The 217,500-nt window shown below is 38.9% G+C and overlaps 6 protein-coding genes across 9 annotated transcripts in view; 5 read left to right on the top strand and 1 right to left on the bottom strand.

Annotated features, from left to right (window-relative positions):
• The window catches only part of LOC139124215 (uncharacterized), an 8,397-nt gene extending 7,034 nt beyond the window's left edge, over positions 1–1,363 (top strand). Inside the window, exon 5 of the mRNA XM_070690350.1 lies at positions 363–1,363. The gene's annotated coding sequence lies outside the window, so the exon portion shown is untranslated. The remainder of the gene's footprint in view (positions 1–362) is intronic.
• Positions 1,364–6,041: 4,678 nt separating this feature from the next.
• LOC139123917 (uncharacterized) lies at positions 6,042–11,122 on the top strand. The gene is made up of 5 exons (XM_070690067.1): positions 6,042–6,268; positions 8,399–8,788; positions 9,248–9,646; positions 10,248–10,338; positions 10,826–11,122. Exons 1-4 carry the CDS (start codon positions 6,142–6,144, stop codon positions 10,328–10,330), a joined length of 999 nt encoding a protein of 332 aa, XP_070546168.1. The 5' UTR covers positions 6,042–6,141; the 3' UTR covers positions 10,331–10,338; positions 10,826–11,122.
• Positions 11,123–15,556: 4,434 nt separating this feature from the next.
• Positions 15,557–24,026, top strand: LOC139124210 (uncharacterized). The gene is made up of 7 exons (XM_070690348.1): positions 15,557–15,613; positions 17,853–17,934; positions 18,419–18,792; positions 20,216–20,620; positions 20,822–21,217; positions 21,776–21,865; positions 22,698–24,026. The coding sequence occupies exons 4-6, from the start codon at positions 20,488–20,490 to the stop codon at positions 21,856–21,858; spliced, it is 612 nt and encodes a 203-aa protein (XP_070546449.1). The 5' UTR covers positions 15,557–15,613; positions 17,853–17,934; positions 18,419–18,792; positions 20,216–20,487; the 3' UTR covers positions 21,859–21,865; positions 22,698–24,026.
• A 45,317-nt stretch (positions 24,027–69,343) lies between these two features.
• Positions 69,344–74,505, bottom strand: LOC139124209 (zinc finger protein 345-like). Its single transcript, XM_070690347.1, has 2 exons — positions 74,425–74,505; positions 69,344–71,966 (listed from the first exon to the last, which is right to left on the bottom strand). Exons 1-2 carry the CDS (start codon positions 74,459–74,461, stop codon positions 69,811–69,813), a joined length of 2,193 nt encoding a protein of 730 aa, XP_070546448.1. The 5' UTR covers positions 74,462–74,505; the 3' UTR covers positions 69,344–69,810.
• A 5,158-nt stretch (positions 74,506–79,663) lies between these two features.
• On the top strand, positions 79,664–169,299 carry LOC139124208 (uncharacterized). 2 transcript variants are annotated; one of them, XM_070690345.1, is made up of 8 exons: positions 79,664–79,972; positions 86,123–86,245; positions 89,224–90,225; positions 160,953–161,005; positions 163,205–164,422; positions 165,208–166,021; positions 166,213–166,284; positions 166,646–169,299. In XM_070690345.1, the coding sequence occupies exons 1-8, from the start codon at positions 79,900–79,902 to the stop codon at positions 166,924–166,926; spliced, it is 3,636 nt and encodes a 1,211-aa protein (XP_070546446.1). In that variant the 5' UTR covers positions 79,664–79,899; the 3' UTR covers positions 166,927–169,299. The 2 variants fall into 2 exon arrangements, with proteins under 2 accessions (XP_070546446.1, XP_070546447.1); XM_070690346.1 differs by lacking the exons at positions 160,953–161,005; positions 163,205–164,422; positions 165,208–166,021; positions 166,213–166,284; positions 166,646–169,299 and adding exons at positions 153,208–153,792; positions 154,562–154,632; positions 155,169–155,373; positions 156,833–156,929; positions 157,193–157,782 and having other exon boundaries at positions 79,668–79,972.
• A 25,944-nt stretch (positions 169,300–195,243) lies between these two features.
• Positions 195,244–217,500, top strand: part of LOC139124206 (uncharacterized) — a 75,326-nt gene continuing 53,069 nt past the window's right edge. For 2 of the 3 annotated variants that reach the window (XM_070690342.1, XM_070690343.1), the window contains exons 1-9: positions 195,244–195,544; positions 204,133–204,274; positions 205,213–205,332; positions 205,680–205,802; positions 206,441–206,557; positions 207,001–207,207; positions 208,506–208,718; positions 209,172–209,393; positions 210,434–210,646. In XM_070690342.1, coding sequence (XP_070546443.1) covers positions 195,293–195,544; positions 204,133–204,274; positions 205,213–205,332; positions 205,680–205,802; positions 206,441–206,557; positions 207,001–207,207; positions 208,506–208,718; positions 209,172–209,393; positions 210,434–210,646 — 1,609 coding nt within the window. In that variant the 5' untranslated portion in view covers positions 195,244–195,292. Of the gene's footprint in view, positions 195,545–204,132; positions 204,275–205,212; positions 205,333–205,679; positions 205,803–206,440; positions 206,558–207,000; positions 207,208–208,505; positions 208,719–209,171; positions 209,394–210,433; positions 210,647–211,335; positions 211,555–212,106; positions 212,347–213,460; positions 213,734–215,931; positions 216,085–217,153; positions 217,446–217,500 lie in introns of all 3 variants that reach the window. The other variant, XM_070690344.1, reaches the window with a different exon arrangement.

The following is a 217,500-nucleotide window of genomic DNA, read 5'->3' as shown; positions in this document are numbered from 1 at the left end:
CACATAACAGAAAATCTATACCTACAGGGTCTGACATCGTGTACGTGAACTGTCATCAGAGGGTAAACCGGTCATACTTGTACAAACGTATATAGAAAGTAACAATTAATTCTATTTTATCCTTTATGATTACTAATCATGAATCGATACAAATAACATTTTTAATCTCAATGCCTGGCGCGACACCAAGGGCTGAGACCTATATAATATTACAAATGTATATTCTAATTTTAGAAGATACATTACTTTTAATATACATATATATATATATATATATATATATATATATATATATATATATATATATATATGCAAGTATGTATCTATCATAACAGTAATTTTGAAATTGTTTCTAATTTCAGGCTACACCGCTGACTTTGCCTCCTTGACTACGAACCGAAATTCACTATGGACTTGTCTGCTTTTTTGGAAAAATGCAAATTAACCTTTAGTATTGATATCATTTCCCTACCCGTGTATCAATAATTGATGTTTCAATTTGCACACGAACCTATACTGACAGGTTGCTAACAACGTTAGATTTAAATAGCACCATGCACTATCATCATAACCACACGGTAGATGCTGTGCAGTGTGAGAATAAACCAAAAACGAAAAATAAAAATTATGCAGACCGATTCGTAAAAGCGAAGTGAAACCCACCCAAAGCATATTCTGCTTGTCCAATAAAATAGCGCCCTCACCCATTGACAGATTGTTGAACAGCAATTTTCAGAGCCTTCGCAGTACTTTCTCAAAATCAACTTCTATAAAAATATGCTGGGAACTTCTTTTAACTGAATATATACTTCCGTCGATCATTGGATATGAAATTCGATAATTGTACGTTTTCAAAATTTTAATCGGTTATGATACCCAAATGGTGTTTATGACGGTACTATGGATGACGTCATACAATATTGCAACTGGTTATTTGTATTTTTATTTGACAAATGACTCCGTACCCGAGACTCCAAAAGTTGAACACTTTTACTGTGGTCGGTGCGATCAAGCAAAAAAAGTCTAAATATTTTCTTTTGCAAGTGCTGACCGATTACGGACCTTCAAAGCCGTCTTAGCTATTAGCTAGTCTATGCAATACAACAGATTATGGACTGCTTTCATCACAGACCAGTTCAGTGTGTCTTTTATAACGCGATTGCACTGAAATGTGAATGTGTCTAACACTAGATACTAGATTCATTAACAAGGGTGCGACGGAGACTTGACGCCGAAAGATGACAATCTGATTAATTTATCGCTTGTTTCGACTAGGTATTCCACGAGTTTCTACTTGACCCTTAGAATCACATCAGTGTTATTTTATCAGACAGAGAAATAAAGATTGTTGTGTAAATTAAAATCGACGTTTCTACTCTGTTGTTCTATTTGTTGGATATTTTTTTACAAAGGCATACTAAAGGCAAGGTCAATTATTTCTTTGGCATTAAATTTATCGAATGGAGTCCAAAATAATGAGATCACTAAATGATATAAAATTGGACGTAAATTGGAAAACAGCAATGAGGAATATAAAGGTATTGCAATTTTAATCCATACACGATTTGTATTTGAAACTCTCGAATATTTGGCTTAAAGACCTGACCAATGTATCCCACTATAGCGAAGAAAATCCATAGTATTTTTTAAAATCCTTTCCTTCGCTGAAACAAACAAGTGATTTGGCCTGTGTAATAATTTATGACCGTAAACTTGTCTCCGTCCCTCTGTCTCTTCTTGCTAATATCTAGTATGTCTGTCAACAACTCTTTCTAAAATATTTTGCTCTCTCTCTCTCTCTCTCTCTCTCTCTCTCTCTCTCTCTCTCTCTCTGTACTCTGTTGTTATCATAATAATTTTCCTGTTTAACAATCCCTCTGTTTTGCTCGCATTCTTATATAATGTCAAATTTCTCTGTTCAACCTTTGGTGCATTACAGTCCTCGTAATATTATAATTCTCCTACTTCTACCTAGATTTACATGTACTTTTGTCCCATGTTCCACCCTGATCTCTATTTTACTTTCTTGGGCCAAATATTTGCTAACTATTATAGACAGAAGGGTTAATCGTACCGCTGGATGAAGTATTACAGTAAATCGTGTCTCTAGGGCAAGCGGAAGCTATCACAGCCATTCCTCTTTGTCAACAGGAAGCTTGCCCGTGATCCATAAGAGAAAAGTTGTCTGAGGGGCCTTTAATAAGAGCCTTTGACAGAGGATTAGAGGTAATACTCCCGTATTAAGTGCTTATAGGAAATTTCCCTTGAGAAGAGTCACCGTGTTTTGGGAGGAGACTGTCAGGCCAGAATTATGACTCTCATAAAGTCGTTGTTAAAAGAATGCAATGGCGATCAAAATTTGAACAGGTGCGGAGTATGCGACGGCGTTAGGCTTTAACAATGCTATACTCCATGACAACGATAAAGCAAAGTTCAACCTGAGCACGGGGTCAACGATCGCTAAAACGGTTCGAAGCGAATGTCATAAATTGCCAAAGTCTAAATCTTTCTTCAATGGGCTGCCTCAATACTTGGATTTGCCCGAACCTTTCGTGCACCACCCAAAAATTGAAAGAAAAAATTATTTGTGAATTTACAAGATGGAAGTGAAAGAGTTATCGCACGTGTCATTTTTTTTCCGTTTCAATACAAGCGACAATGCGGATAGTCAAATTAATGACTGTTAATATTAAGCAAGCAATCATCTATGAAAATGACAGTACACTGACTTGTTGATCATTATTCCTTATGCCACTCCTTTTGAAATTTTCATCCAATCATAGTGTGAATTTAATATCTGCACATTTTACAATATTTAAGACTGCTAGGAATCGACTGAGTCAGTAAACTTTCTGTTGTACCGCCAGTACACGTAGACTAGAACAAGTTTCTCGAATGTCCGGTAAGTATTTTGTCCAAAACGCAGAATTTTTCATATGAAGAGACATACATGTACTTTGTCAAGGAAGATATGTGCTGTACAAATTTGCGCAACGAAAACATCACGATACAGTATTTTGTCAAATTCGTTCCCACATCTGCTGCAGGCGTCCTCCATGACTTGCACATCTATCGTCCGTAGTGACTCGTAAAATATTTTGGATAAAGTTTGTACGAAATGTAGTGCTGCTGTGGTAGGTAAAAACATATTTCAGTTTAACCAAACTTATTCACATAGAACTAATCTTTACATTGCTTCATCTTTTTAAAGGGTTGAAGCAGAGTAAAATGAAGTTATTCGCTGTGACAGTCATTGTACTGAACTTCATCTGTGCGGTTTACGCAAGTAAGTGCAGTTTTAAAGTCATAATTCCTAAATTCACTTAATATTGTGAGGTACTCAATCCAAAAATCGGGGTATATGTGTATTTTTAATCTCGTTTTCTGTTTTGTACAATGCCACACAACGATACTCGGTATGGATAGTTTTCCTAAAATTAACTCTCTTATCTCTCCCGAAATAGGGGCTTCTCAGCTACACTAGAAAGGCAGACAATTTACCCATCTTAGGCATGGCTTTGGACACTCCATGAACAACTGCCCCATGGGACTGCCATACGAAGATTGACAACCTATTCAAATACTATTACAAAACAAAAGTTTGATGATAAAGCCACTGTTGATTTTTAGAAGTAATGACAAACAAAATATGAAAGCAACCCGAAAACCATTATGTAAAATTGCCAACAAAGAAGGCAGTCATATTTTAGCGCGCGAGTCTTCCATACTGCTCTACACGTGATGTAAAAGTCTCCTAATAACATTAGAGTTGATGTTGTCACTTTTGTGTTTACTTTCCTCGATCCCCTCGTATTTTCTCACTCATAAGCTCTTATAAAATTAGACGACAAAATTATTGAGAGCCTGTTAAAGTCAACGTAATGATGTTGCTATACTCATAGAGTTTTCATCCGATACAATTTTTTTCAGTCCCCCGCGTGTTCTGAAAGATGGCAGTTTCGATCGCCATATTGAAGGGATCTGTGTAGTAATGCATGTCGAAACTTGGGTTTTAGATATAGTGTATCAAAGTTTGGCATGTCGTTCGCTGTTGCTTATACCTTCATAATATATGACTATTGACTATGCACGAGCTAAGTTTATCATCTCTTGGCAAAATACGGGATTGTCCCCCTGGGCCATTGTACGTAATGATAACCCGCGTCTACGTCATCAATTTTGTGTGTCGAGTAGTTTTTGTGGCAATCTTTGATACGTTTGTCATACAAACTGCATGGCAGCCGATATTTCCGCGATCGATACTTGTTCTGGTAAGAAATTTAGTACTTCCACTTTGCTAATTTTCAGCATCTTGGTTTTGTATTCGCATAATTGGCAATGGCCTGAACTTTCGACGCACGAGAGTACTTTCATGCCGTAAACATGAAGTTTCAATTCAAGCGTCCTGGCAGCAAGCTGAACCTCTAAAAGTAGTGTCGTAAAATCAATATTCTCTTATATAGACAACGACGATGTAACCCAAACGATGAAAGAACAAAATGTAATGCTCACATATTGCAAAGGAAATTATTAAGTGAATAATTTTCGAAGGACGAACTCAAAGCTGGTCGCATTATTGCCGTGGGTTCCGTAAGCATTGCAACCCCGGTCGGGCACGGCCTGTCTGACCGACTTCTTGGGATTCAATCGACTTTAATCTCGAAAATAACGTGATCTGTGTGTGTTAAATTTCAAGGCGTATGCTAATTTTGAATATGGTATAACTTCGCGGAAGATACGTGAAAACAGAGAGATCTCTGGCATTTGCCGATGTACGCCAACGTGAGCGTCGTGTACTTCGCTTACGCGACAGACGACTAGAAATGATTTACAATTTGCCAAGCACGAAAAGAACAGTTTATCAAGGGCATATTGATATTATTCAAAAAATATTTAAGAGTTTGAACCCAGGATTAGTAATAACTCATTTTATTTAGCGACAAAAAACTAATTTTTGGCTTGTGCAATGTGATGAGTCATATTCTCTATCATTCAGCTCGGATGATACTCCAGACGTAATGAACGTGTATCCATCCTCGATAATGGAATAATATGGAATTATCTGAAAGGCAATCGTTGAGGTCAAATCTAGTTCGTCGTGATTATTCAAATATATGACAAACTACGCGAGCGATAAGTTGACTTGTCTGCATCTAAGGGGTGTCCATTGTTAATTTTTTCTGCCGTAAGATCCGCATAATTTTTGTATTAAAGTAGTCCGCGCCTTGAAAAGAAGACTTTAACTTTCGCTCAAACCTTTTTCAAGCATACTTTTAACCATTCTCTTTCAAAATCATGGAAAAAATCCAGGGTCACCGTCAAACGTCATATTTCAGATATGCTTTTTGTGCAATGATGCTTAAAGTTTAGTAGATTTTAAGACACTTCTCTAACAGCTAATTGTATACCACTAGTCCCAAGTGTTTTAATGCTTTAGCCAAGAATACATACAAAGTTGCGCCTTGAGAGACAATTCATAGATGGTAGTTGTCTGTTTTACGAATAACTAAAAAGGTTTGACTATGGCTGATATTGCAATACATACAATAAAATAAATGAAAAACAAAAAAGAGAAGTGTTGAATTTCAAAAGAAGGTTGCACGCTTCAGTACTGCTAAAACATGCTTATTATTATTGCTGAAGAAGAATTATATCTCGCAAGTGTTTATTATCAGATTATATTGTTTTCCTTCCAAGAAATCATTTCATTGAATCAAAATGCACAAATCCAACTTGAAATTTCAACTCAAGCATTATAGCAGCTCCCTGATTCTGTAAATGTTAATGTCAGCAAAGTAGTGGTGTATATTGATGCAGATATATTGTTACATGTTTACCTCAATCATCTTATGCAATATCCCTCCTATTTCAGCGGTTACTATCAACGGGAATAGCTTTGAGATTACAGCACCCACTGGTACTGTAACGTTCAACCGCCACACTGATACACTTATAACCTGCAAAGTTGCGTTGACGAATACTGGCACTCTAGTCACGCTGACTGGCGTAGAGCTGTTCTTATCACCGGGAAATGATCTGACAGGTGCGATATCTGAGTCGATATCCTTCACGGCCAATGCACCTATATCAGTACCTGCTGGTGCCGATGGTTCTGCTGCTGATAAGGGATTATCAACTGATATGACTGCCGCTGTGAAGGTTTCAGATGGTACAAAGTGTGCTGCCTACAATCATCTCTGCATAAAAGTATCTTGGGGTACAAAGGACACAAGTCAGTGTGTAACACCAATCGCTACTAATTGTGATTGTAAGTATTACATATTAGTAAAAACAGCTACAGAGATTCTCATCACTAGATTATGATTAATGTGTCGATTTTCCTGACAGGAAAGAATGTGTATAGAGAAGTAATATTCGTTTATATTTTAATATCTAATAAATTCATCATTTCTCGGGCCTTTTCACCCTTGCTAATTCTTTTAAACGTGATAGAGTTTAGCCTAATAATTTTTGAAATATTGATTCAAAACGAGGTTAGAGTTAAGCAATGACCCCACAGTCCTCACCATGGCCAAAATTTAGAACGCTATAAGCAGCGTATTTTTGATTAATATATGTGTAAAACATAAGATTAATACACGAGAAAACACTGTATTCGGTAAACAAATTAAAAATAGTGTCTATGTAAACAAATGTTTAAGTGGACTTCCCCGAAGCGCCATTTGTTGTGAGTGTGTATTTCTTAGTAAACGGCTGCTATAGACAATACCAGGTATCTTAGTTTTTAGCTCACGTGTTCACACACGTGAGCTAATGTCGTCGCGATGTCTGTCTGTCTGTGTGAGTGTGTGTCTGTGTGTCTGTCTGTTTACACGATAACTCAAACGCCTGAACAGATTCAAGTCAGATTTGGTAGAAAGGTACTGTATGTCAATTGCAAGAACTGATTAGATTTTGGTTGATGTGGCATTTTAATGACATTTTATGAAACACCTTTTTTCATGTAATGGTTTCCTATAGAGACAGTAATGAGAGTGTCAACAAATCAAGAAATACTGCACAAAATCTTATGAAACTTTTCACCAATGACAATCTCAGAACATTATAATGACACTATGAGTGTCATGTCAATTATCTGCTCATTTGCATATTTAATAAACTTTTTAATTAGTGATATAACTCCGAAATTCCTACACTAAATTTGATGATACCTGCTATAAATATTGATCTGATAGATATCTAATTGTACTGAGAAGCATTGAGCAGTGTCAAGCTAAGAAATAGCTCATTTGCATATTTAATGAAGTTTTGTAATTAGTCATATAATTCCGATACAACTGCGCCAAATGTGATGACATCTGCTGCTTATACTTATCCGACATATATCTAACCGTGTTGAGAAGCATTTAGTAGTGTGAAATTATTTAAGGATTCAGTTGCATATTTAACGAATTTTGAAAATTAGTGATATAACTCTGAAATTATGGCACCAAATTTGGTAAAACCAGGTACAGATATTGATCTGATCAATATGTAATTGTCGCTTTAAGCACTGTGTGGTGTCGAGTTAATGAGTAGCTCATTTTCATATTTAATAATTAGTGATATAACTCCAAAATAACTGCACCAAATGTGATGAAATCTGCTGCAGATACTGATCCGACAGATATCTAATTGTGGTGTAAAGCATTTAGTAGTGTAAACTTAATTGAGGGTTCATTTGCACATTTAAAGGAGTTTTGTAATTGTTGACATAACTCCGTAATTACAGCATTAAATTTGATGAAACGTGCTACAGTGATCTGATAGATATTTAATTGTGCCATGTGCTTCAAAGTAAGTAATGCATAATGGAACTGTCCCTAAGAAAACTGGATTTCAGAAAAAATGCTTGCTATGCATTGTCTTTATTGGTCTGATTGATCCAACGCTTATTATGTAACTCATATTAGCATGGCGACATTCAGCTCCGGATCCCTCCATAGCTTTCCTCTGATATTGATTACAGATATTTTAGAAATCAAAAATTAAAGACATGATAGTATGTTCAACTGTGCTGATCGCAGATGGAACAAAATTTTCAACATGGGCATAAGCTAGATTTGTTGTCTGAAGTAAAAAGAAAGTTTGAATAGCATTTCAATCATAATAATTTTGGAAGCCAACCAAAAGCTAATTATTACATATCTAATATCTGATATAACAGAGGAGGCCTTAAAATGTATTGTCTCCCTGCTACATCAAGCAATCAAAAGGGCCGATGCTATGTCCCTGTGTATTCACAAGGTTTCCTAGAATAGTGCAAAAGGGTACATTGCAAAAGAATAATAAAATGTACCACGGAAGCATATAGCAGGCTAGCAATGTAGGGAGATAATATTTGATGCTCAGAGGCAACCCTAAAAATGTGTTAATAAGGATATTGTCGTATTTTCAGTTATAGCTTTCAAGGCGGGTAGTTTTGAGATCACGTCACCGGCTACGTACACGTTCAACAGAGTCGTCGCAACAGCCATCACTTTCAAAGCTGGTTTTGTGAATGATCAAGCTACACCCACCACCGTAACTTCCACCAAACTGTACCTCTCTGACAAGGATGACCTGGACGCCACTGATGCTAAGGTTTCCGATGCGATAGACGTGAAAGATGGACCAGCCTCCGTGCCGGCTAATGCCAACGGAGAAACGACTGGAGTAACATCTGGCATGACCGCTAGTGTACAAATCTTGAAAGCAGATAATTGTGCACACTACGACAAACTCTGCATCAAAGTCGTGCCCGGCAACAGCGTCATATGCATTGCTTTAACGTCCAAAGATTGTTCAGGTAAATACATCAGAAACTAAGCCAAAACCCTACCGTCGAATCTTTCACAAAACTATATGTAGTTGCATCATACAATAAGTGCATCACTAGTTTCCAGCTGACTTGCAATTTCTGGCTTCCATCATGTGTGAGTATCCCCGAGTGCATAACGCAGTTCACAGCCAAAGATTGTTTTTCAAATAGAGTGATATTTAGTAAACAGTTTTCAAATACGAGGCACACACTTTACTTTGTGTTTCAGAATGAAGGAATACTGTCAGACCGTCATAAATACCATTCAACAGCGAAATCAATACACTGCTTTTACTAAATAAATTGATGCGATATATCATTGCTTCTCATTCGAATGTCTCCCTGGACCTCCATGCTATTTGTAGAAACACCATTTTTTCCACTACCATCACTGTCTTATATCACATGTGAAACCATAAACTGATGGCATCTCTAACTCGTTTTCAGCGATGGCTTTCAAAGATCGCACATTTACGATTACTGCACCGGCAACTTACAAACTCAATCGAACTAAAGCCACCACGCTGACCTTCAATGCCGCTTTAGTGAGCATCCAAGCCACCGAGGTGACCTTGACGTCTTACAAGTTATACCTCTCGGACAACACCGACCTGTCCGCCACTGGGGCGAAACTGTCCAAACCCATTGATGTGACCGATGCTCCGACAAAAGTACCTGCTAATGCTGATGGGTCTAGTGCAGACAAAGGATTGACCAATGGTATGACAGCAGCTGTGAAAATCGAGTCAGCAGATGACTGCAGCGCTTACAAATGGGCGTGTCTGAAAGCAGAACCTGGTCCTGCAACGGGGTGCGTTGATGTCACTGGTAAAACGGGCTGTACAGGTGAGTGCTTGCGTGTGTGCGTGTATGTATGTATGTATGTATGTATGTATGTATGTATGTATGTATGTATGTATGTATGTATGTATGTATGTATGTATGTATGTATGTATGTATGTATACGTAAATACGAATGGCTGAATGAATGAACGAATGAATGAACGAATGAATGAATAAATTATGGACAGATGAATGTATGGATTGATTGATGGATGGCGATGTAAAATTGGGTATAAGGGTATAACGAACAGATATAATATTAGTAGATTTACATTTTGGAAATAATTTTGGAAAGGTTTAACTTACATTGTAATATACGAGAAGATTGTGTTATTTGACAAGGTGCTTATGTAAATCCGATTATGCGAATGATAGACTGGAACAAACATCTTATCGTCAAATTTGCAAGGACGATAGAAGACAGTTTTATTCTTGAATATATTATTAGGTGAACCATCTTTAAATTAAACTTGAGTCTGTAATATGAAATAAATAGGTCAAGAAAAAAATATTGATCTCAAACAATTTTAAGATATTGTCATCCTTGATTTTTTCCGTTTATTGAAACCATTACTAGGCCAAATTTCATTCGATTTAATTTCAGATAGTGGAGGAGATTTTCAGAAACTGAGTTTATCTGCAGTCCTGTTGATTCTGGTGTCTATCATGTTACAGTCTATGGGATAACTAACAAGGTAAGACTCGGTCATTATCGATAACCAATCCTGAGGTGAATTGCCATTCATCTACAGCTACATGTTTCATCCAAGTTAAAATTTACAGGAATTTTATGCAATAATGATTAAAGTTTCATTAGTGCCATAGGTAGAATGTTCAAGTCAATTATCGAGAGAACATACAGTCAAGGTGAACATACAGTCAAGGTATGTCAGATAGGTAGTCAACAAATTATTAGTTTTCATCCTGCATGTGGTATTTGGAAAACGAAGGAAACTATGTTTTATGGCACGTATTATTTTCGAAATGATTGTAGGAAGATATAATATTTCAATATAGTCTCGCAGCATGTTGAAACATTTGACATTTACCGGTATCATATCCCGATGTGACATTTGATAAACGTTCCAGTTAAATCAAGATAGAGTATTTTGAGATTTGGCATTGACATTTGCTGCATATTTTGCAGAATTATCTTCATTATTGTGCGTTCTCATTTTTCAGGTAACAACACTGAAGGATGGCTACCCTTTGAAGAAGTTCTCAGTAGACGTATATATGGGACACCTTTGTCAGTAGAATTAATGTCGCAAATAATCATTTCTTTCAATTCAAAAGTTCTCAGCCATATTTTTGTTGGTAAATTTAGAACCAGGGATAATATTATATATAGGTATTTGTTTCTGCTTATTCACAGTAAGACCCAAGACGCTGACGTGATTGCCTCGACGTTACTTCACGTGGGTGAAAAATGACTTTGCTCCGATTTGCTTCCTCGATATACTTATGCAAGATGAAATTGAATATAACGTAGTAAAGCTTTCACATACTCCCTACAACATGAGAATATAATCGACTAATGCCGAACCAAACACCTGGCTTTCCATATCAAATGATGTAGGCGAATGTCGATCATTTGGTTGATTTATGTAATTGAAAATTATAGATCATTGATGAAAAGGACAGATCTAAATTTTCAAGCAAAAGTTGAAGTCTTTCAATTTCGAGGCGCAAACTACCTTAACAGCTCGAAACATTCATCATTCAAAATGCCTTCTTTCTCAGATTGGAACACTTATTGTTAGATTTCACAACAACCCTTTATAAAAATCCTAAGCAATTATTCACGACAACTCTATTTCAAAGTTTTGAACAAATATATAATTCTCTTTAGTATTTGACATTGGACTGCAACATGTATACGAACTTCTTAAATTTAATCAACCTTTACCGTTGATGATTTGGCATATATACCTTTGAAACCTGTATATTTTGTTCGTGTAATATGTTGCTATGACAATGACAGGTGTTTATGACGGTACTATGGATGACGTCATTCGATATTGGCAATGATTTTTGTTCTGACGATTGGCGAACGACTCCGTACCCGAGACATCATATATATTTTACAGTTATTGTAGGTTTTCATAAAAAATTAAAAAGTAACGCGTCATCTTTAGTTCTCATTGTCTGACAATTCTGAGACTTTAATGTCATAATGTGTCACATTTATGTTGACATTATTTGCTTAGCAGCAGTCGAGGGACAGTAAGATGGATTATAGTAAGCTATTGCGTCCCTCATTGTTTGGTTGCGTTGAAATGCAAATACTCATGTATCTGGTTGTATCAGATAATTTGTGAAGAGTTTGACACCGAAAGATTATAAGCTTACAATTTTATTGCTTGTAACAACTAGGTGTCGTACAAATTCCTGCTTAAAGGGGAAGTTCACCAAGGATGATTTTTACATATGTGGTAGCTCTGTGGTCATTTACCCAGGAAAAACTATTTTCACCCTTTATAACTCGCAAGATTTTTTACAAAAAACGATAAAACTAGTACAGGAAGTTGCCCATGTAATTTGAATCATGGGAAAAAAGCTCCAAGCTTGGAGCTTGCATAATGTGATATGGAAGGGACCATCTCCGGACGGGTATGGCCCCCACATTGTCCAATCACAGTAACACAGTAGTAAACAGCAACACACAATCTGACAGTGGACAGTTTATTATAAGTAAATAATCATTTACGCAAGGATACTCAGTATAAACAAAAGTTATGTAAATACGCACAGACTGGTTTAAGCATGGGTTGAGTGGACAATGCCATACCCATGGGAAAATGGTCCCTTCCACATGACATTATGCAAGCTCCAAGCTTGGCGCTTTTTCCCATTATTCAAATTACATGGGCAACTTCGTGTAACATTTCTATCGGTTTTCGTAAAAAATCTTTCGATTTATAAATGGCGAAATAGCTTTTCTGGGGTAAGTGACCACAAAGCTAGCACATATGTAAAAATTATCCTTGTGAACTTCCCCTTTAGCATTCAAAATCAAACAGAAAATAAAAGATTTCCTTATTAAATCTGACTGCTGTGTTTCCTTTGCTTTTATTGAATTCCTTGAATATCGTATTGCGCAAAGGAAGACAAAGTAGTTGAGAGACAAACAGACAGTCAGATAGGCAGAGAGATAGACAGACAGACAGATGAACGAAAATATTTGATGAGAGTGAGGCCGAAAAAAATCACTGCAATTAGGTAGAGCTTGTTTCAATGAACGAACAAATAGAAATCATTCATGTTAAAAAGAAACATGACTCCGCTTCTAAGTTTTAAGGCTTTTCAATACTCTCTCTCTCTCTCTCTCTCTCTCATAGCTCTCTCTCTCTCATAGTAAGCATAATCTTTCCTACTCAAGAAAGCTGTTTATCATAGAAAGGGCAAGTATAAAATAAGTAAAAATGCCCTGAGAAATACTGCTGTATGGTGATGTACCAGGGCAATGTTTCTGTGTTACTCTGTCCCTCTGCTTCATTTTCTCATCATGCGCTATCAAAATCGTCTCACATAAATATTGCAGATCTTCTGATTTTAACTTTGATAGCAGAATAAATTGAGTCAATTTGAATATCCAGCATTTTCGTCTTTTTGTCGAATCATAGATTTCTCGTAGATAAAACCCCCAAGAAAGTCTAGTAATTGTATGGCCGCCTACCGCTTTTGTATTAAACCATATTTAACTCAAACTCTTTCTTCAAAGCGGTGACACCATGTAACCTCCTCAAATGTTTCATAAATCGTTGGCGGCGCTATGTGGATGACATATGTACATGTATCTTGATTTCTTCTCTCTGAGTGTCTCCTAATATAATCTAACGATCTATGGTAACTACGATAGTCTTTGAACGATTTACTGAAAGACAGTTTTCGTTAAGAAGCAGTTAGGCCACTATCCTCTTTTAGGGAACAGTCATTATTTAAAGCCGTGGGGGCGGCGGAGGAATTTAAATTTCATCGGAAACTCAGAAATTTCGGGTAAAACCCCCTGCCAACATGATGAATTTAAGTACCCCCTCTCTAATTTTGACTGACCCCCCCCACTTGCAAAAGTTAAATACCAATACATATACTTGTACAATTTACAAAAATACAGCAATAGTTAGACCTTTTCAAATCCTGATGTACCCTACTAGATTATCATTGGTTATCTCAAAGAGGGACAACAAAATACAGATATAAAAGCTCATGATATAACCAGTATCCAACCGTATAGTATTGATATTTGGAAAGGTATCATGACAGGGTTTTCACTAAGGTAACTGACAGCATGGACAGAATTTCAAAGCACAATGGGAGAACACGCGAGAGGCTGAGAGGGAAAGTGTCAGAGGGCGCTGTCTCCTATCTTGCATTGAAAATTTTGAGAAATTGATGTGTGTAATGGTAGCAATCGGAGAGGTGTTCGGATTGATTTTACACTCGGTAATACTGTTTGAAAATAGCATTGAGCACTGATATTTTTATTACATTTTTTGCATGATCAGTGTTTAAGCCACAAAATTCAACAACCAAACAATGACAGTACATTTTGTGAAAACAGTTCTCAGTTTGCCAGAGATTGAGGACCAAAGAATATCGAGAATGGAAAATCTGTGACCTTCTTGTGTCATTTCTCCTGCTACCAGCTTCTAATGAAAAAACCTGAATACAATATGGTAAGTTGTCGAAATGGTTATTGAACTGAGGTCAATTAAAATAAATTTCTGTGAAAATGAAAGATGAATTCATAACAGTTCAGTTTTGTCCAAGATCCTGTGAAAATTTTGAGAAATTGATGTGTGTTATGTTACAGTTTGGTGCAATTTGAGAGGGTGTTTTCAATTTGTCTTTTCCACTAGTAAAACTGTTAGAACATCCCAAGATGGGAGAGCACGAGAATCGAAAATTTTAAGAAAATGATGTATGCAATGGTGTAATCTGAGAGTCGTTTCAATTTATTTCGCACAAAAAATTGAGTAACCCCCATCTACTTCCTCTCCACATTTTGAGTACCCCCTGATGTTTTCAATGTTTTGAGTGACCCCTCACATTCTTCCGACCCCCCAGGCCGTAAATAATGACGGCTCCCTTATACCTATCCCCACACAGCCATTAGCCCCTCTCAATTTTCCATTGACGTCGCTACTTCTACCGTCATCTCTTTAGTCCAGTATCTGGCCTGGGCGGGCACTGCTTACACATTGTATTCAAGCGGTTTGCAAAGTAGAGCTGCCTCGAGAGGAAGTTACAGCTAGCCTATGTAACTCTCAACAGGAAGTTTGCCCTCGACAACAACGGTGAAATGCAACAATGAATCCTTTATCAATGGCTGGGTGGTTCTAAAGGTAAACAAACAATAAATCAACTTTTTTTCACTGTACCATTCTACGCAAATGCTGAGCGCCGACTAAAATTACAAAATTAGACATGAATCTATGGTACAGGTAAATTATTGGAGAGCAGAGCGTTTTAAAAGGTGCATGGTCTGCACCTGTAAACGTCTAAAAAGATTTAATAATGGTAATGCATAAAAAGGGTTTCAGGTAACGTTTGCCGGCTGGCAAATTCGTCCATCATCAGGAAAAAAGTAGTATGCAATAAAGACAGAGCAGATAAGGATAAAGAAAATATTAGAAGCATAACTCTTAAATACTGACGGGTGTTCTACATTCCGTATTACACTACATATCTGGCGCCAGATCTTCTTGAAATTTAATTCTAGATAAAGCGCTCCGTGTGACAGTGTTCTTGGCAGATTAAATATGGCCGTAAATATGGGCAGGTATAGTCAAAAAATGTGAAAGGGGTAGTATCCAATCGTATGAATTGTCGATTTGGCCTCGCCCACTTCTTCAACTCTTTATGCAAATGCTACTCATGACATTAGACAATATATAAGACATGTGGCACACTTGGCTTTAAGTTAGTGTGAAGTGGACTTAGACCAAACAGAATCCACGGAGCACGGTAAGTCTCTCTTTTTTCACTGGTTTTTCTGTGGAGAACCTCGTTTAAAGTATTTTTTGTTTTCGTTGTTAGCTCTGAGCGTCATCCGATATAAAGCACGTGGTATTGGTAATGGACAAGTATTTATGTAGCTCAAACGCACTAACGACTTTCGCACGAAAAATATATAGTAGGACGGAGCTAGGTCCTCGGAAATTTAGCATAGTAGCAATTTCTATTCCACACTGCTACTTAAATCTGAGGGGTATAGTAAAGCACTGACATATTTACCGCTAACCCTATACGTTAGTAAATTGAGACATCAGGAAGTGCCTTGCAAGTCACAAGTTAGATTTAAATTATTTTCTAAACTTATTTCTCTGAACAATCATAACAGAATGTTACCAAGCCAATCTGTAATTGCTTTGTTTTGTTCGACGGCTTTACTTCAACATACGCATCCGCCAGGAAAATATATCATACAGGCACACTCCATTCAATCTCTCTCAGAGGCCGCCGCTTAGAAGGTATTTAAATTTTGAAGGTACAAGAGAGAAAAATTACCTAAAATTTACCGATATTTGAATTCCAAGTGGCACACTCTCTGGGGAAATACCTTTGGGATTTAAAACTTAGACGGTGACAATTTCTTTTGCTAAACCGAGGAGCGTTCTACCAGAAGTTATTTTCTATATTTTATGATCTTAAATTGTAGTTACGAGGCCGCGCTTTTCGGTATCCTGATAACATATTTAGTCCAAAAATGACAGATCAGTTAACCTTTACTTACAGCTCGCGCAGTGAGCGCCAAAGGCGGCTGCAAGCGGCTCGCTGATACGCATGCTTCAGTACAGAACGATAAGAATAAAATTATTGACGGCATGGCGCCGCCATTATAAAAATTGTCATCGACTTAGTTTTAAATGCCCAGGTATCCCCACCTATAGAATTAACACAAAGTGTGTGGCCATTCTGAATTTCAAATATCGGCGTAGGTAATTCGTTTCCTGGGACCTACAAAATTTGTGAATATCTCTTGAGCGGCGGCCCTGAGGACAGATTGAAAGGAGCGCACGTCAAATGCATCAGCGATCACCTGTTCGATTGTAATCCAAAGATTCTTATGATTACGTCATCGAACGTCACGGCCTAGCTTCAAAAGTTTTACTTGGAGCAAAATTGCAAGCAATAGCGTTATAGTTGCTACTAAATCAACTGACAAAATTGAAAATGGATTAAAAAGCGTGTGTATTTGTCGTGTGGAATAAAGCATATCACACCGTTCGATAGCATCCAGCCGTGTGCGCTTGCAGCCGTCTTGTGTCAAAGCGTCACCTCTGTGGAGTATCTTAAAAATATTTTCATTCCAAACCTATCTACTATGAACAGTGAACTGTCACTTTAGTGAAATTTCACAGATGTGCGAGCTTATTTGCTCAGCATAGTGTTATATCATATTATATGGAAGTGTAATGACGATATCGATCACGGTGAATTGATATATTGTTAGTAGACCTGCTGTATTGGCAACTAGCTACATTTGCATTGCATAATGCTGAAATATTTCCTGAACGACACACTTACTTTTCAAATGGGAAATTTGTGACACATATCACGCAATCAAAAATTATAACGTTAGTAAAGTCTGAGCAATGCACTGTCACAAATGTTGGCGTGTGAAATCAACATTCTGTAAATAGTAATATTTAAGGAAGTATGCGCCTCGAAAGTGAAAGACTTAAACCTTTGCTCAAACTTTCCTTGATGAATATTTGAACCATTCTCTTTCAAAATCAAAAATAAAATTATGGGGTCACCCTTCAAATTTTATACTAAAACAAATAACCCAAGATATACGGAGTTTTGAAATTCAAAATGGCCGCATCCCTCTGTTAACTCTATGGGGAAGCGTAACATTTTCGTTTTCGATTTTCGAAAAACCAAGACGGTGAAAGTTTTTTTATGCCAAGAGCTTTAAGATGAGCCCCATAAGTGGTAGATCAGAAAGAATTGTAAAAGTTAGAGTTCGAATATCTGTCCCGAGGTGCATTCTTCCTTCATGTAGGAGTAGTATCTTTCCCGTCATACCCCTTCAAAGATATTAGCAAAACCAAAATTGAAGACCATTCTGCGATTTAAACAGCAGTGGGTTACTATCTTAACAATCTACGAAGCTTAATATCTGGCACTTAGTTTATTAAGGATTTTCTAACTAAATTGCTGATATTGTTGATCACGTGATGTCATTCTTCATTTACAGAGACGAGATACTGCGGGAACATGGAGGCATTTGCAGCCGTATTGATTATTCTCAGCGTCCGTGTATTCAGTTTATGGAGGTGGTAAGTATCAATATACTAAGATAACGAGCTTTTTTCGAAAATGGAACTTTCCAGATTACCTGTACTACAAGGTTTTTCTATTTCTACTTCATCTTAATATAAATACAGTTTAAACTCAAAACGACTACCATTCTGTTTTTTAAGGTAGTGAAAATTGTTGAGACAATAAGAGAGAAAACGTTATTTCTTTTACAGTTTCGAATAAGTCCTACAAAGAGTAGACCGGCCATAGCCTTAAAAGTGTGATAAATCAAATATTTTTTCCAAAATGTGCTTTCATCTAGTGTGTACATTTTTGGAGAGAGTAGCTGTAATGAATGATACCATCAGGCAAATTTATTATTTCTGTAGACAATTTAATATTTGTCACATTTTCCATTTAAAAATGTGAATCGCTACAAGCATTGCTTCTTTTGTGCATACAAGTACAATATGCTCTATCTGGGACTCACTTCTGGTCGAAATCAATCCTTCTTTGCTTCAGCGATTAGCATTGTAGACGGAAGCTTTGAAATTACTAAACCCACCGGATCGATCACCTTTAACCGGCACCAAGATACATCGATAGAATTCAAGGTCGGTTTGGTAAACGGTGATGACACAGAAGAAAATCTCAACTCAATTAAGGTTTACTTTTCCGACGGTAGCTCCACAGAATCTGACCTGATAGATACGACCGGAGCTCCGGCAAAAGTACCCGGCAGTGCCGATGGTTCAGATGGTAATGGCTTGGCGAAAGATGTCAAGCTGATGTGAAAATTCTTGACGGCACAAAGTGCCCTTCCTTCACGAAACTCTGCCTAAAGGTTGATCCAAATGACGACACTGAATGCATAGATGCTACTGTTAATTGCGATGGTAAGTGTTCGATGTATTCTATTAATGCTGCACATTCTGTTATTATACTTACATTAGGGAGAATCCCAGATCGTGGTTCAATGTTATTGAAACAACTGTGTCATGCAGTTCCTCAATTCTTCTGCTACACTTCCAGTCACTTTGACAGCGTTTTTCAGCCTGCCTTATGGTTTCTTAAAAGAAAATCAGTTTGTTTCTGTAAGTATCTGAGGTTACGTCTGTCCAAATAAAAATTTGAAGGGAATGAAATTTTATTTATTTATATATTTATTTATTTATTTATTTATTTATTTATTATTTATTTACTGTTTGGTTTACAGTTACGTATATGTACTATATATGTGTTCAATTTTTTTTCATTTTATTGAATTCTTTCTTTTGGTTTGATTATTTTATTGCCTCTTTAGATACTGTATGTTCAGACTAATGATATCAAAACTCTCTTATTATTCTTCTGCTTTAAATTCACTTCGCGACAAACCACCGATATAACGATAAAGTTCGAAAATAGCACAAGCAAAACTCAGGTAACTTATTTATCGTCAGTTGACTACGCCAATTGGTCAGATGACCTTGCACCAATTTGGATTTACACAATCATTAAAATCTTTTTATTTGCATAAAATTTGACCAATAAAATAAAATTTCACATACATTTAGGTCCAAATGCGTACATGCTGTATACCAAATTTCAAAGTTCTGTCGTTAGTGAGGAGAGGATTTTTGACTGAGTGATCACATTATCGATTATCCTGTTTGGCTTTTGTTTAAATCGACTCGGACCAGCATGTGACCAAATTTTTTCCGAAACTTTTGCAACGACTTTGAAAACGTTTGACCTACTTTCGCGTATCTAAGCACTTCAACAGGTACAAATCTGGTACTTGGTCGAATACCCATTTTATTGGGGCGTTAAATTTAATCAAAGAGTGTTTTACCTTATTAATTATGCATATATGTAACCCTTGGCTAACTAAAAACGTCAAGAGCTGTAAATTGTGTTTTATATTGAACAATATGGGAACGAACACCATGTCTCGAAGACGGTTTACAACTGCTTTGCAGCTGCAATTTCATTATTGCTTTTGTAAATGTTCTTCTCACCTTTAACCTTGGGATAAATTTTGACTCAGTGTGCAGGTGTACAATTACAAAAACTTCATTTCCGTGAAAGTTAAAATTATTTCCTTAAATATTCTCTACAAAACAGGATAACGCTATATTGTTTATAATAAACGCGCTATCAAAAAGAGTGATGTTCTGTCGTACACATGTATGAGCTAAGGGGAAAGGGCATATTTGATAGATATTATATACTCACACAAAACAATAGATAAATGTCACGTCTTAAATCGTACGATTTTCGCAATATTCTGCTTCAAATAATCGATAACCCTTTCTTAACATGGTCTTTCATCTCCAGCGTTAGTTTTCAAATTGGATACAATTGCTGTGACAGCCCCGACAACGTACAAGCTGAACCGAGTTCAAGCGACCACGCTGACGCTCAGTGCCGGCCTGTTCAACGCTGACGCAACAGAGACAACAATAACATCGTACAAGTTGTATCTGTCCGACAAAGAAGACTTGTCTGACAGTGGAACCAAAAAGTCTGCCGCCATCGACGTCACTGATGCCCCAACCAAAGTTCCCGCAAATGCTGATGGCACCGCTAATAAAGGACTGACTACTGGTATGTCGTCTGCTGTGAAAATCGAGTCACAAACTGACTGCAGTGCCTACAACAAGCTCTGCCTGAAAGTTGAATATGCTTCTAATTCTGCAACAGGCTGTTCTGATATAACTGGCAAAACGGACTGTACTTTGTGTAAGTAACAATTGTAAATATACCATAATAGAGTAGAAATAATATAAAACATTTATAACTTTGTAGATAAGTTAACTGTGGGAAATTGATTTCAATTTTAGGCAATATAATTGAGGAACTATGGGTTACGGAGAAGCTGGCTTAATTTGATGAGCGTTTATAACAATGTAATCTGTTTCTTTTCTTTCCTTTAATTTACAGCCATGGATCTAAAAACTGGTTCATTTTCAATAACGGGACCAGCAACCTATAAGCTGAATACAGATACAGCAACCACACTAACCTTCAGTGCTGCTTTCCTGAACATCGGAGCTTCTGAGGTGGCCTTGACGTCTTACAAGTTGCACCTCTCGGACAACACCGACCTGTCCGCCACTGGGGCCAAGGTGTCTGAAGCCATTGACGTCACTGGTGCTCCGGACAAAGTACCTGCCGGTGCCGATGGGACAGCTGATAAAGGACTTACCACTGGTATGACATCTGCTGTGAAAATCGAGTCAGCAGAAGACTGCAGTGCCTACAAGTGGACATGTCTCAAAGTAGAACCAGGTCCTCTGTCAGATTGCATCGATGTCAGTGACAACATAGATTGTAAAGGTTAGTGTCTTTAACAAGGGAGAGCAGGCAGATTAACAACGTTTTTACAAAATACAGCATGATGGTGTTTACACTGACAATATCTCTTAGGGAATCGGATCAAACGAAATATACCTCAACTTGCTGTTATTTATAACCGATTTGATGGTTTCAAAATTTATTATTTCAGCTGATTCTGATTGGATGTCAGTGCAATTGAGTGGACAAATTTATTAATTGATTGGTGAATAGAATGATCAATTAATAGATGGATGGATGGATGGATGGATGGATGGATGAAAGGGCAGATTGATTGATGAATGCATGAAAGGAAAGCACAAAATAACGAAGATGAATGGAGATTGATGGTTAGGTGGCAGTCTGGATGGGTAGATGCATAAGCAGATGGATAACGAAATAGTCTCCAGTCAATAGAGTGCATATGGCTTGATGGATACGTGCATATACCGTCCATGTTGGATGGGGTTATATAGTTAAAGAAGAACTTGTCATTCCATGTTTATTTCCATGTGTGTGAATCCAGTGTTAATTTTACATATTTCTTTAATTGCGTTCTAGACAGCGGAGCAGAAATAGCGAAACTGAGTTTGTTTGCAGTTGTGTTGATTTTGACGTCTATCTTTTTACCATTTCAACAATAATTCAAAGGTAAGACTCAATCATATATTGGCTACTATAATTGTTTATAAGGTCATTATTATCCTCTACTTTTTGTCACTTGTGTCTGTGTATCTCACGAGGAGGGGCAATCACATGCTCCACAGTCGTCTTGAAAGAAGTGTTCTGTCCATTTTAAGGACCTTCCACTTCAATGCAATTATCAGATAAGCGGTCAACATATTGTTTATACGGTGTCTTCAATTGGGTTCGAACCCACAACATACGGCATCCAGTCACCTAGCGGAGAAGCAACAGACAGAACCGCTCGGCCAAATCCCCACTCTCAAAAAAGAGTGGTTCAATAACCGGGCTAAGTTGTTACATTTTTCTGACTGCGACCTCTCCACACGTTGTAAAGTTCATGAAGCACTCACGCTCGCACACTCAACTATCACACATCGCACACAAACTTTATCGAAGCAATGAATACATCGCTTAAACAAACGATGCAGAATTTTAAAATCGTGTATTACAGATTGCATAACTACTTTCATAGTTCAAGTTACATTTTGTAAGAAATATAGGAGACAGATATTTTGAGATGGTGGCCTTGTAGTATGTCCGCAAAACTGTATGGGTTGTTATTAAGAATGCATATTTACTAAAGTTGCTAAAGTTTCAATCTCTGAAGTCAAGAAAATCTTTTGTTTTTGAAGGGTTTCTCACACATTTATTACGTCTGGAACTGCTGTAGTAGATAAGAAATTGAGAAATGTGCCTATTTAGCAGTTTGACAGAGTTGTAAATGTTTTGGCATTCACAACATTTGTGTGTTTGTAGAGCTGCAAACTATCTTCACTATTTATGTTCTAAATTTTAGGTAACAACTCTATATGGTGATAGCTATCCTTTGGAAGACGGAAGATAATCTAGTTAATGGGACACCATGTCATTAGTATCGATTGCTCCACAATTTCACTTTCTCTCTCAATTGAAAAGTTGTATACGTAATCATATCATTTAAACACCTAAAAGTTTTCTCGTAATCCCCACATCGTGAAAACATAAATGACTTGGACTTCAATCCATATCGAAATAGAATGCGCATTTTTCGATAAACCCGGAAAACTGGAGTTTTTGCTGTATTTTCTAACTATAGTTTTCCAGGTTTATCGAAAAATACACATTTCTATTTTGTTTTTGGGAGGTCAATTCTTTTGGCAATCAAATGAGTTTTTCGGATATTGATCCTTTTGCATTAGCATCTCTTCCACCGTAAATAGGAGATATTTGAGTCTATCCGCCATTGATTCACGTCCTAGGAGGCAAAACACCAACTCACCAACTTAACAACTTTATTCACTGAACCTTATGCAAACAATCCCCATCATATTATTCCCTGAATATTAAATCCCTCGCAAAAAGTGGTCCTTACACCGTTTCACAGACAAACCTACTTTTACTTCCCTAGTATTCTTTATGAGAACTCCAATTTTACAAAAGTACTTAACAGTTTGATGCAATTAACTTGCTAATTAGCAAGACGAATAAAGAGACAACTTTCAAATTAGAGAGAACAACCACCGTAAGACCTATGACGTTTGTAAATTTCATCAATTTAATCATTATCATTTATGGTTTGACTTGATGTGACTTTTTATGATTCGATTTTGTACTTTCAATACTTTTATATTTTATTCATATAACATGTTGCTGGGACAATCACACGTGTTTATGACGGTACTATGGATGACGTCATTCAATATTGGCAATGGTTGATCTTCTGACGATTGGCGAACGACTCCGTACCTGAGACTCCTCAGATTGTAAGAGTTTAGGAAAATGATACATTTAACTGACAAAATACCAGTAAATTACATTTAAAATCAATGCGTTTAAAACTCACTGACTGCAGTAGTACAAGATCTGTGTTCTGTAAAATCACTTGCTTAGCAACACTTAAGGGATAGCATTTTGCGTTTAATACTATGCGTCCCTGATTGTATTGTTGCGTTGAAACGCAAATGTCCTTCAACTAGTTGTATAAGATGATTTATTAAGGAGAGTTCACTGCGATTTGAAACCGAAAGATGACTGGTCGGCTATTGCCTGTATCGACTAGGTTTCATACAAATTCCCTGTAAAGCATTCACGGTCAATCATTGTCAACTAGATTAAACACTGAGGGAAATAAAGTTTGTTAATGTTACTCGAGCGTTTTCTCTAGTTTTATTGCATTGCATGAGTATTTCCTGAGAGAGAGAGAGAGAAGAGAGAGAGAGAGAGAGAGAGAGAGAGAGAGAGAGAGAGAGAGACAGACAGACAGACAGACAGACAGACAGACAGACAGACAGAAGATAGACAGAAGGACAGACAGACAGACAGACAGGACAGCGGGGGCAGGCGAGAGGGTAAGGGAGGGCTAGAGAGAGAGGACGAGGGGAACAAACATTCACGATGGAGAAGGAGTGAGGGGAGAAGTATAGACTTAAATGTTATAGTTAGTGATCTACCTGCCAAGTAGCATAGGGAAGGATGGGTCTGGAACACTTTCATTAAGAAGTCTCAATTTTGAATATTAAGCCATTCAATGCCATGTGGGATCGTAAGTAGAGGAGGGTCCAGACCCTCCCTTACCCCAAGCCCTTGCAGAGCAGTCTGCTCTTTCCAATTAAACATCCGGCGGATAATGGGTCACCAAAAGTACAGCTCTTAGGAAAGGAAAAGGCACCTGCCGGTGGCTTAAATGGAGCTATACAGAACTCTGCGGCCGGCTAAGAATGCATGGCACAGTTTTGTAAATTTCGTTCAAACAACTCAGGCAAGAAATGTGGACAAAGCCTTGCTATGTGTGTGGTAATCAGGTGACAAACATTTACCTCTCTGTGCGGTTTTGGTTACAAAAGTGAGGTGTCTAAAGTATGGCACAGCAGAGTGATGTTGGAAGAAACAAAGGGTATTTGGAAAGGAATACACCCTGTTGATTTGTGGAGGCAATTGGGAAATCTTTAGAGAAAACTGCAACTAATGGATTATTTTAGAGAGAACTGCTAAGCAGGTATTGAACAACCATTTAGAGGCTACTCACTCATCAGGTTGGCCCTCCCACAGCCCATTACTCCGCGATCTCTCTTCGATGAAGAGATGATTAATGGAGATGGTCTTGACTTCCACCACTCACATCATGTGGTTAAGAACTACCCACGGAGCTGGTAGATGGACAGGTGCAAAACTTCCGCGTATGCTGCCTCCATGAGGGCCTGTCGGAGACCCATGAGTCTGGGTGCCAGGGGATCGGGAAGACGGCTGTGAGGCCGAGATCCCAGAAGAGAGCAAAAACAAGCTTGCCTTCAAGAAACCACCAGAAGCAGCTCTCCACCCCTTTGATATCTGTGCCGACTTCGAGGCCCTGATCACTAAGATTGAGGGCCCCGAGTTAAATCCCATAGCTAGTAACACCAAGACAATCCCGCATCACAAGCCATGTAGCTATTGCTACGTGGTCGTGCACTTCAACGAGCTCTGTTGAGTACAGATGGCTCAACTTGAAAGAGCATTTCCTCAGAGCTGTCCAAGAAGAGGAGCACAGGATCACAGCATTCCTGGCTGCCCTCGAAGCCCTGCGGATGGCCCCAAAGGACTGATCTACCACAACCTGCCACATATGCCAGAAGCCCCTCGACAGAGACTTTGTCCGAAATAACTGTCACATCACGGGGCAGTACCCTGGCAGGAACCAAAACACTTGCAACCTAGCTCTGCGTATTAGCCCAAAAACCAAGACCATACCTGTCATATGCCTCAGCCTGAAGGGCTCAGATTCACATCTCCTAATACAGGCTACCTCGAAACTAGAAGGCAAGTTCACCTGCATCTCTAGTAACACAGAAAAATACATCTCCTCTTCCCTTGTGTAGCTTTGCTTCATCAATAGCGCCGAGTTTCTGTTGACCTCCCTAGACAAAACAGTGGCGGCCAATCCACCCGAGGGCTTCCACCTCCACATTACAGCGGAATATGAGCCTGCAAAGAGTGGCAGGCCCTATGAGGACAAGGATGGCAGGGAGTGCTTTGCTGAGCCCCAGCTTACACCAAAGGAGGCCTTCTGGAACAAGCTTTCAGAATCAGGCATGGAAGAAAGTGACCATGCCCTCACGATAGAAGTCTGGGAGATCTTCTGCTGCTGCTTCACCCTGGGGGCTACCATGGACCTGTATGACCGCAAAGACATCCTCCTACTGGCAGATGTGTTCGCCAGCTTCAGGAAGACAAGTCTGCAACAGTATGGCCTTGACTGGCCCAACTACTACATCATTCAGCTCCAGTCTCTCCGGGGACATGCTGCTTAAAAAACAGGTATCATGCTAGATCTGCTCACTGACTACAACCATTTCAGTCGAGAAAGGCCTCTGAGGAGGCATTTCCATGGTGCAAAAAGATACATGTAGGCCGACCACCCAATGATGGAGGGCTACAACCCTGCCGAACAGCAACAACCTCTAGCTAGACGCCAACAACCTCTACGGCTGGGCGATGATCAGTCACTGCCTACAGGAGACTTCCAATGGATGGATGACAGTGAATGTATGATTGCAACCTACCTAATGGGCGGACCCGAAGGCTACTTCCTCAAGGTGGACCTCGAGCACCCTGTCAAGCTGCACGAGCGTATGGTGGTTATGGATAAGAGACTTTGGATGAACTGACCTGAAGGCTATTACTACTCAGAGCTCTGCCACCATCTCTACACGAACACTAAGTCCCTCCTCGTTGAGGTCCAGACAGAGGAAATCTACCAAGAAATGGTCAGGTGCCAGGCTCTCTATGACACCGTCAAAACTACCCACAAGAGCACTTCCTCCGTAGCCAAGAGAACCAGAAGGTGCAGTGCGAGATGAAGATCATTAAGAAGGCCAAGGGTGTGAAAAATAGTGCTGGTGTGGTTCAACTGCCATGAGCAGTTCAAAGAAGCCCTCTTTGACGGGAGGACCTTTTCCAAGGCATGGACGTGCGTCATCGGCCATTGCATCTTTGGGCAGCACCTAAAGAAGGTCTCTCCTCTTTGACAGCACGAGCTGGACCACCAAAAATGGGTTGGACACCCTTATCCATGGCCATGAGAATGATGTCAAAGTGGTTTGCCCCGAAAAGGTGGGTCAGACCCCGAGGAGCAGGAGGTGGAAGATGAGTGGACTTTGCCTATTTAAATTTTCGTTTAACAGCCAGGCTGCTACCGTCACCTCACACAACTGACTGCAAGTGTCTTGATCTTGAAAGACATAGAGAAATACAGCAAGTGCAGCTGCAAGTTGGTGGCAAGTCAGAAGCAAGTGACCTGAAGACAGACTTTCCAAATACAACAAGTCACCGCAAATGTCTTCAAAGACAGCAAGCCCGCCACCAGCAAGTGACTTTTCCCATTGAAAGAAGAAACACAACAGGGCTGTCTAAAAGGCCTGTCGTGACATAGATAAATTTCCACTTTCTCTGTCTGGCGCTTTTTCGTGTGGTACTTATGATATTTGGGCTCATCAGCTATAAGAAGGGTTGCACCCCTCTCCCATCTCTTGTAAAAAGAGATGAGAGTCCTCATCTGTCACAGCCATCATCTCTCTCTCTCGGTTTCATGTTCTTCGCTGACTGTCTGTCTTTTCCAGTATTTGATCCGCCGATTTTGCTCTATATACGCCTCTCTGTCTCAATTGAATTTCCCAAACACCCTATCATGCCTTTCTCTCTCTGCTTCAAAGTGGAATTGTTTCCCCTGATCAGCCAGTTTCCTGGGCAAATAAGTTGCCACCGGTGAAGGCGGTCACATTGAGAATCGCTCTGAAACGTCTTCCTAATTGCTGCTGCCATGCTTTGCACTGAAAGAGTTGGGTCTTTAGGAATGTCTTTCTGCTCAAGCAAGTCATTCATCGCAATAGTTGCTGTCCTGGCTCCCCCAGACTTGAGAACTCTGTTCAAGGTAGGTTTTCCAGGGTTGCCAATCTCTATTTTCAGTATTTTTTCCATGCCCATCGAGCATATACGGTCAGCCTACCACGAAAGCCCCATCATGCAAAATGGTGACAAGGGTCTTGCTGTCCATCACACCATAAATATGTAAATATAACTTTGAAGGATAGAATTTCCCTTAACGCCTCACAGGCATATCAGCGGTGCAAAAATTATTCCATTTTGTAAAGAAAATGCCGCAGAGCAGGAGCAGCCCCATGCTTGTGCCACAGCTAGAAGACAGGCTGGAGGACAATCATGCTTGCATTTTGTGTAGTACAAGCCTAGGGCTGTCAAAGTGACCCGAGCCACCCCTAATCATTGCACCAAGTCTGAGAGCATGCGGCCTCCAGTGCCTCAGGACCCTCTCCTGAAGAGCTTCGCCGGCCCTGTGGGCCATTTTCTCTTGCCTTTTCTGCCAGCTGATCTCAGCTAACTTCTTCTCCATTCCACTCGACCAGGGCTCTTCTCTCTTTTGGAAGTGTACTCTTCTACATCTTTGCGTATCAGCAGGTTCTACTGCCAGTGTTTCCATGGTCTTCACTGCTGGGGGGTTCAGCGACCTCCACTGCAAGAATTCCCTCTAGCGAGGCCATCTCTGTCTATGCTAGTTCCTGGAATCCTTTTGCCCCCTTTCGATGGCCATCATCCTTGAGAGCTACGATAGCCGTGAGATATAAATCCCCTTCGACCACATCAAAGACACCTCGCTGATCTTCGACATCTACATCATCAGCCACACCTGGCAAGCAGAGCTTTGCAGGCCTGTTTGTGGGGAGGCCTCCGTGGGGAAGGCTGCAAAAGGAAAGCCCGAGCCAGTGAGGGTAGTGGGCTGTCCCTGTGGCTCTCCACATGGGAACAGGTGCTGGGAGCGGTATTTGCGGGCATAAAAATGGTCAGTTTTACCCCTAAATGGAAACCTCAGGTAAGACTTTATTCTTTGAAACTCGAGTAAAAACGAAGACACAGGTCGCCGGAAATGATGCAGGGAGACTTTACTTGACATATTGAACTTTGAAAATACAGGGGTGGGATCATTAGTTGCTAAAAAGTTTGACGCTCGGTTTGAGAAAGCCAACTTGCCCTCCCTGCTGCTGCTCAGCGCCACAAGGGCTTGGGGGTAGGGGAGGGTCTGTGCACCCTCCCTCTACTCCCAAACGGTATTGAGTGGCTTAATATTTAAAATTAAGGCTTACTCAATAAAAGTGTTCCAAACCCAGCCTTCCCTCTACTACTTATCAAAATTGTTAGTTAATGGAGGGTTGGGTCAAAAAATGATGAATAGATCAAAATACGTTTGTCTATATTTGAGCATAATTACCTATATTTATCACTTGTTTTTAGGTCGGACAGTAATATGTATATCAGTTGGAAGTTAAAAATTAATTTATTTCATCTTTCACACAGCAAGAGCACACTTAGCTTATGTTGGATGGATATTTCATCAAAGTAGAATAAAGGACAACAGATGTGAATTGAATGTGCTCACGTGGTCTACAACAGGTTCATTACATATTGGTACCCTTCACAGAACAATCAGCTATCTGTCTGATCATTATATGTAGCAGGTTTCACCAACTTTCTCACAGTACTCTCTGAGTTAAATCACCAATTACAAAACTTCATTTAATATGCAAATAAACAGTTTATTACGCTTCATGGGACAATAGATATTTATCAGATCAACATCTGTAGCACGTTTTATCACATTTAATGCTGTAATTTCAGAATTATATCACTGATTACAAAGTTCATTTCATATGCAAATGAATCCTAAATTCACTTGACACTGTGCAGTGCTTCACGTCACAATTAGATATTTATAAGATCAATATCTGTAGCAGGTTTCACTAATTGAGTGCCATAATTTCAGAGTTATATCAACTAATTACAAAGTTCATTAAATATGCAATGAACCTTTAATTTACTTCAGACTACTTAATACTTCTCAACACAGTCAGTTATCTGTCTGATCAGTATCTGCAGCGGATTTCATAAATTTGGTACAATTATTTTGAAGTTATATGACTGATAAAAAACTTCGTTAAATATGCAAATGAGCTATTTATTAACTTTACACGATGCTTCTCAGTACAATTAGTTATCTATCGGATCAATATTTGTAGCAAATATCATAAAATTTGGTGTAGGAATTTCGAACTTAATCACTAACAAAAGTTTATTAAATATGCAACTGAACAGACAATTGACATAACACTCACAGTATCGCCATAATGTTCTGAGATAGATAACAGTGAAAAGTTCATGTAATTTTGTGCAGTATTTCTTTATATATATCGACACTGTCATCACTGTCTCCATAGGTAACCATTATATGAAAAATGATGTTTCATAACTTCATTAATATGCAAGCCACACTAACCAAAATGTAATCAGTTCTTGCTATGAGCATATGTCTTGTTTCCGTCCAGACGTTCGTGAGTTATCGTGTAATAACAGACAGACAACAGATAGACAGACAGAACAGAAAAGAGACAGATACAGACACACACGCACAGATAGACAGACAGACATCGCTATTACTTTAGCTCACGTGTGTAAACACGTGAGCTAAAATGAAAATCACATCATTTGAAAAGGAAAGCACTTCCTCTCTCTCTCTTCTCTCTCTCTCTCTCTCTCTCTCTCTCTCTCTCTCTCTCTCTCTCCTCTCTCTCTCTCTCTCTCCACAAACAATCAGAGGTACTACTACAAGCCTCATGGGAAGGCATACATGACTTCAAACATTATGCCTTTAATAAGATGTTCATAACTCACTGGGGGATATAGTAGGAGTAACGCCCAAGCAAAAAAAAATGGATAAATTTATGTCATGCTTTGTTTAACCGCTATAATCGTACATATAAGCCCCTTGGACCTTTTAAGCCAGACTTTGTACATGCTGTCATAGAAAAAGTCTTTTATGCGGTTTGTTAATCAAATATACACCAAAAGAAATTAAACACTGTTGCTATATTTATAGCCAGGAAAAACAAACCGAACGTTAGGTTTTTTAACTACAGGCGCTGGTCACCAAACCCATCTATCTCACCGCATGGAAACCAGTGTGGACTTTTCTGAATTCACGTGTATTATTCTATAATACAGGCGACTCGTTTAGTGTGAATTTATTCTGTATCGCGTTTTGAGTGCTCTCTCTCTCTCTCTCTCTCTCTCTCTCTCTCTCTCTCTCTCTCTCTCTCTCTCTCTCTGGCTCTCTCGTTTACAATTGACGATTTTACAATTTTAGGAATTTCGCTTTTAGATTCTGGTATCTGGCTCCTGACACACCTTATCGGACGCTACCTGTTGTAAGAACATGCCTCAAAGGGGAAAATTATTGCCCTTAAGATAATACACAAACAGAAGTGGAGAGAGAAAATCGCCGGTCGGCAAATGAGCTGAGAGAAAACGGATTAAGCTGCCATCGAATTTGCATATTTGTAGACGTTGCATCATAGAAACCTCGGCTAATCCTTTACAATTCCTGTTTCTCGGTAATTTTTTTACGAATCGGCAATTTTGAAAAATTTTAACAACAATAATGAAAAACCAGTGGACAAGATACAGATGCAAAAGTTTCACATAAAAAGTTATTGCATCACAAAATTGTTCCGAAGACAGAGATGTGTTATTTTATTTAATTAATCGTTTAAGCATGATAAGGGCAGAAACTACATTTCCTCATGGCATAACAGCGGAATCTGATCCGAAACCTCGTTTTTAACATGACTTTGACAGGCGACACAAAGCTCTGCATATCTTCTTCGACAAACAATCTGAGATACTACTACGAGGCTCATGGGAAGGCATCCACGACTTCAACCATTATTCCTTTAATAAGATGTTTATAACTAACAGAGAGGAAAGGGTGGGAGTAACACCCTATCAATAAAATATGGATAAATTTATGGCATGATTTGTTTAACCACTATAATTGTACATGTAGGCCCCTTGGACCTTTGTAGCCAAAATTTGCACATTTTCTTCCACATTGGTATAGAAAAAAGCCTTGCTGCGATTCCAAAAAGCAAATATACCTGAAAAAAACACAATTATAACAACTTCTGGTCCATCTCTAGCAAGGAAAGACAAGCCACAAGTTGCAGTTTTTCCTTTCTCTTTTAACTATAGGTTCTCTCTCTCTCTCTCTCTCTCTCTCTCTCTCTCTCTCTCTCTCTCTCTCTCTCTCTCTCTGGTTTACAATCGACGATTTTACAATTTTAGGAATTTCGCTTTTAGAATCTGGTATCTGGCTCTTGACACGGCCTGATCGGACGCTACCTGTTATAAGGACATGCCTCAACGGGGTGAAATTTATTGCTCCTATGATATTACACAAACAGAACCGGAGTGAAAATCGCCGGTCGGCAAACGAGCTAAGAGAAAACGGATTATACTGCTTTTTCATTTGCATATTTTGTAGACGTTGCATCATAGGAACCTCGGCTTATATTTTACAGTCTCTGTTTTCTCAGGATTTTGTTAAGGAATTGGCAACTTCGAAAATTAAAAATAATATTGAACAACCAGTTGACAAGATACAGATGCGTATATTTCCATAAAAAAGTTATTGCATTGTAAAATTGTTATGAAGACAGGATGATATTAAGTTAATTACTCATTAACAATGAAAAGGGAAGAAACAACATTTCCTCGTTGCAGTACAGCGCAATGTTATTTGAAACGCCGTTGTATGTAACTTTGACAGGCGACACAAAGCTCCGTATCGATAAGACGCCGGAATAATGCTTCGCGAAAACGCGATTTATATTACAACGTTGCTCGGAACAGTACAGAATTACCCCTACCCAGATAGACCGGCAACAGAGTAGACAGAAAGAGGGGCGGCAGAGCTCCTAACACACTCTCTGAATTAGAGATAGACAGACTTGGATCTGATTCCCTCGGTTGTAAAAGAAATTCTTTAATATTTGAGCGAAAATATTAATGAAATTTGCCTCATGTCAAACACACACTGCTTTCTGGGCGATTTTTTGAGTTGATACTAGAACCGATAAGATTTAAGTGGGCGGCAAAGCTGAAGTGACGTGTTGGATGTTTTTCAACTCATATCGACTTTTAAATTTATTGATGTGTTATGAATCACTGATCGGATTTATTACACAGATTATCCCCCATTTTGAGTAAACACGCCGATTGTTTACATTAGCAACCCCCTGCAATTCCTGGAGAGTGACCAGTACGGGCGGATTAGCTAGGAATGTGCGACGTGCCGAGCGTCACGATTTCTCAGTCTGCCGAGAAAGCATAGACTTTCAATTCAAAATATTTTATTGAACTTGAAAAGTCGCTTCTTGCTTGCAAGACAACTGAGAGGAAAGACAACAGAAAACAACGACAGCAAAACAAGATATCCAGCAAAAGACAAATTCGAGTTGGCAAAAACTGGGCGTGGCAGAGAAAATTTAATGTAATGACCGGTAAACACGTGTACAGACAGACAAACATAGACAGACACCGATGGACAGAAAGACAGACTTACTGAGGGATGGACGGGCGGGCGAGCGTACAGAGAGACCGAAAAGTGCCGAGACAGGGAGGGGGAAACACGAAGGGGAAGGAACAATGTTTAGGGCCAGAAGAAAGAGGGTAGGGGAGAGCTTGACACTAGAATGGTTTATAAATGTGACAGAGTGCGAGAGAGCATCGCTCTTAACGGTCATTGACCAACGTTGAACGAATCACGGGAGCACTTGCATTATCAGAAACTGCTGCCTAGAGGACATTGAAGTGAGCGACGGTGAAATATGACAGAGGGCAAGATACAGGCAGACTGGTAGACAGAAACTGGGAAGACAAGAAGGCGGTTCACTGATAGGGACAAAGGGAATTGTTTAAAATCTATACCTGCCCGTACCCTGTGTCGATCGAGCTCTTGTTTCAAAATTCACGAGTGAAGTTAAAACAGGACGAACTCAGTTTAAGTTTCTGTAGCAAAATACAGCGCTTTCCTTTTTCTGAGTGTGTTTTAAGATTTTTAGTCAAGAACGCTACTGTTTTACAACAATTGTCAATGTAGATTTCAACGTAGACTCGACTTCGCCTGGCGGTATGTACTCAAGGTCCTCATAGTCGCATTTACTGCGGCAAAATTTGAATTAAGTCGTGCAATAAAAGACGCCGTCAACAAGTATTAACTTTGATAAGGAAAAGTTTTGATAATCTAGATCCAGTCATACAAGCATACAAATTTGTCACCGGCAATCCTCCGTGCGTGACAGTGGTCACGAAATCTTAAAGCCCCTGCCGGACATTCCAGCCGAAAAAAGGCTTGCCGACACTTTTGTGCAGACGACTTCGAACAAATACAGTTTGAAATCATGTCAAATATTTGAAGGTAAATTATGCATTGAGTTACTATATAGGCACTACTGAACGACTGACTTATAGTGGCTTATCAGCTGTTTTTCTGCGGTCATTTTGAAGGAATTTTTACAGAAAGCAATTTCGCTATAAGAGAAAGTTTTTAAAAACTTAATTAAGTTCAATGAGTAAATAGTAAAATCACTTAGTGACACCTTTAAAGGAAATACCATATCCATAAATTCGGTGAGGTAAGCAGTTCAGCTGGTACATTGCCGCTGTATATCTCCAAACATTTCTCAAATGTACGGTGAAAAACAATTACTAAATACAATCGTTGTGCAAATAGGAAACAACTACATTTAATTAAAAGGTTTAATTAAAAATTTTTTGAACATCCCAATCATTTTTGTAGCACAAATTCACGGAGACAAAGCAATCACAGATAAATTCTCGCGGCATTTGCATGAGCGGAGCAACCTCAAAGCTTGGTAGATTTTTTTTCATCGCACATCGCTGGCAATACCACGCGCATAACATCACATGCTAGGTGTAGATATTTATTACGTCTACAATTCAGTGAATAATAAATATTCATTTATAGCCCTTCTCAGGCAGGTATCGATCAGCAAATACACTCTGACATAATTCAAACAAACAAGTTGGTAGTTTGCCTGCCAGACGAAACACAGGCGTGCGAAGCCATTTTCGCCTGAAACTGTGTTCGAATCCCGATCTCGCATATCACCAGTATATTTATATTAATATTTGTAGATAACGTTATATCCTTATTTGTTAATGTTTCGATTTATACATTTCTAGTTTAAATCACCCAGGTTGAGTTGAACGCTGAGTAAAAGACGGGAGAAGTTGATAGGGCAGGCGGACGCTCGATCAGCGCGAAGATGGCAAAACATTCACATTATAATCTACAGACAGACCTTCACTGAATGCCACACAAGCCCGTCTAGAAGATGAGTTAATAATTAACTGACGATATTACGTAGAATCAAATATGAGGGAGAAGCGAAAGACTGTATATTTCAGCTCAGCAAAAGATTCAAGTTTGGTGACATAAGCGTTTACTTGTCATTTTTTTTTGCATATTTGCTCCTAGCGATATCTGTCATATGAAATATTGAGGTAGTCGGCACACAAACATCCTTCTTTCCTGCCCAGTTTAAAATGCTATATTTTTTCGAACTAAGCCTTCAGAAAAGTCACTCGTTTGTCTTTTCTCGATAGATTTTCGGCTGTTTCCGCTTACCATATAGCTAAGCTCTGCCAGGATTATAAATGAGCTAAGTCAACTCTAAATCGAAGAATGTTATCTATTAAACAGAACATTGGAATATTTATTGCGCTGTGGGTAGAGTTTAGCAGCTGCGTAAACATACCAGCGAAACTGACCCTTGGGTCAAACACTTCTAGTGCCGAAGAATTTTATTGCCAACGCTCTCCAGACCTGGTGGAAATTACTACATTATGGTTAAAATACAGAGACAGGCCAAAACTTGATTATGGGGACAGTTTCCATAGGCGACATTAAATACAAAACAGTGGAACAATCGTTCTTTTAATGCATGTAAAACTATGGATTTCAGCAGGTATATAAGTTATAGAAAGTTTTTTTTGGAAATTTCATAGCTTTAAGTTTTACGTATTCTAAGAGACTATCAAATTATTGTTGCTATCAGCGAATTAATATTTTGTGTGTAGAGGATCGAGATCACTGATTGGCTACAAGTTCTTACAGCTTCCAAAATCCACCCTATTACACTTAATATGGATTCGTCCACCCGATTGAAAGGTACGTTATCGGGACCATACCAAATAGAAGGCCGTGTGCATTGTAGGGTGGGCACGTGCGTATCAAAGACGAGAGCTCTCAAGGTTAAATTGCACTTGTTGTAGTCTACTCAACTTTATAGTTCATCTTGTGAAGTGGCCTTCGGTACTCCACCGTACCTAATTTACCATCCTGTCTGCCAGACGCAGGGATAATATCTGTCCTCTAATATGTTAATTTTCCATGGTTTGCGCACTAAATCAAAGACTCTATGCTTACCCACAGAAGTCAACACACTACACATTTAGAACTGATTAAATTTTTCAGCACGACGTCATCGTAAATGTACATGCACAAAAGTGTGATCAATTAGTGCGGCAAAATTCATTTGAGCAGTGACAGTACGTAAGAATTTTGAAAGACTATGTTAGATAGTAAAACGGTATAAAGCATGCGTAGTCATGTTTAACATTTAAATTACTTAATTTTTCTCCATTCTTGTCATCGGACATACTATCCACACCGTGTTCGTTTAAATGCCGGCATAGATGAGTGCAGAGCAATAAATCTTGAACACGCCTAGATATTGGAGTGGTCGATTTTCACATTATCCGAAGCAAAGAGCAACTGTTCATCACTGAGATCGAGTTTTGTGTATTTAAAGGTGTTAAACAAGAGACGGCAAAGGATTGACTTTATTAATTTGATTTCTCATTGTCAGCACCAAGTTGCAGATTTTGTTAAAAAGCTTATGAAAACAACACTGTAATTCAGCTTACTAAAGGCTATCTACTACCAAAGCCATCTATACACTAATAAAGTTATCCGAAAAATTGTACACGTGATAAAATAAAGTTCTGTAGGTCGATCCGACACATTGACATTCGGGGTTCCGGAGCTAACACAAGACTTCAAATTAACCAAGTTCATCACACACTCCCTTTTTCTTACATGTCGATTCGTCCGCGCCATTGAATACGCCTGTGCGTAGAGTGTACCATGTGCATCGCAGGGGAAGTCCAGTGCGTTAGGTTTCAAACACTTGTAGCTCCAAGTCATGTTTGCTCTCATGAAGTGGCCTACTGACCTCTTTCTATCGTCAATTTGCCAACTGGCAGTTAGAGAGATACTTGAGCAACGTAAACGAATACGGTTTTTTGACCTAAAAAAGAACCCATGGGATCAAGTTACCTCCTTTTCATATCTGTGCATTTATCATATTACTGCTGTTGATATTACCACACACAACGGATAAAATATTCTTTCAGATCAGCAGGTAAGGCTGCCTTTCTATAATCATAGATACTTTGGAATTATGACGCCGATCGCAATGCCCAACGAAGTATTTGCATTTATTTGCTGACAGATATAAAAATAGCTTGAATTGAATAATGTGAGATGTTTCAATTTTTCTGTTTTATCTCCATCAATTTTGGCACTGGTCATATCTGCGTGTGTTCACTTTATTCTGATCTAAAGTGGACGCATGCGCAATATTTGGAATAGGACCCAACTTCGTAGAGGTTTGTAGATTAACAGACATGCCAACAGAAAGTAGATTTCAGAAGTATGGTCATTCTCAAAAGAAATTTCCACAGGAATAATGATCACTTAAAATGCTCACTTTTGTGACATAAGGGGTTATGACTTTACATCTGTCGTGAGTTCAATGACACGCCGGCTGTTTTTCTTCACAGTTGAAACAATCCTTTGCTCCACCGAACAGTGACATCAAAATGACATTTAGCATTTTATCGAAAACTTATCCAAAGTCACTATATCTGATCTGCACGCATTTTTTTAAATTTGCGCATACGTTGCCTAGTTCTCGGACCAGTTTTCCCGTAAATAGTCGTTAGAACAAGATCCTGTATTTATGACTTTAAAAATCTGACATATTGACCCGAAAGCGTATAGCCGACAAAGCTTTGCTAAATAAAAGACCTTCAGTGAGATTTTTTAAAATCTTATCAAATATTAAAAACCCAATGTTTTATTAGGCATGTTTTATTAGTCTGTCTGATACAGTATTGATAAACGTTTTGTGATGTGAATGGTGTGACGTCACTATGACAACGTCGACGCCACATTTCACCAGAATTTTCCGTATATCTTATATCTACACCCACTCACTTTTTCCTACACGGCGGTGAAACGCATTCCATTTTCACAGTACTACAGACTTACATCACTGCAACCGAGATTTAATTTCCCATTTGATGTGCTGTTAAGCTTGTAAATGTGTTCTGATTCGAGTTGTCTCCATTAAATCAAGTGATAAAAAGTTTTTTTAAAACTCAATCGGAGTCTGCAAAAGTTCTCCATGACAATGTAGATTTAATCATAGGAGATACTTTGTATGAATTCTACACATGTTTGATGGTAGAGCATACTGACATTGAAGTTGGCAGGGTCAGTCAAGCTGACCTCTAGTCTAGCTCTGCCTAGACTCTGGGAAAGCTTTCGTTTTAAGTTATCTCGATTATCCCTCATGTGTTTGTATTGTATGGTCAGCGCGTTGGTTCAAAGTCTCATTGTAAACAAATCATTGCTCGATTTAGATTTGAAATACATTGGCTATCGCTCGAGAGTGTAGGGTCAGTGAGCTGAATTGAAGTCAAACTGTGAACAAATCACTTTACATTTAAGAAAAATCTGATAAAAATGGATTTCACGCACTTTTCACCAATAAATCTTTGCTAAAAATATCAGCTTTGTTTCTTCACAGCCCCTCATGTCTGCTTCTTCAACCCTGTGTCTATATTTCGCTTATATCGCTAATGAACCTCTCTCTCCTCTCTCTCTCTCTCTCTCTCTCTCTCTCTCTCTCTCTCTCCTTCTCTCTCTCTCTCTCTCTCTCTCTCTCTCTCTCTCCGATTTCTAGTGACAAAGAGATTTCTTAAAGGCGGTACGCGACCCGAAATTGAAAATATTAAACTTTTGTATAAATTTTCCGTAAAGGAATATTTAAGCATTCCAGTTCGAAATCAAGAAAGAAAATTAGCAGTCATCCTGCAAAATTTGGCGCTTGAGAAACGAAAATCCCAAAATTTACCGACACTATAAATTCTAAATGGCCGCCATCCTTGTGTTAACTCTATGGGGGAAAATGAAATTTTCTATTTTCACAAAATTAAGCCAGTGAAAACTTTATTTACTCCTCGAATTTCAAAGTGAGCCCACGCAACTGAGTGGTAGACCAAAAAGTTACTCTAAAACTTTGAAGTCTTAGAGTCCAAATATCTGCCCCTCCCGGGAGCGGTCTTCTATCTTATAAGGGCATTCTTGTACGAAAACAAAATAATTCATTCTTCGTCGCTAGCCTGAAATGTTGTTATTGAAGCTGGTTTCATGGCAACGAGACCGAGTCAATCTCCTGGCGTCTCCTGTCTTTTTTTCCTTAAAGCGCAATGTTATTCAAGACCCAAAACCTTATATGACTTTTTTATCGCTACAACGGTTTGAGGGGGTCACAAATTTTCATTTATGGCCCTTCTTTGGCTCTCACCCAGCCGAGATTACATTCTAGCGTAACTCAATTAGCCGTGTAGAGAATTTGCCTTTCAAGAGAATCATCAGTTGCGTGCAAGTGTATTTTGTCCCAAAGGCAATGTCGCATATTTATTTTTAGATAATATCTGTGTTCAGATTAAGTATGTTAATTTCCATTAGAGAGGCTTGATTACGTTTGACCCCAGTTGACCTAAGGCATGTGCAGCACTATGCGAGAGATGGGGAATAGTTGAGACGACAGACTGATACATGAGCAATAAAGCAAACATATACAGTCATTCTCTCAAACAAGCAGAAATGCCGAGCCATGGACGCAGACAGACAGACAAATGTACAGAAAAACTTGAAGCAGATGGGCAGGGTTATATTCAGATAGATTAGCCAGAATCAGAAAGTGGGAAATAAATAGAAGGAAGTTCCTTTACAAATGAGAAGACTTGATTCTGGTGACCTTTGATTTTACACCTCATATCTTTTATTGCATGATATCGTAACCAAAACATATTTATCTCACAAAGCGCTGAGATGAGTTATTACCCACATGACCAAAATATATATGGATCTCCTTCGAATCAAATTTTCGTAAATTCAATCTTGTTGTTTCCCTTTGGCTGTGTCTCTGTTTTGGCTAGCAGATGACTTTTAATACTGCTCCGAGTTTCACCAAAACAGAGTGTTGTGAGGCCAACACAAAAAAACCCACATTTGTACTTCTAAGAGGGCAAATCTGGGTAAATGCGTCAGGTAAAATGTGACCGTAGGTGTGACCATAGGTCAAACCTTTGGTGCTGGTGAGTGCTATTGCTCAGGTAGTAGAAACCTCCCTACTGTAATTTATTGTAAAAGACAATGTTCAAAACATGCGATATCACAAATATGGAGGGCGAGGATGTCAATAAACGTCTCGTGATTGCCATGACGTCACCTATCATATTTGTAATATTTAATTTTGGCCATATGTGCTTGGTGTCGTACAGAACAATTAGCAACAGGTTAGATTTTGAAAAATTGTCGCCTCAGTTTCACATTCTTCGTGACGATTCAATTTAGTGAGGGCTGAAAATACCCGGGTGGGATAGAGATCATGACTTCGTCAAACATCTACCCTCGTTCAAAGCACATGGACTCGCCCATGCTATCAATTGACATGTCTACCGGACCATACCAAAGGAGTATTTAGGGGCTAGCCGTGTACGTGTTGAAATGTACCAGCGCTTTTCTGCTGAACCTTTTTTGTTTTGAAGTGGTCACGGTTCGCAAGGGTCTGCCCCATATAGAATTATCTGATGACATAATTTATCAGGTTCTCATGCTGCCTACACCATATTTAAGCAGTCTCCGGTACTCAACGAAAATTCCAGCTCACCTTCGCGCTTTGACACAACATGTTCAAAGACTTTTCCTGGAAATAATGCGACCAACAGGCGACAAACATGCTCAGACATGCGCAGACATGCTGATTTTTAAAAAATTTTGTTTACATGATAACTCCGCTAAGATAAAGTTCTGCATAGCTCCTCGTTGATTGTAACTTTTCGTCGAGATCCTCAAAGTGGCCCGCCCAAAATATCAAACCGTCAACGTATTTGGATCTCGAGGGGATTTATTTTCTAGATCCCTAACCTGAGATGGAAGACTTGTGTTTCAGGAATCTTAGGACAACAGACTGCGGGAGCCTGAGGGATTAAAATTTCTGATTATCAGGAAGTGTTCAATTGGTGAAAATTGCATATAAACTTAATTTGATATCGCAAGTAAGGCAAGTAAGTTGCATGAACGTACCTCAACAGGCCCCGTAAAATATATAAAACATGAAGAATATTAAAATGTCTCGAGTTTGTGCTAATACACACAAAACATTCATGTTTTAATTAAGCGGCTAAACCGCTAAACCTATGGGCGCCTATTTAATTATATAGAACAATAAAACAACCTTTGTTAACATGAACCCCTATTTTCTGGCATGTCGATTCGGCGGCTATATAAAAATACATTTCAGTGGATTATACCAAAGGAAATCAAATGTGCCGGAGGACAACCCTCGTACAAATACCATCGCTCTGCTAAACTGCCCTTGACTTGCTGCGGGACCAGCTGCACCTCTGTGCCCAAGTGTTTCACTCGTTAGATTTTCTGAAGTGCTGTAATTGACACTTGAATTTTGGTCGAGTGAAAATTTACATTTATCGTTTGTGTGCTCCTAGGTTAACCTCTTGCCCATACGGTTCTCCAAACTACTCTTTGAAAATTTATGATCTTGTTAGCTCCTGGTCCCTGGCGATATCTTCAACGTTTTTTCTTGATGGCGACAGATGGAAAAATGTTGTAATTCTGTTTTAGATGAATTGCCTCGACTGGAAAATTCTTTGACTATGTATTGACAATTTAAGGCGCTCAAGATCAACCGTCTTCCCCAGCCTAAATTTGTCCATCTTTCCTTACGGCGCATGTCCATTTTGTTGAGGCAATTTGTTGCTGGCAATTTCATCTTTGCAATAAGATATAGAGATGTTGAGGTGGCCAGTTTGATTTATTGCGCATGCGGAATGCGGGTCCAGACTACCTCTTCGAGGCTTTTCTTAGTATAAGATGCCCGAGAAGACGCAGATTTTGATAGTTTCTATCCTCCAATTCGTCATAATGATTTTACAAAGATGAATATCAACGTAATATTTTGTGGTTAAGAGAAGTCATTGCATTCAAAGTATTTAATACTCCTCGCGATATTTACAGCTGTGGAGAGTTCAATGACGTGTGTCCTCTCTCTTTCTCTCGCCGGGCACACCTTTTACTTTGCTCATTTTGTAAAACTGCAGTGACATCTGGCGTTTTAGTCGCCATGAAAGCTGATCTGAAGGTATTTCTCAGCTAGGGGATTGATGCACACAAACGAAAAGTAACCATACCGGTCACCCACAGCGGTGTCACTTTGTATGTATGACAGTCGCTCACTAAGTTCGACTCGCTGATCGAACACTGCGTAGAAACAGAAATCTTTGCTTAATAGCTGACTCCCTGCCACAGTCACTCTGTCGCGGAACATGCTTTGGCCTTCCCCTTAAAATGTAAAAAATGTTCAATATTCTCCCGTTCCGCATTTACTTTAGTTTCACTGTTTTATAAGTAAACGAGGGTTTGCTGGTTTGATTTGGACACGTGACAATCACGTGTTCAACAGTCCTTTTCACTGGATATGAGCCTAGTTTCAATATTTGCCATCTACACCCGTTGCCCAGCTCTACAGAAAAATGTATGAACATGAGTCTGGGGAAGTGAAAAGAATTGAGTATTTTGAGTATTTCCCGTCGCCCAAAACTTGCATCACTAAAGGGGAACTGGGCAGACGTTTACATGAAGTGACTGCACTTATGAAACATTTTCAATAGCCTATCTGTTGTAAAATTGAAGTTATCTTCTGTCCCTGTTCACTATGACATGCATTGAACAGGAAGTCCACATAATTCTTATAAAATCTTGGGGAAGTGAAAACATTTAGAGTGGACGACATTGTAGAGAACACAAAGAGTCTCTTGTCAAGCACACATTCCCACATTCCTTCGTTTGGATTCGTCCATTCAATTGAAAAAGCCCACAAGTGGCCCGTACCAAAATGAAACCATGCTCAACCGCAGGGTGAGCCGCGTTCTTTTTATCGCACATATCACCGTTACGTTAAAGACCCTGTTGAAGCACACTTCGAGTTATGATTGGTTTCTATGCATGGCCTACTAGCCTCGTCTCCATCCTAATGCCCTGGTCGCTAGCATTCGCTGGAGTTTATTGAATTTCGCATTCAACATTATTGAAAAGCTTTCAAGTTATAGGCCATACCATACAGTTGTGTCTGCTACTCGTTTGAAAATCTTCTGTCGGTCTACCGACTTCTATTTATGGCGACATACACAACAAATTTGGAATGTTGCTTTATATTAACAGGCCAAAGTTCTCAGCTTTTGATGGCGCCACTTCAACAATCTTGAAATACCTTAATAAAATTGTCTATCCGAGAAACTGCACGCATTTGAAAGTTTTTGACGCTAGAATGTTTATTTTCTGTGGGAAATATTTAAATGTTCGTGCAGTGCCTCGTATTTTCGTCTTGTCGACACCTAAGGTCGCTATTTCTATGTTTTATGAACAACTTGATTAAACACAGTTTGATGAAGAAGAAGCTGGTCTGAGTGTGCGCGCATGCGTACTTCGGGCTCGGAGTTGATGTTGAAATTTTGTCATTTAGAGCACGGTCCCTCCACAATGGTGGAGGGACTGTGTTTAGAGATATTGGTTCCGACGCGCAGATTAAGAATTTAATTTTATGATTATCAGGGACTCATACAATAACGGTATTTTCACATTATTGGTTGAAATATTTCAACACGCTGAAAAAGCATGACAATGTCTGGACCATACTGGCTGTACTGTGGTCCTAAGTTCAATGACTGGTCACATCTTTCTCTACCTTTGAAAGCTAGAAATATATTTTCACATCTCCCACACTCCGAAACCAAAATTATTGTATCTTTTGCTCTGACAGTCCTATTATAATACCATGCTATCTCGCTCAGGTATTTTGTCTTTCAATATTTCAACGTGTAAATATTCTCTGGCGCACCTGTAAATACACTCGGCTGTTTCACTTTGTGTTCTAACTAGATAAACTTTGACAGAGTGACCGGAAGATATGAGGCCCGACAAAGCTTCGCTCAATATCTAACCTGTGACCTTTTAAAAAATTGTCAAATATTTAATATTCTCAAGTTTTGATAAAGTCGCGTTTTATTATGCTGTTTTCATAGCGAAATAAGACAAGGGTTTACTTGTGTGATCTTATCACGTCAGACATATGAAGCCTTTTTCTTCAAATGATAATCCGTTTTATCGCTAGCTTCATCCTGTTATAATTGGATGTCGATGGTCCACATATTTCATAGTATTGTGAAACAGGTATAGACTGCGGCTCATGGACAGATATTCTGACACTCTATCTTTTCCAATACGTCTCTTATCTACCACTTGCGGGGGCTCATTTTAAAAATTCTTTGTTCATCAATGATTTACTTATCTCTGTGTCTGTTACTGGAACTTATTTTCTGTATATTTTGTGATGTATGCGATTTGGGCCGGTGGCCTTCTAGAGCAATAAACCATATTATATTATATTTTAAAACTCTTGGAGTGAGAAAATTTTAAGCGTCTTAGTTTTTTGAAAAAAAAATTACGCACGCTGTTAAGAAAGGGATGGCAGCCATTTTGAATTTCAAATATCGTTTATCATATAATTTGTTTCTGTAGTACCAAACTTTGAACGGTAAACCCTGATTTTTATTCTTTATTTGAGAAGAAATTAGTTGCAAATTTCATTTAAGTTTGAGCAAACTTTAAAGTCTTACGAGGCGCACACTTTACAGTGCACAAAACGCATTTTGCGCGATTTAATCTACTCCACAGCAGCACACCTGGTGATAAGTCTGAACTAGATCTCGTTTGACCAATTCTGCCTCCACCGTCATAAATATCAGATAACTCTCCGACTAAAAGGCGTTGGGTTTTCTCTGATTTCAGAGACAAGTGGGATTTGTTGCTGCGAATTCATGAAAACTTATTGTAGTGTAGCAGCGACATTGTGAGAGGACCGAAGCAATCAACAGACGCCTCGGTGAAGTTTCTGGAATCGAATCACATGTACTCCGCAAGGTAGTTGGGAGGTTCAATAAGCTGATTTCGCGAAATTTGTGACCAGTGGAATTTGTATTCGTCGGATAGCATTCCGACGTGCTTTAGACACAGTCAAAGTTTCAGTGACTAAGTGAAATCTACTCGAAACATCCCTCCTGCGACGATTTGAAAATGTCTTCTCCAGTCGACTCGTGTTCCTCACTTCCCACTACGAAGTATCTTCGCTTGCCCTATTCATACAGCCACAGGCTGTGATACAGCAAAATCCCCCGGTTCTATCCTCACAACATGAATTTGCCCTCTCCATCGGAAACCCTCTGAAAACACCAAGACTCTTCAACCTACCAGTCAAGTTCAAAGCTTACCAAATGAATAAAATTTCCCTGTCTGTTGATACCAGAACGCATACTTTTTCTTCGCCGAAAGCTTTGCCGGCTGCCCATGGCAACCAGTAAGACCGAGCACAACCGTACGCACAGTCTATGCCAATCTACGGTTCGAAGCTCTACACGAATACACATTTACTGTCTTGCTTTGGCAGCTGATGTATAGAAGGCTTCGGGTCACTTTGCCGAAAGCGACCGGTTTACTAATTGTGTACTATGTTGTCAACCCCCGGTCATTCCAACACCATTTTGCCTTTATTTTATTTCCTTCTCTGGTTTTTGCTCTGATCAAAAAAAAAAAATCTCAGGAGGACAAGAATATGAATGAATTAAAAAACAGGCCAGATGCAGGGGATTTCATGCAAATTAAAACCCCCCGCAATTTAAGAAGCAAACAAGATGCGGCCCTGTTGACAGTTTGGTTCTGAGGGACAGAGAGTCCCACGTCTACACACACCGACAGACCGGTACATATACAAAGTACAGGAATATATATCATGTCAGAGAAAATATAAAAAGCATTTTTTTCGTTTGAGCACACAAAATGCTGAATATCTTAGATTCGAGGCAGCGCAACATACGAAATATTGCCGATGGAATTTAACAATGGAATGAAAATCACTCAAAACCAGACTGTTTATTTAAAAAAATCAATATCTTGCAAGATTCAAACTTTGATATGTTCACCCGGTTGATAAAACCAGTTGGCACACAAAGCAGGAAATCCCACTTGTCACTAAAATCAGAGAAAAACCCAATGCCTTTTAGTCGGAGAGTTATCTGATATTTATGACGGTGGAGGCAGAATTGGCAAACGAGATTTGACCTCTGGTTCAGACTTATCACCAGCTGTGCTGCTGTGTGCAAACGATTAAATTGCAGAAAAAGCGTGACAATTTTTCATGTACAAGGGGGGACAGAGGGTCACTTGAAAGACAGAAAATTGCCGGGGCTATGTTGTAACATTGGTTGTAGATCGCCGCGTGCCCGCAATAAAACATCAAATGGGCCGACAGGTGATATTGGAGACATGGCGATACTTAAGATATGGACCAGGGCCGACAGAACATCAAACGTTTTGAAAAACATGGCAGCCCCCATAGGACCATTAAGTGGATTCTCCCAGGCTATAGAAAGTAAGCTAAATATGGATCATACCAACTGTGACAAGATCAACCGTAGGGTGAACTGTGCACATATCGTGGACATACCTTTTGACAGGTGTGATGTCCCTGACAGTGCCTTCAAAACGATGCCACGGTTTTTGAGGTTTCCCGTATGGCTCTGCCAGGCCTAATTTCCAAGTTCATTGCTAGACTTATCCTAGTCTGTTTTTTAAATGTCTCATGGTACTCTTTTCAGTTTTACAGCTTATGTGTCTATTCCTGGTTTCTTTTCTATTATGTTCTAAAATTCGGGGAATGGCGTCTGGGTGGATGCAACTTCGCTATCCATTGCACCCACTGTCTTCGCTTAATTTGAGGTAATAGACGTCTCGCTGTCGAAATACTTTAACTTTTACTCAAATTTTCCTCGAGAAAAGTTTCAACGCTCCTCTCACTGTATCAACAATAAAATTCGGGGGCCACCGTGCAACTTTTGGTAATAGAGAAATAATTTACAGAATATTTACTCTGCATTTGAAATTCAAAATCCCTGTATGACTGTAGGGCGAATGAAATCTTTGTTTGTCACAAAACTAAGGCGGTGAAAACTTTACCTACTCCAAAAGCTTTAAAATGAGCTCCCATGAGCGGTAGACAAGAAAAAGTATTGGAAAAAATTGAGAGTCGGAATATCTGTCCAAGAGGCACATAATACCTGAAACTGTGTCCTGAATGCATAACTTACAATCGAATGAAATGGAATGTTCATGTGAAGACTTTCCTACTCGGTTGCAAACGCACATGGCCAAGATAGCTAAGTTGAAACGGTAGAAGAGGTCAATGACTTTATGCTGTTTCCCTATGTCAGGTCACATTGATCTAATGAGTATCCCTAACTCTCTCCGCATTCTCAATATCTTAAGTAACAGCTTATATTAAAAAACTTCCAAGTGTAAAAAGTTTGCAATTTTAGCATACCTGCTTTGATGCAAGTGCACGTGACTGACACAGAAACATAACAAATGTTTTGTGCGATCAGGATAGCTATGAAGAAGGACAGAAATATCTCAGAGGGTTTAAATTTACACATGAAAATTAATTTAAATGTTGAGAATCCAAACATGTAATTTCAATTTCAAATAAATATTTTGTATCACTGTGTGACCCTCCCCCTTCCAAAACAAGCAACACAGACTATCTTACCGGAAGACTTAGGTGGGGTACAAAATTTCCCCAATATACTATCCTAGGTTTAATATTGAGTAGCGGCACATGCTTACATGTCCTGATTCATTTTGATTGACTGCTATAATTAACATTTCTGATTTCAAATAAGGAACCGAGCTTCGGTTGAAGTAGTGATCTGAACGAAACAAGGTAATAAAAATACCGACATTGGTTTTCACAGAAGTGAAACCGGTATTTACAACCTTTCCGGCAGAAGTTGCAATCTTTGCTCTCTGTGCGATGTATTTTATTTATTTTCCTATATCCAGTCATTTCATCTTCGACCCTTGATTCGCCCTCAGTGTGTTTTGTTTGCCTGCTTTCCTCCAACCCCGTCTGTCTATCCGTCTATCTGCCCGTCTGTCTGTCTTCTATCTACTAGTATATCTGTCATAACCGTTCGCGCTATCTCTGTCTTTGTACCTGTCTTTGTCATCATCAATTGTCCCTGTCTAACTGTCGGGTTGTCTTTTCACCACTCTGTCTCTCAACGCCCAGGCCGCTCTATGAGGTTATCGGTGGCGACAGCCTGCCCTACATTTCGTATACCCAGCACCTGCCTCTGTCTTTCTGACGCTGTTTCAGTTCCCCGCCAGGGGAACTGACAACACACGGTAGCTACAGTAAGTCATTTCAAATTGCCGTAGGATGATGTTTTTAGAACAAAACAGCAAAATAATTTTGGTGACAAATATGACACCCACGGAAACTTTCATAAATGGGGACCGGTCATCGACATAGCACTACTTACGAAGGAGGCCTGGGGTTCTGAACAGAAAACAGGGAAGTTGAACACATAAGTACTGTTTCTGTATCTACCACTAACTACAACTGTTCTACGGTGGAAATCATAGTGTACTCACGGGTAACATCACTAAGCCACTTTTAAATCCATAGAGGAGATGACAAAATCTTTGTCTAATTATCCAGTGTGTTTAACGCCATTGACGGAGAGACTGGCTTCAGAGCGACACTACCTTTGAGATCTCGCGGTAACGCAACCCTGAGAACATCAACAGCAAAACGTCGCCAACCTTCACGCTAACTCTGCTATATTGACTTAAAGCTTTTTTCGCGCGAAAAGTCGACAACAATTTTTGGCTATTTGTAATCTGTTCGACTGTTACACTATTGCGACCGACCGATAAGACAGGCACGGTGCGTGTCAAAGCTCCGGATGTATCGTAAATTTGGATTAATAGTGAATTGACGTTGTGGCGTGTTTTTAATCTCTTGTAATAAGCCGTAAAACGATACGAGAAGCTGTCACTTGGTCCAGTCCGCCTGTAAAATGCACGATAACAAAATTCTACCCTGAATCAAGATTTTTTGATAAAAATCGGACGCAGTTGTAACTCTCCATGAGATACATATTATGTAGCTCGAGAAAATGAGCCGACTTTCAAAATCAAACCAGTAACAAATCTCATTTGCAATTCGGCAGACGACACCTGTGTGAATACAAATAATTAGGCACGCGCACTTGGTGCAGACTATATTCGAGAAGCAATCACTTTCTGTCAGTTTTGAGCAATACTCCACTATTCAAAATTATCGTGTCTTCGTCGCAAGACCACTGCTACTGACTATATGTTTTTATATAAAAATGGGGGACATAGGAAAGTATTGCAAACAAACAAACACACCTGAATGACAAAAATCAGGCCAACGTTCACAGTTCGGATACTGTAATAGCAGGCATAAATGTAGACGTGATATCGCCGCCTTAAATTTTCAGAATCACGGGGAGGGTTAATTTGAGTGGGTGAATATTTTGTGTACATCACGGGGAGGAGGCGGGCTCTCAGTAAAACTGACCGGTCGCAGCCCAGTGGTCGCCAAGGAAACACAAGCAACATAGACGGTGCCACGGTTGGCAACTTTGAGCGATAACGGTCAGCTCACAGTCTATGGTTGACATTTCTGATTTTCACAGAGCTAAAAGTTTTATGTCTACTCCCCGTCACACACAAAATGCAAAAATCTTTGTAATATAATAAAATTGTGTTTCAACATGAAGTTATTACGGAGAACGTTGATATTTATTTAAAGGCGAAGTTCAAATGTATATCACTTTCTTACCCTGACGGCAACAGCAGCCTTGACACAAAAATGTGACTACTTTAATGATATGTAGCTGAGAGAGAGAGAGAGAGAGAGAGAGAGAGAGAGAGAGAGAGAGAGAGAGAGAGAGAGAGAGGAGAGAGAGAGAGAGAGGGAGGAAAGAGAAAGAGAGAAAGAGAGAGAGGGGAGGGCTGGATAATGTAATGTCTGCAGATCCTAAACTGCTCCAAAATTTCACTCAGAAAGAGCAAAACGATGGAGACAGACCGACCCGGATATATACCTGTAACTCGACTGTACGTTGTTCTCTCAAGTTGAGAAAGTAGCAGCTTGACATGCGTTTAATACTAAGAAGACAAATGACTACTTTGTTTAAATTTTGTCAACCATGAAAACACGGATAAGGTGTAGTGTTCGAAATCTTTACTCTAGTTTAAAAGATTAGGACTCATTAACAAATTCATGACATTAATTTATGGCCATGGTTACAACAAGAAGGCTTTTCATTGATTGTTTGGAAAACAGATTTCCTCTCTCAAAACATTTAAATGTCCTCGTTTTTATTCGACAATTTTCTTCCTGTCTAATATCTCTGTACAAATATGTCTACAGATTGGGCGGTTGACAAAGCTTACTCAACGCGAATTAAATATAGATCCAACACCGCACAGTAAACATGTCAAACCTGTCAACGACTTGGCAGAAATGTTTCTTTTATTACTTCATCCAGGTGTGCTGTGTTATTGAAAACGATAAGGGCTTTTAGAGGCAGTTTCCTGGCAGTACAAGACTAGGCGGGCGGGCCGGTGTGTCGCTAAGAAACGAGTAAACAAAAGGCGCCCCCGACGAAAACGCTGTGTGATACATCGGTTGTAGACAGTCCAGGCATTAAAATACAAAGTGCAACACAATACAATTCTCTTCATCGGTGCAACTTTTTCTGCAAAAAACGCAAACGGCACCCACGAATACGCTTCTTACAGACTGGTCTGTACAAGCAGTCAGACGGACATCCTCAGACAGCAGTGCAAGGCATCTTTCCCGCCGCAATCCCTCAACACGCTGCCACATACACGCGCGTGTGTTTGGGCCTGTCAGACTGCAGGACACACAGACAAATTTAGTCGTCTAAAACTTTCCAAGCGCGAAGCGAATGGACTTCGACTGTATTCTGTCACCTTTTGCAATGAAAAGAAAATTGAATTTTTCACCACCAAATTTAATCGCCCTATATAAATTTATCAACACTGTTTCCTACTTTCATCCCTACATTAGCAATAAGAAAGATCTCCAATCAGATGTAAGCTTAAAGTTACAGGGTCTGAAGTTCGGCAGATAGACAGACGGTTTTTGGACAAAATGTATGCTGGAAGTTGGAGATGGCAAACTCAAAGTTGGATTTAGGACCAGAGCGCATTCTTTCAACCTTTAGGGGACGAGGTGCAGTCCATCCTCTAAGTGGGGACGAGATACCAACTCATGATCATATGCACCGAATCATGATGATTTCACACCTGACATACAGAGGCCATATTTTGCACACGACAACATTTCAAAGCGCACTCGTACCTGATCTACAAGCATGTCCAACCTTATCGCTTATATTTATATCAATATTTATTGTACACAGATAATTATGAGCGTGTTAATTACAGTATAAATTCAATTTTCATGACTTGGCGACAATCCATATAGTTTCATTATCATCTGTTTAGCATGACCTGTGTCACTAAGGTAGTTTAACTCACACAAAATTTTATCCCACAATAAGGAGGCATCGTTTGGGTACCGGTCTTACTGTCAGAAGGTGGTTAGTTCGATACTCCAGCACGGTGTTGTGCCCTTAAGCAAGACGCTTCACTCCATATTGGGTAGTGGGTTATAGTTAAAAAGCTAAAGGTTTAAAACTCATAGCTTGATGCGTGCGTACAAAGCAACAGATCAACAAACTTGGTCGTGTATCCTTGACAACTGAGACGCGCGCTTACCTATCGCATCATGAGCTCGCATGCGTATGATACAAAATTCTTTCATCGATTTTGATTGGTTGATATTGAATCGTGCGGATAAAAGTGACTCAGTGTTGATTGGTTTTCTATTATCGCCACTAAGTTGTCGTTAGCAACGTCTGTGTATATATAATATAAACACAGCTCTGGGTTGCTATGCGTAAGGGAGAATGCGCATGCGCCCTATCGGAATGTTGAGTCTAAACACGAACACAGCAAACAAAATGTGTTTGGTCTGTTCTTGCCGAATCAAAATGCATCCTGCAGTCATAAATAGGATTGTAACGATTAAAAGTTGCCAAGAATTTATCGAATGTAATCTCTTGCATAAAAAAAATATTTTTGTGTGTATATTAATTGTTACCATGGTACTGATCGGGGCACCGACTGTACCGTTATGTTCAAGGTATAGCCGGGCATCGAGTCACTGACCGCGCATGCGATACCACTTCTATAGCGACCAAGTGAACAATAGCCGTGAAAAAACAATTAAAAATTTGCGAAGAACCCGCAACAAAATGTTGACCTCGTTTAGCGCCAGTACAGCGGAGAGTACATATTTCCAGGCAGAGGGTGTCGCGGAGCACTGTAGTGTTGAAATAGAACTTTTAATTGTCTTTCTATATGAGACACAATATTCCTATAAACACCTCACGATTAACTGAAGTACCGCGGCATACCAAATTCTCGCTGTGTACGTCTATTCTTTCTTCAAACTAGTTTATCTTAAAGTCTGCAGTCATGGCGAAGTTTTTTCTGTAACCGTTTTTTTTACGACAGTTGAAGACGAGGAACAGACACCTTTAGCGGGAAAACAAATATAACGCTGGTCATGACTAACACACACACACACGCACATAGCCCTGCATGGCAGAGCTGTGCACGTGTGTTACCGGCGTTATACGGCTGTGGTGGGAGGCCGTATAACGCCGGTAACACACAGCCCTGTTATGCAGAGCTAACACGCACACTGTCTCTCCGCCTGTCTCTCTGTCTCTATCTGTCTGTCTGTCCCTCTCTCTCAGATACAACACGCTCCTATTTTCCATGATCGATATTTAATTTCATCTAAATTGTAAGTACACGAGCTGTAATGCTTTTCAAATAGTCGTAAACTTATAAGATAAACCTTGTCCCGTGCAGTAGAGTGGAGGCGGAACGCCATGATGAGTGGAATCGAGGACGGAAAGCCGATCGGACGTGTTCGCCCTCAAGCGTCGTGGAAAGAGAACTCGTCTTGGTAGGGCATTTATAGAAATCAACACTTGAAGCGCTTTGCAGGGCAGAGTTGAACTTTGTGACCATTCTCTGCTGATCGGTGATACAATTATACATTTACATGTAACGGTCGGCATTGCCTCTGACGGGTCTCCGAAGGATAATTTTTTACTTTCGACATTCGGACTCCAGAGTAAACTTTGCCGTGCAGCCTCAAGGTGTACAATGAGTTTTGTGCAAGATTGTGGTCGATGCAACCATTAAAGTTACGGGGGTAATTCGGCCGGAATAGAACTGTACATCTTTCGTCTTGATATGCGATTAGTTATATTGTGTTGCAACCTTTTTCCTCACATGGCCCAGTCAGGCTCCGAGTTCAAGCTTTTGCTTCACAGCATTGTGTATGCGTTTTCATGTAACTGTTGTAATCTTGACCGCCGACAGGCCAGCAGAGGCTCAAGGTTCTTTATGCAATTGCGACGAAATCCGGACTTCAATACATCCTTATGACATACAAACCACGCTTCCGCTTCAATAGTAGCGACATGCAAAGTTATGCGACGTAAAGAAACTGTCATCCATATCTTTCAACGTACAGATAATTTTCTCTCTGTACTGGATGCCCAATCGAGGCACTTGTCTTATGTCCGCCGTACGAGTGCAATGAAGAAAATTTGCGGCAGCACATAGGCTTACAGACGTGATTGTCATCGACCGACAAGTAGTTGACCCCGACCAGTATAGTCCAAGGTATGCCTGAGATGTGACGTCACCGGACTGATCAGGTGACCGCCAGACTCAAGTCCAATTGGTCAAAAGTACGCAGCGCACAGTGTGACGTCACGTCACGCCCTCTATCGTGAAAATATTTTGCACGACGTATAGAGCAATCCTAAGCTGAATTTTCATCGTAATATTTGAGCCAAAAATCCATTTCTATATGGAGATACCGATAATATGTAAAACACTACTTGTTTGAAACCAACCATTACTTTGAATGTAAATTTTTCTACATTTTGCACGATATTTTAAAGATGATATAAATTGGTCGACCTAGCCTAAAGTCTCATGCGCATTACAGTGTTTGTCAAAGCGCTGAGTCGTGAGCCTCGTGTCGAATTTCCCCTACATCCGGGTTTTAAATTTAACTATTCTTTGGCGTTTTAGGAGTATTTTCTCAAATCTGTTAGAACTTTATGGCACGTTCCGACGCCTATGTTGTCAATAGCCACTCGCCACTTCGCAGACGCTGTCCCACCTCTTTTGTTACAGGAAAACGGTTAGTTCCTAAGAAATCTTTCACTTTTATTTAAGCCACGCCTTAAAGGCATATTTGAATATAATATGAGTCCCAAAGTAAACAAACCACACATTTTGCTGCGATGTGTTGTCGAATGATTTTTGGCAATCAAGGAAACAACATCACCATGGACACTCACCACAAAGACAGCATATATTCCGTGTATTCCTAAACGCTGTGTGAAGCCTATAAAAATTGCCTGTCCAACTTTTCATCTCGTCCATCATATTTTGTCATTTTATTTTCGATCTTATTTATTTATTTATTTATTTATTTATTTATTTATTTATTTATTTATTTATTTATTTATTTATTTATTCTTCGTCCTCTCGCCAACGGAATACTTTTATAACTTCCATACTTCCAATCTGTGTTGTTTTTCGCTTCTTAGTAATGCAGCTACATCTGTCAACGTGTTGCCTTCTTCCCGAAAGATTCTGTCTCAACGTGTCTTACCCATTTTCAGTCAGCTCACAAAATATATGTAGGTTATTTTATCTGCACATCATTTTCAGGACAGCTTCGTTGTACCCCTGCGGCGTAATTACTTTTTTTGTACATGCCAACCTGTTTATCTACGTCGCTACACGTTTGTCTGTGTGTCGCTGTCTGTCTGTCGTCTGACTCTCATACAAAATGGAGTTCACTGGTGTTGAAGACGATGCATCGTTATCGTTCGCATGAATTTTTATTGAACTGGTTGATTTACCTCTCCCAGCAATATGAAATCTGCCTACCCCGTCTAACAACAGCCCCTCCACCGACGGGTCTATCATATAAAACAGTGGGCACAACATAACATCTCTCTCACTCTAAGGACATCCAAGCTTTGCGCGGCTGATTTCGAGTCAAAGTTGTCAGGATTCGTCGTCTGACACGGGAAAGCGCTTTTCAAAATCTCTCCTTGTTTCATTTCACTTTTTGAACGAATGTTGGAATGCTGGGTAAATCCCGACATCACACGATGCAGACTTCCTTTCAATACTTTTCATTTTTAATTAAAAACATTCAAACGTTGATCATGTAATTCCTTGTGAAAGCATGATTTTGATTGACTGCTTTCTTACCTTGTTAGAGAGAATTTTCGCTAATCTTGGCGGCGTCTTGCGACAGACGCAATCGTGTCAAACCAAGAATTGGTTTGAATCACCATGGAGACATTTGCAGTCGTTCTTTAAGAAAGAGAAAGAACATTCTGTTATGCTGCAAACGTTACCTATCCGACGTATACATCTCTGGAATAACGAGTATTTTGGGATCGACCCTCCCTTAACAGTGGTCTTTAGTTCTATGTTATCCGAAGAGGACGCGTCGTGCATTGAGTATGACTTATTAACTGCACGCCATGGATGAGCGGGGTATTGACTGAGTCGATGGCTGGTAGCATGTAATTATGTGAATAGTGCGACTTGTTCTCAGATTTTACGAGTTTGTTAGGCGATGTGCTGCGTGCCAGAAAAGCATTCCAGTGTTTATTGGAGTGCAGCTTATACCTCCCCCTCTCTTTGTGCGTCTCTGTCTCTGTGTCGCTCCCTCTCTCTCCCTCACACACACACTGTCCCTCTCTCTCTCTCTCTCCTCTCTCTCTCTCTCTCCTCTCTCTCTCTCTCTCTCTCTCTCTCTCTCTCTCTCTCTCTCTCTCCTCTCTCTCTCTCTCTCTCTTTTCATAGCGGATTTAATGAACTATGACGGCACACTTCGCCCGCTCCCCTTAATTTGGTTGTATGGTGAAAGCTAATTGGTCTTCCGGACCCGGTATCCGGACTCAAGTTTGGTTTCAACGGGAGTTATGGACTTCAAGCAAACTCTTTTGAACAGAATAAACGCAGCATCTATTTCGCCATACTCAGAATAAATCTACAATGTAGCCGAAGATAATAGAAAAAATGTAAAACTATCTGTATCTCCACTTGGACGTTTTTACGGCCAGTCGTCGCTGTTTTGAAGAACTATGTAAAGCCAATGCAAAGAATATTAAATTTCTATTGCACACACTTGTTAAAAAGCCCCACTCGGTAACACCGTCCGTCGCAAAATATGTACGCTGCACGGCCGTACTAGAAAGGTCAACAACCTATCGGTCGAGTGACCCTCTGCGCTGAACGCTACCGTCCGGCTTCTGTGAGCAGAAATGTTAGCATTTCATGCAGCATGCATCTTTATTGCCCTACAATACAGGAAAAAAACGATTGATATCGCATTGCTACAGATTGACCCCACTCTCGGACAATCCAATTGCTTGTATTGTGTTTGTCTCGTCCACTGTGGTATGGAAGAACAGGGGTCGGGTTTGAGTCTTTCTGTCTGTTTCCCAGGTTAGCTCTCATTCCTGATATGGGTACATGTGTACAGCGCACAATATCACTATCTGCTTCTTCATGTATGTTGCCAAGTGTTAGCTAAAAAGCCTTGTGACTCTCTCTTTGAGTCTCTACGTCAAGCTTAAACTCTATCCTGGTTTAAATTTTTGAAAGTTTATGACGGTAGTAGAAAAAGAATTTAAAATCCAGTGTCATTACTTCTCACGTGTACGTTCTCAACGTCAGTATCTGTTTCTGAACTCTCTCTCTCTCTCTCTCTCTCTCTCTCTCTCTCTCTCTCTCTCTCTCATGCAAATAATATGTTTAAGGCTAGCCTGTCGTGAGTCGAATAGATTGACAAACGGGGCCATTATGACAAAGCCCTTTGACACGATCGGACGAAGCCAGACAGCCTGGCGTTTCGAGTGGTTAAATTGAGGCTTTTAGGCCATTTAATCAAACTGAGGTTTTACACATACTTGAGTATCTAAAGAGAAAATATCTCTGTTCACTGTCTTTACATAACACTTCTAGGCAACTCATACAGTGAAAAAGCATTTGTTTAAAGCAATACCAGCCATGGATGTCGTGTCGCACTTATTTTTGTAGCGTGCTTGGCGAACACCTCTTTTCTTTTCTTCAAGAATTGGATACCAAGCTTGGCTATTGGATAAGTGAATTCGACCCTGAGAAGTTGTGCCAGTATATTTCCTACTCGTTCCAGTCTGATACTGCCGTGCTCAGGGTGATTTCACGCGCCGGTGCTCGTAGACCCCGCATATTTGCGCGCACGTTAGAGTGCGAGGAGGGATCGAACTGAATATACACGGAAACGGCGCCGCAATTCTACTCTGTGAATATTTTTAATTAAATTCCATACTTAAAAAGGCTTTTATCCAACGATGCCAGGCAGCTACTAATATTGAAAAATATGAAACAATATTGTATACGCCATAATCACGTTTATTTTTGACAAAGCTTGCATTCACAGGCGTGCTGACGGGGTCGGAGGTACCATTGTATCAAATTGAATGGTAATATTATATTATATTGGTCACGTGAGAGTTGTTACTAGGAATAAAGAAATCTTGTCGATTCAAACCGTCATTTCGTCGTCCGTTTACTGTTGACTCAAATCAGAGAGAGAGAGATAGACAGACAGACAGACAGACAGGCAGACAGACAGATAGACAGACAGACAGACAGACAGGCTGCAGAGCCAGACGGACACGAGGCAGAGATAGAATTTGTGTCTGGTCACGATATGCCCCGGCGATATGCATTATATTTTGTTTTTCCCACTGAAAGTGTCTGTCCCTATAATCAAATGTCATTGACAACAAACATGGTCGTGGGATGCAGGCGTTGAGGCCAAATGGTCTGGCTTAGGGAGATATATGCACAGCGAGACTATGCTATGCCGCGGCACTTCAGTAAATCGTCAGGTGCATTAAGGGATCTTGTCTCGCATATGTTAGAGAAAATTAAATTTCTATCCAAAACACTCGACCATGCATAATGCTCCGCAACACCGTCTGCCAGGAAATATGTACGTTCCACCGTGCTCACGCCGACGAGCTCGCCATTCTGTCGGTTAAGCCATGCTTCAGAACTGAACTGAAATGATACGACCTGTGTTTTTTCAAAGTTTCGACTGATTTTAATTCTATATGTATCAAGTTACTTTCTTACAGCGTGTATCCGGACCTGAAGAATATCCTTGATGGGATGGCCGGGTCTCTGAGATTGTTTTGGGTTGTCGTCGTCCAAAACATTTGCTTCGCTCTCGTGTGTCCCTCTGTGTGTGCCAGCGTGACGGTGCGCTCTCTCTCTCTCTCTCTCTCTCTCTCTCTCTCTCTCTCTCTCTCTCTCTCTCTCTCTCTCTCAGCCGTTTGCTGAATTCCTTTACCTGCCTACCCCCTCATCTAATGTGTGTGTCCCTCTCCACCGAGAAAGTTGTTGTCCTCGCGTAGACATCTAACAGTTTTTCACTACTGAGTTACAGACGGTGTGGTCTCAGTATTCAGAAAATTCATTTTGTACTATCTTAGGGTCGTATATATAAGAATTAATTATAAATAGTCGATGTGTGTTATGATTACGTTAAGTAGTAATAATAGCATTCGATGGAGAAGGCATATTTCACCGTTGATATAATGTTTTGCATTCACGTATTTACATTGGTACGAAAGCGCTCACGAGTTACGGGAATGTCACGTGACCTGGACAGACAACAGGTTTTGTAGAAGTTGGGCGTCTTCCAAGTTGCTTGGTCAATAAAATACCAAGACAAATTATTATACAAATGGATACCCTAGTATCTGACTTTATATAAAACTTTATTATCTATTTGGAGCCCTTTTTCCAGCAACTTGCGCTGCTTGGCGCTGCGATCACCTTCCGTCGAGAGTGGAGATTGCGGGAAAGCGATCGCGCATGCGTTGTGACTCGGAACCAATGAGGACCCTCACTGGCCCCGGCCTGCCGCTTTGTTTCGTCGCAAGTTTCTGCTGTAGCGTTGCAACTCAAACTCCAAAAGAAAGAGAATTTCCCTACACACTCTATGTGTCACAATGCTCTAACACAAAGTTGAGAGCGGATAGCAGGCAATTTATCACATTCGTAACTGTGTCGTGATACCGAACGGGTCCAGGGGAATGCCTGACGCCTGCGCAAGCCTTCATTAGATTTGGACGGATATATGACTGTCACAAGAGATATAAAATATGTTCACTGTTCTCTCTCGTCTCCTTCGATGCAGTGTAATTATTTATGTTTCAATAGCTGAGTGGTCACGTTCAAGTTTAATTACCATTATGCGGACCATCATGAACTCAACAACAAAGCAAAATTGCATTATACATCTGTAATTTCTGGACGACGGCTGTGGCAATCTCAATTCAGGTTGCAGCACGGCGTGGGTAATTCTAACCTAGCTAGAGAGTCTCTGAGTCGTTGACCGCCGCCGTGGCTTTCGGTCAGACTCCCTATCTGGGTTACAATTATCAACGCTCTGGATGGATGTTATAATTTTCCCCCTCTGGCGCTCTCCTCCCTTGGGGTACGTATTCTCACAGTTTTACTTCGTAAAATTACAGATTGAAAACACCTCTCATATTGCACCAGACTGCAGTATTGACTATTGCACTCATCTATTTCTCTTTTTTTCACACAAGAGAAAGTACAGCCTCCTCTGACACTCTCTTCCTCAGCCTCCCACTTGTTCCCCCAGCTGTACTTTCAAATTCTGACCTGTCAGGTATCCTAGTGAAAACCCTGTCATTATACCCATCCAAATTAAACAATACTAGTACTGTACGGTTGGATACTGGTTGTAGCGTGAGCTTTTATATTTTTATTTGCTGTCACTTTGAATTTCATTTTGTTGGTTTCACCTTTTTCAACCGTCATGAGATAACCGATGATAGTCTAGCAGGGTACAGCAGGATATGACAGGTCTTTACTATTGCTTTATTTTTGTGAATTTTACAAATTAATGTCTTGTAACTTTTCTAAGTAGGGGGGTTCAGTCAAAATTTCCGCGTTAAAGAGGGGGTTTACTCAAATTCATCAGGGTTGGCAGGGGTAACTCGAAATTTCAGAGTTTCCGATGAAATTCCTCCGACCCCATGACGGCTTTCTTACTGCATAAGCTTCAAAATGAACCCCCACTAGTGGGAGGCCAAGATAAAATTGTAAAGGTTTGAGAGTCCGAGTATCTGAGGCGCATCCTACCTTAAAGGGGAGGAAAATGACTCTACCTCCATTACCGTTCGCAAATTCGCAGTAGCTATATGCGATGTCGGATTTTCTCACCTCCAGATTTTCGTCTATGGGGAGGGGTTTAATGCACCATTTTAATTATCTACGGCCCCTTAGTTTGAGTAGGGATAATTAAGCCGATTCCAGTGTAGTGTAGAAGCGAGATCTCGCTATTACCGTCTATGATTCTCGTAAGACGTCTGCCTGCAGACGAAAATACGCCAGCAGCTTTATCCTACCCCAATAAAGCTGTACACGACCTCAGCTTGCAGCATCCTACGAGATTGCGTTGTTAAGAGGGGAAAGATACCATAATTAAGTTGGCTAAATATTTATTTCACCTTCGGTTGGGAAATGTGGTAGATTGTCCAGTAAATCTTGAACAATGGCGCTTTTAACAAGAATGCACTTTTATTATCTTTGATCATACCGAAGCAAACAAAAATGCAAGAACTCTCTTGTGTAATGTTATTAAATTCCCTTTTCAATGATTTTTCTCACATTGGTTTCATAGCAACGGGGAAGAGAATGCGGGCTTTGAATTCATATGGTGAGACGCCTCCAAGTGGTAGGAGTACGCGAGGCCAGGTGTGACAAAATCCCTTACTGCTGCGATCTCAGGAAAATGCGTGACTTGTTTCATTAGAACTTTGTACACGGCACGTGTAGAGCTTTCTCGCTGCAAGAACCTATATCCACTTCATTTCAAATTACTGAAACTCTCAGTGCTGTGTTTACTGTAAGTTCGCAAGCTCTAGGCACTGTCTCGGATACCTTGCGTCGAGATTGGAATTCTCGGATATTTCCGACTTTCCGAGTACAGCCGAAGAGCAAAAGCTCGGAAATCCTTCACACGCTCTGAGTTCAAAGACCCCGGAAATTCAGCAAAGCAAAGCAAAACGGTAACTGACAGTATTCCCACTCGCATAAATCTGAATAAAAAGCGACAAAGTTAGGCATAGAGAAGGGACCAAAGGACGTAAACACACACACATATACTCTCTCTCTCTCTCTCTCTCTCTCTCTCTCTCTCTCTCTCTCTCTCTCTCTCTGCAAATAATATGTTAAAGGCTAGCCAGTCGTGAGTCGAATTGGTTGACAAACGGGGTCATTATGGCAAAGCCCTTTAACACGATAGGCAAAAACCAGACAGCCTGGCGTTTAGAGTGGTTAAATTGAGGCTTTTAAGCCGTTTAATCAACTTTGACATATTTTCCCCGTCGACATTGACCTTCACATCTTTTTTCCCATTGAGCACATCCTCTAAATTTTAGAGTGTTTTAATGGCGCCCAGCCGACAAAAAGAAAAAAAAAACTTCCTCCGATCTACCTACCCTAATTTTTGGAGGCGTATTACAAGTTTATATTGCTTGGCATTTGGCCACACACAAGCTATCTTTAGGCTCGACAATCTCTCCCAGTGAAGTTGCGATATCGAATACCATACACACTCTCGGACCCCCTCCCCTCCCCAACATGACATCATCGTTTCCAACTTTCATGGGGATTCCGTCATCCCAATGACAGTTATACTCACTGGCGTTCATCTTTATTTTTGTTAATTTTGCTGTCATTATTTGTTACCTTGACATCTTTAAGTATGCTGAAGTATCTTTCTGCAAGATGAGTTTGGCTACGACTTGGATTTTTGAAGGGATTATAAAATCCCCGGCACAGTGAAAGAAAGACCTAAAGAGCACTGACGGCTGAAAGGGAACCATGGGATAAGTAGGTCATGGGTTTACTGTACAGCGCCTTCATGTCTGCACATGTGCAATGTAGGTCCCACAGATAGCCACGCATTCAATATTGCCGTTTGAGTGTTCGCGTCCTTTCCCTGTCTGGCTATCGCACTGTCCAAGTCATTGCATCTCAACGCGTATCTTACACTTGATGGTAAATCTGAACGACTTTTAGCCGCGACTGTCGTTTAAAACTATAACCATAGCCTGAAGAATAGATCATACAAATTCTCTTTCAGACTTTACGATTGTTTTTTACCATCAGAGCCTGAAGATATTCGTAATTGACAAACTCAGTGCCTATCTCTATCCTCGTTTGTTTATTTGTATGTGTATGTCTGTCTCCAACGCTTTCTACAGCGAAAATTTAACAAGATCTGACACAGGTTGGCTTCAAACTTACCTTCCCGTTAACGCATAGAGGGCGCTCTTAAAGTGTCTCCCTACTTACCGTGGTTACATTGAACTTCGGTCTACATATTGAAGAATTACTTCGTGGTAACAAATATCATTGAAAGTAAAACGTTGAGTAAAAACCTGGCACCGTGTTAATGGAAGGAGAATTAGGTTTTTCATGTTGTATACAGAGAAGATCTTCCATTTTGTTTGTTTTATGTCAACTTCAGGTGTACTCGGTTTGAATCGAGACATGAGTGATGCTGAGTGTAGCTATGAGGGTGAGTGGAGGTGGGTCAATATGTGTATTTAAATTGAGGAATTCTGTCGTGGTTTAAGGTTTAAACGCGTCTGTGTGACATTAAGGTACATATCAGGATCTAAGTGCGTGTGCTTGTTTGACTTTTTAAACTGTGAATATCCGGTCAAAGTCTCATAGTGTGCGTAGGGAAAGAAGTAACAAGGAGCAGAGGGGCGTTTAGTACATCGATCAATGACAGCGCCCTCAAAGAAAACTGCCCGTGATTCGCAGCGTCTGGCGTTCAAATCCTTGCACTTGCAGGGACATTCTGCGGTTGGCCCCTGGTCATACTATTTGCATAGGGTGAAAATATTCACTTTAATTTAATTTTAATTACAAATAAATCGGAAATTGATGGCAAAGATGACATTAAGTGTGGCTTTTCCTTTAAAAATGAACTAGGATTAAGCTGTGGTAGATTATATGCTGGTTTTAAAGTAGCCCTGGACAACAGTCTCTTGTGGTACGATGCACGACGAAAGCCCCTGGTAAAGCATTTAGCGAAATTAAAATCTTTCTCATGCTTACAGGGGCCTTCGCCGTGTATCGGACCAAAAGCGATTGTACCCTTGACCCATGGGCGGAACGTGGTGCGGGATGTCTGGCGCTAAATTGTGATGGAGGGAGCATGAAGCGTTTGAGTGTAAAAACACCCTCCTAGCGTTCCGCCAGTGGGCCCAGAGCTACTTAAAGTACTTCAAGGACGTGGATATATAGATATATGAGCACCCGGAAATGGAGTTTTTTTCATTGCTGGAAATACAAGCCTCAATTGACCCACAGTCGCTTGTTTTCTCTAATTCCGCCCTGCGCCCACGCGCCCCATGGACGTATGTATATTATACGCATTAAAGACGAACCAAGTCTGGAAACCAAATGGTACCCAACACTCAGTGAGAGGTGACTGGAATGTTGCTCATGCTCATGTTTTGGAGACGTATTTGTCGAACTCGGCCGAAAATCACACGAAATGAGCATTTTTGAAGCAGATGAAGTATCAGGTATGAATTTTGAGAATGTAGGCTAAAGGAACGATCGACTGTTACCTGATAACAGGAACGTGTTCATTTTCACAGTGAAACCGAACGCGGAAGATGACACGGCATAGTCCGCATGGCCATTTGCTCTCCAGACTTTGTTCATTTCAGGGCTGGACCATTTGATATCCTGGGGGAGGGGGTCTGGAAGATTTTCGAAAAAAAAAGATTCCCAGCAAATATCAATGAATTAAAAAAATCAGTCAGAGAAGGCTTGCGTCAAAAAAGTGGGGGAGTCGGAAAAATAATGTACAAAAGATCAGGTAAAAAACCAATGCTACCTCGTCAATCTTTCTGACCCCCAAAGGATATCAGATGGTCCACTCCTTACGTGTATATACATACGTCTATTTGCTTGTAGGCGCTATGCGAAATTGGCAAAAACAAGCGACTGTGATTCGATCACCTAGAGTTGGCCCCTTTATTTATCAAAAGCATTATCTAGCATACTCAGGCTCCCGCGGGGCCCATTCAATAGCTTTAACTGTTGATGTAAGTTTCCAGTTGATACAGTTCATTATTCTTATAAAAAATCCACGTTGAAATGACAAGTGTTTAAGCTGTCAACGCAGCCTGTATGTTTTGTATTGTCAAAAGTTACTGATGACAACCAAATTCTAGTCCGTAAAAGAATTCATTTGTCAACAATAACTATGCATAATATATACCCAGTACTGTGTTGGCGAAACAATACGTTGTATTTCTCACTTATGGTTGATGAGTAACAATGGGACATCGTTACAAAAAAATGTTGGATCAAACATTCTAAAGATGAACTAAAAATACAATAACACCGACGACAAATGTGGACCCTGGATGGAGTGCGGTGAAATTTTATGTTGGGGTTCCAGGCATGGACCCTCGAACGATCTACAGTGGTATACCTTAGTTTAATAAATATTCAACAGCAGGCTGCATAAACTTTGCACATTTCGGTGGCCAGAAGCAGCTGTAGGCGTAACTAAATTTCTCTCATCTCGCCGCGGCATGCTACAGACCGCGTCCAGTCGTGAGGGGGAGCGTAGAGAGCGCCCTCGCGCGACGGATCTTTCAGTCTTTGTTATCACAATTGGTCGTTGATGGCGTTATGCTTATTTCATTGACAATATCTGTGCATCGGGCGCCATACCATCCAGACTTGCCCAGACTCTGTGGGCATATATATTTACCAATGGCAGAAATTTTCCATAAGGCTAAGAAAAATAAACACTTTGTTTCCTCATCCTGGCGCGCGTCAATTCAGACCCGCCGCGTCAACCATTTTTCCTGCTCATGAGAAAATAAAATGAAAGAACTGTAAACAAAATAACTGACACTAATATTCCACTCAGAACTGTACATATACCGGCATGTCACTGTGTCAAAACTCTGCATTGCTGCACTAAAAGTCAAACCACAGAACTGTTGCTATACAAAAATGCTAAAGCAACACTGCTGTGCATTTATCTCTGTGTGCTTTCCTTTGTTGTTTTCATGTTTTTGCATTCTTGTTGGTTAAATAATAAAAAAAATCGAGAAAAAAACTGCGTCACCACATCATTTTTGCAATATGTCTAGGATGAGAAACAAAATTTTTATTTTTTTTGGCCTAACGTATTGCATGTCAGAAAATTTCAGTGAGACCCTACACACGTTATTGATATGTTTGATCAATAGGACAACAATGGCAATGGTAGATTTGTGGTTCAATGCGACTGGACTCCCTAAAACAAGACATGTTGGTTTTCTCTGCTGATGTGCAGCTGGCTAGAAAGATTATATCTAATTGGTCGATTGTCACTATTCCCAGCAACCTAAGGAGTGTATTGTGTATAATTCAATGATAATGGTAATATTCAGCCAACCAATTGGATAACAGCTTCTGAGATGCTGCACATGAGCTTGGTTTTCTTGGTCACATGACCAATGCACAATCCAAAATCAAAATGTCTGAATGAACAATGATTTTGCAAGACAATAAAACATGATTGGCAAGTGCAGAATTTCCTCAATATGATTGGCTGTTATATAGCGTTCAATCAATTCCCTGAATGTTATTGGCTGTTGAATAGTGTTCGGTTCCTGGATTAGTCTCGGTTACCCAGACTGCTCTGTGAGACTCTCATCCAGCTGCCCTCACACAGTTTGGGGAAATCCCACTCAAAAATTCAGAGCAAGATGGTGCAAAACAGACAAGAGTGAAGCATCCTGAGAGCAACTGGTCTGTCATGTAATTATTATGTTTTAAGATAAAGGTACGGTAAATATAGCTTCAAGGTTATGTAAAGTGACAATGACTTTTATGTCCTGGATCAGTTTACAGGCAGCTACGATGCAACTGGTCCAGGATATAAAAGCTACAGTTTACACTCATTACTAAGGTGGGACTTTGAAAGCCACTTCTACATAACCTTCAACATGTTGAAGCTACAGTTTCTGTCACTTTGTCTCAAAACATAATAATTACACTATAGATCAGCTGCTAATAGGATGCATCAGTCTTGTCTGTGTCATGCCATCTTGCCCGAAGATTTTTGAATGGGATTTCCTAAGATTGTGAAGGACACGGCCGGATGAGAGCCTGGCAGAGCAGTCTGGTTAAGCAAGACTTTTCTCTGAATATGATTGGCTATTGCAAAGTGTTCAATCAATTCTCTGAATATCATTGGCTATTGCAAAGTGTTCAATCCATTCCCTGAATATGATTGGCTGTTGCAAAGTGTTCACACAAGCTGATTGATTAATACAGATGACAATAACAAAATGTTAGGTCACATTAGTTAATTGAACACATGACAAAATGTTCAAATACAATTTTGTATTTATTCACTTTTTCCAAGCAGTAACTGAGGAAACAATACCACAGAGATGTGACACTTTGTAATTAAAGAAAAATTAATCAGAAAGAAATCTACTTCATAAAGTCCTTTTTTCGACAGGTACTCTCAAAGGAACAAAAAACATTTTTAAATACAATTAAAAGCATGAACAAGTAAGAGCTGTTAAACAGTTCTTTTAAGTTCTTTTAACGATAAAAGTCTCATTGATAGACATAAACTTTTGCATTTTTGGGCGATTTTTCTCAGCTTCATTTTCACTGTGTACTCTGTGTAAATTGTTGAAATACCCAGTACTTAGCTTGTAGGTAGTGAGAAAACATGCATGGAATGCCCTGTTAATTTTGACTGTAAATGAAAATACTTGGCAGTTTCCTGTAATCAGGAGATTGTCAGTTCTCTCCTCATGAAGTTTGACAGACACAGGTCAGCAATCACAATGCACCTTAGTGATCTACATGTTTTGCACAACAGCCAAATACTGGGTATTTTTCATGACAACTGATGAGAGAGGAGCAGGAATATATTGTTTATACATTAAAAAAATAAAAAAATAAAATTGCTAAAAACTATGGTAAAAAAAATTGTGACTGCTATAGTGGCTTTAGCTATTGTACACTTTCGCCACTATGGTTTGGTCCAAATCCATTGTTATCAATGGTGTTTGCAGACCTGTTTACTGGAAATTGGGGGTGTGCAGGTTGACAATTTCAATATTACCTTGCATCCTTCATTACCTGCCAGGTAAAAAAGCTACTCATATTCCTGTATCGCAGATATTGCTAAGATCTGACAAATATGCTATGTACAATACCTTGAATTTTAAATATTTAATGCTTTCCTTAAAAAGTAATAAATTACGATGAGTTGTAATTAGAATATGAAGGTAATAAAATCTGGGTATCAATTTTTCATGATTAAAATTGCCTGCATTATAAAAGATAGGCTGACTTTACAGACTTAGATTTGAGGTCTGTTTAGTATTTGATGAGCTCCAAATCAGTATTAGTGCAATACTCAAGTCCTGATTGTTTGTGCCACACACATGTTCACATACACACATGCATATGTGTTACTTGTCTATCAGATTGGCAAAGAGTAATTAAACTCTTTTTATTTTGCGTCCACCGAAAATTTTGAACTTTAGTTTTAAAATACACACAGATTGTATGTTGATATGAATGCCTATTCAAGAATCAAAACAGTAACTTCTTTACCATCTCCATTATTTACACCACAACGTGACATTCTGCAAGCATGCAGGCTTTTCAAGAATATATCACAAAATCTGTAAACAAAGCTTTGTTGATACTGCATGGTTGCATAAAACAGCCAATTTAATCCTTTCGCAAAAATAGTTTGGTCCACAGACCCCCCGAGGGTCTATGTTTGGTCCAATCCCATTATTTTCTAGCTGAACTTTGACCTTTGTCCAGGAAAAGCAGAAGGTCAGGGTGCAAAGGTGAAAGTTAAATATTTAAAATTATTTTACAATCTAAGTCATATACAAAATGAAAACTGCTGACTTAGGGTTGATCAGTGGATCTTTTGAGGGATGGTCACATTGCAATAAAGAACCACAGAGAAATACTGCAAATAACAAATTGGCGGCCATTTTCATTTTTGAAAAATAAAATATTCTCACTAGTGTCAGTCCAAATGTATACCTGAGCTGTGCAAAAGTCAAAAACTGTCAAATTTCGCTCTGTGTAAAACAGAATTGCTTGTCAGCTGCTGCGTCTGAATACTCAACAGTCTATCCCTTGCAGACTGAACAAAATTTTTCAAAAAATCTGAAAAAATAAAAATCCAGACCAGAAAAAAATTGTCTGGATTTTGTTTCAATTTTGAAGCACTGCACAAGTAACTTTTTCACCCCAATTCCCTGTATAGAGGTACACACTTAAACAATGGGTTTGGACCAAACCATTGTGGTGAAGGGTTAAACAATATTGTACAGTAAATGCTCACACTCACTTTATTATTCAATATACTGAGAAAATGACCTTTTTTTCTCAGAACAAAAAATAAGGACCACTTTACTGGGGGCAATTAACAGCCATTGTTCAAATGACAATATAAATTCACCGCTGTTATCAACTGTGAATGTGGTTTGTACATATCCATGGGCAATTAGAAGCTTGGCATGTTGAGATATGCAGTATTCAGCTTGTCAACTAAGCCTGTCCATATTCTAGATTCACTGCATTGTTATTGATGACAAGGGAATTCAAATCCAGGCCAAAATTCAAAATGCACTTTACACATATAAACGCTGTGTTGATGAGCTAAATAGAGGGCGCTTCAACATGCTTTAGGGAACATGCAAATGATACACAAAATGCGAAAAATAGCAAAAGAACCATCAGAAGCTACACCTATTGGCCTCAACATGACCTCTGATTAATTTTTGCTTATAAGGCAGAGAAAAATAAAGTTTGTTTCTCATCCTGGACATATTGCCTAAATGATTTGGTGATGCGGGGTTTTTTCTTCGCCAATTTATTTTTATTCTTCAACAAACAAGAACGTGCCAAAAAAAAAATGAAAACAACATAGGAATGCACACAGTGATAAATGCACAGCAGGGTTGCTTTAGTATTTTGTATACACTGTAGCAACATTTCTGAGTATTGAGTTTTAGTGCAGCAATGCACAGTTTTGACAGCTTAATATAACAGTGACATATGTGTACAGTTCTGAATGGAATGTTAGTGTCAGTTATTTTGTTTACAGTTCTGTTTTACACAGCACTGTGTTATACACTATCGTCACGTAATTTTGCGATTTTTTCCATTTTATTTCCTCATGAGCAGAAAAAAGTTTTGACGCGGTGGGTCTGAATTGCTGCGCGCGAGGATGAGAAACAAACTTTTTATTTTTCTTGGCCTAATTTGCACATTTTCATCAAAAGCCTTTCCTTGCAAATGAATTTGACTACATGCTGTCTCAAAACCACACTAAATGCGTAATTACAGAATTTGAGATTTCAAGTTCAGGAGCACTGCCATGTTTTCACGTTTCTTGTTACTGACTGTCAAAACCGATCGGAGTGCCATGTTTATTTTCAACGTGTTTCTTCACATTCCACTTTCCGGCGAACGTTCTCCCGCAAAACTCACACTGGTATTTCGGATTACTGGCGTGAACATGCATGTGCCTCAATCGTGTCCTTTTTTCGGAGAATCGTTTTCCGCAGACTGAACATGGAAACTCCTTGCTCGGGTTTGGATTCCTGATGTACGGTTTGCGTACTTTCACGAAGGGTTTCGGTCCGTGTATTTTTTCAACATGCTTCCGCAGCTGCCAGTTATAACCAAATTTTTTCCCACACATATCGCACAAAATGCCTTCAGGGTCGTCGTGTTTTATTTTCCTATGCTTCCTCAAAGAACTTGGATGTCCAAACCTCTTGCCACACACTTTGCACTGGTGGGGCTGCTCCCCTACGCTGTGAAAAAGCATGTGATTTTTTAACTCGCACTTAGTTTTGAACGCTTTTTCACAAGTTTTGCATGGGAAGGGCCTGTCACCAGTGTGTTTCATCATGTGAATTTCCAAATGTTTCCTCTGTCGGAAGAAGAGACCGCAAACCTCACACTGAAACTCCTTCTTGCCGGTGTGTAGCTTTTCGTGTCGCGTGAGCACGTTTTTCATACGGTAACGCTTCCCGCAGTGCCCGCACACATAGGGTTTATCTGCGGTATGAATTCGCACGTGCATGGTGAGGGCGCTCTTTTGTTTGAACGAATTTCCGCACTGCTCGCAACTGAAAGGTCGTTCACCTGTGTGTATCCTCTCGTGAGCACGCCTATTTTTCCTGGTGATTCCCTTCCCACAAAACCTACAGATCTGAAGATTTTCCTTTTTGTGAGCCTTCAGGTGCACAGCCATACCTTCCGCAGACGTGAGCGTCTTCCCGCAGATCTCACAGTCTCTCACCATCTTGTCGTTTGTTTCTTTTGTCACTTTGCACTCTTCCTTGTGTTTGACACATTCAACGTTGTCACTAAACACGGTCCAGCATCTGTCGCATTGGAGATTCTGCCTTGCGTGACTTTTCAAATGGATGGCAAGATAACATTTCTTTTTGAAAGTTCTCCCACACTTGTCACAAGAGAACTCTTGATCACTCTCTCTCGCTCTCCTTTTTCTTTGTAAGGGTCGATTTTCTGTAACATCTCCTGCTTTCTCTCTGGCTTTCACTTTCTCACTTCTATCGGACTCTTGTTCAGTTTCTCGTTCACCTGCAGCAAAAATGTTCGGGTTCTTCACTCCAGCGGACTTGACAGATATCTGTCGCTTCTTACTAACACTTGCACTGCCCCCTTTCCATACTATCTTTTGTTTTCGTTTTTTTCCTTTCTTCATTTTCTTTACTTCAACTTTATGGTTTGTCTCCACCTGTGCTGTGCCATCGTCTTCTTCTTCACCTTCATTGTCTGAAGTGCGTGTTCGGAGATGTTTGAAAGGTATTTCATTGCTTTTAAGTCCCAATGAGTCATGGCATTTTTCATTTTTGTAGTTCACTTCGCTTCTGTCTAACGGAGGAGATGAGTCTGTGCAGCTGTGCTGTACAACATTCAACTCATATTGGCACTCTCTGGGTGTCTTTTCAACACCCTTTCCTTTTTCAGTGCTAGCACCAAGTTTTAGCTCAGAGCATGGGCCATTTACTTCATGTGAAGCACCCTCTAAGGGGCTTGCATGTTCAGTGCAACCACTGCTTTCTTCCAAGGGCAGACAGTCATGTTGTTTATAAGAAGCGCCCGCTATAAAGTTTGTCAGTTCAGTCAGAGTCGCGGACCTTAATTCAGTGTCACCACTGCTTTTTCTTTCAGGCAGACAGCCCTGTAGTTCATGAGTAGCGCCCTCTATGGAGGTTGTTGGGGCATGTTTCATCTTTCCAAGAGACATCTCCTGCTGATGGCAAGACTCTCCAGGCGGTGAGTTGACAGCTGCATCGCCAGAGTTTGTGGAGGTTTGCCGCTCGGAGGCAGCTGTCATGGTTTCCTCTTCAGTCAGCACTGACCCACACACTGTGTGTCCACCATCAGTGCCACAAGACACCACCACATTGTCTATAATGCTATCTTGATTCACTTGGCTTCTTAACGTAGCATTTGTTTCCTGTATGGCACTCTTGATCTCCGAAGAACCTTTGACCTTGTCAGTCAGCAAAGCTGGAAAGATTAAGAGAAAAAAGAATATCTGTGAGTTACGAGTAATGCAACCTACAGAATGGCAGTTTGCGGATGCAATAAATGTTTATCCAGACTGTAATTATGTGACTAAGTATGGCAATGCATGCGACATAATCTGCTTCTGACATAAATTTGGACAAACTTTGTCTTTTTAAGCCAAGTTCTGTATGGAAGAATATAATTATATCTCTTTACACATATGATTTTTAGAAAAGCAATTATTACATGATCAGTTGTCACAAGTCAGGCCTCTCCACATGGGGATTTTAAGAAGTGGGTCACCCCTCCGATTTTGGATTAGTCCATTCATATGTTAATAAACAAATAACAGAATGTATAATGACAAGAAATATGCAAATAATGTATTGTTATGTAAATTGACAATCTCTTTACACTATGGAAAACATTGCAAGTACTGATTTAATCCTTCCTCTCAGCATATACGTATTTTCTGAAAGAATCGTTGAGGGCGGTATACTGTAGTTTGCAACTTCCAACTACTTCAAGCAGCAAGAGCTGCCATCACTAGCTGCTGGAATGATCTCTGTCAGAAAATTTGTCAGAAAACTAAATTTGTTTGAAATTCTGAGTGCAGCTACCAACACAGCAAGAACCTGAGTGATGTGTCAGTTTAAAACCTGACAGACTGACAAATTTTATACTTATATTTGACATTTTGTTGGATGAAACTAACCGTGTAGCCTAGACTGAATCACGACACCAACAGTGTGCTTTTATTCTGACCAGATTTTGTATCAGGCTGTCTGTATGTCGGGGAATTGCATATACATAGATTGATTTCCCCTGCTTGCCATATTAATGTACGTCTACAAACAAATACAGAAATATTGAGTTGTTTTCACAATATCCTAATTAAAGCTAACTTTGTATTCTGAATCAAGGACATAAATTTATCATTCAATGGTCACTAGAACATGCATCGTGTTAAACCTGGCTGTCCTATGAACTAAGAATAAAACTAAGTGCGCAGAGTCCCATCACACAACTCATCATGAACATGGCCCTATAAGTGTACTAGGGGGTATATTTCTATAAATCACAAAGGGCATCCCAGACAAGCAGTTATTAATACCAAACATATGATAGGCCAAGGGTACTTTGAGTGTACTGTAAAGCAGTTAAAATTAAACCTGATCTGAAATTATGAGGAGATGGGGAATTTCTACAGTCTCATGGAAAGTCCAACAAAACGCTGATTCATGAACACTGCAGAACAGAATCTTGATAAAATTTTCATTCTTTGATCACTGAAGAGCTCAACTCCCAACCTCTCCTATCTTTGTAAAGTTCTTTTAGAGAGAATATGTTGTTAATAAATGTTTATCCTGCAATTATATACAACTCTGAGCCTACCAGTGTAGTGTGTTCTGTGATTGTCTTTAAAAAAAAACAAGTCCAAATTTTAAGATGTAGGACTCATAGCACTGCTTGATCTTAATCGATAAAAGTTTTTGAAGTCACAAATATGCAAAAATTAATAAGAGAGTAATCTGACACTATCTCTACATTATAACATAAACAATTTACAGGGTTCTCTACAAGGAAATGTCAAGGGGTGGGGTCTCCTCAGTGTTACAAGCAATGTATTCATGCAGTTTCACAACAACAAAATATGCAAATTAAATAAATTTCTATGTAAGTTGATTGGGAGTCTGTTTTTTCCATGTACTTATGTTTTTTCCAAGCTGTGAAGAACACTTAGAATTTCCAAAGAATCTTACCAGACCATGTATTTGGTCGGACTATGGTTGGTCGGATCATTGGGATGGGGGGGGGGGGGTTGTGTCTGTCTACCTCTGTCATTGAATGGTCAAACAAATAATGGGAGGTAAAAGCCAATAAACAGACTGCAATTTACCACGGACAGTGGCCCCCACTCCACTGTTATGTTTTTTTTACACGGGGCTTTGACTGCATTTGTAGGGCACTTTTTACGTCGGCTGTTTGCTGACGTGGTGACCTCTCGCCCTCTTGAATCTTTGCGATGAAAGCCTCAAACACCGCCATGCATCGGCATACTGATTTCACGCGTTCAAACATGGAGGTAGTGTGCTACCTAGGGCTCAATCTACCTAACTGAAGCGTAAATACAAAACTGTAGTGAAATGTACGCTGATGAATAATATCTAGGGCACTCCAAATTAAATTTTTCATAAAGGATAAACTCGTACGCTGTGTTTGCTGCGGATCCGTAGCCCAGCACTCCCTTTGCTGGTTGTGTTGGGGGAGTGGGGAACACGTACAACCAGCAAAGGGAGTGGTGGGGCTACGGATCCGCAGCAAACGCCGTGTACGTTGTTTCGTTTTGTGTTAAAAAAGTCCAGCTAGGCTTCTGCCGATGATACCCTAGGCCTACTCGCTTCCCGTGAATTTAGTCAAATGAGAAACGGATCGTGTGTTGAGGAACAAAGCTTACCCATTGATTGAGTTGTTGGCTGGCCTCCGCTCTGCATATCATACACAGTGACCTCAGGTGTGAGAGGGCATTGTATGAATGGTCCTGGGAGCTGTGTGGCCACAACCGCAACAGGGTCAGCTGTTAGTTCAACACGGGTTACCGGCAGAGGGCGCTTTCAAAGAGGACTTTTTCAGTCTGTGAGCAGGAATGTGTTAGAGGTCATTATTTTTGGCAAGCCAAACGTTGCAATATTCTAGAAAAAACTACTTTCTTTTTATACAAAACATTTTCTTTGTGCAAACACCTATTTTCGTTTTGTGAAAATGCATTTTCTTTGTGTTACAACCTATTTTCTTTGCATGAAAACCTATTTTCTTTTTGTATAATCCATTTTCTTTGTGTAAAAACCCGTTTCTTTGAATAAAAACCTATTTTCTTTGTCTAAAAATCCATTTGCTTTGCGTGAAAACCTATTTTCTTTTTGCCAAAAAAAACCATTTTCTTTTAGTACAAAACATTTTCTTTTTGTAAAAAAACATTTTCTTTTTGTAAAACCTATTTTCTTTTTGTACAAAACATTTTCTTTTTGTACAAACCTATTTTCTTTTTGTACAAACCTATTTTCTTGTTGCACAGCCTTCATTCATTTTGCAAAACGTATTTTCTTGTTGCACAACCTTCATTCATGTTGCAGAGCCTATCCAAGTATTCCAAAGCGGCCATTCGTATTGGTCACGTGTCACATCTGTTTGTGCTTGTCCAACTCACGTTTCTCTTTAAAAATGTGTTATATTTATTTGAAATATCTTCTTTTATATTAATAAAATAACATACACAAGTTTGTAAAACTCATTCCTGTCGGTAAAAACCTATGCTTGTATCCCAAAACGCTCATTCGTGTTGGTCATGTAACCTTCGAACTAATGACGGCGTTTTGGTCAAAGGTTATTTGCAGACGCCACCAGTTATGTGCTATCTGTCTTACCGCAGTACTGGTCGGCTCTTCTATGCGCATCTTCGCTTGCCAAGGTCTCGTGTCAGGGCAGCTGGATGCTCTCCGATGCGGTAGTTATTGGGAGACTGTAGTTGAAGTAACGGACCAGTGCGAGCGGACGATGTGCTACGCGTCGTCAAGGTTTCGTGTGGTCCGTGCACACCGTTCGGTGCACGGTATAATTATTTCTTTTAGCGTCATTATTTAACTTTTTGCAGGTGTTGAAGTCCAATGACTGTATCATTACGTTGAAAGAGATAGTTTCACAGTGGGACATGTCAGAAAGAAGGCTGTCTTCACGAGGCTTCGGCAGCATGGTTACAGTTTTTTCAACCATGTCAGCGATTTGATAAAACCTATTATAATAGGAGGTGTGGTCGGCGCAACACGGTCCCTCCTCCTATGGACCGTGGCAGTGGGACCGTGGCCACGACACTGTCATTACATAGTGCTCTGACCTCGCGTGGCAGAGCCGGTAGACTTAACAAAAGTCAGTGGGCTTGATAATGGCGTAATAATATAAAATACATTCCAGCAAAATTTGTCTTGATTTAATTTTACGTGAGAAGTGCCATCGCGTGAAGCTGCGTTCATAAATAATGGTGGGGGCGGAGGAACCGATTGAAATCTTCTTTTTCAGTCTCCTCAATATCCTCATAAAAAGTTTTCAAGTCCCCTCATCTACATGTATATGGTCAGAATTTTTCAAGTCACCATAGTCATTCATCCAATTTGTGTAATGGAACTGAAATAATTTTTTTTCTCCGTTGATAAAATATTTGTATTACATTCGGTACTTGTGGCGTATATCGAACGCGCTCGGGTCATTAATGTCATCGCCACAGTCCAGCTGCGAGCCAACGCATAGGCTTCGTTGGCAGTTTACTACGAGACCGACCGGTATCGTAGATTTAGCTTGCAAAATAATGAACTATATAGCCTTTGAATAAATAAACTTGTATCATCTTTATCATTGACTATCTGAGACTCATTCTGTGCGCCTGCTAACTTTCTTGAAGATAAGAACACGTATTTTCGACCATTTTCCCGTGAGCCGTCGACGGTTCTACGATGTTTGCTCGATCGCGCGTACAACGCACTGAATACGTTGGAGGTCAAAAGTTCAAATTCAAGCAGGAACCATTGACGGACTCGCCGAAAAACGGTCGAAAATACATGTTGTCACGGTCGGGCTCGTTAGCAGGAGTAGAAGATGAGTCTCAGATAGTCAGTGATACAGTAGGTATAATTTTATTTTTTGCATGGTTTATCTACTTTATTATTTTGCGAGCTAAATCTACGATACCGGTCGGTCTCGTAGTAAACTGCCGTCGGCTCGCAGCGGGACTGTGGCGATGACCTCAATGACCCGATCGCGTTCGATATACGCCACAAGTACCGCTGCGATATCACAGCTATGTTGACTCTTTCAAGTGTCAGGCCAATAGTTATTGGTTTGCTGTACTGCATAAAGACATGGCGTTTCATGTTGTCGGTGGGTGTATATTTGGCTGCTGTCAAAATTTTATTTTTTTAAAATAAATTTCATATTTTCAAAAAAAAGTGTGTACTTTTCAGGGGTTATATAGATATGACATAATCGGTCTTGATGTTTTTGATTTCTTGAAGACGACAATGGGTAATATCAGCTTCTCACCATTGAAAAAAATCTGACACAGCATTCGTCAGCAAAATTGAAATGATAAAAAAACATTAAAAAATCTGTAAGTTACAAAAATTGGTAATATCATAGTTGGAATATTAGTGTGAAAATGCAATTTTGCAATAATACTATGACACTGATTGAAATAGTTGGTTTGCAATAAAGCTGGTAAGCTTTTGCCCAAACTTTTCTAAAGCCCACTTTCAAAGCATAATGTAAAAGTTTGAGGGTCAGTATCTCCGCAAGATGCATTGCACCTTAACTCTTTATCAACCACCATTACCATGCATATTGACTGTTATAATATAACACATAACTTTATGGCCATGAGTTGCGAAGTATTTATAGCCTTGTCTGATGGAAAGGCAATATTTGACATGACTACTGTTGTTGTTTGTAAATACAAAGAGTGAGGCTCTGTCACTGTCAGCGTCAGTGCTTTTGGGATTTAGCTTTTCCTCTTTCAAATCTCACTCTTAGTGCTATTATGTATTTCAAGATGAAAGTGAAGTTGAACGAGGCAATGAATTTCGTGGAACAATACCTTGACACAATGCCTTGGCACATGGTTGACCTAGGTAGTCCACGGGCCTTTGTTTGCCGTGTTGGCAATGATAGAACATGGAGGTACTATATAAGTTTGTGAATAGCCAACACTGCAAAGAAAGGCCCGTGGGCTACAATTATTGTAGCCTTGCGTACAGGTCTGTAACGCCGGGAACACACAGACCTGTACGCAGGGCTACAATTATTGTAGCTCTGCGTGCGTGGCAGGGCTGTTATCGGCGTCATACGGCCTCCCACCACATATGTGGGAGGCCGCACAATACAATAAATTACCCACAATTCTCTTTGATTTGTATTCTTGAAGGTTACTTTTCTTATAACTTTTTCAGTTCTGTATGCAAGCAATAATGTGCAGCATCAGAATAATTGATAAATAATATCTAGTAAAAGTACGGTTATATATTTCAGTGAAAGTTTCCAAATAACCATTAAACAACCATGGCAGTCACGTTCAGTAGGTACTACAAATGCCATACTTTTTAGGCAGCAAGTTTAATGACGAACTGAAGGGGTCATTGTCTGAAGAAACTTAGAATGCAAATTTCTTTTGTCATTTCCATTGGAAAAAATCAATATCCTTTTGTTTCAAAAAACAGGTGCAACTAGTCTCCCTAATTTACATTATTCTGTATGGCTGAAGACACAATCAGAGGAAAATTTTACAAAAACGCTACCTCCTCTCTCAATCTTGCATTATTTTCCAAATCATTTAAAACGAGAATTGAGAAGAATGGTGTCCTTAAAAGTACGTTTTCAGAATTTTTTCAACTAGTCTATGAATTTGTCTACACATGGGAGACCTGGTAGACCTCTGGGGAATCTCTGAGGATACAAATCGCAATGAATTTTGGGAAATATACGCAGAGCTAAAATTATTGCAGCCATGGTTGAAGCTTCCTGCCTTCCAGCTCCAGTCCTGGGGAGGGTAGTGGCGGCGCATGCGAGGTCCGGTCTGCCCCGGCGTATAATTGGGTCAGAGGCATGATTCCGAGCGACTTTGCAGGGTCATACCTGAGGGAATTGCAACAAAGTCAGTCCCCAGGGGTAGGGGTGTCTTGTCTAAGGACAGGGTTCTTCCTGCTATGGTTTATTTTATTTAATATGTTTACTATGATATATATTGCCAATAAAGAGTTATATTACCAACCTTTCCTTTGCAGCTTTGGTGTCTTTGTCTTATGTTAGCGCTGGTTTTGTAGCGATTTCTTTTTTCGTATTTACGTCCTTTGACAATCTTTAGCGAAGTTTCGTCACTGTGTTGCGTCTATTATCTTACCAGTTTGATTGCGTAATTCGCTAAGGCAAGCAAGGGTAGTAATTTAGTCTACCGGTATTATCTGAGGAGTTTGAGTGCCTAATTTGCCAAAGTAAACGAGGTAAATTACTAATCTGTGGACGCAGTCACCAGATTATCACCGGATTAACTTTGACAGAGTCAACAACGTACGCACCAGCAAGGTATCAGTTATACCTTGCTGGTGCGTTCGTTGTTGACTTTGTCAAAGTTAATCCGGTGATAATCTGATGAGAGCGTCCACAGATTAGTAATTTACCCTTGGTTACTTTGGCTAATTAGGCACTCAAACTCATCAGATAATAGACGCAGCATGTTGATAAAACGTATACGCAAGATTGTCAAGGGCAGTGCTAAGCTAAGACCGAAACACCAAAGGCTGGTAGAATATATCTTTATTAGCGATACAACGAAACACCTACCCACCCTTGGGGACGGACATGTAGACAACCCCCTGTGATCATACCCACGCCTATGGTTACAAGAGGGTCTTGGGGTCAACTGTAGGTTAGCTGTTAGTTCGAGATAGGTTATCACAAGAGGGCGCCTTCAACGAAACACTTTTTGAGAAAATTAGAGGTGTCTCTCACAACGTTTCTGTCTCACTTATACATTCCCGAAAATATTTATACTTTGGCCGTATACTTTCATGTATACATGTGATTGAAACGGGCAATTTTTGTCAAAATATTTCAGTGACCCACTTTCCTTGAGCGCCCTCTGGCGGTAAGATTTGCTCCCAAATTACATTTCGACAACTGGTATGCGGGTACTTCCGTGCTGGCAGTGGCAGTGCGATACTCACAACTGGAACCTCACATTTCCCACTTCCCTGGGAAAGCAATATCGTTCACTCAGGGTCGAGTTCACTCCACGTGTAAGAAGCGATTAGAGTGCTCCTGCGATATAAGAAGTCTGGTCAAAGTTGAGAGAGCCACAGGTTGACGCAGTTGCTCGCGGTACATATTGTCCATCATGGCGGGAACCCAGTCGCCCTCTTTAAACGCCCCTTTTACTCCCGATGCCGCAGTTTTTTGTAAGCCTGGCGGTAAGTGATTAAGTTTACCCTTGACGAATTCTTTGTGCCCTGGGTGTTTGCGACTCTTTTTGAGTCACCGACCGTGGTCCAAATCTGTGCCATTCATTCATTCATACAACGTTCAGCGCTAGCTTTTCGACCTTTAGTGGCTTTAGAAACTAGTATTTCAAACACACAATGGTTATATTCATACTCGTAAGACTCGTTGAACATTTCCATTTTTTAAAGCTCAGCCAGGAAAACTTTAAGACTCGGGATATTCTTGTGAAACCAAAGTTTGATATCTTCGCGCCATCACAATAGCGAAGGGATTAAAAATGGCGGACAAAGGGCAATGATCTTTGACCGAAGTGACGCCTTTTTCTCCCACGGGGTCACTGTATTTTCATTTAGAAAACTAAATACCATTTTAAAGGGTCTTAGGTCCAACCATAGACCCTGAAAAAAGATGTTGATGATTGTTTTAGTATTTTTTATTTTTACGTCAACAACAGTTTCTTATTCAACAGCGTGTTGAAATACATTGAGCTTGCCAACACGACCTGTTGTGTCATTTACGCTCTTATTATGTTGCCAATTGAGTTGAAATTTAACAAGGGTTTTCAGTCACGTGACTTTTTTCATTGAACTGCGCGCAGGTAGCCTGGATTCGCATTAGCTGCAATATGCAAGGTGGATTGGTATTTATCTATGCAAATTATATTAATGAGCATTGTTTCAGTGTGAAGATTATATGGTAATGACTCCTCGTCAATGCAGAATATTCTTGTATCTTACATGCTATACTTAATGACCCAAAACTGCTTCAAGAATAATAGCAGAGAGACGGATTATGACCAAAAAATGCAACTAGATAATATTTTCCGATAAATTTCCAACACACTGTGAGACTTTCAGTGAATTACTTGCAGCTATTCTGAAAACGTTAGGCTGATGAAGTCCTGAAATTGCCTTTACTACAAATCCATTTTACGTCTGTAGACGCTGTGTTGACAAACTATATAGAGGGTGTTTGTTCTTGCATTGAGGAAAAGGACAAGAACTTGTGAATGACATACAAAAACAAAAATAGTGACCAAAAAAATCATCCATCCATAGTTCGCAGCTACTGGCTTTTGCATTTGCCATCGTTTTCAGTGAACTTGCAAGTGACGGTATATTCTTCCTGTTCCTTCTGCTGCTAAAATTGTTTTTAAGATACAGTAGCCACATGTGTAATATAAGAGGTATAGGCCTAATGAGATTTTTTTCAAATAATTATTTGAGTGAAATTAAAATCTAAAGGGAGGGAGTCTTCCTGTCAGCAGCTGTGCATATGGGAGGTGTGGAATACGTCTTCAGCTGTACAAGCCTGGCACCATTTAGGTGCTAATGCTGGCATGGCATTTGTGCATAACTAGCCTGCATTTCATTTTAGTGCCCACAAACAATCCAAATCACCTATGGAGGTGTCAAAGACAGGACGATGAAATGATTGACACATTCTGCTTTCATATTCAGAGTTAAAGTGTTTCAGCCAGCTGTGTCATTGCAACATTGGAGGAAATATATTTTGTTCTGTCCCTATTAAATAATTGGGTCACCATGATGTAATCTGCATGGGCCATATTTCAGTGGCTAATGAATTCTCAGACTGTTGGTACGTTCAGACTGACGACTTTGCGTCGGCCCAGGTCCCGACCAGGGCCGGGGCCGACGTAAAAAACCAATGTGGACACGCTGAGTCGGCCCTGGGCCGACTCAGTTTGGTCCCGGTTAGAAGGGGAGTTCAGGGCCGACTCAGGGCTGACGCAAAATTTGGTCCGACGCAAATCGCCAGTGTGGACACGTTACGTCGGCCCTGGTCCCAGTTGACCAGGCCTCCGCTATGGATCGAAGTTGAACTAGTCACACTATTCGCACAAAACAAACGACGTTTGAAACTAAAGTTTACACCTATCGAAAGTTTTCAATCCAGTCTTTACATTTTAATATCATCCTATGTACGCTGAACTTCCACCAACCTTTGTTCCGCAAACGAGACCATGTCATTCGATTCCACAGTGCACATAATAGACTAGAGAGGCATGTCAAAAATGCCGCGCACTGGTTATTTCTCCACGGCGGTCTGATATATACCATATTCTCATCCAATAAATGGTGAAGATCTCTCCGATGATTAAAAGGGTGAGTGGTAGTCATATTTGCCCTTCTTGTGCGTAAAAACACAGGAAAATCATGAACAGTAGAAACAGCGTGCCATATTCAAATTCGCCATTTTGAACTTTGACAGGTCAGAGGTCACAAAGGAAGGTAAAGTTACGTCGGCCCTAATCTGGTACCGGTAAGTGTGGACACGGACCAATTTAATCCCAAAAGGACAATTATTTTGCGTCGGCCCAAATTTCAGTTGGGTTGCCAATGTGAACAAGATAATTGCCTCCTAAACAGAAAACTACAGCTAACAATAAATAAGTTGTAAGATGTTGAAACAGTTTACCCTCCTTCCTACAAAGTTGCTTTATATTGAAACAGTTTACTCATCTCTGCTTCCTCCATGCTACAAAGTAACAAAATTCCCTGGTAGGTAAAACAAACATTGTTGCTGTTTGATACTACAATATACTGAGGCTTTGCTTCTATGAGTCCCCTTTGTCCTTGAGTCTGTCAAAAGTTTTACCTACTTTGCTTGAATCAAAATTTTGGCCATAACTACTCAGTTTGATAGTAAAAACCACAATTTCAAAGGAAACTTTCACAAACCGAGTCATAATACAATTGAAAAGGAGAAAACTGCGGTTTTCTGAATGGTCAAATCTAGAGTGTTGTTCACACACAGGCCATTTAAAAGCCTTCAATACTGGCATGAATCATAATCATGAAAATAATGTTAACACTCAAACAGTCAGTGTTTTCTCTGCATGTTCACCGAAGCGGGCAATTTCTACCCTATTCATCAAAATTAGGGGGCAAACTTGACATTTGAGGGGGCAGTATTTTTTAATGCTTACTAATGACATTAGGCCTAAACAACATGTCCTATCAAAACATGAACATAAAATGCATGGCACTGGTATCCATGGAGACTGAAGCACAAGTATATCCTTTACTTTGTTTTCTTTTCGATGTTTGTACTCCACGTTATGCACGTCACCAAAATTGAATGACAGGCGATATTTTGTCTTTTCCGGGGGAATATTCTGAATAGAAATAACGGCAAATTTACAGGTCACTACACTGTGCGCTTGTGTCACCATAATACAGACGTATTTGCGTGCTGTGTTTTGTACGCGATTTTCGCGCAGTCAGTAACTTTTAAAGGGCAGAAAATGGCTCGAAATGCGCAATTGCGCAGTGCTGAGAAAACCCTGAACAGTGGTTAATTAAATGCACATAACTCATTGTATCATTGTGTCTAGTTTCACAGGATTTTGTTTTGGCCCAACTCTTTTTCTCTCAAGAAAAATACTTATGGCCAAGGTGCTATTGAGCCTGCTTGATCACAACTATGGCACAACACATGGCCTCAAACACCACAATAATATTATCTACACTGCCAAGATGCTACTAAATCCTTTTTCCGCATGGAAAATTTTTATTTTAGTGGCTCAAAATATTTTGGTCATGACTTAAAGACTACATAAATTTGCCACATGAGGAGATTATAACTTATGATAAGCTGTCATACTGTGAACACTGATTGAATGCTGCAGAAGTATTCTCTATCTGTGGTAATATACACGTCATATTGCTACAAGATTTTAGATTTGCCATCTAATTTTATTTCTTAAATTCTGGTGGTAAAAATTTACCACCAGAAATGAAAAAGTATTTATATCCCTGAAATGTCATAAAAACAGATAATCAATGGAAAAAAACTGAACAAATATTTCTTTCATGTAAAAACATCATGAACAGCATACAAACATCTTGATTTGTAAAATTAGGAACTGAATGGCAAGAAAGCTGATGCCACCCTTGAGATCGTAAAGTGTCTAAAAATTGCTCAAAGTGGCTACAATATTTTTGATTTGGCTAATGACTTGGCTAATCATTTTGGTGACTTAAGGGAGCCCTGCAGTTTATGCATATACCAGGAGGTTGCAGTAAACTGAATGATACTGAAAATTTCACATGGGCACATACATTCACCTGACTTGCCTATTGAACGCCAAATATCGTACCCGATCATGACGACACAATGACACTGTACTGTGTCATGTTATTGAAATACTTTACATGTCCCTCAAAAATGTAATTTGTCCCTCATTTAAACCTACTATGGGTCGCTGTGTTTCCGTGCTATCAAAAGCTGGCTGAAACACTTGAGTAACAACAATTGCATGTTTTGTTGGTAATATGACAGCAGAATTCTTAGTGTTACTCACTCAGAAATCGCCACAAATGCTACACAAAATAAGTGTCCATGTACTGTATTTCTATTGTAAAGTAACACATATAGGAGATATGTTTGCAGGGCTTACACTGCCCAAATTATGCTTCCTCTCTCTTCAGTTGGTCTAAAGCTACCAATCACAAGACTGATCAGTCAAGTGTATTTCTATATTTCAATCCATCTATCTGTTAGTCAATTTTACACCCGTACATGTAGAACTGAAGGATCACAGTCTGCGGTCCAAAATCTTATCAATGTATTCTCCTTTCAAAGTTCTCAGAGTGAATATTTGAATGACAAACACTCTAGGATGTATCGCATTTGACAAGGAAGACATCTTTGATTTACAATTCTCTGATGTATGTTAACTTGTAATTTCTTCAGTTTTGCTAGCCTAGTGACATCCATGGTGCTTCTCAAACATGTAGGAAGCTGAGAGTGATTTTTTACTGTTCACTTGCTACTTCATACTTTTTTGTAACAATACTTTGCACCCAGTCAACCAATCAGGTTTGTGGGCTTTCAATCTGAGACACAAAGACAAAAATGTATTGAAAAGTTTAAAATAATAATTATGCAGTGTTTTCTATGCATGTTTATTAAAAGGGTCACTTTGTGCCCCATTTATCAAAATTAGGGTATGGAGGAGTAAATTGACAATGATAATACTCCTGGGGTACATCAGCAATCTCATAACTACTTAGTGGCAAGTTCCTATCCAACATAGTGATAAAGAAGAGAGAGAAAAATCAGAATAAGTAGCAAAATATTTTGAGTGGGAAACATACTGAACTCTGATTGGATAAATAAAATAACTCTGATTGGCTGAGAGTTTCTATCCTAGGATCCAAGTGAATGCAATGAATAAAGTTTTGAATTACATTTAAACTTCTCCAAATTCTCTGCTGTGCAAAAAAGCATTTGTCACATCATCAGAATAAATGGTTTTCAGACATGGCAAGCTGCTTTAAACAGAAATTCTGGTGAAGCAGATAATAAGATGTTAGTTACTTAGCATCAATGTATGTATTCAAAGTGTAAATCTCATAAAGTTTGAATAGCGGACAACAGCAGTGGCAAAAAACAACTTGGCAGTAGCACTACAATGTAACAGGTGACTGTCACAGCAAATCCATTCCCTCTAAATAAACGCTCAAAACTCACGAAATCATTAGCATCCTTCATAAATTTTACAGTTGAGAGTTGTATAGACACTAAATATCTATTCCATCTCAGTGATGGACATTGACGTCAAAGATTATGCACTTCTATAAGTGATTGAAAACAGCAACAGAAAGTTACCAACCTGCTCAAAGTAGTCATGTCAGCTAAGAGAATGTCACTTCTCTGCCTCATGAGGGCGCCTTACAATGATGTCATGTCACAGTTTATGACATGCACTATGAAGAGAATGCAAGTTGCTGGTGATTAAAAAGCAAAACAGACTACACATATTATTTTATTTAAAATCCTATTAACATTCTAACACAACACACACACGCACACGTATGCTTGGTTTATGATAGTTTCTACACTAAGACAAACAAACTTTAGAAAAAGGACTCAAATCTCATAATATGTAAGGTTCTGGTATCAAATCTTACCACATAAACCATAGCAGCCACTTACAAAGCTATGTATTTGATTCTCAGCACCAAACTGAGCTCATGCCATTTTAAATAGCTCTGCTGTCAGCCCAGACACATACTGTATGACATTGTTTTAACAACCATCTCATTGTTTCTTTATTTCATGTTCTTCTCAACTTCACTGGCCATGAACAGAGTGTCAGAAATTGTGGACTGCATTGCAGAATGGTGGCAAGCGAAGGGAGTTTGGAAATTGGTTTCAACAGTCAACTCAAAAGCTTTCTGAGAAAGTTTTAAATGGCAATTTGTCAGGGAAAGGTAAGTAAATAAAGGCAGATATTGAGGAACTTATAGCTGTAATGATTCTTTTTTTTCACTATATTTTTTATATGTCGACTGTAAGTTGTTCTATTGCTGAAAGCATGTTGAAAAATCATACTTTGAGCTTGTCAACACACTGTGTAATTGTGAATTTTGAACTGTCATTATTTACATTTGAATATCAGTGGGGACCAGAATTTCATCCTCAAAAATAACAATGCAGTCTGCACATTGTTGACATACTGAAAGCAGTGTATCTCAAAATACTTTGTGGTGTGGAACAAGAAACTGTGTTAAAGTTCTAATAATATTGTCTTACTAACTTACAAGATAGTCATCATCATTCATTTTCTTGGCTATTACACACTTTTAAAATTTCTCTACCTTTATTCATATTTATTTTGAAAGGTAATCATTATTTCTTGATTATTAAAAATCCTGCACAGTTAACCTTCTGGGTGCCATAATTTTTCCTACCAGAATTTTAGTGCAACATTTTATCAATTTTTACAATTTTTTGTAATTTTTTTATAATGTTGACCAAATGCATATCACATTTCATTGGCCATAGTTTTTGGTCAACATTTTGACAAAAATCAGAAGAATATTTACCGGGGTACATTTTATAAAAGTGATAACAATTGACTTTGACACTCAAAGGGTTAACAGGATGATTAGTCAGAACTGCACCTTTGTGACTTGCTTGTTTACAGACAATGAATTTCATGCACGATATCCAGATGCATCACATCTACATACCGGTAGCTGCAACATTTAAATTTATGTTATGACAAACATGTCCAACTTTCATCAATTGCCAACATACTTTGGATACTGTGTTTACATTTTACCATGTGATCATCGAGCACTGTTCAGATGACCCTTTCCCTTTCAGAGTTATGACCGACAAGGCAACTAGCATTCTTGTTTGATGGTCCAAAATGAAAAGTTTCAACCTTTTGAACTCAAAATGTCAATAAATTGTAAAATGTGTAAATTGTGTGGAAACAATGTGTGTGTGTTTTGTATATATATATACCGGTATATATATATTATATATATATATATATAATATATATATATACAGCGTTCTCACCAGGCCGCGATTCCGCGACATTCTCGCGTATTTTTCTGTTTTGTCGCGGATTTCTTGGGCGTGCGCGCCAATAGTGGCGCGCCTTTGAAATTATAAACTTTCGTGGTGCCAGCCGTATGGCCGACCGCCGTATCATACAGCCAGTACTTTTCACATGGACGTAAATGATTGACGCGAGTAATTACACTTCCTGGTTGAAACCGAGGCAATCTGGAAGCAATACCCGTCAGAGGGCGTACTTAAACCACAGTCACTTGTGATTCGATACATGGCCGATGTGTGGTATGCATTACGTATACCACACAGCGGCCGTCGTGTATTGAACCACACGAGACTGTGGTAGTCTGACGCACTGGACGTGTTCGCCGCATACATACCGGTACAGTGTCCACGGAATTCGCGGAAGCTGGAGGCGTCATGGGCACGATAATATTTTCATAGGCTACGACAACAATAATCCGAACTACGAAAACACAAGAATGTAAAGCTTGTATATCCCTAAGGAATTACATGAACATTTTTCGAAAACTACGAACTCGAAGCTGGTAGCATTATACTGTGAGTTCCGCATGGCAACCAGGGTCTGGACGGGCGCGACGTTATAGTGTTCGTGCCGTTGAGATTCAGTGAATTTTTGTTTTCGAAAAATAACGCAACTTTGTCTGAGATAATTTTTAGGTCTTTGCTATGTTTGGAATCATGTATAAACTTCGCGGGAGATACGTGTTGTGTGATGTTATCAGGCATTTGCTCCGTTCCTCGCCCACGCGACCTAGTAACTACGACTGGAAATGATTGACAATTTGCCCACTGCCGACTGATGATTTTATTCCAAAAGTAGTTCAGAGGTTTAATGTGGAATAGTTGGAGGAAAGTTCTCTTATTATGCAAAAAATTATCAATTCTTGGCTTGCGCATGTGATAAGTATATTATTCCAGCGAACTCATATGTGAGATACATGGACGTCTTTTTCCCATGTTTCGATCAATTGACAAAATTTGTAGCCTTGGCTGGCGACCGAAATTTCATGTCAAAATGTGATGATTGTCCACAAACATCATAGGGATATGTTTCCTAATCTAAATAGAAGCCATAGCACTGAATTGGCTTGTTCCTTCTGCTAACTGTGAAAGGGGATTTAGTGTGCAAAAAAAACCGTAACTAATGACAGAAATCAACTTGAAGCTGAATGGCTGGACACTCTAGCAACTACTATTATGGTAGAGGGCCCGAAATGGACTTTCACACTGGAAATAACGAAAGTCCCGTAGACTTTTCATTAAGAGGCACTGATATTCACTATCAGTTGATATGTTTACCGAATGTTTACAAAAAAGTTGTTAAGGTGAATGAGTTGTTGAGTCCTTTATTTTTTCCATGCATAGAATAAGGTTCGTATTTGCAGTTTGACTTTTTTAACATATTTATATATTGTCTCACAAAAATCATCCGTTGTCCCGCTTTTTTTTGGTCAGCGGGACAAAATGTCCCACAATTTTTTTTTTCTGGTGAGAACACTGTAGTGTAATATATATATATATAATATATATATAATATATATATATATATATATATATATATATATATATATATATATTAGAATATATATATATATATAATATATATATTATACACACAAACACACACAATATAATATTATTCCAGAAAAAACATATTATATATATATATATATATATATATATATATATTATACACACACAACAATATAATATTATTCCAGAAAAAACCATATATATATATATATATATTATACACACACACACACACACACACACACACACACACAATATAATATTATTCCAGCAAAACCAGAGTTGACAATAATCTGACAAGTACTCTATACATTACTCTTGCCAGATGTTACAGTATTTGTCAATTACATGTGCCTGAGTGGAAAAATTGTGAGGGCGGTATCCAAAGCCAGTAAGGATGTCAACGTCCAGATCAGCGCAGCATACAGCTTTGCCGTTGACACTGAGAGAGAAAATGGAAGTGATGAGTTAGCAATGGGATGTAGCTATCCAGGCAAGCCATTTCCGTGTGGAATTGTGGAAGCAAACCTGCTATCCGATGTCATGGCAAACAATCATCTTCTTACCGAGAGGGATGCGTTCATCAGAATTCAAGAAAAGTCCGTCACGAGGGGACAGTGCTTTGTAAGTGCAACCCAGCGCAGACGTGCACACGCAAAGCGCAATGAACATGCACCAAACATAGATAATTTCTCTGACAGATTCAGCGCACGTTCTCAGTCAAGTGTTGTCGTGAACGGAGGAGATAGCACAGCAACTCGAAGATGCCTCACTGCAAAGCGTACCCGTTCAGATGACCGTGTGGAAAGCGAAATGGAATTACACTCCACTGAGTCCCGTGATGTTGAAGGCTTGAAAGAGACTATCCTGAATGGACATGATTTTTATGAGAGAGTGAAGCGTATTAAACAGGAAACTGGCTTGGAGGCAGACTTACAAGACAGTGAAGCCCATTACATGGTTGTTACAGAAGGGAATGAGGGAAGACCTGAAGAAGATGACGGTGAAACCTCGAGCCTTGAGGACGATCAGGCCATGGACGGCAATGAGAGCTGCCTGAGCGAGACTGACGCTTTTATGCATACCGCTTCTGTTAACCACAGTGCCAATGACAGTGAAGAGATGGGGGCAAACTCAAGTGGTGGAGAGGACAATTTCAGTGGCAGGGATGTGACTCCTGAGACCTCAGGAATGGGACAGTGTGACCTGAACAACGAAGCAGACTTCACTGAAAGTGCAGGACCCAGTCCGTTGTCGGCAACAATGAAGACACCTGAAGGAGCTGTTGAGGATGATGTTGAGCCACCATCTCCAAATCCAGCAAACGGTATGTCTGTCATTGTTTACTGTCCTTGTGACCTAAACCCTTTGACCCCTGCCCTCTTAATGACCCATGACATCATGCAGAAGTTGGCCATAGAACAGAGTTCAAAAGTGATTGCATTCCAAACTTTTAATTTCCCACCAATTTTCAGAATTCCCTTTAAATGTAAGATGTCGTCTACTGAGATATGTGTTGCTATATGCAGGAAACAATTGAACCATAACTGCCATTCAAATTCATCCAAAACCCCCAAAATAGCCATTTCAAGCTTCATAGTGGGTATTCCCCTCATTTGTGCAATGGCCCCTGATGATGCACACTGTGTGAGCCTATTTGTATTTTCATAGCATTTTTTCAAGTTTAATTCACAAAAATAAATTGGCTGATACATCAACTGTTGAGGAAATCTTTACTTTCCAATCAATTCCTGGAGTGTAACTGTTGTTCAAACGGAAATCAATGAAAAGTTATGATCAAAAGTTTGGAGTTCTGTTATGTTGTTTATTGTGAAAAGAAATTACTTTTGAGTATATTGAGTGTCAAAATTCTTTTCAAGGTCATGGATTTCTGGGAAACACATGCCTTGTAAAATTGTGACTTCGTCAATTTCAGCTTATTGTTTGGAAGCAATTTATTTGTATACATACATCTTCAGAACTTTTGAATGCTTGACCAAAATTTGCCAGATAAAAAGCATGTTTCGTCATTTTTCAAGTACTATGTGAAAATTGTATGAAATGATCAATTTATAGAGTAAGAAATTTTTATCTGGAACATTCATATCCAGGAGAAAGCAGTGTTCTCCCCAGAAAACTGATAAAATATCGGCCACTTTGTATACATCTACATAACAATACCCTACCAGAATTGGGCAACTTAACCATTGCACACAGCAGTCCTGCATGTGGCAAATGCAGGTACTCACTACATGTGCTTGTGAGTGCTCATACTTAAATGTGCAGACTTTTGACACAGCCACGCCTTTACAGGGCATTTCACCTGAGGGTAACTTGCAAGTTTGTTTTTAGAAGTCGATGCACACTGCCACCTCACCAGCACAAGTATGAACACATGAATGTAAATTTGTAATCTTGAGTGGTGTTCTGGTTTAGTATTCAGCACTATCAGCCCCTCTATTGGTCAGAACCAGTGTTCTCCCCAGGATTTTTTTACAGAGGGTGAAGATGTGGTGCGAAGCACCACAAGCGACCGCGTAAGCGGTCGCGGGGGAGGTCAGAAGGGGGGTGTCCCCCTCCTGCCGTTGGAGCTTTTGAAAACAGAGGTAAAATGGTGTTATTTGGTGGCACTTGGGGAGTATTTTTTTCAGATTTTTTTCGTATAAAAACTCAAAGGAAAAGAAATCTGAGATAGTGTTCCACACTTTTATTCCAGTTCACTGATTTCAATAAAGATTACATTTTTTGAAAACGAAAACATAGCGACAGACATACATTTTTATTCATCGATGTCAAAATTATCACCATAGCACTCACACGCGTTCTCATCCTCCGGCCGAGTCTAAAAATAGGTCGTTTTGCTTTGGGAAGGAATACACAAGCGAAATTCTAACCTCCTATAAAAACTTCAGTGTACTCTGCTGTCCTTGGTTCGGCTCAAGCTCCTTGGCTCAGCTAAGTCGGTTACCTAATGCACGGTCCCTATGGAGGGACCGTGGTTAACGATACGTTACGGCCTGAGCCATGCAAATATGGCTGCCATCGATGAGTTGCACATGGGCTTATGATCTCGGATGACATCACAAACTCGCGAGATTTGCAAGATCGATGAGAATTACGTTTGCAGCCTGCAGGATCGACGATCACGCTTGCATTTTGCTTGTAAATCACTGTCAACTTTTTTCCCGTATATTTTATTGTTTTATTTTTCAAAAAAAAAATCTTTTTTCATTTCTGGCAAGGGGGCGTTCGGATTTACAAGAGGGCGCCACGCCCCTGTTACCCTTATTCAGGGAGACACTGGAAACATTGGGTGTGTCAATCCAGCATACACAAAGGATAGATATATTGAAATATGTGTTAGCTTCAACTTTGCTAATGGAGATTATTGCCTTGTATATACAGCTCTAGTGTTCCTTTCCACTTTGCCAATGCGGGGCTAGCTTCGCGCCAGCACCCATTCAATGCAGCATCAGCCCAGTGTCACATATGCCTGTATTACAGGCCACACACTGCTGGGTAAATGGAGCTGATGCATCTAATAGTGACAGGAAGTGTGGACAATACTGTAGTTGTTTTCAGCGAAATGGCTGTGTGAAATGAAAGACAAGCCCATTCTGATCACTGCATCAAGCCATACTTGACCAAAAGACTTGAGGGAAAACAACTGTAATTTCTTTCAAGTTTATACAGATGTATCAATACACATTCTGTGACAAGACTGTGTTGTTAGCAGTTTCATAAAAACACTGTCTGCACGATGCAACATGGTAGTGCTCTGACTGAGTGACATGGTAGCATTTCGTACCTGTGACATGACATTATATGTCTTAGTGATTTGCCAATGTATGGCAGAAAATCCCGGGAAAAACACTTTTAGATTGTACATGCCGTTTGTGAGACCCTGGTTGCACTTGCTTCTAATAATCTCCTTGCTTGCTTGCTTGCTTGAATTTGGGAAATTGTTGAGGCACACGATAGTAAATACTCGTTGGACGATTCGCACTTCGAACGGCACTGAAGTGTAAATTTAACGTAGCATGGTATGGGTGCATGCATTCTGCCGTTGCATGCATTGGAGATTTTGGAGTGATTGCCCCCCCCCCCAGCATTATGCTGCATTGGACTACCGGAACCCATGGACCAAACATACTGTAGGGAAAACATCCCAAATCTACCCCTCTTTCAAGTCTTTGTCAGATCTCCAGTGAAAGTAATGCGAAAAATATAAAATGTAACACTTGGGTAAAGAATAAGCACTATATTTAGGCTCATGTCTGGCGAATATGATAATTTGTGCTGTGAAAATACTGTCAAATTGTCCACTACACTATGCCTATTTGTCTATGTGTATTACTGGGGCCAAAAAAACCTAGGCTGGAACTCACGTTTAATTAAAAGTTTGTCACGTCCGAAAGATTTGAAATACGCACCCCCCAAAAAAGACACGATAAATGTTTCACATAAACTTCAAATTTAAAATAAGGTGAGCCTATTTACAGGATATTCTAATTGACTTTCACATTTTAGAAAAAAATAAGCAAGCTTACGGGATTCGGTGCGATTTCCAGTCATTAACATCATTTTCAACGAGCCAAGCTGTCATGGAGCAGCTATCGTGTTTGGGTCGTTGTTCCTGAAATAGCATGTGTCCCTCTGGATAGACACGATGAACACATGGTAGGAAGTAGTCCCGCAGAATGCCCTGATAACTTTCACTGTCCATAATCCTGTTGAAGATGACAATTCTCATTGCACCCTTTCTGGAAATTCCAGCCAGACTAAAACCAGAACGTTAAGTAACATTAGTTATTCGTAATTTAGGATTTGGTAATCATTAGTTGTGAATCAGGATATTATACTGAAAATTACTCGAAGGTCAAATATGCCCTTTGATTGCACCTTGAATGTCACAGAGTTTTTTTTTACTGTTTGAGGGGAAAGAATTTAAAACAATTTTAAGGGTCAAAAGTACAGATACTCACTGAAAATGGGTGCTCGACTTTGAACCGTTTTTAGACAGGTTCTCCCCAAGTTGTCGGAACGACGTTGTCATGAACGACTTTCGTCAGTGAAGATGACATCATCAAATATTTCTTCAGTTGCCAACATTCGCAGGCATCACTCACGCTTGATCGGACGATTGACCACACAGACCATCTGAGCATACCGTGTCTGCTGTCCTCCAGCCAAGCTTCCATCGCAATCTCTTGACACTCGCCACTGAGATTGGGGGGGGGGGGGGTATCATGGAAATCGAGACAAAATCGACGTCACAATTCAACAGCCATGAGCTCTCGATTTGCGTACACTTGATTGTCAATATTATCAAGATGCTGCAATCTGAACTTGCCAGGGCCACCTAATTGCTCAAGGTCATAAAGATTGTTCCTAGTTCACTGAATTTTTTAAATACACTATTGACAGTCTGTCTGCTCACTATTAAATTTTCTTCTTCTGCAAATATTTGGACAATGTATTTGGTTGGAAGGCCTAGGCGTTTTAGGTTCACTATCCTGCGACGCAGATCTTTATGTGATCTGGTCGCTTTCTGTGGTGGAGTGAGAGATGTGGCGTTTCTTTCATAAGAGAAGAAATATCTGTGATGGGATTCCATTTGGTGTAGAAATATTTAAATTTCCCTTGTGAGGTTATAGAAAAATAGTTGAACGTAAAAGGAAATGTCAACTGAGACAATAGAAAAAGCACGAAGAAAGAAATAAAATTAACACTTTGATACACAACTTGATAAAGTCATACAACGTAACTAATCATGTCCCTTTTGGCAATGAATAACAAAATTACCATCACATATATTTTTGGTTTGCTTTTGTAGTCGCATATGTATTTAAGACACATTTTTGGACCATATTTAGGAAAGTGACTTCAACATCGGCAAAATATTAACCAACATGATAAGTAACGTGTCATGGTATAATTTATATGATGCGAAACTGCACTCACCTTGTCAACTTTGGTTTCAAAAAGGGAAAGCTGTCCGAGGTCCGTTACTATCAATTTTTGCAGCGGACCACTAGTTTTTCATAGATGTCTGGTCTGATTGACCAGTAGATAATCGAAAAAATAACAGAAACAAAAAGATAACAAAACACACAGTCCGATACCCACTAGTGTGTACACAACATTGCCAGGTATGCACTGCCCTCATTCTCGGGTCATATTTTGTATCAGGTGACTGCCACTTACGTCATCTTTCATGCAATAGGATCTATAGGCAGGGCCTGAAAAATACGCTTGCCTGATGCCCGGGACAGACTTATTTCTAATACGGACAATCGCAAAACTAGCCCTCACTTGCCCGCGGGCAGAAAGTTCAGAGTCAACTCAGTGTTTTGCCAAGAGTGCGTTCTTTCGTCTTTTGACGCAAATTAGAAACAATGTCCCTCGAAAGTACCAGACGTGGATCACTCGTACGCACTCAAATCGGGACTTATTTTTTTCGTCTCAACTGAAACACTAAAGAAAAATCAGTTACTCTGTTACAGTTTGCGATTCATGGTATGAGCAAGTCGATGTGCGTCCGCTAGCCACACTGGACCCTGGGGCAAATGCCGGCCATGGCCATACGGCCACGTACACTCCATTCATTTTACATGTAAAATGTAACGAGATAATAACCAGACAATGATGTTTGAAGCGGAAGCCTGGATTATTTTAAAAAGAACAACTAACTTTTCACCAAACAATTTGGACAGTGAAACAGTGAAGCAAACTTTATTTTCAATCACCGTTACTCTTGCAGCTATAGTAGTACACAGTGTGCACGGAGAATGAAATTTCTAGCCACACTGCACGGAGCATCAAACGGCACTATGTGGTGTGATGGAAGCTCACAACTTTACCTAAAAATATCAGTAACTCCAAAATTTTGATGAAGCACCATATCCCTGTCTTTCAAAGTAATATTTTGCAGTCAGAAATTTCTCCAGAAGGAGTCTCATGCCACTCTTCGATCGTACGCAGCAAGCTTGTGTAGGTCACCATGCTGAATTCCTTATATGGTCAAGACCCCTATCTTGATTGTAGCGGACCTTAACAAAAGCCACCTAGCTTGTCAAAACCGTGGTATGGCAAGTTGCTATTGCTATTATGAAGAGAATGGAGTTCCTCCCAGATTTTTAGTATTTTCAACCTCTTTTTTTGCAATTTCAATGAAAAAGTATCAGTCATTTGGGCAATTGCAGCAGTAGTGAAAAAACCATGTTAAATGTCTGCATTAGACTATTGTCTTCAATCACTTCTGGTTTTGTAGTCATAAGTGTGATGAAACATCTTACTAGTATTTATTTCTGTTAAACACATCTAATGTGGTAACTGGCAATAATTTCCATAAGACTGAAGCATATTAAATTAATTTCATTATGGTAATGTACTTTTTACAATTAAAAACTGTAAATACCACCAATTTGTCACAAACCATTGTAGGAGAGGTCCCACAATCTGGGTAAGAGCAGAATCATTTTTTTTTGGAAAATTTTCAGGGCAAGTGAGTTTCTGCTACGGACAAGTAGAAAAATAGAGGCTACCGGTACTTGTCCGGGGACAAGTGGATAAAAATTAAATTTTTCAGGTCCTGATAAGGGGTACCCGGTATTGCTCAGTATTGACTAGTAATTGCTGATCATGCTGTTTGTACACACAGAGCAGGAATTGAATAGACCTCACACATGCAGCAGTGATAGATCGTCTGCTGCACTGAGTCAACATTGTTTTGCATAAAAAAGCAGGTTCTTCGGATGTCTATGGCTAATCATTTGAGATAGAGGTTTTGTAAGAAAACAGCAGACAAAAATAGTCCAGCGACGATGTGGAAAGTACAGGTGCTGATAAAACTCAACCGCCTGTCAGTGAGACAGTGACTAGACAGTCAGTGTGCAAAACCAACTGGTGATTTAAGTACTGCCAGTGGCCCATTAAATCTACAAAATGTAAAAAAATCGGGTGATGCATTGTGCTTTGAAGATCTGAAATGTAACAGAACTGGACAACAAAGGAAATTTCTAGAACACTTGAAAGTCACAGTTATTGCACACATCAAAAACAAATGTAAAGGTTGTTCTATGTCGCGCCAACTCTCGGTTTCTTTCAAAAGTTGATACAGTTTCATGATATTCGACAGTGTCAGTTGATCAGCTGAGTTTCACTTTGCTAGATTAAGTGATAAGTAATCAATTTTGCGGTCCGGAGTTGTTTAAAGGTAAGTTGATCTTGCAAACCCTAAATTGTTCTTTTTAAATCAATTTTTTTTAGCATCTCCACACACGACTTGCCTGTTTAACACCTTTTATCAATAGTGGCATCATTGAGGCATCAGTTGACATTCAATCACCAGTTTTCCTGATATTCACAATCAATAAAGCAAAATCAAAACAATCATGGATTTAGGGCGCAGAATAGGAGCGCAGATCAAGAGTGTACAAATAGGGCACAGATGGATGGTGCAAATTGAAATGCGCTAGTGCTTGTAGGAGATGCCGACTATCATTTTCTGACCTCTAAAATACCTGTTTATCATATGCGGTGATTTTGGTATATATCAGTCTACTTGTATCTTATACATTGTACTTCGTCCATTCCTGCAGATGACAAGTCGAGATTGCGGACTTCAGTGAAAGAGCATTGCGTCGAACAAGCAGGCACATCAAGTGGGACACAGGCTGTGGTTGAGAGTACTGGTGGGGTGAAGAAAAAAACTACTTTATCAAGGGTAAGTGTAGCTTTTATTGAGCAGCAAACACTATCACAGAGACTGTAAGACAGTTGTCTTTTGATGGTGTTTTGAAGCCAATGCTGTAATTTTATGTTGCATTTTCTGGTATGTCAACGTGGTCAAAAGTTTCATATCCTCTAGTCAATGAGTTTTACTCACTTTTCTTTTTATTTTATTTCTCACAAGGCATTTCGAATTGAGGATGAGGGCAAGGCAGCCCCAGCATGCAACAACATCAACATCATTGGCTATGTTGCCAATGACAAAAGGAGTTGCAGAGTCATAGGACTAAGTCCAGAAACAGTTGAAGAGATCAATCGACAAGTGGCAGAATATAGCGAGGATCATAACATCAAGAAAATAACCAGTACACAAACCACGTCCGCGCCCACATCAACTGTTGGAGTACAGAGGTCAGGTTCCGATGTCGAATTGGATGTAGAGTGGCGTAGGAGGATGGAGGCCGCAATGGTGCAGATGGAAACAAAATTTAACAAGATGTTAGAAGTGCTCGGCAGTTCAGCTCCGAATACATCCCGCAGTAGAAGAGCGCAAAGTCTATCAACCCCTCCAATACCCCCGTGTCCAAGACTATCACTATTATCAACTCCGAGTCCACCCCTTCCACGCGTTATCACAGCACAACCCAACACCCAGCAGCAACGCCGCCTTTTTGAGCCTATAACAACAGATTCAGTTCAAGAACCAGCTCCATACACCATTCCCCCGGACACCATTGAACAATGCCTTGGGGCATCATCGTCCATGGGTAACTTTGCGAAACATCTAACTTATGCTATTTTCAAGCCTGAAGAACGGGTGATGAGAACTGTGACAGGGAACACTGGCAAAGGTCTACAAAAACAAAAGCTGTGCCCGCGACGGATGGATGCCGTGCGAGCAGCTGTCTTTGCTCACTATCCAGGCCATGTTCCAGTTCGTGAGCAGGAGAAGACATGGAAGCAATGTATCGTCAATATAGACAAGGCTCTCAGAAAGTATTAAAATGCCATACAACAGCCGCTCCTGTTGTGACATTCCATTTGTTTTAAACAGTTCAACATTTGAATGCACCTTTTTCATCTTGATTTCAGGGGGGGAGGTGCCCTTGTCATTTGTTATTTTTCCTAAAATTAATTTTGCAGTTTTTGCAATTATGTTTTTGATTTTAAGGTTTCTGGTTTCGAATTCCATTTATTTGACATATTTATTTGCTAATTCAACGGATTTACGTACATTTTTTCGGAAGGTTTTATTTTCATACAATTTGCTTAGCAATACCAATTTAGTTGTACAATTATTGAATTCAGTTTTACAGCAATAACAATTTAGTCTTTACAATATTCAAATTATATAGCAGTTTGCCCTCGCACATGCAACTCTGAATTTAAATTTGTATCCAACACTTTACTAATTCACATGCCAAAGTCCGACTGACGTAAGACAGCAGTTGGTTGTATTTTTGTATCGCTAAGAAATTACGTGTTGGCATTTTGCTGAAGTGGTAAACATCATTTTGCTATGCCTGATTTTCAAAACACATCGTGGGATATATCCTTAACAAATATATGCAATGGCACTGCTCCGGCCTATCCACTGCTCATACAGCACCAGTTACAGAGATATGGGATAGGTACATGAATAGAGATCAATAAAGACATGACTTTTACACCTCTCTGTCTCTGTCTCATGTGAATTGTGAATTGCATTTTCACTGCAATTTGCAGTGGAGTTTCTTCAGACTGGGCAATGACATTTTGCGTACTGCTGCTTTTACCCCTTGGTGAAAATGGTATCACCCATCTAGGCAGAAGACAAGAAGACGTTGATCGGCAGGTGAGGGAATATGCCGTCGCAGCTACGATCCGAGAGAAGACAGTACAGAAATGCGAGAGACAGAGAGAGAGTGCTTTTTCCTGTCGGAACTGCCATCATGTGCCCATGCTGAAACAGAAGGTCAGCGCCCTTCAAATGGAACTTAGACAGCTAAAGCGGGATTTTCAGCCTCGTTCAACTCAACTCATCAACTCAACATGCGATGCTGATCACGCTTGCTACGTACCACCACTGCCACCTATGCCTGGACTGTGCCCAAGTCGCCTAACTGATTACTCGCTTACAACTCCAGCCAATGCAGTGCAGGTTCCCCGGGGTATAGCAGAGGGTTTACTCTCCATTGGTACAGTGCCCATGACACAAACCAGAATCCAACAGCCAACAGAGCTCTCCATAGCTTTTCCACCAATTACCGGTGAAGATGACATTCCGCCATCGTATATATCACACTGCCTGGAAAGCTCCAACTCAATGAAGAACTTCGCGAAGCGTCTTGCGTTTCTTATTTACAGTCCCGAAGAACGCTATGCCAGAAATTGCTCTGGAAAGACTTACTGCAAGACCGACACCCCAAAATCAGCCTTAAGCCCCAGACGTCTCAATAAAATCCGTAATGCTGTGTTTCACCACTATCCAGAGCAGACACCAATCGGTAGGCAGGCCAGTACTTGGAAAAGCTGCAAGGATGCCATAGACAAGGGCCTCAGAGATGAGATGGCATCATTGAAGAAAGTTTAGAGTAGGAAACTCAAGTTGTTTAGGAAAAGACTTCATCAATTATTTTTTCCGTAGTATTTGTCATGAAACAAGTTTCTTTCACTGGCAATAAGCTAATCGTAGTGTATCTCCATTGAGTTCTAATTCTTTGTAATTTTTAAATTTGTGTAATGTCTTTTCATTGATGTGTGCAATGACATTTAATAATAATAATAACAATAATAATAATAATAATACACGCAAGCATTGGATTTTGTTGTGTTCTATATTTTGTGATTTCCTTCAGAACAGAGTACAATGCAACACTGCCACCGCCCAGCCATTTCCTCTATATTTGGACACTCTATTTCAAAACTTCCAATGTTTATTTGATATTCTGTGAATTTTGATGGCCATCATTTCGCCAGTAACAAAGATGTAAAATGCCTCGGATTCGAGGTGACGTGTTCTTTGAAATTGCTGGAGTTAAAACTGAGTAGCAAAGCATGGTTAAGCCTGCAAATGGTGGATTAAATTTCGATTGGATTCAAACCCCTAATGTTCATATAAAAGTAAAATGCTTCTGTCATCTCAAACAAAGGAAATGAAAGAAGTTTTAAAGTTGCATAAAGCCTGCAAATGGTTGGAGATTGCTGGGCGCTTGCGGTTGAAAAGTTAGTTTCTGAAGACTAGTTGACATGCACCAAGAAGGATTCTTGCTTTGTGACTGTAAGATGAAGAAAACTTGTCAAACAAAGACCTCATTGTGCTTTGACAAGGCTGACTCTCCTATGCACAAAATTTTGGGGCTGCCGCCGCGGCAGGTAGAACTGGATTTTTGTGCATGACATGAAAAACAAGTTTAAAAAGAATTTAGAGGCAAGTTACCAAGATTTTAGCCATTTTGTTGACTCTGAGGGCCAAAAAGGAGGAACTAAAGAACTTGGGCAGCATGGCGGGAAAAGGCAGAAACTATTGAGAAGCGCAAGTCCTTTTTTGTGCACAGCAACTAGTGTTGAGACCATGGACTGTGATGACCATAGCTTGGAGAATTAATTATCTGCCGCTGGTGGATTCTGATCGCTTTGCCCTGATGTCATCATCCTAATTCCCTAATTCTCTTTTTTTTGTGATCTCATCAATTTTACATCAACTTGCAAGTTTTTACATATGTTTCTCACTGATCCTGTCGTTTCACATGAGAAATTTGTTCATGATTCCCCCGATAGAAATGCTAAACTGTTATCTCATAAGACAGATTTCTTGCAAAACACTACATCATGGTATGAAATTTACAAATTTCTTGCCTTTTTTAAACTTGATCATCAAAGAGACACAGAACAATATAATGTCAGACAACGCTGACTTCAAGTGAATAATGCATACAGGGAAATTAATGAGTTGAAGGAAAAGTTAGTGACAACTCAAAAAACTTTGGCTAATGTCCTTGCTATGTCACCGTCAAAACCACTAACAGTAACACAAGGAAAGATGTTCAGAATAATGACAATCATAAAAGACAGGAAGAGCACAGATAAGCTAATTACAGAAGTTACACGCGGTAGTTGCCCTTCCTGTTTGTAATGCGGTTCTCGATCCTGTCTCCTTTAGGGTCTATGGCTTAACTACATATTTAAACATCGTACTTGTATTCTGATAACGCATACTATCTACTGAATGACTGACAGCACTAATTGTTATAACTTGTCATAGTTACTGGCAACAATAGTAGCCATGTGGATCGTATCACTTATGCCGGAGATATGACATCTCCAAAAAAGGCCAATAAATTTACATTATCGACTTTCTCAGTGACTTTTTTATCCAAGATCTAATGCTTAACAATCGTTCACCCTGGATGTGTACTTTTCAGCACTGTTTATGTTGCCAACATATGACTTCTCTATGGACTGTTTAACCCTTTCAGCGATTTGGGTAATTTATGTCAACAGCGCCCTCATTTGAAAAATGTCGACCAGTGACCCCTATGTGATTTGGCGCCCTCGTCGAGATATATCAACATAACGACTTTTTAAATATGCTAATGTGAGTTTCAAAAAATAACCTTACTGGCTCTATGTACTATATAACCGCTACGTATAAGCTTATACCTAACTGTTCACCAGCACTGCTGTAGATTTTGACATATTGGCCAGATAAGCAGGTATTGAGGACATTGACCTTCACATTGGGGTAAAAACTATGATGTTAAATGTATGTTTTTAGATATTTTAGCATGCTTCTCAGATAGAATTATGATCGATGTGATAAAAATAATAAATACCTTGGTTGAATATTTTGCAATAGGGTTTAAATTTTCCTCCTAACCCTCTTTGAGCATTTCATAGTAGGTAGTTGTCTGTATGACGGCTTTGCTTACATTGCTGAATATAACATTTTAAAAGATTTCTCAGCTTTTTAGCACTTTCTTGCACCACATGAAACATTTTGGTTGATTAACTGCACGAACAAACTTACAGCATCTTGACCTCTTCCTGCAACCAAGCTTCCTACTCACTTTCTTCACTGTTGTCATGGAGACTTTGATATTGAATTCTGTCTTAATTTTGTGAGAAAGTTCAAGAGCTGATAATTCTGCATTTTTTTCCATATCTTCATCGGTAAAGTTCATTTAATAAAGCCCAAGAAGATGTTGCCCGTTTAACTCTCCGTGGTCGGTCTATAGGGAACCTATTTTTTCGGAATCTTCTCAGGAACTAGTCTGTGCCCCTTCAGTTATGCCTGATGCTGTATTCCGCTCTGAGCCTCTTTTTGAGGTCTATAATTTTTGTGCCCAATGTAGACATTGATACAATTCATCTGTGGCAGTATTCGCTTCAACGATGACTTTCAAAAGTTCAGCTTGGATAGACATTTTCTCAGTTTGTTTTAATGGTATGTCTGCCCTAAAAGTGACGAAAATGATTCCATTAGTGCGTTATTGCATATCAGTGACAAGCTTTTAATGTCTGTGATTTACACGGTTTCTCGTCACCTTGACCACTGACCGTTTTGACATTGTCTGTCATGGTCACCTCAACTCAACCACCTTAGTCACCTTGACCCCCTCAAACTTTTCCCTCAGTATTAGGGGAAAAAACTTGCATCTTTATCACTAAAACTTTGTCAGTTTTGTTTGATGCTCATAGCACTCTTAACCTGATCACCCCCGATTCCCTGTGAACGGGTCAACAGTTACCATTGATAACAATGGGTTTGGGCCAAACCATGGTGGTGAAAGGGTTAAGGGTGTAGCGGCAGCTTTAGTAACGCCAGGAATGCACCATATGCCAAAAAGCCTCCATGGCCAAGTGTAGGCAGATGCATGGCCAGTTGTCACGTACACACTGGTGATAGGCCGTGGTACCTGTATTTTGCGTATGAAAATGTGACTTGCTACGGTTCATATGCCTGTGAATAGACACACCCGAAATTTCAAAATTTCTCATATATGACAAGATTCAAGATTATGCCTCTTGCGCTGTACTCCATAAAAAGTACACTTACATGTTGGTAATTTAACCTCAAGGGAGGAATGTGATGGCGAGGTGGAAGGAGTCCGGAGCAAAGAACCGACAGTCACTGTCTGCAAGTGCCATCACTGCATCTGATGATGAAAGAGTTTTAAAGGCGTCAGAAGTGAGGCTTGCTGAAGACCAGGAAAACACGGAACGGGAATTCAGTCAAAATGATAGTCAAGAAGAGGTACGTGCTTATTTTTATCCCTTTCACATTTGTGGGGGTCTAAAACAACAAAAGTCCTCAACGAATTATGCTATTTATTATATATCATGAGTCCAGTATCTCCATAATAAACACATTAGGACAAAGAAATTACAGAACTAAATGCGTGGGGTCTTGTAATGTATGAAACAGTCTCTATTCCATTTTGCCGAACGTGCACATAGCTCTCAGTAATTTTTTAGAATGGGAGATTTGCAAGGCACAAAGAGGAAGCATGAGACAGTATGGATATTGTGTGGTACATTTTTATAACATTTAAAAAAGGTTCAGTTAATGAAGTGGCTCTCCCCTCTATTTAGGCAAGTCAGGTCAAAAGTGCCAACTCAGAAACCGATAAGATGAAACAGAAGAGTACCGGCAAGAAGGCTGTGAAGAAGACACATGAACAGGTTAGTAAATTTTACACATGTTAGAAGAAAGCAGCAGTACAAACACTGCAGGGGTTAATTGCACTTACATTTGTGACATTGGATAGGTTTGGCTACACATTTTATGTGAATGTGAACACATGGACTCCACGTGGGCGTTGGCGTACACGTTCACGTGCAAAAATCTGTTTGGCTACGCGTAAAGGCCTCCCGTTCTTGTGGCAAGCGCAAGAAATGATTCGGCTCGGCTTGGGTCCCCTTATTCTGTTTCTGCATCACAGAGATAGTTAAATGGTTATCTGGTATGCTGCGAATCAACGCAGATATTTCACATAAAAATACCAAAAATACATTAATATCTTTGAGGATATCACTATCATATATCCAACTAACAATGTGCATGAATGATTCACAGTTTATATCATGTTTTGATACTTAAAGATGAGAATAAATTTACATGTTTACAAATTAGGTGAAAACAGCTGACTCCACGTAAAAACGCAACGCCGGCTAAGTGTACATTGAGAACGTACGCACAAGTCAATGACATCATCGCAGAAATTTGTGACGTTACACGTTCATGTTCACGTAAAACATGTAGCCAAACCTATTTTATATATAACTTCATTCCTAACGGCGGAAAGCAGATCAGAATTATGAACAACAGCCAGCTAAAATCAGAGTGAATTATTATCTTTTTGCGATTTTTCTTTTTGAAATGCATTTTCATCAAACTTTGGTTGGCACTGAGGATCCTGATAGATAGAATAAAAATGTACGATAAGGATTTCATCATCAAATGTTGTTATGCAGGCATTTCCCCTTGAAGTAATTTTTAAACACCACTATTTGTCATGGTTCCAAATCTTATGTGTTTCTTTCTTCATAGGCAACTATTGAAGCCACTGGTGAACCAGCTCCGCTCACTGAATCCAATGAGATGTGTGATGACATACTGGCCGCTGAGACTATCAGTAAGCATCTAACTCGGGCCCAGCTGGTCGCGCTTAACGAACTCATGAACAAGAGCGACGAGAAAAGTAGCAACTGCTGTGAGCGCTGTGCCAAAAGGGAATCTGACTTGGAATCGATTAAGAAAACGATGGGACAATTGCTGAATGCAAAAACCGAAATGTCCACAAAGATAATGTCACTACAGGACAAGCTCTCCAGACAACAACATGTAGGTACCATAGCACCATCGCCGGTACATGTTGACCAGCCACAACCAGTCCCAATCAAGTTGCAACCTGCCCTCTATCAACCACAACCTGATATCACCCCAGTCGTGAGCAGGTCATTCAATCAACCCAAAGTGCTTTTCCGAGATGGTGAAATCGCCAAGGAAACGCGGGACGCCATACGTGCCAACGCCCTTCATAGAGACAATTTTGCTAAGAGACTAATGTTTGCCGTTTTTTCGAAAGAAGAACGACTTGGAAGGAATGTGAACGGCAAGACTGCGAGTGGTAGACAGAAACGGAAATTAAGTCCAACACGGGTAAATATGGTGAAAAGGGCAGTATTTCAGGAATATCCTGAACAACAAACAGAAGTTGAATATGCATGGAAGAAATGTGTTTGCAGCATAAACACCGCGCTACGCAATGAACTGTTACATCATGAAAAGCAGATGACCGATTCGACTGTCAGTATTCCGCAGTCAACTTTATTTCATTTGTCCAGTTAGCGATTCTTTTAAAGAATAGCTGCTTATATTGTTTAAGTAGTTTTCTCATAATTTTGAATGGTAATTTTTATCTGTAGGCTTTCAAGTTTGTACTTTTTCATTAAGCTCAGTTTTAACGTACCAATAGAAACTCTTAAAGCCCCAATAACTGTGACTGTGTAATAAACTGATCTCAAAATATCCTGAGTTTTCCAAGAGTTTTCTTTGAGTAAGACCCATTAAAGACTGAAAAAGTGTCGTAAGTGTTGAAAGTAGCATGTAAATTAAAACATTTTAGCATCATTTTAGATTTCTAGCCATTTTCAAAAACTAAACGTGTGATAGAGAAAATAAAGATTACAACAACAAAATGTTGGCCATCGTGTTTTGTGCATTCAAGTAAATCGCATGCTTGTTTCTTGTATGATCACGATGTGCATGTGCAGGAAATACTGCAATGTTTGTGCTTTTTCGTGGGGGTGCCATTTTATGAGTACGGCACCTGTTTATTACTTAACCTGCTAAAATGTGTAAGCATGGTCCAAATCAGCAAGCAGTGATACTTCTATACATGTATTTCAGTTAGCACATTTACACGAACCAACTTTGGTTTTAAAGTAAAATCATGGAAATATTGCATAAAATTCACAGTTATTTGGAATTTAACATTTTATAATTTGTTAGTATTTGAAAGAGAAAAGAAAAAAAATGAATTCTCATCATTTCTCATGGTGTCGGAGTTTGGGCAATTGTAATATTTCCATTTGTTGTGTTCAATGAATAAATGCAATCAGTGCTATAGACATTTTCCGCATTATGCCGGACGTCAGATTAGCATATCATTGGCATGGTGATTTGACCTAGTTGCCTCGCAAACATCCTTGCTATACTTGCTTTATGTGTAGTATGGTGATCATTGTGAACGGAAGATGGTCAAGCATCTGAAAGAAATTTTAAACTCTAAAGATCTTAAGTTTGGTGGTGATCAATGCGTCACAACACCGTTGTGCATTCACAGTTTGCCGCATGTGTATGTTGTTGCCAGCCAAGCCATGATATGCCAAAAACATTTCTGAAAATAAAAAAAAAAAGGGAAGAAGAAATCCTTCCCTCCAAGTTAAGTTTGGTCCAACTTCTGAAAATTATCAATTATCACCAGTTTCACTCTGACTGGTGTTTTGTAAATTCAGAACCAAAAAAAGCCTTCCCATTCATCAATAAAGCACTAGCTCATGTTGCCATGGCCTGGCTGTCATGATAAATACTAGTAGTAGAGCTACTTTTTTGGATGTTTTCGATTGGCTAAAAGTCTTCCAAATGTGGAGTTCTGACAATCTGACAATAAAAAAAACATTTTTACTAATCCCAGCCTGGACTTGTTTGTAAGGGCAGAACTTCGCTAATTAATTCATGCACGAGAAATCTGTTAGTCACATGTTTCACTGGGTCTGCCTGCACATGACTAATTTATTCAAGTAACAGAAAACTGTTGGTCACATGTTTTATCAGGGCGGAACTTTGCTAATTTATTCACATACTACTGGCCTGTTTACATGTATATTTTGATCACTTAACAGTACTTACTCTGCAGTCTCCATAACAAACTGTTTTTGTAGGCTGGAACTTTCTTTTTGAATGTACATCGCTTGGTCACAGGTACTTCAGCTTAGCTTGGATGGGTAGATTGTAGGCCGGGGATCAAAATGTGAGGCGGAATGTTGGGCCTATGGCCTTTGATCGACTATACAGGCAGCTCTGCAAGCACCTGCGTGCTTTGGTTAACGATTATGACGTACCATGTGTTCACACGTATGAACACGTTACATTTAAAAAAACTTCAATATCATCTCAATGATTTTCCCACCACTGTTGATGGAATGAACTATATATATTTTGGCAAGGCCCACAACGGATTCAAATTGTGTATTTTGAAAAGGTAGATTACGTGGAAATAATGTTCAAGACAAAGAGGAAAAAAAGACAAGATCAACACAACCCCAACTGATCAGCGGTGGGTTTTTATTTTATTTCATTTCTCCTTATTTCCCCCTTGTCAGTCCCAGTGAGACTCCGCAATATGAAATGGTTTCATCCGGTACTTCTGCAAATGACACACGACTCATTTGGGGAATTATCCAAGCATACTGCCTAACACTAACAATACATGTAGTGCTGAGCTAAAAAGGGATGTAATGTGTCTGCTATGTTACTGTGTCAGCTCATCGAGATGACAATCTGTTATGACCTCGTGCATGGTCAACACATACACAAAGTCACCGTAAATAGCAACAGTAATGCTTACATGTTGCAATGTTTTACATCTAGAAACAAACATAGAGTGAGAAGTAGCTATGTCTATGGTAGAGCAAAGTTTGAGGTAGATTTTTTGGGATTTGTATGCATTCTGTATGCACGTGATGAACTCTACAGTGATCTCTGTCTAAAACTAGGATTTTGGAGCTGCCTTTTCGGAGACGAAGAGTTTGGAGCTATTTTGGGGCTCAAGATCATTCAGTTTCTCCCAGTTTCCGCTATTTCATTAAGCGAAATCCAGAAGTGTTGTCTTTAGTAAAACCAAGGATATCTTCAGAGTAGCCAGGTTGTTGCCCACAGCTGCCACTGGATGCAATTTTCTGTTAGTTCAACCACCAAGCATCCAACCACCTACCGTACAGTGCTCGGAAAGTGCTCTACCTGGTAACTTTGCATTCAGTTATTCTGGCATAATGCTTTATAGTGCTATAATTGTTCTGGCCTTATTCTCCCAATTTACAAGCACAACGACAGGTACTTTTGGGACTGCCCTGTATATCAGATAAGTTATAAGTAATTTGAATGAGTTAAAAAAAATCGATGCAGATTGTCACGGGAATATGTAATCAGTCGCTTGTAACAGCGGGAAGCAATTGCATTATAACTATGTGATCTATCACCTGTTGGTCATTGCGTACATTTTCCACATTGAAGAGAGCATGTGCCACCTTCCCTGTATCAGAACGCAATGATTTTGAATCGATACACAGCAGCAAGGGTGAAACAGCTGATGAAAGGTAAGCCCAAATTGTCTCAAGAATGTTTGCTAAAATCACCAAAGCGTAGTCTATTTATGGAACAGATTTTTCTTCTAATTACTGCCCATCAAATAGTTAAGCTACTAAAATGTAATTAGTTATTTCATGCAACAGATCACTACTATCCATAAAAACCAAAAGCCAAACTTAATTTCAATACAGCTCATTAAAACATTCATTTCTGGACTAGTGGTAGGCTGATCAGAGGTTCATATAGCACCACCATTTAGTTAAGCAATAATGGTATGATCATGGACAGACTCACCATACATGTAAAATGGAAATATCTGATCACACTTATTCTACTCAAATCAAAGTTTTAGGATTTATAGAATTGTCAGTTGCAGCCAACAAAGCTGGTTGTGCTTAAATGTTTTCATACACACTCTTTCTACAGACAGGTGAATTTGAAATTAATCTGAAGGTGGGGAGAAATAGTCACTTTTAACCATGTTCCCAGAAGAAAGTTCAGTTCTTACTGTGGCCATGGAGAAAATTTCTGACACTGTGTATGGGAAAATAATGATAAGTATATGTAGGAATGTGTACGTGTGATGGATAGAAGTTGAACTGTCAGTGGGGAGAAGGCAAACAATAGAGGGGCAATGTGCATTTTAATTCAGAGGGAGGGCATATGCTGGTGAGAGGGCAGTTAATAACAGCTTCACTTTCCCCACCAATTTATAAGGCCTTATTCTCTTGCGAAACAGTCTTTGTGATGATAACAGATTTTTGCAAATTTGAAATTGAAGAGTATTCTGGTACATTGTTGCTCAGATTGTGGGGTGTACGCAATGACCCATAGCTGGTTACCTCTGCCTGGAGAAGCCAAGCGACTGCAGTCTCCCATAATTTTAAACTGACTCCTAGAGAAGTTTCTTCGAGGACTACTTTTTATGCCCAGGTATACACGCTACCACCGTTCTCCCAGTAAATATGTATGGTCAGTTTGAACCATGACCGTTCAGCTTAACCTATTTGTGAAAAAACAGTGTTGTAGGCTCTGGAAATTCCATTGCCATTTCTTTGTTTTTATATATAGTAACATTCAATGGCCTCTTATGTATTTACTAATATCAGTAATGTATAGGCTTAATTCCCTTACCCTTGTGCTTTTGATGTCCTCCTAACCACAAGCATTTGTGTCTGAAATTGTCCCAACCCATGACAAAACAATAAGACCAGAATTAAATAGTATAGCATATATTATTATATGCTGGTAAAACTGACACACGGAGCTTGATGAATGCCTGTAATTGACATATTGTAGGCAGGCACAGTAAATTGCAAGAATAGAACCTTTTGCTGAGTATAGTAATTTGTTTTTTCTTAATTTTATAGATGAAATGCTGGAAAGCTATGAGAAAGCTCTGTTGATGGAAATGAATCAACTGGCGCAAAGACAGGAAGAATCAACAGATCCAGAGGCTTTCAAGGGACTGAACTCTACATCAGAAAAACAAAAGGTAAATCCTCTACCGTATCAAATGCAACAGTCAAAGTGTGGCTGTGGCAAGCACTGTGTCAAAACAAATAGGTAGCACACGGAAGGCAACACACTAAGGCAAATTGTTGAATTAATCATTGTTCATCGTATTCTTGTTGAATCCCTACATGTGCACTGTAAGAACTCCCTATGCCGGCATGTACCGTATGTGCGTTTCATCACATAGTGAGATTAACCCCTGGTTGAAGAGTTGAGTTCCTTGCATATAAACATTGACAGACCTACCACTATGCATAATATAGCGTGGACAGACGCAATAAAAAAAGCACAAATTGTTGCAATCTACCGCATAGTTGATCAGTTGTTACTAAATCCGCTAATTTGTAGGTATAAAACGTTTTTCATAGACTTTGCATTTACCGCCAGCAATCTTTCTCTGTGCATGGGTATTTAAAGGGAAACCTAAGTCCAGCGACATTGACCGTTTATCCCTTCCAAAATCACCCTTGAATAAAATGCAGCTCAAATTTGCAACATAATTGCACGCGCTGACGACTACTGCGCGACGAAAAGAGACATTGAAGTAGACGACATTTATGGAAATGAGCTCGGAATCCCATGGGCGCGAAAGGGCTCATGGGAGGAGCGTGCGTGACGTCATCGGCGATACATGAACGTGTGTGACAGCCTACCAAAGCATTGGAGTCTATGACTGCAGGAGTGCAGTTCTGCACGTTACGACTCTTTAATGCTCAGTAGCATAAAAAATAATTAACTGTTGTTCAGTTGAGTGCAAAATCACTCAAGGAAGAACAAACGGAGTCAGCTTTTACCGTCTTCCCACAGAACAGCTTTTTCGAAGACAGTGGCTAAAGAAAGTCGGGCGAGTTTTAAAATCTGTAAAAGATACAACGTTATAATGTTCTAATTCTTTCAGGATGATTGTTTTATAAGGGATTTTGGGACTCTGATACCGATACAAGACGATACCACACAATGCGGTTCGTATCTTGACATGCTGAGTCAGCCTACTATCACCGGTTTAACCAGTTATGTATTAATATTGGCGATTTCGGGACTCTAAAATCCGAAGACGAAACTACACAAAGCGTCTCTTATCTTGACATCCCGGGTCTGCCAAATCTCCGATATATAACCAATAAATATAGGCAATTTCGGGACTATACCGGTACCTGGTAATATTGATATTACAAGATACTGGAATGACTTCTTGCCTACTGTGTCTCGGCACGCCGGGTCTGAGAAATCGCCGATATTATATTTACCCGATAAATATCAATTGCGCCGGAACTCCTAGGCTAATATCGATACCAGACGATCCTAGATTTACTTGCACTGTGTGGTGTCGTCACGCCGGTCTACGAAATCACGGATATTTATCCATAAATATCGGCGACTTAGGACTTTAACTCTGATACTGGACGATACTTTGTCAAATTGTGGTAAATATCCGATGTATATCGGAGATTTCACCACCTAACAGATCTGACCACCCGACTACCTCTGTCCGACTCTTAGTTCAAAAATAGCATCCATGGCCGGTAGTCAAGAATACTGTATGTTTTACATTATTAGATTTATTAATGCACGAAATACATTTTTTACATGTAAAGCTTTTTTTTTTCATTAAATGTCCACACGGGACTTCGTCGAGAGGGCCGATCGGATATCATCGGGACTCGGGAGGCCCTTGCACAAATTACATTCTTTACATGTAAACATTTTTACTTGGCGATCGGGACTTGAACAGAGGACATATCGGAAATCATCGGGAGTTTGGGCTGGTCTTGTATGAAATACATTCCTTACAACAAGCTTTAAGACAATACTATTTTTTTAAATAGCGGGCAAATATTCATTATATCGGCGATTTCATCACTTTGTAGATCTGAGTAAGCCCGACTTCCAAAGTTCGACACCAGCTTCGAAAAATGGACGACACTATAATAGATTTGTTAAATCGTAAATAAATATTTTCTGATACATATCGGAGATTTTGCAACATTAAAGATCTGGCCAAGCTCGACTTACACGGTAACACATGCAATCAGTCAATCATTCCGTATCATTCACGAACCAAAAATTAATTTTAAGCGACTGATACAGAAAACTCTGTTTTAGAAACGTAGCGTTGAAGGATCGCAGGGTCACTCAATCTCTCCAATCCAGTTTGGGGTCTGTACAAGCACAGTGACTCCCTCCGCTGAATCATACACAAAACGCAAACAACCAAGATATGAAAGATGTTTTGAGATGCTGTCCAATTATTACATATCTTGGTTCAAATTAGCACGGTTTGATTTCAGTCAGGGAAAAGTAATACTCGATGTCAGAAATATCGCTGCCCGAACTCTCCATAGTCGTCTTACGAATGCGCTGAACTGTTCACAGTACTCCTCCAGCTGCAAGCTACAATCGTCTGTATCGCCGATGACGTCACGCACGCTTCTCCCATGAGCCCTTTCGCGCCCATGGGATTCCGGGCTCATTTCCATAAATGTCGTCTACTTCAATGTCTCTTTTCGTCGCTCCGTAGTCGTCAGCGCGTGCAATTATGTTGCAAATTTGAGCTGCATTTTACTCAAGGGTGATTTTTGAAGGGATAAACGGTCAAAGTCGCTGGACTTAGGTTTCCCTTTACCTCTGAGTAATTGCACCATTGACCATAGATGTAAAACAAAAGAATAACAATGTACAGTCCCTTGACCAATTCTTCAATTAATGGTTGCCACCAGCTTGCTATTTCCTGATGCTATAACATGATTTTCACAGTTTCTTTATTCTAAAGCTTTTTTGTTTCATTCCCGGTAAAGTTCATGTAATATTGTAGGCTAATAAACTTACATTTAACAAAAGACCAGCATAGAACCAGTGCAATTTACATGTAACATGTAAGATAGACAAAAAGATTAACAAAATAAACAAACCTAAATTTGCTAAGATTTCCAAAGCTTACAATTTGTTACCTGACCAACCTTCTCTTGGATACAGTATAACCTGAACAGGTGTGTAGCCTTTCCCCTCTGATGAAGTGTTCTTTCTGTCAGGAACTTCGCTGATGGTTGTACCCAGTACACATATGAAAGTAGAAATTCTATTCTTGGCTTGTAATCTCATGAAAGAAAAAAAAATTAGATGTAGAGGGCTCTTCTGCCCAGAAATAGTTTAACCTGTTCACCCCCAATTCCCTGTAAACAGGTCAACAATCACCATTGATAACAATGGGATTGGGCTGAACCATAGTGGTGAAATAGTTTAAGGAAACATTGAGTTCCGTAGGATGATGATGTCACGCAATTCTATGGAGGCTGAGTTACTGTCTGAGGCAAAAGAAAATCTGTGAAATATCAAATTTGATGGCAAAAATGGCAACATGCTCTTGCCTGTTGTGTATTTTTCTAAACTTTTATGTTTTGGACCTAACAGCAAAGCAAACAACAGAGTTAGGAAATATAAACTATGTGAGTAAGAGTAAAAATTCGTGCGCACATTGACGTGTTTGTGTGAGTTTGTGAATGTGTGTGTGTGAGCAGCCTTTCTTTGGCCAGAGCATGCAAACTTGTATTCATTCATTACGAAAAATGCCCATGGCAGAAAAAATTGTAGATTTTGCCAGTTTTCCACCTTGGTTATTGAAGAAACACAGGTATTAGATTGTGTATTTGATTTTCAAATTGAGAATATATATTTACTTTAGTTTGTTTTTCCACAGAAGAAAGTGGACCATCAAAAGGGTAATACAAGTAGGCATCTCAGTATGGATCAAGATGGTACTGACAAAACCAACTCGATGGAAGATCAGTCACAAGAGCTTTCCATGGAACATCAATCTTCAGTTTTAGCCTCAAGAGAGCAACTTCAAGAACAGTCACCTACAACTCTTAACAACAGTCCTGTGCGTGGACCAGTTGATGTTAACGTGGGGCCGAGCCCCGCTGTTGTTACACCATGCTGCAGCAATGAAGCAATCGTAGGGAAACTTAATGCTCTCCTCGAGTGCATCAACAAAATTGTTAGCAGGCCAGGCGTACAACAGACAAGGGACAATCAACCAACTCCAGAGAGCACTGATGTAATTCCTGCCATCGGACAGGCCATTGAGTCAACAAAACAGGCACTTGTAGATGACGGGCCCAAGTACCTCACAGAAGAGGTCCTTTTCAATGAGTATAGAAAATCAGATGGTCAAAAAAGACGCTTTGCTGCTAGGCTTAATAGATTACTTTTTACTGAAGAGGAACGGAAGAGAAGCAATGTCAGTGGCACTAAAGGAAAAGATAAACTGAATGAAAATATAATAAATTACATTCAACGCCAAGTTTTTAGGTTTTATCCTTCATCATCGGCAGAAAAGATAACTGAGTGGATGGTTTGTATTAAAAGCATTGACGAGACGAACAGGGCTCTGAACAAAAAATATATAAATGTACCAGTTGATTGGAACATGGCCCCGAGCAAAAGTGCTAACAGGTCATACATACCGGTACAACAGGCAAGAAACAATCAACCAACGGCAGGGAGGACCAACATAATTCCTACCATCAGACAGGCCACTCACTCAACACAACAGGAATCTGAAGATGATGGGCACAAGTACCTCACAGAAGAGGTACTCTTCAACGAGTATAGAAAATCAGGTAGTCAAAAAAGACGTTTTGCTGCCAGGCTTAACAGATTACTTTTCACTGAAGAGGAAAGGAGAAGAAGTAATGTCACTGGCAAAAGAGGAAAAGATAAATTGAATGAAAATGTAATAAATTACATTAAACGCCAAGTTTTCAGGTTTTATCCTTCATCATCGGCAGAAAAGATGGCCGAATGGATGGTTTGCATTAAAAGCATTGACGAGACCAACAGGGCTTTGAATAAAAAATTAAGGTAAAACTAAAATGGATTATAGGGGTGTCTGTGTATTTTTACTTAATGTACATTTTTATATTTCTTGATGTATAGATGTTTATGATTTTTTTATCAACATTTTGTCGTTTTATCAGTTTCTTCCCATGTTATTTGACAAATTATGAGTTTAAAGCCCCAATAGCTGCGAATTTTATGCATTATTTTCATGATTTTTTTTCAAACCAAAGTTGGTTTGTGTAAATGTGCCAACTGAAGGACGTGCATAGAACTATCACTGCTCACTGATCTAGACTCTGCCTACACGTTTTAACAGGTTAAATAATGAACGGGTGATGCACCCATAAATGACACCCACACGGAAAAGTATGGTACAAAAAATGCAGTATTTTGCGCACATACACATCATCATCCAAGAAACAAGCATGATGCCATTTACTTGAATGCACAACAAGCGATGGCCAACATTTTGTTGTTGTAATCTTCATTTTCTCTGTCACAGAATTAGTTTTTGAAAATGGCAGGAAATATAAAATGATGTTAAAACGTTTGAACTTATATGCCACTTTTGACACTTATGACAGCGTTATACACTTTTTCAGTCTTTCATCGGTCTTATTCAAAAAAACTTGGAAAATTGAGGATATTTTGAGATCATCACTTTTTACACATTCGCAGCCATTGGGGCTTTAATGGGTGGGTTCTTATCATTTGCATTTAGAATTTCCATTGCTATAAAAAAATATTTTCTACGTTTCTTGATAATGACTTTCAGGTATAATTAGTAAATAACGATAATCAGTAGAGTTGTGGTCTTGTGTTTTATTTTTTAAGAAAGGATAACCATTTAGAATTAATCTTGTTAATTGCACCTGCATAGCTTTGTGAATAATGTACAAATATACACAAATAAATTGCCATTTTAAGGTCATGTCCAATCAACATTTGTTATTTAGCAAATGACGCTAGTGTATTCGGAGTTTGTAAGATGAAAAAAAATCAACTTATTTGTTGAAAGTATACAAACATTATACGGTAGTCATGCTTTTATCATTCAAATGATGGTAATCTGGGAACACCATAAGTAAGATGACTTAGGTAACAACTGTACTTTTGTAACTTTCTGCAAAACCTCATGTTTCATTTCAATTAACTGGTGGAATAATGTTGCATTCGGTCATGTATCTGTCTCCACATATGTACAGAACGGAAATTTGATTCCCAGCTTATGTTAAGGTAGCACGCACCTAGGGGACAGAAATTTGGGCCTTCAAATTTTATCAATTTTCTTCTGACCTACCTTGTGGGGGCTAATTTTGAAGCTTTTGGCAAAAGAAAATTTTTCAGTCTTAATTTTTCGAAAATCAAAAATTTTATTTTTAACACAGGGATGGCGGCCATTTTGAATTTCAAATATCAAGAAATTGCAAGTTATTTGTCTCTCTAGTACCAAGTTTGCAAGGTGACCCCTGATTTTCATTCTTGCTTTGGTAAGAGAATGGTTGAAAGTTTCACTGAGGAAAGTTTGAGAAAAAGGTTAAGTCTTTCACTTTGGAGGTGCGTATTCATATGCCTTACAAAATTCTGTTGCAGTCATTGAAAAGATGTGACCTTGGCTTGGGTTGGTGATTACAAACTTGATTATTGCTTCACTCCCTGAAAATTATTTGAATTGCAATTTTATAAAATTTATGTATCTTGAATATAAAAAATATTTGAAGAAAAACATTTAAAAAAAAGTGTTTGTTCTGACTATTCTTGACAAACTTTTATTGGCTTTGAACTGTACCGTAAAAACACTATCAATTCGACCAGAAAAAAATAATTAGGAATTTAAATAGTTGAATTATTAGAAAATTAACAAAGCCAAAATAATTTTAGTGGGCAAATTAGTAGGGATTTCAACATTTTTTGACAGTTCATAAGTGGTATATGCTTACATTATTGGATTATTGGAACATGTAAAGGTGCCCTTACTGAAGTCCCAACTTAGACATTCTGTGCTTTACATTGTATTGTTCTGTGTATTTTATTGAAAATAAAATGTTCAAAACGGCTTTTCATTATTTTTTGGTTGAATTATTAGAAATTGAGAAAGTCCCAATTTCCATCTGTAGTTGACTGATAAGGGTAAAATAAAATTACCTTTTGAGAAAAAATAGGGTGGTGGAATTAATGTGGTGGTAGAATTAATAGGGTGTTTACAGTAATCTTTTTCCCATGAAATAGCGTTATCAAATGTATGCAGCAAGAAAGTACAAAAAACCACGCTAGGGAGCCTGTATGAGATGCTATATATGAAAGAGAAAATTAGAGGATACCTTAAAAAACAAACTGAAAAACAAGAACACAACCTGACAAATAAACACAATGAAAAAGTTTTTATTTACAATACGGGAAAAAATTTTTATGCATAGTTATTAGAGTTTGGTAACAAGTTCACTTCTATGATTTTGCATGAAGCCCCAAATTTGTTATGACTTTTGGTATTGTCGAAAATAGCTTGTTTATATGCTTCCTACACAAATCTGATGTTACTTTGAATTTCCAAAATTCTTTTATGCCTTGGACAAACTAGTCTAAACTGTGATATCTCTGATGTACTCCTTAACAGCATGCCATATTTTTGACGGGATTAAAACCTGGACTTTTCAGTGTAAAGGATAGAACATTCAGAGAATGATATAAAAGAAGAATTTGGTTTTCTGCTAGTTAAGTGTGAACTGGTGCTGAATCCTGTTGGAATCTATGATCCTGAACAAAGCATTCATTTATGAATGGAAGTGCTGTCACATTCAACGTTTGTGTGTATACAATCAGAATTAAATGTGATCTTTAAGATCTTGATATCTATAGCCCTTTCTTTGAAATGCTGGCCCAGACGTTCACATTTGGGATGAATTTGGCTTTCAGTGTTTCTCTCCACTAGTTGGCTTGTCTTTTAGAAGGTGTAGCTTCCATGTTTTTCCATCTGAACGCTGGAGTCACTGATCCACATGGCGTTCTCTGAGACTTCGTTGATCAATACGACATTCAAACACAACACCACACGCTTGAGTTGGTTTTTGTACCCAGATTAATGGGTTCTGTGTCATGTCCAAGTTTCTTTGGAACTCGTTTGACAGTTATCTTATGCATGGTAATGTTGAGCTTGTCAGCCACCATAGCTTTCAATTTAGCTGATTTCAGTACATCACTTTTTGCCATTTTTGGTCAATGAAATTTCTCACCTCTTTTGTGATGAATCTTGGTTTTGGCTTCACATTTCCCTTGCTGACCACTTACTTACTGCATTCTACCCAGGCGGAGGGACTATGCACACTGAACTGATAATACTTGTACATTTGTTTTGACTAAGGAAGAAATCGAGATAGTTTAATAGACGGGCCATGTCAATTTAATTTCTATTGCAAAGAGGTGATATTTTACATTGATTTTTTGAAGGCTGATCAATTTGGTGTTTGCATCGGTGTTGCAATCATTTCCAGTTGTTCTTAAGCATTCATTCATGTGTCTTTTTATTGCAGTTACGATTTAAAATTGACAGGTACTAAGCTTGAAAGTTAAGACATATACCTTGACCAAAGACGAGTACGTAGAGAAGTAGAAGTCCATGGTCCGCTTTAAAGTATACAGTCACCTGTAATCTAAATATGCCCATATATGGTTAAAGGGGCATTCCTTGGTATTCAAAATGCCCATGTGAGGGCGCTGTTTTTAAAAAGCGGCCACCTGCTTAAAATCTGTGATCGGTTAGATTTTCTCTTTCCATGGTAACTGTGCCAAATTGGAACAGGTGGCAGTATACCTTTAATACAGACAGATAAGACTCAATAGAGTCCCTGCTTGATCGTGAACTCTGTGGTTGTGTGAAGTTAGCGTGTATGTCTGACACTACTCTGTACATAATGAACATCATAACATCAATGATCAATGACATTAAGAAATGTACAATCGACTCTTCTATAGCCTAATTGTGTCCATGCGTACGCAATGTACACGATGTCTGAAGGTGATCCCTTCAAATTGAAACGTGCAAGTTGGGCAACACATAATATTGTCAGTATTGTTGAAGCAATTATTTGGTAAAAGATGCTTGTGGGGCTGGTTGCCATTGAGTGCATTTTAACCTGTTCACCTCCAGTTCCCTGTAAATAGGTCCAAGATCACCATTGATAACAATGGGTTTGGGTAAAACCATTATGGTGAAAGGGTTAAGTTTTAAAAGTGCGTATAGAACTGTATTACAGCCCCTCGGTTACAGCCAGTGTGAAAATCTCTGATATCTGAAAGCAGTTCTGAAAATTGTCCTATCATTGTAAGTTTTCCTCTTGAACAATGCAACATGAGACAGTCGCGTGGATAGAACTATAGCGTGACTTCAGAGAGTTGTCCATTGTCCCAAGAAGACACACGCGTCCTGTGAATTTTGGATGCAGAGATTGGTACATGTGAAATGGAGAAAGTCGCAAGGCATGTGTGGTGCAATCAAACCGTAAGTGATTATTTAACCTTGGGTTTAATATGCATATAGTTTTTGAGAAATACATATTTTGACCAAAAATGACAAAAATTGTCGTAAAAATACAAAATTGCAGATTTCATCAGAATTTGAATTCATCACATTTTGATTGACCTTATTAACCTGTATACTAAATATCAAAGCTGTCAGATGAGCAGTTTTTAGAGAAAATAATGTTTGACCAAAAGTTGGGAAAATATAAAAATTTCACTAGTATTTGTACAAACTTGACCAAGGAACATGGAAACCAACTTTCAAAGCAACCAGACAAGCCATTTCAGAGATTTTTTGACTAAAAATGAAAACATTACCCAAAAATACAATCATGCAAATTTCACCCAAAATTGTACACACCTAATTTGGAATAATAAAAGAAACTTGCTCAGCAAGTGTCGATCCACATGTGACCAATGGTTACAGAGTTTTAGCAATTTGTAGAATTTTCCCTTCCCTCATTTGCATATTTCTGACGCTGACATGTTCATTTGAACAAATTCACATCTCCACCCCTGAGTGCACCTGTACGCCAAATACTATGATGGTGGGTGCTGGGGTATAGGAGTTTTGACGTAGATGGACATACATGCTAGATACATTCATACGGTACATAACATACAGACAGGCAATGATTTGTGGTTAGTAAAAATGACTTTCTTGTACTAACCAAACCAAAAGGAGACATGTTTGGACAAAATAGGTTTTACCTTCCCCATTAAACATTTCAAAATCCTTTGTCTCACATACTGTAGGATTTGCTTGCCAGTCCCAAGATGGAGAGCATCCGCCTTTAATAAAATTTTCCAGTTTCTCTGTCAGCAGAGTGATGTGATCAGTGCTTACAGCTGGTTCCTTCTGGTTTGATGGTGCCTTAACCCTTTTCCTGCCAGACAGTATCACTTCCCCATCAGCCAAGTCAGTAAAAAGCGGTATTGGGCCAAAACATGACGTATTTTCACCCACTTGGCTTGGTCTGTTATAGCATCTTTAGTCCAAAAAAATCAAGTTTACAGTATTTATGTTTTCAACAGCCTTCAAATGTACAGTATTATGTTAAAATACAACTTATGGAATATGTTGTGTTTCATTAATTTTAACCATCTTGACCTGATTGTGAAATATGGACTTGGCAGGAAAAGGGTTAAAGGTATACAGTCACCTGTAATCTAAATATGTCCATATATAGTCCAAGGGGCATTCCTTGGTATTCAAAATGCCCATGTGAGGGCGCTGTTTTAGAAAAAGCAGCCACCTGCTTTAAATTTGTGATTGGTTAGATTTTCTCTTTCCATGGTAACTCTGGCAAAATTGGAACAGGTGACAGTATACCTTTAAACAGTGTTATTAACCCATTGAGCGCTGTAATTTTCTCCTGCCAAAATTTTTGTGCCAAATTTTACCAATTTTTATGAAATTTTCTGTAATTTTTTGATACTTTTTGCCCTAATGGACATCTCATTTCATTTGCTACTATTTTTTCACTAAATGCTAGAAAAATTGACTGGGTTTTATTTTTTAAAGGGGACAAAAATAGACTTTGGCGCTCAAAGGGTTAAGGATTGTTTATTGTGAAGAACTAGAAATCAATGTTAATAAGCAAAGCTTTGAAATCTTCATACATAAAACATGGAGAATATTTAATGATTTCAATATTTTGGTAACCATGATAACAGTAACTTTTCATTAGCTGTTGAAAATTATTGCATATTTATTTCTGTATTCCATGTTGCATGTGAAAAAATAAAACCCATATTTTAACAAGGTGATATGCAAAAGAGCACAAACAGAGTATTTCCCATGTTTTATTTTGAATGTCAACACAATTTTTCGCACTTTCCTCTTCCACAAGCAAACATCTTTCATGGGGTACATATCAAATGTCAAAATTAATTGCAACGTTTACAACAAATAGTACAAATTGGGTGAAACAAGCACAGGCAAACAACAGGGCTGTGTTTTCTGCAAAGGAGAGTCTCAAATTGAAGAGGCCACAATGATACCTGTAATCTGCTCATATTCCTAACCCAGATTTATCAGTCAAAACATGTGAGTTTATTTCTACTGTGTTCTGGCTGTGGCGCAAATTGTACAGCAGCTGCATGTGCATGGCACACACTCAATAATAAAATAATAGAGATCATTGCTTTCAACTTAAAACCTCATAGCCATTTGTTTAATATAAATGTCATACATGAACACACATATTTGTTTGATATTGTGACAGATAATAAATTTGATGATAGTACACTCCAGCATCAAACAGATCCTTTTATGTGTGCAGAAGCTCTGATTCAAAACAATCTTTTACTATTCTTCTCATGTTAAGCTTTTGCTTTTTAAACACATATTTGTACCAACATCTATTTCCCTCAGCTGTGGTCTTTTCACACACATAAGTGACTAAACTACCTAAAGTGGATTATAATAATGCCCTTTCTATTTTGATGGGATATGCTCATGATTTTCGCACAAGTGCCATTTTTGTTGCAAATTCGATTCCAATTTTGCAAGCACTGAGCGGCAAAGCAATGTGTAATTTTCATGATGGTCAAATAACATTGATAATGTGCTGCATTAGTGGTTCATAATTCCAATGTTCTTTTGTATTCTAAGCATACTTTGGCTTATAGAAGTTTCATCTATTTTTAACTTCTTTTTCTTATGTTTAAATTTTTTTTTCTTTTTATTTGGGATAGCACTTAGTTGTGTTTCACTGTTATCCTGAAATAGAGATTATTTATCATAATTATAAATATTTTTATAAACTTGTCAATCTCAGAGTGAAGATCATGCCTTGAAAGCTCAACACATCAATTTAACCCTTTCACCCCCAGTTCCCTTGTATACAGGTCCAACTTTACCATAGAAAACAATGGATTTGGGACAAACCATGGTGGTGAAAGGGTTAAGCATTTTCTCTGTGTTATGACATAGTCCCTCGACAACAGATGAAGTGTTGTGATTTGATGAATAGATAGAACTTTTCGCAATGATAAAAAGGACAACAGCTGTGACATACAATAAGCAACAGAGAAAAATGTAAATCATTAGCATAATTTTGTTTGATCTTGAGAGCACATCACAACACATTTATGTTCCCTAATTGTCTCTTTCACAAAGAGAAAATATAATTTTAGTAACATTTGTCTCACTGGTTTTATCTCACAGATTCAAAACAACCTGGATTGTCAAGTTCTAAGGATAAGGACTCACCAGTGGCTGATCCGTGCCAAGAGCCTGCCTCCAGTCAAGCCGCTGATCAAAGCCAAAAACCTACCGCAAATCCAGTAGCCGATCTTTCTTCACAACAAACAACAAGATCTCCATCCCTTTCATCAGCAGCCAACCAAACAACCAAAAATCTCCAAGAACCTGATTCAGAGAATACCCTTTCTAAAGTACTAACCAATTTACTGTTAGATAAAGCAAACGGGTTAGATATTTCTGCTGAACAAGCCAACAGTGTCCACAGCGACGATCATGAACCTTTGTCACCCCTATCAGAGTTGCCTTCACTTCCAGACGTGCAAGATCTTGACTCGTTTTTTCCTCCAAGTTTCACCCAAAGTAATGCAGAGAGAAAGATGGAGACACTCCTCAAGCTAATGCAGAAAGTTAACCAAGAAGTGCAGGAGGTGAAGTCAGAGTTGAGGATACGGAGAGAACATGAGGGTTCCAAGCAACAGTCAAACAGGGTAACACCTGCACATTTAGGAAAGCAGAGCAGACTTCAGCCAGAACGTCAAAGCAGACCTCATCCAGAAGATCAAAGTGGACCTCAACCAGGAGATAAAAGGGGGCCTCAGCCAGGACAGCAAAGTGGACCGCAACCAGGAGATAAAAGTGGACCTCAACCAGGAGATCAAAGGGGGCCTCAACCAGGAGATCAAAGGGGACCTCAGCCAGGAGATCAAAGGGGGACTCAGCCAGGAGATAAAAGTGGACCTCAACCAGGAGATAAAAGGGGGCCTCAACCAGGAGATAAAAGGGGGCCTCAGCCAGGAGATCAAAGGGGGACTCAGCCAGGAGATCAAAGGGACCTCAACCAGAAGATAAAAGGGGGCCTCAGCCAGGAGATCAAAGTGGACCTCAGCCAGGACAGCAAAGGGGACCTCAGCCAGGACAGCAAAGTGGACCGCAACCAGGACAGCAAAGTGGACCTCAGCCAGGAGATCAAAGGGGGCCTCAACCAGGAGATCAAAGGGGACCTCAGCCAGGACAGCAAAGTGGACCGCAACCAGGACAGCAAAGTGGACCGCAACCAGGACAGCAAAGTGGACCGCAACCAGGACAGCAAAGTGGACCTCAGCCAGGACAGCAAAGTGGACCGCAACCAGGACAGCAAAGTGGACCGCAACCAGGACAGCAAAGTGGACCGCAGCCAGGACAGCAAAGTGGACCTCAGCCAGGACAGCAAAGTGGACCGCGACCGGAAGTAGCCCATCAACTTTTTCGTATGCGACCAAAACCAGTGTATGCAGCCATAACAGGTGACGTTGTCACGTTAGGGAGACCTGACAGTGGTGTTTCAATCACTGAGGAGCAATATGAGCAATGTTGTTCCAAAGCTAACAACGGGCAGAAGCTGGTCTTGAAGCTCATGGACTTTGTCTTTTCGAAGGAAGAGATGGCATCATCAAACCTTTCAGGAGGGCACGTCAAATGCAAGACCGGTGTTGTGCATAAAAAGAAATTAGACAAAAAAGTGATAGCTGCATTGACTCAGCAGGCTGAACTGCAGTTTCCGGGTTGTCTCTCTGAAAAACATATGCATGAGGCCATGGCTGAAGCCATTAATGGAAAATGTAGACATTTGTTTAAAATTCACTGCTCGAGATAGTATATTCCTTTTATTTAGTGCACTGTATTTATTACCGGCAATAAGTACCGTACATGCAAATATTATGCTGATCTGTACAATTTATGTAACATTTAAGTTTTTTTTTGTTTTTTTTTTATTTGTAACATTTAAGTTTGTTTATTTACTTACTTCATGCTTATTTGCTTTTAATATAGAAACAGTAGTATCTGCCCTGTTTGGGTAGACTAAAGTTAAATTTTCTTTCAGTAAAACAGCATATTTATAGTAGTTAGACAAAAGTTACATTACAAAATTTGCAGATACAAACATTGAAAAAATTTGCAATGAATGTGATAGCTCATAATAAATATGTAGTCATGGATTCCAATGATTTTGCTTGCTGAATATTTTTGTTTATATGTGTGTGTAGGTGTGCTTGCAAGTTACAGTTAGACTGATCATGCTAGGTCCTTCCAACCTCCATGGACTGATCCAACATGTTCTCAGTGTTTCATGTACGGCAATATGAATTTGTAAAGATTCAAATCACGTCACCCGTAGCAAACATTTGAAAACTCAGGAAGGATGGTTGGGAACTTCTTAAAATTTTTATGAATTTTTTTTTTTCTTTTCTTCATTACGGAACTGTGTTTAAGTTTGGCAGGTACGGATTTTATTTGGTTACAGTTCTATAGAAATCTTCAGATGGGGAAGTTAATCCCAGGAGTACAAAGTTGGGCATTTGCTTGTGATCTTTAAAACTTTTCATGACATTGAGGCGCACAGCTTTCAATACAGTACCTAATTAACTAGTTGGCTGCCTTTGTGTTGTTTAGAACACTTTACTGTAAGGTGTTGTATATCTGTTTGATTTGGAGCAGTGCATTTTGTAAGGAAGACATTCTTTCTCAACCTTTCCCACAGAGAACTGAAAAATGTCTAATTTTTTTAAACTTTAAATGTTTAAATAACATCTAGGTTAAAGTTACTATATATTAGCCGACCTGCTTGTCAATAGCCAGATGTACGTCTTTGCAATAAAGTTGTAATGAATTTTTCCCTGTATCACACTAAATTGGCTATATACGACGGTAGGGTGAGGAAGTTTTACATGCATCATAACTTTGAGAATTTCCGATTGTTCATGTTGTGGCTTGGAAATTGTTGCTCATGTACTTGGTAAGATGAAATTGTTTTTATGGCCATACAGGGTTCCTACTCTTGAAAGTCAGGGTCTGTATATATAGGTCTCTGCTACCACGCAATGTAGTATTTCCTTTCCTTAAATCTACACAGTAAAATAACGTATTATAATTACATTTTTGTTTGATGGATGGACACTACTATTTGAAAAGAGGAAAAGATGTGTTCTGATAAAAATTAAGATGTTGTCACCAGTTTTAACTGGCATTATGAGTGACTATGGTATGTCCAGTGGGAAAGCTTGTAATCGCGGCCACTTTGATTTTGACAAGGTTCCTTACGGATAGATCAACCTTGACGCATATTAAAAATTTGAGTAAATGGATGTTCAATGTCATATGATATTGGATAGCTTATCAGGCTGATTGATAAGAGGGGTAAAATCAAATAATATCAGACCCGATACACTAAAAAAAATATCCGACCCGATACACTAAAATAAATATCAGACCCAATACACCAAAAAAAATATCAGACCCGATTCACTAAAACCTCTTGAGAGAAATTTCAGCTGAATTTGTGGATGATCACGGTCATTCAGCCAAAAATTTGGTTGACAGAAGCAAATATTCAGCTGATTATTTTGTGATTTAGCCGAAGAATAAGCAGAATAATAAATTCTGATATGAATCTTCTCCATCGTCTTCTGAATAATCTATCGATTTTTCAAAAGGGAAAATCAACAACTGACTCGAAATGTTGTGTATTTCAACCAAGGCAGTTAATACAGTGTGATCGTCTTCTACCGGTAGTATTACAAATGATTGTAGGATAGAATTCACATTTTAAAAATAACAGATAATCCTGTAAAATTTTGTCATACTCTGTATCAAAACAAGACAACCAGCTGTTGAAAATATTGAACTTCAAGAACATGGCACCCCATTGCCATCATGAAACCATTATAGTTTACTTAGGGGCCCTCTTTAGCTTTGTGAGACATTTGGACACTCTAGGATAATGATGATTTGTCAACTTGTTCACCGTGGGCACAGTCTTGTTCTGTCTATAAAGGTCAAATAAAATTTTCTTCCAAGCAAGTCAAAAGTCAGCAAAACTTGCTCAACACTGAAGAATGAATTAATCATTTGAAGTGATTCTTCAGGCCATCTGCACAGTGAAAGAAGTGCGTACTGATATACAGTCATATAGCAGAACCCAGCACAAGAGTGAAACAAACAATCAATTTTTAATGCGATAATATTTTCTTTATTTTGCCATTTTAACCTTGTGATTGTGCTGGCTTTGCATTCAGGGCTCGAAATTAGCGGTAGTCCCGCTCCCACAGACTACCAACTTTTCCCTGGGGCTACCAAAATCCATGAAATGGTAGCCCACACGGACTACCAAAGACTGGGACATAAAATTCAGTCAGTACTTGGCGTGCAATGTCCAATATCTGAACTGACGTACTTGAATGACAGGCATTTGAAGTGATGGTCAATGAGAACGCATTTTCATTGCATTTTGGTCCTAATGTATCAATCACGGGTAGGCCTAATATGTCTCCTCCAAACAGAAAGCCCATGGTCTATTTTTAGCACTGCTACAGTATGTCCAGTCTCAACATGCTGAGAAGGTCGTGGTCATTGTCATGATGAATATCAAAATTTTCATACAACTCTGAGAATGAAACAAGTTGAAAATAGATCACCAAACTTTTGAGTATCACTGTTGTCCATTAGGCCAAAAAAAAGATCGTTTCTGGTCACCGCGTGCGTCATTTCAGAACCTGAGCGTCATGGCATTTTTTTGGGTCACATACTAATCAGTACAGCTATCCTTGATATCCCTGTTTGCATGTCTAAAAATGCTAAACAGAAAACGGAAGTATTATGCAGCCGGTGATAAAAGACTGTCACAATAACTGTTGCATCAATAGTGCCAAACCAGCATTGTTAAGAAAAAAGGGAAAAAAAGAAAACCGCGTCGCCGCATCACTTTTGCTGAATGTCAAGGACCAGAAACATTTTTTGGGGGGGAGGGGGGCTTATACCTGTTTCCTTTTGGTACTAGGTGTGTAAGTTTTCACATCAAATGACTAGAAAATTCCCCTCATGGGCAGAATCTTGAAAAATTGCTTTTGCTTGTCTGGTTAACGAAAAACAATGTCCCTAAACTAAAATATGCATGGGCTACCAGCCATTGTCACTGGACTACCAACTTCAGAAAATGGTAGCCCAAGTGGACTACCAGGGGAAAAAGTTAATTTCCAGCCTTTGCATTGGATTTTGCTACAAAATGAAAAGGTACAGCTGATGGATGGTGATTGACTATCAATGTGTGTTTTCACAAGATCACAAAATTCAAAGTGTCACAAGGTGGTCAGTTGGCATTTAGATCAGCATCTTCAAACATACACGCGGCATTTCATAACTTCTTGATCTTTCCACATTGTGGTGTAATGATTTGTTATATTTGTCACATATAGAATGGCAATCTACAATCATCGCACCACAACCTATCATCGTCCCACGACCACGATCCATCACAGCTCCCCTTCCTGTCAAGCTCATCACTCCGACACCATCGCCAGTCAAGAAACGGAGCAAGTACAAATCTTACACCCTTAAGCAGCGCAAAGAAATTATAGAAAAGGCTAAAGTCAAGGGTTTTAACGCCACTGCTAGGTTGCACAACATCCCAGAATCAACACTGAAATACTGGAAGAAATACGACTGTAACAACAATCAGTACACCAGTGGTGGTCGTGTGGTTGGAGGTGGTCGCAAGAAGACCTATTCAGTCGAGATGGAGGAATCTATTTTACAGTGGATTCTCCAGCAACGCGATCTTCAGATCCACGTCACCATCGACACAATCTGTACCCATGCTCTACAGATTATAAAACCAGAGCACAAAGACTTCAAAGCATCCAAGGGGTGGTGTCAGAAGTTCATGAAAAGGCATGAACTTTTCCTTCGTAGGAAAACATCTGTGTCAGAGAAGCTTCCGGGAAACCTTGAGCAGCTCATCACGAACTTTCACAACTACATCCTCACTATACGACTTGAAAAGGATTTTGATGTCATCGGTAACATGGATGAGATGCCAATCTACTTTGATCTGGTTCGTAAAAAAACAGTTGAGAAGAATGGCAATCAGACCCTGAGAGTAAGAACCTCTGGCACCAAGAATCGACATCTCACTCTGGTATTAGCAGTAGCAGCAACTGGCGAAGTTCTACCACCCATGATCATTTTCAAGGGGAACAAGAAGATGCAGCTGAAGCATCCACCTGGTTTTGTCATTGCAGTTCACCCAAAGGGCTTGATGGACGAGAACTTGATGGCAAGGTGGGTGGAAGAAATCTGGGTGCCGTACACTGAGCGTCGATACTCAATGTTGGTCCTAGATTCGTTCCGGGCCCATGAAGCTGAAGGTATAAAGTCAAAAATCTATCAAGCAAACTCAGTGATGGCAGTGATACCTAGTGGTTGTAACACCAAGCTCCAGCCTTTTGATGTTGTATTGAACAAGCCGTTCAAAGCGGACATCCAACGCTCATTGACATCGTACATCCAGCAGGCAACACAGAAATCCCTGACGAACATCAATCCCCAGACCATAGTCAACTGGGTGACCAGCGCATGGCATGAAATGAAGTCAAATCCGGTCATGGTGGCCAAGTCCTTCAAGGTTTGCGGAATCAGCAATGCTCTAGATGGAAGTGAAGCCAACCTGACCCGCAACGAGCAAGTCATTTCTCACATGTTGGCTGACGTGTCGTTAACTGATGATGACAATAATAAAGAGGCATGGTTTGAAAGCTTCACTTCTGATGTGTAAACTAAGTAAATCCATACAGCTTAAACTTCAGACCAGTGATCTCAGCTACAACCAAGCCCCATTTCAGGACCACCACACATCTTCAAGAAAGTGCTTTAGACTTTCTATGCAATCGAACTCTCAGACCAAGGACTTTTTTAACCCAACTACTCAACATGCTAAACTTCTTTCAGACTGGTGCAGTTTGTTTCCTGTGATAACAAATCGTAACAACCCATTATGATTTCCAAAGCTCAGAATATGAAGAAGCTAAAAAATTTCTTAAAAATAGTTCATTGACAGCCTTCAAACTTGCATAGACTTTTCATGTTATCAAATGTTACAAATTCAGGTACATAATTTCAGCATCCTGTAATAACATGTATAAATAAACAAACAAACAATCAGTGTCTTTAAAAATAATATTCAAGGTATACAGTCACCTGTTCCAATTTTGCCACAGTTACCATGTAAACAGAAAATCTAACCAATAACAGATTTTAAGCGGGTGGCTGCTTTTTAAAAACAGTGCCCTCACATGGGCATTTTGAATACCAAGGAATGCCTCTTTGACCATATATGGGCATATTAAAATTACAGGTGACTGTATACTTTTAATGCTTTCTGAACAAATATATCTCTACAAAAAAAAGAAATGTTTTAAAGTGCGTGGTACACTAAATGTAGATTGGCAACTACTGTGTATGGAGCAACGGCATGACTGTGCTGCCTAAAGATTGTCTTCCACTTCTCTACTGTATTTGTTTGTTTGCTTGCTTGTTTGTTTATATATTTATTTCTTCCAGTTGAAATAATTTTCCGGGAAAAACTTCACTGCCCATGATGTTCACTACTTTGTTATCAGTTTATTATCTATCCAATGATTCTTTGTTGCAATGATTTTAAATTTGTCATCAAATTAAATAATAAATTCTGGGAATTGTTTGCATTAAACAAACACAATTGCATACACACAGACAAGAAGATTCCATTTTACAACCATGGATGTAACTATTGTGCAAAACATGCACACAACTACAGGGTATATTCAACTGTGAAAGGGAGGCAGTCATCAGAACTCTGCTCAAAGGTTGCCAGGGGCCCTTATGATTGATGTAAACACTGTATCTAGAGTGCGTTGGCAATTGATAAAACTTAAAACATATTTGTTAACAATGAATATTATAAAATTGAAATGTTGCAGCTATATTGACTTGATGCATCTAGATATTGTATATGAAATACAATGTATTTTTAAATATTTTGAATTATTTTTTGATAAATCATAACCATTTTAGATGCATGTTTTTGCAAGGAAGACATAAAGCAGGTGTTTACAAATATAAATTGTGTTGATTTTCAAATACAGAATCATGTCAGATGCTGATGTTTGTGGTTCATTTACTCTGCCTTTTGTGAGAAAAATCTTAAATAGGTACATCTACCGTATAAATAAAGTAAAGGGTAGTTATTATTACATATATGTAAAGACAATGCCATTAAAATTTCAACTGTATTCAAATTTGCGTCATTTTATGTATTCAAAACACGTCCTGATGCTTCAAATATTCATATTCTTTGCCAACTCTGGTCACATGATGTGTCATGTGACCAGTCACGTGACCTGGAAATACAAAACTTATGTATGAAAAAGTGGGAAATTTCATGCTGATTCAGAAAATATATGGTTTATTGGTACTTACTTAATTTTTACTCTAAGCAGTGTTCATGCAATAACCACACCCAAGATTTTATCAATATTTACATAAGGGGCCTGGTATATAGGAATACATTGGCCTTGGTTTAGTCAAGGGGTTAAAAGGCGAGGTATCTGCACGCTATATTTATTTGAAAGCTTTGCCCACTTCAGTATCATCCACCACTGCCGAAGTTCTGCAACTGTCTTGCCCCTCAGTCTGGTCTTGCATGGCCATGTTAGCGCGTCGATCGTCGTAAATGAGACCATGCCATTAATGATGGAGACTGCAGTTTTTCTTTGTTTCCGAAAAATGCATATTTGACCTGAAGGATATAGATTATCAATGAATGCCAACAGATCTAAGTTATTTCCTTGCAGAGGGACTACGGCCTGGTTCACATTACAAATCGTGGGGTTGCACGGTGTTGGTAGGTCAGTGTTGCCCGAAGAAACACCATTAGCTAGTGAAGTTGATCATCACACAGTGGTGACGTTGGTGTTTTCGCGAGAAACTGTAGACACAGTCTGCCTCCTTGACATGGTGCAGTAGTAGCGTGTCACTCTTTTTTCTGGTTCCATCTTTCCATCTGACCAAACTATGTTTATTTTGCCTACATTTTTTGCTAATTTCTTCTATTTTTACTAGGGTGAATCAGTCAGCAGAGACCTAGGGCGCGGGCAGAGACCTGACCGCTTCTTGCCCATGAGGTTAGCTAGGCATGTTGACACGATGTTGCAATTTCGCAAACGGTTACCATGCACCAAATACGCATGCGTACATATTCAAATAGTAAATATGACGTTTCAAATTCTGTGCTTTACTCTCGCAAACAGTACATACCAAAACAGCAATTTATTCGGTAATTAAATCAATTTACTCAAATTAGAGCCATCCCCGTGTTGCTGTAAATGGTCGAATCTGCAAATGAAATTGTTATGGATTTTTCTATAAAGTTAAATCTTCGAAATATGAAGGTCAATTCTAATCCATATTGCAACTTTAAATCTACACAGTAAAATAAAGTATTATAATTACATATTTGTTTGCTTGATGATAAACAGACACTACTATTTGAAACAAGGGAAAAGATTTGTTCTGATAAAAATTAAGATGTTGTCATCAGTTTTAACTGGCATAATAATTGATTATGATATGTTCCGTGGGATAACTTGTAAACACAGCCACTTTGAGTTTGACAAGATCCCTTATTGATAAACCTTGGCGGATATGAAAAGCTTGAGTAAATGGAGACTCAATTTCATATGATATTGGATAGCTTATCAGGCTTATTTATAAGATGGGTAAAATCAAATGATATCATAATCTTTAGTGAGTTTTTACTACCACTGAATTTGTTTGCACTAAGCCACCATTCAATGAAATGTATTCTTACGGTAGTACATGCTGTGTACTGTGATTGTTTCTAAGGCCCGAGTATTGAAGTTCGATAAATGTTTTCCGACATCCGAAATCTTTCCTCAAAAACAAATATCGGTATTCCAATCCTTCAAAATCATTTACCAAGACCGACATTTTTTAATGTTTAAGGCAATCACAAAATTTAGCTAGGCTTGACTACATACTTTCGCGGTATCTTGCACGTACGTGCGGCGGTAAACCATGTTTTGAATATGGATATGTCATGCATGTAGTGAGCCTACCCACTTGGCCGGCGTGGGTTTCGACAAAACTTGGACTACTGTAAGGAATATCAGAATAGATAGTCATCAAGAGAAAAGATTTGATCGTTAACTTTCATGCGCAAGGATTTACTACGTAAATAAATCAACATATTCTCAATCTTGTCGATTGAGAGGTCGACTGACAACGAAGCCACGCAATTTCATCAGCAGATGTAAACTTGAGTATGTAATTGTTTGTATGACGTAGCGTCTTCTCAAATTGTCTCTGGTAATGGTCTCGTATTTATCCCATTACATTTGTAAATTTTCACAGTGGAAATTCATAGCCGGTAACTATGAGGAGAGGTCTTGAAACAGACAAAATAAAATTACAGCAGTATCAACCAGACGTAGATCGGAATCTTTTGTCATGACGTTATGACATCACTTTTGGAGTGGGGACAAGATTTTTTAAAATTCTAATAGGATTAGCTGTTTTTGAATGGGAACGTACATTACAATTATTGAATTACTTTCTGCAGATGTTGTTTCTTAAGAATAGTTTCTGCAGGTGAAGTTTCTAAAGCTTTATCTGAGAAATAGTTTTTGCAGATGTAGTTTCTGAAGCTACTGTTTCATCAGCCTGAGAATCACACAATATTGAGGTATTGTCAGCTAGTACTACCATACAAGACTTGGGCTTAGATGAGTACTCAAGTGATTCTGATTGTGGTTCAGATTATGATCTTTATTAAGCAGGTTGTAATTCAACAGAATTTGTATGCAAATAATATAACCTGGTGTATCAGTAAACATATAAACTCTGTAATACTTCTATTTGTCTTTCATAATTTATTTCACAAGATTAAATTTCATGTTACTTTTGATACTTCAGTTATAATAAACTTGACAGTAAATTGCCCTCAAAAGTGCCACCACAGGCCATCAATTGAAGATGAATAGAAAAGCTTCAGCTTCAGGAAGGGGGACACCCCCCTCCTGGCCTCCCCCCGCGTGCACTTGCGCGCACACCTTGCTCTGCTTCGCTCCGCACAAGGCTGTACCCTTCTGTTCTTTCACTTGTACCCTTCTATTCTGAAAAACATTGACAGCCCTGCCGATACACTAAAAAAAATATCAGACCCGATACACTAAAATAAATATCAGACCCGATACACTAAAACCTCTTGAGAGAAAGTTCAGCTTAATTTGCGGATGATCACAGTCATTCAGCCAAAACTTTGGCTGACAGAAGCAAATATTCAGCTGATTTTTTTGTGATTTAGCTGAAGAATAAGCTGATATTCACACACAATTAAATTCTGATATGAATCTTCACCATCGTCTTCTGAATAATCTTTCGATTTTTCAAAAAGGAAAATCAGCAACTGACTTGAAATGTTGTATAATTCAACCCAGGCAGTTTATACAGTGTGATCGTCTTCTACCGGTGATATTACAAATGACTGTAGGATAGAATTCACATTTTAAAAATAATGGATAATCCTGTAAAATTTTGTCATATTCTGTATCAAAACAAGACAACCAGCTGTTGAAAATAGTTAACTTCAAGAACATCGCACTCCTTTTCCATCGTGAAACCATTATAGTTCACTTAGGGGCCCTCTTTAGCTTTGTGAGACGTTTGGACACTCTAGGATAATGATGATTTGTAAACTTGTTCACCGTGGGCACAGTCTTGTTCAGTCTATAAAGGTCAAATAAAATTTTCTTCTAAGCAAGTCAAAAGTCAGCAAAATTCACTCAACAATGAAGAACCCATGAATCATTTGAAGTGATTCTTCAGGCCATCTGCGTGATGAAAGAAGTGAGTGCAGAACCCAGCACAATGAGATAACATCTTTGTTTTGCCATTTTACCCTTGTGATTGCGTTGGCTTTGCATTGCATTTTGCTACAAAATGAATAGGTACAGCTGATGGATGGTGATTGACTATCAATATGTTTTTTAGTCTCCAGGGGGACTTATAGATTGGGTCATGTCCGTCCGTCCGTCTGTCCGTTCACGCAGATATCTCAGACATGCCCTGGTCAATTTCTTTCAAACTTTGCACAAGGATAGTACCCTACCCCATACAGATGCACGTCGATTTGTTTCACAATGCGATCAAATTTGGCCGTGTTAGAGGACTTTTTAGTTTACATCTCCATAGACTCCCATGTATAAGGTATTTCTCCATAGACTTCCATGTATAAGAAGTCAGTTCTGCATAGAATCCCATGTATAAGGCCAAGTAAAATAAAAATTTAGTTTCTCATCGTATTCATATTGCAAAAAGGATGCAGTGACACAGTTTTTAGCCCCACGGATGAAGTCCAGGGGGCTTATAGATTGGGTCATGTCCCTCCGTTCACGCAGATATCTCAGATATTTTGACAAAATGTCATGTGACCTTGGTGACCTTTGACCTCAAATATACATATTTGTCCGTAACTCAGTAACCTCAAGTGCTACATCCTTCATATATAGTATGATGGGACACCTTATGACGCCACATATTGTACCTCATTAATTATGCACATATCTAATTTTGAGCGAACCAATAGAGCTAGAGGTCTGATTTTTGGTATATAGGGATAACTTAGCAATACAATTTTTTGACAAAATGTCACGTGACCTAAATGACCTTTGACCTGAAATGTACATATTTGTCCATAACTCAGTAACCACAAGTGGTACACCCTTCATATTTGGTATGATGGAAGACCTTATGACGCCACATACTGTACCTCTTTAATTATGCACATATGTAATTCCGAGCAAGCCAATAGAGCTGGATGTCTGATTTTTAGTGTATAGGAATAATTATAGGATAGAAATTTTTTGATCAAATGTCATGTGATTGGATTGGCGACCTTATGACAACACACGCTTTACCTCATTAATTGTGCACATATCTAATTCTGGGCAAGCAAATAGAGCTAGAGGTCTGATTTTTGGCATATAGGGATTAATTAGCAATACAATTTTTTTTTCAAAATGTCACGTGACCTTATTGACCTTTGACCTTGATTATACATATATATGCATAACTCAGTAACCACAAGTTCTATACACTCCAATTTTGATAGGATATTAGACCTTAAGATGTCACATCTTGTACCTCATTTATTATGCACATATGTATTTCTTGGCTGGCCGATACAGCTAGAGGTCTGATCTTTTTTCCCGATCTAGAACCATAACTTAGACATGCCTCATGTGTTTCAAATTGGGAACAACGACATAGACCTATGTGACCATAGATCTCAACATATACACCCCAGTGATACTTCTTAATGACCACATTTCCCTGCCCCATCAAGACTAATACTCCCCTATACAAGTGGGGACTATGTCATTGTCAATGACTTGTTTTCACAAGATCACAAAATTCAAATTGTCACAAGGTGGTCAGTTGGCATTTAGATCAGCATCCTTAAACATAAATGCGGCATTTCGTAACTTCTTGATCTTTCCACATTGTGGTGTAATTATTTTTATATTTGTCACATATAGAATGGCAATCTACAATCATCGCACCACAACCTATCATCTTCCCACGACCACGATCCATCACAGCTCCCCTTCCTGTCAAGCTCATCACTCCGACATCATCGCCAGTCAAGAAACGGAGCAAGTACAAATCTTACACCCTTAAGCAGCGCAAAGAAATTATAGAAAAGGCTAAAGTCAAGGGTTTTAATGCCACTGCAAGGTTGCACAACATCCCAGTATCAACACTAATGTATTGGAAGAAACATGACTGTAACAACAATCAGTACACCAGTGGTGGTCGCGTGGTTGGAGGTGGTCGCAAGATGACCTGTTCAGTCGAGATGGAGGAATCTATTTTACAGTGGATTCTCCAGCAACGCGATCTTCAGATCCCCGTAACCATCGACAAAATCTGTACCCATGCTCTACAGATTATAAAACCAGAGCACAAAGACTTCAAAGCATCCAACGGATGGTGTCGGCAGTTCATGAAAAGGCATGAACTTTACCTTTGTAGGAAAACATCGGTGTCGCAGAAGCTTCCGGGAAACCTTGAGCAGCTCATCGCGACCTTTCACAACTACATCCTCACCATACGACTTGAAAAGGATTTTGATGTCATCGGTAACATGGATGAGATGCCAATCTACTTTGATCCGGTTCATAAAAAGACGGTTGAGAAGAGTGGCAATAAGACCCTGAGAGTAAGAACCTCTGGCACCAAGAATCGACATCTCACTCTGGTATTAGCAGTAGCAGCAACTGGCGAAGTTCTTCCGCCCATGATCATTTTCAAGGGGAACAAGAAGATGCAGCTGAAGCATCCACCTGGTTTTGTCATTGCAGTTCACCCAAAGGGCTTGATGGACGAGAACTTGATGGCAAGGTGGGTGGAAGAAATCTGGGTGCCGTACACTGAGCGTCGATACTCAATGTTGGTCCTAGATTCGTTCCGGGCCCATGAAGCTGAAGGTATAAAGTCGAAAATCTATCAAGCAAACTCAGTGATGGCAGTGATACCTGGTGGTTGTAACACCAAGCTCCAGCCTTTTGATGTTGTATTGAACAAGCCGTTCAAAGCGGACATCCAACGCTCATTGACATCGTACATCCAGCAGGCAACACAGAAATCCCTGACGAACATCAATCCCCAGACCATAGTCAACTGGGTGACCAGCGCATGGCATGAAATGAAGTCAAATCCGGTCATGGTGGCCAAGTCCTTCAAGGTTTGCGGAATCAGCAATGCTCTAGATGGAAGTGAAGCCAACCTGACCCGCAACGAGCAAGTCATTTCTCACATGTTGGCTGACGTGTCGTTAACTGATGATGACAATAATAAAGAGGCATGGTTTGAAAGCTTCACTTCTGATGTGTAAACTGTGTAAATCAATACAGCTTAAACTTCAGACCAGTGATCTCAGCTACAACCAAGCCAATTTCAGGGCCACCACATGTCTTCAAGAAGGAGTATACTTAATTCGTAAAGTGCTTTTAGACTTTTTATGCAATCGAACTCTCAGACCAAGGACTTTTTGAACTCTTAACATGTTAAACTTTCAGACTGGTGCAGTTCATTTCCTGCGATAAGAAATTGTAACAACCCATTATGATTTCCAAAGCTCAGAATATGAAGAAGCTAAAAACCTTCTTAAAAAAACTTCATCAACAGCCTTCAAACTTGCATAGACTCTTTATGTTATCAAATGTTACTAATTCAGGTACACAATTTCAGCATCCTGTAATGTCATATGTAAATAAACAATTACAAACAAATAATCTTTTAAAATAATATTAAATGTATACTGTCACCTGTTCCAATTTTGCCACAGTTACCATTTAAAGAGAAAATCTAACCAATAACAGAATTTAAGCGGGTGGCTGCTTTTCTAAAACAGCGCCCTCACATGGGCATTTTGAATACCTAGGAACGCCTCTTTGACCATACCAGTATATGGGCATATTACATGTGACTGTATACCTTTAATGCTTTCTGAACAAATGTATCTCTATGAAAAATATTTTAAAGTGCGTGGTACACTAAATGTAGATCAGTGTTCTCCACTAGGGGTTTTTGACGGGCGGTGCGCCCGGCTTCTTTTCGTCGCCGCCCGCCTTTAATCTCGCCCGCCCACCTTTGTTTTCTGTCGCCTAAACTGTTTTCACAGTCAGTTGTCTGAACAATATCTGAAAGCCTATTGAATAAAAATGACAGCAACTGACAACGTCGTGTTAATGAGGGGCCGCTCACACATCTGTCGCTTTGTTTTGCGACTGCATGCAATCGTCAGTGTTCTCCCCAGGCCGTTTAACAGGATCAGCCCCAATCCTTTATTTTTTTCGCCCAGTCCTGTTTCATATCCGCTGATACTCTTTAGTAAATGTGGTTGAAGACGTATTGTTTCTCGGCGGCGATTTTGTCACTTTTATTTCAGCAAGTTTTTCAAGTGTGAAACGGCCGTAGTGCCGATGAACATAGGTTAAAGACTTCAATTCAAAAAGCATGAAATGTGTTAAGCTGCCGACCATACAGACACCGTCCATTTCATACAACGGACACGGAGTACACTCAACTAAAGGCTCGGTGTGGCATTTTTGCAAGCGGGCACTCAGTCAAAGCATCTATACTATAGGTAACTGCCATTGCCGCCAATGTCTCGTACTTGTAAGGATCCGAAGGTCAGGAAAAGTGATTTCGATCAGATGTGGCTGAAATCGTACGATTGGTTGAGACAAATATCAGATGCAAAAAAAAGTATGGTACTTTGCTTGTTCAGGTCATTGCGTATCCGAGCCGAGTTAGCCATTTTTAGATTCGTGTACGTCGACATGACGTTGAAGCCATGTGTGTCACTTCCTGTCATGCATTCGTAACTTGCATGGATTCATTCGATTGACTTTGAGAAGCAGTTGCAATTGATCAAGTTTCAAAATCCGTGACCGTTTTACAATATTAAAGGCACAATGAAATGAAATAAAAAGAAACTGCACGAGCTAAAATCACCATTCGTGTGATCATCCGAATACAGCAGCTATATACGTACGGTTCTGGTATACTGTATAGTTCAAAGGTCGCGTGTGATCAAGATCAAGAGCGCCAGCGCGCTCTACACAAATATGCATGGCAGCCTACGTCGTGCAGTTGTCGAAGTTTTGTACGTTTGCCGAACTAGGAATCAATGAAATTTCGAATCTTTTTCTTGGAAATACCTGGTATCATTTTTTTCGGGCCTCTCTTTTTATGAATTGAGTTTTAAAGTCAACGTATGTTTCTCTGCAGGCATGCTCTGCTGACTCTGCATTGTAACTTAGTGCATTATTCAGTCCCGTGTCAACTTGTCATGGACGTAAAAAAAAGTGTTCATGGCTTTACCAATCCAGCTGCAGACAAACATATAGTAACAGAGGATCACATGAAAACGTGCCACCATTTGCCACCGATTATTTCGAACACTGATTACTTCTCATGTAGCCCTACTTTTGAATTTTCGTGTTGGTATTGTGCAATATATTTACTAAATTGTGTATTGTTTGTATTAGTTCAATGTTATTTTTTCACTTTTGATGTTTTATTATTTATTTAAAGTAAATAAACATGATTTAAATGTAAAAAATTGTGTAGCTTGCCATTAATCACTGCGGAATGGAAAAAAATATTGAGAATGTCAGAAGTATATCTCATCACTGGAATGCCTTGTGAATAGCCCTGGTGATATGTAAATTATATGTAAATATTATGCAAATTAATATGCTTATTAGCCGCCCACCTTTAATTTTCATTTGTGGAGAACACTGGTAGATTGGCAACTACTGTGTATGGAGCAATGGCATGACTGTCCTGCCTAAAGATTGTCTTCCACTTCTCTACTGTATTTGATTGTTTGTTTGCTTGTTTGCTTATACATTTATATCTTCCAGGTGAAATAATTTTCTGGGGAAAAACTTCACTGCCCATGATGTTCACTACTTTGTCATCAGTTTACTATCTATCCAATGATTCTTTGTTGAAATGATTTTAAATTTTTCATCAAATTAAATAATCAATTCTAGGAATTGTTTGCATTAAACAAACACAATTGCATACACACAGACAAGATTTCATTGTACAACCATGGATGTAACTATTGTGCAAAACATGCACACAACTACAGGGTATATTCAACTGTCAAAGGGAGGCAGTCATCAGAACTCTGCTCAAAGGTTGCCAGGGACCCCTATGATTGATGTAAACACTGTATCTGGAGTACGTTGGCAATTGATAAAACTTAAAACATATTTGTTAACAATGAATATTGTAAAATTTAAATGTTGCAGCTATATTGATTTGATGCATCTTGATATTGTGTATGAAATACATTGTAAAAAATTTGCACACACACAGTTCCAACAACTGCCTCCCTTGAACTGCAAGTATGTTTAGAATGAAGAGTTGAAGACAGAAACACATTTTACTCACCTTTTCATGGATTGATTTTAGCGTTTGGACTTACTGACATTAGTGATTCACATATGTACAACTTAAACTCTTTCAATAATGCTCCCTGGCTTATAGTGTCATGACTCATACCTATACTAGTCAATTCTTTCACACGAAGTTTGAGCACCTATTTTGCCAAGCAAGCCACAAATCGGTCATTAAATGGAAAGAAATCACAAACTATCCAGAAAAAGTTTCATGTCTGGTTTATTGCAGTTTAAAAATGTGTAACACATAAGATGTCTCATGAGGTCAAGAGTTCTTAATAACAACATTTGTAAACACACCGGGTCGACTGTCATAGCATTCTTGCTCCGGGCTAGAGATGGCCATGATATCAGATAATTACATCAGTTATTGGTAGTTAATCACCTGAAAATAGACAAGATACATTTCAAATTAATCAAATCTTTATAAATATCTCCATCTCATCTCAATCTCATGCTCCATCTTGAGTGTTCGGCATGGTGCAATGCTCCCATTTTACTTGACCAGTATGATTTAAGTTCAAAATCAAGATCGACTGGGTCAGCAAATTGCTTCATTTTTCCATAAAATATTTTTCAAAACTTAAAATCTGCCAATTCTCTCACTCGGAGGGAAATAGCTTAGCATAACATAATCGTCCTCCATGTCTTTGGTGCAGAAAAGCTTTCAAAACGTCTGTCTTTGAATGCATTGTGGCCGTATTGGCGGATCTGCAGACCTGATTAAATATTCATGAAACCACCAATTTCTTCACAGAAAATTCACATAAATTACTAGAAATTTGATTGTTTGACTTGATGATGTCATTATTTTAGTCCTTATATGGTATTAAACTGGGTTCAAAGGGTATAGAATTGCCTTATGCTTGCTGAGTTTGGCAATGCATAGCTAAGTTAGGCATAACGCTTAGAACGCAACCAATTGTTTGCGCAAGGACGGTCGATGGAACATTGCAATTACAATTACAGGGCTTCCTTTCCCCATCGTTTGAACTGCAAGTATAATAGAATGAAGAGCTGAAGACAAAAACAGTTAACTAATTTTTTTTGATTAAATTTAATGTTTGGACCAAGTTCACGTACGTACAACATATGCTTTCGATAACTTGCCTTGATTTAATCATGTCTCGTAGTCATACTGTGTTAGTCAATCTGTTTTCAAAGTTGGATAACGTATTTTGACAAGCATACCAAAAGCGGTCTTTAGATAGAAAGAAACCACAAAGTATTGAGATAAAAGTTTCATGCCCAGTTTATTTCAGTTGAAAAATACAGTGTTTTCGATTGGCTTCAAACTCACAAAAAGACGGTTTCCAGTCACCTTGTGGAGATGCAACAGACACATGTCAGATGCGACGCGACGTAGGAAATATGTCAAGATGTCAACAGTAACAACACATAAATTTGTAACCGAACTAGGTTGACCGTCATATGGCTCTCTCCTTACAGGCTGGATATAAGGCCACGATACCAACAGTTTGCATGAGCTTATCTATTGTAAGTCACTTGAAAATCAACGAAATACAATTCAGTTCAACTAAAATCTTACAAATTTCTTCATCATGCACATTGAAAGATAACCTCAACTACGGGGACCAGAGCGTTCAGCATGATGGCCATGCTCTCATCCAACGCTACATTCAATCACAATCAACTTAGGTAGCAAAATTGCTCCATTTCTCCATAGAATATTCTCAAAAAAGTAGTAAAATCTACCGTTTCTATCACTCAGAGAGCAATAGCTGTACATGATATAATCGTCTTCTGTGTCTGAGTTGCAGAAAAGCTATCATAAGGTCTCTCGACTCTCGTTGAGTGCACGGCCGCGGGCCCGCTGACCTGATTAAATATTCATGTAAACCACTGACCCCCCTCTCGGAAAGTTTGCATAAATTACTGGAACTCTCTATTGTTAGGGTGGATGATGTCATTATTTTAGTCCTTATATGGTACTAAATGGGTTCAAAGGGTAAAGGAAAAGCTTTATGGCTTGCTGAGTTCGGCAATGCGTGGGCAATGCATACCTAAGCTGGACAGAACGCATAGTACGCCACCACTGTCGGGTATCGTAAACCGACATGGTGCCGTGCTGAGAGGGAGAGAGTATAGTCACATGGATTTCGTCACCTGATAGTATTGCATCGTCCACTGTAAATTTGACCAGGGTCTTTGAGTTTGAGGCCAGTTCGCCACACTTTTATTTGCGTGGCGAACAAAGAAGACATTTTATTTGCCACTCAGCGCTTTCTATCGCATTTGGCGAATGTGGCGAGCGCTAGGGCAATCCCTGTTAGGCTATAGTATAACGTTGCCATCACTTCTGTTGTGAAATATCCTGTATGTTCTGATTTGGTGCTCAATACATTTGGCTCACAGTTGAGCATAACAAAAGGGGGCCTATGACAGTTAGAAATTCATTCTTGACATCACAATAGTGAGGGTGAGATTTCCCAGAATGCAATGCTGATCACTCTCATTCAGAAACTGATTAGATTGCACATAGCTCAATAGGATAGAATGCATGTGAGGTGCAGAATTCCATAGTGCTGTGAAATCTATTTATGCCCCTGGATAAGGCTGTAAAAATTCCCAAAGACCGGGTCCCCCACTATAAACACATAAAGGAGTTTGCATATTGTCAGCTTGTTTATTCAAATTTATGTATCTGTATAAGTGGTATTAAATTTGCATTTTGGCCCTGTGATGACACAGCCAGCTTGGCATCGTTCCCAGGTCTAACACCTTGAAGATTTTACAACAACAAATCAAGGACAGCTTTGTTGCCTGGCTGTTGGCATCTCGCATGATGAGCGTCGCTGTCATCATGCTCGTTACGCCCACCCATTTTTTGGAATAATAATTCGAAGAGATACAGTACCTGGCCAATGAGATGTATTTCCAGTTTAAGTTGAAGACGCATTCCTTATCAGTCAAAAGAATTTTATAATAGGCAGGAAATTCTGTAAAATACTCAGTAGAGTCCACTCATACATGTCCAAACAAGCATCAAATTCCAAGAAGACTGTTGGAGGTGCAGTGCTCTATGAAATGTAAGTAGTTACATGCTTATTTTTATCCATTTTGTAGATTACTTTTAGCCTGTCAAGGTCAACTATGAGAAAGGGCAACTGGTAGCTTAGACACATCAGCAGAAACATAAAATGGTTCATACAAGAAGTTGTTGTCGTGACATTTCTGGGTGAGGTGATCATGATTATCTCTGTCATGTCATAACTTCTGTTCTTTACAACAGTACCGAGATTCGGCCTTTGGCCTCACACTTTGATCCCAGGCCTTAGATCCACTATCCAAGCAGCGCTGCACGCACCTGTGATTCCAAACATATCGAAATTTGCAGTGTTCACTGCCCGCAGGCCTACTTGTAAAATGCAAGAAAAAAGTGGCATCTTGCAAGAAGACTTTTGCCTAAATTAGCCAAAGTTGCAAAACCAAAATTAACACACAGCATGATCAATTTGAAGTAGCCTGGTACATAACAGCTCTGGCAATCCATGTATTTATATGATGTATAATACTTTATGACCAACATTAAAACATAGTATGATTCATTCTTAGTAGCTTGGTACATAAGGGCTCTCCTTTGTAATGTAATACTTAATGACCTCAGTAGCCCTACACAAGCATTCTATTTTTTGACACATTTGTATGCAAAATGAATAAAATTACTACAAACCAAGTGTTGCACTCTCTACAAGATGGTTCAAGGCTGTATAACCATAATGGTGATCGTTGGATTTTTTGCATGCGAAAAGCATTAAGCACTGAGATGAGGAAGCTTACATAAAAGTCAACGGGTTACAGTTGGTAATGTAACCTTTCAGACGCAGAAATCAATAAATAATAAATAAATCTATAATAATATGGTATAGAAGTTCCTTCATCTGAACCTTGAGGAAAACAGAATTTTTTTCCAGCATTTTGAACATTTGACCATCTTTGCCTCCTGTTGCCTGATAAAATAGTCCTTTTCTTGACATATCCACTATACTTGATGTCCACCCTGACTGATGTTTTCTTTCTTGATGGTGCAGAAGTTCATCATTTTAAGCAAGTCATTGAAGAATTTTTTCTGGTGACTGCAAGAAATTTCCCTGCGGTGTCATAATTTTTACTCAGCACCAACTGTTTGATCTTGAACTTGTTGTCTGTACATGCTGGTAATGGATGCTCACACAAAATTAATTAATCACGATCAGCAGACTTCATAACATGCATTGAAACATGCCCTCATGTGCATTCATGAGATCACGAGAATAGCTGAGCAAATTTTGTCGGTATTTGCCCTCTACCATTTCCATTTGAACTCAGGAGAGTTTCCCATGTTATTGAAATTTTGAGATTGTGCCAAGGACACCTGCATAAATTAGCATAAGTTAAACATGTCATCGGTTTGGCAAATGAACCCTTGGTTTGGTGTAATTGACTTTTAGGTTTTCTAGTCAAATTGGTGAGGATATTTTGGAGCCAAGGGGAAACACTGTAGCGATAAAGGCCCCTTTGGATGGCCAAATTTTAATCTTTCTTTGCTTAAACGTACCAGAAATTGAAACTCTTGGCTCTAACCCTGATTTTGAACTGTCCTGTTACAGTTTTGAGATGAGGGAAACAAATTATCCTGCAATAATAATTTCCATCATCACGTTTTAATTGTAATATATTATCACCATTAACTGTAATGGAAACAAACAATTTCATGGCTTCCTAGGATGACTGTCATATAGACCACAGTAGCCTGTATTCTGACGTGACTGGATCAATTTCAATCAATGCAGGTCAATTTATTTCACAGTAATTCAATATGTCAGCCATTTTTTGGTTCTTTAATACTTATCCTTCCAGAACCTTTACTCAGACATGACTTGACCGATTTTAATGAAACTTTGCACCAGGACATAGTACTTTGACGTTCGGAGGCACTATGGCAATTTATCTTTCAATATAATTGAATATGTCAGCCTTGTTGCCATTGCATATATTAATATTTGTTCTTTCATAGTCATTATTCAAACATGATGTGTCAGATTTCAATCAAACTTGGCACAAGGACAAATTACTGTGACATTGAGATGCACGCCAATCTGTCGTTCAATACAATTCAATGTGACAGTCAATTTGCCATTTTGGTTTTTAATATTTGACCTTCCAGAGCCATTACTTTGACACGAATAGATTGATTTTGTACAAACTTTACTCTAGGACATAGTAAGATGAAACACACCTGCACATCAACATGGTTTGCACTGCAATTGAATAAGTATGCCGAATGGCAGATTTGTTTTAAGGTAGAACGCGCCTCGGGGACAGAAATTCGGGCCTTCATATTTTATCAATTTTCTTCAGACTTATCACTTGTTGGGGCTCATTTTGAAGCTCTTGGCAAAAGAAAAGTGTTCACTGTCTTAGTTTTTTGAAATTCGAAATTTTTTTTCCCATAGAGTTAAGACAGGGATGGCGGCCATTTTGGATTTCAAATATCGAGAAATCGCAAGTTTTTTGTCTCTCTAGTACCAAAGTTTGCACGGTGACCCCTGATTTTTATTCTTGCTTTGGTAAGAGAATGGTTGAAAGTTTCACTGAGGAAAGTTTGAGCAAAAGTTTAAGTCTTTTACTTTTGAGGTGCATATTACCTTAAGATAGAACACGCCTTGTGGACACACCGTCAGGCTCTCAAATTTCTACAGTTCTTTTAGGATCTACCGCTTGTGGAGCTCATTTTAACCCTTTCACCCCCAGTTCCCTGTATACATGTCCAACTTTACCATGGAAAACAATGGATTTGGGACAAACCATGGTGGTGAAAGGGTTAAAGCTCTTGAAGAAAGAAAAACTTTTACTTTTTCGAAAATCCAAAATTTGATTTTCCCCATAGAGTTAACACAGGGATGGCGGCCAATTTAATTTCAAAAATTGCAAAATGTTGAGCAATTTGTTTCACTTGTTCCAAACTTTACACGGTGACCCCCGATTTTTATTGTCCATTTGGTAAGAGAATGATTGAAAGTTTCGTTTGAGAAAGTTTGAGCAAAAGTTGAAGTCTTTCACTTTCGAGGTGCATACTACCTTAAATTTTGTTGTTCTTGATCAAGTGCCCAGACATGCCTAGACGTAGATTTTAGTCATCTGTAATGCTTATACCTAGGAAAGTAAGTTGAGGTATCAGTCTTGATCATAATGCTTTCAGTTACTGAAGCTCACTCAAATGTTTAACGTTTGTTGTTGAACATAAGCACTTCATATCCTTTTTACATAATGGCATTTTTGTGATGTTCTAAGCCATTACGTAGACCTGCCAAGACCAATTTCATTTAACCTTGGCAAAAAAGACAAGATGCTATGATGTATAACTATAACTACATTTGGAAGGTTGTAGTGGCAAATTTCAAAATTTAAAAGTCGCGCTAGAAAAAGTCCATTTGTTGATGCTGAAATCAACAACCCGAATGCAAAACACATTTTAATAATGGATAATGAATAATGGAACTACTTAAAGATTTTCCTTTCTCTGCATTCAAACCAATGTAACAAAATGTACACAAACTTCCTGCTCTGAAATGACACTATACCCCTGCTTATTGGTCACATATTCTAATTGGCACATTATTTTGACTTCAGCTACGTCTCACCAAATAAGCTACATTATTAGTGGGGACTGTGTCATTTACAATGACTTGTTATCAATGTAATTTTGATTCCATTTTGCAAATTGTTCTTTTAACAGACATCGAGGACGTGTGTGATAAAAGGAGACAACAGGCGGCAAATGAGGATATGGTCAACTACAGCACCCTGTCCCAGGCAGCAGTTACGGATCAGGTTAACCCACCGGCTCAAGCAGAGGCTACAGGTTCGGACAACAGTGGCGGACAAACAGCACCAACACCTAATTGGCCCGTTCAAAACCCAGAGTCTGTGAATAGGCAAAGGAACTCTTGTGACAATCCGGGTGAAAACGCATCAGAAAAGTTTGAGACACTAATCCATTCAGTATCAAGCATGTCATCAGTTTTGCGTAATCTCGTAGAAAAGTTTGAACAGACAAGAAGTCATCCTCATAAACCATGTCAAGGTAGTACCACTCCAGCCAATGAACATCTGGGTACAAGCCCCCATTACCTCACTGATGAGGTTATTTTAAATGCTTACGCGAAGGCAGGGAAAAGGCGGCGATTTGCTTCACGCCTGAATAGACTTCTGTTCACTGAAAGGGAACGACTGACAAGCAATGTTAGTGGCACACGTGGCAAAAATATACTTGATGTAAGAAAAATACAGTATATACAGCATTTGTGTTTCAAATTTTATAAGTGTGCCCCAGCTGATATGCCAGCTGAATGGTCTGTGTGCCTGCAAGCCATTGACCATGCAAATCGATCATTAAAAAGCAGACAAATATTGCGTATGAGAAAGTATCATAAAAGTAGTGCATAGGGGTAAGCCTAATTCAAGCACCATGGGCCACGTGCCCACATGTCACACGCCTGGCCATTCTCATTTTGCAGTTTAAGCTAGACACAAATTTGTTTTCGTTCCAAGCTACTTTATTAATTCGTGTACACTGAAGAATCAGCATTAGCGTTTCAACTATATGCATGAAGTGGTGACCTTTGGTATGTGTGTAGTATTATAAGGGACTGGACAGAAATTATAAGGAGGAAGGGACAGTGTTTTACAAAATGACACGGCGTAAAATAGTGACCTTTCAAAAGTGTTTGCAAAACCCCCCTCCCAATTTTCATGTGCAAATCAAAGTGACCCCTTGTATACCACAGTCAACATCAATAATCTTTTATTTCAAATATAATTTCTCACTTAACCTTATTACTTTCAAATATGTTTTAGTCCCAGTGTCCATGGGAACTTAAAGATTTGGTCATGTCAATGAGTCCATGCGTCTGTTCATGCAAATTTCTCAGAGATGCCTGGGGCGATTTTTTTCCAAGTTGGTCCAAGGATAATATACTTTACCGTTCATATGCATGTCAATTTGTATCGTGATAAAACCCAATATGGTTACTGGACACTGATTTTCTTGCGATTTCTTTGATGTCCAGAGCCATTACTGAGACATGCCTAGACAAATTTCTTTTAAACTTGGCGCAAGGACAACGCAGTATGGCTTACAAAAGCACGATAAATGTCTTCATGATACAATCCAACATGGCCGCCAGGCAACTATTTTCTTGTGATTTTTTCATGTCCAGAGTCTTTAGTCAGACATGCCTTGACATCTTTTTAAAATTTGGCCCAAGGACAACACAGTATGATTTACATTTTGTGTCAAATGTCCTTATGATGCAATCCAATATATCTGCCAGGCAGCCATTTTCTTGCAATGTTTTAATTGTCCAGAGCCATTCCTAGAACACGCTTTGACAAATTTCTCTAAACTTGGCAAAAGAACAACAACATTACCACTTTACTTGAAATATAACCATTACTTGCAAGTAAGATACTTGCCTCAATTTCTATTCTGAGACTATTTCACTGCCACCATTGTCATCTTCTACAGTACCACAGTACTGTAGATTTCCCATAATTCATTATGATTTGTATCCTCGGAGATTCCTGAGTGAAGTCTACCATGTCTCCCATGTGTAGACAAATTCACAGACTATCAAAATTTTGAAAACGTACTTTTATGCACACCATTCTTCTCAATTCTCATTTTAAATCATTTGGAAAATTATGCATAATTGAGAGAGGAGATAGCATTTTTGTAAAATTTGCCACAGATTGTGTCCTAAGCCATACAGAATAATGTAATGGAAAGTAGGGAGACTAGTTGCACCGGTTTTATGAAAGAAAAGGATATTGATTTTTTGCAATGGAAGTGACAAAAGAAATTTGCATGCTAAGTTTTCTCAGAGAATGACCCCTTCAGTTCGTCATAACTTGCTGCCTAAAAGGCAAGGCATTTGTAGTACCTAAAGAATGTGACTTTTATGGTTGTTTCGTGATTATTTTGAAACTTTCACTGAAATATCTAAACGTACTTTTACTAGATATTATTTAAAAATTATTCTGATGCTGCACACTAGTGCTTACATGCAGAACTGAAAACGTTTTTAGAAAAGTAACTTTCAAGGATACAAATCAAAGAGAATTGTGGGTAATTTATTGTACTGTGAATACCTGACCTTGCCAAAACAATTCTCTCACCAACATGACACAGGCACATTCAAGCCCACCTAAAGTCAGTACACTTTGAACATAATTAAGTACTCATGAAAGATTGTATGTGATAGCGCCCTCTACAGCTATTAATGTATTTTCCATATTCTGGCACATTCAGGATATGTCACCAATTCTATTCAAAGGGAAAAGGGAAGCATTGTTTTGCCTGTTTGGCACTTCTAGACTTGGAAACTGCATTTGCAATCACTTTTGTACACTTTCCCTGGTGCACATCAGCAAATTTGTATTTTGCAGGGACAGTGTCATTGACAATGACTTGTTTCTTATGATTCTGCCTCATGATTTGAAAAAAGTTCTTTATGTGTGATGTTCACTTTTCCTCTGTATGTTAAAGTTACAATTTCCTGATGTACAAGGCATTTGTAGTAATAAAGGCACATTAGCTGTACTAATCAACGACTCCTTGTTCACTTCTTGTCAAGTAGCTTACATGTAATTGCTACGCATCACATACGACCAATCTTATAGTGAATTTTCAAAGCAGCCTGTATGGAGCCTGAATGGTCTAGTCAACGATCAAGAAAATGTGCAAAACATGTATTCGCAAACCAAATATAAAATACTCAAGATAATACTGCAGGCCCTCCCTCACTATATGGCTATTTTCAATTTGTCAAAGTGATTTCAATGACGTACACATATTGTGATATATGTCACCTGTATCGTGTCATCTGATTGGCTGAAGCCAGGGTTACTGTAAGTGCTTACAGTTTGTATCCTGGGGACCTGAATTGTGAGTGATGTATGAAAGCTATAAATCTTATCAACATAATTTTCAAGAGCGTGATGAAAATTGTCATCTGCATATCACTTTTTAAGGCCCTGTTCCTTTTACAGTTCTTAAATTTCAGTATACTGCTCTTAATTTTTAATTGAGACTTGCACAACACTGATACAACGAATCTGTCACTGTGGCAAGTAGAAAACTCAGTGCTAGCTCATGTTACCAGCTGTATTGTAGTGGTGAAAATCAAGTGGGTCAGTCCAACCACAGTCTAATTTGCAGCGGGTACTTGTGGAGTGTGAAAAATAATTGACAAGACCCATTGTAGCAGATGGGTCTTGTCAACTATTTTTCCACACTAGCTGTATTGAGTAGAACATTGCACAGTGTGATGCGTCCATTTGCATGACCTATGCCACTTGCCTTCATCTGTTCTGTGGTGTTGGTGTCGCTTGCCTTTTTGAACCCAACTCTCCTTATTATAAGCTAACATAATATGCTTTGGTAGCAAATAAAGGCCTCACAGTAGATATTAAGCAAGCTGAGATGAGCGCACTTTGTATCTCACATGGTTGCTACTGCATCTTTGCTTTTTTCTTTGTCAATGTTTGTGAAAAGAATAATCCTACCTGTTTGCTGGCTATCCTTCCATCCTTCCTCTTGTGCGATGTTCACACTTATTTCATCTCTGAGACTGCTTAAACTGCATTACAGTCACATTCCTAGCTATGGCTACAAAATGCAATTTGTAAACATACCTTACATGCTGATGTTTGACGAAGTGCATTGATTTTCGGCATTTGGTCATGAGGAAGTGGTACCAGCTGAATAGCCTATCAACTCAGGTAGGTCATTCTTTTCACAAAAATCAATTTGATAGATATTTTGAGAAAGAATGATTTCTACAGCTGTTTGCAAAGTCATACAAACAAAAGTGCTCACATAAATTTAACTCTTTCTATTTTTGTGAGATTTTAAAGTTTACCTAATATTGATTGATGTACTGTATTACCTATATAGTTCTAGTAGTCTTTGCTTATGAGAGTACATATTGTATGACTAAGAGTATACAATATTTCATATGCTCTTAAATTTAAGGTAGAACGCGCCTCGGGGACAGAAATTCGGGCTTTCAAATTTTATCAATTCTCTTCTGATCTACCACTTGTGGGGGCTCATTTTGAAGCTCTCGATGAAAGAAAAGTTTTCACCATCTTAGTTTTTCGAAAATCGAAAATTTTATTTTTCCCCATAGAGTTAACACAGGGATGGCGGCCATTTTGAATTTCAAATATCGGGAAATTTCAAGTAATTTGTCTCTCTAGTATCAAAGTTTGCACGGTGACCCCTGATTTTTATTCTTGATTTAGTAAGAGAATGGTCGAAAGTTTCATTGAGGAAAGTTTGAGCAAAAGTTTAAGTCTTTCACTTTCGAGGCGCATATTACCTTAAGCTAAATTGCATAATGAAAAAGTTATTTTCACCAAAAACATGAGAAAATCCAGGAGAACTGTAACCATTTTGGATAACCAACTAATACATTTCAAAAATATACCTCGTCAGAATTTTCAGCCTTTATTTTGATGTGTGATAGACCAAATGGCAATGGGATGTATATGCACTGACAAGCCATGCTGATCACCTAATGTACAAATATGTGCAAGTATGTATAAGTATGTAGAGGACCAAAGCAAAAATTTAAGGAAACTTAAAATGGTTGATACAGAACAAGGATGTATCATGGGTGAAATACTGAAATTTGTTTTAGTAAGGATTTTTGTTTGAAAATATGCAAATCAACAAGTAAAATATCAAAACTATAAAATCAAAAGGTGCACATAATAATGACTTTGATATTTAGCTGTGTACCGTATATCTAGGGGTGCTGATTAAAAATTACATTTAACTTGCACACATAAAATGTTTGATAGTGAATTCTGACTTATTAAAAGAATCTTCAACAATCTCTTGCGTCACATGTCTTGTACTGTTCTGAAAAATATTTTGATATCAATGGTTATTGTCATTTCTTTAAATGGTTATGAAACTTTTAATTAAATATTCTTTATTCAGTTGCTTCATTTATGGTCAAAAGAGTTTTGAAATGGCTCTTCTGTTAGCGTATAATTTTGTTTGCTATCTTGCTTCATTTCTGACCAAATTGGATCACAGTGTCATTGTCACTATTTCCATTATGTCAAATTGATTACACAATGATTTTTTCTTGTTGATTATTTTCTAATAAGATGATGTCATATTAATACTCCTTCATTAATACAGACATTTACTGTGATTGCTTGATGTTTTAATATCCTGAATAATCATGATTATTGATACATTCATTTTCTTCTCAGGTGAAATTGATGATGTAATTGAAATCACTCCAGCACCACACAGAATGCTTCCTCATAAGGGTGGTCAAAAAACCATTGTGAGAAGTGTATTAAAACCAACATTAAAACCGGATAGAGTAAAGCCCAAGAAGAAAATGATGAAAAAGAAGACATTGATGCAGACTGTGACTTCAAGAAACCCTGAAAGAAAAAAATGTTCATCTGATGAGGAGCACCAAAGTCAAGGCAGTGGTGAAAGAAGAAAACAGAAGGCCAAAAAAGTGATAACTCAACAACACCAAGTTACAGCTAAACAACCATCCAAATCTGTTCAGTGTAGAGGTCAGCTTCACCCTATCAATACTCTCAAGGCTCCTATACAGTCTCCAGGTGCATTACCACATGACAACGCAAACATTTCCATACCAATAGATGAGATGGATGTCACCCAAGTCATTGAGTTTGAGAGTAACTGTGTACCTGGTAATGAAACTGCCAGCGTTACCAGTGTCGCAAACAAAATGAAAAGATTGGAGGAAAGATTGGATCACTTGAAGAATGAAAATAAGGAACTAAAGCAGCAGAATGCAGCTCTGTATATGTTAGGTGAGCTGATACACCATTACTGTGCGGCACTGTATTTATCAGGCAATGTAACACTATAATGCATCAACTCCTAGGGTTAAAGGGACAGTAATGCTTACTTCTGATTTTTTTTTCATTACCTTTGTTTTGTGTGTAATTGCAAGCTCTTATACTACTCCAAAAGATTGTTGAAACACCCATTATTTAGTTTGATAACATAGAGTAAGTGTGTAAAACACACTGTGTGTTTACATCTGAATTCTTGTCTGGAGCAGAATTCTCTTGTCAGCAATAACAATGTAGTTCACAAGTGTACAGGTTGAGTTGGCAAGCTGAATATTGTGTATATCAACATGCTTTGGGGGAGTACAAAAAGAAATTATGGATGACATTAAAAGCAAAAAATGATAAAAAATTAGCATTACCAGCCCTTTAAGACAGCAAAACTATCTCTCTTAAGTTAAACCTTAAAGATACCAAAGTTTGTGGACAAAACTTGACTTGTTTCTCTGAATGGCACAATTGTTTATTGAATTTTAAGGTGTTTGATAAAATCCTTTGAAACCACCATTTTTCACAATCAAATTCACATTCCCGGTGGGCCCTGAGAAATAGCAAACTAAAACAAATTTGTGAAATGGAATACAAAGGGGAGAGATTCCTCCATAATATTCAAACCCATGACAATATCTCACATTATTTGGTTAGTGAGAGAAATTTATTCGCTGGTCTTTCATGGCTGAGTTTGATGAACCCTTGAATAACAGTCTATTATACCTCAATTTTTCAGTACCTGAAACTGAAATGATGCCGAGACCAAAGGCTGGTGTTCTGTCAAAGACTGTAGCTGAGGCCTTCCAGGTAAGTAGGTTTTGCAGTGAACATGTCATAACGGTACTATAGAATAGGGATTTTAACTTCACTTTCAGAGAAGAAATATGAGATAGGTTGATTGGCCGTATCATTTGTTAACACTGTGACAATCAGTTTCTCATGGCAAATTCTGTAAACTTTGCACATCTTTGGCACCAATGCTCACAAAGTCACTTTCATGTAACATTTCTTCAGGATGACTCAATCTGAATCATTCGTATGATTATGAAATTTGCATATGCAAATTTTGGGCTACTTTCTTCAGTTGTAAAATTTGATTTGCAGCATCTTAGGGAGCCCTTCTTTACATTTGATAAGGTATATTCAAAATTTACAGCTGTGATGATTTTATTTTTACTTTAAAGTACTTGTCCTATCCCAAACAATTGTTTTATCTAAGTTACCAGCAACCAGCCTTGTTCAGTTTTTGTTCAAATTAGGATGAAATTTGCATGTGCAAATTTATTGGCCCTTTCCACCATAGTATAATCATTACTACCTCAAATGTTTGTCTCTTACTGTAGATGTTGGAGTTGGTGCCTGGCTCTAGGGTTTTTCTCTATCAAGACCAGATCAGAATAGCAGAGTCAAAGCTTCAAAAGAATGGTACCTGTACTGCTCTCTATCTTCTCACCTGTTTCTACACCAAAGATGAGCTTATTGGTAAAAACTTGACCGGTGCAAATCAGAAGGCCTCCATCAACAGCCAAATCACCAATGCTATTATTGGTATGTATACCACAACATAAATTATCTGTGTAAAAAATATCTTTATAGGTAGAATACAGCTTGAGGCCAATATTTGACATTCAAATTTTTACATATCTTTCCTGATGTTACAAATTTGTGGGCTCATTTTGATGCTCTCAGGGGGAAAAGTGTTTATAGTAATATTTTTTGAACCCTTTTCCTGCCAGACAGTATCACTTCCCAATCAGCCAAGTCAGTAAAAAGCGGTATTGGGCCAAAACATGATGTATTTTCACCCACTTGGCTTGGTGTGTTGTAGCATTTTTAGTCCATAAAAATCAATTTTACAGTATTTATGCTTTCAACAGTCATCAAATGTTCAATATTATGGTAAAATACACCATATTGAATACGTTGTGTTTCATTGACTTTAACCATTTTAACCTGATGGTGAAATATGGACTTGGCAGGAAAAGGGTTAAAAAAGGGGATTTGATTTTGATAATACAACTTGAGGAGGGATGGCAGCCATTTTGAATTTCAAGTGTTGTTAATACCGATATGGTGTTTTCAATTGGCTTTGAAGTCACAGCATATGGCAGCACGCCACCTAGCAGACAAGCAACAGACAGAACCACTCGGCCAAATCCCCACTCTCCAAAAAATAGTTCAATAACCAGGCTAAGTTGTTACTTTTTTCTGACCGCGATCCCTCCACATGTTGAAGAGTTCATAAAGCACTCATACTCGTACACTCACTATCACATATCGCACGTTAGCTAATTGTATCACCTGTAACAATATTTGCAGGGTGGCTGTGAGTTTCAGTGTGTTTGCAGAGAGTGATTCCTTGCCTTCTGTTGTGTCCTGTTTTCACACTACATCATTTATATGCACAAATATAGTTCAAATGACACAAAATGTAATATCATATTGGTTACAGTAATTGCATTGTATATTGATTGAAACCAATATGATATTACAAGTTTTGTCATTTGAACTACAGCCAAAATTGTACATAGTGGTCAACCAGGGAACCAAGAAAAGTGACCACCATGGAGGTGGACTTCTACAGAGTGTGGGTGTGGGATTACGTTCAGTGTTTGTGATGTGTTCAGTAATGAGTTTATGCACAGTTAGCAGCAATAATTCAGTCCATATCATAAATCTCTTTAAATCATTATACATGAAATTTCTGAAAGAATCATTTTAGGGCTATACAATCAATTTAAAGAGACCAATTTCTTGCTTTCCATTTAAGTATATTTTGGCTGGGGTCATCCAAAGTCAGATGTGCTGACCACTATACACAGGTTTTGTTCCAAATTGGAGCAATTCCATGTGACCACTGACCACTTAAGAGAGGTGGCTGTTCTGTACTGGGCCTTCTACATGTAAAATGCCATAGGGCTGAAGCAAAGTGACCACTACAAAGAGGTGGCTGGTTTAATTGTATAATGGTTTCAACCATTACCCCGTGTATATTTTCTTTTTATAGGTTACTGCGTGAAAGCCCCTGTGAAGAATTCAGATGCTGAAATCAAACTGGCTATTAGGAATAGAATAAGCAGCATGACTTCAATAAAGAAGAAGAAGTTAGTAGAGATTTCCTACATTCGAACATTGATAGCAGAAAGATACCATTTCCCAGATACCGGTATTTGTTTTCCAAAGAAAATACATTGACACAAAAATTTAGATGTCTTTTGAACATTTAATTCTATATGATAGTCTGTATCCTCTGATGAATGGTTAGCCACAAATTTATATTGAATAGATTTAGATTCTATCATGCAATATAACATCTCAATTTGAGAACAACAGCCGTTTAACAAGTTGTAATTTATGTCTCTTTCAGATTACTGGAAAAGTGCGCTCGAGAGAGTCCAACCCAGTTTTCAACAAGAACAGAGAACTCGCAATTAGAGAGCCAACGCCGTTTATATGGCAGGATGAATGGATTCACAGACCAACTGAACCAAAGTGTCCCCACAAACTGATATTTCTGAATTCCTTTTCACACTACAGTAGCTGTAATTTGCTTTCCTATTGATGGCCCCTTTGCCAGTATAAAGTTTTTTGAGCCAAAAACATATTCTTGAGTTTATTATTATAGTTGTGATTGAGTTTAGCTTTAAGACAGAATGTGCCTCAGGGACAGATATTCGGACTCTTAGACTTTTACAGTCTTCTTTGGTCTACCACTTGTTTTGGGCTCATGTTAAAGTTTACTGAGTAAATAGGTTTTCACCAACATATTTTTGTGAAAATCAAAAATTTATATCCCCCATATGAGATGACTCTGGGATGGCGGCCATTTTGAATTTCATATATAGGTATATACTGGATACGCCGTTTGTCTGGTACCAAAATATGCATGATTACTCTGGACTTTGATATTGATTTTGAAAGAGAATGGTGAAAAGTTTGCTAGAAGTTTAGTCTTTTATTTTCAACATTTGAATTACCTTAATAAATGGCAGCCTAGTGTACTGTTCTCCTACCGTGGTTGGTGACATCATAATTATTTGTCATTGTTGTTTACAGCATAGTCCAAACTAAGAGAGGAAAGTAGGTTTTAAAAGACTTACTTTCTGAACTTACAGTAAATGAAAACATTTTTCTTTAAAACCTCCAAAACCAATGTTGTGTCCATGTCTGTGCAATTCCATAAGATGGCAAATGTTGGTACTGGGATTCCTATATCCTTTACCTTTCTTCCCAAATATCAAAACGACTGACAGATGTGTTTGAAAAACATCACGCATATCAAGAATGCCACAAATATTGTATAGTATTTCTAGAAATTCAAAACTTTTGTCAAAGTATTCTTTCAAGTTGTTGAGTGGAAATTTTGGTATAAAGTTCTTTCTACACTTTATACATGGTAAAAAAAGGAAAAGAATTTGTTAAAAAGAAAAAAGTTGTTGCTAAAAATAACTTTCTCCTCAGGACTTCAATATCGTGTTGCATTGTGATTTAAGAAAAATGTTTAAGGTCAAGAGAATTTTCAAATATGTAGAATTTAGGCACATTAGGTAATTTCTCACAAATTAAATGTTACTTCTTTGATAGAATATTTGGCATTGACAAGTACAAAGATTCTGGTTTACCCTATTACCACAATGGTTTGGTCCAAACAAACTGTTAATAATGGTGATTATGGACCTGTTTACATTGGATTTAGGTAGAACAGGTTAAGGTTAACCTTGAGTGAACAAATCCAGTTGCAATGTATATGTGACTGTATTCTACTGCCCAGCTCAATCATCCAAAGTACATTGAATTTCTTTGTCTCAACAGTGCATTTGTATCTTTTTAAAGTGGCATCTGTACTAGGTCATGTAAAATATTTGTGATCCAAGACTAAAGACTGCAGAATTTGCTCCCCTGTATTGCATACTTACCCTTGTCCCTTGATTGGCACAATCATTCTAGTATTCGTATTTCTGATGATTATTATTGAAATTTATATTTGAACAAAAAATATGGTTATCTCACCATCGTATGTGAATTTACTTGTTGTTATGATGTTGAAGTAAAAATAAAATACAAAAAACACAAAAGAAAATAAACTTCATAATGGCTTTAATGTGTTTTTCAATAAAAAAAATTGATTTCACCATAGGAGTAGGTTTCATTTATCCTTAAGTGTGTTCACTAACTAGATTTAGATAACTGCTGTAGTTGTACCTGGAATATTATACTAACAAAATTTTAATATAATACTGCAATCTTAGAAATTTTCATATATGTTTCTGTATTCTTGCTTTTATTAGTCCCTTTCTCTGTTTCAATAAATGATTTACATGTTACAGACATTTCATGTTCAAAATTATCATCAATCTTGTGTCTAATTGAATTCAGAGTGGGTATTACTCAATTTGCAGAGATTGATATCTGATGCTTTAGACATGGATATGTATCAATAAATTACTGATTAATTAAATATTAATGCATAGACATTGGTTTTACATCAGAAATGCACACAGTAGTTTACTGAATCTTTGTGAAAATATCCTTTTAGAATGTAGTGGGACTGTTGTCAATATTTGTGAGACTTGTGTGTCAATGCTGTACTACATGCCATATGGTTTGTCTCATGCAAGTCTCACGGCAGTTCAGTCACATAATTTCAGCCCAATAGTAATCTCATAGGATATCATTGTCAGGGTTAGAGCCAGCAAGCTAGAAGTACTGGTAGTAGTGTACTTTTTCCCACTTAAATTTTAGTGCTCCATTTTATCAATTTTCATGAATTTTTCTGTAATTGTTGGATCAAAGGGACAAAACTTTTAATTGGTTCCAGTTTTTATCAAAATTTTTGGGAAAATCTGAAAAAAAATGTATGCATTTGTTACAAAGGCGACTATTAAGTTGACTTTGGCAATGAAAGGGTTAACTTTGTTCAAATGGATGTCATGAATAAACACTTGAATTTGCAAACAAACAGTGCTCTCAAAGTAGCTTTTACTGGTATCTGTGAAGGTGTGGTGTGAGTATGGCACAAATATGCGAACTCAATGATTGTGATTGACAGTTAATATGCACGGATTGTAAAACATGCACCCTTTGTTCATCAGCCCAACATTTTAAGACTCTCTAGTTTGGTGTTTTCAGGCAATTTTGTGAGTTAAAGCCTGCTGTAGTATCATCTTATGTCACCTGCTAGTTTTTCTTCTTCATTGTTATCTTCCTCTAAAATGAAAGTAATTACACATAAGCTGGTGCAAAGTTACAGACTTTGTGCGAAATAGAAATCAATTAATCGTAGTACAAACACCCATGCGAAATGTTTGTTTCAATGCTTATTCTCAGGATTGTTTATAGATCATTGCTGTTCATTCCAATTCAAGTTTTTATTGACTGATAGCTTTTGTTTTACTCTAGCATTAAGGCATCATATAGGTAAAGACAAATAAAAAATGTGTCATTCCTGTAGTCCAACCTCCCCTATTTAAAACAATCCAACACTGAACATTTTTTCTGCATTTTTGAGAATCATGCAAGATTCTATCCTAATATGGCCAAGCTACCTATTCTTTTTTTGAAGGTATGTCTACTAAAAATATGTTTAGGCCTGATCACCATTTAAGGCAGTATGCGCCTGGAAAGTGAAAGACTTAAACTTTTGCTCAAATTTTCCTAAATAAAACTTATACCAACCATTCTCTTACCAATTCAACAATAAAAATCAGGGTCACCATGCAAAGTTTGGAACTAGAAAAAGAAATTACTCAAGATTTTGTGATATTTGAAATTCGAAATGGCCACCATCCCTGTATTAACTCTATGGGGTAAAAATGGATTTTTGGATTTTCGAAAAACTAAGAAGGTGAAAGATCTTATTTTTCCAAGAGCTTTAAAATGAGCCCCCACAAGTGGTAGATCAGAAAAGAATTGTTGAAATTTTTGAGAGTCAGAATATTTGTCCCCGAGGCACGTTCTACCTTTAAAATGTAATGAAGTGGGAATGTCATGCTTTGTAATTTTACCAGTTTCACTCTAAAGCAATAGATTAATTTAGGAAGAAGAGAATTTAATTATGCAGATGCCTGACTGTTCTTGTGGTTTTTCCATTTAACAAGTTTCTGATTTGAGGTTTGTTTTCTTTGCAGATCTTCAAACAAAAACAGAGGAGGGGACTGAATGTGTCGTACAATCTGCACAAGTAAGTGTAAATGATTTCATTTCCACAATGTCAAAAGTCATTTTATATCAGTGAGAGCCTGAAAACATTTTGATGATTCTCTTTGTATCTTTCTGTAAACCCATCTGTCCGTTTGCTTTTTTTATGTGGCATCTGTTTGGCTATTTTGGTAAAGTGAATACATATTCCAATGCACTTGCATGAATGATAGTGGTTTATATAAAAGGAGTCTCTCCCTTACACATGAGTATTTGATCCCAAAACATTAAAGGAACGAACTGTCTATTATATTATGATATAGTGTACATGTATGTGACTAAGAAGGCTATTTAATGATATTCTTTTCATCAAATTTGATTTAAACTGACGTAATAATATCTTTGGATCTGTCCTGCTTATATTTTTGTGGTTTTCCATAAAAAATTGTGTACTTGAATAGGACCTGTCAAATCTTTGTTTGAAAAGTTTGGTTAAACAATACTGAAAACACCTGCATGCTGGCGGAATGTTCCATTGTAGTGTAAAGTATGGAGTTTAAAATGTTTGCTATGTTGCTTCACTCGGTAATTATTCCCCATGAAATATGCTTATTTTCACCTCTGAGTCAGCTGTCTTATACCTGCAATCAAATACCTTTCCCACTGTTCATTATCTCTAAAAAATATTTACAATTTTGGCCAGAAAGTTTGGAATGATTTAAATGTTGTTCTGTGTCTGATGTCATAAAATTCCTGCCAATAAGCAAAAAACTATATTCATGAAATCTTTTTTCCCCTTTGTATCAATGTTTTTTGAACTTTTACATATACTTGCAGGTATGCACTTTTGTTAAGTAGATTGCACATTGGGATATACCGGTATATTTGGTCTCTCAAGGATTTAAAAATTCTTTCAGCTTGCAACTCAATTGGGCTCATTTTGAAGCTTTTGGACTAAGTAGTTTCACCAGCTTAGTTTTCTGAAAGTCGGAAATCATATTTTACCCATGGAGAAAACAGGGTGGCGGCCATTTCAAATTTCAATTAAAGTTCAAATATTGGTATATATTTGGTAATTTGTTAATCCTTGTACCGCACTCATCAGCTAATAGTGTGCAAAGGCATTTAGCAGTATTGTGTCTCTTAATTACTATTTGCAGATATAATAAATTTTCTTAATTATTGTCATTGTCTAGAAAATGAAGTTGATTAAACTTTGTATAGAGAGCATGCAAAGACATTAATTAGTGTGACGACAATTAACAGCTGATTTGCATATTTAAAAAATTTCATAGTTGGGGTAACATGTCCAGACATGCTGCATCAAAGCTGATGAGTGCGGTACAGATGTTGATTTCACATTGCTTTGAACAGTAAAAAAGACCTTTATCAGTATCATGTCAATTAATTACTAATTGACTTATTTTAGTGAGTTTTTGTAATTAGGGTGGCAGGCTAGATTTCCTTTACATTTTCACCGCCATGGTTTGGCCCAATTCTGCAACTCCACTTAGGAATAAATGTTTGTAATTCGCAATCTACTAGTATTTCCTAAATTATTGCACTAAATCTGATGACACGTGCTGCACATGCTGATCATACATAGATTTAACAGTCAAGAGAGACATTCAGGAGTATCAATGGCTAATTATAGTAAGTCTCTTCTGTACTGAATATGAGAAAATTTTGTTTCTTATCTGGCGTTCTGATTTTTTCATGTCAAGAGCATTATTCAGACATGCCTGGACTAGTTTCTTGCAGAAAAGTGTTAATTTTGACATTCTCAGAGCTAGTGCACGACATACCTAATTCTGTTCAACCGTGTAAAAGGACATAACCCTACTATGCAATTCATACTATTACTAATGTCTACTTGTCTACAATCCAATCCAATATGGGCATTGGTCACAGCCATGTTTTTGCTACCTTCATTTCGTTTTTCATGTGCATCATATTGACATCACTCTAGTTACTTCCACTGACAAATTTCCAATTACAAGCAAAGACTATGTCATTGTCAATGACTTGTTTCTCTAGTAACAAAATTTGCATAGTGACCCCAGATTTTTGTCTTTATTTTGAAAGAGAATGGTTCAAAGCTTGCTTTCAAGAGGAGAAATTGAGCAAAAGTTATGTCTTTCATTTTTGAGGCACAGACTACCTTTATGGGAGAAATTTTATTCAATTCATTAGGAACTTAACACCTATCCAACATTAATTGTTTTCGTTGTTACATTTGCAGAATTGTAGACATCAGTATGATGGTCTTTCCCATACGATGGACACAAGCTTTGATGGTGTTTCCAGTGGATCTGAGCATGTTGCCAGTGCTGGGGGCTGTGGTGATGCTGATCCAGACTGCAATATTGATGGTGAATTGAATGGCCCATTGGTTACAGAAGAGGAGCATTTGGCTGGGAGAAAAGGGACATCAACAAATCATCAGGAGATTGACAACCCTCAGAGAGAAGCTGAAACTGTACGTGATGAACAGAACCATGAAAGTGGTCATCCAGATGCTGCACCAGTGGATCAACATGGAAGAGTGGGCAAAAATAGTAAACGTGCGTCCAAAACCAAGGCCAAAGGGGTTTCTGTGAGTTCAACCTATCGCAAAGGAACGGAAAAAATACGTCCAAAAAAAGTCAACTTCTGCATCTTCTGTGATGTTCAGCAGCGTCAAATTTCACGACACTTGAAAGGTGTTCACCATGCTGAGCCAGAAGTGGCAGAGGTGATGGCGCTGCCAAAACGCTCACGAGAGCGCAGACTCCTGTTTCTCAAAATTGTCAATAAAGGAAACAAACACCACAACATCAAGGTGTTAAAAAGGCAAAAGGGCGTGCTGGTACCGAGAAGACAACCACCAAATAAGCAGACGGCAGAGGCGTACTCTTTCTGTTCACATTGTGACGGACTGTATTTACGAAAAGACCTCTATCGTCATGAAAAGACATGTGAATTCAAAAGTACAAATACAACATCAGAAGGACATAATAGTCAGTCAGACCCACAGCTGCCTTTGGAAGTCCCAGACGATGTCAGCCCTGAGTTTTGGAAAATTGTCCAAGAAATGGAGGATGTAACTGCTGTAGTCAAAGAGGAACGACTGATCAGAAAATTTGGTGAAAAGCTGTTCAAAAGAGATGGAAGAACGACAGAAGTGGGTGATGAAACTGCATGCGACACTGCCAAGACTGATTATGTTAGACAAAGGATGAGGGAATGTGGCCAATTAGTGAATGGGGGAAAGAAATATGGTCTGAATACGATGGAGGACTTTGTGCTGCCGGCAAACATTCCAACAGTTATCAGACTAGTCAAAGAACTTGCAGGATTTACAGGAGTTGTTTATGAAACTCCTTCATTGGTGTTGAAGTTTGTACACAACCTGAGTGTTATCAGCGACATTGTTCTTCATGATGCCATCGTTGACAACAAAGAAGAAAAAATTAAACAGGTCAGGAACAGATATTCTGTCTTTTAACTCTTTACCAGACTTTTCTGGTCCACCACTAGTGTTTGCTCAGTTTGAAGCTCTTGGAGTTAACAAGATTCTTAAGTTTATTTTTATGAAAATGAAAAATTACTTTTTTACCCTAGACTTAAAACAGGGTTGTAGCCATTTGATATCAATGATCAATGATATGACTATTGTATTGACGATTGGGTAGGTGTGAGCATTGTTGCGAAATATCATGAGCAAAGTATCCATTTAGCACAACGTATTAGGGAGGGAGGGACAAAAATAAAAACTTTTTCCCCTACAATTATGACATACAAAACATTTTCTCTCAGTGTACAGTGTACCTAGCTCCCTGCTTACTCTGCCCTGACTGTGTGAGGAATGACTCAATGCGTTCCCTGGGGATGTCATCATACTTTGATGTATTCATGGATATTCATGAGTTCGCACTTGACATTTACCAATTCTAATATCTAACTGTAAGATTGACTTTCATGATATCTCATGATCCACTATCAGATTCAATTGAAATGTAGTACACATGTACAGTTGAAGACAGCTAGAACTATTTTGTGTTTGGACAACAGTGGCTTGCATAGTTATGACTAATTTGCATGATGAACATTCCTGAAGGCAATGCTTTACAATATTTTTTGTTTCGATTATTGATTAAAAAATGAAGGGAAAACAGTTTAATTGTTCTCGTTTTGTATCATGTTGCCACAGATCACATTAAGGTCACATGATTAATAACTCTCCACTTTTTCTGAATTTTACAGGCAGAACAGTTTCAAAGACTGTTTCAATCCACATGGAATTCTGAACTATCTTCTGCGGCCCTTACAACCGTTGGAGAGACACGATGCAATGAGCCCAAAGCCTTACCAGCTGTTGATGACGTACAGAAACTTACCAATTATCTATCAAGAGAGACACTTCTTTGCCGGGAGCAATTAATGAAAGAACCTACCAAGGAGGTGTGGGGAAGGTTATGCCAGCTAACCCTAACTTCAGTAATCATATTCAACAGAAGGCCCAGATGGGAAGTTTCTAAGCTCCTGCTTAAGAAATTTCAGAAGAAAAATGAAGTTCCCCTGAATTCACAGGAGCTATTGAAGTATTTAAAAAAGGCTAGAACATGGAGAAACAACGGTATAAAAGCGCCCCTGCTGTTTAATCCTGCGATGTTTGAAGTCATGAATTTGTTGGTGGAGAATCGAAGATCTGCTGGAATACCAGATGATAACCCATACTTCTTTGCGAATCCCGATGACGTGAAACGCCGTTACTATGTCGGCACGGATTGTCTTGGATGGTGTGCACTTGCATGTGAGGCATCAAACCCAAGCAGCTTGCGTTCCATGAGGAAGCAAGTGGCAACCATGTGTCAGGTCCTGGACTTAAATCAAAATGAGCTAGGAACTCTCGCCAAACTTATCGGGCACGACATCAGAGTCCAAAGCAGCTATTTTGAACGGCAGGAAATTACAGTACAAGCTGCTCAAATTAGTAAGGTGCTACTTGCCATCGAAGCTGGAACAATCAGTAAATACAAAGGAAAGTGCCTTCACGAAATAGACATTGATCCCAAAGGTAAGTTGACTGTCAATTTCAACAAAATCATCCTGAACCACATATCTACATGTACAAGGCAACCTCACTGTCAACCACTTGTATTTCTGTTTATCATGGTCAGGTTTAGATTCATATGCATAAGAAAATAAGTCTACCTGTGCTTGCATTGCTTTAAGGGATTCAAATTGACATATTTCATATTCTTCTAGATGTTGCTGACGACGACTCTGGTCGTAATGATAGCAATGGATCAAGGTCTCAATCTCAAACTCGTAATCCAGGTCAGTAACCGATTTCTGCATTCTTACACATATTTGTTGCAATTGTTATGAAAGTAAACTCGTTTTCTGCCAATTTACCTTATTACGCTTTTGGTGGACTTTTCCCATAGGCATATGTATATGTATCAGATACTGAATATCCCAGAATCAGAGGTATACAATACAGTATGTATAGATACCGTGTTGAAAAGTCTAAAAGTGGATGTTTCAACATGCTTTAGGGAATACAAGAACAACTTGCAATAGAAATAATGATAATATTTGAAAATCATCAAAAGTTAGCATTACTAGGCCTCTAGCACTCCAATTTTAGAGGTAAAGTAATTTATGTCATTTGCCCTTTATTTTCTTCCATTTTCAGTCAAAAAGAGAAAGCCCTCATGCAAGGTGCCATGGTCTAATGCGGAAAATGACGCAGTTGACAGGCACTTTATCGAACACATCAAGACAGGCAAGGCTGTTCAAAAATTGGAAGCCTTGAGGTGTTTAGCAGAAGAGCCAGCGTTACGTGAAAGAAGTTGGGAAGGGATCAAATGGCAAGTGAAAAATAGATCAACCGCGTATATTCGGCGATCCGTCATTCAGTCAAGAAGAAAAAAATCTTTGAACACTGAGTCAAGCTCCACCACCTCAGAGAAATAAATGCGTGCATGTTAGTCATTTAATACACATTAGACATGTTACTTTTCTAACTGTGCATGTACGGTATTTGAAGTACTGCTGCACAGTTATTTAGGGGCAGACTTGCAGATGACTGGGAAACGGTCACACATTTGTGAGGATACGTTTTACGTAAGGTCTGCATGTTCGTCATTTATGTATCCGCCAACTGGGAAAGTACTCGCATGTTTGTCATTTTAAGTTGGGGTAGTGAAGTTACATTGTTACACTAGACAATTCATGTTGTGCGCACACATTGACAGTTTAGTGTGTATCACAAGGTCATGAAGATATGTGGTAGCTCTATTAGTTTAAGATGGGGTCTACACATTTTAGTAACTCTTAAGGACTGGCAGAAAAGCTTGGTTATTCTCATTTCAGACACTTTAGGCATGGTTATATGGATAAATTTTTGTAGTGCATATTTCAGGTAAGGTCTGTACATATTCCTCTTTGGTGCAAGAATTTAACATTTCAGTGTCAGACTTACGGTCTGACAGCTTTTGGTAGAGTGCACCTGGGGATAGATATTCGGACACTCAAACTTTGACAATATTCTTTTGGTCTACCCCTTGTGGGGGCTTATTTCGAAGCTCATGTGGTAAATAAAGTTTTTAAAAATTTTTAAATTGTGAAAATGTGAAAATTCTTTCAAAGAGATAACACGGGTGTGGTGGCCATTTTGAATTTCAAATGTCGGTAAACATTGTACAGTTTGTTTGTCAAGTACCAAAATTTGCATGATGACCCTTATTTGCTATTCTTGATTTTAAAAGAGGATGGTTGAAACTTTGCTTTAGGAAAGTTTGAGCAAACGTTTGTCTTTAATGTTTGAGGTACAAACTACCTTAACCCTTTCCCTGCCACACAGTATCACTTCCCCATCAGCCAACTCAGTGAAAAGCGGTATTTAGTCAAAACCATACGTATTTGCACCCATTTGGTTTGGTTTATTCCTTCAGCTTTAATCCATTAAAATCATGTTTACAGTATCTGTGATTTCAGGGGCCTTCAAATATTCAAGTTTTTGTTAAACGTACTAGTGGAAATACTGTACTTCACCAGTTTTAACGAACTTGACCTAATGGCGAAATATGAACTCGGCAGGAAAAGGGTTAAACGGGAGAAATGCAACGTATAGGTTTCTAAAATATATGTATAACACTCTCAGTTGATTTGCAAATCCATTTTCAGCCCAACCTGCTGAGTGTGCACCTCAAATTTTCTACTTTCCTTCTAAGGTACTATCATCCTGGCCGTCAGATACTTGCGAAAGCTCTTCTCCGTTCTTGGTGTTGTTGTAATTTTTGGGTCAGGAGTTTTATTTGAGATTTTGCTTTGGCATTTAGTTTGATCTTTAAAGCCCCATTTTGGTAAAGACATGTTGGTCAGGGTTGCTTTGAATTCTTGATATTGAGCCATATTGTCTTTGAAAATTTTCTGTTTTGCAATGTTTGGTGCTTAATTTGATCGATGAAATTCACTTGGTTACACGTATGTATATATATGTCAGGCATATTTGAGTTGCATCTTCAAAATTACGTAGTCAATAAAATCCAAGCTGTGTGTTCATTTAAGTGCAGGAACCACAGATAGACCATATTGAAATGATACATTTTGTTTCATCACTGTTAGAATGTACATGTATTTTTGGAGTGTTAAGTAACTTTGCACCTCAATGTTTTGAATAACCCATATGCTGAATGCTCGTTGTCGGCACTTTTACGAAGATGGTTTTTCTTTTTCTGGTGTTGCCTGCCATCTTAAAATCTCTAAAATTTAATAAATTGATTTCATACCGTCAGTTTTGGCCTTGACTTCTGCAAAGCTCCGACATACAGATACTTCAAACAGTGAATGCCTCTTTTTCTTCAGTTTAGATACAAAAGAATAGTAAATTTGATGCAGTAGGTTCTGACATATGTTTTGTCATACTTGTAGTTCTGAAAATTCCTGAATTTATTTATTTAGATGTTGGTGAAAACCCATACTTTGGTTAGGACTATATCATTGACAATGACTTGACTTTTGACTCGATAGTAAGATCTTGCAAAGGTATACATATTACCTTGTAGGACTGCATGTTTGACATGTTAACGTCTACAGTACATGTTGCTCGAAAAGAATTGCTAGCACTGTTATTTTGTTAGATACATTAGACACTATACTAAAGCTGTGCACAGGACATTTTGAGCCTGCATATTTCACTCACTCAAAAGTATCCACATGTGACACGTAGATGAGATACTCTGAGTAAATTTCAGCTATGCCTTTTCCACTCACGATTGTGTGTACATGATATATCACTTTATTAACCCTTGGTATATTAATGTTGATGTTTGTTCTGAGAATAAATTGAGAAAAAAAAGTTCATTATCACTTTGCAATCATCCTTTTCATCTAGCAGATACAGGATTCTCTAAAAAATATTTCCAAAGTTAGTTTTATACTCTTCACACAGAAAGCTACATTCGGATTCTGGTAATTTTTTTAGCATTGTAGAGTTCAAGGTGAACTAAGCAGAACAAATCAATCCCCTACTGTTGAAAAGCATAAATATTTGAATTAGGCCAAATCAAGGTTATTTGTAATTTAAATTCGAAAGATTTTTCAGTTTTTTAATTTATCAAAAAATTTAGCCAAAGAAAATCGAAATGCTACATATCTGAATTTTTAGCATTATTAAGAGCTGTTTGCACACTAATAATGTTCTTGTTTTGACCGGATTTTCCAGGCTTGCTCATAAAGGTGTTTCCTCGATTAACAGAAGCCGGAAAAATTAAACTTAAAATAAGTTATTTACTATTTCTGATTATTATTTAGCTGTTTGAAACGTTTTTGCTAAAGCAAAAAGAGGAGAATTAAATTTATTTAAATCAGGAATGACCATCCTAAGACCAAATAAAAAAATGTTTGTGGTAATATGCATCCAAAAATTAGGGTAGGCTAAGTAGGTCGGGGGATTTTTATCATTTTAATTTTTGCTAGCTGAGACTAGAAGCTTGGATGCGGTAAAAATTTAGAAAATTTAACGGAATTTTTGAATTGCAAAACACATGGCAAGGATTGGCGGGTTTTTCTAGGACAGATCTGGTTAGGATCAGCAGTATGGCTGAGATTCAAAACCCCTAAAGTGTAAGTAACAGTACGAATACACAAACGTTTACTGAGGAAGGGAAAACAACTGTATGGCAGATATTCTGACAATGAGTAGCTGAATGACTTGTATTCATTTCGGATATGAGGATTTTCCATGGCGAGCAGTGGTTGAATGACTTGTATTCATTTCGGATATGAGGGATTTTCCATGGCGAGCAGTGACTTTCAATTGTTCTCTTGTATTTGCATGTGCTTGTTCTAATTTATCCCTTTAATTGGCCACATACTCAGAGCTAGCCTCCCCTTCAGGTAGGCCTACAGTTACCAGTGCCATATTTAAATTGGAAATGAAACTCGCTCTCAAGCATCATCATGTTAGGGTTTTCTCCTGTAGAAGGGTGTTCACTACTGAGGTATGTAAAGGTAGCTTAATTGATGTACTCGTACCAGTCAGTTCTCAGTAGTGCGCCCTCCCGTGGTCAACTTTATTTTCGTACTAAACGGCTTTCTTGGTATTGTATAGCATGTCTGATACATAGGGCCAGAGAAGAGAACAAGGAAAAAGGTTCGTCCACAAAACTAGGTTTAATAGCAGAATTCTTTATTCTCTCCTATATTTTAATGGGTCATTCGTAAGCCCCTGTGATCTGACTGGCATGGCTTGTATAGGGGACATTGAACTGCAACTTTTCGATGAACACGATTGGAACTAATTTGGGATAATTGGATGGTGAAGTAAGGTCGTTTTAACCTACAAATGTAAGCTCATCTGCTTTTCTTTTTTAGGTTACACACTTGTTTTTTATTAGTAATTTGTAATATTGCAACATTCAGCTATATGGCACCTAACACTTTTGAGAAATTTGAAAAAATATGAAGATCCAATTATCCCAAATTAGTTCCAATCGTGTTGATGTCCTTCAGCTCCACAAATCCAGCATACAAGTTTCTTTCGGTTTCCCGATTTTGCTGACTGTGCAGCTTCTAACCATTCCAAACGATCTAGTATTTGTAATAAGTTAGTGAACTTCATTCGCATTTGACGTTCAACATCATCACCGACACTAACGGTCCGAATAACAGAGCCTACTTTCCTTTACCTGCACAAAATTTCTGGAAACTTTCCTCCCATTGCGCTTCATGAACAATACTTTCTAGGGTAGCAAACACGATTGGAACTAATTTGGGATAATTGGATGGTGAATTTATATCGATTTAATCTACAAATGTAATCTCATCTGCTTTTCTTATTACATTACACACTTGTTTTTATGAGTAATTTGTAATATTGCAACATTCAGCTATATGGCACCTAACACTTCCGAGAAATTTGCAAAATATGAAAATCAAATTATCCTAAATTAGTTCCAATCGTGTTAGCATCTTTTTCCTACCCGCCTCACTTACAGAGGCGTTCCAAACATTCGCCAGTAGCACTCTGGTATGCTTTCATCATCACGTCTCTTATATCTTGGGCCAAACCTTGTGATTGATCTTTCTTTCGCACAATACCTTTTTACCTGCAGCCGCAAAGGCTTTGCCCAGGACAGCACATGTTTGGACTGTCGCATGTTGCAACAATAGGAGTCGTATCTGCTCCCCTTGTCAGGTAACTCTCATTACTACGCAATAAACTTCTACCTCTACAGATGGGTAAATATTCCCTCTTTGTATTTCACTCCAGGGTGGCAATAAGGGCTAGCGAGGGTAAATTTGGCTGTAGTAGCGCTTATATCTCTTGCTTCACCATGACCGCCCGGAGAATCACTTTTCTGAATTGTATAGTAAAATGCCACTGCGTGTGATAGTAGACTTCAGATCCGTCGCTTGAGGGCGCTCTCAAGGGAAGCACAGGGAGCGTCCTCGAGCGACGGATCTTTCAGTCTAGTTTAGTAGTCGGTGTATTGAAACCACTGTCATCACTCTATATATCCCTCCAAAGGAAAGTGGAATAGCCTGCTCTGTGTGCCGTTCAGGAAGCTGGATGACAGGAGACATAAGAGACCGTCTCAGATTATCGCATAAGTTCAAAAAGCGAAATTCATTCAACTCTACAGCGAGTAGAGAGGGCGCAGTCAGAATTGTAACAATTTTAGCTCGGTTATTGAACCAAAGTAGTAAAGTAAACGTGGCAACTGGGCAAGGATGAAGTAAGAATTTTTACACCCATTTTATTCATTTATCTACATGAAGCAAATGAAAAATTAACCATCCATGTAACTAAAGTGTGACCCTGACCTATATATGAACTCACGCGCAGCAGTGCATTGTCCTGAACTAAGCGGGGAAATTCCCTGCTGAGCATGTTTATACATGTACGGGAAATTCCGTGTGAGTCATCACCATCAAACTAGCCTATATAAAGGAGCCCCGTTGTCAGTCCGGCCGGCCGGTCGCGGAGTCTAGCTGATGTTGAACACGAGAGTTCCTATCGGTACGAACTAAATTTCATATCCATTCAATCCATAATATCGTAGATATCGCTCCAGCGGCGGACTAAATCCTTCTTGTTTTTGTATTTCTAGCGCCTGATGAAATATGTCCTGAATAAGTTCTGACCCTGGGGCCTCTGTTGTTGCACCTTTTTCTTGTATTTGTGTAAGCAGCTGTTTATATTGAACGTAATAATGTTTATACTTCTCTCTTCTCTTTGCTACACCTGTTTTCCCTTGTATTACATCAATAACAACACCTGGTATAGGAGTTAAGGCTAACAGTACCGGAACTGTTGGAATTGCTGCTATTACAGCAGAGCTTACAAGAATTCCCTTAGTAATATTAAGAGCCATATCAATTCGACCCATTAATTTATAACTTCGTCGATATGCAGCACTTGTTCTTTCTATGTAATCAGCCAATTGTTCAACGCTTTCAACAACTGAGATGTGCATTTTTACTGTATATGTAAGAGGTGATAAAAAATAATTGTAGTAATATAGAAAGACAATATGGCAGAAGGAGGAGAAGAAAATATACCACTCCAGGATTTCGATGATGCATATTTTAATGATGACGATGTTACTGCTGAAACATCTTTTACCGATGATACTTTTGCAAACCCAGATCCTTCAGTGGATAGCCCACAGGTGGATATTTTAATTAAACAGAGAAGAAAACTTACAGAAAATATGGCTGAAGGACTCTTAGACAAATATAGGATTACTAATCCGGATGCACGAACCGAATTGATTTTAAATGCTAAGATTGAAGGTGGTGAACTGTATTATAAAGAAATCAGAGTTACAACAGATAAAGGAAGTAGATTTTTAGAGAAATCCTCATTAAAAAGGTTAAAGGAGGTTCTGAATTTGTAAACAAAGTATATAAATATAGTGAGCCCGAATATGTGAGTCGTACATTGTATTCTTTAGATGTGGAAAACGATAAAATACCGGCTGAGAAGATGACACCAAAAGACATGGGTATATACAAAGAAAACTGACATTCTTACGACAAGATGCTTCTGGTAATGCAGATAAAATACAAGCTTTTGAAAATAAAATCGAACAATGGAACAATCTAAATCCAGAATATAAAGCTATTAATGATGAATTAGGATTGCGAATATGCGTCTTGGCGAGCTTAACAACGAAAAAGTTAAAATAAGGCTATTGAAAAGAGAAGCTGAAAAACAGTTAAAGGAAATTCCTGAGATCACACCCAAGGAAAAGAAAAAGCCAAGAAACTACTAGCTGAACTCATAACAAGAGAAGCTAAAGTTGACAATCGAATTGAATACGAACATGGTAAGATCAGTGAGGCACGTGAAAGTCTGGCTACGACTAGGTCTCTTCGTGATGTAATTTCTATCCAGAATTATCACTGAGGCTGAAGCTAACAGAGTTATTTAAACGAAATGGTATTACAATCGCTGCAATACTGACTGCCCTTGGAATGACAATATCAACAATTGCCCTGGCTGTAACTAGAGGAGGAGGGGGAGCAGGGGGAGGAGGAGCAAACGCAGGAGGTTCAGGTCCGCCCAAAGTATATACAAAAGCGAAAGAAATTGTAAAGCAATTTGGTGAATGGTTAAAAACATTGGCCGCAAAAAGTGCTGCTGCAATACCAGGTTTAATCGGTTCCCTCGTCAGTTTTCTATTAAAAACAGCAGGATCGGTTGTCGGATTTGTTGGAGAACAGCTATGGATATTTTTAACTGGATTAACATTAGTCATTATAAATAAAATTATGTATTAATATATGACACCCCTACGGAATCAGCATGTTTGGTGAAAAGAATATTGCAAAGTTTCTTTCTAAAAATAAAGACCTGTTTGGTTTCTCCGTCGAATTGGAATGGTGCAAACTCCGACGAGTAAATCGACATATCCTTCGAGCAAATCCAGGTGTCCGACTCAAAGATGATAATCTATATCATAACATATTAGCTTTCGTGAAGGAATGTCAAAAGACTAACTTCTTTAAGCGACTAGAATTCATAGCTGTATTCCAGGATACTGAGGATGACCAAGAGGCTCATCATCTCCAAGAATATTGGGTCCTTCGATTGATTCGCGACACAGGCAATCGATTTATCTTTCAGGCAGACGGAAATATTTATGTAAAGATGTGATTTATTTTCTTTTTTTTCTTCTACTATATACATTACATGAAAATGGGGTACGATAGAACATTATCACCGACTTTCACCAACCGAATACCGAATGGAACGAAGTCAGAAAGAACTCATCATGTGATTGCTCATAATCCAAGTGAGGCAGATCCAGGCCAGACACTTATCATACGATGTCCAAAGTTAGAAAGCGGAGTACTCTTAGTTCCAGATACTTTCGACCTGGTTTTTGATCTCGAAGTAATGGGAGATGAATATAACCGAGTAGTACAAAATGTTGCAAAAAATTTGGTGGAGCGTATGAAACTCACATTTGAGGGTCAGACACTTTTCGATTTGAATAAATATAACCTTATTGAATGCTATCGTGATCTCTTCAAACATAAAAAGGAGAGAACGAACATGACACTGTACGGAATTCAGAACGAAAATCTAAGAAAATTAAGAAGCGGTTCGACCGATGCAGATCAAAACGTCGTGGGCGATAAGTTACTTTTCGACACATATAAAACAAAATATGCTATTCGTCTCACTCATCCCCTCATAACAGGTCATGGAGTTGCATATCCAAAAGCGTTAGGGAGTCATATTGAATGGGAAATTACGTTGGCACCCGCCCCCCAATTACTTGTCAGTAATCAGGTTGTTACAACCAATTATAAATTAAAAAACATTCAAATGGAATACGAGACAATTTCTGACCTCGATCTCGCGAGGTCAACTGCTGGTTATTACAACGGTGGAAAAAGTTACCTTTACGAGCATATACATTATTTTAGAACAATCCCATTCAAAGAATCGGACACGGTTATCAATGAAAATATAAATGTACCACGACGTAGCATTAGAGGTATCGCTATACTCTTCACTAAAAATCAGAATCAGACAGAACTGAACAGTGAACTTTTCTTTAATCCATCCATTGAATCTGTGTCTGTATCAATCGAAGGCATTGCAAATAAAGTGTACGCTCAGAAGATGATACCAAGACAATTTTGGCGAGAGGTGCGACGGTATTTTGCTGAAGATAAAGATTGGTGTGAAATTGATATAGATGAGGCCGATTATTTGAAGAATAAATTCTGTCTGTTTATCGATCTGCGTAGCTTTAAAGATATTGAGTTTCATGGAAATGGTTTAAAAGTAATGAACACAAAGGACGGAATTCAACTTGAAATTCTGAAGAAAGACACCTCAATTAAGGTTGGCGATGTCGCTCGCGATGACAATATATTTGCCCACATTTATGTTATCAGTGATGCCCTGGTCTCTATTGAAAATAGTAGATTAATGTCTTTACAATATTAACCATGACCCGTCGTCCGTCCTATCGGCCATGTTTCTGCCAGCCATTCGCCCGTGTCTGGATTGTATAGCTGCACACGTTTGATATCATTTGGCGCCATCATGATTTTACTACGCTTTTCACTACGGATTTCTCCAGCCTTTTTCCGTACAAACTGTACAAACTGTGCCGGCTCCGGCTTCTTCCCAGTTTCAAACAGATCTTTATAATCTTCAAAGTTCAAATGTTTTCTAACACAAACATCTTTCACCCCTTTATTTTTTTTCGTCTCCGAAGTTGGAGTTCGAAAAGCATACACTTTCGAGCGTATGCCGACAAAATCAAGAATAGGTTCACCATTCAACTCATCTTTAAATTTACCTATCACTTTTTTATTAATCTTCGGAAAGTTGGGGGCCACCATGGGTCCACTCATCCCACTAGTATCATATATAGACTTCTCACCATTCTTTTCAACATCTTCTCGGACTATATCATTGAAAGTTACGTCCGGGTCCGGGATCGGTACACTGTAAACAAAACTGTCAGTATCCATGTAGGCTAATCGTATTCCAGGGAACTGGGCCCGAAAGTAATTGTAATGCGTCTCATACATAAGCAGCTTAGAAAGTTCCAGTACTGCGGCGCCGATGAAAACTGGTTTTACATATCTATGCTCATCCGTTTTCAGTTCCAGTAGGGCACTGTCGCAGGAATCGCCATCCTCTTCGGAAGTTATGAAAGTTATATGTTTCATCTTTGGATTATACTTCTGAATCTTTTTACGTCCACTATCCGTACCGTTCCAGTCCGAAACAAATTTAAAGTCTCTGTACTTTCGAACATCTTCTATTGTCTTACCGAACATTGCATTATTCATCAGCTTATAGAAATTCTTTTCGAAATCTGTCCTCCCCTTTGCCCTCATTTTGTGTTAAAGTCAATATATTTCGCGAGACATGGAGCTTCATCGAAAGCAAGCACCCGATAAATCTTTTTCAATCTCATTCCCATCCGAAGATAGAATTCCAGCAACTTGTAGTGTAAGACATAGGACTCTCTATCCATCACACTTGTAATCAGTCGACCGCCCTGCCTCGGAAATTCATAGTGATGCGGTGCTAATGGCAAATCGCTGTGTTCTTCATGTAATTCGGCTGGGTATTCTAAGTCTACTTCTAGAAAACTTGGTGGAAAGGTGGCGCCAGGTCCCCACGCTCCGGCTCCGCCCCCCGCTCCCCCCTCGGCGGTCCATTCCTCCCACTCTTCCATCGTCATCCAATGAAGTCCGCCCGTAGGCATTGCCTGACTCATTGCCCAGCCGTAGAGATTGTTTGCATCGAGATATTTTATTTCGGTCACCGGCTTCTCTGGATCGTAATTCGCGCCAGCGTAAGCAGGATGATTTGTCTGTAAATAATGAATATTACACTGGCTGATGCCGCCTCGAATTCCCCGTTGTACGAAAGTCATCTGCTCAGCATCTTGAATGAGTTTAAACTTATTACCCGTGTAAAGTAACATAGCATCCCATGTCAAGCCAGGCGCTGACATATAGTGGGCTGGATCTAACTTGTACGCTTCTAAACATGTGTCACGGAAATTTTCAAATATATTTGCAAGAAGTAGAACGTCAGTCTCACAATAGAATTCCATATAATCACGAATCGTCTTACATCCAACTTCGTCCCACACCTTCAATGCATGTTCGTAATCAGACTCAGAAATCCCCTCTTCCGTCAATTCGCTATAAAATTCCTCCCTCTCCGGGAGCTCACCCTCTCCCAGTCTGTCAACCGAGTCTAAATATTCGTAGGGGAAGAAACCTTTCGCCCTTTGAATGTCCGGGTACGAAAGTGGCGCCGCCGTCCACCCGTGGGGCTCCGGCACAGTTTTTGCCAACTTCGCCAATGACCCCATCATCAACTGAGCACTGTCCATAAACTTTATAGAAAAGAAACGTCTCTTTATCTCCCTCTTCCCTCCGGCAACAACAATTGAGGCGTGAAAAATAAATGTTTTCGAGAGACCCATAATTCCTCCATTGCTCGTCTTAGCTATGATTTTAGGCTCTGGTCCGGAACCCCCATCATCTCCTTCGGTAACGATTTCATGTAATTCTTTCAAAATAAAAGAACCATCGTATCCCTTGAGGTTGTGAAAGTAGATAGGAATGGTTCTCGACGGCCGGCATCCTTCGCAATAGAAGGTCGCCTCCTCCTTCACTACTCGGTATCCTGCCGGCTCTCCACATGCAATACAGACTGGATCACATCCGTCGCGCCGGTAATTAGAAGGATCCCTCATCGGTATTATTTTCCAATAATACGATTTCGAATAATACTCGGCCCGTTCTTTCATATCCTTTAGAAATTCTGTAACACAGGAGAGACCTGTGAATGTTCTTTTACCATAAACAGTGGTCGGCCCGGGCTCGTTCCGAAGGTCCCCGCGATCCTCCCCACCCCCGTTCCACCATAACATACGAAAGACAAATTGGAATGTGCCGGCCGGTCCCCTTCTCAATAATTGCCTCAGTATCTGCATAGACGACGTAGGGGGCGGGGACCTTCTTCCGATGTCCTTCGAATTGACACACTTCCTTAGGAAAAACTGGCTGGGCGTCGTCTGTTCCACAGTACACCTGATGTATTTCTAATTCTTCTGTTGACTTAAAACCTCTTTTACAAACCAGCAAATACACTTCCTTCTGCGCTCATTCTTTCGATTAGTACGAGAATTACGAAGGCGATTTAACGCAGTAATTGGTATGAAGTGGCACCTTCGGGCTTCGCCAACTATCAGTAAGATATTTGCTATTTGATTCCTATCACCTTCGGAATGGGCTCCGCCTTCGGCTCCGCTACAGCTACTATATAACACATTTATGCCGGACGGATCGGGATCATTCTCGTAGATCTGAAATACTTGAAGTTTGACGCTCGGATTTTGCTGCTCGAAGCGCCTGAATACAGTCAGATCGGCGGGCGTGGGCGTGGGATTCCTTCCCAACAGTAGTCAGCCATAAATGGGGCGTACGTATTCCATTTTCTCCTTACCTGACCACATTTCTTTTCACGAAACTCGGGGTCGGCCAACTTTAAACTTGCTACGATGGCGTATTGAAAACAGTTCTCGCTGCCCGAAGGTAGCACCAGATCGCTAACACAATGCTTATTTTTTAACCATCCGGGAAGTTGGACTGCGCCAGCCCCAGCCCCGAGTAAAACTTCTACTAGAATTACTTCAAAATTAAGTATCTCCTCGAGAACGAGACCAGAACCCTCAACATTTTCAATTGTATCAAGCATACGATCGTAGCGATCTATTAATTGTTGCCCCACATCCAATCCCGATCCTCTTACATCTTTTGTGTATGTATCATTTAATTTAACATACAATGAACGCAGTTGTGTATTACCAGTTTTCGGATCCGATAATTTGACTTCCATTTCGGTATAAACAGAGTACATCTTTCGTTCCGAATGGACCATACCTTCAATATCCACCAGCTTCCCCGATATCCTTGACTCGCTTGACTTCAGGAAATTCTTTTCGTAAAACTGCTCCCTTGAATGCTGTATGTAATCGACGGGCATAATAATCTTTATGATATATACTATCCTAAAAATTTTTAAAATGAAAAAATAATTATTCTATGATAGGTCATCAAAATCCACTATAATATTTTTGCAGCATTTATTTGTTTATATATCTCGCCTAATCTTTCTAAGACGACTAGTTCTTCCGCATCTTGAATTTCTGGTTTATTAGGCGCAGCACAAAATATTAATCTCTCAACAGTGAAAGAAAGAGCACGCTTACTTAAGCGCGGTTTAAATGCTAAGAATTCTATCTTACTACCTTTTCGGATATTACGAGGTACAATAGCAGGATTTTCTCGGACTGGCAATGGACTCACTGTTTTAAAACCGCAGTCAATTTCTTGAACCATATCAATACATGTAGCGAAATCGTGATTCCCTCTCCCTCTCCCTCTTTTAAACTGAAATTTAAAATACGCAACTGGCTGAGGCCCCTCGCTCCCTCGCTTCTGATACACTTTAGATGGATTGTAAAATCCACAGGAATTATTCTTGGAGTGAGCGGCCAGGCTTGCAGCATAACTTTTAGCAGTGCTTGCATCGAAACTTTCACCTAGGGTACGGAATATTATTAAATCGGTAAACTTTTGAAGACTCGGTTGCCAACGAACACACATTTCATCGCATGTAGCAGGATCGTTGGATCCATATTTAGGTCCGATGTTGAAAACCACTTCTAGCTCACTGTCTACATATATAATAGGATCTACCAAGATTCACCAAATATGAGTTTCCCTTCGTCACTGATTTGAATATTCTCTTCTCCGGTTTCAAGTATTTTTATTGCAGTTGAAATAGAAAGGATTGTCATTGTCTTATTGTATATATCTTAATAAAAAATAATTTAAAAAATTTTTTTTTTCTATGATATAGTATCCTAAAATGTCATACATATTCATAAATGGACCAACTGGAAGTGGTAAGAGTTACGATGCAGTAAATTTGGATCCGTATCACGTACCAGAATTTGACACTAGTTTTTCCAGCAACATTGCCGACTTTTATAATGGGCGCCACGTTTCGATTGCCGATTTTCAGAACCAGTTTATAGAACATACGCTTAGTTTACAATGTCAGGCTGGGAGGAGGAGGGAGGTTTCCTCCCTCAGAACAATACATTATTTGTGACTCTTCCATAATTCAACATCTGACTTTTTCTCGAATCCGGGGCGTGGCAACGGAAGAAAAAAAGATTGTTTCTAGAGCATTTGACCATTTACCCAGTTTCATTATCATATTCAAAGATATGCCTTGGGATTATTGCAGGCGGAATGTGTTGACTCGAGCCAGGTTGCGTACGAAATAGCCGCCTTAGAAGAACTAGAAGAGATTCACAATAAGTTCAAACAGACTTTCTTAGAAATTTGCCACAACTACAGACTTCCATGTTTGGTAATTCGGAACGCTCTTACCCCCCTCGTTCTCAAGAATATACTTAATCCAACAATTGATACTGAGACAGTCGGGCCAGTAGAATATCCACGAGCTTTTGACTTTGGAATTGCATGGAGCGGCGGCAGCCAGGGATTTTTAATAGACGGTTTCAAGGAGGAGGAACTTGAAAAAGCGTACTTCCCACCTGGTCAAGAACAACTAGAACAACCTCGAGTCTCACTAAAGAACCTACACAAACTTCTTAACGCTTGTGAATCTGTGTGTGCTTATAATGCTTCGTTTGACCTACGAGCACTTGACATTATGAAAAGGGGGGACTTTGAAGTTACTTGTCTATGGCTCATGTCAGTTGTGTACATATACTTCAACCAGAACTTATCGATAAAGCTGAACAAGGGGGACTCGAAAGAACGGACTGTGGTAACATGAGAAGTCGTTTTGAAGATCTTGCAAACTTAATATGTTCAGGAACTGAGGGGGTACCACCTCATCCACATACGGCCGAAAAAGATGCAGTAAGTGAACATTACTTACGACAGTACATGATAAATACTTGGCCAGGTGGGGGGTGGAAGTGGGGTGGTAAACTGACACTTTCGGCTTTCAAGAAATTAAGACTTTTTCCATGGTACTTATTGAATAACTTTCGTAAATACTTACGTTAGTACTTACGTAGTACTTGACAAGTACCATGGACAGGAACTTACGAAGTACTTACGTAGTACCAGCACAGGAACTTACGAAGTTCTAATAACATTTTCCTCCGGCTCCCAACTATTGAAACTTTCTGGATAACCTTTCCATTTTATCAGATAAATTTCTTTCCTCTAATTTTTTTCGTCTTCAAAATTCGTTCTACTCTGTACAGCTCGTCGCGTTCTGAAGGTGCGCTCTGAAGTTCATCGGAGTAGAAAGTGCCAAGTATTTCCTCTCCATTCAGATCTTTTATTTTGTAAACTGGTGGCGTTCCTAGTCCAGCTGCGTACACAACTTTTGAAACCACGAAAATCTCCTCTGTCCAATTTGGTAAATACCCTTTCTTAAAAGTGGTCTTGTATTTTGTAATTCGAACCGTTCTCCCGGCTTGAATTCAGGGTTGGCTCCCCCGGCTGCTAACTCAGGACCGAATAGTGTATAAAATGCCTGCCAATCGTTCTCCTCTGTTACGTCCCTGGGTTTCATTTTGATACTTCCGTGAACGGTGTTATTGTAATCTCGAGAAGGTGGGGTAGAATAGAAAGCCATTCACGTGTCTGTCTGTATGTAAAGTATTTCCACATCATCGTCTTGAGGGTCCGATTAAAACGTTCAACGACGCTAGCTTTTTGTCACTGTAGGTGTGAAACCAATGAATGCCTGACTCCTGGAGCCACCCCTGCATTTTTCGGTTCGTAAATTCCCGCCCCTCATCTGTCTGAAGTTTGTCGGGTCTTCTCCCAGATTTCTTAATCACATCTTGTAGTGCCTTCAGAGTGTCATCGGCCGTTTTTGACTGTATTGGCCTAGCCCAGGCATATTTACTGAGTACATCGATTACTGTTAGCATGTATCGAATGTTATGATTCTCTTTTGCGAATGCTGCAGGGAATTCCACAAGGTCTGCTTGCCACTGTGAGTCTATCGATGTTACAAAAACGCGTCGGCCGCCCGTAGCATGAGAACGAGGTACCGGTTTATGTAGATTATAAGTTAGCTGAGTTTTTAACCAGTCCTTCACCTCTTTCTTAGTGACGTGGAGTCCGCTGGCCCGTGCTGCGTCATACAATTTTGTACACCTCCAAAACCAGTTTTCGGGTTGTAATATAATTCTCTAAGAGTACCTTCAGCTTCCATAATTGTTATATTATACGAATAATTTTATGTCGTACGGTTGCCGTAAACGAAATACTAGTTTACTGAATGGTCTACTTTTCAATTGCTTGATTAGGCCCACGGCTTCCTGTTCTGACACCTCCATTCCATATTCTTTTATAATAGTTTTGTTGTCTATCTTGTTCGGTGTGTAAAATAGTACTAACATCTGTATGTTTTCCTGAATGGTTTACTAATACTAGTATATTGTTGAGTCAGAACCCAGACAGATAATCCGTCGTGCCTTGCGCTGAAACCAAGTTGGACTAAAACGTTACTGCGCTTCTTCATATCTTTGGACGAGGCGCAGTCGTCGAGGATTATTAAAGTGTTCGTGCCGGCCCATTCTTTATGCACGTAGGTTAATGTATCATCCACTGCATCGAGTCCGACTGGAAATATAAACACATTATCATCGGTGAAAATGAATCTTCTATTATACGCTTTATTATTCATGAATGTTGGGCAAATGAATATCACATATTCGAATTTCCTTAAGTACGGACCGGTGAGGAGTCCAACATAAATTCTGTTTTGCCAGAATATGTCGGTCCAGTTATAATCATGTTGAATGGTGGGGTTACGTATATTGACATTTCCTCTGGATCTATATACTGTAAATTAATGAATCTCTTCTAGTTCTTTTAAGTTACTGGTTCGAGTTAGATGAAACCCAGTCACATCGACAGCATCTGAATGAACTATATAGTTAGTGACTTTATTCCAGTACCTACAATAGTAATGAATATTGCTAAAGATAACAAACCAATTTTACCATATTCGTGAATAGGGTCTGCAGATGCTGCCCGTTCCGGGGAGGGGAGGGGAGGCCCCCGAGTCGTGTCATTGTGAGGTGGTGGTGACTCTCCGGGCTCGTCTTGCCACTTCACAGGATCTCCCCCCTCCTCCCCTCCTCCTTCCATCTCGTGTACAGCACTTTCTCGAACTTCCGTGTTTATATCACCGTTCACCCCGAAGGACATAGATTCTGTAGCGTATTGCAATTCATTATTATAACCCGAGATTGCCGGGCCCGAAAGAATGACCATCTCAGACGGTAAGAGAAGTAAATTGGGTGAAACTGCCATATCAAGTTTGACACCAGTATTCATTATTGTGTCTTGATATCGCCTATAACTAATTACTTTGTCGGTATTGCGAATTTCATCTTCGAGGAGAACACCGAATTCTTTTCGGACTTGCTGTGCACTGCCAGTATCACCCACTATGGTACTACGAATATTTGCTTGTGCGCCAAGTATGCAATATACGTAGGCTTCAAGGCTTTCATTGAGGCGGGCGAGACCGGCCTTTGTTAGTCCCGAGTCTCCCTTCAGAGGAATGAAACTATTGTATTGTCCCTCCGATCCATCATTTCGGAAGAAATAATAGTGCGGTCTGTCTTTGTCGGGTAGTACATGTTTTTCTTTCCAAAAATGGTATGTGTATAGAAAACGCCTCCGTCGGCGGAGAGGAAAAAGTCCCGACCGTTGTATATCGCTTTTGGCTGTCGAACAGGCCCACGATTAGTGTAATATTCATATCCATAACCAAGACCTTTATTTTGACCTTTTCGATAACGAAAGTCGGACTTCGTTGGACTTATATTTCCAAATTCTGTACATAGAAGTTCATATTGGACGAGATTGTATGGATTGTCGCCCGCTTTGAAGGTGGGGGTATCGTCTGGAAGTGCAACGCCCATTTCGTGAAGGATCCGACGTATTGTAAAGTATACATGGAAACGGCAGAATGATCGTATTTGCGGAGGAAATTTCTTATCAAAGAGATGGGCGAATGATATACCACAACCAGTAGTGCTGCACCATACAGCGAAATTCAGTTGCTGGTCCCAGTATTTCATCTTTGGGCTGCCCAGCCAGACATTACTTTCTTTTGCTGTTCTATGAGTGCTTACATTATCTTTGAACACATCCCGAGGATGGAAAGTAAATTTATCTGTCGGCGTTACATATATTTCTAAGTCCATGAGAATAGGTTTTATTCCCCGTCCGGTTTGGAAGGGGGGGTATCAGCATGCTGTACTGTCGGTACGCTCGTCTTATTCAATTGAAAAGCAACTGGGAATAGGTCTGTACTCATTATTCGTGTTTCTATATACAGATAGATTTAAATGGAGGAGAATTTTCTCGGAATCCCTGTCGGAACGATTTCTTTAGGGGTACTAACATTCCAGACTATGTTAATACTTTATTTCAGATTCAGGTTTAAACGAATTTTTTATTTTTACTAAGAATAGATAACATACTGCAAACAATGGAGAATTTAATAAAGTCATCGGCAGCGGCAAATATGGCAGCGCCCTACCGGAACGGTTCCGAAGGGGCTTCGGCACCTTCAGCGCCTTCGGACAATAATCAATCCATAATAGAGACAAAACGTGAAAAAATACTCTGTGTCATCGCAAGTGGTCAAAGTAAGTTATTTTTGGTAAGGAGTTTACAGTTAGAGAAGTGGAAACGTGGAAAGATGAATTCATAACACGAGCCTTTAAAGTCTATGAAGCGAAATACAGTTCTCTTATAAGTGATACCATCACTCAAAGTTTCATAGATCTAGGAGCCCGCGCAATAAGTCAGGTAGTTCCAATCGATGATCGAGATAACTATGCCACTGATCTTAAAAAGGATTTTATTCTAAACAGTGAAATAAAACGATTATCAGGGCGGATAGCGTACACGTGGGGGCCTGTGATTGCTCTAATTTCCACCGGTTTAATTACGGGTAAACATTTAAATTTTAAAAAAATCGGGTTTAATATAGTACCTGAAATAAATGGATTCAACTTCGCCGACTCAGCAAACGGCTCCGCCAGGGACTCCGTCAGAAGCCCCGCCGACGACCCCCACACCGCAAACGGAAACGACTCCGACACAGCGCAACATAGAGAAAGTGACGTTACCGCCGAAGCATCCAGGGAGAGTTGCTTCAGGGAAGCGACTAGCGGAATGGAACAGGCAAAACAGGGAGAAGAAACTAAAAGCAATGGAGGGGAATGGGGGGAGCGATGCGGTAGCAGACCTACCGCCTACAATGAAAGAACAGTGTGATAATAATTCACGCTGGTATAATAAATGTTATCTTGTTTTAGGAATTGTGGGAGTTTCATTGACTGCATTAGGGCTATATTGGGGGCGTGCTCGACATATTTGTCCCGTTCGGCCTCCCCAGAAAGCGAAAAAAACAGAGCACGTAGCAGCTCCCTCCGGAACAGTTCCGACAGGGGAGGGGGAGGGGGTTCCCAGCTCCTCAACATTGTATGAGATGGATTAACTCCCCATATTTTTTATTTTTATTTTTTATTTTATATACTAGTCAGCAATCATGGATATTAAAACAGTTGTAAACACAATGTACGATGGTATTGTAATCGCAGGACTTGCGATGGGATATCTATGATCTCCAGCAAATTTCTGAAAATAGAGGTTGGCGATCCAAGTCGACCAAATTTGACTCGATTGGCAAAATTAGGTGGTGCTACTGCTGCTGCGGTTGCGACCAAAGATCTCCTTGAACAGAAAAATATTATTCCTGCAGAACCTTATACTTCGTAATAATAATATTCATCGAACATTTATACTTAGTAATATATACATACAACGTACAACGATGATCATTTGGATTGAAAGCAAAACAGGTGAACCTGTTACTGTTAATTTTTACCCTTGTATTGACACGACACAGTTTACGAAGATAAGACTGCTAGAGTGCGGACTATATAATTCATGGCATAACATAACATCGACGAATAATGTAATAAAATATCAAGAAGGTGACCAACCGAAGAAGACTAAATCAATACGTCCAGGTAACTACAATATCGATACGTTAAACAAAGCAATCGGGTTGAAGCAAAAAATTAATTTTGAAAAACATCTGCCGACAAACCATGTTTATCTAACTTTGGCTAAAGATATTAAAGTCTATTTCAATGCCACAGGTAGCTTCGCCAACGTCGTCGGCTTTTCAGATAAACCTGAGAACAACCCAGTTATAAAAAGTACTATGAGTCCGAAGAAAGTGGATTTCTTAACAGTCACTAAATATATAGTTCATTCAGATGTAGTCGATGTTACTGGAAATTATGTTTCATTTGGTTCGGGTGCCTCCGGAGGATACATACAGGGGAAAGTATCGAACTGTTTACAAATACTTCCCATCCGGGATACGAGAGAAATAAGTGAAAAGGTTACTTACGATTTTAAAAACGGAGCAATTTCTATGCCATTGAGAAAAGGGGGAGATTACATGAATTCAATTCGTATCTGGATAACGGATCAGGATGGAAACATGATCGATTTCAATAACTGGCCAATTAGCTTTTGTATTGAATTATTGTAGTCCCGAAGCGGGGCCGGTGTAACCCTATCGGAAGATAAACCATCCCACGACCAATCCTCCAGCAATATAGATCATCTCATATTTCTTTTGCTCAGGACTGGGCTGATAATAATCTGAGAATTGAACTGCTCCTTCGGAACGGCTTTGCACCGCTTCTGCTTCTTCCAGGATTTCTGCATCTGTATCTCTTAATTCTGCCGCAGCATGTGCGTCCTTTGCCTGATTTTCTCTTTCCCAGTCAGCTGTAGTAATCTTTTTTCTGACCAGACGTTGCGATCATGTTCAAATTTTTCTAATGCTTTATCATGTCGGACCTTCTCTTCAATAAGAGCATCACCATTACCGGAAAGCTTTTGTCCGATAATATTTCCTCCTGTGAATGCCGTTGCATTTAATACAGCACCGAGAACTGTCATTCCTATAGCTGAAGCCATGGTTGTGTATATTACAAGGTATTATTTTAATTTTCACTGTATATAGGTCCCTACGGAGTATGTCTGATCCAAGTGGCTTCGGTCTAGGTACAATTCGTATGCAAAATCTTGAGCTTGAAGATCTGAGTGATGTTAAAGTTAACAATAATACTAAAATGGCTGCTAATCATAATAAGGATTACGTCCTTCGTTATAAAGACCGCGAAAAATATTTCGTTTTAGCCAATGCCGCGGCGCCACCCCACGAACATGCTGTAGAATTTTCCGAACTTAAAGACATTGATGAAACTGTAATTGATGCCACAAAGGCTTCGAATGATTCTACTCCTTTTGCTCTGACATGGGATTCGGCTAGTCAGAAATTCATGCCTTATAATGTGCCGCGTAACATCTTAGATATATTGGATAGTGAAATTGCAGGAGGTGTTGCTGAACCACCAGGAACTCCGAATGTGATTTATTTTGATAGCAATGTAAACAAATATAAATTGTTAGATTTTCGTAGTTGGCTTACTCCTACGAATCCATACATTGCACTTCTTGGTATACCGATTCACCTTAAAATTAGTCCTCTTAATACAATAATGAAGGCAGATAATACACTAAGAAGGTGGATAAACGAGGGGGAGAATTATTGCTCGTATACAGCTAGCGGAGTTCCAGTTAGATTATTTTGGGACACAACTTTAAAGAAACTGGGTCTTAAAAGTGTCGGTGATGAGGCAGCTGAATTAACTTTACAGACAGTAAATCAACAGATGACTGATAATATGAAAATACTTCAACATGGTACAGTTCTCATTAGATGTGTAAAGTTAGCTACTGGAGATGAATTTGACGATTTGGTTGGATATTATGCTATGAAAACAGATAACAGAACAACTTGTGATATTATCATAAGTATCGATAAAGATCGGGGAGGGGAAATGAGTATTGAATGTTTTTGTTGGTGGGAATAGAATAGAGAACGACTTAGGAACTACATTTGTACGTAGAGATAAAAGAGTGAACACTTTAGATATCAGTACCATTCATCTGAAACGTCTCATATTATTTGAAGTAATGGTCTTCCGTCACATTTTAAGTTCAGAGGAAATTACTAAAATTTTATCTATCAGGGAACAAGTCGCACCGATAGGAACTTCGTGTTCAGAAAAAACCTACCGGAAATTCAGACCTCAGTCATGCAGTAGAAAAAATTCACATCAGCTAGACTCCGCGACCGGCCGGCCGGACTGACAACGGGGCTCCTTTATATAGGCTAGTTTGATGGTGATGACTCACACGGAATTTCCCGTACATGTATAAACATGCTCAGCAGGGAATTTCCCCGCTTAGTACAGGACAATGCACTGCTGCGCGTGAGTTCATATATAGGTCAGGGTCACACTTTAGTTACATGGATGGTTAATTTTTCCTTCGCTTCATGTAGATAAATGAATAAAATGGGTGTAAAAATTCTTACTTCATCCCAGTTGCCCACGTTTACTTTACTACTAACCAATCTTTTGAGATTGGGGATTTAGCCGAGTGGTTTTGTCTGTAGCTTTCTCCGTTAGGTGATTGGGTACCGTGCGTTTTAAGTTCGAACCCGGTTGAAACCATCGTATTCACGGGGGAGGGGGTTTGACCTCCAATCAGTTTAATAGTGAACTTCACTTTCGCACTTTTATTTTGTGATCACAAGTTATTTGTGAGTGAAAAAAACCAGAAACCCAAAAAGACTGAAAACTCGTGCCAACAAATTTTACAGGAACTTTTCTGGCTCATTCGTGTCCCAAAGACAATTTAAACCTTTAATTTTCATTCATCAAAATATAAAGATACTATTGCCATGAGAAAACATGCCGCCAGGAATTGTCCGGTTTTGCAGGCTCGTTATGTATTCAAATATATGGCATAAAATCAGCATAATGAGGCGTTAGCTGATGACGTAGGACTATCAAGTACGGTTTCCCTAGATTAGTGGGAGGAGAACTTCCATGAGGTACTAAATGGCCCTCGTTAATTGGGATTAGCTGATGAACAAAAGCGGGCTCCAGATCCATGACGCTCTTTTGTACTCTTTGTATAAACACCAACTGCTACGTCAGTCGACCGAACGACGGTAAAATTGTAGTTCTTATTCCATTATTCTCTGTGACAGCGAATTCTCGAGTTCAACGTTTATGCTGTATAAGAATTAACAAAAATCGTAAACACAACAAAAAAGAACTACAACATTAAAAAAAAACAAAAACAAAGTGATAAAACACCGTAACAGACAAAGTGGCCGTGGAAATAAATCGACAGTCTTCCAAAGAAAAGCCGACAACAACATGAAATTCATCAACACCAAAATAATAGCACTAGGCAAAGGCCTAAAATGCATTCCGACACCAACAAAACCAAGCAGAATAAAACTGCTTCAGGATTTCAACAAATATGGTCGCAAAGTGAGACTGCGCTACATCATGAGACACAAACAATCGCAATAACACCCATTCAAGGAAAAATCAAGCTGGACTCCCCAAACAACAAAAAACACAGAACTTAAAAGCTATCTGAAGCTGCTGAACTTGCACTTCTAGATATATCCTTTCAAACAAGGAAACAAGAAATGTCGCGTGCCCAAAGAATCGCGATAAACCAGTTTGCAAACAATAGACAAATTACCATAAAAACCCTTCGACAAGGGTATCGTCATTGTCAACACAAATGATTACTTACACGAATGTGAAAAGCAATTGCGCAACACTCAGTATTATACTCAACTAGACAGTGACGACACAGAACAAAGCAAAGTACACGAACTATTTAACAAAATGTACGACAAGAAACACATCGACCATGATACTTATAAGTATCTTGATAAAAAAACCATAAAAATCCGTACCCCGCAGTGGTACTTATTGCCTAAAAGTTCACAAATCGCTGCAAAAATCATAAAAATGCAAACTTGAAGCCAACACGATATACAATGTATTATCATTTTTTCGAACACGAACACGAGTAGAATCAACGCCAATGACCCAATTTTATAATCCCGCAAAAGCTACCACCAGTTGTAACGAAATCCTCTGAATAACCTGAAATACCATGAAAGTCAACACCTGATAAAACTCGTGAGGACAATTCTCTCAGAAATTTTGTAGAATGGTAACGTGAACAGACGTCCGTCACTGAGGTGTTCGACTTAAGCGTGGACAGAACATGCACGTATGAAACCGGGTCAAGAGACGACTGAACACACACCTTCACTCAGATGAAAAAAACAACCACAAGGAGAACCAGGAAATCTAGCTTAGTATATTAAATCTGGCACCTCAGCGTCACCATGGAGCTAAAAAGGAGCGCCATGACCTCAGAGAGGCCTACAAAGAGTAGCAAGAAATAGGATGTACAGCAAAATAAGAGGAAATAGCGGTAGCCCAGCGGTTAGACAGAAAGATCCGTCGCTCGTGGACGCGCGAAGCGTAGAGAGCGCCCTCGAGCGACGGATCTACCCAGTCTACCCAGCGGTTAGCTCAGGAGAGCACAGCTGGAGATGCACAGCTCACTGCAGCTGCAGGGCCGCACGGCTACCTGAAGAGTGTCCCAGCCGGGGGAGGGGGTTGCCAATGATTAGGGTGACCCATTTATTTTTTATTTGTTTCTCATCTCTAGAGGAATAATCGGGCAGGGCGGGCGGTAGAAATAAAAAAAGTACAATAAAACGTGTATTTGTTTCAGTTTAATGTTCTGTCCTTTCACTGTCACCGTAATGTCTTGTCTTTCAGTTCAGTGTTCTGTACTCTCTGTCCTTTCAGTCTGAGTCGCTGCAATCTCACAATTTGATGACGATGGCGCTCAGGCTGTTGCTAGGATGATCGCCTCAGAGGCGGCGCAAATAAACAAGTTTTTTTTTCATGTCGAAGCTGAAATTTACGGTCGGTCGGGAGATGAGATACACAAAAATAAAAAAAATGTCGCCCTTATCATGGATATGTGACTAAAACCCCGCACCTAATTTGGTGACTGACATACACGGGAACACCCTGTCTGAAAATCAGGAAAATTGCCTACTAGTATTTTTCTCAACCACCATAGGGACCACTCCACACCAACGTGGTCCAGGGTGAGTTCTGTGTCCAGTATTTCATGACAATATCTTATTTTGTATGGACCAACAGACAGACAATTACAGTAGGTGGCTTTATGGGTACTTTTACGTACCGCGCGCCTTAGCTGTTCGTGTAGCATACTGTGACCGACAGAAACTTCGAATAAACTCCACACAGCAGCGTCAAGTGAGGAATAGATTCGGATGCATATAAAGCGATTGGCAGCAAGACTTCCGGATTGTCGTTCGAATGTAATAATCTCGCAGATTATCGTTCATCACCACTTTTTTAACAAAATCATCTGAAAATCATCATACATTCCAAACTTCGGACCACAAAAGATTCTTTGGAGCTCAATGTCTTATCTTACAGTCAATGTGACATTAGGGCTTATGAAAAACCGGATTCCTTGAGACTCTGGAAGAACAAAACCCCGCCACACTGTGGAAATCTAAATCACTGTGAATGTAAGGGAACACCTGAAATTGTGTCTGATCGCAAAGCAAACAAGGGGGCACATGTGAAGGCCTTCATTGCTTTGGTAAAGTTTATGTGCAATGTGTGATCGCGAGTGTGTGAGTGCGAGTGCTTCATGAACTCTACAGCATGTGGAGGGGTCGCAGTCAGAATAATTGTAATAACTTACCTTGGTTATTGAACCAGTCTTTTTAAGGGTGGGGATTCGGCCCAGAGGTTTTGACTGTGATGTCTTCGCTAGGTGACCTTGTGCCGTACGATATGAGTTCAATCCGATCGAAAATTTACTGAATACAAAGGGTACGGATATATTTTAACGAAATTGAGATATATTAGATGTCGTATACGGATCTATCAGATTTTATTGGGGCGATACGTATTTGTATAAAAATGCAGATTAAAACATATATAGCAATCGATTTGGAATATCTATGTCTTAATTCCCGATGGAGTATCTCAGACATTCCTAAAAATCAAGAACGTTTCAACATCAAATTGAAGTACTTATATTTCATTACCTCAGCAAGCTCCTGGAAACATAACATGAATGAGATTTCTACTGTACACTTCAATATCGGTCGCAACGTGGGCATGGACGTCCATGGTCACACAAATGAGGGCAAATATATGTTCTGTCATACCGCTGACAATCTAGACCTACACATTTGCCGAGATCTCAACACTGTATCTATACAATGCGGATAAACATAATTCATAATATTTGATATAATCCATACAATGACCTGACAACGTGTCCTTTGCACAGATACAATGACAATATAGTCAGCTGTTGTTTGCGGAGTAAAATCATTCATACGCGACCATCAATCAACATGTACCAGAAAAAAACATCTGTTCGTACTACGACATCAATTGTAATGTCTCTCCTTTGTCATAATATGGCTGTAGAATTGCATAATGTATACATGATTCTCGAAGCCTGTATAATGCGATAGTCTGCAATTTTTATGATCTCATTGTGGATGTTTTGGTGTATATTATTCTCAAAGAAAGCTTTGCTTACGGAGAACGCATGAAACCATTTCCGAGTCAAATTTTGCGACAATTCTTGATGCTGCAACATGCTTTATATATATATAATATATATATATATATATATATATATATATATATATATATATATATATATATATATATATATATATATATATATCTTACAATTAAACTGTTTTCAGGGATCTAATTCTCGTCACTGATTTATCTTTTAATTACAGAAATAAAAATTTGACAGATGAACATTCAGTAGCTGGATCACACTATAACATTAAAGACCAATAATTGACCGATTCCGCTGCAGTGGAATATATTACTTCACCGTTAGCCGTAAAAAGGGAAATAACAAATTCGCTATGAAATTATTTATTGTTAATCTATAATACGATAAAAATTGAAGATCATTTATAACAGTAATTGATAATAATTGATATGAATGCGACAGCTATGTTGTTTGCTGGTGGAATATATTACTTTACCGTTAGCCGTAAAAAGGGAAATAACAAATTCGCTATACAATTATTTATTGTTCATCTAGTGATACGATAAAAATTGAAGATCATTAATAACAGTAATTGATAATAATTGATATCAATGTGACAGCTATGTCGTTTGCCGGTTGAATATATTACTTCGCCGTTAGCCGTAAAAAGGGAAATAACAAATTCGCTATGAAATTATTTATTGTTAATCTATAATACGATAAAAATTGAAGATCATTAATAACAGTAATTGATAATAATTGATATCAATGCGACAGCTATGTCGTTTGCGTATGCATTTTGATTGGCGCAAGGACTTTTGCAAACAGCCAGTAGCATTCCCTGTGCGCAGAGGTGCGAGTTACTGTAAAACATGCACACTAATGAAAATTGATAACAATGTGACAGCTATGTCGTTCGCGCATGTATTTTGATCTGCGTAAGGACTTTTGCAAACAGTAGCATTCCCTGTTCGCAGAGGTGCGAGTTACTGTAAAAAATGCGCACTAATAAAAATATAAAACTGTATTCCGTAAGTTTTGTTCCCTTTTCTTTGTCGTGCACTCAATAGTATATGTTCGTCGTGTGTTTTTTTCCGGTTTTTTTTCACGTATATCATTGACACAATCACATCTGTATATAGGACAAAGCTCCTTAAACACTAACAAAACCACCAAAGACTATCATTTCTGTTCATTGGGCTGTTTCTCACACCCCATGAAAGCGAGACACGTCCAGCACCATTGGCCTCTTATAGAACTGGCAACCTACTTGGCAAACCGCTGATGATCCTATCGTTTCTGTAGGTGCATATCGCTTAATACAGATCGCGAAAACAGCTAGATACTGATGACACAATGTTTTGCAGCACTTTGTATGGCTAACTGCCGCTTGATTAAGGTCAAGGTCATCGACATCACATTTGCAATGGCTTCCACACGGTTAACATGGAAACAGTATTGTAGTAAACACTGCATCGTGATCATTTTCAATCAAACTAATTATCCCTCACAAGTGAAATTCATTTGACTCTTTGAACCTTTGTTTATTGACACACATATGCGTGAAGTACTGAATTACAAGTTAGTATCAATTTAAAAGTGAACCGAACCTTGAAACAGGACACGTCCTGTCATCGCATACGTACGCGATCGCTTCTTAACAGTTGAAGATCACAATTTCTTGGTTTTATTTTTTGTTTTGTTTTTTGGGGACTTTTTGAACAAGACATTTAAATGTTTGAATATTCTATTTTTACTGTTTCCGCAGGGAAATTCAGGCATTTCTGTTATCGGTGGTCCGACTAATTTACAGCAACGTACCGAAAGCGGCACTAATTCATAGAAAAAACTAGCTCTGGGTCCCATACAAAACTATCTATAAAAGTATAACATTGTTGTCATAGCACCCAATAGCTTCTTTGCTCAATTAACGATACCCGTCAACCGTGTCCGCTAAAGCGATGATGAGTTGCAGAAAGTGTGCATCTTAACGCCGTTTCTAATAAAAAGGTCATAAATTGATCTCGCGTTCCCTTTCATATTGACTACTTAAGTGAATATTTATATCAGGATTTTACTGATGAGACGAGGACAATATCTGCGCAAGCGCAGTTGCTGGCTAAGTCTATACAGCCTTTTCATTTTCGCACTGTCGCTTTCGTGAGCAACATGTACAGAGATCACGATGACATCAACATCAACATCGACGGCAGAGGGCCAACGTCAAAGCAATGAAGATCAAACTACAGATATACGAACACTTGCCGTGGACTTTGCAAACAACACAACTGCTCATGGTATACCAAGGGTTGTTGGTACACAAAACAAATGTGGTCGTTCGTCATGGATACTGATCGTGGTGGCGGCTCTAGCTGTGCTCAGCTACCAGATTACCCTGTTAATAGTTCAATACAGTGAATTCAACGTCAATGTCAAGGTGAGGTTTATCATTTTTCGTAGCAGTGTTTTTTTTTTAATCCAATCCCGGCTAAATTTGGAACAACCCCTTATAGAATGGATGGCGTCCAACCCGTTGTGTGACCGGCTATAACATGCCACATTTACTCTATCCCGACCCTGCACTTATCGCCCATGTCCTTACCTTCAAACAAACACGCTATTATGTGATAGAGGGCACTCCAAACAATACTACTATGGGTTTACATGAACATCAATTTATCAAAACATCAAACTGCTATAAATATACAAATAAAACGTAAAGATATAAATACATTTTGAATTCATTGTAAATGTCATGGTGCGGGTTGTCTTTTGTCGAAGCAATGTTTTAACCCACCGCTATACCCGAGTATGGCACTACCGCCGAAACCAGTAGATTACATCCTATCCGTTCTGTGACCGGCTCTTTCGTTTTCGATAAACGTAGACTTTAGGCTCATAGAAAATAAGCTTATTGTTCCTCGGAGTTTATTTACTTTATTATTTATTTATTTATTTCAACTTTATTTAAAGAGGGTAGCCAGATTTAAAAATCGGTTGCAATACACATGACAGCCCTCAGAAATATACATCATCAGTACTGATTCAGTAGAAAATTATCTGTCCTGAGCACCCACAGGTTTTTGGCAAACCTACAGAGGTGGCGAGCGATTTTTATTTTTTTTCATTAAAACCAGCGAACTTTCCAACTAGTTACATTGTTACTGATGACTTAGGGTGTAGATCTTACACAATGTCCGCCATAATAGGGGCATTACCTATCGGCGGTGTTGACGGAACAAATTCTGAGCGTTTCTACTTGTTGTATAATTACAACAAAAATGCCGAAAGAGTAAAACAATCATCATTTTCACGTTCTCAAGGTGCCGTATAGATAATTGCAGCGTTAACGTGCATATTTGCCGCCATTCCAAAAAAATGTCCAAATTTCCTTGAGTAGAAGATACGCTTTCACTTGGAGGAGCAATATTTATTCCTCCTATTCTTACTATCTATACATATAGAAACCAAACGACTGCATGAACATCGCGACAACGATTGCGAATTGGAAAAGAAATACTGACGTGACATAGATAGACAATTCAATTTATGTATTTGTAACGCGAACAGAAATGTCGGCCTACACTACCTTTATCGGGCTATCATTGTCTGTGTCCTGACCTTGCCATTGTCACACATGCCCTTAATGTCAAACATATACATTTCTAGTTTATGTCATACAAATACAATTCCGTCTGATGGAGGACACGCAAATGAATACTGCTATGTGTTTACACGAGTGTCAATTTATAAACACACGGAAGAGCTAAAAATAGGGTTAAACCAGTCACAATCACCAGTATATGATATTGAATGATTATATGCACTGATATGTGAAAATTCAAAATTGTCCAGATGTCTGTGCACCATTAAAACATGGTAAAGTTTGTAATTTCTTTACTCAAAATCAATGCTGTAAAGTAATGCCAAGGCATTCAGGGAATTGTTAGTGTTTGGAGTGACGGCATAATACAATATCGATGTCATCCAGAATTCATATTCGTCTGCAGCCAAAATTTGATAAATTTCCCCGCGTGCTGTGTGAGTGCGGGTGCTTCGAGAACTCTCCAGCATGTGAAGCGGTCGCGCAGTGAGAAAAACTGCAACAACTTAGCTCGGTCATTGAACCACTCTTTTCAAGGGATGTGGATGTGGCCGAGCGGTTTTGACTGTAAGTCTAGGTGACGGGGTACCGTAGGTTGCAAGTTCGAATCCGATCGAAAATCTACTGAATATTCTTCTTCGCTGGGTTGATAGCTCTGCTTGAGGACAGAACTGTCCTCGAGTCTTTGGCTTAGTAAAGCGATGTATTCATTGCCATGATCAAGTTTGTGTGCGATGTGTGATAGCGAGTATGAGTGCGAGTGCGTCAATCATGAGGTCGCAGTCAGAAAAATTGTTGCAATTTCGCTCGGTCATTGAACCACTTCTTTTAAGGGTGGGGATTTGACTGTCTTCGCTAGGTGACCGGTAACAAAACATTGATCATAGCGTTTCTCATCCGCCGGGTAGCGACTTTGCAACAGGGAGTATTAAGCGAATACCTGGTAGTGCCGCTGCAACCATACCATGATCTGGGAGTGTCCTTTGTAAATAGCATTAGGTATGACAATGACAATACAAAAAGTTATCAACATCTGTTTACAACCATGTGGTTTGAACGAGCAGATGTCAACACGATTAAAACATAAATGTTCATAGTTGATGTCTCGTAGCTTGTAAAAGACATTTTCCAGTCAAATTTATCGATCCTCCGTTTAGGCGGTGCCTAATGATATTTACTTACACTTATAAACCCTATCACCACAATGATGTCGCCTGAAACATTTGGCGAGATCCTTCCAAAGTAAACAAATTCTTGACAAAAAATTATACACATTTGTAGATATAACATGTATCGCAGTCGCCTGATCTCAGTACGTACAGATAACACTGGAAGACCAGCCGCTTTTTTTTTCTTTCTTTAATTTCATAATTTGTTTATTTTTCCAAATTTCTTCCCAAAATTATCCGTAACATGGTGTTTGAATATACGACAAAGTAATGACAATGGGTGTGCGTTTACGTGAATGTCAAAGTAGAGCAAACTTGGCCCTGTGCCAAGCGGACTCGTTTTAACGGAAAAACAAGGTCAATTCATGTATGCTAATTGCACTTCGCTGAACTATACCTGTAAAGCAAGTGCTGTAACACTAGTTATTGCGAGCGATCATGAATACAAAATCCAACGCAAGAGCAGATACATGAATGACCACAGAAAAATTTGCTTCAATTTTCAAGTAGCTTGATGAAGTGATGTGTCATTTTGTAAACCCAAATTCAGTCAAATTGAAACTAAAATGAGTCATGTTGAAGGAGCATTTTGGGAAACACCGACGATATTACATATTCTGAAAAAATTAAAGCATTTGATGGAGGTAATATGTTTCCCGTGACTTCCCTAAAAGCGTACATTTTGCAGTTGTTGACTCCATATCGCCGGATTACAAAAGGTGACATTCATAATTAAAACAACTTCGGTTAAGTTGGGACATTGACAGATTAACTGTGTTGATTGGTTGTTCATAATAACAAATCCAGACTATCAATTACAAGTTCAAAACTGACAGACACCAAGTTGACGTGGCGTCAACTACAGATGCACGTCTTATACTCGATAAGCCTTACTGGATGCACTTGTGGCCTGTAATTTGCGTCACAGAACATTATATTCACAAGTCATTAAAATAATTAGATCTTGTTGCTGGTAGTTTTATTGTGTATTTATAAGAGTTTTGGATAATTATCCTGTTGAATTAATGAGACATTTTACGAGCTCACCTTAATTTTCAAAAATGAAGTGCTATGTTTAGGAAAAAAAAAAAAAAAAGAAATGTTTCTGGTCAGCGCGCGCGTCACTTGAACAACAGCGCGTCACCCTTTTTTTCCCCTGGTTTGTGGCCGGCGGCTGTGGCAAACTACATAGGCCTACTGATTACTATAACACCAAACCAAAACGGCTGAAGAGAAAGAGAAAATTCTTTGGGGCACATGATCAGTGACCGCATGAACAATTTAAATGTTACTATATTGATAAAACTGTAAAACTCAGTGTTCTCCCCAGACCATAGCGGTCCCGCTAAGCTTTCGCCTCTCCCCGTACGCTTTGATTCTCCCCGTTACGTTTTCAAATAGTCCCGCCATCCTTTAGTTCACACGCTCTGCCAGTATCAATGTCAACACGTTATAAACCCGCCCTCAGCTACTAGCTGATGCATGCATTGTCTACACATTAGCGCTCACTGCAAATTTCAACCTGGTGGAAGGTGTGAAGTATGGTATGCATCAGATAAGTTGTCCGTAAGTGTTGAGAGGAACGTTAAAACAATAGAAGAATCGGCTGGGTTGTTCACAAATTTTCATTCCAGAACGACTATTACGACCAACAAATTAATACTCATCGCGGACAGGTGTTCACAGAGGTAGGCGGTGTAGCACTAGCAGGGCCTTTGATCACATTCCCATGCTTTGATCAACGAAATGGACCGCAAAAGAAACAAGAGTTGACTGGTGAGATTGATTATGATTGTACAATGATGAGTTCTGTCCTAGTACGATCACGATCGCGATCGAGTTCACATTGCATAAATTTCAATATGGCGGCGGCCATGTTGGTCGACGGGTTTATAACGTGTTGACATTGATACTGGCGTTGCGTGTGGTGCCACTCTGACAGGTCCTCTGAAATGTTTTACACCTGATTTTCGAGGGATTCTAGTCGTACTTAGTTCATGTCTTGTGATCATCTTGGTGGTATTTTTAAAATCAAGAATCCAACGACGATGTCCAGTGGAAGTAGAAGTTAGGGGGGGGGGGGGGGGGGGGGGGGGGCGCTGGTTGAAATCTATCCCCCTGATGAAAAATTATTCGCAGTGTTTGTCGTTCAAAAATGATATAAAACTCAATTACATTTGAATTGTGTAAAGCTTAAACTTGTGAATTTTCCTCTTTGTTGGCAAGTTTTGACAATTTATTAGCAATATATGTATTAATGAAACTCCAATCAGACGAACCATTTCTTGCTCTCAAAGTTTCAATCTGAATCTTCTGTTTTAATTGCAATTGTAATTACAATACTGTGATGATTTATTTAAGTGTAATAAAGAGTTTCCATGATGTTCAAACTGCACACTTGTGTGTTACCATTGCATTCTGTTGTGAGTGTACATGTATGTGTGTGGATGCATGTGCAAGCTTACATCCATATGCAAATATAAATTAATGATATGCAAATGATTATGCAAATTAGCCGCTACGCTTTGGCGCTTTAACTGACCCTCCTCCCTCCCTTGAGGAGGAGAAAAAAGAAAAAAAAAATAAAAAAAAAAAAAATCCGCGTCGCCGCACCATTTTTTTAAGAAAGGCCTGACCAGAAACATTTCTTTTCTTTTTTTTGGCCTTATTATCAACATATTAGATTCTGTTGCTGGTAGTTTCGTGTTGTATTTCCGTGTTTGGATGATTAACCTGATGAATAAATGAGCTAATTGTTTGCTGCAAATTGTAGCCCGCAACAACTCTTCAAGAGTTACTGTATGGTTGAATGAACTCTTATCTTTAATATTATGATAATGTGGCATTACAATCGGATTAAGATATTACAAAAACTGGTGTTCTAGTTTTAGTAGGGTAGCTTTTCTGTGATCAGTTGGCTCTTCTGTATAGAGCATTGTCACATAAATATATATTCTTATCGTCATCCACCAGTCTATATTTTGGTTGATCTTTGGCATCCTGATCGCTACGGAACCAACGTGTCCTAGTAACAAAAGGAAGAGTTTTTTCGAAGGAGTAATCATGTAAAATGAAGAAACATAAGATACAGAGATCAACAAATATGGAGAAAATTGACTTTGATTGTGAAAAACTGTGTCACAAAAAGTCTTAAATTATAGAACAAAATACTGTCAATCGCAGACCAAAGGACGGAGATGACAGTAATGGGGAGTTGGTCAATGGATAAAAGTCAATTATTTTGATATTACAAATAGAGTTGTATAAATATTTTCAATTAACGATTTCGAATACCTCGCCATACGGATCAGCAAAGTTCCACAATCTGATCAAGATGCCCTTTACCTGGCGCCTCTGATTTTGCGTTATGTAGCCAAGCAGAGAGAGAGAGAGAGAGAGAGAGAGAGAGAGAGAGAGAGAGAGAGAGAGAGAGAGAGAGAGAGAGAGAGAGAGAGAAGGGGGGGGCACGATATCTCAGCAGACCGATACCTAACACATTTGTTTTCTTATGTGAAAGTCATTAAGCGTAGTAATATTTCGACCTGAACGTGTTTTAGAATATTTTATTCGAAAGTATCATCCATTGTGAATTATTGCTCAGAGGTTGAAGGCAAAATTCTAAAACATGATACAAACGGAATGCATATTAAATTTTGTAAATTCCCACTACGACACAACAGCTTGATTCTCGCCATTGCAGCAATAGGGAAGGTTTGGCCTGCTGTCCTAGAGATTTCCAAGAGTGATGAAAACATACAAAACAAAAATAGAGAAAAAATCATTAGCAGGTCCTATTACTGAATAGGCAGTACTCTCCGAGTTTAAAAAATGAAGTTACAGTCAAAATATCGCCCAAACATGCTACACTGACGAGCCAAGCGAGCACCTTTAGAGGATAGCGTTAGCGATGGCATATAATAAGGTCACGCGCTGTGTGAATGTTTTTAGAATCAGAGCTCACCTGAAAAAGTAATCATCGTAGGCAAGATTTAATATAGACTTACCGTGATGTCAACACAGCAAATCATAAGGTCACGCGCTGTGTGAATGTTTTTAGAATCAGAGCTCACCTGAAAAAGTCATCATCGTAGGCAAGATTTAATATAGACTTACCGTAATGTCAACACGAGAGAATACAATCCATCAAAATTATTACTGCCATTTCTTTATTGTTTGTCGCGACAGGAATGTGATGACGAATGAATATGGTCATTAAACGCTATTACAGCTCAAAAATACTCAATATCCGTTCCACAAGACATTTATTCATGCCCTCCCATTGTTAGCTACACGCAGAAGTACGCATGTGTTCTGTTAATAAATCGTCTGTTTGAAAAATAATAACTTTAATGGACCTGATGGCATTGTTTGCTTAGTCACAGTAAGAGGGATTTTATTGTGGTTCAGATCTCATGAAAGCTGAAACTAATGGACGTAAAGATTTTCTTTGCAGAAGGCGTTTTGTGCTTTAAATGACGTCATATTTTAGCCTGATTACGACGAGAAAATATTTGTGGTTCACAGCAGACAACCAAAACTTATCTGTACAATTAGCAAGCGAACATGAACATGTTCTTTGTTAGCAGGCGAGGGAGAGTGGGTGCACACAGCGTCAGTAATCTCAATATTTTACAATATATTACCATGGCCTGTCCATCGCATTGTAATTGGTCGAGCTGAACCATACCACAGCCGACAAATACACACCAATGGTTTGTTTACATGCCCGTTAATATTAATAATATCGTAAACATAGTAACTTTATAGCTAAAACGGAAATTGTGATTTGTACAAAGATCGTAATCAATCACAAAATAAAATATAGCATTTGTGGGCCAATTTTAGACACTTTTTTCAAAAAATTCTGGCTTTGCAAAATTTTTGCAGCGCGCACACTACTCTCTGACAAGTTCTGGGACCCCGTTGTCGTTCGCACGGGAAATTTTCGTAAATTTTGACGGTTCTTTGGGTTCGTTGATAATATAATGTAAATAACAGATTCCGCATGACCATTAACGTTTATATTTAGGCGCGGGCGAGAAGAAAGCCAAAATTAACGGGCTCGGCAAGCCTCGCTCATTAATTTTTGGCTTTCCTCTCGCCCTTGTCCATAAATAAACGTTAATGCTCAGCGCGTCGTCCGCTATTTCTATAATGTTACTACTGTCCGCCAAAAGTGGCATACACTCTACGGGTTAGTTGAACATTTACCTGGCACTCAATATCTATTTTAAAATCGCGATGAAATTGTAACGAAAATACAGCATGAACAATTGAGGGATTATTTGCATATGGTACGCAAACAATCACGTGTGCGTGTTTATTTCAGGTAGAATGCGGCTCGGGGACAAATATTTAGACTCAATTCTTTTCAGATCTACCAATAGCGAGGGCTCATTTAAAGTTCTTAGTTAAGAAAAAATCACAATCTTAGCTATCAAAATTTTTTTCTGACATCGATAGTATTAACATGGGGATCGAAGCCAATTAGGAATTTGAAATATTGTTAAATGTTGGGCAATTTGTACCAAACTTTGCTCGTTGACCCCTGATTTTTATTCTTAATTTTAAAAGAGAATGGTTGAAATAGTTTCATTGATGAAAGTTTGAGCACGCAAACTATCTTAAGGATTGACCCGTCGCTATTGAGCAGCTTTTGATAAGCCAAGCTTTCTAAAACAGTTAACAGGTCACATTTATCGTTGGCATGTTGCATTTGTCAACATCAGAAGAATGCCTCAAAGGGGCAGATGTTCAGAAAAAAGGTTAATATACTGTTAATGGCAGTCTTTTGTACATCATCATTAAAAGTTACATACCACTTGCCATATTGAATTGAACCCTCTGTTAACGCTACTGGAAAAAAACGCATTTTCCATTTTCAAAAATGTAAGACCGCAAAAACTGTAATTACGTCTAGATCTCCAAAATGAGCCATCAAAATGAAGATCAGAAAAGTATTGTAAAATGTTGAGTCCGAACGTCTTTCCAAGGTGCACTGTACCCTAATCCTGCATACGTACTATAAACCAGCAAAAGAAAAGATGGATTAGTTCAACGTGCATTTAATTCAAACTTAGCATAAAAATAAACAACATTTGATTCAATATCGCATTGCTCCTGTTTCTTATTAATTGACGTGATGTGACCCAGGCAGCGTATTATGGCAATGGACCTTCTATAAGACTTCCGCAGGTGCTCGACAACCTTGGATTCTTTGTAACTTTGATTGTGTGATATTCTCGTTGATAGGTGGAACTCATATCTGGAAAGCAAATCGAATTCCCGACGGTCACGGTATGCAACACTAACAAGCTAAGGAGATCAGCTGTCCGTGAGTCGGTATACAAAGAGATGTTATTTATGGAAAACGATATAGTGGCGCCATATTACAGTAAGACAATTGCATTTCATTTTTGGTCGTATTGTATGATCATATTCTTATTACATTGGCGTTATTTAGCTATTTTTTTCGAATTAGCGCTGGCATATCTTATTTACATAAACAAATTACTTTCACTTAATTGCTAATCATTCTAAGACTTCGACCTATTATGAATTCAATAAACTACGTTGAATTTCTATCTTATCAACTTTTTGTTCATCAAGTCTATAAAAGTTTGTCTTCTAAGAGCTCTTACCAGCGGAGTGTGAAAGGCAGGTTCTTCACTATGCTGTCGCTGCAGTTAGGAAAACAATAAGTGCAAATATATAGTTCCAAATAATATAGAAAGTAGACCAAGAAAATGCAGTTGATACATGGAACACAAATTCGATACAAAAGTGTACAGAGTTACTGTAGTGGCAGCTTTTACACAAACAGCAAAATTATTGCAATGTCTAAATATCAAAAATAACGCTATCAAGACGTGCAGGGGTCCTCAAATTTATATTGTCTTCTAGTGGGTAATCAAAACATTTTTGAATGGGTAGGGGCAATTGTCCTAATGGAGTCGCAAAAATTATTTGCAGGCCCATCACTGCTATTATTAATGAACGCTCCCGGAATTATGATACCCTGTATATGTCAAGGCGAAAGGGGTACATGCTTTGTTTACGTCCCTATGCGCATAGCTTCTTCGGAAAAATCCTGCCCACTTTTCATGAAAAAAGACGTTCGCGAAATAAAAAGCAATGATATTTATCGTAACTAATTTTCGCATCATATAGTTTTGTCCAGTTAACCAAAATTAAGCGCTGTAGATATATGAAGTTTCAATTCATCAGGCAAAGTTGGCCAATATTGTATTATCTGTGAATGCTAACGTTGTTGAACTGCTTCCCTAGGTTATGTACGTAGTCTAACGACATTTTATTGCGTTCACACTGCAGTACCGTGTATCGATGGTGACTACCTTTGTGCTGACGGTATTCATTGTATCAAGCCTTATCTACGATGTGATGGTGTCAACAACTGCGGTGACATGAGTGATGAAGACAGCTGCAACTATTGTATGTATGTATGTATGTATGTATGTATGTATGTATGTATGTATGTATGTATGTATGTATGTATGTATGTATGTATGTATGTATGTATGTATGTATGTATGTATGTATGTATGTATGTATGTATGTATGTATGTATGTATGTATGTATGTATGTATGTATGTATGTATGTATGTATGTATGTACCTATGTATGCATTTACGTGCGTATGTATGTATACATGTACATGTGTATCGGTGTGGTGACACTTTTGTTATGCACGAACTTTTAGAATATTAAAAAAGGATAAAATAAACCTAATAGATTCTAGGTCCAACAAACAGGCATGCTATCATTGTGTTGTGCTTAGATCAATGTGATGAGACTCAATTCCGCTGCCATTCCGGAAGTGACTTGGGAATCTGTATAAACGAAGATTTGAGATGTGATCAGTATAAAGACTGTTATGGAGGAGAAGACGAAGATGACTGTGGTAAGCTTATGAACACGAGCAAAATGGTGAATCTCCTATTACTTAAGTGCAGATTTGCTTAGTCAGGCTTTCTACCATAAGTGCCATTTGTTTTTGTTGATTTTGTTCAGCATACATGCTACCGACCCTTCAAACAACTGTCTTTCTTCTAAATTATCCATGCCTTACTTTTGCATATCCTTTCGTAGAGTTAACGTGCAGTTCTTGAAGTTGCCCGTCATTGATCTGAGATTTCTGTTATTGTCAGTATTTCCTGTACTAATGGGGATGATTTCTTAAAAAGAAGCACGATGTTCGTAACTTTTGATATCTGAAGGAGGTATTTTGAAAATTGGTTTTGCCTAGATGTGTCAGCAATCTAGCTTCTCCAGTATACAAAATAACGGTTATATGGTTATAATATATAAATAAAATGGTGTATGCGAAACACACATAGTTCTTTCAAAGTATTACCAAGTCTTATATCACGAACAAATCTTAGTATGAAATTAGAAAACAGATTGTTATGCATGTAGAATGTGTGAACTTTTTCCACTGAGTAAATTAGATTATTTCAATTCATATCTAACAATTATGTTTAAAATGACACAATTTGCTGGGCACTCCCATAAATATCGCTTTTCGTTCATTACACTCAGAATGCGACCCAGAGACAACCTTCCAATGCCTCGTGTCAAGGGAATGTGTCGACAAGATCGTCGTGTGCGATAAGGTATACGACTGCCGTGACGCAAGTGACGAATCGAATATGTGCAGTAAGTTCAAGGGTTAAAGGGACAGGTTTCACTGAATATGTCAGATATTAACCATTACGCGCGTCTTGGAGATTGTCATATGGACGCAAACTTGCCAAGCGGGTGTTGCAGTGACAAATTTGGGTTAGAAGCTACGGGTAGGGCTTAGGATTAGGTGTTAGAAGTTGGAATTACGAAATATCCACATGGCATATTTGATGCAAGATGCACTCTTTGGTTAATTTCCATACACATTGGCTATTATCTCTGATATTAAACCAATTAGTCGATTATGCATACATCCTAATGAGTAAAGAGCCTAGACTATCCTTTATTATTATGTAGACTTACTCATTGTTTTCTCACACTCACTGTGCTATTTTGCATCACTGATTTTGTTATGCAAATAGTGCATCAAGCAAAGGGAAATATTCATCACCTTTAGGTCTTCCATTTTACTTTAGTTCCAGATGTCAGTAACGTGGCTCTAGGGAAAGATGCATGGCATTCCATTGGTGGCGGCGAAATAACTCACGTTCCAGAGGGCAATGATGGCAATCCATCTACGTGCATTCGGACGCCCCTCATGGAAAACCCATATTACGTCATCGATCTTGGAAAAACCTATATTGTATATGGATTCACTATAACTCATTTGGAAACTGCTGAGCGTAGGTTTTGATATGTTATTTATGAAAATAAATACGTGCATCTATAAACATATTTATGAACATATATGCATGTATGTATGCAAGCATTCAGGCATTTATCTGTGTAACTATCTGTGTATCTATGTGTATTTGTGTATATATATATATATATATATATATATATATATATATATATATATATATATATATATATTTGTGAATTTATTTATTTATTTATTTATTTATTTATTTATTTATTTATTTGTATGTATGTTAGCATGAATGCGTACATAAACAATCCAGTACCTACATATCCATTTGTAAATTCATGTGTATTCACCAGTATCTAAGTATACCTGTACTGTGGCTGGCAGGCTTGATCTACGTGCATGAATGGAAATATAATGCCAGCTGTAAAACCATCATACTTACCGTTTTTGTTAGAGTCAAATGTTGTATTGGTCTTTTGGACAAACGGCCACTAAGTATAATTACCAGTAAACACGATTGGAAATAATTTGGGATAATTAGATCTTCATATTTTTCAAATTTCTCAAAAATGTTAGGTGCTGTATGGCTGAATGTTGCAATATTACAAATTACGTATAAAAACAAGTATGTAAGGTAAAAAGAAAAGAAGATGACGTTATATTTGCAGATTAAATCCACATTACTCCACCATCAAATTATCCCAAATTAGTTCCAATCATGTTTGTATAACTTTGACTTTTCCCCGGACCATTTAAAAGTGATATAGACGGCAACCTAATCCAGTTCCTTCAAAAATGGTCAGTTGATAGAGTGATGGGCTTATCTGTACCATTTTAAAAGCAGGGCATTTACTTAAGTTCCTGACAACCTCAACTCTATGAGATCCTAATGAGAACACGTACAAACTTAAGAGCACTAGGAAGCGAAGTTGAACATGACTAACAAGCAGCAGATTTGAACATTGTTGTTAGGGACAACGTCCAAAGATCGATGTCGGATAAAAATGTTAACTCTTTACGTTTTGCACAACCCCCATCCCCACCCCAATGAAACTTAATTGTTGAATGTTGATTAGAGTATGCCATTATTTCCTTACTGTGATACATCCAATAGTACTTACACATACTCAGAATGGGTGATAATGCAAAAGACAACATTATTCAAATGAAAAAAAACACCTGTATTTCACTCAACAAACTTCCTGGTCTTTTACAGTTAATGTAGTTTCCTTAATATACCAAAGATCCATGTATAAGTCATTGGTCTGTACCCTAGATAAAACGTGAAAGTATGTAAACCTAATGTTGTACAATTCGTGTCTTCATCAGATCGTCTCGAAGGTTTTAATGCTCTTGTCGGCGTTCAGCGGGAAAGATTTTATGAGAATTACCCCTGCATAGCGTATATCGAGTACACCATCACCAGGGCAACCACGTTTCAATTTACTTGTCAGCCCTCTCCGCTCATCGGTCGTTATGCAGGCATTGTAACGTATAAACTAGAAGACATGGTGCTGTGTGAAGTTGAGGTCATGGCAACAGGTACACATTTAATGGGTTCTATGTAGTATTTGATTCTTTTAATAAAGGTTTTAATTATTGCAACGACATCCATTCAAACGTTCTCTTTGGCTTCCTTGTTCTCACCCACCAACTAACCAACTCACCTATCAATTGAACAACAACACCCTCCATTACTCGATCAGTCACTCACTTTCTCACTCACTTAACTGAACCAGCAGGACCCACGCTTTGGAGCTCTTGTTACCATAGCCCAGTGGTTAGAGCACGGAACCCACGATCAACCAACGACGCCTAAGTGTGTCCAATGTAGCGGATTTATTATCAGAGGATGCTGATTGGAGTGTGATGGCCCTTGAGCGAGACACTCTACCCTTCATTACATAATTTTGCTATTGGTAAAGAGTCATCATATACTTTAAATTAGTTTGCTCGATCCTTGGATGATGGAGTCAATGTTTTATAATCCCACAGATTCTGTCTTGAAAAACTTGGCGATTAAAAAGCCGGCGTCACAGAGTAGCCACTACGGAGATGGCAGTGCAACTAAAGCTGTTGATGGCGATAAATCCAGTGAATACGACCATAGGAGCTGTACCCATACAGAGTATGAATACGAACCGTGGTGGAAAGTTGATCTGGGTGATATCTACGAAATCTATGAAATCGTAATAACAAACCGAGGTGACTGCTGTGGTAAGTTTTAGTTTACATCCTTCTATTTTCAATTCTTCTTAAACGACGTTAGCGAAGGTGGTATACTTTCACTGGGCTTTTAAGGTAGAACGCACCTCGGGGACAGACATTCGGACTCTCAAACTTTTACAATTCTCTTCTGATATACCACATGTGGGGGTTCATTTTAAAGCTCTTGGTGAAAGAAAACTTTTCACCGGCTTAGTTTTTCGAAATTCGAAAATTTTATTTTTCTCCATAGAGTTAACACAGGGATGGCGGCCATTTTGAATTTCTAATATCGGTAAATCTTGGGTAATTTGTTTCTCTAGTACCAAAATTTGCACGGTGACCCCCTATTTTTATTCTTGATTTTGAAAGAGAATGATTGAAAGATTCCTTGAGGAAAGTTAGAGCAAAAGTTTAAATCTTTCACTTTCGAGGTGCATACTACCTTAAGTACAATCAGGTGGTTTAATGGATGGATGGCACGGTAAGCTGTGTGATTAATTATGAAAGACAATGGTACAAAGATCTCTCGATGAAATAAATGTTTGGACGAAAGATTGAAACCCTCGATTTCGAGGCACTTACTGATGTTAAATTTTGATCCTAATATTGTGTGGATAATGCATCCATCGTTATCTACCGTTGATGTTCGACAGACAAAAGTGAAGAAAAACACGAAAGCATGCTAGAATATTCTTGTGTCTACCAATATACGAGGTAATGAGGTAACAGCTACTAAACCCGGTACTAACCCGCGCTCCAAAACTCTAGAATTATTGTAAACACGATAGATCATACTGAAAACACATTGCCATCAATCCAAAATTAGTAGGGAGTATGTATTGAGTGATATTCTTGATACAACTAAGAGAACAAAATCAGTTGCTTATGTTCACAGACTTTCACGGCTGTGATATTTTAACAGAGAGGGCAACATTTATTCCCTATCGGAATTTTCATGCAAAACAACTGGCGCCATTAATGAACAAAGTTCGAGATTTCTGTCATTTATCAACTTTTACACCTATTTTTTTCCTGAAACGCATGGGCAGACGATCGGTTACTTAATGCGCAGATATACGTCATAGAAGATACTGGAATAACTGGGAACACGTCGTGCGCAGAACCTCTTAATTATGAAGACTTGTCAACCAATCCGATCACAGTCAACTGTGGTGGACCAAAACTTGGACGTTATGTTCTTATTAAATTATTGAACACAACGAACTATCTGACACTATGTGAAGTTGAAGTCAAAGGAAAGGGTAAGTACTCGCAATGTTGACAATTCCTTTCTATCTCTTGAATCTGTGGCCATCAAAATATTAATTTTGATTGATTGCTGATTTTAAATCGAATGCATCGAAGAAGCTGCATATATTTTTACTAATCTATCTTATTAACTAATAAATGTAATATTTGGACATCGTTTCGTATGTTTACTTGACCCGTAAACATGTACACAACCGTGATTCTACCTAATCAGAACTGGGGTGCAGCATAAGTAGTCAATGAGAAGTCAATGGCATCATCATAAATCAAACCTGATTACACTAGTGGGAACTTGGCACATATCATTCAGCCAAACTTCAGGTATCGAATCGCGTCTTACTGGGTATCATTTTGTTTAATTTCCGTATTAAGATATGCAATTATAACGGAACCCAATGGCGACAGTACTAACGCTTCGCACTCGGGCATGCGGTGTACTCTGCTGTCAGCGAGTTTGGGGACGGCCGCAGAACACACCGCATACCCTCTGGTGCAAATACCACGAGTACGTCGCGCTTGCACGGTCTCAGCATGGGATTCTGTCATTATTTTGGAACTTTGAACCATAGAAACTGTAAATTAGACAGAGCAATAATATTGATTCAACGTGCACAAAGCCATCGAATGATGTGCACAAAAGTATCAATCAACAGTATTAGTTAAAAAACATTTCATCCACCAGTTCTTATCGACAGATTACCCAACGTGGCATTAGGCAAACCAACGATCCAAATATCAACACTTTACGATGCGGTGTCTGACAGAGCCGTAGATGGCAACACGACTCAGGACAACAGTGGTTGCTCATCAACGCAATGGGATTATGAACCCTGGTTGCGAGTGGATCTGGAAACAGTTTACAGTGTTTACAGAGTCGAGATAGTGAAGCCAGTTGGTACAGGTAAAATGCAACATATTGATAAACATGTGCAGACATCGAACACCTGGAAGTAATTAATTTATCCACAGCAATATCAAATTGGTCAATTATCGTTAATTATATAGCTAGATTACACCTCAAGTTAACACATGCCTTTTTTGATCTTTAGTCTGAGGTTAACACATTACCATGTATATTTTTATAAAATGAATCTGATGTCGAACTATCTAATGTGTAAAGTGTCGTTATCATTGTCTATATCATACACGTTTTGTGTCTGCTCGCTTTGCAAGTATGTTATCCGTGGAAATTGCATTTACGTATATGTTCAGAATGCATTACAATTGATTTGATACAGTGTGTTTGTTTATTTGCTTTTTACATATTTATCGATCATTTATTACATTATTTCTTTGTTGTTTGTTTATTTTATTGCTTGTTTCATTGTTTTCAAAGAGCCCAGGTGTTAACAGATCAACACCAAACGTAGGAGACACATAGCACTATACCACAGAAACTTTAACATTAAATGTCATGTAAATTTTTAATTTTTTCCTCTTGTTGACCGAGTAGCTAACTTCACCATGTCAGAAGTAGTGCGTGTTGGGTATCGTTCTGATGACTTAGACGTCAAAAACAACACAATGTGTGGATGGCAACTCTCGGACTTTGACTTGGAAAATGAGACCTACGTCATGGACTGCATGATGCCAATCCTCGGAAGATATGTATCGGTTCAACTCGAGGGTATCGGTGGTGATATATTTGAACAGGGAATCCTCAGTTTATGTGAAGTTAAAGTCTTTGCTGAAGGCAAGAACAGCCACCTTTAAACCTTTGAGCACTGTAATTCTCCCCCCCCCCCCAAAAAAAAAAAAAAAAAATAAAAATAAAAATAAAGATATCAAGGCAACATTTTATCAATTTGTATATATTTTTCTGCAATTTTTTCCATGATTTTGGACCTAATAGACATAAATTTTTATGGGCTGCACTTTCTGACCAAAATTGGGAAAATCTAAATAAATCGTTTAGACCTGAAAGAAATTGTGGCGTTGTATTGTATAAATGCAACAAAATCGACTTTGGAACTCAAACGGTTAATTTTGCACATCTATGAAGCAGTAACACCGTGAATGCATTAGCCTCTGCAAATTCCTTTATCTACCTGAACGATAAAAGTAATATATCGCGCCTCCGTTCATGTGGCGCCTTATATATTTTCAACAGTATTTTTATTATCATACCGAGCTAAGCATTAAGCGTCCAAGACCACATGGTTACACCTCCATGCGGCCTGACAGCAATGAACATCCTCGTATGGTCACTGTGACCATAATCTCCTCTGCACCACGGGTATTTGGACCCTCAAAAGTTTACAATATTCCTTTGACCTGCCACTTGTAGGTGCTCATTCTAAAGCTTACGGAGCTAAAATTTTCACTGACTTGGTTTTGTAGATCCCGGGAATTTTATATTCCCCAATAGCTATAACAAAGGATTTGTGGGTACTTATCGATTGTATATGCAGATCTTTGTACACTAAGTGTACACTGTAATTTTGCATTTTATTAGTATACGTACGTGTATACTTAACGTATTTGACACATGTACAGAATCAGTATATGTGTATATATTGCTGTATATCAAGCATTTCACCCAGTATAAGGTAATTTTGTTCCTCAGGTACAAAACTTTACACGGTGACCCCCGATATTTATTTCTGATTTTGAAAGAGATGGTTGTAAGTTTGTATTAGGAAAGTTTCAGCAAAATATTAAGTCTTGAAGTGTACTGCCCCCATCTGAGGCAGCATCGAAGGCCATATAATTTAAACATCAGACTCGTAAAAATTTAAGCTGACGACAAAGATCGCAGTTTGAATCCTCCCTATCCTAGATTTTAATGATATTGGTATCTCTTTCAGAATTTCAGCGAAGTGTTCGCCCAAGTTTGAAGTCAATGTTTGACAAGCAAGCGAACACGAGACTTTCTGCCGAACCGAACGACGTATTCGTAGATGTGTCACTGGAGATATGTCTACAGAAGTGCTACGGCTTCAGAAGATACCTCTGCCGCTGTTTTGATTACGAGGCTGCGACGCACTCGTGCAGATTGTATGACAAGTGCAGTCCCCTTGGCAACGCGTCCCTGGTTTATGCATATGGAATTGACAATTACCAACGTTTGCGAGCTGAAGGTAGTAATGTTACCAATGTATACTGTATAAGTGATGACTGCTGTATACGTTTTATATAATTTTGCTAGAGAAGCTTATGTAATTATTGGCAAGTGACCAGCATCTGGATTATGGGTAATAATGGCCCTGTCACACCTTGACGATTTAGCCAGCGTATGCCAATGTATGAAAAATTTTGAGAATACGCTGGGCGTACGTCGAACACGTTAAGAGCGCGTATGGCTCATACGTCCCGCACACGCGGGCCATATGTTGTAGGTAGGTTATGCGCTCGTTGACACACGTTGACACACGTTACTTGTAAGTTACCCATAAGTCGAAATGCGTCAAGATAATTGTCTAGAGTACGTTATGAATACGCTGTGTATATGCTCAAAATTGAAAAAAAAACGTTAAGCAGTGTTTTAGAGAAAGTTTGATACGTCGGCATACGCTGGCTAAATCGTCAAGGTGTGACAGGGCCCTAACACGATAAGCATTCATTATTTATTGGCACACAGGCACAAAAATGCGTGCTGTCACTACATTGTACCTAAAAGCCGATTTGATCATTTCGACATTTTTGTATCATATTGTTTATTTCCTTTACGTTTGCCTTGCTGATCGCTAACCATCCAATTGACGCGTGATGATAGAGATGAGCGTAAGCTAGGTTTAACAGCAGACAAAATTAACAAATGGAATTAGGATTAAAGATATCATCATTTGTTCTACGCTCGATGGAAATCATACACATGGTGTTGTTGCAAAATTAAATGACGCAATATTGGACCTCTAAAGGGCCCAAGTCGCTGCTTTTTTAAACTTTTTTATGATATCAAGAAAAACATTGAACGCTTGCATGAAGTCATTCAGGGTACAAAATGACAACGGTACATAACTGCAAAAGTGTAAAAATGTATCCCTTTCTTAAATGCAATACATTATTTCATTCGAAACCCCTAGACAAAATGGGTTTATTATATTCCGACTTGTTTTCCTATGACAAATAAACATCGCCAAAATGGAAGGGAAAGCTGTTGTCCTTATCTATATGAACGGTACCGCCAACGAAGATTTCGTTATAAACTTTTTTGAGGTCCATACTTTATGCACAGACAAATAGAGAGACAGACTGGCAACGAGTATTGTTCAGGGTGTGAAGCGCTTACGTAAGCCCTCCATGTTCGCCTCGACTCAGGAAGCTCTCGCTTTGCTTTTCCGAAGAGTTTCAGGATTTTCGCCAAATTTTTAAGCGGAAGTATGTTCGGCAAAGTTTGTGTTGTTGTTGTCGTGTGGCGCTGAGCGGAATTGGCGTGCTGGCGAAAACTGGCAAGTTTTGAGCTTCGGAAAAGTGGGTTTTACCATTTTAAAAATTCCTCTCATATTTTTATGAATATATAATGAGTGTATTAAAACCAAATTTGGAAGTCTTTTATCGATACTGTCTGGTTTTACTTAATGGTTTACGGTCAGTCATATCATCTTTTAAAAGTTGGTCATGGAAGGACGTGTTTATGAAGCTGCTGGTGTGTTATGATTGGCGTGTAGCAGTGTTTCTGCCCTGAGAGCTCACGAAAAAAGTATGGTTGCTACGCTAGTGGCAGCACGATACCATCTCGTCGTGCTTTTTGCATAATCTCGTGCAATTATCAACCACGAACAACGTCTCCAAACAATCTAACACCTATGAAGCTCATTTCAATATGAAAAGGCCATGGTCTACCGAGACGACCATGAAACAAAAGGCATGCCTCATTGCTAGTCTGTCTTTCTGTTTGTCTGTGCTTTATGTAATATTGTATGTTCAACCATCCATGGTGAAGGTTATACACACAACTTGCTTTTTTGACATACACCTTAAAACATTTCATTGAATATTTAATCTTCTCAAGCTACAAGCAGAGTTGAAATTGTGCAGTTTATCAGTATTTCAGTATGTTTTAAGAAGTCAAATAACACAAACTACTTTTCATATCAAACAAAATACACGAGAAAAGCGTAAAATACAGCGTAATGAGTGAATTGGCGATTTGTTAACTGCACTCTCGTAAAAATAGTCATTCTCACTTTTATAATCGTCTTATGTATGTTTGTTTGTATGTATGTATGTATGTATGTATGTATGTATGTATGTATGTATGTATGTATGTATCTGTCTGAGTTTTGGACCTGCATGTGCCTGTATACATTCGACATTGTTTTCTGTTTGTTTTCAGGCTTTTTCTTACATGGTAACCAAACTTTCTGCGCGGAAGGTTTCATAACATGCCCTTCTGGCGAATGTATACATCCATACAGGATGTGTGATATAATAAAAGATTGCGATGATGGCTTTGATGAAAGTGATTGCGTGAATACGACAACAACAGGTAAAAAAATCCTCAATGTTATGTATCCTTCAATGGCGATTTATATAAAGAGATTTCGCAGTATAAACAAGTTTGAAATGCACATTTTACGTAATATAATTTACATGTTCACCACATAAGCACGATTCCGAAGCAACAAAGAAGGAAATGTTGTCTTCGACACACACTGTGAATTTTTGTTGGCAATGAAATGGAGGGGTCGACGGTACTGCGCCTGTGCAACTTTCTTGTTTACAAAAACGCATTTCATGCATGACCTTCAGATAAATTGTGACATTGATCTACATAGCTGCAACATTTACATTTATGATGTATATAGTGTCTTCAATCGGGGTTCAAGATACGGCACCAAGTCATCTAGCAGAGAAGCAACAGACAGAATCGCTCGGCCAAATCCCCACTCTAAAAAGAGTGGTTCATTAACCGGGCTTAAAGTTGTTACATTTTTCTGACTGTGACTTCTCCACACGTTGTAGACTTCGGAAGCACTCTCGTTCGCACACTCAACTATCACACATCGCACACAAACTTTATATTATAACAAACATGTTTTATCTTTAATCTATTGTGAACTTACCTAGGATACAGTTTCTACATTGATCGTATGGGTCCCATGCGACTTTTGAGCGCAGTTCCGACGATCCCCTCCCTTTAATGCGTACTCATCTATCTACATGTGGATATGTTTGTATATGTGCTATACTTTCAGTTGCAATTTTTATGGTGTTGAAATATTTAGTTCTCCTCGAGTAACAACACCGAGAATTCGTGGAAATGGTATTCTACGAATATGTCAACTCCCAAAGGCCTCTTTTTATCTTCTGTTTTTCTTTTCCATGCTCGAAGAACCGAAATAAATTGTGAGCGATAAGAGTTGTAAGATTAAGATAAGACCACTCAGCAAGTCACCAATCATAAACTTTGAGGGAACAAGTCAAATTTTGCAATAGCTACACCATTCGCCGAGGAAAAACGCTGTAACGCACGTAAATGGCTTTCGATTCGCGCATGATACATATTAATCTGACGTCATATCAATAATAATAACATTGTCTTTTTGACGTCACAGACATGGAAGATGTTTTCCGGTACGGTTGGGAGGAAAATTTCCACACAATTACCAGCGACCCTAGTCATTTTAAGTATTTCAAGGACAACATTTACCAAGATCGGGGTCTTGGTCGCGTTAGAGGAGAGACGCCACCAGACTGGGAGAGGTTTAAAAGTTTCAGTAAGTCCCCGGAATACAGTCACTTCTCTGATGTACTTAAACTAACCGGAGAAGAAATAGATACTTTGGGTCACCAAGCAAACGATTTCATTCTGCAATGTTCCTACGCTGGTGAGGAATGTAACATCAGGTAATATATAGATAATATTAATGTCTTTTGTTTATTGTAATGTACAGTTTGGAAG

This window comes from Ptychodera flava (assembly GCF_041260155.1).
Source record: "Ptychodera flava strain L36383 chromosome 23 unlocalized genomic scaffold, AS_Pfla_20210202 Scaffold_23__1_contigs__length_28996876_pilon, whole genome shotgun sequence".
Taxonomy (NCBI): Eukaryota; Metazoa; Hemichordata; class Enteropneusta; family Ptychoderidae; genus Ptychodera; species Ptychodera flava.
The sequence above is the reverse complement of the archived record's forward strand: the minus strand, read 5'-3'. Positions and strand labels throughout refer to the sequence as shown.

Excerpts from the sequence above, each read along its gene's own strand:
- LOC139123917 (XM_070690067.1), top strand. The coding sequence starts at position 6,142 with ATGACTGCCGCTGTGAAGGTTTCAGATGGTACAAAGTGTGCTGCCTAC. Across the intron at positions 6,269-8,398 it reads AATCGCTACTAATTGTGATT|TTATAGCTTTCAAGGCGGGT; the intron begins GTAAGTATTACA and ends TCGTATTTTCAG. Across the intron at positions 9,647-10,247 it reads TGGTAAAACGGGCTGTACAG|ATAGTGGAGGAGATTTTCAG; the intron begins GTGAGTGCTTGC and ends ATTTAATTTCAG.
- LOC139124210 (XM_070690348.1), top strand. The coding sequence starts at position 20,488 with ATGTCGTCTGCTGTGAAAATCGAGTCACAAACTGACTGCAGTGCCTAC. Across the intron at positions 20,621-20,821 it reads CAAAACGGACTGTACTTTGT|CCATGGATCTAAAAACTGGT; the intron begins GTAAGTAACAAT and ends TTTAATTTACAG. Across the intron at positions 21,218-21,775 it reads TGACAACATAGATTGTAAAG|ACAGCGGAGCAGAAATAGCG; the intron begins GTTAGTGTCTTT and ends ATTGCGTTCTAG.
- LOC139124209 (XM_070690347.1), bottom strand. The coding sequence starts at position 74,461 with ATGCAGAGCGGAGGCCAGCCAACAACTCAATCAATGG. Across the intron at positions 71,967-74,424 it reads GCCAACAACTCAATCAATGG|CTTTGCTGACTGACAAGGTC; the intron begins GTAAGCTTTGTT and ends TAATCTTTCCAG.
- LOC139124208 (XM_070690345.1), top strand. The coding sequence starts at position 79,900 with ATGGCGGGAACCCAGTCGCCCTCTTTAAACGCCCCTTTTACTCCCGAT. Across the intron at positions 79,973-86,122 it reads AGTTTTTTGTAAGCCTGGCG|AGTGTCAGAAATTGTGGACT; the intron begins GTAAGTGATTAA and ends GGCCATGAACAG. Across the intron at positions 86,246-89,223 it reads TGGCAATTTGTCAGGGAAAG|ATGTTACAGTATTTGTCAAT; the intron begins GTAAGTAAATAA and ends TACTCTTGCCAG.